General features: G+C 40.7%; 5 protein-coding genes across 14 annotated transcripts; 1 reads left to right on the top strand and 4 right to left on the bottom strand.

Annotated features, from left to right (window-relative positions):
- Window positions 1-29,204: 29,204 nt before the first annotated feature.
- On the bottom strand, window positions 29,205-30,364 carry CCNO (cyclin O). The gene is made up of 3 exons (XM_074856937.1): window positions 30,134-30,364; window positions 29,869-30,054; window positions 29,205-29,690 (listed from the first exon to the last, which is right to left on the bottom strand). The coding sequence occupies exons 1-3, from the start codon at window positions 30,362-30,364 to the stop codon at window positions 29,205-29,207; spliced, it is 903 nt and encodes a 300-aa protein (XP_074713038.1).
- A 678-nt stretch (window positions 30,365-31,042) lies between these two features.
- DHX29 (DExH-box helicase 29) lies at window positions 31,043-63,330 on the bottom strand. Of its 2 annotated transcripts, none has more exons than XM_074855271.1 (27): window positions 63,128-63,330; window positions 61,016-61,089; window positions 60,091-60,204; window positions 59,410-59,539; window positions 57,951-58,093; window positions 56,711-56,833; window positions 56,148-56,274; window positions 55,662-55,823; window positions 54,918-55,083; window positions 53,143-53,266; window positions 52,134-52,730; window positions 51,293-51,436; window positions 51,023-51,199; window positions 50,277-50,417; window positions 48,673-48,817; window positions 48,338-48,458; window positions 47,334-47,418; window positions 46,636-46,724; window positions 45,921-46,049; window positions 45,006-45,081; window positions 44,108-44,332; window positions 43,074-43,210; window positions 42,331-42,424; window positions 41,332-41,634; window positions 33,911-34,042; window positions 32,305-32,401; window positions 31,043-31,581 (listed from the first exon to the last, which is right to left on the bottom strand). In XM_074855271.1, exons 1-27 carry the CDS (start codon window positions 63,303-63,305, stop codon window positions 31,526-31,528), a joined length of 4,089 nt encoding a protein of 1,362 aa, XP_074711372.1. In that variant the 5' UTR covers window positions 63,306-63,330; the 3' UTR covers window positions 31,043-31,525. The 2 variants fall into 2 exon arrangements, with proteins under 2 accessions (XP_074711372.1, XP_074711373.1); XM_074855272.1 differs by lacking the exon at window positions 63,128-63,330 and adding an exon at window positions 62,194-62,215.
- Window positions 63,331-63,537: 207 nt separating this feature from the next.
- MTREX (Mtr4 exosome RNA helicase) lies at window positions 63,538-110,021 on the top strand. Of its 2 annotated transcripts, XM_074855081.1 has the most exons (27): window positions 63,542-63,860; window positions 64,260-64,391; window positions 65,979-66,045; window positions 68,244-68,306; window positions 68,860-68,972; window positions 69,801-69,975; window positions 70,969-71,059; window positions 71,415-71,539; window positions 72,754-72,852; window positions 73,638-73,740; window positions 73,875-74,006; window positions 75,060-75,139; window positions 76,558-76,668; window positions 77,741-77,842; window positions 79,265-79,390; window positions 90,049-90,199; window positions 93,164-93,336; window positions 93,634-93,702; window positions 97,906-98,034; window positions 99,165-99,275; window positions 99,598-99,786; window positions 100,873-101,036; window positions 102,404-102,509; window positions 103,737-103,793; window positions 104,203-104,365; window positions 109,302-109,406; window positions 109,771-110,021. In XM_074855081.1, the coding sequence occupies exons 1-27, from the start codon at window positions 63,757-63,759 to the stop codon at window positions 109,821-109,823; spliced, it is 3,093 nt and encodes a 1,030-aa protein (XP_074711182.1). In that variant the 5' UTR covers window positions 63,542-63,756; the 3' UTR covers window positions 109,824-110,021. The 2 variants fall into 2 exon arrangements, with proteins under 2 accessions (XP_074711183.1, XP_074711182.1); XM_074855082.1 differs by lacking the exons at window positions 100,873-101,036; window positions 102,404-102,509; window positions 103,737-103,793; ... (1 more) ...; window positions 109,302-109,406; window positions 109,771-110,021 and adding an exon at window positions 100,311-100,866 and having other exon boundaries at window positions 63,538-63,860.
- Window positions 109,750-178,297, bottom strand: PLPP1 (phospholipid phosphatase 1). The gene is made up of 6 exons (XM_074855083.1): window positions 178,047-178,297; window positions 147,996-148,147; window positions 144,325-144,605; window positions 125,659-125,716; window positions 112,524-112,700; window positions 109,750-110,354 (listed from the first exon to the last, which is right to left on the bottom strand). The coding sequence occupies exons 1-6, from the start codon at window positions 178,102-178,104 to the stop codon at window positions 110,229-110,231; spliced, it is 852 nt and encodes a 283-aa protein (XP_074711184.1). The 5' UTR covers window positions 178,105-178,297; the 3' UTR covers window positions 109,750-110,228.
- A 23,782-nt stretch (window positions 178,298-202,079) lies between these two features.
- Window positions 202,080-249,308, bottom strand: SLC38A9 (solute carrier family 38 member 9). 8 transcript variants are annotated; one of them, XM_074855768.1, is made up of 15 exons: window positions 249,180-249,308; window positions 247,137-247,275; window positions 238,934-239,066; window positions 238,236-238,357; window positions 234,796-234,859; window positions 234,589-234,682; window positions 233,468-233,638; window positions 230,850-230,909; window positions 228,417-228,614; window positions 224,983-225,090; window positions 221,435-221,541; window positions 214,787-214,900; window positions 213,343-213,491; window positions 205,674-205,763; window positions 202,080-203,944 (listed from the first exon to the last, which is right to left on the bottom strand). In XM_074855768.1, exons 2-15 carry the CDS (start codon window positions 247,238-247,240, stop codon window positions 203,779-203,781), a joined length of 1,680 nt encoding a protein of 559 aa, XP_074711869.1. In that variant the 5' UTR covers window positions 247,241-247,275; window positions 249,180-249,308; the 3' UTR covers window positions 202,080-203,778. The 8 variants fall into 8 exon arrangements, with proteins under 8 accessions (XP_074711869.1, XP_074711870.1, XP_074711872.1 ...); XM_074855769.1 differs by lacking the exon at window positions 249,180-249,308 and adding an exon at window positions 248,661-249,080; XM_074855771.1 differs by lacking the exon at window positions 249,180-249,308 and adding an exon at window positions 248,432-248,496.
- Window positions 249,309-256,124: the final 6,816 nt, after the last annotated feature.

The following is a 256,124-nucleotide window of genomic DNA, read 5'->3' as shown; positions in this document are numbered from 1 at the left end:
AAAAAATCTATTTTAGTCCTGATATTGCCTGAGAGTCACTCAGCATATGGGAAATTTCACTCAAGTTCTTTAAATACCCTTTGAAAGATAAATAGTGCAGTATCATTTTCTAGATTGGAAGAGATCAGGAGGGAAGGGAGTGTGCACACCTTGCTTGTGATTCACCCACGAAAGCTCATATTCTGTTTTTCACAGGATACACTGTAATCTTAAATAAATCAGTGCCAGCATTAAGATCAAATATCTTTCCTGGTATTCAGAAATAGCATGGAATATTAGCAAATGGGAGGACAGAATTATTTAACTCGCTGCTTCGCAAATTACTGCGGATTCCTAGAAAAAGAAGGTTTAGCCTGAGAAAATGATCATTGAATTTCTTACTTCACCATTTGGTTACAATCCATTACAACCACCTTCTGTAGAAATTTGAATGTAGGTACAATTCTGTCCTGAATCTACACAGAGTTTAAGTTTTTCAAAAGTTACTGTTAATTAACATTTCTCCAGAAATTCAGTACGTTTGTATTACTTATTCTTCTTGAGACATACCAGCTCTTCCAATATAATATTTAGGGCAGATCATTGATAAACTAATCACTTCTTTCTTAAAACCAAGTTGCCAGTTATCCAGGGTAAAAACAAAGCATCTTTAACTGTGAAATCTACACAGACTTGGAAAGGTGAATAAATAAAATGAAAGTTAGAACACTATTATACAAACACACACTTATCTATAGTCAAAAGCCAACAAAGTAATATGAATACATATTTGCATAAACATCCACTTACAGTTTATGTAGGATATAGCATATAAAACAATACTAAACTACAAACATGGTAAACAGATTAAAATGTGTTTATTGGATTCTTAAATAATCCCACCAATTTAAGATAAAACTGCCCTTTTAAGAATGTTAACAGAGTTCAGTCTGTGAGTGTTAAAGTTTCTTCAACTCCATTTGAGCATAACCTATTGCATCCTTCTTCATTCCTATCTCACGCTTCCCTCACTCCTTAAGTCTCTCATATGCTCATTATCTCCAACAGAGAGCATTTAACCGTCAGCTCCTCTTTCCAAAAAATTGTCTGGGAGTGCAAATATTGTAAATGCCTTTCAGTCAGTGGTTGGACATGTCCCTGTTAATGCAAGTATTATCAGAAAATGCTTGTTTGCTGAGCCACACATCAACACTCCTGTAAACATTTAGTGGTATAAGAGAAACATATTCACACGGCGCCCAAACCTGAAACTCTTACTTAATACTTACATAAATTAGTAAATTCTTTAGAAACTGGTTGGATTAGCTGTATAAGTGTGTCAAATACAGTTAAAATTATTTTTATATCCTACATTCACTCAGTTTGCATAACCTAACACAGCTCCTTTCAGCTGGGGGAACTAGATGGGCACTGGGCTCCATACCAGCTAAGCATCCGATGAGATATTTATTATAACTGTTTACACTCTTGTCTCAACAGTAATGTGCTAATGTGGCAGTGTAGTCAGTTGCTGGTGTATGAAGAACAGCTAACTAACAATACACTGCCTAATCACCACATACAACACTAGGATCACTCTGATATTGCAGACCTTCACATTGATGCTATTTTTCTTCCTCGGAGACCTTCACTTTGCAAGGCACATATCGCAGCACCCAGATAAAGCAAGTCATAACAAAGAGTTTCTTTTGTGTTCAGTCAGTGTCTGGAGTGCCAGGACCAGGACAGAGGTAACACTCTGTTGCCTGTGGCAGTTTGAGAAAAGCTTGCAGTGTAACATGAACCAAAAGGATCAATGTGCTTCCAGACTTTATTCTTCTGAAGTATATTATGCCCTGTTCAAATTGTGTCTCCTGCTTGGTGAGACTATGTGCAGTTGTTTTAATGTATTGCTGTTCATATATTAAGTTATTCTGAGAAGCAAGGAGGGACCAAAAACTCCAAAGCTGATTTCTCTTTTTTTAATAGAACGGAAAGGTAATTATTATTCAGCATTTGGTGAAAGTGTTTTTAAGCTTTTCCAGCATCTAATGACTTGGTTAAAAAACAAAACAAAACACAACAACCTCCCCCCCCCAAAAAAACCAACCACCAACTTGCATTTGCCAAATATCATTATAAAAAAATTTAAAAGCAAACTTTAAAACTTATGTGAAGTTTTTAACTGTGCTTCTTTTGCTTTAAGAAAACTTCCAGAGCTTAAAATTGTTTGAAATGTTTGAATTATTTACTGTTTCAAGTACTTATAAACTTCTTGCTACCTTGGTATCTAAAAGCATATTAAAACCAGCCTAAATCAACCAAAAATTCTCACAGTTCTTTAGATAACAATAAAGTAGTAGCTCTCCACTTTGATGATCAAGGTATGTGGAAAAGGATAGCAGCTGCATGTGAGCTGATGTCAGAATTTCAACCAGCTAACATACACTGCCATCTCATCACACACAGATGCACCACCTGCATTACTGAAAATATGAAACCTAGCTCTTTCCAAAGAAACTGCCTTTAAACAGCGATGAGCTGTCCCTGCAGCAGGTTGACAGTGCTGTAGTGACTGCTCCATTCAGATACAGCAGCCAGCTAGCAGTACACTGTCTACCAGACACAGAGTCCGTGCAAAGCGAGATGTCTCATGAAATAACATGCCTGGAAACATCTTATTTTCTACCTAAATTCAGCATTGTTCACCTGTTTTGATATTCATGTTTCATATACGTATATATACACAAGTTCAAGCACTAAATACTGTCGTGAAATAAATGCCACATACAAGTTATTGATTCCGCAAGACCTGTATTAAAGTAATAGTATAAAGCCTATGTGGAGTATGACTAGAATCAGATCCCAGACTATCCAAAAGAAACTGGATAGTTAGTGTTGCAGTTTCTTGCCTTAATTGTACAAGCACCAGTATAGTATGTTACCTCCACAAGCTGTAGCATCATACACATTTGCTTCAGTCCTTTACCGGACCTTAGTCTAGATGAGCCCAGAGTCTAACTCAGTACAGTCCATTTTAGGTTACTCTGAAATTAGAATTATCATTGGTTACTCCATAGTGCAACTTAACTTTGTTAAGTGAACTACATGCAACCACTTTGTGAAGTGGTGATGAGCCACACTGTACCTCCAATTACAGCGATGTAATGCAGGATGAATAAAGATCCCAAGATTCAACTTTACAGATTTAGGCTGGATGGAGAGAAAATTTTACCTACAACATCCATTTTGATGAAAAGCCCTTTTAAGTCATACTGGAAAGCAGCCAGACAGGTAGACACTTTGTACAAAAGTCAATGAATACCAAATTTGAAGCCTTCCCTTTGCTTCTTAAAAACCAGTCTTAAGTCTCTCAAAATAAATCTCAATACAAAACAAAACTGTAAAACATTTACTTGCCTGAGTGCTGCTGTTAACAGCCACAGAAAAGCACTGGCTAACTGAATTCTGCTTGTTTCACAGCAAGAGGAGGCCACCCCTGAGTTTTCCACGACGGTTTTGAACAAAACAATATGGAGTGCAGCTAGCAGCTGTTGACACATCACAGACAACAGCTGGCTAACATGCACTGCCAGACTGTTACGTTGCATTTTGGCCATTAGTTCCCCCTTACCACCACCACTCCTCTAAAGTTTCTAGAGCCCAGTCGTTGTTTGCTTTAACAACCTGGCTTTTCCCATGGGGTCACTTACATAAAACATTTATGTTGGAGCGACATTCTCACCATGCTGGTGGATACATTTCTGTACTGTCACTGTATCTAAGGGCACACTGCTCATCTCCTGCTTCAGTGTTTTCAGTATGGTCAATTCCTTTTACACCTCCATGTCCCACTGTACCAGTTTGCGTATTGCAGTCTCACCAGGTTTTGTGATCTGTGTCAACTCCTTAAGGCACAAACTGCCTGCATTTTCCTCTTGCTTACTGTCAAGCATATTGCTGGTGGTTAATAGGTTTTCCAGCTGTGTTCCTACTGTATATGCAAGTTCTTCATTGTCCTTTTTATCTTTACCACCCTCTAAACGTGGAGAAGTCAGCCTGCAGTGCTAACAAAAGCTCTGTAAATCCATACAACCCCTTCAATCAGGTCAAGTAACCTTTTCTTCCAAACAACAGGCAGTCTCTTTAGTGCCACAGGAGAAGCCCACATGTGTTTTTGATTCCTCCCCTCAACAAATGTCACTTTACCATAACTTGTGTTTTACTGACAGTTCAGATGGTACGGTCAAGAAAGTGTGATAAGGAGTAATAGGAAAGGAATAATAAAATTTGTTCTTTCAAAAATCACGTATTTTCAACAGTTTCCCCCTCTCCTCCCCCAGAAATGTAAAGAGGGGAACTCTTTAGTGCAGTGGATACAGAGGAGCGTGAATGTCTGTGTTTGGCCTTACCTCAGCTGCTTTCTGTAGGCTCTGCTCTCTGCTCCGCTTCAGGTCTTTTCCAAGTGTTCTCGCCACCTCCTCCTTGAAACACAGCGGCACAACACTTGACAAACGCGTGGCTCACCGTTTCTTCGCCCTACACCACCCTCGACCCAGCCGTGCTGCTTGCCAGGCTTCGCCGGGCGCCACGGCCCCCGGTAGAGCCGCCGGACGGGCCGGGCAGGCGTCTGCCAGGCCAGCTACTCGGCCACCACCCTCCCCAAAGCGCCGGCAGCCCCCCACATCCCCGCAGGGCACCCTTACCCGTCGCAAATCCTCATCCCTCCTGCTCGCCCTCCGGGCGGGCTTTGCTAATTTCCACTCCATCTCCGCCAGGGCTAGCCGAACCCGCCGCCGCCGCCTCGGGCGAGGTGATCTTACCTCGAGGTGGGTCCCCGCGGGCGGGACGGCCCGTAAGGGGCTACACGGGTGGCCAGAGCAGGTGCGCGGAAGGCAGCCTGCGCGCCCGGCGACCTGCCGGGAAGGCAACTGGCAGCCCTCGGGGCGCGGGCTCCTGCTGCCCGAGAGGCGGTGCCAGCCCCTCCGCCGCGCAGCCCGCACCGCTCCCCAGCGGCTGCCGGCGCCCTTTAAGTAGCCCGCAGGCGCGGCCGGCGAGGCGGGAACCGGCGGGCGGGAACCGGCGGGCGGCGACGCGGCTCAGCCGCGCCCGGCCCAGCCCGGCCCGCCGGCGGGAGGCAGCGCGCCCGGGTTGAGTGGCGGCGCCAAGGGGCGGCGGAGGCTGGCGGCAATGGAGGCTGGCGGCAACGGAGCGCGACGCGGCGGGTCCCGCAGCCCCCATAGGGAGCGGGGGAGGAGGGCCGCGGCGGCCGGTGCCAAACGGCCCTGGCTCGCCCGGGGACGGGCAGGCGGCGAGGCCGTCACCCCGGGCGGCCGCCGCTCGACCCCCCCCCGGGGCCGGTGGGTCACCTCCACAGGGCCATCTCTCGAGGGGCTGCCCCCGTGGCCCCGCGGCTCTCGGGTTGCTGCTGCCTCGGCCCCTGCCTGGGGGATGGAGCGAGGGCAGCTTCGGCACGCTCCTCATGCAAAAACCCGCACGTCGGTCTGTTTCTCGCTGAGGTTTTTGCCAGCTGCGAGGAGTCACAGACACGCAGCAGCCTCGGCGCAAGGCCTGGGGAGCAGCGCCTCGCTGAGGCATTCAGGCCTGGGTCTGCGAAACCGGGAGCCGGAGCAGAGGCCCAACATGCGGCGCCACATCTCTGTGCGCTGCTGCGTGGCGGCCTGTCCTCCAGCGAAGGTCCCCGAAACCCAAAGGGAACAAAACCTAACCGCCACCAGGAACAACCAGGCTCATGGAAATAACCCGCAATCGTTTGCTTTAACGTGACAGACAAAGGCAGAAGTCGTAGGAGAAAGTGTGAAGAACCATTTTATCCCAGCAGATGAGTTGCTTGTGCATGTGTTTTATGGAGCACAGATGACAGGGGGATTGTACGTACCCTCAGGCACTCACTTCACCAGAGAAAACTTGAGCACAGATTTGGTAGGAAAGAAGTCAAACGTGTTTTTGTTGGAAGATAGGCTTTAGTTAAATCCAAAGAGATAGGAAGGCAGAAGAAGAGTTACTGCTACACATACCTTCTGTATTTTTTACAAAATAAGTTCAGAACCATCCTTCTCAGCCCTTGCTAAAGTTTCAAAATTTGGAGTTACGCCACTTGGGTTTTCAAGCGACAGAAGCTGAGAGACATGCAGCATTTAAAAGAGCCCACTTTTCCTCTTTCTAGCTTTTGGATCTGAGAATCAACATTAGAAGTGTTATTTTCTAAGAGTAAGAAACAAAGAGTGCCACTTCTAAAACTGTGCTCAAAGTTTTTTTCACTTTCTTACGGTTTCAGTTTTTTCCCCAGGAAAGATTTTTCTAAACTTTCACTTGGAAAAGTATTATTTGAACCAAAAAATATCCTCCTGCAAAAATTTTCTCATGTAAAGTCCTGTTTCCCAGTCAATTCTATTTCTATAGCTGCACACATTACATCTGGCAAAAGGACATCATGTAAGCAAGGCAATGAAGGAGACATGTTTATTGATGCTTGAGTTATAGGCAATACTTAAATATCAGATGTTTTGTCAAATCAAAGTAAAACTATTTCAAAAGTGCCATTTTATTATCTCTCTTTGTATTGATAAGGACACAGCTAAGCACAGCCAGCACACGAAGTGGCTGCGTCACTCAACACCATTTTAATGCTTTCTGTAAAACAAACAACATGCAAGGCATTGCTAGCATACCATCACAAAGGATTGTTTGCAATGCTTCAGTTGTTCGTTTAACTGAATATGAGCTCTTCCTACAAGCAAGCATGGCCAGCTAGCGTTACCCTGCCTAACAGCAGATGCTGGCATGCACTGCAAAGCCAGCTCACCTTAATACTCAATGAATCAGCAACCCTCAGGTGAAGTGTATGGAACTGTTACCTATCAGACCAGCATTTGGGCTTCTTAATGAAACTTTTGCTCACACTGCAGAGTTTATTTCAGATGAGCAGGCCTGTACCCATGCAGTTAGATAGCAGGAGGAAAGAAGTCTGAGAGCTATATGGTTGTAAGCTGGAAAAAAAGTCAAAAGTCTTTCAAAGTCAACAAGGTTTTGGGTGAATTAGAATTAGGATTAATTAACACAGAGCAAGGCATTAAAGAGTAAATAGTATGACCCACTGCAATTGGTGTTACAAGCAGTGATTGTGCCTTCAACTCACACATCTGTGCACCACAAACAAGTTACAAGAAAAGATTTAGAGGTTTTTCTGTAAAACTCCTTCCAAACACTGATTAGCAAGTAGAAAACTTGCCCAGAAACTATGTTTGCTAGTAGCCTCAAAATAAGTAGGTCCCTAAGTGAAGTCAGTAGTAAATAAAATCCAGAAATAAGCAGAAATGCCATGGGGAAGTCTGAATTGCTTTGTGTTTGTTAAGAAGGATGTGTTGGATTGTTAGCCAGGTATTATAACATCAAGGATATCCTTAAAACTCTCTTCTTCACTTGAAGCGCCTGGTATTTTGGAAATGATGTGGTAGGTAAAAGCTCTGTTGTCGCTTAGAAATTGTAACCGACTTTTAAACAAAGGAGTTTTGTTTTAGAAAAGCCATCCACAGCTAAGTATATTGCATCTGAAATGCTTCCAGCATCTCACTAACATATCTTCAAAGTGAAAAGGTCATCTTGGTTAAGTGTCTTAATTTCTTTCTCACTGTGGACTCATTTTAGGCTCCTCATTATGGCACCTATGCAGCGAATTGCTCAATTATTTCACCTACCTACAAGAAACGTGGCTGAATTTTTGTAGTTCACTGTAAAAAAACTCCCAAGCCGGTATGTAGAAATCATGTAGTTTGCCCTCTCTGACAGCAGATGGTGCTGATACGCTGTTGCTGTGTACATCTGAAATAGGCTCTCAATTCCATAGTCACTTTTTTTTTTCTCATCCATTACCCTTAAAGTCTTTTGATACGAATTTATCTTCATCATCAGACTTCAGAATTTATCGAGATAAAATATGAATTCATAGTTTGAGGTGAGATAGCAAGCCTCACAATGTTATCAGAGAATTAAGCATTGACCGATATACCACATTTCAGGAAAAACTGGATTCATCACATCCAGGCTGCTGAACAAGGGCTTGTAGGGCCCAGAAGTCTCAGGACACGATAGTAATGGTGCTCCTTGCCAAATGATTGCTGACAGAGGTGATGCTAGTTTACACTAAGTTCTGGCAAGTAGAAAGATCAGAAGAGCTGGCCATAGAAAATTGTCTTAGAAGCAATCGATCACAGGTTGTCTCCATGTCAGTGTAAGAGAGAGGTAAAAAAAACCTGCTCTTTAAATCAGTTTCTAGGAAAGTTTTGCTTAAACCAAAGGCCTAGTTAGAGAAACCTTCCTAGCTAAGGAGCACAGGGACTTGGACATTGAGGGCATACTGGACTGAACACTTTTCCAGAGAGGATATAGTCGTTGTCTGTGATACCCAGCTGGATAAACTAAGAAAGGTGTAGCAAATAATATTAAGAAAAATATCACCCTTTTGAAAGTGTGGGGGATCTGAATAAGATTTACCACAGTTTTGGGCTGCTATTTGAAATAGGTGGGGAAAATTTCCTGAACATATTTTGGTGAAAATTTGTTTCCATTACGCAGTTGCAAAGTTATGAGAGGTTTCTGGGAACTGAGGCCTCTAACTTCCTGCCAGAGAGAAAATGATGTCCCAGCTTTGTTAGTCACTCACAGAGCAGATGTCTTGAGGTATGGAAACATCTTAATTTTTCTTCCTGTATTTCTTCACCATTCTCTCTAGCTTTTCAGCCAGTATACCAGAAGGATCCCAGTCTTGTTGCCTGCTCAGTCATATCAATACTCAGATGCCTCTGAGTGGGTTAGAGGAATGGTTCTCACAGTGGTACAGGGCAAACCATAGGGCCTCTCTAAGTGACTGACAATAGTAGTAGATAGTGGTTCCCATTTATAAAAGGGAGATTTGACCCTCGAGTGTTTCTAACTACGATGGAAAGCAAAGAAAGAATGGGGAAGGAAGGAATCAGGAAAGCGAAGGGACTTGGTTCATGTGGCTGTTCTCTTCACATCATTTCACAGTGCAATGAGCAACCATTGTTTAGACTCCAGTATGAAATATTGTTGACCAGGCAACTGAAATATTCTGGCCATGAAGCCACAGCTTCATTTTAGCTGTACAAAGCATGGGTTATTAAGATGTCCTTCACAGGACGAGGGCAGAAGAAAGTTCCTGCTTCTTTGCTGAGGCTTACATTAAGCCATGCACTTAACATCTCAGTTAGGTAGTCCACTCAACAGGCATCTCCCATTTCATTTATTTTTGACAGCACAGTAAAGTGGTTGTGAACATGTGGGGAGTGAGCTCTGAAAATGACTGTAAAAACTGGATGAACCTCGGACATTAAGGAAAATTATTTCTCCTATGCAAACAAGTGGGAAAACAAAAAAACCCCTGTAACTGTTCCTTATGTGCAGCATTCTGTCACTGCACGTATTCTGTATTATGTGGATAGACTAACACATAACAGATGGAGTACTGCATTTATATTTTTCTGACTTTTGTCCATTTGTCCCACACCTTTCCCTGTACCTAAACTTCTTTCATTTCCAATGTTGAATTTAGCACTAATGACAAGCAATGCTTGGCAAGCATTCTTAAGTACACTGAAGAACTCTTTAGCTCAGGGAGGAATTTGTGTCAGCTGTGAGTTTCTGACTTGTAAAAGATTTTTATTGGTTTAAAAAAAGAGGGAAAATAACCTCAGGAAAACAAATGCATCAAGGGATAAGTGCATTTTAATAAATTATATGACTTTTCATGTAACATACTGTTGACTTTGAGGACCATCAGTTTTAATGTGATCTTCTTTAACTTTCATAAAACATTACAATTCACAATTGATTTCTTCAGCAGCACACTATAGTAACTGCCTGTTAGGGACAGATCAAGAGCTGTCCTGCTAGGTCATCCATCCCAGGCCTTTCTGCTAAGTTCCTCTCTTCAGTGTGCACTCCCTTTTTCTGTGCACATTAAGAATCCATTCTACATCACAGCTACAAAGGCTGTCTCTGTTAGGGCTTCCAACACGCTGGAATCCCCTGCTGGCTTTGGGGACTGCAGGCAACATACAACTACATTTTGTTTACCTTGGCTAAACTCCAACCCAAAAGAGAACTTCTGGGGTCATTGCCAGCTGCCAACTCTGTGCCTAAATAATATTTCATCCTGGAATCCTGAGAGTCTGGCTTAACAAACTGCCAAAATGCCACTCAGATGTGGTTCTTTCCAAAGCTTCTCTAGCAGTTTCTATTGTTAGCATGGTACCTATTACTACATTACTAGTACCAAACTGCTATAAGTTATTGTAAAATTAAGTTATGTAAAAAGTAATTATGTCTTTCAATAACTGTGAATTGTAACTATATCCAAGGCTTCAGGCATCTGTTGCAGATGATTCCTCTCAGGTGGTCTCAGAGACTTGACAAAGTTTCTGACTTTCTTTTCTGGATAAGGGCAATTAATATACACCTTGAGAAGCAATTGTCATCTCTCTTTGCAAACATGTTTCAGTCAAGTAGTTGCTGACAGGTCCAGCTGCATCAGCTGTAAGTTCCTGAAATTCTGTTGCATCTCCATACCATTTCCCGTGGAAGCAAGTCTCTGGTTTCACTTCAGAAAACTAATAGTTGAACCTGTAAGCTAATTTTTCAATTAAAACATATTTGGGGGGAAGGGGTTCTGTAGGATACTACATGCCTTGAAAACAGAGCAGTAGTTACAGTCAGATATCACTCACTATTGTGATACCAACTTCAGCAAACCAGTGGTTGACTTATGCAGTTTCTAGATGACATAAGTTAACTAATATCCTAAGAGTGTGTTCTTACAGTTAAGCACTTTAAAGACCTAATTTGTTGAAGAGGTGCAGTTTGTACGTAACTCCATAGTAGATGTTCATCTATTTCAACTCTTCCACCTTTTTAAGCTTCTAAAACCCTTTCTTGATATTCAGGGCGTAGGTATAGATCAAATCAGCTCTGTCCACCCACAATATGTGAAATTCTCTCCCCTCACAGCAGATACAAGTCCATTCCAGCTCCTCTCAGAGTCAGTGCAAGTCTCGAGTCCTGCAAAGACCTTGGGATTGCTGGATTCCAGAGCCCACTCAAAGGACCACTGAGACAAAGGGGACTCTGAATTTCACCACGAGATACAAACTTGATAACAAAATAAAAGAGAGGAACACAATACAAACATATGTACAAATTGAGCTATGCTGGGGACTATCAGACCAAACAAGAATAAAATGGTAGAAAACATTTATCAATAAATATATCTGTAGCTGTTTTATTAGTAATACCATTCACATAAAGAATCCAGTGTAAGAGATTCACCTATTATTTTTAGCATGATCTCTTCCTTTCCTCTTCATTTTGTTGAAATGCTCTGCATTGCTCACCCCAGAACATCCTGGAGTATATGTTGTCCATTACTGTGATAATGTGAACGCATATTTGATAGCTTTAATTAGATTTCTGAAAAACAATTTATAGAGGTGCTGGGTACATACCTTTTATCACCTATGCAGTCATGCCTAGAAAACTAACCAATTAGAAAGGCAATAATGGGAAGGAGTTTCCTAGGAGAAAAAAAAAAACTTAATCAGGGCTTTTAGAAAGCTAAGCAATGGTTACAAGTGTTATAGGTTAAATCCAACCTCGCAGGTTAAATAGTGACTTTGTAGCACTCTTTACCTCTTACCACAAAAAAAAAAAGGTGCAAAATGTCCCACATAGACAACTGCAGGAAGCCAAGTTGAAATGTGTTAGGAAACTTCTTTAATCTCTTTATTTCCACCTGAGATCCACCTGAGTTAGGGAATTATGAAGCTACTTCTTTGTTGATGGACAGTGAAAGCCCATCAGGACATAACAATGTAGAATGACTTCAAGAGAAAACTCTTTGCAGTCATGTAAACTTTTCAGGCATTAAACATCAGTCTATATAAATAAATAGTCCTGTGAACTCTTCTCAGGATTCATCTAAAGTTAGAAGCTCCAACAGTTGAAACAGAGAATTGATCTGCTGATTTTGAGCAGAGGAGCATTTTTCTGTAAGTGGTATTATTCCTTTTGTTGCATCCTGTAGCAGCCAAAATAACAAGTCAGAGTGTTCTTCTTTCTTTCTGCAGGGCAGGGGCTGTTTTCTTTCTTTATTCTCTTTTTTGCTCTCTTACAATAGTACATACTTATGCTATGGTTAAAGCTCTTACTTCATAATTAGCAAATCAGCAATTAGACAGCTATCAACCTTTTCTCCTATCAGCATAAGACCACTCTAAGACACGCTGTGCAGACCAATCACCTTCTTGTTCACGCAGCGGTAACTTCTCACAGTTCAGTACTTTTCCACAGTTCAGTGTTGTAGCTGTCCATTGTTTTTCCCTGCCACCTTGGCACAACTCAGCAGTTTCTTATATTTCTTCCAAGCCATGTTTCTCATCAAAGCCTAGCTGCTTCTCAGAGGCTGTGCAGGACTGACAGGCCGATGTCGGCTTGCCTCTCTCCCACAGCACACCTCATGATTGCTACTTCATACAGCAATGAAATTGTACTGAAATGCAAAACAGTAGAATCATGATCTCTAGAAATGTCACTTTTAAAAAACCCCTCCCTTCTCTTAAACCTCCCTATTCAAATATTTTAAAAACTAACGTATCCTCAAATCCTGTGAGATCCACACATTACCACACAAAACATACAGGCAGAGCCATCACATATATTGCATGATTAGGCCTAAGTAAATCAGTCCTGCTAAAGTCACTGGGCCAATTTGCATACTTAAGGTTAAGTGGATGTACTAGTGTTTATAAGCCATAGAGTCTTCCCATGTGTGTGCCCCAGCAGCAGTTCAGCTGTCGTCCATGAGAGCTGGGACAGGCTTCAATAAAAGGTTTAGACACCTGAAAGTTAGTAGGGGATGCAACCACACTGGCACTGGATGCCGGATCTGGGTACATGCCTAATGGCCGAAAACATGAATACAGACAACTGTATGAGTCAAATCATGAGTCATGATTTGACATGAGTCAGCAGTATTTTGGTAGTGCCCTTCAACTCCAAGAAAGGAATCTAAACCCTGGAGAAAAGAGGTGGCTCCATACACTGACAGTCACATGCAGTTCTACCCACACCTGGAGGAGTACCCCTTTCACCACCTGACCCAGGGTGCTGTTCGGAGGACCTGCCAGTACTGAACAGCCATACACCAACACATCTGAACAGCTACAGACCACTGCTGCCAGCTTGGAGCACAGGTGGAGCCAGTGCTTGACTTTCTGCCCCTTGCTGAGTACACACAATATTACACATTTAGATTGTCTACTCAGAGCCAGAGCATGGAGAAAGAAGGGCAGCTCAGAGTAGATACAAAGCGAAGAAAACCTCCATGCTAAGCTGCCTGAAGGGTGTGCTAAGCACGGGGCGGTCTGCCCTGGCACCACAGCACCCACCTTGAAACAGTCACCTCTAAATACACATGATGAAGGATCAAGACCCTTCCCTGCTGTCTTTTACAGTTGTTTCTTGCAAAAGGTGGGAAAGACTTGCTATGTCCTGTTTTAGCAAAGCCCAAGTTGGTGCTGCTTTCCACTACCTACCTTTTATACAGGGGCCTCATGGTTAAAGCACTTCCCCGCAAAGTGGTAAGTCAAGGAGTCCTGCATCCCAAACTGAGGCACTGCAATGCCTCAACCTCCTCTGGGTTGTTACCTCCCCATGTAACATTGACACTTGGACACCAGCTGTCAGATGTGTGGTTGTGTTTTGAAGCATGGATTGCTATGATCAGATCTCTTTCCCAATGGATTTGTGTGGTGGTTTAGCCCCTGCCAGGGTCTGAGACCACCGGCCGCTGCCCCTCCCCCACAAAGGGAGTGAAATACAAAGCCCCAAGACTGAAATAAGGAAAGGTTTAATACAACAGTGCAATAGCAACACAACAAACAACAACAATAACAGTAATAGTGATAGCAATGAACAGAGCAAAATAGCTACCAAATACAGCAGTGGGAAGCACGATGTACAAAACCACGAGTGCACCGCGCTCCCACCAGGAATAAATGTGACCTGCCAGGATGTGAGTCCCATGGTATCTGAATAACCCGGCTAGAGCTCCCCCCCCCACTGCTGGGGAAACTTAACCCTATCCTGGTTAAACCAGGACAATTTGAAAGAAGACGTGGGCAGTTACTGCTTCTGTTTATTATAATGGAAATACAACCTTGTGTGCTATTGACTGCCTTCCCATTTGCCTCTAGTGTCTGCCTTCATCTTTTTTACCTTGACCATAAATACTACTGCTATATTTCTTGTTTGTGTGTCATCTCTCTTTGCTACTAATTTTTTGTTCCACAGTTTTAATATTTTCTTATTGAAAAATCTTGAATATGAGCATTAAAAGCCAGTGCAAATTTCTGCACTCAGTACTTTCCCCACATCCTAGTTTCACTTGTGATTCTCACCAAAGAACTTTTTCTTGCTGTCAAAATCACTACTAAATCTAGCCCTTGTGTATTTACTGAAATGTAAACATAATTGACATTCATTATCTTGAAATTACGACCTACTTGGTAATTTGCTCTGTACTGAATGCTAGTAAAAATGCCCCCTTGGTTACACAGGTATATTTACTTTGTGATAAAGCATACTTGGAAGTGTTTTGTTTGAACAGTTGATTTGATTAGATTATGGGGCGGTTTTCAAAAGCATCTGACACTACCAATATTCATTTGATTCACCAACTCTGTCCATACATTGCTTAAGGCTTAGAAGAAGCAGCATCCTGTGAAACAGAAAACCTCACTCATTGATCTGGAAGAAGAATATAGGCAATTCCACAAATGCCAATAGAGTTTCATATTTACAACTAAGGCTCCTTCTGTAATAGCAGATGGGTGAGGAATTAGGCCAATAAGCAGACAAAATTCAGGACTAAAACCCATTTCTAGTTCCTCTCTAGATGGATCCCCTAGTTAGCAGCAAAAATTCAGGTCTGATATCTGTTTGCTGGCCTTTGCTTATTTTATTAAAGTAAGTCAGACTGATGTGTTTGCTTGCTTGTTGGGTTGTCTGTGTGTGTTTATGCAGAAGAGAAGGAAGATCTACACAAATGTTCAAACTGGCTGAGGTGCATCTCCATGTTCCAGTTCCTTGCAGCTTCATGCACTACATTGAGTTCTGTCACTCATGTATTTGTTTACTTTCATTCCTGAAAAAATCATGTTGGCTGTTCTGATACTGTTTGACACTTTCCTGGCAGATATATCACCACTGCAATGGATATGATCTTGTTTTGCTGTCACAACTGTACTACTATAACTAGTAGAAGTTACACACAATATATGAGATTCCCCCATCTTCTACAAGATGTGATCCAGGTTGCATAAAGTGGCCTTACCTATGTCTGCAGCAGTAAGGAGTGAGGAGTGCCTTGAGTGGACCTGGAAAGTGAAACAGCCGATGCTAAGATCCAGGGTCCACTCTGTACATGCTTGAGGTGAGAGTAACTGAGAACCGGCTCTAGCTCAGGTATGTGGACTAAATGCTCGTTAGCAGTTGAGGTAAATTAGATGAGTTCCTGGAGGGCATCTTTGGTTTCATTTCATCTGAAAGGAATCCAGTTGACAAACTTCAAGGTTGCTGTGCAACACGAAACCAAGGTGGAAAAGATGGGATCAAGCATGAGACTTGCTTCAAACACACATTCTTCATCTGGACTAAAGTGTTGATGTTGCTGTAGCCCTTGTACAGCTGAATACTGTCAATGAAGGTTCTGAAGTGCCATCACCTGCACAGCTGCCCAACTTCCTCAGGTAGGTACCTGCAGAGTGAAACAGAGGAGGTAGCAGAGGAGGCAAAACAGAGTCCACCTTAGCTATTCCTGATTTTCAACTGGTACAAATTAGGCCTTCATGCAGATAAGCTACAGAGTATGAGTGAATAAGGACTCACCACTTCCCCCGTACTCATCAATAGACTGGAGAAAAAGTCAACAAAGTATCTCTTCCATCAAGTTTTATTTTATTCCCCTAAGTGATTTGATACAGTCACTCTGAGGAAAAAATTTTTAAAAATAACAACAACAACAACAAAACAGAAAAATTAAGATCAAAAAGACAAGAAATAAATGCCCACTGTAGCTGTCTCCCACAACTCATGGAAGTTGTTTAATCAGTATAACCAAGGAAAACAGCCTGATGTACTCAAGAAATTCATGCCTTCCTGTCCTGTATAGCATGATTCAAATTCCAGAGAAGGGAGTGACAGCCCCATTTATTGTTTTGAAGGGGCTGTGGCAAATATGAACAATCCAGGAAGAATACTAGAGAACTTCCAAAGAGATTCAACTGGGCCATGGGAATTTCTAAAATAATATCTTGGTAACTAATGAAGAAATAATCAATGGGGACATTTATTATTTCATAATCTTCAGGCTTAACCTCAGATGCTGAATATGTGCTAAAGTGTGTTAAAGAATTTGTGTAGGAGATCAGAATTTGCTCATTTGCCCAATAATTGGGAAAGCCTTTCCACATATCCACATCTCTACTTCTTCAGCACCAGTTGTTTGTTAAACTCTTCTGTGAGAGGTTGTTTGGGATCAGTGCTCCTTGTACTGATGTCTTGGCCATGTTAGAGGCTCTAAACATGTTCAGAGGGGTTCACTAAGTACTAGAAAAAAATTGAGAAAAATGCTTTAAAACTGTTACAAAGAGAAAGAATGCACTAAGAAGAAAAATCGTATTTAATACAGTTAGCTTCATTAAAGTATCTTCCTTTCCTCCTTCAAATATTTGACAATGAAATTCTGTGAGTTTTCTGCCATGAAAAGAGCCATACAAGATAAGCCAAAAGGATGCACTTTCAAAAATTGTCTTTGGGCAGAGACGTGGGGTTTACAGAGCACGCAGCACAATAGGACTCTGTTTTCATGTCTTTGGGCACTTTTGAATGACCAACATAGTACAAGGCAACTCAACAAGCAGACTTTAAGAAAGGAGAAAGAAGGAGAAGGATAAGTACATTACCAAGCATTTTTTTGTGTAGTTTAATTTGAACATAATGTATGCACTAAATGGCAGAAACGCTGTTTCATGTATTTTGCAACTGGGGACTTAATAAACCAAATTAAAGCTTAGCTCATAGGACTGTGTACACCTCTAATTCAATGTGAGTACAAAAAGCTGCACTTCTCTGTCTGAACTACTGTGTAGGTACCCATCACCACCATAATCTAGAAGCTCTCAAAAAATTACATTTACCCTTCTATCCCACTCTTCTTGTTGAAAAGAGACAAGTTTATGGCCATTATCCGTGTCAGAGAACAGCTGGAAGCAAGTCTGAATGAAGAGATGGGTTCCATACTTAATCCTGAAAGTCATGCAGGCAATACTTGTGCTTTTTCTTTTACTACCTAAGTCTGTGACCCAATTTGCCTCCATTAATGGTTTTATGGTCCTCATTAATGGTCCTCATGGATCCTCCATCAGTGAGTTGACAATTTCCTTCTTCCTCTGGAAAGCCGCTTTCATGGGAAACTACAGTTGCAGACAGAGAAACAGTATCTTGGGTAATGAAGATCATTTCTAATCAGGCTTTCTAAATCAGGAAAAAGGCAGTGAGTGAGGTATGTGTTCAATGGAAATCCTGTGCAGAGAGACACTGTTCTGGGAGATTTGGTGGTTGCTTTCTGGTCAAGCTGAGTAATTTTCAAAATTGCAGTAAATGAGACTAAAGTTACAAATATAGGGCCAGATACCAGATGTGCAGTGAGGGGCAGTTGTTTTGGGTTTTTGACAACATGTGCACGGACCTTCAAGGGCAGTTTGTAATCTGGCTGATCCCAGGGCTGCAGCCCAGTCTAAGATACAGAACCAAGAAACTGTACATGGATGAGGCTGTGATTCACCCATTTTTCTAACAATGTTGTCCCCTGCCAGAGACAGAGTCCATGCTTTTGAAGTTTTCATGGTTTTAATTTTGCAAAACTTTGGTGGTACAAATCAAAGTGGAACAGAGCGAGTCCAGTCTTTCTTTGCATTTTTGAAGTGCTTATATTTCATCCAGGAAGAAAATCATACACAAGTGAGATGAACTTTACCTATTTGATAACTCCACACATGCCAGAAGTTGCAATTTAAACTCCATAACTTTGATTGGGTGTCTGTCCTTTGTTGGACACTGGTTCAAATGTGTTCATAAACTCTCAGGGTCTGTGTTGTAATCACTGGCTGAAAAAAGAGTAACAATATACTGAGGTGTGTCTTTGGTACAATAAACAGGTTAATCTGGCTAAACCTTTCATTAACATGGAAAGAGGTTAGGGCTGTAACATATTTTTTTATTGCTTTATTTAAACAGCTATATAGTGTTCAGTCAATCACCTTACATAACCTTAATGATTATTAATATACCTTAACAGATCTTTGACCAGATGAATCTACAGCTCTGTCATCTATTGCAACCACTCAAAATATTGTGATAGCAGAGGAAATTGACTTCAGTCTCCCATGTCTGCTCCACCTGAGCTAAGAGAAAGTGAATCACAGGGAGCAAATTTGCTAATTCATGTTATAATTTTTGCCAGAATAGTAGGCAACTGAGCATCTGCAAAGGAAAATATAATTCCCAAAGGTGCTATGATTCAAAGTAGAGTTGTTTGGATAACATCCAGTGGAAAGTAATCAAACATACAGAGGCTACCATATCTCAGAGGACCTGCTAAACAAATAAATATAAATTATGATAATCCTTATAGTTCTGGGCATTTACAAAAACAAACAAATGCTTTCAGCCAGCTTTTCTTCTGATGACTTATTCATGTGCACAACCTTTTTCTTCCTAAATCAAGGTTGTGGAAGAGTTCATACAAAAGTAACAGCATAGTATTTATAAATACTTTCTGAAGGTTCATAGTTCTTCTTATAGGTGTTGATTTTGGCCTTAACCCAAAACCCCAAAATTAGAAGTAAAAAGATTTAATTTTAAGGATGTTGAATGCATTGCTGACGGGGAATTCTACTCATGGCAAATAAGTGTGTAAAACGAATACTTAGCTACAGATCTTGATTCTATTTGCTCAGAGTTTTATTCAAATTTAAAAGGGATTTTTCTGTGTAATGTGAAGAATTGGACATGTTGTTCTATTTATTCATTTCAAAAGGCAGCACTGAAATTCAGGAGCTAAAACTAACATTATAATTGTACACTGCCTTAGTTTTAACACCATATAATCAATACTGAAAACACTAGAAAGCTTTACATTTTGCAGATATTTAATTCATTTTTTTATTTCCCTCCTCGGTTTGTTTTTTTCAGGGTTTGGGTTCTTTTTTCACAACAGTTGACTCTACCACCATGCTGGGGTTGTAAGATTTGGAGGGAGGGGGAAGGAGCTGAATATGGGGTTACAGTGTCTGACTCACCAGGTCTGGGTCTGTTCTGGGCTCTGGTGTAAGAACACAACACGATGAGATGACCAAGGAGCAGCCAGAGTAGGCTTCCTGAGACTAACCACTAGCATAAAAGGTCTGAAAGCCTAGAAATAAAGGGAAAAGCTTTCTTACAAAATTTCCATGATGGCTGACAAATGAAATACATTGCGAATTTTTTTAGTGATAGTGTAAAGTCACCTGTCAGGTATCTTTCATTCAGAATATTCTTTTAAAAATGTGGTTTATTATTCACAGTGCTACAAACCCAAAGGTCTCTGCTAACCAATTTGGAGTACAACACAACAGAAATCTAAAACAAAAACTGCAAGGGATTCCTTATAAATACCTGTATTTTTGACTAGAGAATTGAACATAATCATAAAAGCCTTTTTCTGGAAGAGTTCAGTGAGTTGAATTATGTTTTTAACGTGCAGATCCTGACCAACTTCTAAAGCCTTTTCAACAAAAAGAAATTTGCTACAAAACATACAGTTTAGCCTGCAACATGCTTCCTTTCCTACTTCTCTTCCACATGTCGCTCTCCTTATCCCTAGCTCCAATATCAGAACTTACAGTTCTCCAAGACGCAGGAGGAGTTCAGGGCACGGAGAAGAGACAGTACATGGTTGTGAAGAACAACCTGAGCAGATCACAGGAGATCAGGATCCTGTCTCTTATTTTATCACAGACAGGTGCAGTGGCCTATGCCAAGTCACGTTACATCTCTGTGCCTCTGCTTCCCAACTGTCACCAGGGTGTAAGATTTTTGCTCCCTTTTGTATCACGCCTATCTTTTTGGAATCAAGGAGTCTCCAAGTTGTCTTTTACTATGTGCACACGCCGAGCACCGTGGCCTCTGTGAGCTATTGCAGCACAGCTTAAAAGAATGGCAATCCCATTAGGTTAGAGGAGAAAAGTGTCTCTGGCTATACTCCCTCAGCACTGTCATAAATGGGAGCTCACCTGATGTCTGGGACAATTCAGCTGTCACCACAAATCCCCAAGCAGTAACTATTAATCATTCACATGCAAAGTGCTGAAAAAAAGGGCTGCATTTTAAGGCACTGAACCAGCTGTAGACATCACTACAGAATGGCTTAAAAGAGAGGACATTTCTACTGCTCAAGGATATAGAAGAGGGAGTTAGAATTGTTAATATTTATTTGCATTAAATGCCTGCAAATGTGGTCAACCAGAGTTGAGATTTCCCAGAAATTCATCCAGGGTGTGGAGGCTCTCTGCTGTGTCAATGTGCTATCGGTGCCCCCACTACTGAAAGCCAAAGCAGTTCACCCAGAGGGATTCAGGGAGATCCCTGGTACATGGGCTAAAGCTGTTTGAAACTGTAAAGCATCAGCTGAGGTAAGTTTTGCACAAATAGAAATATGAGATTCGATAAAGGAGTTGTTGCCTGAAATGCTGAGACCTGCGCCATAGAAGAGATCAGAGCACAAAACGTAACCATCTTCTGCGTGCTTGCTGTCTGTCAGCCTGTGACAGAGAGACTTACAGGGAGGATGTCTGGGACATATCGTCATGGGCCATTGCAACAACAATTTACTGGGTAAAAAAGGGAATAAGCCTCAAAATTGCCAGCTACCGCATTTTAACAAGTGAGTTCTAACTGTAACTGCAGTACCTGTGCAAGAAGCCCAGAGACTTTACCAAAAGTGACCACAAAGTGTGAATAAGCTTGAAGACACTTATTAATTTTGGTTTTTCATAGTATTTTGTTGAAGACCATAAAGTAAATATTGAACATAAATAGTCACTTGCCATCAGAGTTTGAACAGGTGCTAGGCGCAAAGCAGACTTTACACTGCTTCTGGTACACCTATGACATAGTTGTGCCAAAGCAAACTACAGCCTCTTTTGACCTCATTAGCTTTAGTTGTTCATTAAGACTGTGCAATGCAAAATGTAAATAATGGCTGCTGACCAGAAGTAAGTCAATGTTTAGAAAAGATGAAGAGGGCTGCTGCTGTGATACAAAACTTACTGCAAAATGCTTGTCTTTTCCCTGAAGTTAGACATAGGGGTAATTTTATTTAGAAAAATATTCCACAAAACAAGAGGAGAAAAGTTGGTGAAATTCCATTTCTCTGCTATCACTGAACAGAAGAGACAAACCAATAGGAGTAGTTTAGTACTGCTGCTACAGCACCACAGCCATGTTGCAGTCTGGTCTCTACATGATTACCAAGCGTCTGAGCTACCTCAATGCCTGCTGCCACCCCGGGTCTGTGGCAAACTGACAGGAGCACCAGCTGCATCTTTTTCATGGCTTCATATGAATGGGAATTGTAGGAACCTATGTGCTTCAAAAATGGTAGTCAGGCCAATTAAATGACACAAAATGTGTGCCTGTGTTTATGTATAGGTTGATACGAATAGCAAAGCAAGAGCCAAACACGTGGAGAGTAGCTCAGATACGTGAACAGGGAATGTTTCCCTCTATGACTCATTGAACAGTCTTGGCAACCCCCACAGGATAATGCCATGCCGACTCTCAGCCTTTAGACCAGGGAATAGGCAACATGGCCAATAAAAAAGGCTTTGACAAGCTGTAATTATACAAGAGCCCTATGCCATTTCTAAATACCTCCATCCATGTCCCTTTTGCCCTTGCCATTCTGAAGAGACCTAAAATTACTGACCTAATATGGACCTATTTACTAAAAGGTAGTTTCTCTTTCTAGTATTTCTTTTTAATCAAGCTGTACCTTGAGGTCTGGTGTAATTTTTTAATTAACACCTAAAGATTTTATCCAATGAAAAACCCATGTGCCCAGAACAAGGCTTATGTGGAATTGAGGTGTTTATATTCAAAACATGATCACTAAACCCCTTCCCCTGGCGCACACACACACACACAGAATTAAAAGGTATTTTTCTCTTTCACCTCAAAGTGTCCCAGCTGTCTGCAGTTCTGCACCTCCACACATCCACAGCCACCCAACCTGTGACCCCGGCACCAGCAGGGCAGGGAAAGGTGGAGGAAGTTTACTTGTGAGCTGGAACAAGGCTCGTGGAATGTTATTGCACCTACTTTATTTTATTTCTGTTGGGGGCTTGGCCAGCTCCCTTCACCTGTTGCGTGGACCACACACTGCAAGGGAGAGAAACAGTGAACCTATACCACAGACCAACATGTTCTTCAGTTCATTACACCTGCATGTCCAGGGCTCTGCCCTGTGCCCTGTGGCACAGACCCTGCCCCAGACACTAAGCATAGAGTCAAATTTCTTCAGACTTGAGGTTTCCTAGTGGTAAACTTCCAGCTTCTCCAGGGATCAGCTTCTGATGGAACAACCATGGAGCATGAGCATGTACCAAGAGGCCAGGCTTCATCCTCTGTGATTCCACCTACTCCTTTCTGACAGAAAGACAAAGGGCACTGGGAGCTGTTTCAAGTTACTGGTGATGAAAGCAGTTGTTGGGCTGCTTTAATCTGTGCAAGAGATTTGTTCACTTTTTATGAAGTTCCTGTATGGAAGTGGATGAATAAGTGGGAATTTAAAATACACCTTTATAGTTTAAAGGAGGTTTATAGTGTAACACTGTAACTATGTTTATAGCATAACACTATGAACAATGAACATACCATGCTGCATACCAAATGCCTTTTCCTTTTACCAGTTATGGTCTGTGTGTCTGATGATGCTACCATGAGTCTCAGCGAGAAGTATCTTGGTCTGATCAGCCAATTTTCAGTTTTTCAAATTAACAGCATTAAAAGCAAATTATTTTTTTTAAATACATCTATGATCATTTTCCATTACTTTTAGATCACAATTCAAAATTAATCAAGGATTCTTTTAACATAGAAACGCTACGAGTAAAGTCATTAGCGGCAACTCTGTAGCAGGTTAACTGCAAAAGTAAGTGGATAAACAGGTATTTGTAATTCTGAAAAGACTTGAAATAGCAGCAAGAACAACACTAGTGGCAGTCCAACAGGGTGATTGTTTTATTGTTGCATCCTACGAAAAGTCTACAGTTCTACTGTCACTTTATTTCTGAGGAATTAATAAGCTTATGAGCATTACGAAGTTGTACACACTATACGTTTTGTGTTTAACTTCATAAAACACGTGGAGAGGAACTGTAGAAATCTATACAAGTTGGCTTTTGTTATCAGTTTATTCCCTGCTGAATTCAGCGCAGCTGGGAAGGTTTTGTCTCTCCTGTCTGCTGCTGAACCAGAGCTTTCATACAGCATTCTGGCCAAGGTGGCAATGGTCTTCTCCTGAAATGTGAACGTGTCTGGACTTGTCCCAGGGTTGAGCCCTTGACATCCCAGACAGGGCTTCAGCACCTCCCCTGCTAGAAAATGTCAGTGACGCAGACACGAAGGACCGCAGATACTGATGGACCACCTCTGCAGTCTTCTAGGAGCCACATAACTCCCCTAAGAAACCTCCTGAGATGACAACACGGTGCTGTCACCTTAACCATCACATGAGCCTGTTACAGTTGGCTTGCTGCTAGTGTGCATGGACCCATGCAAGGATACTGGGAAGTCTGAGTACTGAAAAGCAGAAAAACTGGTAACTTCACGGAGAGAAAATCTCTATCTTGGGTGGAGCACAGTGCCTTCATTCACTTATATGCCACAGAAAAATAAACTTCACGTACCATTTCACGTGTGCTGTCAGTGGTTCAGCCTTCAGGCCAGTGGGTGCAAGTGAAATGTATCCATTTAGAACAATTTAACGTTATTCGCACTTCTCTTTACTTGAGATAATATCACTGAATGTTAACAGCATCATGTCTTATGCTAAAATTTTCTGCTTGAGCACATCAAGCAAAGTAAACTTTGTGTAGATGCTCAGCTCTGTGTAGATGCTGTTTTCTGTCATCTTTGCTCTAATGAAAGTGAACTTGCATACCTGATGCGAAACGCTATGTTTACATTAAATCAGTACAAATAAATGGCAATTATAAGCCCTATTTAATCATCACACCAAGTGCAAATATACACCTACAGTCGCACACATGAACGACGCAAGTGCAGTTTGTAAAGACTATGGATGTAAAATTCCGTGATGGGAAAGGTGTATCGTGTTTAAACCTCTTGGGCTGGTCTGTCCCTTCTCATGCTGGAGAACCGCCTGTAAATTACGCTTTTCTGCTCAACTGAGTAAAATCTCCGGATAAAACCGTGGAGATCCTCATTTAATCTCTACATTCATCACATTCATTAGCAAACTACTGAGGGCGAGTTGCCGACTCGAAAACCCCAGCAGCTCCCTGTAAAGCCCGGCGGCGGCTGCAGTGGCAGTGCCCGAGCCTCGCTGCCCGCCCTGCGCGGCCGCTGCCCCCGCGCCCCGTCTCTCCTCCAGCCTCCAGCAACGGCGGCGAAAGCCCAAGTACCCGTTTCCCAGGAGAAAACGGGGCCCGTGCCCCGCCAGCCTCTGGCTGCGGCAGGCCCCGCTCCGCCGCGCCCGGGACACGCGTGGCGGGGGGTGGCGGGGTGCAGGGGCTCAGCGCGGCACCCAGCGGAAGCGGTACCCGCCGCCGGCGGTGCGGAGGGTGAAGGCGTTGCCCTGCGGGAAGGCCAGGGTGCGGATGCCGCCCGCGGCCCCCAGCGCGGCCCGCAGGCTGCCGCCCCCCTCCGCCCCCCCCTCGTCCGGGCGCGCGGCGGCGCGGCCGGTGCGCAGCCCGCGGAAGGCGCCGTGCAGGCGCGGGGGCGGCCGCGGGCGCTTGGGCGCGGGGCTGCCCCCCGGGCTGCCCCCCAGGCTCCGCAGGGCGGCGCGGCACTTCTCCGACACCGCCCGCAGCATGGCGTCCACGCCCGCCGCCTCCTCCCGCGGCTCCGGCCGCCCGCGCCCGCCCCAGACCCCGGCCGGGGCGGCGGCGGCAGCGGCGGCGGGAGGAGGAGGTGGAGGAGGAAGGGCCGCCCCGTCGGCGCCCTGCGGGAGAATCAGCGTCTGCCGGGGAGGAAAGAGCGCGACTTTCCGCGGGCTGCGCCGCACCGTGCGTCCCCGCTCCACACTGTCCCGCACTGCTCCTTGCCCACACCGCACGCCCCCCCCCGCCCCGCTGCCCTGCCCCACACCGCCCCATCCCTCCCATCACTGCCCCCAACTGTACCACGCTGTCCCCCGCTGCCCTTCTCCATCCAGCGCTGCTGTACCACCACCCCCCCTCCGCGACCCAGACTGCCCTGACCCGCCCCGTCCCACCCCACCACCCACCCCACGGGCCTACACTGCACCACCCCACACCACCCCACACCTCCTCCTCCTCCCCCCGCCGCGGCCCTGTCCCACCTCGCACTGCTCACCTCACCCCGCGCCCTGTCCCCCACTGCACCCCCGCACTGCAGTGTCCCCCACAGGGACCGGCTGGGCCGCGGGGCAGCCAGGCCAGACGGGGCGGCAGCACTCACCTCGAGGACGGCGGCCAGCTGCCTGGCCTGGCTCGCCAGCTCCTTCAGGTGCACATTGCTCGCCCGCAGCGTCGCCAGCTCTTCCTGCCTCTGGGTGAGGGTCTCCTGCAGCTGCGGAGGTCAAGTGGGGACAGGGGCGGGCGGGGGATGCTGCACACCGGGGCTGTGCAGCCGCCTCAGCAGGATGTGAGGGAGAGAAACCCAGCGGGGGCCCCTCGGGGAGGGCTTGGGAGCCCCTACCTGGCTGTTTGCCTCCAGGGCATGGCCCAGTGCTTTCTGGTGCTGGTCGACCAGGTCCCTCCAGCACGGCTCGGGGGAAGGCAGGCGCTGCGAGGCCGTCTGTGCCAGCGCACTGCTCTCCAGCTGCGGGGCACAGGGGCCAAAGGCCTCCTCGTCAAGTGAGAAATCAAAGTCGGTGCAGTCCACTGGCGGTGGCATTAAGGTGGCTGCATCTGGAGGGAATGGCCACAGGTGTTAAAACAGAGGTGGTTTTCACGTCCTCTCTTCCCCCGACCCCAGCACACCATCCCGGTTCAGAGCATCCCCCCGGTATGTCTCAACATGCTTTTACTCTGCTGCAGCAGCTGTGCACCCTAAATCTGTTTGGACTTAATTTCTATCTCCCATGGGAGAAAGCTCAGTATCAGCCCAGGTACCTCTGAGGGGGTGCGCCTTACGGTGCCTTACTCACTGCTTTACAGAATGTCACCAGGTGGGACAAGCGTGCAGTGAGTGGGCATCCAAAAACCCAAAAACAAAGCAAAAAAGGAGGAAATGGAACACAGCGTGACTGCTGATGTGCACAGGCAGGCGTGTTTGGCTCAGGTAAGGAAATATATCTACTTGCCAGATATAAAATCATCGACAGCATCTCTGAACTCCTGGAGATCAAAGTCCTGTCCATCCTGGAAGCAAGGACCCTGGGAGGGGTGAAGGAAACTTGCCTGTGAACGGAGCCCAGGGCTCAGCCCTGCCTGCGCTGCCCACACTGCTCCGACACTGACTGCTGCCGGTCCTCAGCACCTTCCCACAGCCCTGGCACCCCCGGGCACCTATCCCCTCCCCTGCCCTTGCCACTAACGGATCTAATGCATGGGACAAGACACTGTCCTCCACTGTTCCCATTTCACAGGTGGGGAGGGGCGGGGGGGGGGGGGGGGCTGCCAGCACCCATCAGCTTGAGGGGGCCATCCGCTTGGGTGCCCTGCACCCAGGGCGGCCAAGCCTGCCCCAGCCGGGGGGGTTACCTGCTGCAGGGTCACAAGGCCAGCCGGGGTGGTGGGAAGGATGGGGGCACAGGCTGCCAAATCTTGCCAGTCGATGGTGGTGAGTGCTGGGGACAGCGAGAGACAGCGGTGAGGAACCCGGGCAGCGGTGGGCACAGCCGGGGTGGGGGGGGGGTGCGGCGAAGTGGGAAGTGTGGTCGGGGGGCATCCTCAAGGAGCACGCCCGGGGGGACGCAGGGCTGGGGGGCATGGTGGGGGGCACCGGGGGAGGACACAGCGAGGGGCATGGAGGGGGGACACGGCCGGGAGAACAGAGTGGAGGGCATAGTGGGGGTGTCACGGCCAGGGGGTGGGGGCTGGGGGGCAGGGTGGGAGGCACGGGGAGAGGGGCACGGCCGGGGTGTCAGGGCTCTCCGCCGCGGACAGACTCACCGACGGTGGGTGCGGCGGGGGCCGGCGGGGCGCCGCTGCGGCGCGGGCGGGGGGGCGGTGCTCGGGGGCTCAGGGCGGCCGGAGGGGTCCCCGCCGCCCCCCCGCCAGGACGGGCCGGCTTCTTGGCGAGGCGGGCGGGCGGGCCTTGGACCCTGTTGGGGCAGATGCTGCCGAAGGCCCGGCGGCGGCCGCCCTGCTCCATGCTGCCGCCGCGGCACCGGCACCGATCCCGGCACCGGCGGGCGCCCTCCGCCCCGCGCCCCTCTCGGCGCCGCCCCGCGGGCAGGGGCGCGGGTAGGGGCGCGGGCAGGACCGGGGCCATGCCGGGGGCTGCCCGCCCGCCTTCCCTCCGCCGGGGCGCGGGAATCTCCCGCCGCCTGCCCGGGCCGCGCCGGCGGCTCCCGCGCCCGCGGAGCCCTTCCCCGCGCCCGCGGAGCCGGGGCGGGCCGGGGGGGCTACCCCCGCCAGGGAAAAACCCCAGGAGGGGCGCTGCCGGCCCCGCAGCCGAGGCCGCTCCGCCGCGGCTGCCCCCCCCCCGCCAGCACCTCGGTCCCCCGCCCCTCCCCCGGCCGCGTGTGGGAGTCGGCTTGCGGGCTGGGCTGGTTTTTGCAAGGATTTTTGTTAAATGCTGGGGCTAAGGGCCGTCAGCGTGGAAAGCATAAGTCGGGGGCAGGAGAGGAAAGAAACCAGCCCGCGGCATCTTGACTTTGCTGAGCCCCGCACCGGGAGAGGGTCGCCCACTGCTGCTACGCTGAGCCCGGCTGAAATCACCGGCGGGGCTGGCGGAGGATAAACGGGCCCTTAGCCTCGTGTGAGGGGCTCGTCGGTATTTTCGGCCGCAGCAGTGTAGACAAGGTCTGCTCTTTCTGCCTGAACACCTGCTGCTCGTTAGGGCTCAGAGCGCAGCCCAGTGCGCAGTTCACCCCTTCCCTACTGCCCTGAAAAGCGAGCACCCCCGCGGGCGACTTTAGATGTGTGTGCGCTCTTCTGTGCACAAAGACAATAAAATGAAGAAAATAAAATATTTTGTGACATCACGAAATTTCCCTCTTTTCCCCCCTTGAACGTTTCCCATGCTACAGTGCCAGGTTGGTTAGGAGTATGCACCTGGATTACAGACCTGCTGGAAAAATAGTAATCAGCTGTTTTATTATGTAACATTTTGTTTTCCTACAATTAGGTCAGTGCATCTAATTTTTCTTTTTCCCCAAGCCACTACCAAGCCAGTGTCAGTTTGAAATCGGCAATGACAGCACAGGGCATCACTGCTTTGTGGGGGCTGGAGTTAACTGTTGGGGTGAACTCGTTCTGTGCCAGTGTGTTTCCTCTCCCAGCTGTGCACACGCACTGCCAGCAAACGGACGAGCACAGGTGACAAGTAGAAAAAAGTTTATTCAACGTTCATCTGGTCCTTCCACCGCCATCTTTACAGACCATCCCCCAAATAAATAATACAGTACTTGAGATTCTGCATGTTATTTACATGCTGGATTTTAAAGAACAGCGAAGGGACAGTGCAACTGACATACAGTAACATCAAGTGCAAAACGTGATCTATTTTTTAAAACCCCAGTGACACTAACGCTTAGTTGACTACACTCTGCATCAACTCCACGGTGCACAGACGACGAGCAGCCCGCAGCCAGCTCAGCCAAAGGCCGAGACAGACACCGCGGCGGCCACAGGGACCGGCGACCGGCGGCCCCGCAGTCAGCGGCCGCCCCGCAGCCAGGGGCACTTCTGGGCCACCTCCGGAGGCAGGAGGAGCGGCAGGGACTGCCCGTTCAGCGATACCAGGAGCTGCAGCTGGTCCATGCAGTCCCGCAGGAGCCCCTCCGGGTAGCCGCTGACTCGCAGGTCCAGGGGGCTGCGGTGCCGCAGCAGCCGGTCGGCCAGCCCCAGGCTGCCGGCGGCCAGCAGCGAGGGCGCGTACTTGGTGAAAGCGTAGTCGGCGAGGCTGAGCTCCGCCACCCCCCCGGCCAGGCTCCTGGCGTCCGCCGCCTCCCCCGCGTCCGCCCCCTCCGCCTCCAGCCGCACCCGGCTGAAGTGCTCCAGGAAGAAGCTGACGGTGGGCGCTGCCAGGTCGAAGCCCAGGCGGTGCAGGACGATGCACTCCAGGTTGCAGAGCTGCTGACGGCTGAAGGCGCCGCAGCAGAGGACGAGGAGCTCCTTCACGCTGGGGGGGTGCACCTCCACCTGCGAGGGAGGGAGCGGGAAGAGGAGGGGGGCAGGCGGTGGGGACGCTGCCGCCGGCGGAAAGGGTGCGGAGCCCGGCGCGGCTGGGGCCCGGCTGGCGCCGGAGTCGCTGGGGGTGGCCGAGGAGGGGCTGCGGAGCCCCCGGCACGGGGGCAGCCGGGCTGCGGGGCCGCCCTACCTGCTTGCCGGCGATGAGCAGCGCCGTCACCCCCAGGAGCTGGAAGCAGTCGGCCGCCACGGGGGTGGTGGCGAGGAAGCGGTCGAGGATGTTGACGGCCAGGCAGAGCGCCTCGAAGGAGAGCCCGAAGTGCCGGTGCACGGGGATGAGCCAGCTGACCAGCTTGCAGCGCGCCTCCGCCGTCACCTGCGGCACCGGGAGCAGGGGGTCAGGCCGGGCCCCTGCCGGGCTACCCCCGCCCGCCCCCCCCATCCGCCACCCCCACCTGCGGCTGCCGGGCCAGCGGCTCCTGCGGCTGGAAGCGGCTCTCCAGCCCCTTGCGGGAGCGGTACCAGCTCTCCCCGTAGTCGCGGAAAGCCTGCAGCTCCTGCGGGCTCTCCCCCGCCGCCGGTCGCCGCCGCCGCCGTGCCGGTCGCCGCGGGCAGCGGCCGGGGGACCCGCCGGGCCCCCACCGCCCCGGGGTGCCGCCGCGCCGCCCGCTCGCCGCCGTCACCATGGCGGGGGCCGGCCGTGCCGGCTCCGCTGCCGGGCGCGGTGGCGGCGGGTATTTGAGCGGCAGGGCGGCCCCGGTGCCGCCACCGCCCGTCCCCCGGGCACCCCCCGCCGCGGGGAGGTCGGCCGGGCACTGCCGGAGCGCCGTCTCCACAACACAATCCGAAAAGGGGCCGAGTTAGCGAAACGCCTGGCTCTTCTCTGGCGCCTTCCACGGGGGCAGGCATCGCCGGGCTGCGGGGGGGCAGGGGGCCCAAACCGGGCAGCAGCGCCCTAAACCCCACCGGGTCAGAGCCTGACCCGAGCCCGCTGAAGTTGCTCCGGCTCCGGTTTTGCCACTACTTAAACAAACGTCTCTCCCTCTCCTAGCATTTTGTAACTCAGAAGCCCCTGAGCTTTAACAGCTAGACTGCTGGGTGTAAGTAGTGCCTTCACTTGGTCTCAGGGGGAAAGAGAGCACAAACACGGGGGGGAGATACCCTGGGCAGCCTGCAAGACTGTGCAAAACTTAACAGAGGGAAGGAACAGCAAAACTTACTACAGTAGCTGGGAGAGACAAGGATCAGGGGGAATAGGGAGAACACGTGTGAGAAAAGACAGAGTATTTGTTCACAGCAGTCCATACCATCTCATTATAAAGCATCTCCTTAATGCAAACCATATAGAAAAACAAAGACATCTATAAGATGTATTGCTTTAATACTGTAAATTCAGAGATCAAAAAAAATTACACTTGGAAAACCCACATTAAGAAGCATTTGTCTTCTGTCTGCACACATCTAATGGAATTCTATTCAACTGAGATTCAGGACCCAAGCTTTAATCATTACTACAGTCTGCACCACCAGTGATAGTAAAGATTAGTATGTTAAAACAAGAAAAAGAGGAACTGACCACAGCCATTTTTATATTAATAACGAACTGCTTCCATCCATCATTTGTACAGTCAGACAAATGGCACCAAATATATTGTAAAAGCTAAACATACTCAATGTTCATCTTTAAAAGCAATACAGAGAAAAGTAAATTCTATGTAAAATCATGCAGTCTTTCCACATCATGGCTGGTATCAAACACACTAAGCATTTAAATACTTTCAGTTAATGTTGGAGTGCATATGTCCCCTGCCATTACTGAAGCTCTGCTTTGTTACTGATTTCTGGTTTCAGTTACCATTCTCTGTTTTTATCAGTTCTCTGATGATGTGTAAGACCTTGTCATCTAGGAAAGAAAAACACACACAGTAAGTGGAAAAAGGTGAGCTTAAAAACTGGTTCCCAAGTTTAGTTCTCAGCAACTTGAAATCTTAATGCTTTAGGCTATGCCAGACTCAAAAGCATGACAAAAGGGCAAGCAGTATGTCCACAGTACATTAGAAAATTTATAAAATTACTCAATGTGCTGGTTGTGGCCATTTCAGTATTTCACAAAAGACTGAGAAAGTGATGGGTGAACTACAGATGCATTAGCATAGAGGAACTCACTTTCTTCCTCCAAACCCACAATATTCTTCTGAACATCCAGTGTTCAAAGTTTACATTGTGCTCCTCTACCCCTTCATATCGGGGGCCAGCACGCAGTTCCCCATCATTAACCTAAGCTGTGGGACAACTTGCGTAACACTTAAAATTGACATTCATGTCTGAGGTCCATCACACAATCTAACTTCTGTTTTGAGACGCACACCTTAACCATTACCACCACTACCTTGAGTGTTACCAGGGATATCTTTAAAATACCAGTTGTGCAGATCTTCACACATCTGGGGTAAGCCACCCAATACACCAGGATTAGTAATGACTTTTTGGGTGTCTCTCAAGATAATGGAATGATAGTCATGTCACACTAACCCTACTGGGTGAGGATGCAGTGTACTAAAGTTTCCTCAGGTTACCCCAAGGTCCGTTTAACAAATAGTAATGTCAGCAATGCAGTAAAAGTTACCTTCAAGTGACATTTTAGGATTTTCAAGCTTCTTCTTTAGAACAGACTCAATGAGAACTCTCAGCTGTTTGAAAATTACTGCTATCTTTACAGGAGCCTATAAAGAACAGAGAAGACAAACATTTGCATTACTCAGACATTTTATACCAAAATATAAATTAAAAGATTACCTTACATACAAACAGAAGTTTTCAAGAAGACTCTTGCAAACATGATGCATATACATGATTTTAAGCATATGGATAGTGGACTCAAGAAATGACTGGGCTTTCATTATGCCCTCATCTTTAAGCACCCGTTTTTTGTAGCATCACAGCCTAGAGAACAGCTCAGAAGGGTAACTCAGAATATGTTCTCAGACATATCATGAACAACGAGCATATGGTAAAATTATTAATTTACCAATATCCTTCTTACTCTAATTGCTTTTTTCCAAGGCATAAAAGTAGAAATTAATTTATACCTGAAATAAAAAAATATCTACACATTTCCCTCTCAGGAGGTCCATCTAGCCTCCTGAGAAAGCAGTCACAAACCTCTCCTAAATCTCACTAGGAATATGCATATCAAAACCTGAAGACTTTTTCCAGAATCCTTATTCCAATCTTTATTTATATGCTGCTCATGGTACAATAAGTAACTATTATGAAAAAAGCACAAAATGCAACATATTCTTCTTAGCATCTCAGTAGAAAAATAGATATTCTGAAATACACTACAAGATGTAATTGGCCCAGCAACCGCACAATTTATAGCTACCCAGGGAATATAAAAAATCCTCCAAACCACAAGGGAGCTGCTTTTTAAAATTCCATATTCATGATAAACAGTGAATTCAATTAGATGGTTGCTTGCTTGCATCAGAGTGCAAAAAACTAAAATGTTTTGTGACTTACAGTCTTCCTTGAGTATAACACGACCCACAGGAGCACAGAAAATTGTAACCAAGTAGCTGGCAGGCTAGCAAAAACCAGTGTTTACTATTTAACAGAGTTTACAGAAGATTTTGGCACGTCACAGTTTCAATTTTTGTCTGCAAAAATATGCTAAAATGTACTCAGTTTTCCCATTCCCAAATAAAACTTTTTCACCTGGAAAGAAAAAACCCTGAACAAAAAAACCTAAACACCCCAAACCCAAGCAAACAGGTATTTTCCGCTTGGATTTCTTCCTTTCCTAAATAATTCTGTTTCAGCTATAAAGCAAAATAAATAGTATTCTAAAGATAAATATGTATTTACATTATTATAAGATTGTAGGAAAGGGTAATATAAAATAGAACACATCTGCTTTCAGTACTAGCTCTATAAAACAAGGCTTAATCTATATCCTTTTCCAACACCTTTTCTGAAAGAACTGACTTTTTTTTTCATAGAGAGGGAAGTGATTTGTTACAAGCTGCATATTACAAGCCTGTTCTTTAGAGTGCGATTTGCTAAGATTGTTACATGTGTATAAAATCTCCCATAATTCCCTTTAATTCTCTCCTTCCTTCTTCCCTTTTGTCTTCATCCCATGTATATAGCGTTCTGAATTAAGCTTGCACATCAACTGTGTAACACAAAAGCCCATGGCACCACAAAAGGTAGTTATCACTGCAATGCACCTGAAAATGGATCCAGCCATCAACTGTCAGGAGACGCTCCCGATGCTGGACTTCTATATCCCCACCAAAAAGCAAAATGGGAAAGGGTGATATTAAAGTAGTTTCTCTCAAATACACCTTAGTGTACCTCACCTGCATATAAACAAACACAAGAATTAAAAACAACAAAAAAACCCAAACCACAGAATCTGTAACACCAAATTTCATTGCTACTTTTAAAAGCAAAAAATACACTTTCTTCCTTTTAAGATCCAATCAACACAAGTCACTGTACACAGAACAACTAATGGCAATTTGTCTGCCTTAGACCGCATAAAATACATCACCTCTAAGTAAGTGACCAGGCTTATACACTACCAGGAAATTAGCTGAAGCCACAATTTTCTTGTCAAAATTCAAACAGAAAGGTAACGTTAGCTTAGTGCTGTTCAGAGAAGACACATCAAAATTAATAAACCTAGTAAAGTCAAAGGCAGGTAAAACTCTTCTGTTATACATCATTCTTAGCAGCAGCTGGTTTGTCTATCTATATCCACACATGCACATCCATCCATGCATAAATGTGGGCACACATGCAGATACATAGAGTAAACTATGGGGCTCAGCATATGCTACTTCTGGCTTTGGAGCCTCTAAGATAAAGACTGAATGGGATGGCAAAAAGTTGTAGTGGGAAGAAAGGAAACAAAAAGAGTGCATCTTCACCCAAGTGCAGGCTTTGGGTCTACTGTTCATGGAATAACTTACCTGCTTTAGCTGCTGTCTTGCCCTTACACAAGGTTCTTGGGGGCAGGAAGTATTTTCAGCTCTCCAAAAAATACTATCACTTCATACGCACTAAGAAGTCTAATGTAATTTCCTGCTTCTCTACAGTGAAGTTGGCCATTAAGCAACTGCTGTCAAGGTTTTGTTGTGTCAGAAGTGTAACTAAATATAAACACTTGAATTTAGCAAATAGCTGACAAAATTTTCAGTTGTGAGGAGGAAGAAAGCGTCAGGAACAAAACGCAATTCACTTAGGAAGTTCAGCAGTCAATTACACTGACATGGCTATTTCTTTTTATTATTGGGGATACGCGAGGCCTGTATCAAGTTTCAGATATAGAGTCTGCTTAGATGAGTAAAAAAGAAAAGCACACTTCAAAGGGTTACTACTACATATTACTGCTTAAAGTGATCGTATTAAAAAAGTCAATGATACTATTAAATGACTGTCGTGGTTTAGCCAGGATAGAGTTAAGTTTCCCCAGCAGTGGGGGGGAAGCTCTAGCCGGGTTATTCAGATACCCTGCGGACGTCACCTCCTGGCGCTGAAGCGGGACAGTCGGTTAACACGTGTACTGTGGGATTTGTTCTGTTCTCACTGCTGTATTGGTAGATATTTTGCTCTGTTCATTGTTATCACTGTTATTCTTATTGTTATTGTTTGTTGCGTTGCAGTTGCACTGTTGTATTAAACCTTTCCTTATTTCAGTCTTGGGGCTTTGTATTTCACTCCCTTTGTGGGGGAGGGGCAGTGGCCGCGTGGTCTCAGACCCCGGCAGGGACTAAACCACCACAACTTTGGCACCCAACGTGGGGCTGGAGAAGGCTGAGATAAGGACAAAAGGAGAACGTGTGTTAGAGCCATCTGTTAGGTGTAATTTTTTTCCCTGTTTTTATTCGTATTGTTTGATAAGAAACGTTTGCAATGCTGGCCGACTTGCTTGCGTGGTGGGGCTGGATTAATCCTTATATCCCCTGTGTGTTCCCAGTGCTGGTGTTTGTTCTCGGTGGAAAATGTATCAAGGGTCTTGTTCTGCTCTACTGGTTACTGTCTGCTTATAATGGGCTCGTATCGCTGCTTGTGGGGGTGAACCGGTACCTGTTTGCTGCCTGGTCTTTTGTTTGGGGTCTCACCCCCTCTGTGGGTGAGCCAGGGGAGGAGATTCTCTCGGTTTTTGAGAGTTTCAGCTATCCCTGGAGCCTCCTGGCCACTGTGTTCGCGGTACAATGCTTTCTGAATGTCTGCCAGATCTTGTTTTGGGCCATGCGGTACTTCTCCAACAATAGCACCACCCAGAAACCTGCCCCAAGGGCAGATAGTTATAAATGGCTAGGTATGTGGGAGAAGATGGGCAAGTACCTGAGTGAGTGGTCACCCCCAAAGTTCTGGCATTTCACTCCCGAACAAGTGCAGAGTCCTGATAAACTGGTGGAGTGTTTGGAAAAGGTGTGCTGCCAATCTGACAAACCCCGGGAGATGCAACTCGCTGCGATGTGCTGGGGGCTTGCCCATGCTTACCGCATCGCCCTTAACACTGATCACTGCCCTCAAGGGGGAAAAAGGGCTGCAGGGTCTGAAAGTGAACCTGCTGGTACAGCAGCTGGGCCAGGGGGACAGGCAGTGCCAGTACCGGTCGCCTCCACCAGCACAGCAGCTGGGCCAGGGGGACAGGCAGTACCAATATCAGTTGCCCCGATACAGAAAACCAAATATACCAAAAAATCCCCTCACAGTGTACAGGGTGATGATGAACCACGCCCATCACGAGAGCAGGAGGAAGAGCCGGAGGTAATCATCCGATCTCTATCCCTCAGTGAGTTGCGAGATATGCGGAGGGATTTCAGCCGCCTTCCAGGCAAGCAAATTTGCACCTGGCTGCTCCGGTGCTGGGACAGTGGAGGTGCTGGTTTTGAATTGGAGGGGAGAGAGGCCAAGCAGCTGGGACCTTTAGCCAAGCAGGCTGGTATTGACAAGGCAATAGGGAAACAGGCTCAAACCCTCAGCCTTTGGAGGCGACTCCTGCTCGGTGTGAAGGAGAGGTGCCCCTACAAGGATGATGCTCTATGTCGGTTAGGCAAGTGGACCGACATGGAGAAAGGCATTCAAAACCTCAGGGAATTGGCTGTGTTTGACATGGTCTATGGTGATCTGAATGATGAGCAGTCACCAATGGATCCAGATCAGGCCCCTTGCACACAGCTGATGTGGCGGAAGTTCCTGCAAAGTGGACCAGAGGCACATTCCAAAGCATTAGCAGTAGCGTCCTGGTGGCGAGACACCCAGACTCAGACAGTGGATGAAGTGATTATCCAGCTCCGGCAATATGAGGGAAGTCTCCCTTCCTCCCAACATGCTTTGGTTTCAGCTGTAGAGGAACTGTCTCAGAGGCTCCAGAAAGTGGAAGAGGACATGTCCTACGTTCCACCTGCACGGGCCGATGTCTCAGCCATTAGAAGCAGGCGCTTCCCCACCCAAGAGAAGGACAGTGGAAGGCACACACCACGGGGCACCCTGTGGTTCTTCCTCTGTGACCATGGGGAAAACATGAGAAGGTGGCATGGACAGCCCACTTCCGCCCTAGCTGCACGAGTACAGCAACTGAAAGGGAAGACCACCATGAAAGGGGAGTCTTCCAAGAGAGATGCAGCTCCTGTGTCTAGTCGGAAATCCCCCAGACAGAATAGAATGGCCAACAGTATGCTTGACCCTCTTGAGGGGACCAGGAAGTCATTCCTGCAGGAGTCACTCTTAGATCAAGTGAGTGATGGTGAGCAGGATTAGAGGGGCCCTGCCTCCAGCCAGGTGGAGGAAAGGGATAATCGGATTTACTGGAAGGTGTGGATCCGATGGCCTGGCACATCAGAACCACAAGAATATAACGCCTTGGTAGACACTGGCGCACAGTGCACCCTGATGCCATCAAGTCACAGTGGGGTCAAATCCATCTGCATCTCTGGAGTGACAGGGGGATCCCAACAGCTGACCCTATTAGAGGCTGAAGTAAGCTTAACTGGGAAGGACTGGCATAAGCACCCCATTGTGACTGGCCCAGATGCCCCGTGCATCCTAGGTATAGATTACCTCAGGAGAGGGTACTTTAAAGACCCAAAAGGGTACCAGTGTGCCTTTGGTATAGCTGCCCTGGAGGAGACTGAGCAATTGTCCACCTTACCCGGCCTCTCAGAGGACCCCTCGGTGGTGGGGTTGCTTAAGGTTGAAGAGCAGCGAGTGCCAATTGCCACCAAGACGGTGCACTGGCAGCAGTACCGTACTAACCGAGATTCCCTGGTCCCCATCCATCAGCTGATCTGTCGACTAGAATGCCAGAAGGTGATCAGCAAGACTCATTCACCTTTCAACAGCCCTATATGGCCAGTGAGAAAACCTAATGACAAATGGAGACTGACTGTGGACTACCGTGGCCTGAATGAAGTTACACCAGCGATGAGTGCTGCAGTGCCAGACATGCTAGAGCTCCAGTATGAGCTGGAGTCGAAGGCAGCCAAGTGGTACGCCACAACTGACATCGCTAACACGTTTTTCTCCATCCCAACAGCATCAGAGTGCAGGCCACAGTTGGCATTCACTTGGAGGGGTATCCAGTACACCTGGAATCGATTGCCCCAGGGGTGGAAACACAATTCTACCATTTGCCATAGACTGGTCCATACTGCACTGGAGAAAGGTGGGGCTCCAGAACACCTGCAGTTCATTGATGATATCATTGTATGGGGGGACACAGCTGAGGAAGTCTTTGAGAAAGGAAAGAAGATAATTGAAATCCTCCTGAAGGCTGGTTTTGCCATCAAGCAACAGAAAGTTAAGGGGCCTGGAAGGGAGATTCAGTTCCTAGGAATAAAATGGCAAGATGGGCGTCGCCACATCCCAATGGAGGTGATAAACAAGATAACAGCCATGGCCCCACCAACCACCAAAAAGGAGAATCAATCTTTCCTGGGCGCTGTGGGGTTCTGGAGGATGCACATCCCAAACTACAGCCTGATTGTGAGCCCTCTCTACCACGTAACCCGCAAGAAGAACGATTTTAAATGGGGCCCAGAGCAACACCAAGCCTTTGAACAAATTAAGCAGGAGATTACCCAGGCAGTGGCCCTCGGGCCAGTCCGGACAGGGCAGGAGATTAAGAACGTGCTCTACACCGCAGCCGGGGAGAATGGCCCTTCCTGGAGCCTTTGGCAGAGAGCACCTGGGGAATCCCGAGGCCGACCTCTAGGCTTTTGGAGCCGGGGATACAAAGGCTCTGAAGCTAACTATACCCTGACTGAGAAGGAGATACTGGCAGCGTACGAAGGAATTCGAGCTGCCTCAGAAGTGGTCGGTACTGAGACACAGCTCCTCCTGGCACCTCGACTGCCGGTGCTGGGATGGATGTTCAAAGGAAAGGCTCCCTCCACACATCATGCAACAGATGCCACGTGGAGTAAATGGGTTGCGTTGATAACACAACGGGCTCGAATAGGGAACCGCGACCCCCCAGGATTAGTAGAAATGATTATAAACTGGCCAGAGAGCAAAGATGCTGGGATGTCACCAGAACAACAGGTGAAACATGCTGAGGAGGCCCCACCATGTAACGAGCTGCCAGAGGAAGAGAAACAATATGCCCTGTTCACTGATGGGTCTTGCTGCATTGTGGGAAAGCATCGATGATGGAAGGCTGCGGTGTGGCATCCCACATGGGAAACCACTGAAGCTGTTGAGGGACAAGGTGAATCGAGCCAGTTCGCAGAGGTGAAAGCCATCCAATTGGCTTTGGAGATTGCTGAGCGAGAAAAGTGGCCGAGGCTCTATCTCTACACTGACTCGTGGGTGATGGCAAGTGCCCTGTGGATGTGGTTGCAGCAATGGAAACAGAACAATTGGCAATGCAAGGGCAGACCCATCTGGGCCGCTGAAGTATGGCAGGATATTGCAGCCCGGGTGGAGAACCTCGTTGTGAAGGTGCGCCATGTGGACGCCCATATACCCAAGAGTCGAGCCACTGATGAACATCAACATAACCAGCAGGCGGACCAGGCTGCTAAGATCGAAGTGGCTCAGGTGGACTTGGACTGGCAGCGTAAAGGTGAACTGTTCATAGCCCGGTGGGCCCATGAGACCTCGGGCCACCAAGGCAGAGATGCAACATACAGGTGGGCTCGAGATCGAGGGGTGGACCTCACCATTGACACCATCGCAGAGATCATCCACGGATGCGAGACGTGTGCTGTGATCAAACAAGCCAAACGGGTGAAGCCCCAGCGGAATGAAGATCGATGGATGAAATATAAATATGGAGAGGCCTGGCAGATCGACTACATCACACTGCCACAGACCTGCCGAGGCAAGCGCCACGTGCTCACAATGGTGGAAGCAACCACTGGGTGGCTCGAAACTTATCCAGTGTCCCATGCCACTGCCCAGAATACCATCCTGGGCCTTGAAGAGCGAGTCCTGTGGCAACACGGCACCCCAGAGAGGATTGAGTCGGACAATGGGACTCACTTCCAAAATAACCTCATAGATGTCTGGGCAGAAGAACACGGCATCGAGTGGGTCTACCACATCCCCTACCACGCACCAGCCTCCGGGAAGATCGAGCACTACAATGGGCTGTTAAAAACTACATTGAGAGCAATGGGGAGTGGAACCTTCAAACACTGGGACACACATCTGACAAAGGCCACTTGGTTAGTGAACACAAGAGGATCTGCCAATCGAGCTGGCCCAGCTCAGTCAAAACTTCCACATGTTGTAGACGGGGATAAAGTCCCTGTGGTGCGCATGAGGGATCTGCTGGGAAAAATGGTCTGGGTTAGTGCTGCGCTGGGCAAAGGCAAACCCATCCACGGGATTGTTTTTGCTCAAGGACCTGGGTGCACCTGGTGGGTGATGCAGAAGGATGGAGAGGTCCGATGCGTACCACAAGGGGACTTGATTGTGGGTGAAAACACACCGTGAGTTATACTGTGCTTTTGTCAATTTTTCTTTGTCAATGCTAATTGCTAAATGGCAGCTGGATGTGACACACATGGTATAGAATAAAGGGGTGGATTATGTCCTGGTTTAGCCAGGATAGGGTTAAGTTTCCCCAGCAGTGGGGGGGAAGCTCTAGCCGGGTTATTCAGATACCCTGCGGACGTCACCTCCTGGCGCCAAAGCGGGACAGTCGGTTAACACGTGTACTGTGGGATTTGTTCTGTTCTCACTGCTGTATTGGTAGATATTTTGCTCTGTTCATTGTTATTACTGTTATTCTTATTGTTATTGTTGTTGTTGCGTTGCAGTTGCACTGTTGTATTAAACCTTTCCTTATCTCAGCCCGGAGGCTTTTTATTTCACTCCCTTTGTGGGGGAGGGGCAGTGGCCGCGTGGTCTCAGACCCTGGCAGGGACTAAACCACCACGATGACACAAATGTAGTTTCATTTACAGCTAGCAGCTTCACCACAAACAGGTATGTTCATGATGTTCAGTCTTAACTCTTCAGCACTCAGCTGACTCATTTTTATGGACTTTAGAATCATTAGATACTGAAGACTCTTAAGATGAACAAGACATTCAGATATACTTTACACTGGTGTATGCTATTTAACATTAGAGGCATAAGTCCACTTTCACACAAACTGTTAGCTATATTCACTATTTTCACTTACCTTCTCCTGGTAAAGGAGCCATCCATATGTCTGTAAGTCTCGATTTACAGAGGAGGGATGCACTTGCGCTTTACCCTGAGCAGTTTCTACCATGCAAGCCAGCTTCTCTGTAATATCTACAGACTTCGTATATATTACTTTTCCTATGTTTTCATACAGCCCTGCAGTCAACACAGCTTTAAGAAGAGCTATTTCATGCAGAGAAAGGGATTGTGTGGCTCCATTTCCATCCCATCCACATTGTGTTGTAGGTGCTGTGAACCCTGCTGCTCTGACCACTCTTATGAGTTCTTGCTTCACATCCTGAAATTATTAAGGTGTTAATAAAACTCTGAATTTAAGAAGGTACATACTCCATCAGCAGGCAACAACACTCCATCCCAAATATTCATGCTCTCCAGGGGAAAATATCTTACTAGAAAAACACTTGTATTTTCTGCAATCACTTTGGAATACTGGCTGTTTCTATGAGAAAAAACATTATCTGGAATATGGAATTTGATATATGGTACTATATATATGGCAAGTATCAAATCCCTCACCTGTAGTTAAAATAAAAAGATACATATATTTGTATCAAAGATCCATTTCTGCTTAGGAGAGCTCAGTCACCCAAACTTAAATAGGAAAGACCAATTAAAACATTTTCTCAACAAAAATAAAGGTCATTTACTTAAGTTTGTGTCTCATCTTAGATACCAAAAAACCCCACAATCCAAGGTTTAATTTCTGAGTTTTGATTCTCTGGTGGAAGTAAGAACTAGTTTCTCCAATGGCAGTGACTACAAAGATGCATATCAACGAAGTGTGCATATCAAAACTCAAATGCAGACACAGCTACCTCGATTGAGAGTGTGCATTTCATCAGTCCCTAGCATTTCACTTGTTTTTGTCTTGTCTGAATAGTAACTGCAATGTATCACATCTTTAAGAGGGCATGACATTCTCAGAGGGAGATTTTAACAAACAAGGAGTGCAGAGCGTAATTATTTCGTTTACCTCCAGAGTTAACAGTGAAGTCCTATTAAGGAAATTTCTTCCACAGTAAGTCATTTCAGCACGATACCCTCCTTCTTGTCGAGCCCTTTTCCACCTAAAGAAAAAAAGTGTTTTATTACAGGAAAAAGAACCACATCAAGAGTGTAACAATATGAAAGTGGTAGTGAATTAAAAGGCAATACTGTGTTTTGGTCAGCATTCTCCCCTCAGAACTAGAAATAAGTGGCATTAAGATAAATGCTGCTGATCTAAGAGCACTCCGGAGAACATGTCTGCAACAAATTTGATGGATACTAACAAGAATACAAGGTAATTTTCTCTCAAAAATTACACACTTCTGTCCACCTTGACAGTTGAAACAATTCAGGTGTGGTTTTTGAGACTTAGTGATAATATCCTAAAAAGAAAACAGTATGTATGCCATTTTATAATATATACATTTGTACTTTCTCAAATACAAAATATTCAGGTCAGAGTATCACGAACAGCAAATACTTTAAACGGTAGGATAAACAGTCACGGTACACCTCTGTACATGTGCAAGCATAGTTAAAGAGTTAAAGGATAAGGTACTGAGCAAGCTAGCCAAATACTGTAACACAAATGATATCTTGTAATTCTGAAGAGAAAAACTGCAGGTGCAAACAATTCAAGAGAAGATACTTATTAAGAATTCTTTACAGAACTATGTTACTTAAGTGTTATCTGCATCTAGCTATAAGCACAGGAGAATGATCATTTACCCCAGATAAGCATTGTAGATTGTTATATGGTCTGAAACTGCCATTGCTAGAGATGATTTTGCAAGATCTGCTTCATCTTTTCGACCAATTGGTGTAGTAAATGGGGATTTTTCTGTCATAACAGCAGCCAGAGTTGCCTGCAATTAGTAAAGTACACATCTCTTACGAGTATTTCATTATAAGCTTACAGGTTTATCATGCAAACAGCTTTAAGTTTTCTTTCACAGTAATATTTAATGATACTTCATCTTCTACATCTTAAGGAAGATTTATCACCATAAGAATTTCCTACACAGAGTTCAGAACTTACTTATATTAGAGACATTGCTTGCATAGTGCCTTATATACACTGATAAAAATAATACATTTCAAAACACACAAAACATTTTGTCAAATGTCAGAGCAGTACCTGATATAATACAGCGAAGGTCAGATTAAACAACTGCTTTAGACTATACCACATTAACAGGAGATACTGAGAGAACACTGAATTTTAACTTCCAGTTTTCTGCAACTAACGTACCCTTGCTTTCTCCTAATTTGCAGTAAATTATATGCATTAGGTGAAAGTGTAAACTGTGCCACAGTCTTCATATAATAAATTACCACATCATTTAATTTGCAATAGCTTAACATCAGCATGTTCTTGGGCCACAAACTATGGAGTAATCCAGACTGGTCTAACCCACATGTAAGAGGGCTTTTTCTGTAAGCAGCATACTCCCTGGGATTGTAACAGACAGAACTAGAAACCAAGTCTGACTATTCCCTTATGAATAGTACCTAGGAGTTCAGAATCATAAAATCATTTAGGTTGGAAAAGCTCATGGAGTCCAACTGTAAAGAATACTTAGATTGTTCCCCTCCATGATGTCCAGCTGTCCTCACCTTAATATAAACATTTCAACTTCTTTCATCATCCTTTCAAAATATGATGTCACAAGATATCAGATTAAGAATAAAGAGTTAACCATTTTTATGCCTTTTTTCAAAATTTAGATATAAATTATTATTTCTTTTTTTTTAATACTCACCACAGGATCCAAGCAGCCAAATATAGCACCAAATATAAGCATTTTGCCAATCTTTACATTGACAGGAAGGGCTGCAAGGTGCTGGCCCAATGGAGTCAGCTTGGGCTCATTTAACAGACAAGCCCCAATCTTCCTCAGCAGGTTCATTGCATTACCAATGACTTGCTGCTGTGGAGGGTCTAATGCCCTGGAAAGGAAATCTTCAGGAGAGCCAAGATTGCACTTCTGTGGAGTAAATGGGCATATATTTCAATATAAAAATTTATTATAATACACTTTTAGAGTAGCTATGAAGGAAACTGGAAAGCTGTTCTTGCAATCAAAAGCCCACATTCCTTTCCCTCTAAACCAGCCTCTTGGTTCCCAGAATGCAGACAAACCCCAAATCAGGTTAACAAAGCTTCACTGTTTGGAACGACTTTGTATGGCACAGCCACTGCTCAGAGAATCACATTACCAATGGTCACAGGAGACTCTCAAACCTGATGAGATACAGTTCAAACCTGGCACTAATTTGCCAGGTTGCTAGTTCTCCTATGCATATTCTACTCACTCAGGCTGGGAGGAATTGGGGAATGGAATTGCTTCCTTACGCAGAAATCAGTTTGAAGGCTATTTAACTAAGTTTGAATTGTCCCTTTGAGGTAATCTGGAATAGTACAGTATGCTACTCTCACTGAGCAGCATTCCCTGGATTTTCCAACACGCAGGTACTGGGTTCCCCCCTGCCCTGGCGGGAGAAGACCACACTGGATAAGGGCTGTCCTAGCAAACCTTTTTAGCTAACAAGGTCAGTAATTCCAAAACCACCCCCCCACAAGAGAATGAGGATATAATTCCTCCAAAGGCACATGTCATATTTTAGCTAACACTGTCAGTAATTCTAAAAAAACCATACCATAATATGAAGGCATAATTCCTCCAAAGGCACACGCAGTATTTCAGGAACAGAATATTCCATGAAACTTTCAAACCTGCAACATTGTAAAAACACAGAATTACAGATATCCAATTTAGTCTTTGAATTCAACTTACAAACTCAGGTTTCACATGCTCATTCTTTGCAGATGTTCTTTTGAGGGGCAAGAGGCGGGGAGTGGCACATGTTTTAATACAGGGATAAACCATTCATCTTTTGAATTAAGGTGTGTGTGGTAGCTTGGAAAGCATTTCAGTGAAAGAGAGGGAAAGGCAGTGACCCTGATTTTCAAAACAGGTTTTTAAAATGCATACCACGCAAACTGAAAGTCTTGCATATGGCTAAAATGCACGCTTCACTGGTTATTTCAAAATACTTTTACCTTAACCGCTTCTCAGCTGAAAGTTGCTTCAGACTTTCAGACAAGAAGGAAAAAAGTTATTCCACTGCAGTACCAGAAACTAGTTCTGCAGTACTGGATAATTTGATATATTCCCCAAATCTTATCCATAGAGATACAACTTCAGAAGCCTACAGATTTTTCTGATAAAAAAATTCACAGTTCAGGAGGTTAGGTTTGTGTATATTTGATGCAGGGCAGTAAATGATATTAAAAACTCATCTACAATTCCTTGGTGCTGCACTTTCCGTTAATCATGACAATTTTCTTCAAAACACATTACAGAGATACCAAGAATAAAATTGGCTTTTTTAAAATCAACTATAACACTGTGTTACTGTAACACTTTGGTCTTACAATTATTTTTTTTTTTTTACAGTTTAGCAGTTCCAGTTTGTAGTAAAGTGAATTTCAACAAGACTTCTTGTTTGTGCACAGAAAAGACAAAGATATTTATGCGATTTACAAAATCTTGACAACTAAGTTTACAGTACCTGTCTCTGGTGTACATTCGGAAGCAGAATCCATCCCTAACACGCCCAGCTCTTCCTTGTCGCTGCAGAGCACTAGCTTTACTTACAAAGGTCTCTTCCAGGGAACTCATCTGACTGCTTTCGTGATACCTTAAAAATTGCAAAGCAGGTGCCCATTCAGATTTCAGAATTAAAATTCTGATGTATACTTAAACACTAGCATACTGATAACATATCTAAATAGTATTTATTTGAAAATATTATATTTAGTTTTGAAAACTAAGCGTAGCTGGGGGAAACTGTACACCATAGAACCTTGGATACAACTCACTAATGAAAATGTAAAAATTAGAAAATGAAAGAGCTATTGTATTATTTAACCTCCCTGGCAATTCAGAATTTTTCTAACACACTCTGTAAGGCTTTTCACATTTAAAAGGCACAAAAAAACCCCACTTCTAAGAACTGAGATAGCATGAAAAGGGTTTACTTTATTTTTAAACCAGTACTTAGTCATACTTCTCCAAATCTATGAACAATTCCCCTTGCTGTTCTACACACCATTTGAAAAACCAAGATTCATTCCAAGCTTGTACCTAAACTGCAAGCTGTTCAATGAGCTCAGCACATTTTTCATCCAGAACTGTAGCTTAATAAGGATACTACAAAATTCTTGCAGTACTAACCTCTAAATGTTTACAGTAATCACAGTATCATTGATGTAAATCACTCTCACCTATTTTCTTTTGTTCTCCCAGTATCAATTACAAAGACAACATCTGGTATTGTAATACCTGTCTCTGCTATATTGGTTGCCAAAACAATCTGAAAAGTAGTAACATAACAAATAAAAAGAATTATAGAATGTCTAACAGTTTTCATCCTTTTAATCAATATTACAGAATAAGTTTGGTTGAATTTTTTTAACCCAGAAATGTTTCCTTAAATAATCTGACAAAGCATTAAAAGCTATACCACTTGGAAAATGGTTTAGTCTTCCCCAATTACTAAGGAATCAAAAGTTAAATAAGAATTTCATTTTTTGTTTTATAATCCGTCAAACTTACTAGCCAGTATCTGGCAAAATTGATCAACTTTTAATTAAATGATTTGGCATTCAGTAAAATACTATTTTCCTAGGTAAAAGCTATAGTTACTGGTTTAAAATAGTTAAAATACAGGAAAGTAACAGTTAAAGAAGCTCTTAGAAAAGTATTAGGTTTAAAAATTTGCCTGATTACTGTCAAAGTTTTCACAGCATGCTAGCTTCTGTTACAGAGCACCAAATAAGATGAATTGTTTCTTTCCAGTGAGAAAATTCCAGGAACAACCGGTTGTTGTGTAATTCTCTATCATTTGATTTTAAAACAGAGTTGCACCCACAGAAAGTTTCTCCTTTCAGTGGTGAACTTTGCCTTTCTAAATATATCATACCTTTCTAATACCAAAAGGAGGAATTGTAAATGCAGCTGCTTGATCTTGAGTTGAAAGAACAGAATGCAAAGCTATCAACCTGTGCCTAAAACAAGAAATTACACTAATCAATATACACTTATCAAAAGAAGATACAGTAAAAAAAAGAGACCAGAATGATGACAAGTATGGAGAAAGCAACTAGAATGGACACTTGAAAGAGTAAAACCTTGCATGATTAGGTATGAAAGACTGCTTCAGTGTTTTATTACAATATCAAGAAAGGATAACACCATTAGTTCTTAAATCTGTTCTACTTGGTAACAATGCAGAAAAAGTACTACTACTGCAGAACTCTAAACTAATTTACATCAATAGCCTAGCAAAAGAGGGAGCTAGGTGTCTGAGTTCTTTACGTCGTGCTTCCGAGACAAGGACCATTATTGAAACTTTGCACAGAACTATAAACACATGCAACTTTGAGCCTGAGTAATAAAGGTCTTCAGAGATGAGACAGAGATTTGTACTTTCCTTTTCTAGACCTTGACATCTCAGTCCATCTAAGAATCTTTAGAATTTGACTGCAAATGTTCTTTTTATGCCATAAACTAACTTTTAGTTACCCACAAAATAAATTTCAAAACTATCTGTCACTACAACCTTATGTCATTTCTCTTGGTATATTACTGTCTCTGGATCTCTTCTCAGGAAGTAGTCACTTCCATGCAAAGCGTAAGCCATGATAAGCTATATCCCCAATATGGCAGCTTCCATACCCTAAGAAGCGGAAAAGTAGTGAAGTGCTTTGTGATTAAGTAAGTTTGTTGAAAAATAAAATCAAAAGAATAAAGTTACTACTGTACCATTCCTAAGCACCTGCCATTTTTGCTTGTATCATTTTTAGATAATGGAAGTATATTTGCAGCACAAACTGCTCAGAGGTATAACTCTCAGTTTCCCTTTTCAAGAACAGCAGATCTTAAAACCCAAACATATTAATTAAATTAAACTATTAACTGCATTACCTGTCACGCAAGTTAAATCTTCTGTCAGTTGAAATGAGATCATACAGCTGTTGGATATGGGCAAGGCCGGGTAAAAAGATCAGCACAGCACCCTCAATGTTCTTGAACTGGGGACTTCTATCTGGAAAGTTACAGTACAGGCATATAGTTAAAACAAAGATCCATTTGCAAACACTTTCACTTGAGAATGAGAGCTAATTCTGGGCCCTGAGGTAAACACTTTTTAGGATGTTTCATCTAAGAATGAAGTCAAGTACTTCATTATCAGTACAAAATGCTGACAAATAAGTCCAAAGGACAGCTCCAGGTATATAAACTTAATAAGTAGGCTGTACCTAAGTATGCAAGCAGCTCCAAAAGAAGTTCAAGGTTGATCTTGTAAGGGTTCATATAGAAGATCGCCTGCTGTGTACGACTGCTATACTTCGCATAGTAAGGAGCTAAATCAGTACCAGATCCAGACTGGATTGGGACATACTCCTAAAAAGATGAACACACACACACACAAAAAAAAAAAAATTCATTCTCAGTGTTTTAGAAGGTAAGAGAAAAAAAGGCCAGTTTGTCATTCACTTAATTTAGATTTCTTAAAACAAAGACTGGGATAAGAGACATTTAACTAAGTTCCCATCAAAATCACTGTGAGTTAGATTAAATCACAGCCACCTACATAACCTGTGTATAGGTACTTAATACTGTTAAATGACGCTCCAGATCAAAAAATTAGTAAAACTTAAAGTCCGTGAAGCAGTACTATGTCTGTTTTGCAAATGAAAACAGTACCAAGGTCCATATCTGGCATCCAACTGGTATCAATTCAAAATGGGATAACAGAGTGGCTATTCTTCTTTCAAAACTCCTGTTTTGGGGTATGAAAAACCAGTCTCCCCTTTTCTCCCCCCCTTACCTCACCCTTCTCAAGCAATGGTTGCAGTGAAAGTTAAGAGTGAATTAGGTGGCAACTCCTGCAGTGTTTTGGAGCAGGAGGAAAGGGGGAGGGAGAGTCAGCAGAACATATAGACATCTAAATTGTTTGTAAACATCTTACAGATGCATAGGACTTCTACCTTAAGTGGCACTACTGTAAATTATTTTATTGTTAATCAACACACTTAAAGAAACTTGCCACCACATATCCTTCTGTACTGAAGGCTCAACAGAAATAAACCACAAAGATGGAGGAGCACTGAGGAGAGCACTTGGGCTTCAACTTAAGGATGCTGTTGTGATGTATGGGATAACTACTACTCTAGGAAAAAAAACCCATCAGTTTTTCAACATATGTATCAGTGTTTGATCACACCAAGCTAAGTGATCCTACAGAGATTTGGAGAGAGCAAGTCAGAGCAGACAGGTATCTACCCAAAATAAAAGCAATCTAGATGAACAGCCCAAGTTGCCTAAAGTCAGATGGCATTCATATACTCTTCCCTTCAAGAATTTTCATCCCAAAGCACATACAGCTGTCACAGAAGAGTAGCTACAGAATTAACCACAGCCTGTTAAACCCAAAAGCTCTACACAATCTCATGTAAATCATCTCATTTGATATGCCAAGATGGAGGATCTTGGGAATTTTTCAGCTAAGAAGGATATGGCCTTGCCTCTTCTGTTCTTTGGTTCATTACTTAGGATAATTAATTCTTTGGGAGAAAAAAACTTAAATGCTTTCCCCTGCTGCTAGAGTTGGGAATCTGTACAGGAGAACTCAAATGTCAAATATAGCAAAAATCAGCTATAAAGGAGCTGGAGACACAAACATAAGGGTGCAGCATTAATAAATATTTGGTCTCCACTATATGAGTGCCATTGTGCCTGTCTTATCAACGGAAAGAATATTTGATATTATACAATCCAATCATATCTAATAAGAGGAACTAAGGTGATAATAAAAAAATAATCAATACTTCCAAGCCAAAACTAGAAATGCCTATTTTACCTGATACTTTGTAGTGCCTCCACCTTTGCTAGTAATATTTATTGTTACTTCCTCCTCCTCCTCCAAGAACTTCTGACAATATTCCGAGTCTTTCTCCAGAACATAGCCAGTTGCTTCAATTACATCTTCAACATGGAAAATCTTTAGTGAAAATTCACAGAAGAAATACAAGGTATGTCAAAAACTAACCAGAGTCTTCTTCATTTTTTAAAGCTTACATATAAAGCTAAACAGGGCATGCCTTTCTCTTAATGTTATAATAGATCTTGTAAATTTCAACTTCATCTTTCATATGATTTTTGAAAACCTGAACTCATAGAGCTGCTATGAGTTTGTTAATGGGCCTCTCCACACGATCACCAACACTACCTTTACCATAGCTTATATAATATGCATGAGAAACCCACATAAGAGTGTAATGACAACTGGCATGGGGGGGGTGAGGGGAATTCTTTTAATTCTTTCCTTTCTACCTAGGTTGAGTAGAGAAAAACCAAAGCGTCACTGATGGACTGATTTTAATCAATTAAAAATCCATCAGAAAAAACAGTACAACACTGTAATTCAAAGCACTGATGCTATTTTATATTTTCAGGAAGGAAAAGTGTTACAAGTGCTCGAAACATACATTTAAATTATGTATTTTTGGTAAGAAACAAGTAATACAGGTGTATTTCCTATAGACACTAACTGATCAAACACATGCATACAAAGTGTCTTGCATAATTAAAGAAACATTTACCTACCTCAACAGGGTAACTCCTCCCCGAGATCCTTAAAATGGGACAGTGTGAGAAATAGCTGGAAAACTTCTCACTGTCCACGGTAGCACTCATTAAAATCAGATGCAGGTCTGAACGCTTATGCAAGATCTCCTTCAGAATAATTAGCAAGAAATCAGATTGGACACTTCTTTCGTGTACCTAGAATTAGAAAAACATATCTATAGTAAGGCTTTAGTACAAGTCAAGGCCCAGAATAACTACAGTTTCTACAGAATAGTAAGAGCTGATAACCTCATCTACAATAACATGAGATATACTTGAAAGAAGACCATCCTCCTGAAGTTTCCGAAGCAGGACACCTGTTGTACAGTAGAGTAGTCTGGTGGCTTCTCCTGTTCTTGATTCCATACGAATTTGATATCCGCACAGGGAATTCTTTAAAAAATTAAAAATACAGGCATAACTTAAAATAGTATACAAACTAGAGATATTCAGAATGAAGTGAAATTCAAGCACTATTAGATTCAGACACTGCACAAGTTGCTAATTAAACAGTATGGTGAATGACTACCACACTTTTTTCGTATACGCACTTTCTGGAAAATACACCGAAATCCACTACTAAGGTTCTCCAGAGTACCAAAGACCTGGTAAATTAAGTGTTCTTTTCACAGTTCTTTGCATTCCTCAAAAATTCTTTTGCACAAATACACTACCATAAAGCATACAGGACCTTGGTTTTCTTCAAGTAACAAAATAACTTATGTTGGAAGGGGCCTCAAAGCCTCATTCAACGCCAATGGATTGCTCTGACTTTTCTGGGGAGACTTCTCTATCCTTAATGATGGAGATGCTAGTCTCTGGGCAATCTGCTCCGTCGTCTGACCAATCCCATTATGAAACACTCTTGCTCTTACGCACCTCTAAAGATTTTAGAAATCATATATGGATACCCAGAGGTTCACAAGTGACAATTTGGAAAGTAACAGCTGACACAGCAAGAAGCCCTTTTCAAGAGAAAATAACAGCTAATTATTTCGTTGAGCAAGAAACAATGTTTTTACTTTGTATCAACAATCCAGTCCCTCCCTATTTGATCAAGACTAGAAAAATTAATCCAGACACATCTTACTTTTCCTCCCGGTCCTGATTCGCAGCCTAGCTCTTCACAAACTCTGGTTGCCAGACTCACTGCTGAGATTCTTCGGGGTTGTGTGCAAACAATATTACATTTATTTGATCCTTCATCTAGCAACAAGTCTTCTAACAAGAAATGGGGCACCTGGGTACTCTTCCCACTGCCTGTTTCACCTGCCACAACAACTACTCGATGTTTTTTAAGAGTTTCTACAATTGAATATCTGTGCTTAAACACAGGTAATTCCTGTCTCTCTTTCAGAAGCCTCTGGTATCTGGAGGAACTTTGCAGCTTTTTGAACAAAATCCTTGATGGTTCCAAATTATCTGTGTTTGAGGTCTCAAGGGAGAGACTGCTGAAGTCCTCATCAGAAACTAAGTTTTCCCAGGAATCTTCAGGACCCTCAGATACTTTCAGTTGGTTTTCAGATTGTAACTGTTGCTGTTGTTTGAGTTTATTTAATAATCTAGCAATAAAGTTATCACGAGGTTTGTTGGTTTCTATCCTGTTTTCTTCTTCCTTTTTCTTTTCAATATCCCTCCATTCCAGCCAGACATCTCGGTAAGTAGGAGGCAGTAACTGATGAACTGACTTCAGGTGGAAAAAAGCAGAAAAAAATTACTTTGTGTACTACCACTAACATTTTATGTGTAAATGAATTTAAGTGGCAAAAGATATGACAAAATATGAAATAGGGAGCTATTTCTAAATACAGAAATGATGAAAACAGTAATATAAATGTCAACAATAGACTTTATTTTCAACTGGCTTGCATTCTTTACAAGACCAAAAGAACAGTTTTACTATCAAAAAATTTCCTCCCTGTATGCTGTAACACATACGCATAATTACAGATGAAAGTAAATGAACATATAATAAAAGCAAAGAATTTCATGGGAAACACTTCATTAAACTGTTTTTAGAATTTAACTATGGATATTACAACAAACAAGCACAGAGGCAGAGTCCAGGCTAAAAACAGTAATATTGGTGAAAATCTTACTTGTCCTTTGGTTAAATGATAGAGTGCCAAAGTAGCAGCTAGATGCTGTGCTTGCATACTATCTTCTGTTACGATTGTAGGACACATCACCATTACATCATCTGACGATTTGGTAATCCTGACCCTTAAAGATAAATTCATACAGGCATTTCTTTAAATCTGTTACCTATATAAATAGCACACCTGTTAAATGTTTTTGTTTAAAACTGTCAGGGTTTTAACCCACCCAGCAGCCAAACACCACACAGCTGCTCACTCACCCTCCCCTGCCCAGCTGATGGGGAGAGAATTGGAGGAATAAAGGTAGGTAGACTCATAGGCTGAGATAAAAACAGTTTAACTGAAATAAAATGAAACAATAATAATGATAAAAAATACAAACAGGTCATGCACAATGCAAGTGCTCACCACCCACCAACTAATTCCCAGCCCGTTCCCAACTAGCAATCCTGGAGAAGCCAAGATCCCAAAACCTCAATTCTGGAAGCAAGAGAGAACCCCCCCCTTCCTGGTCAACCCTCCTCTATACACTGAACATGACATTACATGACATGGAATATTTTCATTGGCCAATTTGGGTCCGGTGCTCTGGGTCTGCTCCCTCACAATTTCCTGTAACACCTGCACACAGGCAGGACATGGGAAGTTGGAAAGTCCTTGATTTCTTAGTAATGATTGAAAACATCAGTGTATTACCAACATTATTCTTATACCAAATCCCATCCAGAATCCTAAGCACAGCACTATTCCAGCTACTAAGAAGAAAAATTAACTCCATCTGAGCCAAAGCCAGGACAAAAACATGAATGAAATTAAAATAGAGAAACTAAGCTAAAGAAACTTAAATGTTACTCAGTAATACTTTGTAAACCGAAACAGCTGATAAAGCTCAACTGAATAGCAGAAAATTTTCAGCAGCAGATTCTAGCCATGAACTTGTGATTTTTTTTTTTTACTCTTAACAAATGTCTTCACTTTCATCAAAGCAGAGGTATTTATATTCATACAGCTTACCATTACGGTTAGTTGCTTTGGAAGAGGGACTAAATATTTGTGTGCTTGTAACTACTTTGCAGAGATTGAGATGACAGTTAATGATCTACCTGTGTAAGATACATGCCAATCAGATCAGCAGTCAAATTTCTCATATTCTTAGGGGAACACTAGTAGCTTTTAACTTGAGCAAGATGACAGCTTCTTTTACTTGGTTCCTTCCAGAAGCATTACTTGTTTGTAATGCAGTGTCTACTTTATTTTTGTAATAATACTCTACTTTATACCACTATATTATACATTCATTTTCTAAAAGAAATTAAAAAAAAAAAAAAAATCACTGATACTGCACTGTTCTGGTTACAAACTTACCTTTCATATAAATTTCTAACCTCCACTTTTAATCCCCAAAGAGGTTTTGGTATTCGTATGTTTAAAACCTGTGATTTAATACATTACTTTGAATGAGAATACCAGAACTTAATTGTCCAAATTTATCTCACAGGTTCACTTCAGAACCTTTCATTCAGTAGTACAGAATTAAAAACTAATCCCTTCTTTATGGGATCATACACTAGAATCTTGTTTTTCTGATACTGTCCTGTCTAAGCACTACTTTTGCAAAAATATCCACAGTGAAATACCTCCCTGGTGGACTAAAAAAAGAGTTTGGGTTAAACACACCAGATTCATATAAATCTGGATCAACATGACAAGACAGAAGTAGCCAGCATTTTTATATGAACCAAAAGGAAAATGTAAAGTTTCTAGGAAATACATACCTACATTTCCAGTATTTTCCAACTGGAACCTTTTCAAAAGCAGGATTTGGGCTCTTGGGAAAATTCTTCCTACACCAGTCAATCAAAAACTGTTTTGGAGATTTACCAGTCCAGCTTCGAGCACTATAATCAAAATTTCTTATATCTAACGGTTCTTTCTTTTTCACTGCAAGAGCAGAAAGACACATTTTAAGTCTCCTAAAATTTCTTTTATTTTACATTCCTTTGATAGTCAAAAGGGTTTTTACCTTTTCTTCAAATGTATTTTTACTACAGAGCAGTCTTTTCTGAAATGTATTACAGAAATACTAATACATGACAAATTCCTGCTTTTCCCACAAAAGTATCTAGCAGGAAATTTATTACAGTATTTTGTTTGCCATCTTTGAACACCCAATAATTTAAGAGCTTTCACTAAAGTTTGGTTATTAGAAAATGTAACAGTTTGAAGGTTTACAATTAAAATAGTTTAAAAAGAGGGTGACAATGGAAACAGTAACTAGCCCTATAATTAAAAAAATCAAAATTTTAGACATGACACTATGGCAAAAATAGCTTTCAACATGATCTGCTAAAAGCAAAGACAGATCCTTTAAAGTCAACTTGATCAGTGAGGCAGTCCACCTGCTTCTCCCACAATCAGAGCTTGATGACTCAGCAGTGCAATACAGCCTGGAAAAACAAGAACTAACACTGGAAATTTGTGATACATTCCAAATTTGTACTGAACCATTTCCAACACACCTTTTTCTTCCTTTGCAGCACCATCGGGTTTTTCAAGCAAGCTCAAATTCAAAGTGGTTTCTTGAGGCTGAGGTGATGGAGTTTTTTTCTTTTCATTTTGTTGTTGGTTTGAAATCTTTATAGCCGGATTAAATACTGGATGTTCTTCAAGTATAGCCATTTCTGTCAGAGAGAGAATACAACTTACACTCACCAATTGCTGAGCATTTCTTCTTTTTTAAAAAAAAGCTCCATTATATTAAACATCTCTTCTTTAAAAAGAAAAGCCCAATTATATTAATTCATACCAAGTACCCAAAACCAGAAGTAGTGAAATATTACTGACTTTTTAAAATTTGGCCATGGAAAGGACAGATTCATGAAAGCCTGCAATTCACACAGTGGCATAAAAGATGACGAAATCAATTCAATCTGACTCAGAGACTTACTTGACTAACAAATATGCAAGCCACAAAATAAAGACACAGGTAATTGGCATAGCTCTACCTTGCTGAATTCTTCTTATTTTCTCCTGTGCTACCTTCTGGCCTTGCTTGTCTTTGTCTTGCTTGGAGATGCTTGCTTGTTCTTTTGCTTCTGAAAGCTTGGCAGCCAGATGTACATACCTCTCATTCTATTTCAAACAATTATTAATTACAAATTGAATATTGTATGCTCGTCACTTTACTAATAAAAAAGTGGGGTTTTTTTGTCCTTTATACCAAGCTTACACAAAGGAGGAACAATTAGTTTTTAGGTAACTAACAGTCAAAATCTCTCAGAATTTGATAGTTACTCTCCTAATCTGAGATGTGTTTCAAAATTTTTTCCTTTCTAGCACAATGTGTTCAGTATTTTGAGACCAGTACAAAAAAAAATAGGAAAGGAAAAACAGCTTCAGAAAGCAGAAGTTTCAACCCATTTCCCCTTCAGTAGCCTGCAAATGTAAAAATAGGTTAACATAAAAAAAGTACTCAATCCCCAATTTTTAACAAACAGCTCCACCACTTGGAGATGCACCAGACATACAAGTTTTTGAAAGACTTTCATGAAGTGTTGCTCTATCTTACTGGGTCAAACTTTTCTTCATCTGTCTCTTTCACAGACTCATTCTCTTCATCACTCTGTTGCTCGGCATATCGCAAAATCCATTCTTTCATACTCACTTCTTTCTGCTTCCCCACACTTGTCTCCTAGGAAGAACAATGAAAATTAAAAGTAGTGATAACAAGCAAGTGAAAAGACCAATGCTTTTCTCTGTCAGTATTTAGGAACTATTTTTAAAGATTTTTTTATATACAAAAACTAAGTTATTGTAAGGGACAAGTCCCAAGTGCCTGTACGGTGAGCCTGGGCAATTCCCTGAGAGGAGGGACCAGAAGTAAGTCACAGGGAGGGGCCTGGTGTCACTTCTCTTGATTTGACTGGTGTCTCAACCACTCTTGGAACTCGGGCAAGAGAAGGTGTCACAAGCCCAGGAGCTGAAGCCAATAAATAAGGGCACATACAAGTCTAGAGGGGACTCTCTACTGGCCCTCTGTTGGCAGGTCCGACACTAGATCCAGGACCTCTCTCTCTTCTCTATCTCTTTTCTCTTAAAGTTGTTAAAGGCCTATCTTGGTTCCCCATAAAGCCTTATAGCTTAGGTAGACATAATTGTGAGAGTGCCAACATTTACAGAATATTTGTTCCCATTAAAGTTGATATTTATGTACAGACCTTGAGTGTTCTCACCTTAATCCATACCAAGGGGATTTAGGAATCCTAGTCACTCCCCCCTCCCCATAGGTTGGATGTGATAGCTGTATTACATAAATAACAATAAAACATGGAGCAAACTTCTCCAACCAGGGTAAAGATCTCACAATTTACTTAGATCTTAACACTTGAACAATTATAACTGCTGTAAGAAAAAAAAAATTTGCAAGAAATCTTTTGATTTCTAGGTGTAAAAGTCAATAATCACATAAATCAAAACACTGCAAATACACAGGCAAACTTAAGCCCATACTAGTATATAAAGATTGCCATCTGTAAATAAACAGAATGTACTCATTCCAGGAGAAAATTCAGCTATGTTTTACTAAAAAAAAAGTGAACTATGAAGAGCCTTCTAGACTTCACAAGAGAAAACTGTTACCTTCAACTGACCATCCCACTGAAGTTAAAATACCATGGGGGACAATTATAAAGCATATCATATTTTCAGAAGTTTTTCACAGCACTGTTGGAAGTCAATACAAATTCTGTATTTTAGAAAACTTCATCTTCTCTTCCCCCCAGTAAATACTAATGAATTTCTCAGATTACCTTAGTTTCAGGGCCATTTTCTTTCTTTTTGTTATCTGCTAAGCAAGGTAGAGGTTCACGTTGTGACACAGGAGAACAAAATTTTGCTCTAGGTTTCTGTTGCTGTTCTTCAAACTGCTGGCTAAAACCTTCAGGCAAGGCATCTTCAAAATAAAAAACGCACAGAATATGTCAATAATAATTACTGGAAGTCTTTTAAAGCGTGTTGGGAACCAACCCGAAGGACGTAAAACAAAAGCAACATGCCTGAAATAAAATTAGTCTTTAGCATTTTGATAAACCAGCATTTGCTTGTTGGACTTCCATAAAACCCTAAGAGTAGGAACAAGAGGTCTACAAGACTTTATACGCTAAAAAAAAGATATCCCAGAACCAGTCAGCAGTCCATCTGGGAAGGGAACACTGTTGTGTTGGGTTTGTGTGTGGGGGAAGAGGCTATGGTGGTGGCTCCTGTGAGAAGCTTCTTGAAGATCCCCCGGCCCCAAGTCAGACCCACTTCTGGCCAAGGCTGAGCCAACTGGCGATGGTGGCCATGCCTCTGTGATAATGTATTTAAGAAGGGGAAACTGAGAGGAGGGGGAGTTGTGAGGAAGAGTTGAGGGAGGCACCTATGCATGTAGGTCAGTGGAATGAAGCGGGGGAGGAGGTGCACCAGAGGAGAGACCCCACCTTGCAGCCCGTGGTGAGAGGCAGGCTGTGCCCCTGCAACCCATGGAGGTCACTGATGGAGCAGATGCCCATCTGCAGCCTGTGGAGGACCCCACACTGGGGCAAGGGGCTGTGCCTGAGGAATGCTGAGACTCTTGGAAGCCCCCACTGTTGTAGCTCAGCGCTGGGAGGACTGCAACACGTGGGAGGGACCCACGCTGGTCTCCAGTGGGAGGGACCCCACACTGAAGCAGGGGAAGAGTGTAAGGAGTCCTCCCCCTGAGGAGGAGGAAGTAGCAGAGACAACGTGAGGGACCAACCACAACCCCCATTCCCTGCTCCCCTACACCTCTGAGAGTGTAGCAGGTAAAGAAATTGGAAGCAAAGCTGAACTGGGAAAGAAGGGAGGGGAAGGTGTTTTTAAGATGTGATTATACTTCTCACTGTTCTATTCCAATTGGAAAATTAAGTGGTGGTGGTAGTGGTGTTATTAAATTGACGTTCTTTTTCTTCCCCTAATGAGTCTGTCTTTTGTCCCTGACCATGATAGGTGAGTCAAGCCCCCCTGTCCTTGTCTTGATGCCTGAGCCTTTTATTGTATTTTCTCCCCTCCATCCCTGAGGGGGAAGGAACGAGCAAGCAGCTGTGTGGTGCTCAGTTGCCCTCTGGGCTCAAACCAAGACAATTGTGACTACTACCAGTCTTGGTGAAACAATATACTTAATTACTACTATGAAGCATTCTCATGCCAAAGCAGGTCCTGTTACTCTTCTGTTAAAAACTGTAATCAATTCTCTGTCACCATACTCACCATCAGGAAGGTTTAAACAAAGCCAGTCAAGTGCAGAGTGAAGATCCCCACCATATAAAAGTGTATTTTTCATTGCTTCCTCAATGTGCTCAGTCTTAAAAGAGAATCTTTGTAAAGCCATGTATACATCCTATAAATAAAGAAGTCAGTAAATTTTAGAATTTAGTCTAGCAATCTAATATAGGCTTGTAAACTCCTATTTCCCACATATCAGGTAACTGGCAGTAAATGGAGGTAAACAGCTTAAATATATTAGGAGACTGAGTAGAAAATTGTGTTTTGCGTATATAACTTATATTTTAATTGTAAATATGTATGCATATGTATAAATACAGCTACACTCCAGCCTCTGTACACAGCTTATTTTCTAGTTAGAAAGATAAACCTAAAATTTTGCAGCTATATGTAACAAAAAATGTAGGAAACAAAATATTCAGATTAAGTTCTACTCCTCTATTCTGTCTGAAGACTCCAGTTTTAGTTACTGAATGCATAAAGACCTATTTCCTAATAAGCATATTTGTCAGTTTCACTGACGAATCATCAATGTAACTACCAGAAACATGCTACACTGGCTTGTACTGCATGCAGAAGTGTAGCATGATACATGATAGGAATGACAAAAAAGAAACTGTTTATTCTAATTAAACAATGGTCAGAGAACACCACTTTAAACTCTACCTGTAGTTTCTTAGCAGTAAGTCTTCTGGAAATCATTCCTTTGTCATCATTTTGGTTTTTATGGTCATTGATTACATCAATAATCCTTTTCTCTAAATGACCATTTATCATTACCTGCACAGAGAAAATCAGTTGATACAAAGCAAAACTTTACAATTTTTTATGATATATCAATGCTCTTCATAGCTAAAGAAATAAATGCAGAAATCTCTCTACTATTCAAATCCCAACTTTTCTAGCTTTCCCTAAGCGTGGTAAACACTTCTTATCAAAGGGACACTTTTTTCTTTTTACTTTTGCAAGCTATATGCTTTTACTTGAAATAGAAGAGTTTACTCCTTATTACAAAGAAGGCCTATACATCTTCAGGAAAATGTAGTATGTCAGGGAAAATACTGTAAGGAAATTTCAAAAACTTCCACGGGAAAGAACAAGGCCTTTCTCCTCTGCTTACCAAAACTGGTATAAAATAGTTCGATCATCAAAATATAATCTGTGACACTACCTTTCCTGTCTGGCTTAAAAAAAATAATGTTAGTAAAATAATAATTTTAGTATTTTTAACACTTCTAAAACATGAACCAAGCTTTGATTGCTACTGAGGTTGTTGTACAAAATCTGTATTCTTCCTCCAACAGGAAGAATCCACATGCACAGCAGAAGCCCAAACATAACTCTTTAATAGTTCTGCATGTAATGTGGCATTTGTACTTAAAACCAGACACCCTCCTGCCCTGTTACTTTACCCCTATTTCTTAAAGCACACTGAAAATCCCAAACATATCAAGCTCAAGACATTCAACGTCTAATACATGAACACAGTTTACCTGCATAACATAATGCTGAAGAAGAGCTGAAGAAATACTCACTCAGCTATAAGAGCACTATGGAAAACCAAAGTTGTTTTACCCAAGAAGATACTCACCTTAAGAACTGATTTATCTAGATTTGCAGCAGCACTGGAATCTGTTGTTGAACTAAAACTGTAAGTTTTTGGACCTGCAAATTGCAAATAACTATCATCACATAAGCAGAACACACAACATTGTTTACAGTAGCTAAAGCAGACACAACATAACACAGGTTAGTGCAAGCAAATACCACACTAATTTGTCAGAAACACATATGTACGTATCACCAGTGCAGAAATGACCCTTGAACAAGGAGTAACAAAGAAGAGTATGACTCTCAGCAGCCAAAACATAAAATCCAAAGTGACACAATGAGAGGAAATGGGATTGACTGCTCATTTTCAACTTTGGAACAAGGAGTGCCAAACAGGGAAGCTAACTGCAGTTTCAAAACAAGCAAGACTGTTGAGGGTTTACCACAAAGTGCATAGCTATGTAACAGAACTCTTTGCCACTAAAGCTGTGGATATTGGACATTTACTAAAGACCAAGGACAGACACGATAACTTTGTAGTAAAGAAACCGATTTGGGAGGGCATTGAAAAAACATTGCATCTGGCTCAGGAAGACCCCAAGTCACAACTGGTGGAGAACGTAAGAGTACCCTACAGCAGTATCACTGCACGTCTGACCTATTCTTACCTAGGTACCTGCTTTTGGCCCCTATTTAGGAGAGGGCACAGGGTTAGAGGCCTTTGGTCTGATCTACTGTGGTCACTCTTAAATGCTTTTCATTTAGCAGATGTTAGAAAAAAAATACTAATTCACAAAGCTATTTACTGTCATTAGAATGACAACATACAGCTTGCTGTTGGATTCCATCACTTGCAGAACACACATACTGTTTCTGGTACTGCACAGGTATAAAGAAACTGAGCAGCCTCCCAGCTTTCACCACCATTCAAGGCTGTATGCCACCCCAGAGGAAGCACAGCTGTGCTCCAGGAGTCACAGCTACCTCTCAGCTCCTCAGCCTGCCAGCAGGCGGGTTGGACAGCTCATCTGTGCAGGGCTGCCTCTGGAGAGGCATTTTAGATTGGCACTGGGTGTAGGCAACTGCATTTCAGAAAAAAAACAGTCAAATCTGGTCAGGAGCTACAAAGAGCAACTAGCATTCATGAGCTAATCACTGGCACTTACTGGTAGGCTGTGCAACTACACAGTAGTTAAGACTACACTAACTATCACTTACACTGACTTATTTTTCACCACAGCAGACAACCTGGGAGAGATGCAGGATAGTTTCTGAAGAGGACTGAGCGCCACGGTGTTGGGAGAAGTGGGAGACACAAAAAATACATTTAGCAGAGCCCAAATTTGTAAAAGCAGTGTACATTAATAAGTTCAAGAAGGTTAAATTAATGGAATGCAATACTCTGTTAACAAGTTGTAATTTCAAATGGCCTGGCCATTGCATCATTTGCTTATAGTCTGCAACATAAGCAGTTACTGATCTTATAAGGTATCTGAGCTACTTCTGGTAAAGCTGGCTTATTGAAAACAGACTTCTCACAGTGCTGCACAATACTAGTTTTTCAGGCTGCAGCCAAAACAGTCATCCCTCAGCTCATCCAACACTGAAGTGCCTTCAGCCCACAGAATTGTTCTGGGCTTTTCTCATGACAAAAAAAAAAAAAAAAAAAAAATCCCAAATCCACATTATGTTGGTTTTGAGCACATACAGAATGAACATCTACAAAAGCAGCTCATTACTGGGAAAGTGCCACATCAACACTTACTCCACAAGAGCTGCCAATAATCTAATGACAGACTTTTTGTAACTAACACAACACATCAATGCCAACAATGCTCATCTGCTCAGGGACGCCCCAGGAAGTGAGACAGGCTAAAGCCAGGCCTGACCAGCCCCGTGTCAGAGAGATTTAAGGTGCCTCTCGACGCTCAATTACGTCAAGTCTTTTAGCAGGCCTTTTCACATAACGCCGAGGCGCCCAGGCAGAACCAGGCCGCGCCCTCGGAGGCTCCCCGACGAAGCTGCCCCTCCATGTGCTCCCGGCCATCCAAGACACCCCTCCGCCGCCTTGACCCTGCGACCCTCCTCCCCACGGCACAGCCGCTCCCGGGGCTCCTTGGCCGGGGCCGCCTCACGCCGCGGGGCCCGGTACCTTGCTTGACACGAGGCTCCTTGGAGGCGGGCGGCGGCCGCGGCGCCACTCGGCTACCCGCCTCCGCAGCAGCGGCAGCTCCAGCCTCCGCAGCAGCCCGAGCCCGGGCAGCAGCAGTGGCAGCGGAGGCGGTGTGGGCCGCGCTGCCCGCCCGCTGCTTCTTGTTACGGCCGCCCATGGCACCTCCTGCCCGTACTGGAAACGACGCGCCCCCCCACATCCGGGCACGGCGCTTGGTACCGCCCTCCGCTTCCCACTGGCCAGTGCCTCCTGCATGGCACCGCCTTCCACCCGCCATTGGTCAGCGCCTGAGGTAGCGCACCTCGCCGCCGCTAGGCCTTCTAGGCCATGCGGGGATCAGGTTCCGGGGCAAGGGCCACTGCCGGTCGCGGGGGCTTGTGGGAAAGGCTTGGCGGGGGTAGTTGTTCACTGAAGGGAGGTTTACGCTGCCCCAGTGCTGGTGGGGTGGGACCGGGAGCGGGATCGGGCCGCTGGTGGGGCTCCCGGTGCCCGGGGGTGGCGGGGCGCTCTGCTTCTTCTCGGGGTGCAGCACCGCCGTAGGGGCGGAAAGGATCAGGGTCGGTGGGGGAGGTAGTGCCACGCGAGGCATTGTGGGACCGGTGGTGAAGATGGCGGACGCGTTTGGGGACGAGCTCTTCAGCGTGTTTGAGGAGGACTCGGCCGCCAGCGCCTCCTCCACCAAGAAGAGCAAAGAGGACACCAGGAGACCAGGGTGAGGGCGCAGTGGGGGTCCGGGGAAGCAGTGCCGGGGTGCTATGGCGGCTGAGTGTCGGGCCGCACTGCTGGGCCCGGCTTCTGCCTGCTTATCTGAACTACTGAACCTCCTCGGACCAGAGAGTCGGTGCAGCCTAAAGGGAAGCGCTTCCCTGGGATTCCTAGCCCCAAAGCTGTAGCCAGCCCGGGCGCCGTGGGCGGTTGGGAAGCGCGGGGATGTGGGGGCATGCTCATCTGGGAAGTGGTTTGAAAACCCAACAGAGATTTTTCGTGGGTGGAGTTCCCCGGGTCGTGCTCTGAATGTAGGGTGATCACTGTTTATAGGATACCTGATTTTTTTTTTGGAAGTATGTATGTAAAAGACAAAATTTAAATTTGCTTTCTATTTATGTTGCAGAAAAAAATTGGAGGAAAAATCTTCAGTAGTTGCGACAGGGAAGCCCAAAAGGGAAGTTGAGGTTGATAGTACTGAAGATACCATTTTGGGAAAGAAGCCAAAATTAGAGGATGTTGTATCAGAAGATGCTAAGTAAGTACCCAGCTTAATGTGTAGGGAAAGCATAACATGACATGCTGGTTAGCCGTATGCTAGTTGTGCATAGTCAATGTAAGTAGCTTTGCATTGTTTTCATATAAAGATGAATAGGCATACGAAGTTGATTTTTCATTATCTATATAAATGAGGATGTGTTGGTAATACAGCTTCAGTGGTGATGACCACTGGGTACGTTTAAAATGATACTGAGGACAGACAAGGAACTGCAGTATGAAAAGTTCATGTATTTGTGGTTACTGCATATGGATCGGTGGTTCTTGGTCAAAGCCATCGTGTTGATTTCAGGCATATAGCAAGAGATAAGCAGTGATGCACAGGGGAGGAGGCAGGCTTGCTGTACCATGCCACTGAAAGACATTATTGGCTTGGGGTACAGGAAGAATAATTTGACCAAGGGAACAGAAACAAGGCTTTTGAGGCATGTAAGATTATAAGTGCAGCAAATATTTGGGATCGTAAGTGTGGACATGCTTTTAAATTTGAACACAAATGGCAGGTATTTGGCATGTTGACAGCGACAGAGATAATGCAGCTGAAGGGGAGCCAGAATGCCTTTTCTGTGCTTTGGGATCTGTCTTCCCTCTTGTCCTTCTGGAACTTCATGACAGGTATTATGAGGTGTTTTGAAGGGACAGTATGGGCACTTTTGCAGCTTAGGGTATGTTAAGAGATTCTTGGGAACTTGGAAGTTTATGTTGGTTCAGAAAATGATTAGGAGAGTTTGTGGAAGAAAAATTCATCCAGAGTTGCCAAATGCAGGTCTGTACCTCCTAGCTCAAGATGTAGAAAACTCTACTACAGGAATAAAAATTACGTGCTCTCTGTGTTCTTTTTTCTCTGGGTGATGTATTATTGACTTCTGTCAGACAGAATCCTGGTCTGGATTGTCATTTGGTCTTACATGGTAATTTTTCATAAGTTTAAGGGAATATTTTCTATGAGAAAGTCGTGAGAAGACTTCTCGGAACACTGTAAACAAAGAGTAGCCGTATAGAAGCAAAACAGAGCCAGAGTCAACATTTTAAGTCAGTTTGTGTTAGTGGTCTCAGTGGAATATATACTTGTCCACAGTAACTTACTAAGTATGTTAAAACCATCAGAAAAAACCACTGTTTTATGCAGTGAAGACACTAGCCCATTTTTGTGGCCATGAGAGAAGGGACTGGTGAAGAAAAGAGGGGTCTCATCTTCAGGCAGCTGCTGTTGTTCAGTGTCATGACTAGTAGCAGGAATACAGGTCTTGAATTTTGCTTTGTTGTATATTGAAAAAAAGGCCCCATTTAATCAGAAAAGTTCACGTGAACAAATGTGATACAAGTGCTGTTTAGTGGTGCAAATCCCAAAGTGGTAGCTAGAGTAGGTTTATATAGTAGCAAAATTTTAATACTTAACAGGTATTCTTAGTCCTGGTAGTAGTCTCTTCCAAGTGTCCGTTTAAGTGTGCGCATCGTTTTTTTAATGTTGCAGTTAAAGTAGAGGTGAAGTTCAACATTTTTGCATTTATAAAGAAAACAGGATTTTTAAATACTGTTTTGGCAATCCTAACTCATATGTTTTTAGTCTGGCAGACCTGATGCCTCAAGTAAAGGTGCAAGCTGTGGAAACTGTTGAAGGTTGTACACACGAGGTAAGTGCAGTAAAATGCACATGAAAAATATAGGCTTGGTTCATAGAATTATATGTATTACTGCCAGTATAATAATACTGTTTATTGCACTTGTACTTATTGTATCATAGGATCCTTTAGGTTGGAAAAGACCTTTAAGATTATCAAGTCTGACCATAAACGTAATGCTGCCAGGTCCACCACTAAACCATGTCCCTAAGCACCACATCTACATGTCTTTTAAATACCCCCAGGGATGGTGACTCAACCACTTCCCTGGGCAGCCTGTTCCAGTGCTTGACAACACTTTTGGCAGAGAAATTTTCCTAATATCCAATCTGAACCTCCCCTGGCACAACTTTAGGCTGTTTCCTCTCATCCTATCCCTTGTTGCTTGGGAGAAGAGACCAACACTCACCTTGCTACAACCTCCTTTCAGGTAGTTGTAGAGAGCAATAAGGTCTCCCCTCAGCCTCCTTTTCTCCAGGCTGAACAACCCCAGTTCCTTCAGCCACTCCTGATAGGACTTGTTCTCTAGACCCTTCACCAGCTTCGTTGCTCTGCTTTGGACACGCTCCAGCACCTCAATGTCTTTCTTGTAGTGAGGGGCCCAAAACCAAACACGGTATTCAAGGTGCGGCCTCACCAGTGCTGAGTACAGGGGGACGATCACTTCCCTAGTCCTGCTGGCCACAGTGTTTCTGATACAAGCCAGGATGTTATTGGCCTTCTTGGCCACCTGGGCACACTGCTGGCTCATATTCAGGTGGCTGTTGACCAACACCTCCAGGTTGTTCCCCACCGGGCAGCTTTCCAGCCACTCTTCCCAAAGCCTGTAGCATTGCATGGGGTTGTTGTGACCCAGGTGCAGGACCCAGCACTCAGCCTTGTTGAATCTCGTACAATTGGCCATAGACCACCAGTCCAGCCTGTCTAGATCCCTCTGTAGAGCTTTTTTGCCCTCAAGAAGTTATATTATTTCATACTAAATATAAGGTAGGACAGGCTTGTAAAGAGTTTGAAGTCTGTGTCTGGCATTGAGCATGCACAAAATGCACTTGAGAAATTAATAGAATATCTTACCGGAAGCAGATTGAATGATACTTGCAATAAAATAAGTGATTGTGAGGGACTTAATGATAATTTTGATAGGTTTCCATATATCAAAGGTACCAAGCACATTCTGAGTACTGTTGTTGAGGAGGAAATTCGTTGTTAAAATAGGTCTTTGTTCATAGTGTGATCTAATTGTGCAGCAGTGCATTGAAATATTTTGCTATTCTGCTTCAAAGAATGAACAGCTTTCTTGTAAGGCTGATTACTGTTGAAAATTACATTTTAATAAAAAGGAAAAGTGTTTTTACGTAAAAGCAAAATAATGAAAACTATCCATTTTCAAATTGTGTTAATAGACATAAATACAATTTAAAATATGAAAAATCAGAAGTATTAATGCTGATTCCTTTTTTCAAATGATCCTTCATCCAAGGATGATTGTCAAGAGGAGTTTCTGTGAGAAGTAAATATGTAAATTTAAACTTCCTTGCACTTTCATGCTCATTTTCTGTTCTGTGCTGTCTTCCAGAACTAGCTCAAATTAATTAGGGTCACATTCAAGGATCCTGTATGATTAGACCTTTGTAATGAAGGAACTGTATATGCAATTGATGATACAGGTTTTAAAGCTCTTGCATACATACAATATTTGTTATCTTGAGGTGTCTGGTAGAGGTTTGCCATCGCTCAGTAACTGAAGAGAGCTTAAATATCTAGTAATAATGAATTTCAGATACTGGCCGGGAACAGGAACTTTACCTGTATAAATACATTGTCATTGGAGAGGATATGTTATCAATGTGAGCTGAATAATAGCTCCTAACATCCACTGGCCAGAAGCCATGATTGTGTCTTGGCCTGAAGAGCTAAATTTCCAAGGTGGGTGAAGCAGAAATATTTCACATAAGACAGTAAGGAGTGAGAGCAGGAGCATCATTGGGGCAGGTGGATAGAGATGCTGGTTGAAAAACTCTTGAGAGAAAGAAAGGAAGGAAGGAAGCCTTGACATATGAGCTCATAGAAACAGGATAACAGAAACTCAGACTAGTTTTCATGCACTTTACGTCTCGTGCCCCAGGTCTTCATAGCTTGCCATGTCACTGGAGTGAACACCAAGAACTTGAGAACTCTGCAACTGTTTTTGTTTAAAATGTGTTTTATAGGTTGCACTTCCAGCAGATGAAGACTTCACAGGTCTGAAGCCAAGAACTGGAAAAGCTGCGAAAGTATGTGGTAGATTGCATTTATTTTTCTTTTTGCATATGCTTTAGATACTAGATGAAAGTAGAGGGAAAAATGATACACCCTGCAAGTAAGGCTTGGAAAAAAGTATCTTGAAAAGATAGCCTGTTGTAAGTAAGACTGGTGTTTCTATATTTTAAATTTGGTAGAGCAAAATGTGGTGGTTGAATGGGGTGGATAGGCTGTTGTGACTCCAGTTCTATTCTACAACATTAGGTAGACAGTAGTACACAGTATTACACATTGTACACAGAAGTTTTCCTAAATTAGTAAATTAGACAAAAATCAGTCATCGGGGCAAGATTTTCATTTGATATGACAACAGGATGTAAGTAAAGATCTTACGTGTGGTATTAGATAACGTTATTTAAATACAAAGTCATTGCAAATTACTGGATTAAGATCAGTTGAAGTTACATATCTACAGGATTTGATTTCTGCCTGTAATTTGCACACTAGATCAGTCACAAAACTACTTAGATGTAAATAACAGTCTGTGTTAAAAATATGTAAGGTTTTTGCTTTCTTTCTTTTTAGGAATATCCATTCATTCTTGATGCCTTTCAGAGAGAAGCTATTCTTTGTGTAGATAATAACCAATCTGTGCTAGTGTCGGCTCATACATCAGCTGGTAAAACTGTTTGTGCAGAGTACGTAATTTTCTGACAGGCTCTAGTAAGAGAATGGTATGATGCTTGTCATGTCATTTTGTTGAACCATCAGTAGCTGTTGTGTCTCAGTTTCTTGATACAAAGTTTGGACCATTAGTGTTAAAACTGAATGGACCACTCCTGAATATAAAAATTACTTATTTTGTCTTATTTAGTGGGTAGTGAAAGGCTTAATTTGTGTTTAAACTTACCTTTCATTTTTAAACAATCTGGTTTTGTTGAGATGTTACTGTATAAATGGAAAGGAAAGCTTCTTCAATACAAACTTTCATGAATTTAGAAAAAAATACCTTTGTTTTCAAGCCCTTGGCTATAACTAATAATGAGTTACTTGTATGTTTGCTTTGCTTTGTCAGAAGCATTGGTTTGATTTAATTTGCAACTTGGTGTTTATCAAGCAAGAAATGTTCAAAAGATAGTGTACATTTTTTGTCAGAGTTTGGTCTGACAGTGAAGTGACTTTGCTGACCTGAGGTGAGATGTGAAATGTACGTGTAGATGTATTAGAACATGGGTTCAAATAATAGTTTGTCATGAGACAGTGACAATTAAATTTTTAGATTTAATTAGGTGTGCTCTGATATCGGTAAAAATCTGTTAATGTCGTCAATGATTTGTTGCTCGCCAAAGTGGCGTACATAGTTGAGTTAAGATTCAACTGAATTTAATAATGCTTCATATCACTCTAGCAGTGGTCTGAATTTCGTATTTTATTTTGGGTTTTTTTTTTGAAGAGAAGTTTAGAGGAAAGTGATATGCTCTGAAAGTCTTTCTGACAACTTTAATATGTACAATGTTTGAATACAGATATGCAATAGCCCTTGCTTTGAGGGAGAAACAGCGTGTGATATTTACAAGTCCAATTAAAGCTTTGAGTAATCAGAAGTACCGTGAAATGTATGAAGAATTTCAAGATGTTGGTTTGATGACTGGGGATGTCACCATTAATCCTACAGCTTCTTGTCTGGTAATGACAACTGAGGTAAGATCAGACATTAATTTGTGATCTGTGTGTGTTTTCTTCTACCCTTTTTTGACTGAGAAGGTCTGATATTGAAAGGTTAAAGTTATCATCATAAGCCCAGTTAGGGTAGAAAATGTTGCAAGTTCATTATACCACCCTTTAATGTTTTAACTTTTGGTTATTAAATAAGTTAGGTAAATCTCTGTAAACTCATGCTTTTGGACTATCAACAAGAAACTTTCATTCTCACATGCAGAAAGGCAGAACTAGGTTTCCTGAACGCTCAAGACACTGTTTTCTTTGGATAGATGTGAAGTACTGAAAGTCAGTCAAGCTTACTGAATCCTGTAGGGTCAGTTTTTTATTCTAGGGAAACAGAATGGGGAAAGGAAAATCACTGAGTAGTAGTTGAGTGGTTCATGCTAGATGCTAGTACACCAGGAATATACAGTTTTTCGTCTACGGTAACGAAAACTGTTGGCACAATTGTGTCATATTTCTGTTGTAGAAATCTATCCAGCCATGAGTTGGAATTTTCCTCTTGCTGTCTTTACCTCAAAGGACTAGAGAGTCTTACAGAGAAAACTCTGGTAGGGGAAAATTGGAGTGGAGAGACAGGATGACTTGAATTCTGACAAAGGTTTCCTCTTAATCACAGAGACATTATCTATTAGCATGAGGGAGGAAGGCTTGGCAGAAGTAGATCTGTAGACCTGTAACAAATACGCTACCACATAGAGGCTGGGAGAAAAAGAATTTTTCTTTCATGTTCCTTCATTGTTCTTGCAGGGAAATGAGTTCATCTCGTATCACGAGATTTGTTAGATTGCAATCAACTTGGAAGGCATCTCACAGTCAATCTTTAAATGCTTTTAAGTTTTGTGCAAAATAAGATTTCATACTGCCATGCAAATGTGAACCAAAAGTTCTTGCAGTTTCTTACTGACACCTCTGTAATATGTGACAGTTGCTATTTCATGTGATGATCTCAGGGTTTTTTTCCTCTTCTAGATTTTGAGAAGTATGCTCTACAGAGGTTCTGAGGTTATGCGAGAAGTTGCGTGGGTTATTTTTGATGAAATCCACTACATGAGAGATTCAGGTACCCTATATGTACAATTTTTCTTTTCAGTAATTTTTTTTCCCAAGAACAAATATTTTTCTTTTAAAGAATTACATCTTTATTCTCTCTCTAAAAATCAGTCATCTTTGTGCATAAATCATTCAGAATTTGTTTTCTACTGAATGTATATAAGATAGTTATTGTGTGTTGCAGTCTGCATTTTCTTTGCCGAGGCAAAAGCCACCTAGAAGGCATTTGTTGTACCCCATTTGTGTAGGGGAAGGTTTTTTGAGTTTTTGTTTTATTTTGTCTTTAAGCATGCTGTACTATGGCATCAGAGCTGAAAAATAGGCTTTAATCACGTAAATTTCCCATGTGACTTTTACACTTTCAGAACGTGGTGTGGTTTGGGAAGAGACAATTATTTTGCTCCCTGACAATGTTCATTACGTGTTCCTTTCTGCAACTATTCCAAATGCCCGTCAGTTTGCTGAATGGATCTGCCATCTTCACAAACAGGTAATGTTTCTGATGGGCTGTACCTCCATCCTTTTTGTTTTGTGGCAAAATACTGGCTCTTTGGTTGATGAGAACTGAGCCTTTGAGCATCTTTTTAGTCATACTGCTTATAAATGATGGTATAGATCGCTCCTGGCTTCTTTGGTTGTATTCCTAGCTTTTGCAGCTATACTGGCTGTTGGTTCTACAAAGCAACATTAAAGCTGTTTCTTTAAAGTTTATTTTCCACACTTATTTAGACACCAGCTTGATTTCAACAAACATTCTGAATTATGAATCATGATGAACATACTATGATTTTCAGAGGGCTGATAGACAAGAGGTTATTTGGAGAATTTGTTTGAAGAATTCTGTAAAAAGGCCATGTGGAAATCAGAAGTAAATCATAAATCCATAGGAAATACTATATATGTATGCAAACAAAGTGAGAAAAGAGGAATGTAAGAAATCTATCCTGTTCCGTAACTGTTAGGTTTATTTTAATCTGTTTTTTTAAGAGATGCTTTTGCAGGAAAAAATATGGGAATTATAATTAGGGAAGTTGATATCCACAAGAGGTTGGTCCGATTTTAAACATACCCCAGAGATTGAATCTTATGTTGTTTGTGATGAAAGGAGTGTAGTATAAGAAATGTCTATTTAAGCATGGCATAAAACCTTGACTTTGTTTTGCAGACCACTAGACACTGATTTTTTTTTAAAGATTTACATAATATTTAATATTTTAAAGGAAGTGGTCTGTTTATTTTTTTCCTAAACAAGCTTTCTCTGTGCATTAAAACCTTAAATGTTTTTAAAAGTCTACTGTGTGCCTTTTTTAGTTGGTGTAAGAAATACTGCAGGCTTTTTTACAAAGTAGAAATTAACAGTTTTTCCTTTTGATTTTAAATGGTGTTGAGATTTTGAGTCTGTGTAATAATACAGAAGGAAATATTACCTGTCCTTACTTTTTGTGTTCATGAGAAAGAGAATTTTTGTAGCCAGATTGTGTACTTCTAAAGGACTTGCAAACTTCTAATTTTCTTAAGCAATGTCATTAGTACAAAATTCATATTCAGGAAAGAAAATTTATCTTGCTTTCTGTGAGTCTTACTTTCTGGCTTTTAGAAATATGTATTTCAATAGTAATGTATTTGATTTTTCATCAAGCAAGTGTTTTTACAGTGCAATTAGAAACATTAAATATTTATGTATATGCTGTTCTTTCTTTATAGCCTTGCCATGTGATTTACACTGATTATCGACCCACTCCACTGCAGCATTATATATTCCCAGCAGGAGGAGATGGACTCCATCTGGTTGTTGATGAAAATGTAAGTGACATTCAGTTTGTTTGGAAGATCTTTTTCCTCGCGTATCAGTCACAAGCTTGGTCTCTAGCAAAATTTGGATTGGCTATGCAAAAAGGATGTTTGTGTTAAAATGAAGTACAAATGAATAGCAATGATCTCTGAATTGCTGTTAGATTTTTGGAGTCTTATAGAAGAGATTGGTTTTATTATCTAATGCAGGTGGTAGTCAGCTGAGTAGTAAGTACTTTGCTGAGATGTCTTAAGTGCCCTCATCCTTGCTTTGTTTCCTAAAATGCGTGCTGCTTTCTGTAAATCTGCAAAGTAGCTGATGTTTCTTGTACTGTTTCTCAAAGGAAAACATAGTAGCATATAAATTTTACTTTGTCTGAGGGGGCAAAATATTTTTGTGTCTAGGTGATTTTGAAGTAATGACTTGTTTAAAATTCATCATCAGCTTGCACAGCAGTAGCTAATGTCACAAACAGTCGTACTGCACTTGAAGCTAGGTCTTCATTGCGCAGTGTAGTTTCATGTAGACATTCCTAAAAGTCAGTTTTGTTATTGTGTTATTCAGCAGGTCTAGCATGGTTAATGGTGTGGTGGATAGAACAATGAGCAATAACTTCAGAGACACCAATGTAATTCTGACCTGTGACACCGACGTAGTAAACTCGCTAGCTTATGCATTGTTTTTGTCCTTCTGCCTGTAAACATGGGCTAATGGTACTGGCTATGCAAAGCACCAAATATTTTTAAGTGAGCTATGTAAGAAGTAATTGCTTACAAAGGTTGTGTTTTATATCTAGGGAGATTTCAGAGAAGATAATTTTAATACAGCAATGCAGGTGCTTAGAGATGCAGGAGACTTGGCAAAAGGGGACCAGAAAGGCAGGAAAGGAGGATTGAAAGGTGAGTTTGAATCCCATTCTAAAGTAACTTTTTGTATAATACAACGAAGTTGTATGTTGTCCTTTTGTCTCAGTTATTCCATAAGATCTTTTTTTTTCCAAAATAACATTTAAATTAATATAATCTCTCTGCAGGTCCTTCAAATGTTTTTAAGATTGTGAAAATGATCATGGAAAGGAATTTCCAACCTGTGATTATTTTCAGCTTCAGTAAGAAAGACTGTGAAGCCTATGCACTTCAGATGACAAAGTTAGATTTCAATACAGGTACAGATAAATAAAATGCAGTTTTATTCACAATTGTAGTTTGATGTGGAATGTTACTCGGGTTAGATATTTCTAATTCCTGTTACTCTATTTTAAACTTCATTCCTTTCTTCAAAATCCTGTTCACTTCAATAATAGCACAAGAGTTCCTAGGAAATTCTATAATGGGACAAGATGTAACAAGTGTATTTCCCAAAATTTTCATGTTATGTCCATTAGAAAAATGAGTATTCTCTCAAAGTCAAAACAGCTGCGTAACAAACCACTAGACTGTTCTTTCTCAACTATTAAATCCAGTTTTCTTCTTCCCCCTTCTCAAAGAAAAAATCGAAAGTTAAACAAAGAATATTTTTTAGTTTTGGATTAAGACCAAGCTTGGAAAACATTTAAGCTCGTTTCTTCTCGGAAATGTTAAGAGTTGTAACAAAAATAAGGAATTTGTTGTAAATCAACATAGCGCTTCATGTTTGTGAACGGTTCAGGGTTCTTGGTTGTTTACTTGCTCTAGCCTTTGCATGTTCTGGTTCAGTGTTGCAAAATAGTGCACCCATTTCTGTCAGAAAATCTAAAGATATGCACAAGTGCAGAGATGCATTTTCATACATTTTCTTCAGTCATATCTTTGAATATGTATTTTTGATATTTGTACTACTTAGGTAGAAAGGATATAAACTTAGAGAATTAGCAGGGAAGAGGAAGAACCTCTGTGTCCATGCAGACAGGGACTAATAGGTAAAAGAGAAATGGGGAGGTTTATGAAATAGGCAGAAAGTACGTAAAACTGAGAAATCACAGTCTTAGAAATAGCTGAAGTTTAGGCTATTCTGCCAAGTTTGTTCTATTTTCCTTTTCCCTGAGCATCTACTGGTTACTGTTAGGCTCCTTCAGGCTCACATTCAAGTCTTGACCCAATGTGGATGGTTTTGTGTGGACTTCACAGTCTTCCATGCTCTTTTTATTGTAAACTTGTAACTATTAGAATGTGGTAACACTTTATTTACATACAGTATTAGCCTTCTCGATTTTGTGATAACGTACAAATTGCCTTCTTAGATGAAGAAAAAAAGATGGTTGAAGAAGTGTTCAATAATGCAATTGATTGTCTGTCAGATGAAGACAAAAAGCTTCCTCAGGTGAGTGGAGATTGAATAGGCGTAGCTACTGCTCTCCTGTTTTCTGCAACTTTTGAGGCTGTGGGTCTTTTGTAGTGGATACAGAAATTATAAACTGGATATTCTCATTCATCTCCCCAGGTTTTAATCTCTCTTACATTTCTCCTTGGAATTGTGAAATAGGACTCAGTGATTAGGATTCCTTCCAGTTGTGATTCCAGTGAATGACATATGACAAAATCAACCATGGCGTTCCTATCCTGTGTTTTATTTTTTCCTGATTATGTTTTTAAGTAAATATAAGGGCTTATAAAGATATGTATCTGGGTTAAAACTGTCTGGAAATAGTTCATATGAGAGCGCAGCATGCACTTTATCAGGTATCGGCTGCTGAGCCTTTCAAAAAATTGAATTGATGCATCTGCATTCTAATTTATTGTGTAATGACTAAGCATAATGACAGCCTTTACAGTGGAAAAATACAAGCTTCTAAATGGACAGAATTTTACAGGGTTCAGTACTTTTGCAATAAATACTAAAACTATAATTTATTCCTACCCCCCTCTTTATTTATTTGTGTCCATCATTTCTTAATGTAGTTACCTTTATTGTGAGCATGGCAATTTCTTCTTTTAAAAAACAACCATTGAATTTTTGGCCATGCCTACTTGCTTTGGATTCCAGATACTGTTTTATTTGTGAACTTGAGAAAAATGGAAAATAAGAATCCAGTATATAAGGTGTTACATGCTGGTATTTTTGGTAAGCTTATAACAGTGGCATTATACCCAAGTAATCTGTTTTGGTATCTGTGGACATTATCTCAAAAGCGTATTCTCAAAATTAGGTTTGGGGTGGTAACCAAGTGTTAATAGATTGTTAATGGGAATTATTGTTTTCAAAGAAAAAACAGAGACAAAACTGAGTTTATATAGGTATTTGAAGTATAATGTTTTTAGAATTTAAGAGACGAATTCAGTCATTTACAGCCTGAATTTCCATGTATGGCTCTCGTGGGTGCTGACTTCACTGTTCTACAGCATATATCAATAAATGAAATCACTGCAACTAAAATTGAAACAAAATATATCACGCATACCAGGATCGCTATTTCCAAAAATTATTTTAAATGAGGCAATTTTTTTTGTATAGAGGCAAAGTTAAGTACTAACTGCATGTGTAGATTAGGGCATAGCTTCACAGTTGGCTAACCCAGTTTAAGACTAGTCTATTGAAAAGATTGGCCTCTGGCTTTACTCTTCACATCATCCCTAGTTCTAACTGGAAAATAATACTGAAGGGTTATTTATTGTATTTAAAATCGGGAGATACTGAATTACATGAACACTGAGGGCAGTGTTGAGGTTTTCTGTTCAGGTTTTATTTTTTAGTAATGAATATTAAAGTTTTTTTACGGGTCTTTATACCTTCCTTCCCAGGTTGAGCATGTACTTCCTCTTTTGAAGCGAGGAATTGGTATCCATCATGGTGGTCTGCTTCCTATCTTAAAAGAAACCATAGAAATTCTTTTCTCTGAGGGCCTAATAAAGGTATATAATTCATGTCCATGTTTAGGTTTTTTCTCTGTTGTGAGTAATCTGAAAAAATGAGAACTGTGTCTTAGCTCAGAATATATGCTAGTATTACAGTGGAGATCTGCTTATGGACTGAAAAAGGTGAAAGACTCATTACACGTGCCAAACTGAAAAATGCTTTATGTTTTGAATGTGATTCTACGCAGGAAGCATAAGGCTTAGTACTTACCAAAACTTTTTTTGAACACTCTGTGAACCATTAAGTAGGCAGTTTTAAAAAGAGCTACACTCATGTGAAGGGAAAGGCTTCATTCTGTGGATCTACATAGTGGGTTCTGCAAGTGCCCACAGCACCTCTGGAAGCCTGTAGTTGTTCCAGTGGCACAGGTTGATTGGTGTAACTGATTGCAGCTCCCTTCCCTTGAGAAATGCAAATATTTCTGTAAATGCCTCCATCTTTACCTGAAAAAACAATTCTTGAAGCTGGTTATTTTTTTTTTTCTCTCTATAAGGAAAAGTTTGTAGTCTTTAATACTTTACCATAGATGTCTTATGTTAGTGCACAATTACAGCTCTAGTTTTATGTGTTCCAGATTTTATTCTAAAGTATTTAAACTTAAAATGTCTAACTTCAACATTTTCTTCAACTGTTTTAAGATATATTTTGCTCCTATAAATGATTGTAGACATTTACCAGGGTGTTTATTGGTTGCCCTAAGGGACATACGTTCAGATGAAAGTTGTGGGGTTTTTTGGATAGCTAACTGTTATTTTCTTTTTGCAAACTTTGAATGTGGGAATTAACAATTATTTTTCATTAACATAATTTGCACTTCCTTGTGTTTTGTTTTGGAGTCTTTCACATGGTCCCATCTAACTAGTTTTCATGTTTTCCCAAAGGAAATAGGGGAGGGGTGGGGAGAATGCTTTTTGTGCAGTTTTTAAATATCGAATGCACCTATGTTCCTGTGTTGGCTGCACATAAGTAGTAAAATCTGGAGAGGTTTTGTGTAGTAATCTCTGACGATTTGCATGTTTGCTTAAGTGTGTTTGGTTTTGCCTGCTTAACTTTAGTCTGTTTATTTAGGCCTTGTTTGCAACAGAGACTTTTGCTATGGGAATTAATATGCCAGCCAGGACTGTGCTATTTACAAGTGCCAGCAAATTTGATGGAAAAGATTTCCGATGGGTAAGTGAAAAATGGGTTCTGTAGAATAACTGAATTGCATTATTTAAACCTTACTAGGATTAAATTTAGTTGTGATGTATCCACTTCAGTGTAGTAGAAAATATTTTTTTTCTTTCAAAAATCTTTCTTTGTTCACTAAATCCATTTATCATTAGTGTACAAATTCCTGAAGACAAGATTCCTCAGATTATGCATGAGATTATTTAGTTTAATAAGACACAGCAAAAGGACATGAAACACAGGTTAGTGGTGGACACTGAATTAGACCAAGACTTCTGCACAACTTGTCCGAGACTGTGTGACCCAAGCATTTTCTTCTGTGTCAGAGAAATGTGGAGAGTAAGTGGGTTCGGTATCATATCATAATGATTGCTAAATTTAGGTTTAGACAGATGCAAGAAAAGAGATCATTTACCTCAGGAGAGTATTGATTGTTCTGTTCCAACATAGTATTTTGGGTAGCCCACAGAAAGACACAAATGTGCAGAGGGAGAGACACGTTAAAACAGCTGAAAAACAAGTAATTTAAAAGTTTTAAACATTAAAACCAGGTATGTGATTCACATATAAATAATAATAAGGGTGTACAAGTCATCCCGTTATAAGTAAGTGTCATGGTTCATCTTTCAGAGATGGGAAAACTGAGGTAAACATGACAAGTGACTTGACATGCATTATGAAGTAAACATCTTTTCAATCTTAGTTTAGGCTGTTCAGTTTCACTGTGCGTTCAGTCTGATTGCATGTCCTTAAGGTATATGTGAGAACTGGCTACCTTTGAGGTATCAGATATGTGATACTCCTGCTTTTGAAACGATTTAACACAGTTTCCTTAAGTAGTTTTTGAGATCTGACTTAAAGTGAATGTAAGTGCCACAGATTACAAAAAAAAGGTTTTATAACTTACTGAGACATAGGGAGCCACTTATAGCTGGCTCTTGTCCATGTCCCAGTTCTTTATAACCTCTTCGATTTCACTGTTAGTAGGCATAGAAATGCTGCTTCTGCTGGGTATCAGTATTTTAATGTTACATCTGAATAATTATTTAATCATTTGAATGAAATGATACATTATTTGAAGATGGTGAAGATGCATTATCACCATGTATAAGATGTATTATAGTTTAATAATCTCCACCATGCCCAGCAATCTTCTATCACATAAGACATAAAATGTTTTTTGTACTTATTAAAATGATACACAGTGTTACAGAAATCACTGTAGCTATGGGAGCGTTAGTTAATGCTGCTGACATACATTGTTCATAGTCATGGAATCTGTGAAAAGTTCATGTCGTAGATAACTCTCCTGATTTTTATACATCATGGTCATTTACTGCATAATTGTAAATAGCACTTTATATGTTCTTGCTATTTTTCTGATGTTTGTTAAATTTTTTTCTTTTTCTTGTTTTATCCTAGATATCCTCAGGTGAATACATTCAAATGTCAGGTCGTGCAGGACGTCGAGGTATGGATGACAGAGGAATAGTAATTCTTATGGTGGATGAAAAAATGAGTCCAACAATTGGCAAGCAGCTCTTGAAGGTAGGAGAGAAGTTAACTTTTTTTTTAATCCTCCCCACTAAGGTGATTCTCATTTGAATAATGTAACATGTAAAATTGTACACCTAGAACAAAAGGTATGTAGATCATGCAAGTAGGAGGTGCATGGGCTAAAAGGATTATGGTTTTCACTGCATTTTCTTTAAAGTGGGAGTTTCTGTTGTGAGACAATATTAGAATACCAGTCTCATCCTTCTCTGTATAAAAGGAAAGGTAGAATTACATTCTGTTTTCTAGTGGTTTCACTACTGCTGCAGCGTTCTGTTCATTTCTTGCTGACCACAGTCAGTTCAAGGATATTGCTGAACTAGAACAGGTTACCTGAGCTTTCAGAAGAATTATTAAAGGCTTGGTTCTGTGGTGAAATAAAACTTTGTTAATGGACTTTTCAGTGTAATAGACAAACTGGATAAAGACATGCAAAAAAATGAGGTACATATAAATAAGAGTGAGATGGCTGTCAGCTAAAATTAACTATGGAGAAATTGATAGTGCTTGTAGGAAACTGAGGTTTATAAATCAAGAGACTGAAAAAAATTACTCTTGTGGTTGAGATGGGCATTAGATTATAGGGCTTCCTCACATTGTAATGGAAGTTGTTACAGATTCAATAATACCCTCTTGCTTTATAGTTTGAATGTGAAACATTGGACTCATTACACTTCTATTTAAATTACATGGCAAAAATCACCATAATGAAGCATAATATTCTGTTCTGTGTGTTGTCTGTCTTAGGCTGCTTACAGTAATTGTGTATGCATGTTAAAATTGAAAACTTGGGGAGTTCCTCTGCACGCTGTTCGGGAGCTTGTAGTCTTGGTACAAATAGCAGGTCATTTGTGTTAAAATGACACTTAAGAGTATTATTAGAGTTTGTATAAATTGTGTTAATTGTACCTTCTTAAAGTCAGAATTTTCGTGAATGCTATGTTGTGGCTAACTAACCACAAATTAATAACATAAGTTTCAAAAATATTGGAACTCATTCATATATGGTAGCATTAGGTTTTGAATTTACTTCTTAGTCTTGATTTGATTTGTGTTTTCTCAGTGGAGTGCATGTATATTTGTTTACATCCACACTTAATGTGTCGCAATCTCTGAGATGTGCGAAGGCTAAGTATTTTAAGTAGATTTTTATACGTTTTTAAGTCTCTAAAAAAAATAGATGTGATTTTGTGGCATACTTAATTTAAATAAAGTCTTTATACCATTGTACTTCCACAGCTGAAAAATTAAACAGCAAGAGATACAAAATGAGAGAAGAAAAAAACAGTCCTTATAAATACCATTAATTTTGTGAACTTGTAATCTGTAGTTTATAAAGAATATCCCCCAAAGGTTAATTTATTTGAAGTAATAGTAAATAGCTTAAGAAAAATTGATCTTTCAGTTATTTATCTTCAGGCTTTATGAGATTACTGTATAAGCTCAACCATTCAGAAGGTGTGTTTTTAAGTTTGTAAATTCAGTAGTTTGAGAACTGTAGAACTCAATCTTCATGAAGTATGAAGAAAAAAGGAAACAGTATATCACCTACATCTTTTTGATACTATCTCGATTTGTTGTCTAGATTTTAAGGAAATAATAAAGAATATTTCCTTTATTGAAACTATAAGCCCTTTGATATTTTTTTTTCTACCTTTTGAATTATAAGGAAACAAAAGGGGAAAATAATGGGAAGGTTTTGGCTTTCCATAGTATCACTTGGTTCTTCTCCACTGATCTAAATACATTAATGTATTTCATTAATTTTTCACACTACTTCACTTGTAAGCAAGGACCAAATTTAAGATTTCTTTGAAAAAGATTAGAAGGGGCTATAATGAAGGTATTGATGCTTCTGTTACTATTCAATCAATTGCTGAAAAGGCAGTAAAAGTAGTCTTTTTTATGAGATGAGCAGTACAACATAAAAAAATACTTCATATTTTCCCTTTTAAATACAAAACACTTTGAGGAAATTTTATGTCAAAGCAGGCCAAGAATGTATACAGACTAACATTTCTTCAATATTGACATTTTGTATACGTCGTTAAGTGTGTCTGAATTAGCTTTTACTTAGTAACTGACAGTGTAAATAAGAAAAATCTGTAGTAAGATCATGATCATGTCTTGTGGTAATGTTTTGTCGCCACATCAAGTATTGTGGCTTTGCTCCAGGATAACCTAAAGATCTATAGGGAAAACTTCAGGAAAAAATGCATTAGCCATACTGAGAATGATAGGACATTTACATAGGACATTTTTATCGTAGCTCTTCAACCCTAATGCATGTCTGATCCAAATGATTTCCTGAATACTAGAGCAAAATGTCTAGGAATAGTGTTATCAGCTGCTGTTAAGTGAAGTGAGAGCTTTGAGTACATTTCAGTACCAGCAGTATTGCTGCAGCTGTGCTGTTTGCCTGCCACTGTTCATTGCAACATTGTGTACAGTACTTCAGACTTCAATTCAAAGTTCAAATCTTAGATGGAGTTCTTCCAAGGGATATTTGTAAATATTTCTTAAACTTGGTAATGTACATTTGTCTTCTGGAGTGTAACTAGGTTTTTTTGTTTATCCTTAGCATTTATTTGACCATTGAATATTTAGTAAACTGGTGATTTGCACGAATCTATAAACACAATGTTTGATAGATTTCTGAAGACAGTAAATTACAGTCTTACATTTGCATAATACTAAAAAATGTTTGGTGGGAAAATTTTTTTTGTTTCCTTAGTTAAAATCTTTAGCTACATTGTGTTAGTTTAGGTAGAAAGTGGAAAGCTTCTCCTTGATGCTAGATCATCTTTGAAACCAGAGCAGCATCTTTCTGGTTGGAATTTGGCCATGTTACAAGCATGTATTCCTTACAGAGCCAACTGAGTTACTGAGCAGTGGTAATCTGTTTTGTCTCTAAAAGACAAAAATCTTAAGCTAATTACATTGCAGAAATGAATGATTGTATAATGAAAGAAAATGTGCTAATGTAAGTTAAGTTTTTGAGCCTTGAATTTGGGTGTATCAGTTCTTTGCATCTACTTATTCCTTCACAGGACAAGCTAGATGGACTGAAAAATTGAAAGAAAACATCCATCTAGCCAGATAAAATACACAGTATTATGCTTTCCTTGTCATTTGTGTATGGAACATAAAGTGCCTCGATGCCAAGCTGTAGGAGATAGTCCACTAGCTACATCTGACTCCTTGGCTGGGCCTTAATTTGTAAAGTTGGCAGTACTGTGCTTGTTTGGCACGTATGGTGCTATTAGAAATCTGTCTTGTCTTTTTGAATTTTATTTTGACTTTCAGGTTGTTTATTGTACTAGGCAAATGAACAGGATAGCGAGTCAGACAGCTTAATACTTTTCTCTAACTTTCTGCCTGTTTGCACAGCTCTCTCATATGACGATTGTGCAGTTGTTAGAAAGTTTCTTAATTTTGAAAGGACAAATCATTGTTCCCTTATAACTGAGGCAGCATCTGTGTTTTAATCATCTGCTCTGTATCAGATATGGCTGTTCCTTTCAGACTCCCAAGTACAAAGAAAATTCTACTTACTGTGAAGAGCTATATTTACATAAAAATAAATACATTTATGCTGATTGGGAATAAATAAGATTGGAAATGGTGAGGTGATGAGAAGCTTCAACTGCAGGAAGAGGAAGTTTCTGGACAAGGAGCTATGTGATGAAATTGCTGGAAGTTAGTATTTTTGCATAATCATAGCTGCCTGTCAGCAAAGCAAAATAATAATAAGGCTTGGGCACCAGCCTAAGTTTCTGTGGATTTCTAACACAGAAAGTGTAACAAGCAACTAAAACTTTTGCCTGGGTCATGAGAAATGCCATAGTTATCTAATGCCATAAAAAACTCTGATAAATCAGAATTCTGTGTTTTAAAATAAATATGGGTGTGTATGCTCTTGAATTGGGTTGAAAAATAGTAAAACTTTTAAAATTACCTAATGTAAACGCATGGATTCTGTTTGAGTGGTTGGGTTTTGGGGTGATTTTTTGTTATTGTTATTGCTAGGTAGATTTAGGACAGTCCAAAACTGTTGTTAGTCTTTATTACCCTTTAAAATACCCATATGTACTAACATCATACTCTTGAACTTATTAGTGTGTTTTTGTTTAACTGATCTCATTTGACTAATATATAGAAAACCCTTCCAGTGAATGGGAAATTTTTCAGGTGGAAAGATTTATTCTGTTATACTGAGTTCTCATTTTGTTCTTATGAATGGTACTGAATTTTTACTGTATGATCAGGCAAGAAGCATGGGAGCAGAGCATCAACAGAGCTTCTTTTTTCAAATGAAATGCTTAGCACAGTCTGAGTAAAGAAACAGAGGTTGTTTGCTATGCATGTCTGTCACGGAAGTCAAGAATAGGGAGCTGCTGACAACCTCTATCAGGAAGCTCAAGGTACAATCAGATGCAGGCAAGAGTGTAGCAGTTCTTCAGTGCAGTGTTTGGCAAAATTGCAGCACAAGCTTTTTTGGCGAGAGGGTATCCTGATATGATGTCTATGAGTAATGTTTTCTTGTGCAAAATGTGGTGGCCTGTACTGAAATTGGTATGGAATGAAACGGCTTACTACCTCACTTTTATGATAAAGACTCCACAGAATCTTTAATACTGTGGATTGTCCACATCTTTTAAAATGGTGCTGTGTGCAGATTTTCCATTTACTTCTCCCCAAATGCATTAAAGATGTTTGTAGAGAAGCAAACTGGTATTTCAGTTCATTTTCCTGTAACTTGTGAGTGAGTAGTAGTAACAGTTTTCCATTTGATCTTGTTGTTTGGAACTATGCACAAGACAGCAGGTGAAGCCTTCTAGTGAGACTGTCTTCTGTGAGCATTCTGTCCCTCTGCAAACATCATCATAACATGCCAGCTTAATTATACTATTGTACTTTGGTTTGGTTCAAAGCTTACTCATATGGAAAAAACAATAAATGCCTCAGGATTTTAGAAATTTACTAAAGCCTAGTTTGGGAGAGAAAGAGACTTCAGCTGGAGGCTGGCACTAGCACTTTTTGGAAAAGGTGTTACAAAATCTAGATGAAGTAGGTTGTCACTGGTGATTTGAGGACAGTATAATGTTCTTTCTAATCTAAAGTTGATACATAGATGAGAATATCAATGAAACATTTTGGATACTTTATCAAAATTTAGATAAAAATAATGTGAAATTTTTATTTTTATTGTAAAACATTTTTTATTGTCAAAATACCCTTTTTTATTGCCAAACTTTTCTTGTTCTTATGAAGCTTGCACTGCTGAAATTTTCCAGGCTTCAATTCAGAAAGGTACTTAATTTCTAACCTTAATTTAAAATCAGCTAAAAGTCAACAAGATTTTAGCATGAAATTGTGGAGAGAATTCAGCTGTTTTAAGGGAAACAGATAATCAGATGCCATCGTGAACAGGGTCACAGTTTTGTAGATAATTATGCAAGCCAGCAGATAGAAGAGAACCGCAAATGGTTGTTCTTCCTGCTGTTCGCAACCAAAATGTGGGAAGATGGGGTGCATCAGGTAGCATGTAAAATCATTTGTCACTCTTGAACTTCATATTAGGCTTTTCCAGAGCCAGTAGGACTAAGCTAACTGGTGTTTATGAATTGCAGTTGCTGCCTCTTAATACCACAGGTTACTTAAGTTTTATTAGGTCAGTCTGTGGAAAGCAGTTTCCCCTCAGCTGACAGATTTTTCGGAAATTTTCTTTTACTTTGGTAAACTCATCACTACAAATGTGAATGCGTTTTGACTGGTTAAGCTAGATTTTTTTTCTTTGCCTTCTTATTCTTAAAAAAGGTAAGTGGAAGATGAACGGAAGACAAAGTTCCTTTTTAAAATTTATGTTAACTTTTTGTAGAAGTATATGATCTTTGCTAGGGCACACATCTCCTTTAAGTTAAACATACTGCATATTTATTGAAGTTGTAAATTGCCACATCAGTGACCTGATACCTGTAGTAGCAAATCTGAAACCAGTGACTGTTGAGGATCTCGGCTAGCTTCTAAGTGCAGATATAGATACCATTTGTTTTTTTGCATTTCAGCATTCTCTGAGTTCATCCAACCTAGAAGGAGCAATATTATTTTCTCAAATGTATTATACAGTTATAGTGTTAGCAGGCTAGCTCAGGTCCAAAAGAATCATTGCACAGTATGGGGTTGAACACATGGTGAGTTACCTTTCCCCCACTGTCCATTTGTGTTTTTTGCAGAGCAATTCCTGTAGCAGCGCTATGATCCTAGTTTGGGGAGGGCCAGTTTCTAAATTTTTAAGTTAGTATTTGCTTGAGAGTTTAAATATTGTTTTGTTGAATGGGGATGCCTTGGTACAACTGTGCAGGGTTTTTGTTTATTTTTCTGTGTTCAGTTCAGAAAGAAGACAAAAGGCTTAGGGGAAGAAGAGAACTTGGAGTTACCAGCCTGAAGTAAAACTAAGGATGGTTACAATGGTAGGACCCTACTATATTAGAGAGAGTAAATGACTGAAAAGTTCAGTCATTCAGAACTAACTTCAGACGGTGGTAGTTGCATGCGAGAGAAATCGAGATAGATTTTTTTCCTTTTAAGTCTCGGATTACAACTGGAGCATTTGTGGAACCAAAACTGGAGGTATTTTCATCGGCAAAGCCTGCTAAAGCAGGATTTTGCCACCCACAGTGGCTTCTGGTTTTGTTTTTGCAACTGGTTTTGGGGCAAAGCAGTTAGCTAGATTGGTAATTAATTTGTGCTTAAAATAGCTACTTACTGTTGTCTCTTAAAAGTAACCCCGCAGAAGGGGTTTTTGTAGGTTTTGCAATCATGCCAGGATGGCTCAGGATAATCCTGTTATCAGTATAAATATACAGTCTTTTTTGGTATTTCTGAGAGAGATCTGCTTATTCATGTGGTAACTGTATCATTGAAGTGTGGAAAAAATGTGTGCTGTTAATTACTGTTTCACTAAAGGCATTTCTGTGTCTTACAGATTATCAAGCAGTCACTTGCGTTTTTATTTGATGAGGTTTTTCATAGAAATTCATAATGGCGACTGTCACAGACAGCTAAATGTACTTATTTCCCCCTTATGAGGAAAAAAGTGAGAGACCTTTTAAATATCATCAATGTGTTCTGTTTGCCCTTTTTGTAAAGCGGTTCTTTGTTTCCTCTTTGGAAACTCATTCATTCAGCTTATTTCTGGAAACACTGATAAACAGATGAAACAGTCAGTGGACCAAGTGGTGTAAAATATGTCCTGTAGTGTATCTGATTTGTGTAATTATGAAAGATACTTCATTGTTGCTTTGCAAGTTGCCTCTTGCATCTTTGTTAGCTTGTAATGTCCCTCAGAGTTAGTTTCAGACAGTATTTGCCATCTTGTATTCTGTGTGAAAGCTTTGTACACGTTTTCCATGAGAGGCTGGAAAGCAGGAAAGTTACGTGCAAAATTTGTTCCTCTCTCTGCATGGGAACAGTTTTGAAAATGTAAATATTTTTCTCCCACTATAAGAGAGAACAGAGAGAGTAACCCTTACCAAATGTACATCTTGCTCAACACTACGTGCCATAATGCATCAATGACAGCTCTCACATCTCTGGTTAGACAGAGCTTCCAAGTCTTAACAGTAATTAAAAAAATGTGAAAAAACCTTGTGAATATCAATTCCAGACACTAATCTTCCTCCTCTCCAATCTTGTATCTTTCTAGTTTATGTAGGCAAGAAATGGTAGGACTAGTAAATGCTGGTTGTGTTAAGGAGAGACTCCACTCTGAAGTTGTTGTCAGTTAAACAGGGCACAGTGTATAGCTGCTATAATTTTCAGATAGATCTTTACTAAATTATTTCTGTAGTAAATTGCTTATGGTCATGTTCTTGATTTTTAACATTATCAACTTAAACCAATCATTCCTTTGCAACCCAAATCTTGGAAAACTTGAAAGGATGCTACTGGTAAGTTGGTTTAAAATTTCTCAAGAAGTGAAGTGGTTGCAAGCACACAGAGTAGGTCATTAATTTCTGAGAACTTTAGTTGATATATCCAGGCTGTTCTCATGTATCCAACCAGTTCCCATCCAGAGTTATGGATAAAACAGCTCGCAAAATTGTTCTGTTTTTTTTAAAAAATATTCAGACATAAATCTGTTGTGACTGTCTGTTGAAGATTTGGGGTGTGGGGACTGCCCTCTTTGACGGGCTGAGGAGGAGGATTACTTGCAGAAAGGAGGCTGGGAACTGGTAAGGTAGTTCTCCAACAACAGTAAAGTCATGGACACAGCTTGTGTTTGACTTCTTGATGCCTATTCAAGGCAGTCTTTCTCATCAACTTTTGTTGCAGCTCTGATCAATTAGGCTTTTGCCCAGTCTTCTGCTTGACTAGTTGGTAGCTCTTTCTTTCTCTAATATGGAGCTTTTTCTCTGGAGACCGAGAACTTGAGGCAGATGATTGCATACCCTAGCTTGTCAGAGAGAAGACTGATGAGTTGTTATAGGAGGATCTATGGTAGAGGGTGAGCTAAATGTCATGCACATACTTTACAGTATTCTTAAGAAAATAAGAAAAGTAATCATTCTGGGAGCTGGTGGCACAGGGCCTGAGTAGAGAAAGGGATTGCAAGAGGAGCAAACTGTCAAGGAGAAGATCTAAGTTAAACTGATTTGCCTCCTTCTTCTTAGCAGCAATCAAAATCCAGGATAGCTGAACACTTTGTACTGTGTAGGCTTTTTGAGAGCAAGTTAGGAAACAAAGGCCCACCTTTTCTATTTTCCTATCAGTAATGTATCCCATCTTTCCCCCCCTCCTGTTTTTCCCTTCCCTCCACCAGGTGTCTTTAGATAACTTCTAACTGCCTCTTCAGTAATCATGCCAATCTTTATAATTTGCCAGAAAAGGCTTGAATGTCTACTCATGTTTTGTGTGTACTTAGTATAGAAGAACAACTGTGGTTTGCTATAAGGTTTCCTAATGCAGCTGCAAAATCTGTATGTTGCTACTAGGAAAATGAAGCAAGGACATCTGGGTGATTGCTGCCTGTTAGATGCGAGTCTGTTGACAGCCTGGGGTAGTCTCTAGAGACTAATGCATGTTGCAGAATTCACTGGCTGTGCTGAAGGTATACTACAGTAAATCCACTATAGATCTCTTTAATTTGGAGAAGCAACTGTTCCGGTTTTCAAAAACAAATAAGCTGATCTCAGAACTTTTTATTTTGAATGTAGTATTGCCTAAAGAACAACACTGAGAAAACAGGAATTTCTGAAACTTGGAGAAAAATGTGTTTATGAGATGAAGGAACAGGAACAATTCACAATTTTTGCCAAAACAGGATTTGTATTTTAACTGTTTGGTCTTAATAGAATGATCTTATTTTCAAATTGTAAAATGATGATCATGTGTTCAAAATAAAAATTGCCACATCAGCAACTGGCTCAAATGCTGCCTTTCAAATAAGTCTGCTTTATATAATCTTGGAAATAGTTTGGCGGTTTTAGTTCATTTTTAAATCACTCCTTCTTCACAGTTGAACTGTGCTGATTTTAAAAAAGCCATTAAAGTGAATCCGCAAGAATTGTTTGGTCTTTCTTGGCATGTTCTGTACCTATATTATAGTTGTATAAAGTTCATTGTTTTCTCACTTCATGATAGGATTTAAGTGACTGTGTGACCCTATTTTATTCTTTCAAATAGTTGATAATCTTGCAAGCACACAGCTAAATTATGCCTTAAAGCTATGTAACATTGTCAGGAATGGAAAGAGGAATTCACAGTGTGATCAGAGCAGTCACAGCAGCATTTTGCCAGATTTCTGCTGATCTGTAGATACACTGGTGACTGTAGCCAGCTGGTGGGTGTATTCCAGCTGCTTACTTGATGGCTGGATACAGCAGTGGATGTTGCTGTAGGAAAGAATCTGACCCACCGTTAACTGACACTGGCATAATTGCTGTGCTGTTCTTTAGTAAATGCCATTCTTTAAATGGCATTGTCTGTTGTGCTTAGCAGGCTTTTTAGGGAGTGGTCCTTTCTCTTTCCTAGAACAACTCATATATTTAGAAAAACAGACACATAATCCTTTTATTAGGTCTAAGGAAAAAGCCTTGTTAAACATTGGTTACCATCAGCAGCAGAAGTTCTCTCATCCTTTGGTGTATCAGACCAGAGACAGCTGTAGAATCTTGAGCTTTCCTCTGTATGCTGCAGCTCAGCTGTTGACATCATACTTATTGACACTTTTCTGTTAGTATAAATCCATTTGCAGTAATTTCAGAACTGATGGTGTTATTTCAAATACACATTTCATGATCTAATTTAAGAGGTATTTCTGTTATGTGGTACATGACTTGAGGTGAAAGCCTATGTGTGTATTCTCACAGATGTAAGCTAGAATGACTGAGTCTCTGGCCATGGAAAGCAAAACATTAGTGTATGTGATTTATCTTAAACCTGTTTTACATGTATTCATGTTGGTACTTCCTTAGTATAAACATATGCTGAAGGCTTCTTGACGAGACACGTAATCTAAATTCAAGACAAGTGGTATACCCATCAAAATAGCTCCTTGTATAAAACACTGCATCATGATTTATTTGGTATGTTCTTATATGCTGCAATTAATATTTTTTAACTGGACGGTACTCTTGGATCTTTTTCAGGGTTCAGCTGATCCTTTAAACAGTGCATTCCACCTGACGTACAACATGGTATTGAACTTGCTTCGAGTAGAGGAAATTAACCCTGAATACATGTTAGAAAAATCCTTCTATCAGTTCCAACATTACAGAACTATTCCAGAAATAGTAGAAAGTAAGTATTACTGTATGTTGTACTTACAAGAGTCGGTATAAAAGGTGCTGCACTGTGAGATTAGGTAGTTACACTTCATCACTCTTAGAAGAGTTTATACCTGTGCAGTTCTTGCCTTCCCTGCCAACAGTTGCCACTGCACCATTTCCTGTTATGTTATAGTTTCAGGAAGAGTAATTTCCTCTTGTTCTTAGGACCTTTATTGATATGCACTGTCAATCTATGAAGAGAGCTTTCCTCACTGAGTCAGACAAGAATGGTTGTTTTGCCAGCATTCTCCTGGCAAAACTGGCTGCTCGTGGCTTGGATGGGCACACACTTTGCTGGGTAAAAAACTGGCTGGATGGCCGGGCCCAGAGAGTTGTGGTGAACGGAGTTAAATCTGGTTGGCGGCCGGTCACGAGTGGTGTCCCCCAGGGCTCGGTTTTGGGGCCACTCCTGTTTAACATCTTTATTGATGATCTAGATGAGGGGATCGAGTGCACCCTCAGTAAGTTTGCAGATGACACCAAGTTGGGTGGGAGTGTTGCTCTGCTCGAGGGTAGGGAGGCTCTACAGAGAGATCTGGACAGGCTGGAGCGATGGGCTAAGGCCAACTGTAGGAGTTTCAATAAGGCCAAATGCCGGGTGCTGCACTTGGGCCACAACAACCCCCAGCAGCGCTACAGGCTTGGGGAGGAGTGGCTGGAGAGCTGCCAGTCAGAGAGGGACCTGGGGGTGTTGACTGACAGCCAGCTGAACATGAGCCAGCAGTGTGCCAGGTGGCCAAGAAGGCCAATGGCATCCTGGCTTGTATCAGGAATAGCATGGCCAGCAGGGACAGGGAAGTGATCTTACCCCTGTACTCGGCACTGGTGAGGCCACACCTCGATTCCTGTGTTCAGTTTTGGGCCCCTCACTACAAAAAGGACATTGAACTACTCGAGCGTGTCCAGAGAAGGGCAAGGAAGCTGGTGAAGGGTCTGGAGCACATGTCGTACGAGGAGCGGCTGAGGGAACTGGGGGGGTTTAGTCTGGAGAAGAGGAGGCTGAGGGGAGACCTCATCGCCCTCTACAACTACCTGAAAGGAGGTTGCAGAGAGCTGGGGATGAGTCTCTTTAACCAAGTAACAAGTGATAGGACAAGAGGGAACGGCCTCAAGTTGTGCCAGGGAAGGTTTAGACTGGATATTAGGAAGCATTTCTTTCCAAACGGGTTGTTAGGCGTTGGAATGAGCTGCCCAGGGCAGTGGTGGAGTCCCCATCCCTGGAAGTGTTTAAGAGTCGGGTTGACATAGCGCTGAGGGATATGGTGTAGTTGGGAACTGTCAGCGTTAGGTTAATGGTTGGACTAGGTGAACTTCAAGGTCTTTTCCAACCTAGATGATTCTGTGATTCTGTGTTGTCACATTGCTAAAGTGTAGTACATGAAGAAAGAAAAACAATTTTTAAATTCTTGCAGCTTGTTAGAGGTGCAGAGAAGTCTTACTCCTTCTTGATATGCAGAAAGAAGCTAAAAGAAGCATGATTTTAATATCTCATTACAATCTCTAAAAAAGAACTTGGGCACGCTGTATTCAGAGTAGTATAGGAAAAAATGTTTCATTAAAATACAAAGCAAAATTCAGAGAGGACTGAGACATTATTTGCACTCCACTGAGTAACTAGATTTTGAGCCATGATCTTTAAATAGTGTGTTTTCATGAGCCAAAGATAGTTTCCAAAGATCTCAGCCAGTGTTTGAGAGTGAGGCCTCTTTCAAAACTTAACCCAGAAAAATCTTAAGAACACAAGGGGTAACTTCTTCCTTTGCCACTGTTGAATGAGCAGTTCATCTGTTCATTTGTTAACTGAATATTAAGAGAAACAATGTGTAGCTTTGATAGATGTGCTGAGGGGAAGGGTTTCGATTCCCTTTGCACTTTCTGTTAGTTTGCAGGTGCAGTATTTAAGACTGTAGTAGTCAAATATAGTATGTATTTCCTGAGAGTCTCGCTGTTCCAACTGGCATGCCTAGATCTTCATTTTGGCATTCCAGCATTGCTATTTCAATAGAGAGAGAAATGGAGCTGGAGAACTTTTTTCATATTTCATGGACATTTTTTGTTTATGCACCATACTGGGTATTAAAATTTTGTAATCGCTTCAGCTGCAATTAAAAACACAAAGGAGAGAAATGGTTGTTTAGATCAAGTTGGAAATTATGCTATGAGTCTGGATTGCTAGCTTTTTTATTTAAAAAGTTGGCAGTTAAAAATAGGGAGCACTTCCCTGAACTGTCTCTGAAGCAGGATCCCAGTGAAGTGGGATTTCTGAGTCACCCATATGCATTCAAATAGCATGCAGGAGGGTGAGTTGGTAGAGAGGAAAAAGAGATCTTTCTAATTTGTCCATTGTTTATGTTTACTAATGCTGTTATCAGTGTGAGAGAACAAAGCATGTTGCTTATAATAAAAACTGATTTGCTAAATAAGGCGTAAAAATGTTGAAGGAAGAAAATAGTGATTTCCAGCTGATGAAATCAGAGCCTAAAACAGGTTGGGAAGAACACTTTCTAACAACTTCCCACTTGTTGGAAGACATCTTGTTAGAAGATGTCTTTGAGCAATCTTATTTTCGTAGGAGGAGGTAGAAGAGCACTGGTAGACAGTGAATACCCTCCTACAAATCATTGCAAGTTTTTGTGGGACTTCTGTGCAACCCTGAATTAGTGATTCCTGGACAATTGGGGATCTAGCCTTCTTTGTTTTCTGAAGCTTGTTTATTTAAAACAAAATATTTTCTAGTATTAATACTTAATTTCCTATAAATAAAATTTAATGCACACACTTACAGATTTCTAGCTTTCCAGAGAACAGATTATTGTAAATAGAAAATGAATGCCAAAAATGGTGACAAAATACTGGTTCTGTAGATCTGAAGGTGAAACATTGATTTTTAAATCTGAAGTTACTCATTACCATGAGATTTTACTTTTTATTATAGGAGTGAATAATTTGGAAGGGCAGTACAATAAAATAGCAATTCCCAATGAAGAAAATGTGGTCATATACTACAAAATCCGACAGCAGCTTGCAAAACTGGGTAAAGAGATTGAAGAATATGTTCACAAACCAAAGTATTGTTTGCCCTTTCTACAGCCAGGGAGACTCGTAAAGGTAACTTGATGTTTGGTTTATTTTGTTTTTATTTCAAATCACTATCTATCCATGAAATTTGCTGGGTTGGTGTCTGCTGGTTTACCATCTTGAAATACTACATGCGTTGCACTAAGCAACAATTTTGACTTCTGTTATGTTTCTTTGTTAAACATTCAACAATGAATTAAAAGAAACACTGTTTCCATGATAAATAGTAGTCCATGATTGGTGTTGTAAATATCAAATAGAAAAAGATATGCTTGCTAGGATGTGATTGCACATAGTTTATGTTATAATGTCTTGTAATATTTTCAGGTGAAGAACGAAGGTGATGACTTTGGATGGGGAGTGGTTGTTAATTTCTCCAAAAAATCAAATGTTAAGGTAAAATATACATTCGGTCCATTAGAAACAATTATTTTTCTGAAAATAAGATAAAGCTCCTATTTTCTTTGTAGTTCTCAAAGGCAAAAAAATTTTCCTTTCACCTCAGATTTACAAAACGCTCAGGCCTTCCTGAAGTAAAAGAGTAAAGAAAAAACTATGAAAGGTGGGACAAACCCTAAATCCTGTGTTCATTTTTTAACTTTTGACATATTTATGGAGGAAATGCTTTGTTGTGTCTGGGATAAGTAGTTCAAAAGTGCACTTGGTACTACAGATGTTTCAAACTAATTTGTTTCTGAGACATCCCCAACAGCACTACTCTAAGCGGTTCATGGGAAAGATACTATCTTATCTACTCAGAAAATCTATAGAAACTGTAAGTGAGGGTTGAGAGCGTAGGGAGACTGACGTCTGACTGTGTGTAGAAGGTTATCTGAAACTGGGGAATTGTGTCTTGGGTCCTGAGCTAGTGCATGAAACATGGGATTGCTTGTCCTGAGACGTTGCTGTAGAGTTGAGAGTTGGGAAGTTAAAATACAAAGAGAGCAAAACAATAGAAATGCATTCAGGGAAGTCTGGAAGAAAATACAGAGGGCAGTGATGCAATAGAAGCCAGATTTGTTTTTCCTTCCAAAAATCCATTTTTATAGTTGGTCTCCACATAACCCCAGAGATGATGTTTTAGTCTCCCTTTCAGAAATGTTTTGACAGGCTGGTTAAATTAAAACCTAAGTTTAAAGTGTATTTTTCTGTGGTGGCATTTTTGCTATAATTTTGGCTGGAGAGCATTGGCATTAATTACTAGGTCTAAATGAGACGTTGTCTTTGTCAAGTTCTGGTGGTGACTGTACGTTGTGGCACCTTTTGGTGCTTCTCTAATATATTCATTAAAGAGAATATGAGAAAAATGTGTGCATACAGAATTTATTAAAAGATACTTTGTTTTCATTTTCCATCTTCCTTTTGAAAGTCACATTTCTTTTTCAGGTTGAAAAGCTGGACTGTTACTCCTATTGCTTAAACTTTTGCTTGCAGACTGCCTTTTTCTTAGAGCCACATGAGCAGCAAAACAGATTTCCCTCTCACCCTGGCCTTCTATGTAAAATTGCCAACCTCTGTGTCACTGGAGGCATTTCTTCTATCTGTGTCATATTTTACCCACATATATATTTGCCTTCTCTATCTGGCCGGTCTCACTGTTGTATAAAGCCTTTAGGTTTGAATATTAGCTTTGAAATTACAGTCAGTTCTGCAGGGTATGGCTCTGGCTCCAGCAACCCTTTTTTCATTAAGTCATTCTAGCAGCTGGGTTGAATTTTTCCTTCTGAGCTCTGTGGAAAGAATGACAATAGATGCTGAAAATTATGGAATAGACTTAAAGCTATATAACTTTTAAAATTGGTATGGAAAGACTAGTTTCTATGAGGAAAGGCAAAACAAACGACTTAGAGTCTGTTATTTACCCATTTTAACGTGCTTATTCAACGTATTTTTGTCCTGGGATATATACAGATACATTTCCCCATGTTCAATGTAGTAGTATACTTAGTATTGGAAATATGTCACTATTATGTCATGCCTTTAAACCTTCATCCACTTCTAAGCTGTGACAGTTCTTTGGCTTTGCTTTTAGAAATTACATTGAATTCAGTCTATATTACTAGTTTTTCTTTAGTTGTAAATTTTTCTTCACTGTGTCATGGTTTCTAATGAAGTCCTCTTTCTAGTGAGGAATATATAATTAAGATTGACATTTAAGGTTACAGTATGTCTGTATTTGAGTAATTCTTTAGTCATTGCATTGTGAAAGCAAAAGCATGAGTCATTGTCAGTTATGTTCATTGCTAATTATATTTACATGTTTTTCCAGCATAATTTCACAAAATTGTTCCACAAAATTGTGAATGCAAATAGCACTTTATCCTGAATTACAGTAGACAGAAGAATTTATTTCAAGCAGTGGTGTTTGCTATATATTGTACAGTACAGTAGGCAGCAAAGTAACTATTTGCTTTGGAATTCATAAAAAAACCCAAGTATTTTTGAGTAAGAAATTTTATTTCCACTAGATTGTGCCAGCAGTATGCTAGTTTAATTGTTGTGCTGTTTATAGTCCATGTTGTCATCTGATCCCTGATTCTAGACATCAGATTTTGTCTGTTAACAGTTACTGATACTAAAATTCGAGATGCTGAAATTTGGTCTTCCTTATTTAGCATAATTATAATCCTTACATATTAAACTTACATTTATGTACTTGCCTGTTCATGTGTATTTATGTTTACTACATAAGCATTATTTTTGCTGTGTCATGGTCACTGAATTTTCAGTGAGTCTGATGTTATCAATCTGGGAATCTGAATTTATCTGTGTCACATTTCTTGATTTGCAGATATGATCAGCTGTTTTACCTTGTTTTGTTTCCAGGCACATAAAGTAAAAGATGTTTCAGGGCAAATATAAAATCCTTGGAATACACCTAATCAGGCAATAATCTGCCAAAGAGGGCAGAAATTTATCCTTGAAGCATGTGAATTGATGTGACATGAACCAAAGGATCATTCAAACTTGATATGAAGGAGATGTCTGTGACTAACAAATTTTTACAGGGTGTTCTAGTCTCCTTTTACTGTTGCATATAAAACCATGGATGTTCCTGTTCAAGGGTTCAGCACCTAAAATGTTATAGAAAACCCATTGAAGGAAACATACACATTCAAAAAGCAGTTCTAGATTAAGTCATGTCTGGTCAGCATTGTCTAAAAGCCATTGGTATATGTAAACTTATAGAGAGTAATATTAACAGCAAATGTTAATTAAATGTATACTCCTTTATTAATAGGTTTACAGTACAGTTAGTTATAGAAATACTTTTTTCCTCTCATAATTTTCTAGACATCTCCAATTCTAGTATTTTTTGTAGCATATATGTGCAGCTATGAGTTTAGTCTCTTCTTCATTCAAGTCAGCATTATGCTTTTTGTGACTTTGGCTGGATACTGATTTGGTATAGGTGGATATTATTTTAAAATTCTAATTTGGAGAGCAGCAGTCATATGGGTTTTGTACATTGCTGTGAGTGCTTTCTGCAAATGTAGCATAGAATTCAGAGGAGCAGCTTCTTCCCCAGCAAGTAACTGCATTTCTTGAAGTTATGTATCTTGTAGAACAGGATAACCCTGTTTTTCTGTTTAGTTTACTATGGCAGTTTCTCATAGTACTTCTGAGAATCTCTTAGAAATGCTAGCTGGCCTCACCCTGCTTTGCATGCAGCAAAAGAAAATAGTGTGTTGTAATGAAAAATATTGCCCAGTAAAACCGAACTGAGTTAATATGGGATTTTGAAAAGAGTGTTCTCTCATCATCTCTCTTGTATTTGGAAGCAGACAAGCTTGCACGTAGTATTTTAAAAGTTGATGTCTGCCTTCAGTGTTAGGCCTATAGCTTGTTTCTATTCAAAGTCGTAAAAAGATTTGCTTGTAGTAGGAGTGTATTTCAGCAACCTTAGTGCATACTGATCCAGTCAAATAACTAACGGCAGGGTTTTTTTAAGCAGTATATAACAAAGGTTAGGCTTTGTGAACAATAGTCTTTAACCACCATATCTGCATGTTTGTGTTCTTTAAGTGAATGTCAGTTGTTACATATGCAGTTTTGGGTATATAAAGATGTGGCCTGTAAGATGCAGCTCCTGCTTTGCTGCAGATACAAGCTGTTATGCTTGAAAGACTTTTCTGTGGTCCTTATTGTGGGGAAAAACTTGAACTTGCAAACCTGCAAATGAAAGAGATCCCCCAAATTTTGTTTCTTTTTTTAAAAAAATGGCAAAGTTCAGCACTGCTAGCTAGCATGATGCAAGTATTTTGCATTACAGTTACAAAAGATGTTGTAATTGGAAAGAGCTACATCTAGAAGAAAAGGCAGAAATACCTAAAGCTTCAAGTAGACTTCCGGCTACTCTGGTGAGGGAGGATGGGGAAGGAGTAATTTTTTCAAGTGTATTTTTCTATGTGAGGGATCTTTCAATCAATATTGATTCAGTAGTTTTTAGGATATACTGCATCACTGAGTTGATACACTCTGAAGAGCAGTAGCTCATTTCATACCTGTAATATTGAATAAAATCATGCTTTTTCCTTTCATTCTTGCTTGTATTTTAAAATAACTGTTATGGACTTCTTTCTTCTGTGTCCTCAACAGCCAAATTCTGGTGAATTGGACCCACTATACGTAGTTGAAGTGCTACTGCACTGCAGCAAAGAGAGTTTGAAGAATTCTGCTACTGAGGCTGCAAAGCCAGCCAGACCTAATGAGAAAGGAGAGATGCAGGTTTGTTACACATCTTTATTCTCAATAGTTTGTTATAACTATTCTCAAAGATTCTATTTCCAAAATATTTGCAAACTGTGGTAAAAAGAGGATTGATGCATTAAGAGAAAGGAGCTGTACACCTAACTCCGCTTTCTTAAACAGTGGCTGATTTCACTGAAGAGGAAACATTTAAGTGTGAACAAAATACTTGAGTGAATTTGTTACCATATAAGAAGTGCTTTGAAAATTAGTTACTGTTGTGTTCTATATTTCAAATCAGTAGATGAAAGACAATAGTAGTAATGTAAACAATGTTATGAAAACAACCTGCGTAAGTGGTAAAATCTGCAGATAAACTAGTATCTATAAGCTGTTTTTTCTTGGATACTTGTGCAGGATTTTGTGGGTAATATGCATTTGTTCTTGTAGATCAAGAATTTAGTTAGAATTTTTATAATCCTTGAGTAATAAATTTTAGCAATGCTGTTTGGCAGATACTTTTCTGAGCAGTATCTTCTGTCTCTGGGAGCAGAATTCTTTTTTTACTTCTTTTTCACACCCCTTCAGCTTTGTGAGGCTATCTCATTCTAAAATTAAATGGACATTTTTATTAAAAGCATTCACATTATTTAAATTTTTCAATTTGAAACCCTATACCAAGACAAAGAATTATAATTTTCAGACCAGACAGTGGTTTATGTGGTCTGCATGGTTTTTTCACAAAGTCAGTTTAAAGCTTGAGTATTGATTGTCTTCATGATTTTGATACTTACAAATATACATTTACTGATTTGATGTTCTCTATTGTTAGCATTCCTAGTTAAGTATATGACAAAAATTTGTCTGATTTGGATCCTAAAACGTATTCCAGTAGATAAGAGGCAAGGTAATAGAAAAACAGAAAACTTTTTTTCCACTTGTGGCCTCTCTCCAGATTTAACTGAATACAGAATTTTCCCATTTGGATAAACCTACTTTTCTTCTTTATTAATACTTTATCTCATTACCCACATTTTCCTGCTTCCTGATATTCCTTTACCTACTGCTCTGTCCTTGTGTACTTAGTTCTCCTAGTAAAGTTTTGCTATGGAACATTAATAATAAATATTTTTTCACTGATTTATCAGTTACTGCACTGTCTTTGATAGGTTGTTCCTGTTTTGGTACATCTTCTCTCAGCTATCAGCAGTGTCCGACTTTACATACCGAAAGACCTGAGGCCTGTTGACAACAGGCAAAGTGTGTTAAAATCTATACAAGTAAGTTCCACTAAGCTGTGTAAACTCTCTGCTCTGATTAGTGAGGTACTCTTGAACCCAGGACAACTTGTACTAAAGAAATTTGTCTAAAGCTTGTGTCACATCTTCACCTCATTCTTAAAAGGCTTGGAAGCCACAAGTTATGTCAATTGTTTCTCCTTGTCAACAGTCATTTTAAACTGATTTTGAAAACTTCTGAAACATTGCATAACAAACTTACACCGGTGCCTTCTGTGTCCCTATAGTTGAGACAGCTGATTTGTAGAAGTATAGTTTATTTTACTGTTACTAATCTTACAGAAAAATATTTTTTTCCTTTTAGGAAGTACAGAAGCGATTTCCTGATGGAGTACCATTACTAGACCCTATTGATGACATGGGCATCAAAGATCAAGGACTGAAAAAAGTAATCCAAAAAGTAGAGGCATTTGAGCATAGGATGTATTCACATCCTCTTCACAATGATCCCAACTTGGAAACTGTATACAAACTTTGTGAAAAAAAAGCACAGGTAAAAATACAACCAAAACACTATATTTAGCTGAAGAGAGAGACAGTAATAGTTCCCTTCTTACTTGTTTTTATTTGCAAAGCCCAAATAATCCTTTTTAAATTAATAAGCACATTATTGAACCTCACTAACAAACTGGCTGACTTGGTGGCATGCCCTTGATTGGTACAGATGGGACGTACATGTGAAAAAAAAAAAAATCTTAAGAAAAAGTCATCAGGGACTAAAAGTTACAGAGGTGCTGCTAGAGTCTTTTTCACTGAATAGACATAGCACAATACAGTGTAGGTAAATTCTTCACAGATAATTGAAACTGATAATTTTTAACATGCTTGTGCAGAGCTAAGTTGAATTGATGGGGATTATTAGTTTGAGGAGTGTACCATACAAATGTGTGCTGCTGCTTCCTGAGCTGACTCCCATCCGGGAAGCAATACACTTAATTATTTTGTATAGAGTCGTACCCTGCTAGACCAAAACTGGTTGTGCACAAAAACATCTCTCCTGTTTCTATGCTGCTCCAGAAAACAGGTTCTCCAGGAGCCACTTCACAGAAGTGAGGTAGTTCTGTTACAGGCAGCACAAAATTGCATGTGGCAAGATCTGATGGACCAAGCAGACTTCTGCGAGGGTGTCTGCACTGTACACCCCGCTATCAGGATGCTGACAGTGACTGATAAACTGCAAGACACTGGAGAAGCTCTAATAGCAGGAAGCAATGCCTTCAGGTTACATTTGATGCAATGGTTACTTAGCTGAGACTTAGTACAGGTCTCAGAAGATGAATGTTCATTTCTCAACCAAAGATTTCTTCTGTGTTTTTTTGGTGAGGGCCAGTTGGGTTTTTTTGCCCCCACTCTGGGTAAGTAGCTTACCTTCCCAAACATGCCAGAGTTTCCTATGAGTAAATGAAGCTGTTTTGTTTTGAGTTTCTTTCAAATTTGTTTTAAACCTTCCTCTTAGCAGAGTTAGGACTAGTGTGTCCATATACTATAGTTCTGAGGCCTTTATGTAAATTAAACAATGTGTTAAAACAGTTGCATCTGTTAAACCAGTAACGTAATTTCTCTCCTTCTGACCCCCAAGATTGCTATGGATATTAAAACAGCAAAGCGAGAACTGAAAAAAGCCAGAACTGTCTTACAAATGGATGAACTCAAATGCCGCAAGCGTGTTTTGAGAAGACTGGGATTTGCCACATCTTCAGATGTTATTGAGTTGAAAGGACGGGTGGCTTGTGAAATCAGCAGGTAATTGTGCAAAGTGATTATTGTCAAGAATACACACTTTACTGTCCTTGCTGAAATTAGTATGCCATGTTTATATTTTACAGTTCTGAGACTGTTAAAAGATTCTTCAGAGACTATATGATCTGTGTCATAAAGGGAATATACTGATTGAAGCAATAAAGATAGCAACTTAAGGACAAAATACAATAGATTTTAAAACTAAAACGTGGACAGAGAATGCCAGAACAATGGCTATTTTCTTATACAGTTTAAGCAGTAGTGTGTGTTTTCATTTAATATTGTACATTACATGAGATGATGGTCTCAGTTTCTATGATTGCACTTCCCGGGTCTCTTAGTACAGAGATGCTCACAAACAAGGGTGTAACGGTGAATATCAGCAATTACCAAGTTGCTGACAAGTTTGAAATACAGCTTAATTGCTTTCATAAGAGCTGTTGGAACAAATCTATGCAAGTGATGCATTTTACTGTAATACATTTAGCAGGTACATCTGTATTGAAACATATTGTAAAGATTCCACAGAAACTCATGAATCAGACTTTAATACTTCAGAGTGTAACTCAGGTTTTGGTACAATTGTGTATTTTTAAAAGTTACAATGACTGCTGTACTCATTGCCTTACAGATGGTTTGAAAGATGCTACCTATATTTGTTTGATATCTAATACCTTTTTTCTCATGCAAAATTTAATAGCAAATGGGGAAGCTGAATCAGAATTTTATCAACTTTCTGACTTTCAGGAGCTGTGTGCTGATGAGTTACACTTTTCATTGTAAAAAAATCTACTTTTTTCCCCCCATCCTATGCATTTGTCTGACAAACTCCAAAAATAAAGGCATAGTCTTGTCAACAAATTTGTTGTTTTATCCAAATAGTATGTTTGGATTTTGTATCCACATCATGCACTTTTATAATTAATGATTAAGTCTTTATTCTACAAGTAAATTGAAGCAAGTTCATTCCTCTTTTCAGTAACTTGGAAATACCCAGTTGAGTCTTTTTTGAGCAGCAGCAGTACCAATTCATAAGTTGCCTAACTCTCTAGCTCTTTTCAATCTCTTGATATCCTGACAAAAACTGACTAAAGCAACTGTTAATACTAACTTCTATGAACTATCAGGAGAGATTCTTTGTATTTCAGTAAGAGCTTTTAGTTTGTTTAAAATACTGTCTCACTGTCTTACTAACTAGCACCCCCCCTTAAAAAGCTAACATATTAATATTTGGTGTTCCCGTGAGCAAAATTAAGAAGCTGTTGTTTCTTACCTATATCCAGTTGCTTCACAAAACAGATTAATAGTACTTAATTTTAAAATTACATTTCAGTAAGTCTTTTCCCTAAGCTTCCTTCTCTTTATTTTAGTGCTGATGAACTACTCCTGACAGAAATGATGTTCAATGGTCTCTTCAATGACTTATCTGCAGAACAGGCAACTGCACTACTAAGCTGCTTTGTATTTCAAGAGAACGTGAGTTACTTCTTCAGTTCATGAACTCTAGACATTTCTGTCTACCAACAGTATTGTTTATAATTCAGTTCCAGAAATTGGTCATAACAGTATGAGCCACTGCACATTTTTTATCCTTTCCTAAGGTGTTTAACATGAAATCCCATTGTTACCAAAAGCGTTGCAGCTTCAGTGCTAAAATCTTTCCTCATGAATGATGTGCCGAAGGTTGCGTAAAATTGCAGTCCTTGTAATGAATCTACAGCTGTTTCCTCCTCATGCAATGAAGCAATATTAAGAGTCTCAGCGTACATGCTTGTATTTATGTATGTATAAGCACATCCCTATAATTTAAAATGTAGAGTGATTATTTCAAAAAAGATGCTTAACAATATATGCTCCATACACTCCAGGCTGAGAGTATCTTTAATTCTGAGCTATGTCCATGTTACAATACTTGGACAGTACCCTTGACCTATTGATGGAAAAGGCAGTACCACATGGAATTGATACCAAAAGAGTTGTTAAAAACAGACCATATGTTACTAAAAGCAAAACCATGGGCGTTTAATACCAGATGCTAATTGTTTTCCCACCTACAAGCTGTGTTAGAAGTTTAGCATCATCAGGAAAATACAGTAAAAAAAAACCTTGCATATGAATACTACAGCAGATAACTAGCAAGATGTATCACTTGGGTTGATTCTAAATGTGGAAAACACATTAGCAGCAGATGCTAATGAATTATTTTTGTTAATAGAAGGGCTGCCAAAATAAGCCATTGTTAGTCAGAATATTGTGGTTCACTCAACAATGGTGCTCGGTTCTAAACAGGTAGGACATAAAAATGCTGCTATATTTGAATAGCCATATTTTCATACATAACCACTAATGCTTAAGTTATTCAAAACATTTGCTTTTCATATTCTTAAAAGCTTGTAACAGTTAAAGTAGTAAACAACCAGCATTTTGGCAGTTCAAAATTATAGAACAGCTAAATAGAGGGAATTTTGGAAGTATTCTGAAAGCAGGTGGTTTTTTTCATACTGTTGGCAGATGGGACAGAGAGATTTTGTTTTCTGATTTAGTTTGAGGAAAAAGTACTTAAGGAATTCAGTAAATTTTAGTGTTTGATAACAGGTTTGAGAAGTCATTGGAATAATTTAGGATGGCAGTATCACACGTTTTAGTTCGGTGTAGAGCAAATGTATGGGAGCACGTGAGATTATTTAATGTCTTCTTTTTCAGTCCAGTGAAATGCCAAAATTGACAGAGCAGTTGGCAGGACCACTTCGGCAAATGCAGGTAATCTGTCCCTTAGAAATCTGTCTAAGCTCAGGGTTAATGTTAACATGAGTAAAGTGTGTGAGTAAAGTATAATAAATGCACGGTGAAGACTTGATTTTGGATCATCAGTGAATTTGGCTGCATGTGGTTTTGCATTGTGTAATGGGTTATCTTGTTTGCAAGAAATCTTCATGCTAATCTAGAATATGACTTTAAAAACTTTTATAAGCTTGCTTACTACACTGTAAGTTGTTAGTGCAGGCAAACTTAATGTAAACAATGGTTTACTTGCTGATTCTGAATAATTTCACAGTAAAAAGGAAACCTCATCCTGTATACATTACCTAATAATATGCAAGTTTTTCTACTGGTTGAACACTTGATCTGTTTAAGCATATTTATAAATTTAAAATATTTTATTTTAAAGGAGTGTGCAAAAAGAATTGCCAAGGTGTCAGCAGAAGCAAAACTGGAAATTGATGAAGAAAATTACTTAAATTCTTTTAGACCCAACCTAATGGATGTTGTGTATACATGGTCAAATGGAGCTAACTTCGCTCACATCTGTAAGATGACTGATGTCTTTGAAGGTATGTTAATCAGTTCTTCTTTAGGAAGTGTGAGATGGTAATTCCATAACATGGAATGGTAATTCTGAATAACCTTACAATAGATCACAAAATTCATTAACTCAGATGTATTCAAGTATCTGCCTGGCTGAAACTAAGTGGGGAAAAAAAATGTTTACTATATATGTTAATTTATAGTTTTACTGTTGATAACTTAGAATCTATAGAAGACTTTTTAAAAGAGATCTCTCTACATTTTAAAAACTTTATATAAAACTCGGAAATCCTAAGTATTGCAACAAAGTTAATGCTTACCTTTCCTAGTTAAAGGGAAAAATACCATGTTCCAAATACTTGCCATTAAGAAGCACGTCTCTTGTGCTTGTCCCAATTACAGTTCAGTGTTTTATTTACTTGGTAAACTGAAGGTTGCTCTTGCTGTGTTAATGGTGACATAAGTGAGAGGTGGTAACCAAGTCTCTGTTTTGGATGGTTCATCACAGCAGTGTGTCATGACCCGGACTGGAAGCCCAGAGAGTTGCAACGGTTGTGTGATCCCCTCGGGTTAAATTAAGGTGAAACAACACCAAACAACCAGTTAAAATGTTTTACTTGCAGTAGAAAACAATTTAAACTTGGAAAAGGATAATAAGCAATGTGGTCTCTTATAAATCTATAAGAAAGAAAAGAGAGAAAGAGAGTCAAAGAAATCCGGATCACCACCCCTGGATCCAGCGTTGTTTCAGGTCTGGTAATCTTGGGTGCACAGACAGCAAAGTTTTCTGTCACCTTTTAAGTTCATCTTACCAGCTGATTAGCATACTAGACAAAGAGAGGCAGGTATTCCATGAACTCATCTCCATGAAACACAGGCCAAAGGTGGACCATGGGTTCTGTGCATGCTTTGGGGGGGGGAATGGGGTACATTAACCCTTTTGTCCAATTGAGTTGGTGATTGTGATCTCCCCCTACCACCTTTACCTTTTCCTCAGTTTTGGTTTCTCAGGCCATTACCCAGTCATTAGCTCCATCTGATGTCGGTTGTTTATCTGTCTCACCACTCTTCTAGTTCTTCTTCGAGGCTATAGTCGTAAATTAAAGTGTAGCCTTAACCCAAACATACGGTTTTACTCAGTCTTATGTCTCCTCCCTTCAAGGTTTATCTAAGGAATTTGGTTATAAAACCACAAGGGAGCAGAGCTGTGCACCCTTCGATACACCCTGTGCTTCCCTGGGCAGACAGTTCATTCCTTAGACTAATCACAAAGGCCACAATTTGTCCTTAAGGTTTTCTGTGTTGATGAATGTTTGAGGCATTATTTCCTTCAGTTCCTTACACAGTGCTATGCAGATATTTGAAAAGCCTAGATGTAACCTGTCACCTGGGTTAAGTTGGTTCCTAAAGTTGGAGTACTAAAAATTCCCCTTGAGGGGGAATTATTTTAAAAGTAGGATGACTTAAAGCCCAGATACTTTGTAAAATGACAAACCATCCACCTGAAGGTCAAACCAGAATGAAAAATCTTCATCTTTTCCAGCTATGTTGAAAGTTGTGAAGAACAGTAGAATGTGTGCACCAATCTTACAAGTCTGTATGTAATGACTGATGATTGAAAATCCTTTTTGAAGTTCTGTCACGATTGTCTTGGCTCTCTCAAATGCTGTTTTCTTGTTTGTATGTATACAGTTGCAAATCGGAGCCCTTAAAACAACAGAAATCATGCACTTCTGTAATCCAGTGCATAGACCCCGGAACTTTCTAAAGCATATTGCCTTTAAGCAGCAGGAATCCTGGCAGTCTTTGATTCTGCATTCAGGAGATTCCTCCAATTGCAATGAATGTCTGAGCCTTACATCTGCTGTAGAGGCACCCTGAGTAAGGGGAATACAAAAGGAAAAGCAGTAGCTGGCTTATGTTTTTATGTTGGCACTTCGTTGTTCAGAATACACAGGGCAGTAGCATTTTCCATTTACCATATTTGGGCTATGGCTAGTTGGTCTAATCAACAGTGCTAGCTCCCTCAAAATCAGATCTTATGGGCCTATTTTGAGAACTTCAGTCCTTGTGGCAGGGGTTGACACATGATTTTTCCTTTAATAGGCTGGTTTTCTGTGCATTGTTCAAAAGGAAGGAAAGCGCCTCAGATGTCCGCTGTCCATTATGCTTACCTTAATGGCAGTGTAGTGTTGCTGAATCCCAGGGGAGTTTGCCCTGGTTAGCCAAGTCACTATAGTGATTTCAAAAAAATTAAAAACCAGAATACAAAAAAACCCCAAACAACAAAACACAAACTGAAACCCACAGCATCCTTATTGTGATCTTAAGTGCAAATTTTCATTTTAGGTATTAGTGCTTCTGTCTTAATTTTGATAGAAGTTGTTACCACAAGTTACAGTGTGATGGCTTGTTAAAGCTCTAAAAAAAGGTGTATTTTCCTCTTTGCCTTTCAGACAACATGGAATTAACAGTAATGAATCGCTGCTATTACAGGGAGTCCCAACTTCACTGTTGTGTATCAGTTGTAGTAAGGACGCTGAAAATTGTTCAGCCATTAAAGAGTGCATTGGAAGTCACCACTTTAAACTAGTTTTTTTCATCACACCCCCCACCCTCCCTGCAACTTACTGAAAGTGCTTTCTGAAAAACTGTGCTTTTCATTTTTTGTGCTGCCATCCAGGCTAACAGGCACTAGCAGAACTGTTCTAGACAGAAATCTTGAGTCAATGGCATGCTTCCACTCTTCACAAGCCTAAAGATAGATGGCGTTCTACTATTTTATTACTGTTGATGGTCAAGTGTCTGAAACCTTTTGGATGCAGTTATGAGTAGTGTGGTACTTGTGGTAACTGGCTCCCTTTTCAGGTTGCAGCATATGCCTGAGTGCTCCAAGAGCAGGCATGCTTGCCAGAGATTGGAACAGTGTTGATTGGCTAATGAAAATGAGTTGTCATTAAGCTGAAATGTGTGTGTTGGAAAGAGGTAGAAATTAGAGAAGCTTTTTAAAGCTGTAGGGAAGAATGGCAAACTGAGCTAAGTATACTGTTAATCAGTTGCAGATTGACTGTTTTGTTTTGTGGAAGTAAGTATACACAGTAGTCATTTAGTCAAAAAATGCAATTTTTTTTTTCCATGCAGAAGAAAAGTATGTCTGCAACAACCCCAGCTATGCTGCCTGTAAATGAGTACTCTCTGGAATGGTTGTCAGGCCTGGCCTTGTAAATGGAGACAAGCAGGATCTTTAAATGCTGAGCTGGGGCCTGCCACAACGCAGCGTGGCTGTGTTTGGGGGAGCTGCCTGCAGTCACTTGCATTGGCTTTGTTCTTTGTGTTCAATAGACTATGTATGGTTTTTTTCACCTTGTGTCATTGCAATAGGTTTTGCAGACTGCTGCCCTCACACAAACTATTCTTACTGTGGAAACTGACATGGCCTACTAGTACAGTATAAATGTCCTTTTAGAAAATAGGTGATATTTTATTTAACTTCTCACTTTCCCAACAACATTTTTTTCATATAGACAGTTTTTCTCCAGATAGGTCATCTAGTTCAGCCCGCCATGCAATGAGCAGGGAGATCTTCAACTAGTTCAGGTTGCTCAAAGCCCCATCCAACTTGACCTTGAATGTTTCCAGGGATGAGGCATCTACCACTTCTCTGGGCAACCTGTTTCAGTGTCTCACCGCCCTTACAGTGAAGAACTTCTTCCTTACATCTAATCTAAATCTACCCTCTTTCAATTTAAAGCTGTTATCCCTTGTCCTAGCCCTACACTCCTTGAAGAGTCCCTCCATCTTTCCTGTAGCCCCTTTAAGTACTGGAAGGCCGCTATAAGGTCTCCCTGGAGCCTTCTCTTCTCCAGGCTGAACAACCCCAACTCTCTCAGCCTGTCCTCATAAGGGAGGTGCTCCAGCCCCCTGATTATCTTTGTGGCCTTTTCTGGGCCTGCCCCCTTGAGCAGGTCCATGCCTTTCTTATGTTGGGGGGCCCCAGAGCTGGACACCACACACACAGCACTGCAAGTGTGGTCTCAAAAGAGCAGAGGGGGAGAATCACCTCCCTCAACCTGCTGGCCACACTCCTCTTGATGCAGTCCAGGGTATGGGCTGCGGGTGCATGTTGCCAGCTCATGTCCAGCTTTTCATGGCCCAATACCCCCAAATCCTTCTCCAGAGGGCTGCTCTCAATCCCTTCATCCTATATTTACCCTATGACGGTTATTTTGCATACAGTAATTTTGTCTGTAGGAAATGACCAAACAGCATACTGTTTGTATGCTACTAAAAGAGCATAAGCATTAGGGTCACTTCGTGGAAGTTGTTGCAGTAACTTGGGCTAAGCTGAGAAATTAAGAGGAGAGGAAGGCTTAACAAACTACACTTGGATATGAGGTTGCAGTGTAGGAGCTTTGTCAAGTCTGAGCTTGTATACATTACTATAAGCATGCAACTGGGTGGTAGAGTGGTCCAGACTCTGAGTGGCACAGGAGAATTAAGGTAGACCACTTACTGTCTCAGTGGATCTACCAACTAAAGAACTAAGGGCTAGCAAAAAAATAAACACAGCCAACATGTGGTGGTTCTTGAAGCAGGAAACTTCTGAATCCCTTGAACCTGTATAGTTTTTGAGGGAAGTCTTAACAAGTACTTGAAAATAAAATCCACTAGTAGTTACTAGTTCTGTGGTTAGATAGTTAGAGGCTGTGTAGAAAAAAAACAAGAACAGGACAAGCACATAGAGGATAGCTTCAAGGAAATGCCTGATGGAAAAAGTTACTGTTAAACAGAAACCAAGCTTAAGATATATGTATGGCCATTCTTACCCTTGGCTTCTAGATAAATTGAACAGGGTTGAAGAAGGAACTACTGCTCTGGCTCAAAGTGGGCCCAAGGAGCTGAATTGTTCAGTGACACAATGTGGCAAAGGATACAAAGTCTTCCCTCACTCTTTTTGTACAGGTAGCATAATTCGTTGCATGAGGAGGCTAGAAGAATTGCTTCGGCAGATGTGCCAGGCTGCAAAAGCCATTGGAAACACAGAGTTGGAAAATAAGTTTGCAGAGGGTATGTATTTCACTTCCACAGTATAAGAAGTAAGTGTAGAAAGCATATGAAAGGAAAGGGCTGCGGGGAGGGGAAGTAGGGCAGGGTGTGGGTGAATGATTTGGTATTAACAAGCTTCTGGTATTGACTTCATAGTAAACGGCATCATTGCTCTCCTTCCAGGCAACACCTATGTTAAGTTTGACTTAAGTGCATACTGACAGTTTAACCAAGTTTGTGACTGAAAATGGATGTACAATGACTTCCGTTTAAGGCCTGTAACACTTTCTGTGCTGCAAAGTATTACAGACCTGTAACTGCACTTAAAATAGTGATTGTGTCAATTATGACTGCTGGACATTAATACAGTTTTCTTTTTTAATAGGGATTACAAAAATCAAGAGAGATATTGTGTTTGCTGCAAGCCTTTACCTGTAACAGAAGGTATCTTCTAGAAACAGTACTAGATTCACGTTACGGAACAAGATCATCAGCTTCACATGCTATTTTCATTTCAAGTCGTTATTTCTTTTAATGGTGTGTATTTAAAACCAGTTGTTTGTACATGCCTTGCTGAAACAGCAGTGTATGTAATATAACTGTTACTATGTTTTCAATAAAAATTTACAATTTGAATAGCTTTTTTCTTTTATGCAAGAGCTTGAACCAACAGAAATTTAAAAGTTTAGATATACATTAATGGTGGTAGATGTTACTATATACAGGTAAAGTGAGCATCCAAGAGCAGCAGCAGTCTCTTAAAGGCATTTACTTGTATTACATAGTTAGACTTGTGAAATTATTTTCCTTTCAGAGAGCAAGGCAGGTGAGGTGGGCTATTCTTCATGGTTGATGATTGCTGCCAAAGTGATTTCCATTTGTTGGAGTCTCATGTAGGGTTGTATGGGAATCTTCTTTCGGTTGAAATGTACATCCTCTCACTTTGAAGAAGTCAGACACATATACAACCTAAGTGAACAAATGAGGGTTAAGCTCTTGCACTTCTGCAGAAGGTAAATTCCATGATCAAAAGTAATAAAATGTTTAAACAGATTAAAACATTAGAAAATGCTAGGAAGTCTTGTATACAATTCTGGCATCTGTTTTTTCAATAGCTTTTTCTCCAGCCATTACCCCTCTCCCACTGACCACTTAGCCACTGATGGTTTAAGCCAAATTCAAGGCTTATGTGTTAGCTGCTGTAACTGCCTTACCAGGCACTGGTTCATTACAATAGCCATAGTCTCAACAACTCTAAAGGAAGGAGCAAGATAGGCTTGCTGAGGGCCCCCATCGCATGTACTGTTAAATTTATTCTGTAACTTATTTATTGTGCTTTAGCTGAGAAATAGGGCTCAATAGTTAGTAACTAGCCTCTGGAGTGTCACTCTCACTTGCATTTCTTTAAAAGCTAGTTAAACCAAGCTTGGATTCCTCTCCTTGACAAGGTTCACAGCAGTTCCCTTCCCAACACGTGTCTCACCCAAGTTCCAGCACCTGTAAGGCCAACTCTATCCACATTATCCTTTCCTACATTCCTTTGAACATATCACTTCCTTCACAGCTACCAACTATGAGACTTGATCCAATTCTGAGGCTTCCCACTACCCACTTCATCAAGCCATACTAGTGAGCATGCTGGGTACAGTGCTGCATGAAGTACAATAAATGAGAAGCCTTCTCTCATGATCCCTTCCCTTCCTACTTCTTCCCCTCCCAATGCAAACTGAAGAACTGCAGGAGAACTGCAGAACACAACTCAGGGCAGCAGCAGAAGACATCTTCCACACCAAGGGCTAGGTGATGACCCAGCATGCTGTTTCAGCTTCAGTTTCAGCTTCCACTTAATGCTGAATTCACTCAGCTCAATTTAGTGCTCCATTTGCAGTTGTAGTCCCAGCATGCTTACTTACCTCAGCTTTCTGTTTCTGGAGGTGAACTCTTCAGTTCTTTCAGATAAGGTGTTTGAGGGGGTTTATTTAAGTTTTCTCACCTTTCAACTCTGTTCACTGTAATGCCACCTTCTACTCATTCTTGTATTATTGAGCATCTCTAAGATACCCTCTCAATCATCCACACCCTTCACTAAACTCATTTTTCTAATACAAGTGCCCTCAGCTCGTCAATCCCTGATGTTTCTCGTTCCCTGCACTCCTTTTCTTAGAAAGTGAGATTGTACAAAAATGAGGGGTAGGATTATGTTTTAGTCAACATGCAGCCATTTAATAAGAGCTAATGCAGCATGTAGGTTTCCCAGAGCTACTCCCAAGATTTGTTTTGATGATTGCAACAAGTGAACAAAGCTCCGTCTTGACATGAACCATACCCTTCTGACTTTCAGCTGAGAAAGTGCTTATGTTGGAGGCGGTTCTTCTCAGTGAGCCTCAGTTCTTGGTAACTGAATTCTTTAGTATGACCTCAATTAGCTCATGTCTCTGAACCAGAAGTCTCTCTGATCTGTCCCTTCCCATGGATGAATCAACCATGGCACTGTTGAGAGCCAGCACAACTAAGTCAACCAGACCTGCAGCTCCACGTTTAGCTGATTCTCTGTTCCTTGGGATAGCTTTTCACTCATCAGTACAGCTAAGCTTCACATGCTGGTTGCTATGCATAACTTTAGCACTCAAAATGCACACAAGAAATGGTGAAGGGTTTTTGTTTCCCATCAGACTGAAAAAGCAGGCTGTAAAAGCTAGCGGAGGCAGACACTAGGCATGCTGTCTGTATCCTTAAAGGCCTTTTTTTGCCCTGCTTACTTTGTACACAGTTCTGTTGTACCTGCAATTCAGAATTCAGCTAGAAGCAAAAGCTCTATCTTTTCTTGATTATATAGAGGCCCATGCAGCTTTGCAGTTGACTGTTTCTATCTCAGTTATTTGAAAAGCTCTTGGGCAGGGATAATTTCACATTGTCCAACAGCTAAAACAGCCACTTATCTCATCATTGGCCCAGAGTCTGCCTCAGTCCCAGAAGTACTATGGCTACCTCCAGTTCAAGGAGTTGTTTCCCCTCTCCAGCAATTTTCAAAGCATTAGGAAGACAGGTCTGTATTCATCTGAACATAGCCTGCAGTTCTAAGGTGCTGTTTATAAAAGTGTTTACACACACACACACACCCCCTCAGGAATTACTTACAATGAGCACAGCTACCACTGCTCCCTGAATGAGTCCTGTTAAAACATCACTCCAATGATGCTTGTAATCAGAAACACGTGAGAGACCCACATAGATAGATGCAGCAATAAGACCAAATTGTAGAGTAGGACGTACAAGTCTTGCCCAGTCTCCTTTCATTCTGGCCTGAAGGTAAAGCTAAAAGGAAAATTATAAAATACATTAAGTAAATACAGAAGCAGTAATCATCACATAAAATTGTGTTGGGTCTGTTCAAAAAGTTGAGTTGAAATTAGTGTTCAGAGACATGATAACATCCACAAGTGTTCCAAATGCTATACTCTCACAAGTATGCCAAGGCAGAGTTTGATAGTGTTGGTCTATATGTTTTACATAAAGCTACATAACACCATCATATAGATACTTGCTGTATTTGTACCAATGTGACAAATTACTATTTTCAGGATAAAGGTACTGGTAATACCAGAGCCACTTAAGGCTTAGAAAGAATCCAGTGGAAGTCAAACCAGTATTTTAGTCCTACATTAACTACAGGTAAGTCTTACACACACATAAAAATCTGGCAACCATCCAAATTTACAGTCCTCCAAATACAGGGAGCCCCATCTTGCTCTGAGCAGGAAGACCATGAACACCTTTAGTAAAGTTTACATATACTATGCACAGAGTTGACAAGTTTTTAACTTTATTCTCAATTCCAGTCACCTTCAGTATTACCAACTTTTAGCATAATATTCCTGCTGTAGTTAAGCATCAGAACTAACCTGATACATCAACATCTAGGATAACATTCCTCAGTTGTCACTGCTGTATTTCACTGAGCTCCATCTGTTCCTAGTCCATTTTAGCTGCACACTAACCATGTTGCCACTCCGGTAAGCCAGTGGATACTCGCAGTTCTCGTGCTTTTTCCCTCCCCTCATGTGTATGCTTTTGATGAGTTCTCAAATTCACAGTATTTATTACTTTCCCATCTAATGTAAGACCCTGCTTCTGTCTCCTCTGGTCTGTTTAGGACAGAGACCTCTCATTTCAGCTATAAGAGGAGCTTCTCCAAATCCACCCTGTAAACATCATTGGATTTATTCTAGAACTTGATCCTGTCAAGATAGGCAACACAGTTACCGTATTTACAGAGAAGAACAATACAGTTGGAAGTTATATTTAACATTTCAAGTATATCTTTTCAGTACTATCTAGGAACTTCAGGTCGAGTACAAAACCTTAACTGACAGTCTTGCAAAATCAGAGAAGCTAACTAAAACACAGGCTTCAGGCACTAAGCACACTAAACTTCTGGTAAATCCCTCCGTTGCCAACTGCAAAAGCCATGGCTACCTTGTAAAAGCATTACATTTACAATGTAAATACTGGTATAGAGCATGCACTGTAGATACAAAGGTGCTACTTTCCAAAGTTAAACATTTGGGGAACATTTGGTTGGTTTCTGTGAGTAACTCACATCATAATTTTGGTATGCTGACTTTTCAGCTATAAATGGAACATCAAAAAGATCAACCCAATCCATAACTAGGTTTCATTAATAGTAAGGTCATGGTGAAATCTGAAGAAGCTACAGCTAAGCCTGAACTGGAAAATAATTTTTTTTCCCCTCAAGTGGTGGGCACTGCCTATTTCTGGGGACCTTAATTTCAGCACTAGGGAAAATACTGTTTAGCCACTTCAAAAATTAGCTGTCACACAGTTCTTTTAACAAAAGGTGTTTTAATGGTCTTATACTAATACTGCCTCTGGATTTACCAAGAGTAGTCCAGAAGACTACCTGGGTGCCAAATGGAGCAGAGGTGCGTCTAAGGAACACATGCTGGTAGCCTGAAGAGAGCTGGCTGATGATTTGATACTGGCTGTTCTTTCCTCTTTTCCTATTCACACCAAATTCTGCTTAAGACAGCTAAAAATACCTTGCTGTAATACAAGTTTTTTCCATGTAAGCATTTCTGATAGTTGACAAAGATGTATAGTTGTATTAGAAAGAAAAAGACTGCAAATAGGTGAAAAAGCAGGTTTACTTCTGAACAGAGGAATTAAATGAGGCAAGCCAGACAAAAACCAAGCTCGGAAAGATGCCAGCCCACAACACCAGATGACCAAGAGTCTTTGAATCCCTATTACACAACATGTATTCAGATTTTCTTTCTGCTTGACAAAGCATCAAACAAGACACTTGGATTTAACATCTACATGAAGACTTAATTTCCATAAGAAGGAAGTAATCTCCAGTCATAGAGAAGATCTGGAGATGCTTTATCACCTGCAGAACACACGCAGTTGCCTACAGACTTCATCAATTCTAGGTGCCTCCTCACACCACCAACTCCAGTAGCTGTAGAGGAAATGCCCAAAGCCCTTCTTGCACCTTATTCTAAAACTAGGTGTGAGAAGAGTGATGAATCATACCACAGGTGTCAGTGTGACTGATCACTGCTGTATTTACTTTCAAAAGTAGCAGCTGTTGTGATTTTTTTCCATTATTCTTTCATTCAGTTGAGAGTAACTGATTATTAACCAGCTGCTACAATGGCAAATTCCATGTTATTTTTGAAGAGGTAACTTCAAACTGACACTGCTTTTAATAGACTCAGGCAGTCATGCTGCCCTGCAAAGATTCTTCCTACTACCATGACTCACTCGGACAACAGTGACATGTCTGGGCTGAAATGGGCCAGCAGGACCGCACAGGGAAATAAAGCAGCCAAAGAGAGGCAGGAGCTTTTGCCTTGCAATTCATAGAATCATAGAATGGTTTGGGTTGGAAGGGACCCTAAAGATCCATTAATATAAACCCAGGTTGATACCATAAGTAGACCCAAGAGTCCTTTATACAGCAGTAGTCCTTATATAGCATTATATGCACAATATAGAGGTGTCCTGGTGTTACACTGCAATAACACTACTATTTTGACCCTGTTGACTAACAGAGGGCAATGACTTCAGCTGTTTACAGAACCCCTCCTGACATGCACAGCACGCCTCAGCTTCTTTTGCTCCTCTTTGAAGTCATTTACAGCACAGGCTTAAAAAAGGGAAACAGAAGCAAACCCCTGCCTGCCTCCCCACCTAAGTCTGTTTGCTAGAAAGGAATAAGCTTTAGAGTAGAACTTGTAATCTATGGATGCAGCAGGAACTTTAGGAAACGTCATCTGGCACATACTACTGTAATGCCCCTTCACAGCAGTTCACTTGTTGCTGAGAAATACATTTGTGGGCTTATGAACACAGCAGGAGCATCCACAGCTGTTCTGGTAGCAACGTGCTCCTATAAGTGACAGCTACTACACCATACCAGCTCCTGGCTACCCTGTTTTCGAGCATCTGTCTGATCATTCAGTAATATAATTCAGCTATGATCTATTTCTCCATCCTGCTGTTTCTCATGTTTGTTTTGTAAAGTACATAAATAGATTTCATAGAAACTTTCTTGTAATGGGATTAAATAATCTTCAACTTTTTTTTCCCCTACTAGCTAATGCTTACTCTATAATGAAAGTATGTTCTTTACACCACACACATCCTGAACACAAGTTTCTTCTTAATCTATGGTCTAGTACTTCATTTCTAAAAATACACACAGGAATGAGAAGAAACTCACAGCCACTTTGTGGCTTGTTGCAAGAAGCCACAGACATGAGTGGAAGGGTCTCTGCAACTGGAGAGTTATTTGTTGCTCTTAATGTTTCTAGCATAGCTTTCAAGTATTTGCTCTTCCACTGAAGCAGTATTAATATACATATATACATGATGCCTGCCTACCTAATTTTAAAGTACAGTGACTTTTATTTCCTAGATGGACTTTTGTAACCATGCAGCTTCACAAGAAAATTTCCTAACAGCCAACATCTCACATCCCTACCTTAAGGGCACGAAATTGTTTTAAATCTACCAAAACCTCCTCACTCCACAAACCAAGGTCATATTTCAGATACTTAATTTCAATACTTAAAACTCCTCATTTTTCATTCAATACCTTTTCAGTTTTTTTCCAAAATCCTGTTACACAAAAACTCTATACTGCAAAATATTTTGCCTATTAGGGCATGGGAAATCCTCCTGTACTTTCAGTCTTCCTTCAAGAATGAAAGTCAAAATAAAGGAAGTTTTGGGGGTTTTTCCCCTAGTGAGGAAGAATTTTACTGGTACCAATTGATTTGTTCTGTCACTTTTCAAAAATAATTTTATTCAATAGGATTTTAGGTTTCCCAGTATCTAAAGGCCCTAGTAATCACACTTCCTACAGGTGTCCTGTTGTGTCCTAATGAACAGAAGTACACTTTCCCTTTGGAGATGTACCTGTTTTCCCTCTTATTTTTGTCTCCTCAATCCTAATATATTCATAGCATCATGAACTTAATAGCAAAACAGAGAAAGCATATGGTTTTCCTAGAGAGAAAACTCCCTTTGTGAGTCAGGGAAGTGAGAACACTTCTTGAATTGTCCGAGTACAAGTAGTAAGAGTCTGGAGGAGAAACAAAGGTGCAGAAGTCAGTTTTCTTAGGAAGTAAGCCCTACTGTGAGAGACAATAGTGGCTGATAAAAGTTTTGGGAGAGAGCAGGTAAATGGCATTTACTTTGCTTAGCTTAGCATTTACCATTAGTCATGTCTAACTTCAGTTTCATCATACCTGCCTGAGCATCAAGAAAAAGTCCTATGGCATTACTGTTTTGCTCTTTAACAGGCACAAGATCCTACTGCAGTTATAATTAGTATTTGGATCCTTTATTGACTATAGTTAGAAAAGCTCATACTTTGAAGCAAGTCTGCTGACCCAAAAAGTTCAAAGAGCCACAAACGGTAATCAGTGCTGTGGAAATCTACCATAAGTATTTGTCCCAAACCAAGAAGCTCTGAAACAGTAAAGCGTGAGCCACCTCAAATGTGTGTACACATGTATGTGGTTGGGTTTGGGATTTCTGGGGTGGAGGGAGGGGATATAGAGGTACTGTGTTTTGGTGGTTTTGTTAATGAGACTGAGGTGGAAGTAGAAGGGAAAAGGCACGTGAGGCACCAGTGTTTGAAAGTCTTCAGAAAAAACAACCTCAGAATAACTAATATGATAAACAATGGGGCAAAATTCTTCAGGAGACCTGGGGTTAGGAAGGAAGACTGAGAACCCAGGCACACTTATAAGACAGGAAAATTCCATTTGTATGGATATCCCAAGGACATCCTTACAGGACACTCTTAAGACTGAAGTTGTCCATTAGGAAACTGAGTAGATGCACAGAGCACCAGAGTAACTATCCACCCTCCAACTCCATCAGTAAATAAGCATCATCCCCTTTCTGTGAGGAGAGGGGACTCCAGTAACTACACTACTACACACTTCTACAAGACAGTTTGCACCTGAGTATCTTCAATACAAACAGTTATTCAAACAAGATCCTCCAAGAGAATAAAAGACCTGAGACATTCACTCTGGATTCTTGCATAATGCTATAAAGCAACAGAAAACAAACACTTAAACAGATCTGCCATTCCCCTGTTCTAGTCCTGCTCAACAGTCCAGCAGTACAGACACAAGACACACCTGCCCTGCTCATACTAGGTTACAGGGGAGAAAAAGCCCACTTCAGAAATCTTCCAAGCTTTTTCCTTCTTCTGTGAAGGTTTGCAAAAGAGTTCTTCCCTTCCTGCATGTTACAGGAACCTTTACAGATTCCTTTGTATAAAAGCGAGTTGATATAAAAGTATTCCTTGAATTCCAGAGTTTATGCTAGCTGAAATACGATGAAGTGTAAGAAATCCAGGAAACGGTTTAAAAATTGCAGTTCCAAGCACAAAACAATGGCCAAGAGCCACAAGATGTGCTGAGAAATAATCTGTCATATACAATCTTGTGTTTATGCAAATACTACAAGTGCAGCAGCTTGTTTTATACTTGTAAGCACAGTATCTACAGTTAAATAGAGCTTTAAGCAGCAACCAACAAGGCACTGCCTGCAAACCAGAAATCAATGTGCAGTGTCTCACGTGAAACTTGATTTTAGTATGGATAATGTCTATCCCATGTAATTTTAAACACAACAGGCTCACATACAAACAGAAAACTATTATAAAAGCACTACAGAGATGTAGCAGAATTCATGAGTCACTCATGAGCTGGGGTTCTTAAAGAAAAAAGCAACTTAGACTTCTAAGTTTATTTTGTCTTTTTAATGACATCTCCTTTTCTTAACAAATACATACTTATGATCCCTGGTATATCTGCAATATTATCCATTCTTTAGTTTTATTTTGATTGAGCAGAAAACAAAGGAAAAAACCAGTATTTCAGAATTAATTTTTCCTCTTCCAGTGAAGGAAAAGGATACAGGTCTGCAGTTACTTCAAGGTGGTGGTCTATCTAAACTGCTGTTCAAAGGGATGATCTATCCCTTTAACCATGTATTCCCACTGACCCCCTGTGCCAGCTCTGATGTTTGAATAGCCCTACAGTGAGCTGGTACAGGGAACTGATCCATTGGACAGCTGAATTAAGGGTGAAAAAAATGACTGGACTATGAAGAAAAGGCAGAATATGTACTAATCTGGCTGTTAAGATAGCTGCACACTACTGTCAAAAGGCAACTGATGCACAAGAGCTGCCTCCTATGCAATGTGAAAAACACCTCTGTTACTAGCGATAGCCCAACTCTCAGTTCAATGTCAGAAGTACAATAAATCTATTCCGTACAGAAATTTCCCACTGGACAAGTAATGTTTTTTGGGTTTTTAATGCTCCAACTCAACTTGGCTGTACACTGCAGAAATAATTGTTTATTGACATCATTTTACCATCAAGCAGGATAAACAATAACATTTTATTCCATTGCAAATGCTAACACTTGGATCTTTTCTGATGAGCAAAAGCTAAATGTGTTCCTTCTACCTGGTGTAAGGATTTTTCTCTTCTGTCTACCAAGGTATAGAAACCTTTACTAGAAGAACATAAGCACTGCAAGGTATTACTTTCAGCTCAGTCCACAATAATTTCATCACTCCTGACAGCCATAACTTTTAAGCAAACTATGGAGAAGTTGTTTTGCTTTGTTTGCTTACTGTTAAAAAGTCTAAATACCAATGCAAGCAGAGCACAAGCATCTCCATACTTGAGCCTTACAGCATGACTAGTTACCCTTTATTTTTTCATCTCTTCAAGTAAGATGCTTGGTACTGGCCACAGCTACAGCCAAATAAAACATTTTCAGTAATAAATGTCTTTTCACTAGTTTTTGAAGACTGGGTAGTCCTCAGCTTTCACATGGGCAGGAACACATTAAGGACTGTCCTGTAGCTCCAGTCAGTAAAGCAATACTGTCACACAAACAGACATACCTAAAATACTGGTTAAAGGCTCCAAGGCTCTTACTTGGGTACTGTTTCACTCAACCTCCAATCCCAACATAAACAATTAAAGTAAGAAATTTCAAGAGCAAAGCTTGACTGGCACATTTAGGAGCATGAGTACAAAAAGCATCCTAAACCCTACCTTCACTTGTGTTTATTTAGTCTATGATCTCTCTGCAAAAGGTGGCTGTCAGCCCAGGTCACCAAAATACTAGTCATCCTCCCCATTCTCATCTGTAATTCCCTGTGTCCTTGGACACACAAAGTGTTCTTTCCCAATGAACAGTGGGAAAGTTTGAGAGCCACTCAAGTTACATCATGCAAAGATTCACCATCCCCTTTCGTCCCAAGTCTAAGCAACACAAATGTTGCCATCCCCAGAATAGCAGGGCAGCTTGGCTGGGTTTCTGCAGCCCTGTTCTTCATCCCAGGTTAGGAGCTGGCAGAGACATGCCCAGGCCAGCTACAGACAACGCCGACTCCGTTACAGCAACCTGATCCTCAGCACCACACTCATTTCTGCCAACTGCAAACAGCTGCAGTGGGGTCATTCTCCCTACTGAAAACAGCATGCATTTTAATTTACAATAGCTTTCAGATGTAAGTTTTTTAAAAAAAGTTGAAGCAAAAATTTAGGACTATAACTGCAGCACCTACCACTCTAGGGGAGGGGTGCTAGTTTGGTCACATGGACATTGCTAGAAGAGACATTCAACTACACTCGTCCTCCCATTCTCCAAGCCAAGATAAAATGGTCTTGTTGACACAGGAGAGATAGTGCCAGCTGTTTAACTATGAAAGAAAAGGAGCAGCAGGGGGAGGGGATGACGGAGATAATTTGCGATCCAGCATCTGTTATTAGGTCACTGGGTTCCTACACACTGTTGCACCTCAAACTCCCTCTAGTTTCCCCATGAAGCTGCTGTTGGCAGAAGCATCCCAGAGATAAAGGCTCCATCTGGACCCAAAGTGACCCACCTAGCTCTGCCAAATGAATCTCAAAATATATTCTCCACCACAACTTCCTGGCCTGACAGTCTGCAAGCAGGTTTTTTTCTGTGGTTTCACTCATTCTATATACCAGTTAGAACTAGAAGAAACCTGAAGTCTAACCTGAAACAGACTAAAAACCCAGGCCTTAAACTGGTCCAGCTAGACACAACAGCTTTTTTACAGGTACATGGCAACATAACATCCAGTTAAAAAAACGTAGCAGCGACCTCTGTGGTGTAATAATAATAACAAGTGATATACACTACTGCTTATTTAAATAGGTAGATTATATATGCTATTTAACATTCCCTAAGGTTATACAAATTTCTACACATTTCTATTATATTATCATTCTTTTAGAACCTGTTAGATACTTGTTTTATGAAACAGAATTAAAGCATTCTTCTTGTTACTCTGCAGATGAGCAAACCTCTTTTCTTAATGGAAATCACTGCCCCAGTGATTTGCAGTAGGCACTGCCCTTGCTTCTGTTTTAATGCCAGACAGTCATATACAGCAAGCTACATGAGACCAGTTCAAGTAGAGATTTTGCACATGAGCACAGTAACAATTCAAACAGTAAAAAAATGTAATTCATTATATTTTGCCATAAAAGGCTTTAAGAAGGGACTAGCTTCATGAAGCTGCTATCAATTATGGAAATATGTAAATTGATATGGTATCACAGACTCATTCCTTTTATTTAGATAACCTTTAAAAGCTTGACTGCCACATGCAAGGAAGGTGAACTCTGCTTCTGCAAGGAACCTAAGACAGACAATAGTAAGTAACTGTAAATGCTGGGGAACAAAGGTTATTTGTGTTCTCCCAGAAATATGAGCCCAAATTACATACCAAGTAAGTATTTCCATTTTTTGGGTTAAAAGTGAAAGTTCTACTCTCCAATGCTGTCCCACAAACCAAGAGACAAACTAAGGAGAAATGCTTCAAATTCCCAGATATGTGCTTGCTTAGACTATTCATTTTGAATAGTTCATGTGGCATGATATTCTTGTATGTTTCTTTAGCTCTTAAAATTGAAGTTATGTATTTTCAATTTGGAATTTCAAGCTTTTCAGCTACTATCCTTCCCTTCTGAACTAAATCACACATTTTCTTCTATATGCTCCTGAAGCAAGAAAATGAGACATCATCTAGACAAATTCCCTGCTTCCAGGGTAACGAAGCCCCCAGAATACAAAGACATTAAAGTTACAACATCCTTAAGAGATGAACTTTTAAAAAAAAAAAACACCCACCCAGCAGTACCTACAGCTTACAGTTTTTGTCAACAACTTCCTTCACATTAAATATAAAGCCTGAGCCATCAGATATTTCTGATATGTCAGATGCCCTCACTATGGGGTGGGGACATGCAGTACAGGATTATGTTAAAAATTGCGGTTTTAAATCCCGATACCAGCAAAGCCATGCAGTCAGAACTCAGATACCACAGTTCTCACCGAGACTTGTGGAATTTCTCACGTCACCAAAGGTTTAAAGCATCTATAACATTTGAAAAGGCTGATGAACCACCTCATGTTCATTTTTAATCCATCATGTGCAAGTGCACAGAACAGAAAAAAGCTACAATTTAAAGCAGAATGGCTGGATTGCAAACGAGTTAAGTAACTGAAGTTGCAGAAGTATTTCACTACTTCACCTAGTATTTTGCAAGGTGGCTTTAAGCCACACACATCAACTTCAAGCATCTTTCATTTCACAGCTGCAGTGTTTGTGGCAGAGATCATTTCCCCTTAGATTCCACCAAAATGTTCCCTCATGTTTGAAATGCATAATCTGACACAGTACACATGTTCAGCAGGTAACATTTAAGAGCATGCTTTCTGCAGTACGCATGTGGCAGGCTCCTCCATCCTCTCCAGAAACCAGCATACTAGTGTCTGGTTATGATTAATGCTGCCTATGAGTAATGCCACATGTTAACGATTCTGTCCTGCTCATGACTCAGTCCACGGCTGTATTAAGTGTGCAAAGAGCAGATGAAGCCAGCACCAGAGTTCAGTTAACGAACAGGTTATCAAGTGCCACAGGTTTGGTTTAGAGCCAGCAGCAGCACTCCGCCTTGCCACATGCGCAAGGGGGGAGGGTTAGAAAACAGTTTTCCTCATGTTCCTGCAGTAGCTGTCTGTCTGCTTGAAGACATCTGTACTTACTTTTTTTACCTTTTTTTTTATTAAAAAAAAGATCACATTCAATGCAAAGGTTAGTATGCAGTAATGCTGTGTTAATCAGCAAGGTAAAAACGTCTTGCACAGGTGTCATTAACCTTCTTCAGACATCCCTATGAAAGACTCCCAACAATTTCTGAGTGAATAATCTTGTTACAGAAGAAAGTACAAGTCTAATCTCCACAAAGCCTCTTACTTGTACTGGGTAACAGCTCAGCCAGAGACAAGACAAGAAACTGGGGTGCAGGAATAGATGAATGCCTTCTCCTTCAGCCAGGGTTCTGGCTACTCATTGACAAGTTTACTGAATAACAAACTGATCTCCAATAAAGCAATTACTGTTTAAGTCTTAACATGACATTTGTTGAAGACATTCATACCCTTCTAGTCTAAGGGAGCTAAATAAAGCCATGTTGTCTTGTAGTTACTCCAGAACTGAATGAACATGAGGACAGTTTCTGGAGCAGTAGGCTCAACTACAGTAAGTTCTATTTCATTGCTGAACTAGGACTGACACAAGCTCTGGATTTACAGCATTTCAAAGTGGCATACAGAGGATGATTTGACTTCCATGCCCTACTTCTCCCCCATGCAGAAGGTTGTTAAGAGTGAAGCTCACACACACAAAGCCCCAAGACACATAAGGTTCACAGTTGCGTGTTGAGGAACTCTCCACACAAGCTCCTTTGCATGGATTCAAAAAGCCATGCCACAGGGAGCTACAGAAAGCATTATTTAACCCACATGAAATTTGTATCTTCAAAACAAAGAATTCTTGACTTTCTTGCCAAAGGCTGCATTTTTTCAAATCCTAGCAGGTTAAACAAACAAGGTCTGAAGACCAAGCTGTTCAGCACATCTTCTACTACATTGCATTCAACTAAAGATGGCCTCAGTATTACAGCAAGGGAGAGGGGGGCAGGGTGGGGCAGGCAGTGAAGCACACACAGGTTTTAATGAACAGATGAAAGGTTTGAAAATAGCAACTCCTTTCTCTCAGTGTGCAGCAGCTGAGAAGTCCTCCTGACCACCACCATTTCCCCAGTCTGCAGCAAGCAGGACTCTCCTTACACACACCTGTGACAGTGGTATAAATTCAGACAGATTCAGATCCCTGATAAATGACTATAATCCAGTCAGCATAAATTATAAACCATACACACTGCCACACATCTAGCCAGTCTTTTCTTGTCTGTAAGTTTGTGCTTCTGAGAGGTGGCAGTATTCCATTCTCATATTGCTCAACAAAACCATGCACGGAGAAGTTGGATCTGGCTGAAGTTGGGTATGGCTGAACCCAATGGAGCAAATCAGTATTAGGTTGCTATATAGCAGTAATTGCTCCACTGTACTATGGAAATAGTGGTTTTGGAATCATATCACAAATGGACCTATATAATTTTGGAGACTGCCAGTCGTAACGCACAAGACACTATTTTTAAAACCAGCTGACACAGGAAGTTGCACTATATTCTAGTCAAACCCATGACATAATAGTACTGTGAACTCTTGGTGTTTTAACACTAGAGACAGGTGAGAGGGGAGAGGAACTAAACAGGTTTAGCAATAAACAAACTTTAATGATCGATCCAAACTGAACACTGAGCTTCTGAAAAGCCTTTATTTTAAAATAAAGTTTAAAAATACCTATGTCATACTGAAAAGCCACCCCTTTCTGTTTGTGGTTGTAGCTTTTTTACTTTAGTTTGGATAATCTGTCCATCCACTGTGGATGTTATACTATTGCCAAGAGACAGAAAAAATTAAAAATGCAATCAAGATGAGAAGGCAAATTGAATCTGAGCTCTGAAAATCCTGGTATGTATGTATTATGTTAGGAATTTATATCCAGGACTAGAGCTTAATTTTCCAACTGCATTAATGACAAAAGTGCACAAAATTGTTTAATACTTTGTGTTACAAATAAGCTGGGGGAGAACAATCGCAATCAATCTTTCAGTGTTACAAAGCTTGTCCTAGGAGTGAAGGTAATTTGCCCTAGCTGACTTGCAACAACTTGAACTGAAATAGATTAGGCTCCAATTGAAGCATTAGTGAACTGATCTTATCATTAGTATCTACTTCCACACACAGATCTGTCCCCTTGCTTCCCTCACTCTTTCGCCCCACTCCTAGAAGATAGGAGAAATTAAAAGGAATTTAAAAACTCAGGTTGATTTTCTGTTTTGTGCATATGGGCCCATACACATTTGATCAGGGTTTAAGTTTATGGTTATTGTTTTTTAAATAGGCTTTCCATGTTTCATTAATTCAGACATATCTCATTATATATTTTTATATGGCTTGCAATACTTTCAATCTAACTAAATTTAAGTAGCAGCATATTTTCCAAACCCACTTGTGACCAGGTTCATTTTAGACAAGACACACACGCCAACTACCATATTACTTCTAGGCACATTGAACATAAATTCTCTTCTTGTCCCAGTATCAGTGGTGTTCCCTTACAACTCCTACTGAGAAATCTTCAGACAAGCATCCTACAAAAGCAATGTCTCTTGTGCAAAGCAGCCAAATAAATATTTCAAATTTTGTACTAGGTAACTTAACAGACTTTTCATTGCTATTTAAAGAGCATACTTACTGCTAGGAAGAGCATGCAGTACATGGAGAACGAAGAATGGCCAGAGTAAAATGATAGTCTGGAAGAGAAGAAAGCAGACATTTCATTATTTTGCTTTCGCAACACTCAGTCTACAGTGATACTAATTTATCTTACACAAGGAAACTGGTAAATTGCAAACATATCAATGCTTTTTCTTCAGGGAGGCTACCTAGGCACAACAGCCATCATGCATGTCCGACAACGGCTTCTGACAAACAGCAGATACTGTATTCCAGCATTAAGCTGATCTCCATATCAGGTAATAACTACTAGCTCTCTGACTGAAGTTTGAGCAGCAAGTGGACACATCCTCAAAACTATCAAGTGTCCTTTAAAGCTGTGTATTTATTTCATCTTGATAAATACCAGAATACTGTAAATATTATCAATTTTTAAAATTACTTATGTGATAGTCACAGTATGTAGATGAGAAGAAATGACACATTAATCACCATCAAGAAGTCATTGTTAACAACTCCCATCTAGATGTTTATACCACGTATACATATGTATACCTTTGATAAACATACTGATTGATGCAGACCACTATCATCTGTCAATGAAGGGTAGGGAGAAAGGCAGGAAGGCAGTTCATTAGCCAGCCAACCACAAAAGATGACACTTCATCTAATATTTGTAGAAATAGCTTCATACTTGGCTATCTCATTTAAAGAGTGTCAACATCGCTTTCAGCTCATAAGGGCTTCTAGCAGGTCCAGACTGAAGGGACTCAACAGTTGATGCTGACACTGTCATGCCTTCAGCAAGGTCCTCCCCCGCACAGGTGGTTTCTGCAAGGAGTTGAGTATCAGAGGTATAAAACAAATCCCACCCCACCTCTTCATCAGGAAGAGAGGGCAAAATGGAAAGACATTTCTAACTCGGTCTTAAGCAGCAACATCAAAGAAAGTGTAAACTATTTCTTCTATTTTATGCACATAGCCTTGTAAGAGTGCTGCTTCACAGGCTGTCAGTCAGGTCTCAGGCAGGCTTCTGTGCTATTTAGCTAAGTAACACAGCACTCCTGACTTAAGAGTTTGGCATATATAAACAAGACCAACTTCAGTGTCATAGTCCTCCACCATATCCAGCAGTCCCTGTTTTGATGCCTCAGGCAGGCAGAGAGCCTGAGGCCATGGAAATTCCCAGTCAGGGGAAGCATTTCTACTCTTCAGGCATGAAGATAGTAATGAAGTAATTAAGGCAGCTCTGATGTGCAGCAAGATAATTGGGTTAAACATTCACTACTCAAATACCACAAAGAAGGGAATAAAACAAACATGCACAAGTGAAACTGCACAACTTCTTGCATTAGTTTGCATGTCTAACATCATGAAACTGAATCAGGTATCAGAAAAAACCCACATAAGTTTCCTCTGCACATTTTAGAGTTCTTGGCTTATAGTTGATTCAAAGCACAGCCAATAAATAGCTTTTCAGTTTCAGAGGTACTAAATAAGCAGTCTTGAATAAGACTACTTTTGTGGGGGTGTGAATATATGTAGTATCAGATATTCTTAAATTCTTAAATAGAAAAACTGTATTGACAATGTGTTATATTCAGATATTTAAAATTCAAAAACATAAGATTACATTTTAGCTAGACATCTCTTCTCTACTTTAGTACTCCTAACTCTTCACCAGTTAAAATCTCTGGGCAAGAATCCAGTGTGAAAGTCAATCAGCATTTTGAAGATCTGTCTTTCAGACAAACATGTCATCTGAGCCATGAAAGCAGAGCATGCTGTTCTACAGAACAGAAGATACAGAATATGGAATTCCTGGCTCCTACACCAATATTTTATCCACTGACTTTGGGCCTACTCCTGTTGTCCACTGCCTTTGGGGCTATTCCTGTTGTCCATAAGATGACATTTCCTATAATTCCTGAAGGCAGCCTGTTGCCAACTGAAGGAATACAGAAGACTAATAATTGAGAGAAGGAATAAATTAAATTCTTTAAGTTTATTTTGGAATTCCTATACCATTTTAAAGGTGCTGTTGACTATTGGCATTCTTGGGTTTAGGAATGTATTAGCCCAATGTAACATTAAGAATGCCTTGTTCCAAGTTGAAGATTACAAAATTTGAATGCATTCTCATCAGGCATAGATAAGTATGCTGTACATGATTGAAAATGTTGTGCTTAGCACATGAAGTATTGCCAGAAATACAACTGGGAGAAAATATTGATCCAACTTGTACATTGTGCAATCCCACTGAAATTTCTTTGGCAATTCTAGCTTTCTTTAAAACACAGACATATTTAAAAAAATAATCTTAAAACCCTTTCAAACACTAAGTTTGACAATGGAAAAGTTTACCAGCGATTCCTCAGCACGCAAACAATGTCTTCCCAAAGCCAGGAGAACATCTGTCTATCAAACCAGCCAAGCGGCTGCACAGCTCAGGCTTCTTTGTCATCATACTGCAAGTGCTGGTTTGCCATGAGACAGCATTTACAAAATAAATACATTTTTAATTAAAAAATGAACCACTCTTTACTAATCCCAAGAATGCAGAAGTATTAGAAGATACACTTATAAATAAAATGGTACAGACAACTCTCAAAACCCATACCTTTTGCTAATGAAGGGAAGGCTAAATTATCCCAGTAGGAATTTGCATATCAAATTCTGGGACTTTTTTAAAATTAATATTAGAACAGTATCCAGTAAAACTGTAGTGTCATGAAACAGAATTGGTAACTGCAAAATTTGTTTTGATTCTTTCCAAAATGGCAAAGTCTGACATCAAAAGAACAGCTTTGCAGAGATCTATGCCTTTTACTCCATCAATACCTACCTCACAGATCACTTCTGATGTGAGGAACAAGGCTTCATTTTAACAGGAAAAAGCATAAGATTTAATTATTTCCACTTGGGCGATATATTACTACCAAGTTAGAAGAATGCCTTAAGTAGTAATATGAAACCAGTTTCAGGTCTCAGTTGAGGTCCACAGTTTCCATCATATACAGTACAGCCGGACATATCAAAAAGGTCTTAAAACAAGGTAATCTAAGGGCTGTTTAGCTTTCTTGAAACTTAAGTTTTGCCACAAATTTCACATGGTTTAAGATAAAGACAAAAGTAAAGACGTTATACTTTCTTAAAAAGGTTGCCAGAAGACTGATTACAATTAATCACTACAGTTTGTTATTGTAAATCTGTGTTTTTAAAGATTACCTGGAAAAATTCGTGTTTTATAAGAAATAATTGAACTGAACCACACAGTACTTTTAGCCAGGACTTCTAATCCCATGTAAGCAAGTCTAAGTAAGATTGCCTTGCAGGACTTGACACTGACAACCATTTCATTTTCACTCTGTTCTATTCCTTTCCATGCACAAAGGCAACTTAGCCTAGGGAGCAGAGCCTGCTTGATAGAAGGTACCATTTCTTTAATTAGTAGAAAAAAGAAACAATACACACAGCACATAAAAGGATCATTTGTCTTACACTGCCACAAAAAAGCATATTTTGTAAAGTGCATTATTTCATAAGTGAATTACTGAACACTGGAGCTCAGTAAACAAGCTTGATTTCTTGTCTCCATAGAATGCCTTTGTAAGGACACCTGAATGTGCAAAAACATTTAAGTGAAGTGCGGGAGTCTGACAGGGAAATAAATAACCTTAGTGAAACACAAGACTAGGAAACAGCTAAATACACAGTGGAGCATTAAACGGTGAGAAATTAAAGTGTTAGAAATTACAGTTGAAAGGGATAAACCAGAAGAAAGCGTATCTTGTGGTGCCACAATAAACCTGGCAGAGGCTGAATGATAAAGGAATCTTCCCAATATAACTACCAAACTATGGAATGATCCCTTAGAGAAAAATAGGACACCCAGCAAAACATTATGCACACTCCCACATCAAAGCAAATGAAACCACCCACTGGATTAGCCAGCAAGTCCTTTCTAACCTCAAGTTTTCTGGATTCTCCAAGTCTGACTCAAAACTTCCACTGACATTTGTGTTACCCATTCCATTGATCTGGAGGAGACTGCCAGAGGCTGCAGTTTAACACATCTGTGTGGAGTAAGCCAGACAGCTCCACACAGTTGGCAGTGAAATATTCCTAGAATTTCAGTGCCATGAGGACATGGTTTAATAAAGTGCTAGTCTTACACTTAAGCTGAAGCACCATATTCTTTACAGTCAATTTTCTCTGTGCTCAACAGTCAACATGTTTTCACTGCACCTGCTCTTTTCTCAAGTGCTAAGACTTGCACAAGTACAACTTTCAATACCCACAAGATTGGGGTTGAAAGAGTTGAGGACTCTGAAATTAAGCACTTGTGATTATTGCAAAGAAATGTTTAAGTAAATAGTAGTTCATCTATTTAACAATATCAGCAACTACTCAGAAACCCATTTTCAAAAGACAATATTCCAAATTTCTTCACTTTCTTCCTTCTCTGCCAGTAGTTAAACTCACACTTAAGTACAAAGCCTTGCACTTACAGAAGGGAAAAAACTGACAGAGTCTTTCCAATCCAGTAATCGTCATCTGGACAATTTTACTGTCAGAGGTGTTTCGATATGAGACTTACTAATAGTAAGTGTCTTGCACAATTCCCTAATCGAGTTTGGGCGGAGGGGTGCATCCACTCCGTTCTACTTGAAGTAGTGGCAGATAGTGGGAAAACTTTGCCAATGTTGACACTTAATACGCATGAGACTATGTTCCTTTTTTTGCAGACAGTTACACATTTTTCCTTTTACAGGCTATCTTACACAAGTGAAAGTTCTTGGCATATCCTAATGACATAAAACAGATCTAGCAGGTTCTAGAAAGAAATAGGCAATCTTTTTCTAATTTTCACCTTTACCACCACCACCCTTTTGAAACAAGCCCTACAGCCAGTGCAAGAAACAGGGGTAATAAAGTAACCTTTTTCCCAAGCTCAGGATCAACATGAAGTGATTTTACTCGGGAGTACTACAAGTCTTGTCATCACTACTAGGTGGACCAGATTTTGAAGTTTGTTAACTTCTGCTGGTATAATTTGTTGTGGGTTTTTTTTTTCTTCCTCGCTAGGAATTGAAGAATTATCTCCCAATACATCCAAGTACGCAAATATCATGTAAATTTTGTTTCTTTAAACAGAAGTATTACACACTGATGGAACAATCTAACTGGGCAATGACTAGTTAGGTAGCTATTCTGCATCTGTCAGCAGCAGTTTATACCAGCAGCTACCAGTGGAATACACTTCACTGTAAGAGAGCCAGTAAGGAAAAACCTCATCTCCCCCTACTATTTTTTCCTTTTCAAATGAGCAGCAGTCAACATGCACCTTGAACTTCCAAAATTTCTAAGTTTTATCAAAAGTTACCAATTCCTGGCATTCGTACCACACACAAACATGTATGTTCTGAGCTCTTGATATTGTGAAGTCCAACCAACTGGCATGCTGCAATGGAATTACACATGCACACGGCAAAACCACTACAAAGCAAGTTCTCCTTTGTCACTTTTGACTTTGTCACTCAATTTAACTTAACACAGAAAAGAAAAGTTTAACTTTCCACTACATTTCTAGCTAGCTTCCTCCAACAGGAAAAAACGATATCAGGACTTTGTTTACTTCTCTTTCCTAGTAACCCCCCTCAGGAAAGAGTAAAAGTGAAAATAGCAGCAAGGTGTCTCAAATCAACACTTACACAGACTAATAGCTTGCTCTCACATGCATCAGATTACAGGCTTCTGTTCCATGAACCATGTCTCCACAAATTATCCACACAATACTACTCTGACTCACAGGAGTGTGATCATTTTACATAAAGGGAATGAGAACAAAAAAGATAATCCCTGTTAAATCAGGGATTTGATTGTTACTCCCTCTTTAAGAAACTGCTTTGGGCATGAAGCACTTGGCAAATGTGCAGAATCCTTCCCCAAACAGTTTTTAAATCTTTGAAGGGAAAAAGGGAAAGGAAGCAGTAGGAGAACTGTCAGCATTAAGGGTATTTCAGTTCCTATGGTACAAGCAATAAGCAGTTACACAGCAGTCCAAACTTTTATCTTAAGAGACTTTTCCCTTCTATTAACTTGGACATAAGCTTTGCAAATCAGTGAAATTCTGCCAAGAACAAGAAGATTCATCTACGGGTTTGATTAGCCATAGCTAGCTTCTAAATAATTTTCAGGGTGTGCTGAACATGAGTTACAAATTTTTATTTTTAATGAACTTAAGCATGATAAGCTACTGTAATAATAGACTGCCAGTACAGCTTTTTCTGAAAACCATTAAAGGGGATTGTAAAAGTGCATCGCAGTTGATTACACCATGTTCACCTTTCAGATATGATTCTCCCTACTGCCAGTTAATTTCTATTGCAAAGGCAGCTCTTTTTGCTTCTAGATCAAGTATGGCCCCACTTCATCATCCACTGTACCCAGAAGTTTCTAAAGTTTAAATATTTAAAGACTCTTATTCACTACCATATTTCAGCTTTTTTCTTCAGTGTAAAATTAACTGTAGGTGCCCTGACTAAGGTCCAATTCTCGGAAGTGGTGAATAATTTTATTAAGTGTGGAAGTGTTCCCAAATCAGCCATGTTACATCTTGAATAACAGTAATAACAGAAGGGTGAGAAGCAGTGTTTAAAGGAAGAAGTTGCACCATCTGGATAATATTACACATATATGACCTTCTATTCATCCCTTTCAACTACTTCAGTATCCAAGCTCCTTGAGATTTTTCACATGTATCTTTTCAGAAGTGAAAACTATTAAGTTAACCTCTGATGAAAACTGAACACATAAATTTCAGTACCACAGAGCACTTCACAGGTTATACACAACAAAGCAGTATGCCCCTAGAAAATATGTAGTTAGTAAGTCTGTAGCAGCTTTAGAGAAATTTGATTCATGATGCGGTTTGAAACTGCCAGATTAGGTAAGTAATCCATTTAGTTATTATGCTTGAATAATTAAGTGCAGTTTGATTTTTGTCAAAGCTCTAAGTTTCAAAACAAAATTTTGGATCATTTCATACAAGTGAATTTATTTTAATGCAAAATAACATTTCATCGTAAAATTATTCCTAGTGCGGGGGGTGGGGTGAGGGGGAAGACAAGTACAATTATTAATAAAGATGGTTAACTTCAAGGAAATGTCCAGTCTCTCAGCTTAGATTTAAAAATTCCAAAGCAAACCAATTGCAAAGGCTATCTAATGAAACAAGGGAAAACAAAACTATTCATGAAAATGGAAGTAAGGCATGAAGTTTGGTTTTGGTTGTTTTCTGGGGTTTTTTTGTTTGGGTGTTATTCTTCTGTGGGTTTTTTTTAACAGAGTTATAGTTTTGAGGGCATGCACAGAACAGACAACATAAGCATTTTAAAAGTTTGGTTGAACTTCAAAAATGTTATACAGGTTAACCCATACCAGTTACTCTAGCACGGGTCCCTAGCTACTGGGAACTGCTCTGGGTGATTTAACTGCACTCACTGGCATGCATGAATACAGCCTATGAAAGAGCTCTAAACAAAGCTGAAATAAAATTCCTGGCAAAATGATTGGTAAAGGGCACCACCTTGGCAATTGTATTGAAATAAATTATCAAGGTCAAAACTGTCAGCTCTAATTTCCTAAAGACTTCTTTGAAGATTACATTTTGAGTTTGCAATGGCAGACAACACACAGCTTGTTCTGAGTGCAGCCAGCATGTGAGCAATAGATCAACTTAAGCAGGGAACTGTTTTTTCCTCTGGACATCTGAGTTGTAATATGAAACTGTACATTAGTAATACAATTATAATTATGAAACAACAGCTGCATTATCTGTTACCACAAACAAAGTGGCAGGCTGAAATTAGAGAACTTCAACTATCCAAAGTTAAATTCAACTTCAGAGAAAGTGCTTCACACACACATACACATCCCTGCTAGCTGCGCAAGTCTGCTTTGGAGCCTGAGAGTTCAGACTGCAGAGTGCTGCTGAAGTAGCTAGACTTGCACAACATGGCTTAATATTTACCACTTCAGGTTGAAAGTTTCACTTTTGTGTATGTGCTTACTGAGCTGACAAACCAAAAAAGGACAGCTTTTTGGATCTCCTTGGTCACCAGGCTTTCAGTGTTCCTCCAAGCCCAGAACTCCAAACTTTCCCCTCAACATCCATACTCAGTAAAAAAAGCTAAAAAATTATATCTAACAAAAATATTTAGAAGTCACTGACTGCATTACTGTGACAAACTTGCACTGCTCAACTAAACTGCAATAAATACTGCATAAAAAAAATCTGCAGTAAACTCAGGAAGCCTGAGCAGCTACATTAAGGGCCCTTTAGCACACATCCAGGACTATTACACATGGAAAAAAACCACTTCACACTGTACGAGAATGTGTGCTGATGGGAATTAGTTTAACCAGTGCTAAAGCAATAGCATAAATCAGCAACTGTACTGCAACACTGCAACCAAATTTAGGATGACTACAAGAGGAAGCCATTAGCACCCTAAATAAACAAACATGCTGGCATCCAGTTTGTCTTCTAAATACTTGTATCTCTGTTCCTCCTCCTTTATACTCAACTGTCCTTTGAGGGAGAATATAGATTTTTGAGAACTAATAAAAAATTATTTTGTTCTAATTTGATTCTAAAGCTCTGAAAAATTAAAGTATGTACTCAGAACTGATTTACAAGGTGACTCAAGCTTCAGCTACAAAAAGTTTTAACATCAAATTCCTTATAACAGATACTGTAGAAGAGAATTAAGGCAACCATTAAGTACATCCACTGACAGTACTTACTTGCAGATCACCTGCACCACCTTCTATTTGCTCAGAAACAGAGGTTATGGAAAACACAGTATGGCAGCGCATGCATAACACATACACACTCCTAATTGGTTAGTTAGAAACCTGCTATCATAGCTGAAATTGTTTGCTGAAAAGGCTAATCTGTCAAAAGACTGTTTAAACATATTCTTGCATCATCCTCTGGAAAAGATCTGAATCCCTACTTTCTACTCCCAACTTTGCAGTATATTAATCAAGGAAGAACACATTACACTTATGCCTCCCCATCTGCAACTGTTCTGTGTCTCACAGCAGCAGCATGATAATCAAGCGCTTTACATCCCTGGAATGAAAAAAGATACTTGTTTACCTGAATACTATAGAGGTATTACACACATGTAGCAATGTTCTGCTTCCCCATTTTAAAGACCATGAAATAAACAGGGGCAAGATGTTTGCTATATGCATTTTTTCTGTCTAATGCATACTGCACTCTTCACTTTCAGGAGTAGAAGCCTGGACTGTCTCCTTGTACAACACTGAAATCACTTCGTTATGGAACTAGTGGGAAAGTTTTCAGTTTCAAAAATGTGAAAGAACATTTTGAATGGCATCCATAAAAACTTCTAAATTTTATTATATTTTCTGAAAAAACAAAAGCTGGACCCATCAGTTACCCAGATCTGAAATTCAACCCTGATTTTTCAAGGTGCAGTCTGAAAGGACAATAAAATTCCATCACAAAGGGACACATCTAGCATTTATGAAACCCAGTTTGAAGCAGATCTTACACATGAACAAGACGAAAAGCCCTCATATCTATGTCTCAATAGAAAAACAGAAACAAGCAAATCTTCACCTTAAATGAGAGGTCAATAAATAAGCTCCAGAGTAAAAGTTAGTGAATTGAACCATATGTTGACCCTTCTCCTTTTAACTCAAGGTACAGCTGGAGATGCGTAAAAAGAAAATGCGAAGTCCTTAGAGAAGCTCACTTAGATGTTTGGAGCCTAGGGTTCAAGTCTTGCCCAAGGCTGAAGAACACAAAGAATTGCTAAGTCTTCCTTTCAGGCTTAATCGTACACAGAAGGGACTGGGGGACAACCCCAAGATGTGTTAGAATCCACTAGTTAGACTGAGCACTCAAACACTGAAGTACAGACTAAAATTTCTAAAGACTGGGGGCATAGGAACTCAGGCATCTCCCATCTAGAAAGGCTTCCTCTCCTAGAGAAATTCAGCTGTCTCAAAATCTGCTGGAAGGACAACATGGCAGGGTGGAAGCAATTCAACAGCCTTCCTTTTTTGACACTGCTGTTGGACAGGCCTAACAGGAAGAGTGATCTCTACTAATATGTTACTCAGGAGGAGCAAAAATGTACTAGTTGGACATGTCAGCGATAGCCTTGGTTGCAGCAACTATGAGATGGTAGGATTTCAAGGACAACCTCCTCAGAGCACCAATACATTCCACCCCCTTCTGGAAGAAAATAAGCAGGAATAACAAGAGGCCATCTTGATTCAGTGAGCAACATCTGAGTTTAGGTAAAAAAAATGAGAGGTACAGACTGCCTACCAAGGACAAGCACTGAAGAATCACCCAAGCATGCAAAGGAATTAGGAAGGCCAAGGCTGGAGCTAGTGAGGGATACAAAGGGCAGTGTGAAGGTGTTCAACTGGTAGGTCAGCAGCAAAACAAAGACAAGGATAACATGGGCCCACCACTGAACAGGGTGAGCTATATGCTGTGACAAAGGGGATAGAAAAGCTAAAGGTATTTGATACCTTCTTTGACTCATGTTTTGAAGTCTTTTCCAACAAGATCTTTTCAGACTTCCAGGTCTTCAAGCCTAATAGTAGAGTTTAGCAGAGAGAGGTACTATATAGTCAAGGAAGATCTAACCATGATTACTTAAAGCTCGACTTGCAAGTCCATGAAACTGGATGGCTTGCACCCAGTGGTGCTGAAGAAGGTAGAGATGCCATGATGAGGCTGTTTAGGTATCTTTAAGAAGCCATGCTAAGGAGGCAGATGGTCCCCTTGATGGTTAGAAAAAGGGCAAGAAGGACTGAAGGAATATATTTTCCCAACAGGCTGTGGAGTATCCACCTCCAGAGCTCTTCAGTGAATCAGGATGCACAGAGTTTTGTCAAAACTCTATAGTTACCCTCCATTTTAAACCGGAGGTTGGACTAGATAACCTCCAGAGATCCCCTCCTATATATACACAAAGGCTTCCTAAGCATCCAGCCACATACCAGAAGTATTTAAGCCATTCTTGCTAGACATTTTAACAAGGTCTCCACAGTCTCCAAGATCATGTGGACATTAACAATCCTGGATGGGTGGGGGAGGGGGTGGGGAGGTGAAGAAATCAATTCAGCAGGAAGAAAAGGTTCAATGAACATTTCAGAAGACAAAGATTCAGAATTTTATAAGATATCTCTAAGGTATACTCAAAAGGGTAGAAAACATTAGCTTTTAAGAGAAGCCACCATGTTTATTTTTCTGAAATGTTTTAATACTTTTTCTGGTGACATTTTAGAAAAGTTCTTTTAAAAATAGTTTTCACCATCATCTGCAGGTAACAATCATCCTGAAATGCAGTATTAAAGATATAGACTTATGTTAATCCAAAACTATGAAGAATAACTTCATAACCCAATTGCCAGGTATCTGAATTGATTCTTAAACTTCTACCGACTAAATTGATTGGTCCTAATTAGTTTCTGTTTCAGAGAATTTAGTGACCACTATGGCACAACAAGCAAATCACTGAACATGTGAGAAGAGGACTACATTAACTAAAAGCCTTTTACTTTCAAAGGTTCCAAGTTCAACACAGCATTAGCAACAGTTGTGTTTCACACTCATTATTGAGTACTGGTATTACAAACCTACTTTTTTTCCTACATATTACTGCAGGAAGTGATTCTAAAACCAGAAAATTTAAGGAAGCATGCTTTAAGGTTTTGAAGTTCTAGGGAGGCATCATTTGCACCAGCAGTAACTAGAACTTATTTGTTTCCACCCTAGTATGTTATTGTCCCTGTGAAATTATTCAGCAGACACTGAATAATAATACTGCATACTTCATGCTACAACATTTATTCTTAACGTTTTGTGGATAAAATGTAAATTTAAATAGTACCAGATTCAATATACCTGACCTTTACACAAGGCTTTAATGTGCTATTTGTGCTGCCAAGTTTATAACATGATATATATACACAAGTGACAGCATAAATTAAGTTCTAAAAATACTGTGAGCTGTATATGGCACCTGATACATTGTTTGAGAATTAAAAAACTCTCAAATGTTCTTTCAATTAGACCCAACCCTTCAAATACCAGAAATTTGGTTGGTGGGGGTTCTTTATTGTTGTTTTGGGGGAGTTTTTGTTCAGTGGGGGCGCACCTTGGGGTTTTTGTTTGGTTTTTAGTTTTTACCTGCTTGTGGAAAGAATTTTATAAAACTGGAGAGAAAAGCATATTGCCATTACAAGTTCCCATCCTCCTCAAAAAAGATTCTGACAGAACCTTTATTTAAGCCACATTTATTTTCTTCGAGATAGGATTTTACAAGCGGTAAGAAATACCCACTCCAAGTTTACAGATACAGTTAAGACTGACCTTTTCCAGTTTCAGGCTGCCCTGGTCAAGCATGTCTCCTGGATTCCAGATCTTGCTACCTAGGGATTACCAGTTGTGAGGGATGACCTGTAACTCCCTAAAAACAGGGTCTGAGAGAAACAGGCCTGCAAGAAAAAACAGCCTGAGAGAGATAAGGGATGGGGGGGGGGAGCGGGGGCCCTCTGAGCCAAGTAATGTCTCAAACACTTGCAAGTAGCAAAACTATAGTCACAGGGTGGATAGCGAGTTTGGAACTGATAAGGCTGCCTTGATAGCATACAATGCAGCTGGAGAGGGGAGCCCTGTGAAGGCAGGACAGTTCTGCTCTGGTGCATCTTGTGAAGTTTCAAGGGCCATCTGTCCAGTGAATGACGGACACATTATCCACAAAATGTATATTAAAGTTGACAGCCCTGAATATGCTAATAAAGATTAACAAGATCATGCTAATTACCTCATCCCATGAAGCACCTTACCCCTCCCCATACATGGGATATGTAGGTGTGTGGGTTAACCTAGGGCACGGACCCAAGGAAAGTGTGTACAAGTTGAGGGGGGAGGAGGGGGGGGAAGAAGGTAAGGGGAGAAAAACAAAAGACATGAAGAAGTGAAGACGACAGATGCATCCCTGTCAAACTCGGATAGGACCAATGCAGGAACCCGGACCAGTGATCTCTATTTCTCTATTCTATCTCCCTCCTTTACCATCAAGTAATGCAAGACATACCGTATTGCTTGCCATAACTCATTATATACTTAGCCCATTATTGTGTATCCAATTAGTACATTGTGGGAAGTTAATAAATGTCTGGACTTTGAGACTTGTCTCGCCGTTGTCCACTGTTGGGGATTTATGAATCTTTACCACTTGTCTGCCTCGTCTGAGAGGATATGACACCAATCCTTGTCTGCACAAAGGCTATCAAGGTACAATTAGCAACTCCTGACTGTCAAAATGATTTGGGAGCAAGCAGTTAACACTGCCACGCAATATATTAGTACAATCTAACAATACAGTTAGAAGGAACCCCATCACCACCTTGAAGTGCTGAAATACAATATATTTAAGTAACTAAACAAATAGCTTTAAAAATTGCCTTTTCTCCTCCTACCAGAAGCCTAAAAAAAAATCTTCCACACCACTCGTTAAGATACACTAACAACAAAGGCTTTTTGAACATGTTGAAGACTTATCCCACAATTCATATACTTGAGGAAAACAAGCAGCTCCTGATTTTCAACTTTGTTACCCTACTAAGACATTCAAGCTTCACTGTCTACAAAGTTTCAGACAGACAACCAGCAACTACAAGGTACACCCACCAAAGGAACAGTAAAATATTAATTCAGAGCTCCTGCTGCTGAACATCTGTGGTTTCTATTAACTCTTTTCAGTGCAAGAAAGGTAACAAACAGGATGCATGAACAATCTGCCACAGACTGGCTAGAGCAGACAGGTTTGGGAAGTATGCCTTAGCTACCAATAAGGAATGGAGAAGTCACCTGTCCTTTCTGTGTCCTCCCTGCCTACTCCTCTTTGAGGAATTTGGGTATCTTGCCAACCCGCTCAAAGCCAGGCAAAGGCAAGCAGTAGCAAGCCAAAAGAGAAGGAAGCACTGAACAAGAATGGGAGCTGCAAAAACGGCTCACTCATCCCCACTCAATCAGGGTTATGGCCCAGCACACTTACCTATTTTACTGAACCCTACTTTGCTGATTTGAAAAAGGAAACAGCCATTTCACAAGTCATTATCTTTATGGGTGCTGAAGGAAGTACCTTAAAGGCAATCTAGCAGCATTAAAGTATATGCTGGTATACTAAAAGTGACATGCTAATTGCTAGCACCGGTGACAGTAGGACCTGTTTGCTTTGACCTCTCTTCATTCATAGACACTAAAACTTATTTTAGTGTATTAGAAAAGTCACTGTCTCCCAATAAAGAAACTACACAATATGAAGTTCTGTACCCTTCTGTCCAGTGCAACTACATTTTAAAAATATTTATCTTACTCAACTGCATTATGTGCTTTAAGGAGAACTTTGCTATTTTGATATTCAAAAGAAAAATCACTTTCACAGGTCAAGCACCTTTACTGAGTTACTACTCTTAATATTTACTTAAATGGAATATTACAAAGCTCTACACACAACTAGTTCATAAAAGCTTGAGAATGCAGTTCTGTGTAAGTCATTCACCCTCAGAAAACTGCTGTGAAGTAGCTCATACCAAGCTTCTGTGTCTAGCTTAAATTAAATGCCAAAGAAATCCTGAAGAAAGCGTTGTCTTACAAAAGAGACACTGAAGTACAGTTTCTAATGCTAATATGTAATTTAACTAGCAATTTTTAATGTAACTAGTGATTTCCATGTATATTTTAGAGATCTTCAAGTGTTACATACTTTCGAGTAATATATGCCAACTCTTACATGCATCTTTCAACAAATATGAATGAGATTTACCAAGTACACAACTGTGATTGTGACCCTCAGCTTAGCTTAACCACTAGTAGTACTGAAAGTACAAACTCACTATGAAAGTTGTTAAGGAGAACCTAAGCTATTTAAAACTGAAGAGGACTCCGTCTTCAGCATGATACAGAGCAAACAAGATACATAGGTCAGAATTAACTTATGAAACTCAAGTTAGAAAGTAAAACCTTACCGAAACTAACCAAAACCCATGAGCACTTTATTAATTTAGACAACCAAGCATAAGTCCCATTGGTTTATGTTCATGATAAAGCATATATGTATTTTAGCATGCACTTTAATACTATTGTTACTGATGAACAATAAAGACTAATGATTATCCTCCCCTCACGTCCCCATGTTATAACATAGGAAACATATGCAAAGAGTTGCAAACATCAGATTTGCATAAAACAGTACTGGAACAAAATATGCAGAGATACTTGCCCAAAACACTCAGCCTCCAACCATAACTTACAGGCTTCTAGAAACATAGGTTGTTTTCTTGGTTTTATTCTTCTAGAAGTTTGTCCAAATGGTTTTTTGAACCCACCTATAAACTTACACATCTCAGAACTGCAAAGAGTTCCACATCTTTCTTAAATCTTCTTAATCTTCATGTGAGAAAAATAAAAATAAGGAACTACTTCAAATGTTTTCCCTCCAGTTTTACTCTTAGGAGGAAAAGGGAACAGTGTTGATTACCTAGCTTCTGTACCACTTCTAAAGTATCATCTAGAAACTTCCATCTTACACCCACCTCTTCAATACACACCCACTTTATTTTGACGAAGAGCTCTGATTTACTCAGAGATGCTGCATTCCAAAGCTATTTTATATTTATAAAATGATAAGGGATGGGAAGGGAATACAAACCAAAACAAAACAGAAGAGTACAATATGCATAGAAGTGTACAGTGGATTTTTACACTGGAAGCACTGCTTTCCTGCTATGAATTAACATAAACAAAGACTAGATTTGTCTTTTGGACAGTATAACTGAGCATGAATCTCTAAAAATATTCAAACACAACCTCAAGTTGTACTACTACACAGGAATAATAGGTTCAATTCAGAACATATGGTTTTGTATGCAACACTACAATCGTCCTGTCTTCATTTTTTCTTGGAATATCTATCTGCATATTTATTTTATGCAAGTGATTGTAGATGCTAATAAGTTTGCCCTAATAATTTTGTCCAACTGATCTAGAAATTCACCTCTGGGTTACAGTTTGAGACCCTACTGACCTCCTCCAACTTGCTGTAGAACTCACTGCAATCAAACTCCCTCCTCTTAGTGGCTTATTAACTGTAAAGTATGTAGGCATATGACCTAAGATCATTGAAACCACCCTCTCAGATGTAGGACCCAATTTCCATAGGAAACCCAGAATGATTTACTAGGTCACTGTATCCATGACATCCATGTGTACAGGACAATGTTCCACTTTAATCTACCCTTCTTTGACCATGCAGTAACTTACTTTTTCTTTACAGCTTCCTGTGCATGGAAAAACCTCAGCTGAGAGCAGAAGCACCACAGGTGAGCTCACAGTGAAGTCATCACTTCAAGGCAAACTTTGACCAAGGACAGCCCTCTTACATCATGTTCTAGGGAGCAACAGTGACAACAGAAAAAAGGGAACAAAACAGTAGCTGGGAATACAAACCTAACAGCTCATCAGTTAAGAGATGACAGACGAATCTTGCTTCCAATATGGAAGTCTGATTTCAAAGCACTAGTTGCACACGGAAGAGCAAAAGCTAGGTGATCAGTATGCCATTGTTCCCCCATGTTATTCTCATACAACAAAAATCTGTTTCCTTGATTGAGAATAAGCTGACTCTGGTTTTCAGCATCCCCAAAACGCAGAGAATTTTACTTCACGACCATTTTAGTCATTACAGTCTACTTGAATTTTCTCCTCTTCCCTCTTTACATTACAGAAGCATTTTTAGACTCATGCGAAGTTCAACTGAAGACTTGGAGCTATACCCGAGTTGAATTTTGACCCCATAGTTCCATGCTGAAAGCCATGCAATTCGGTTTCAAAGAACCTGAGGAAGTGCCTTTTTGTTTAAAGACTCGTTCCACTTGAAACTTAGACAAGTATCTTTTCACATAGTAGCAGAATAATAAAAAAATACAACTTTTATTGAGTTGAAGCAAAAAAAAAGTCAAAACATTTTACCCCTGCCACAATGTAATATACAAAAAATTCTGTATTCCCTCCTCTTGTAAATTACCATTTTATCTTCTTTTAAACTCTGAAGAGATAGTTTCTGGCAGTTACTTCTGCTAACTCACTACACTAAAATTTGCAAAGCTGACAAGATACCAAGACAATTTGTTATCTTGGGGGAAGCAGCATCTCCTTTACGTCGTCAGATCTCTGACAAGTCACTAACATTTAAAAGTCTGACAGACATGCTGTTTAAAAACTCTTGTTTTCTACATTTCATGAAAATCCTCCTTGGTTTACTCTGCCTTTTTCCAAACTGAAGTTGACAGTCATATAGAAAGTGACCATTACAGGTGTTTAGATACATCCCATTTCCTGGAACAGAGATAAAAGTTATACTTTGCTAGTGGATATTCTCACTCTACAGGACTACTCGCAGATAAGGAAAGTCCACCCAATAATCAAGGTCTAGAATAGCTTAGAATAAGTAAATAGAAGTCTTCTAAGCATAATTTAGGCATTAGTAATACAAAAAAAAAGCTGCACACAAAGCACACTACTGCAATCTCTCAAAGAGCAAACTCCCATTTCTCTGTTGCATGAAGTTCTGCTCATTTTAGGATTATCTGCTCTACTGCCTATCTATCATCATGCACTTACTTCTCTACTAGCAACAGCCATTCAAAATACAAACTGCTCCTGGCACCTTTGAACAGCTGCTGTGTGTGACTTGGAGCTGGACCTGGTCCCCCACCAAATCAATACACAACATTTTCCTGTGACTGCTGAGGAATACCATGTAGGCTACTGGAAGATCCACAGGGAACATGTGCTAGAAGAGCAGAGAACAGTGAGCAAAACCTACATACATGTATTTAAGAACCATACTCAGAGAGAAGAGTTCTAAGGGTATACAGATCTTCTGGAAAAAGAATGGCAAGGAGTTTCTCTAAAGCAAGCTTCCAGGGAGCTCAAGCAACTCTAATACCAGAAATTATTCTGAACATACTTTTAATATTTTCAGTCGCATTCAAACATTTTCACTTATAACACTGACAAAATTCCAATGTGTCAGATGCTTCTTTTGTTTCCCTGTTATCTTGCTTCAATTGAACTGGCAGGTAAGGATTTAAGGTAAAGAAATGCCTAGTATCGAGAAAACCAAGTAAAGTGATTCTCTTCAAAGCCCTCCATATTTTTATATGGATACATCCAGTTTTTACGTGCTTTCATTCTAAATCTAAACTGTTTTCCTTGCTATTCCACATCCAATTTTGAAGGCAGGTTTCAAATTCTTCTCTTTACTGGGATACAGAGACACTTTAGAAACATAAATAGATGAGAATCGAAACTGAACATCACCTACATTTTGTAAAAAAAGCAGAAATGAATACACAATAATTTATGCATTCTTCTGTATAAAACAAGTTTCCACAAATTAGAAAAAAATCCCAGTGTCTAGACAGGGCTCAAAGTTTAAAATTCATTACAAGAAATTTACTCTAGAATCATAAAAAATGCAGTAGCAATACCAAACTCAAACTTAAGAAAGAAACAGGTCTTAACAATCAAGTACACAAGGTTAGTCAGACTCACCTTCCCTCATTGATTTTTGCTTTGTCTCCTTGACAAGAGAAGTTCTCAATGTAACCAAGACTGCAGTTGATTCGTGTCCAGTCGGGCTGGCACACAGCGAGGAAGTGAGGACGCAGCCTACCTATGGAGTACTTGGCAATGTCTGTCAACGACTGGCTAGCAGCTGCTCCAAAAATGAAGGTCCCAATGGCTTTGTAAATAGTGGCTATGTAGTTATTTCTGACAAATGAATTTGAGTGCAAATTATTATAAAAGACAGAGAGAGTCTCTCCTAGGATTATCTGAAAGAGAAATAAGGACAACAGTTAAAGAAAGATAATCACTTAAAAAGAAAGATATTACTCTACTGTTATTAACACTCAGACATGTAGTTTCAGAAATTAATTTTATAAAAATTAAGCTGCAAATTTAAATTTTCCAAGAGTCAGCAGTAACCATGCCGAAACTTTACACACTTATGTAGAAGAAAAAACCATTACCTTACCCTGCTTCATGTTGAACTTAATATTGTTGATTTTCAGAATATTTATTAAAACAAAGCCTTCTCAGAGTAACATTTATCCATATTATTTGGCATGGCCCTAATTACAAGTATTTTCTCCAGTATTACATTTTATTCTACATTGAGTCTTCTTCAGCTAAACTTCTGCTGAGCAAAATTTTTCTATTTCATCATTAAGTTGTTTGTTTTTTTGTGAAGCCAGAGACTATTCTGAAGGGTCTAGACTTCACTTCCAGATGTGAAAGGCCAGTTATTTAAACAAAGAAATATTCCTCAGGAAAATTAAATTCTATGGGGAGAAAACGAAACGAGAATGGGGACAGACAGGCATTACTGAGGTCTTTCAACCTGCTTGTCCAAGGTATATGCATCAAGTCTGTATCAAGTGTTGACGGGAAAACGGATTTAATTTTATTTCCCTGCAACTATATCTTTTGCAGAAAGTAAGTTTTTCCTTAAACCAAGTACAAAACTTCAGCCCAGACAGGCTGGATATTGAACCAGATGGTCCCATTTTGTACAGAAAGGCTCAACTCATACAGATGATCAAGTGAGTGGGGGACTGTATACATGTATGTAGACTGGTCTTTAAAAATCATGTAAAGATTAAATGATGGCTCCATCGTCACTCAAGAGTGACAAGTCCAGGATCCCATCAAAGCAAAGCTTTGGTGAATGAAGCTGTTATTAGACACTCTGACACTTGGGCATACAAAGTAGCTGTCGGCAGCTCTGCACATTAAGGCAAACAGACAATCCCATCAGATGCATGACACTGAAGTTTTATACCCTGCACCATACTGAAACATGGACTGAAGCAGAGAATCACCACAACATGGACTAAAGCTGAAAAAGTTTTCAGTAAAGTAGATGTTGGTAGGCTCTTATACAGAATCTACCTATCCCAGAGAATAACCTCTTAATGAAGACAGTTGAGCAGAAATATTACAGCCATGACTAATAAATAATGAATCCCTTTTAAAGAACACTGCTGCAAAATCTGCAAGAAGGTCACTTATCTCAGTTGAGCTGACAAAAAAATTAGGTGATGTCAATGCAGCTTCTTCAATGGATGCAGACATCAAAGAGTATTCATCTTCAAGAATCTGACAAAGCATTAAGTAGAAGACACCAACATTTGCTTTTACCATTAAAGCAGTCTTGACAGAAAAGCCTGACTTCACAACTAAAAGACAGTCCCTGATGTTACAGGCTCATATGTAAATTGGATAAATGCAGGATAAAGAGGAGTTGGATAAAGAGGAAATGCATCCATTAAAATTACTATATTCACTGAAGCCTTTTCTAACTCTGGAAGTCCCTGAGCTGCAATGGCTAGTAGCAAAGTACTTGAGGGCAAAACATTAATCTCTGCTTGCTCTGTTTTTCTGTACTTCCTCACTCATCTGTTTTAATCACTGCTAGAAATGAGGCTAGACGGACTTCAGTTGTCACCAAGTACTGTTGCTCTTAAGTCATATTGACTACCAGTGGTAGTAACAGGGTGGAAAAAAACAGTCCTATCTTAAAAGGCAAAATCTTTTAGCATAAACCACTTGCCAGTTAATAGAACAAAACCCCAAGTTTTATCTGCTCCAGAAGTATTTCTGTAAGTTTTTGAAGCAGTTTTTCCAAGAAAAGGAGAACTAGGTAAGTCACAGTTTTGATTCCCAGCCCCACGTTTCTACAGTATGAAACAAAAAATTCCACCTGAGAGCAAACATTAGGTACAAGTTGACCTTTATGTTGGAACCTAGATAAAAATCCATGCAGTCCTTATGCAAAAAACAGTTAGATTGACATAATATCCCTCCTGATTTTAACCCATTAGCCCAGAGAAACAGCTGGCCACTACTGAGGTTTACATTTAGCTACTCCTCTTCCAGCTTTGATTCCTAAAATATACTTGGATAAACATTTATACACCTAAAAATCTTATTTGGCATAAAAGACTTTTAACTTTGCTCAAAGTGTAGCTCTGCTGAGCTTGGATGTCACCCAACAGAGCCATGAGTGGAGTCTGAAGCTCTTTAGCACATCTGGACAGGGATCTTGAAGTCCCCATTGAAGTGCCATTGTGGGAACTAAAATGCAGTCCCATGAAACTTAGGACACAAAATGGTTAACTGATGAGGTCCAGCTCTCCCCTCTGCCCATGCCCAAGGACATGCCTGCAGCACTGACGCTGTATTCTTCCAAGAGCCATTTCACTCAACATAGCTCGAAGAAAGCTGCTCTTTTCTGCCAGGTTAAGGAATTTCACTAGCTTATCCTGGGTCAGACAAGCAGCCAGAGGTGGCAAAAGACAGGGTAACAGTGGGACCTCAACTTTTGTCCACAGTGAGCTATTAGGCTAGCTCAACTGACAGTATGCAATTAAATCTTAAAGATACAGAGTCACTATATGCTTGAACCAGTTCAACTGATCTAGGACCTGTGGTCCAATAGGGAGATCCCAAACTGGCAGTTGCAGAGGCAATCTCTTCAGCTCTCTGATATGGTGCAAAAACAAGGGAAGAACCACCCCATTTTCAACCAGGGTGAAAGCAAGAAAGTAAGCCCTAGCATTAACTCAAACACAAATGGGCCCAGTGTTTTATTCAGATCTTTGGGGAAATGTCCAGGGAAAAACTCCCTGGCTACTTTTTTTTTTCTAGTTATGCTTTTGATGTGTTCTGATTGGAAGCCACAAGAACTTGGTATCTGTTGTTACACTTCCACACACAGAAGTATTTTCAAAGACTCTGTGGCAGATTAAAAAAGAAAAATCTAACTTAACAGGTCATGCAAACTCATATTCTGAAAGTAGTAGCTCCCCAAAATAGAGAAGCTTGAGACAGTCATTTAAGATACATTAGTGTTATTCTTAACTGATATGGTAAGGGAGGAAGTTTTTATTGATCAGACTATAGAATTAGTCACCACGGTTCTGAGTTATTCTTTTTCTAGTCTATAATTCTAGTAGTTTGACCTCACTTAAAGAAAACCTTTTAGTTATTCTTGCCAGAACACCATTTCTACTGCTTTAGCACCCGGTCTAATGACATTATTTTAAAGTTGAGAAATCTTATAGAATACAGTTTTAGAAGTCTGTATCAACAGATTGCCCCTCCTCCCTCTTCCCCACCCCCACTGAAATCAAATGCAATTAAGAGAAGTTTTAACTTACAACAATTATACTGAAAGGAATAATTATTCCTGCTAACAACTTATAAGAAATGGTGTCCTCTTTGTATGGATACCGGATGGATTCATCACTACAGAAAACTCCTCTCTGGAAGGGGATACGTCTTGAATTGAGAATTGCAAAAGGCAAGCCAGCTAGCAAAAAGGAATAAAAAAATACATTACAAAAGCAACACAAACTCTGGCGATGATTATACCCCCGCATTTCCAAAGAGAAGCGCATAAAGAGGAACAGGCATGCAGCAAATTAGGAGGTTATGCACTTCCTTTGGCCAATGACTACTGCCTTGTCTTTGCAGCTCCCAGGAAGGACTGCTGAATGAAGGAGAGCAGGACAGGATTCCTCTCACCTTTTTGATCCGAAATTTCTCACCCATTTGTGGCACATCAAGTATGGAAGCATGCCAAAACCGTGATTGAGTAAACAGTTCGGTGGCAACCACTGAGTTGCTCAATCTGCTGCTACTGCCACAATTTTCGACTGTTCCTTTATATTCCAGTGAGCAACAGTTGCCCCTTTATACCTTCTCTGGAGAGCTTTACAAGTCAGAAGAGCATAAATTACATTCCATGAAAGCAGAAAAGGGGTGCTTCCCAGGGAGTGCAAGTGCAGAGGAAGTTTTCAGGAAGATATGGAAAAGAGGTAAAATTATACATGCATGTGAACCCCTTACTTCCACACACACTGGATTGTTCCCTGGAACAATGTGGTCACTGCACAAACCCTACAGTCTCAGGGCATGGAGATTTTACTCCCCTCTCTTCCACAAAAGAGGAAGCCTTTGGCTCATCCTAAACTCAAGAGAACACAAGATTAAGGCACACAATGCTTTGTGCTATTGCACCTCAAGAGACCTGCAACACTAACCAAAACTAGTCATTTGAACAGCAAAGTTTAAAAAAGCTTAATAGGATACAAATAACTACAAGTAATAGAATCAATTTTTAAACCCTGATCCTCCTTCGTTGACACACATACATCATTTGCACAATCTGTTTGTGTACAGGGATGAATACCCTCAGAAAGAAATAGCTGTATGGAAAAAAAAAAAGAAGCATGGGACTATCAAGAATGTTCAACAAAACAATAAATTATCTTCTTTAAGTTAGGGATGAACAGCACAATGGCATTAAAGTGCTTAAAAGCCTGGATTTTGTGCTCAAAATTCAGCAGTATTGCACATAAAGTACATACCGAGTTAGACAACAAAAATCATCTGGGGGAGACAATCCTAATCTACCAGTAAATGGATCAGAAGGATGAAAAACAGCCTCCTTCCTGCCTGCTAGAGAAAGATGTTGCTGTAATCTCAGTTCTCTCCTCAGGACCTCAGTGTCAAGGCACAGCCCACCTGTTCCTTTCCATATATACAACTACACCCACCTTAGTGTGTACAAACAAAAGTAAACATGGAAACAACAGAAGAAAAAGAAATTATTAGCAAAAGATACCAACCAAACAGTAAAAGAACTGTTAGAGAAGAAGAATACTAAGTTACACAGTCAGGATTTACAATAAGAAGAAAAGAATACCTAGGATGCTTTTCAACCCTCTTCCTGCTTTAACCTCCACCCATGAAGTCCTTCAAACTAAGCCTGACTCCTGGGCGCATCTCAAATGAGACATACTATGGTTTCACCAATGATTTGCTATGAATTTTGTTCTTCACATCATAAAGTGACTGCTTAAAAGAATCTTTCAGTTTGAAAACAGACACAGAAGAACAAATAACAAACTAATAGCTCAAAGTGAAAATTTCCTTGAGGTGACCGCTGACAAATGACATACAGCTTTCTTCCATGACCAAGCAGTCATGGGCTTATCATAACACCCATGTATTCCAGCTAAGTCGCAGAGAATCATGTAGCTTCTGTACTGTTACAGTCATAGAATCTATAGCATTCTCCCTTCTGAAAGTGGCTGAAAAAAACACTGTCACTGTGAAGCGGGGTTGCTTCCAGTTCCACACTAGTGGGACTACAACTGACCTAGCTCTGGAAGCTGTCCAAGCACACCAACAAAGCAGAAGGATAGCAGAACAGGCTAAGAGCCAAGCCAGAGCCTCGCCAAAACACTGAACCATTCAGACATGAGCCGCCACAGAGCCCTGGAGCAGTACTCTGCAGTAACAGTGCAAAAACACAGCCCTTCCTACCAGGAAAAAAAAATCCCTCTCGCTTTCTCCTTAATAGTACGAATAACAGGGTTTTTTAAAGCGCTACAGCCAAGACCTCATTTCTGCTCTCCCCTTGTGTTGGTATTGTGACAGTATGTCACAATATATAATCAGTTGTTTAGTATTTAGCTAGCTTGTGCAAAGGAGGAGGCAGAAGCAATGTGAGGTCATGGTGAGGGAAGGTGATTTGTCAACATAATGCCATGGTGCATTTCCAACACCATTTATTCTACAAAATATGTATGGAATGAAAGCTTCATCCGTTGCCCTGCAGACATACTAACGACCAAGATCGAAGACTGTATATTTGAGAAAAGTGTATTTTTCACATCTCCACAAGTGGAGCATGAGGCACAAACAAATAAGAGTCTCTTGATTATTTACAGGTTTGCATCTTTAGAGTAGGTAGTTTTAATCATCATGGTAAAGCAGTTACTCACAAAATTAAGTTTAGCCTATAAAAACCTTACCACAGCTTCAGCACACTGCCACAAATACTTGCGATCATAGTTAGGTGATGTCACTGACATCACATCACCAGCTCTGCATCATCCTTTTTAAAGACCTGCTCTATGAATAATGTTATCATGGTGTCTTAGTCCTCATTTCCTCCTACCCACACCTGAATATTTCAGCTGGGGTTATTCAGGTGTTGGGGGGGGCTTTTTTTTTATGTAATTACCTCCTGCTAAATCAGAAATGGAAAGCAATGGTATGCAGATAATGGGAATGAAGTCCATCATGCAGCAACAGCATGTGCTTTTCCATGTAAAGAGAAGCTGCTTGAAATGTGTGCTCACTCTTCAACAATATTGAAATTATTATGTAATTAGTCTGTAATTGCTTGCAGCACCTTCCTATATCAAGACCATGCAAACAAAATACCAAACAACTCTAAGTTTGGGAGGTTTTTGTAAGCAAGTAAGAACCAGCTAAAATATGTTATTAAAATGCCTTCTTTTTCGTAATTTTTCCACCTCTATTTGAAACCAATCCCACATTGCAAATTAAGAAAGAGAACTTTATAATCAGTTTCCTGAAGTCATAACCAATAAAATTAGGTAAGACAGTATGAGCCTTAAAATTCTAGGTATCTGGTTTGAAGTAACAATTAATTGGAAGAGCTATGAACTGAAATACAATACTGCTAAAAAAGCATATACAGTAAACTTCATGAAGTGTTTCTTCAGTTTCCCCCAACTGTATAACGTATTTTAAAAGTAATTCCACCAGCTCTTTGTCAGCATGTTTCAGTGCTGAAAGGAGATGTGCTCCATGAAAGCTTGAGATAAAAGGTTTAATTTCTAAAAACGTATTGCAGTAAGATTGATCAGATTGACTTAACACTGTTAAACTGAAAACTAAAGTCACAGAACTACAACATTTGTAATTTACCTTTTTTTTAATCCAAGGCAGTTGTTAGACTGAAAAACCATGCCAATACTGGCTTTTGATGTCTTTTTGGTTGAAGTACTCTCCAATGTCAATACCTACTCCCTCAGAACACACTCCATACAGGTTTAATTTACTTCTTTTAAACACACATGGATTGGCTTCACTATTAGCTGGTGGGAGGGGGGAGAAAAGTAGAAGTCAAACCAGAGGGGCAGCAACTCCTACTGTTTCTGTCAGGTGAAGCCATTAAGAAAAACATCTCAAAATACTTACAGGTTTTGTTCTGTTTTAAATGAATCTGCAAAGTCTGGTTTTGTAGGATTTTAAGGGTTTTTTTTAAAAAAACCAAACCATTTGTGAAAACAAATCAAAGTTATTTCAAATATATAGTTTAAGTACTTCCTGCAGTGCAAGCCTCTCTCCCCCAAAGACAGTGCAGAGACAGGGAAAAATAGTTTGGCTTTTTCATTAGTATAGGCAGGACAAACAAGCAGAAGAACCGGCATAAGTGATGAAATAGGCAAAGCCTCTTAGCAAGTACAACAGTAGGGTTTCCCTATAGTTGCAATAGACATGTTACTTTTTTTACCCCAAGAGGTATCATAGTTTCATAAGACAGGAATAAGTTTTTGCATCATGGTAGCGGGACTGGATATGAGTGAAGAGACTAAGTTATATTTGTCTTTATAATGGTACAACTATCATTAGTGTCAAGGTCTTCCCAAATACAAATGAAGAACAAATTTCAGTAGTAGTATAGGACGTGGTGTACTTCATTGCCAAAAGATTTATCCACATAAAAGTCTATAAAGTAGTTTCTCAGGAAAAGTAGCAAAGATTCAACAGCAGATCTCTGGGAAAAGAGATCCTGCTCATCTGCCATAGTCATGTGTTGCCACAGTAAAAGAAAGGTCCTGCTTTTTCTAGAATTATCCTTTTTCCCCTAAACAAGCTACAATTTCTAAGGGCAGAGTTTGTCACCTTAAAAAGAAGAACTAGTAAAAATTAGTTGGTCTCAGTTTTACATGAAAGTAGAAGAAACTGGGGAGTTTAAATACTCCTTTTAAGTGGAGATGGCAGAGGGTCATTAAAGGCTCTCTACTGAATACCTCCCATATGACAATACCAAAAAGCATCCCTAATGTATACTTCATTTCCCAAGTCAATTGTAATACAGTGAAGAAATTGCCTAGAGGAAAGATGACAACAGGTTTGTTAAGAGGAATTATAAGGTTGGGAAGAGGTTACCAGTAGGGTAATCTCAAGGATAAAGCCAACAAGCTAGTGGTATGCAGTGCCTATGCCAGCATCATTAATGAATAACTAGTAGATGTACTGCTGACAGAGCTGGCAATTCTGATACCGTGGAAGATCAAGGTCAGCCAGTTCTGCCTGCAAAACAACTCTTAAAGACTGAAGCGAGAGACCAGATGGAGATTTGTGGAGTAATGAGTTCAGAGTCATGCACTTGGGAGGCTGAACAGCTCTGATGAGCTGGGAGCTTGTCAGTTCAAAACAGGAGGGGAAAATAGTGTCTGCTTCCCATGGTTGTTGTTCATCAATATAACAGACCATTAGAAAAGTCTTTCCAAAGGCTTTAACACTGTTAGCCACCTGACAAGAATTTCTTCTGAAACAGCATTCAATCAGAACTTGCAAAAATGTTTGTTTTTCATTAAACTGCCTTAAATGCAGAGAGAGGACTGCTAAGGTACATTCCTCATCTCAAAGAGCTAGAAAAGTTGGGTTTTGCACAGTTCAACAGAATGTAAGGGTTGTAAATCAGCTAATTGCATAGGCAGTGGCTATCAGAAAAAAAAAAAAAGAGCAATATTATCCAACAACAACCAAGAATTAAGGAGCTGCAAATACAGTTGGCAATAAAGACATTCGTAGTGAGGGAGATATACAGGCCTCTGAAACAGGCTTTCAGTCCGAATACAGGGGTAGAAACACAAGTAGCTCAACTGATAAGACTAAGTATTTTAAACAATTATAGTACACTTGTCCAATAGTCTGGCTCACACAGTATAATGGATTAGATTTCCTTACAAGCTGGAGTGATTTCTGACCAGTTATGTTGAGGTTTTATTCTATAAATATCCTGTGTAACACAGGTTTATTTCTCTCCATGTTTCTAATTTTGATTAGGTTTCTACACTGTTACTGGGCATGAAGTTGATCTCTCCACAGAACTAAAAGCTACCACTCTGGTGAAGAGAAAGAACATCACATTATATGCCACCCTCAAGTTGTCCTTTCCACTCTCCTCAGGAAGGACATGACTTGATATTGATCTAAGCTGTATTTCACCAGCCATGTCATTCCCATGTTTTGTATTTACTGCTGTGAGTACCCTGCTCTGCTGCCTCACTGCATACACTCTCCTCCAAGGCATTTATGACTCTACTGAGCAGACTGCTGGAAAGCTCCACTTGGTACCTTCCTCCCTTGTTAAAGACAGGGAGCACCTACTCCTACTGTCAATTTCTCACATTTCAATGAATTATTTATACATTTAAGGTTTCCTCATCTAATCCCATGACTATTCAGTTTCCTGGTGAAGTAATTATTTGAATGTACAGATCAAATAATGAGTTATTTTTTTAATGCTGCCTTTAGCCCAAGTACTCCATGCTCCTGGTTCATTAAAGGGATTAGAAAGAGAATAGATGTGATTGACACCAGGAAACAGTGGATATGTTTCAGACAAAATAGCTTTAAACATCTGTGCTTAAGCAGTGGGTAGCAATAGTCTTTCTCCAGAATTTAGAAACAAAAGAAATTTTGAAAGATTTCGCTCTTTTCTCCCAGCACTTCAAGAAAAGCCACCACCACTTTCATGCTATTATCTAATACCAACTTCATTAGTGTAGCTTTAAACCAGAAGTGACACCTAGACTTCTTATTAAAACAAACACATAAATAGTATTTTTGAGGTCTAAGTCTCCTTACACCAGAAATTAAGATAGAAAGCAGAAGTTAACATCTCCCATGAATATGCTGTAGAGATTCATTACTAATTGCATCAGCAAAAACATCCATAGTATTCATTTGTACAACACCAGAAATCCTGCCTAAAAAAAAAAAAGCATTTTGTGAAAGTTCGGTTAAAACTTCTGGGTTGAGTATTACTCTGTATAACTGCTCACATTCCACAGGGGTTGGTTATGGTATTATACAGCTCATTGCAGATTAAGTTAAGACTTCGGCTTCTCCTCAGTACCACAACAGTGCTACTTTACATTTCTTAAAAGGAGCTTTAAAGTTCAGGAGGGCACCTAGCAAGAAATATGCTTATACCATCACTCCACAGTTCACCAAGATCAATGGCTGCATTTTGTTATTCAACTTTCTCCAGAAAAGATGGATAAAAACCATCTCTCTGCATGAGCATTTCACTGCTCAAGGCAGAAGAGAAAGAGATACAATGGGGTGAGCCAGAGGAAGGGAAACAGAAGAGGCAGCCAAAAAGGAACTTTCCCTCTCTTCCACCTACTTTCCCTGTTGCTCATCTCTGGTTTCTGGTGCAGTCCCTTCCCTTTTTTGCCACCCCCTTGAGTCTCTGGTCTAAGTCCTGGATGTCAACAGCAAGTTATTAGTAACTAGGTATGAGACTTACGGAAAAATCTATGCCACAGACTGGTTGGGGGTTTTTTTGCTTAGATGACAAGACTTAAATATGTAAAGTTGCAACTCCCTCTCCCTACGTTTCTCCCTATTCCATTTTACCCTTTTAAAAACAACTCCAAACCACTTGGCTTTCTTATAGTTATGACCATGCTTCACTCAATATTTTAAAAGCCCTTGTTTGGAGCTCTTTCCACTGTCAGGCTGCCAACTATTTTACTGTTTCACACACTGCATGCATTTTTCATCACTGTATTAACAAACGTATCTGAAGGATTGAGAACAGTACAATATTCAAGTCCACAGGCTTAACAAGCAAGTAGCTGCAATTTATTTAAAATGAACTGCATCTGGTAAGAGTATCAAACTGGAAGTGGTGCTCCTCAGATCTTTCCTCATCTGACTTCAAACCAAGCTCACCAGAACACCCTTGCCATGGATTGGGGAGAAGTGAGGCCAAAGCTGGATGCAGCAACTGCCATTTCTCAGCCTCTGTCCCCCACAGCACTGATCTCACCCATGAATTACTCATGAATTCAACCAAAGTGCATCACCCTGTGCATTAACCCTTCACATAATATAAACATGGGTTGTACGAACAGTTAGTATCAAGTAGAACTCATGCCAGATTATGAAGTTCAACAGCATTGCCTAAAAAGATTTCCAGTGCCATGAATATACCAAAAAAAATGAAGATAAAACATTACTCTCCTTTTCAAAAAGTTTACCAGGTAAGAGGCAAAGTCTTGTTCAAAGCATAATAAAATTATTAATACATAACCTGAAAGTTAAGTTAAAGGATGCAAAAGTCCACTCTAGTGTCAAACAGCAGGTTTGATTTTGATTAGTTGCAAAACTATCAGCAGTGGGCCACAAAGCTTTGACACTGCTGCAGAAAAATGAAGTGCACATCTACCAATTTAACAGTCTTCAACAGGTTTCATTACAGTCCCCTGCTTTACCAGGCTCTACCACAGCAGTAGCTACATTCGTCCCTCAAGAAACATCAACTAGCCCAGTAAGTGCTTATGTTATTAATCAAATAGGTCCTTTCAGTAAAAGTTTCCCTGCAAAATGTACCCCTTTCACAAACAAAGCATAAAAGATTAGTTTCTTTTGCCAGAAAAGAAGTGAGATTGCCTCCAGAGTATGATTGTGCTAATCTGTAGAAAGGAAAAGTTACAGTCAGAACACTGATGCACGTGGTAGAAGGAGATGTTTCTGAAAACATTAAGCCTAATGCCTAACACATTAAAGCTGGCACAGAAGCAAAGTTACATAGGTCCCTTTAGAGAAGGCATTATGACACTGAAGACATTAGCCTTTGCCAAATCAAACTAAGAATGTTTTGGTTTTGTTATCTGAAGTAGAAGACAACATGACCTGACCACCTAAATATCTTTTGGATGTGTTTAAGGTGGAGAAATTAAGTCCTACAGGTCCATAACATTCCTTTCTCTGAAAGAAGTGCCAAATAGCAGAGCTCATCCCAGGGGAGTGACTTATTCAAAACTCTGTACTACTACTGAACACTTCACCTGTCAGAAACATCAGCATTTGCATTACCTGTTTTAGTAGCAACAGCTGTGGCAAACTACTTTGTTCCCACAAACTTGATGTGGCACTTTGGCTGAGTTAGAAGAACTGAACTCTTGTCCTCTAATGACTCAGTCCATCATACAGAAAGTCACCAGTGTGTTGTGTCCCTTCACCTCCTGAACCTCTGTTCAAGGCAAAGCTTTGGTAGGCAACTACAGAAACCCTGCTCAGAACCTAGCATGAGGAGCAGATGAAACTCAGCAACTCTTGAGTTGCTCCATTCTTCTGCTTCAGAGAGGCCTCCTTTGCTCTGTGCTTCTCCTTCCCTCAATCACACCTACCCTTCGATCTAAGAGTAGCTATACGAGTGTCACTGAAGACAGCAGTTTTAAGAAGCAAGATGACTGGAGGAAGAGGAAATTGATCTGGAAAAGAGGTCACCAGAAAAGACCAATGGAATAGAACACATGCAAATAGGCATGGTTGGACCTCACTGCAAGAGAAAGACACTGACACTAATTTGTCATTTATACTTGGAAGAGCCAATCTCATGCAGACAGCTAAAGATCAACAACAATGCGAGACAAAATACATCTACTTAAGAGATTAATTTCAAAATATTCCTAGAGTTGCAATCTATAGACACTGTCCCCTGACTAGTCATGGCTTTTAGACTGTTCAGAATTACTTTCTAAACATCTCTGAAAAGACTTTGGAAGGTGGAAGTATCAGAAGTATCTTCTGGGTTTCTTGAAATGTCAGTCATCATGGATGTGTGCTGCTCCAGACACTGGCCTAGACATCAAAAGATATTCATTTTTCTAGAGCACTACCAAGGCTTGAGTGTAAGTCTCCAAAAATTCTAATACAAAGTTATGCTTACCATCCAGACACAGAAAACAATTTGGAAAATTATGAAGTATCAAACTATGAAGCGGCACTTGCAAAAGAATAAACATGAGTTTTTCCCAGACATTTTATTTCCTGATAACAGGTGGCAATGGGAGCAGAAAGAGTTCAGTGCTATAAATGGAATTGTAAAAACATTTTTTTTTTAAAGAATATCCCTGCAAGTTTCTAACATGTCTTATAAATCTTCATAAAATGTTCTGAAGACAAGTAAATGTTCAGGCAGCCTAGTTTTTTATGCACAAAGAGACTTCTTAATGAAATATTTATGCCTTACTCATTACTGTAGGTTTTGGTTTGTTTGGGGGTTTTTTTGAAGGTGTTCTATATTCCACTATGGGCCTACCCCATCAACTGAACCAGACAAGACCTTTTATTATTATAAAGCAAGATGGCCAGGCCATTTCTTACTGCATTCTGAAGACAAGCAAGATGTTAGTGCAGCAGGGGCATATGCATAATAATATTTTGAGCATTTCTGCTGAGATTTCATGAGGCTTTAGAGACTAAGGACTAAATAACTGGATCACCAATACCTGTACATTGTTGAATGCTAAGGGGAAGGGTTATAACCATTCTACTACTCAATTAACCATTCTTTTTTTTTTCCATGTTACAGATGTGATTCCTTTTCCCTCCCTTAGCTTCCTACCACAAGTTCTTCCTTCTGTTTTGTGATGTGACAAAGCTGAGGTGTAAGTCCTTCTTAGGAACAAGTATCCTGTTGAAGGTAGTCTTTGATTAGGGAAAAGTTTGCATAAAAGTGCAATTTATCAACTCTTATTTCACAGTATTAGACCCATTTTTTACTGTCAATTCCTTCATTGAGAAGCCTGTTCCCTTCAGGAACATCTCAAGTCAGGATAATGTTTTTTACTAGATGTGGGATAATCGGTGTCACTGCCCAATAAGCTTTCATGAGCCAGCTGTGTCCCTGCTGAGGATATTGACTTTGGAACATGCTACTTCCAAAAACTTAAGTTGCCTTGGAAAAAGTTTCAAGCCTCCATTGAGTCAGTCCAAAACAAATTGGAATGTCAGATTCTTCTGCTCCCAGACTAATCAACTTTCCCTGTCCATTTTGAATAAAGGCAAGCTTAAAGCTAGAAAGCATTCACAACTGGAACCCACTTTCAACTCAGTAAGTTGTAAAAAAACAGATCTTAAAATCTCTAGCTCTATACACCTCATCCTAGCTCTACATTTTCAGTAACCATAAATGATTTTTCACCTATTGCATGAGGCTGAAGAACTCCCTAAATCTAATATTGAGACTAAGAAAGCCAGTTAGGTTAATTAACTACACAGAACAGTAATATACACACTACAGTGATTATTTTCTCACGAGATCCCAGAAAATCTGTGTTGCTTTAAGGTTTGTAAAATGTTCAGACTGAAGAAAACTGATCTGGATAGCCTGTATTGTTGTTACAAAACTACAAGTGCTTTAGAATTTTTTTTTTTGCCTCTCAGCATAGAAGCCAGAAGTGATTGTTCCAATTATATACTTGATCCCCTGCACAAAGACAAGCAATAAAAATTCACTGTGTGAATGCTACAAGAGTATCATAGAAGAAAAAATATCAGAATAGACTGGAATCAGTGACAAGTCTAATCCTAGGTTATCATTTTAGATACCTTGGCAGCTAAAGTTACAATAGCTATCCAAACCACTCCTTAGATGTTTACACTTTTAAGTAAATTAACTATAAGTCAGGTGTTTCTCCACTGCTTTAGAGACAAAAAAAATGCTTTCTCAACTGACTTTCTGTTACAGGAAGAACTTCTTCTAATCTAAAAATAGAAGATAAAAACACCAATCAATTCAACAGATTATCTAACTGCAACTGAAATGCCTCTTTAAAAGTCCAAAATTCCACAGACCTGCAATTGCTAGTTTCCCTGTGTATGTACCAGTTAAGGTACACATGAACTCTACTGGAAAATAAATTTTCCTGAAATTGTGCTGAGGATATATGTCAGTACATGTCAAAATTACAAACTTCAGACTGTTTTCCTCAAAAGTGGACTGTTGTGTCTACCATCTATTTACTGCACAGGACTAATGCAAGCTTTAATAAATAAGCATTTAATGGAAAAACAGAGTAAAACATGTAGAGGTTCTGCAGATTTCTGTTTACTCGTTTTAAACAATAGCTTCCATCCTTAAACTAATTTAACATACACTTCTTACTTATTAGTTTAGCACATACATTTATCAGAAGACCAAATATTATGGCCATCTCCAATACAGTTTGGTCAACCACTACAGGCAGAAACAAGAAGATGCAGTTTCAGGTTCAAGACTATTCTGAATAGTTAAATTTTGGTTCTCTAAACCAGCTCAAACTTTACTAAAAACTCAGATACAAACAGGGTTAAAATAGTTAGAAAAGCCTACTGAAGAGTTAACTTGTTCTTTGTAAAAATCACATGGTCTTGAAAACACTGAGCCTCTTTTTTACAGGCAACTAGATTTTCAGCCTCTGTATCCCATTTTGAAGGGTTTAAAGAGTCACCACATTTTTTCTAAACCTAAGACAACACACTGAGTGCAAATTAGAATTATTTCTGTAGAAAGTATATGGAAGCAACAGTCATTAGTTATAGGTTTCCGTACTCCACTACAGTGCAAGTTTTAACATCACAAGCGTTTAAGCTGTCAGACTAACCCATTCTGAACAAAAGATGTATTTTATTCCACAGCATTTTGGAAGCCTGTAGCATTTTTATCCCCAGTGATAAGAGCCTGGACTAACACAGTTTAAATTCTCATCTCCATTTTTTTCTGCTCCTAAAACAAGTGAGATTAGCAATACTAGCAGTTAAGAGATTAGTCCCAGATTTCCTGTGCAAACAAAGTAGCAACAGCATCTTTCACATGCATATGACTATACATATATGGGATTTTGCCTATACAGACTGTCTTCAACTCAGTCACAGTGCTGAACTCTTGAAAGGCATACATTTTACTCCCATCACCAAAGCTCCCTATATATTAGCTACTTACAGAGAAAATGGGCAGGGTGAACCCCACTGTGTAGAGGACAGTGGATGTGATGGTACTGTCATGGAACGGATACTTGATGCTGTCATCATTACAGAAAAAGCCTCTCTGATACGGTTTTATTTTGGCCAAGTTTAGAACACCAAGGGGTAAGCCAGCTGTTGGGGGAAGGAAAACAAAAAACAAAAACAAGAAATACATGTGGTTAAATTAAAAAAAATCATTTTTAAACATGCATGGAGGAAGCTACCAAACATGCAAAACTCAAGTTTCCTACGTATCATGCAATGCACACACTTACCAAATCATGTTTATAGAAATGTATCTCTTCTAGAAGTCTACAGAAGGACTCTGAGGTTGCCCACCAGATACAGAAGTTAAGAAAGTATAAAGTTCAAAGTCCTTTCATCAGTAGGGTGAGTTGCCACACACTGAACCAAGATTACGCTTAAGAAAAGCATTTGCCACTCACATGACTGAATAGTTATTTGAGGGCAAGCTGCCTTTTGCACCCCCTCCTTCACCACCACCTCACAGCATTGAAATGTAACTGAATTACCAGCCTTGTTCTGTACATTGTAATCTGGTCAGTGTTTACAGAGAACAATACAAAAATACATACAGATTTTGTTGTAGTTAGGGAGTTAATTTCATGCAAGTAGTTTTCATGCAAGTAAGGGGAACAAGAGAACTGCAGAGACACCAATGGGAAATACGGACACTTTGAATGGACTGCATCAAGGTAATGAGATCTATACTTTTTAAGAGTTGCATTTACACAGCTTTGTATGCTTTGGAAGATTTCTGCATGAAAACGACTAAATTATTAACATGGGAACTGAGACTTGGGTACAAATTATAGCTCTCTGAACTTACACTGTGTGAGATATTACCTACTCCTCCTCTTACAAGCTCTCTTCCACTATACTGGTAGACACATCTAAGAAGCCATCAAGACCTCTGACAATTACATTCAGGTCTAACTTATTTCTGATAAGAATCAGCTAGAGAATAGACATTTGCAGGAGCAATGACCTCAGGAAATCCAAGTTTGTAACTTTATGTTCTCATCCTCCCCCTTTCCTTTGTTCCCCTGAGCAAGTAATAGATTAACGTTGGATAAATTAGGCAATGCTCTAAGAATTGCAAAATCCACAAACAATAACAAAGGTAGATTTTGGTTTAAAACAAGGTAAAAAAGGGCAAACTAAACTGTATTTTCCCCAACATCCAGGTAATATGCAATTCTGCATATAGATATTATATATAAATTAGATGGTAAGTGCTATTACTGAAGCAGAAAAGATATCTCATGATATAAACAAACTGCTGTACTGAGAACAAAAAACATTTCAAAGAAGTTCAGATGATGTGAGATTGCTTTGATTTCTGGTGACGCTTAAGACAACTATCAGATAAGTCACTTAAAGGGGTTTTAAATAAGCTTATTCCTATATACTTCATCAGAAGACATCAGGAGTGAAACAGTAGGAACAGAGTGATAAACCCTGATCCCTTCTTTGACCTGCTAAATCACAGCGCAAAAGCTCATTAAGTGCATATTGAAACTGTGTATGTGCTTCCTAATACTCCAACTCCCAACTTCTCTTCTAAGAAAATTGCTATGGTCACAGAAGGCATTTTGTCAGGAATTTAAAGCCTCCTATGGAGCAGAGAGTAATTTTTTCCACAAAACATCTGAAATCCTAAGGACTGTCCACACTTAGCCTTAACAACCAGGGATGCTGATGCACCAAAGCACTTCAGCAGATGCTTACCATCCTGTATAGCAAAACTGAACAAAAATGCAAATGGCACTATGCTTGTTCAACTTTAAGCACAAAGTTTTTCATAAAGTAGGACGATATACCTTCAAATCAACAGCATCTCAAAGATCCCTCTCCCTCCTCTGCTTTAATGATTGAAAAGGAGCTGGAACGTGACAGAATGCAAATGGCAGAAGTAGCCAAAACAGAATCACAGCCCTTCAAATACAAAGCACACACTGAAGAACTCTGAAAGTTCACTTGGATCAAAGGACACTGCTGTATGTTCACATGTCTGGAGCCAATTTTTAGCTCCACTTGAGGCCATGGCAAGATTCCACTAATGTAAGTTAGAGCCCATGTTTCCTGTCGTTATCTCTGCTATTGCATACCCAGCGTCAGGATGATGGAGTGGCAAATCCATTACCTATTTGATACAATCCTATCTTCTCAAACAGGTCACCAGATTTTCACATACGGAAAATATATCACATCCTCATGGTTAATTTAAGCAGCAGCTTGCAGAAGTTGACTACTTAAGACATAAATACCTCTGTTTTCCAAGAGAAGTTGCTACAACTCAACACCAAGAATTTTCCTGTTTCATTCAGTTACATTTTCAGCCTTCCAGCTCAACCTTTTTAGCCAATATTGCTTAGTTTTTACAAAAAGATTTTGAGGTGTTTTGCCTTGGCTTTTGTTTCTAGTTTTAACTTCATTAGGACAGGCTGTTTCATTTTTACCAGCTGCTGAAATACGTTCTCTAAGTGCTCCAGTTCAGAAAGTAGAAGACACTCCAGTAATTCACTTGCAAACATGACAGAGTTCTTAGCTCAAAAATTCCAAATTTCTTGCCACCAAAGTACACAGGTTTACAGTCATGGGTCATGTTGTTTTTTCAAGGAAGATTTCTTTAGGAACTGGAAGAGATCTATTACATGACTGTACATGAAAAAGAGAAAGTACCCTAAGTTTGACATGCAGTGTTTTAAGCCTACCAGCAAAACAATCAGTTTGAATATGAAGGAGGTTTTTTGTTGTGTAACTGCAGCAGGAGAGAATTACTCTAACCTAGTTAAGACAGAAGCTTGAGGGTTTTTTTTTTTTAATTAGGGAGAATTCCAGACAGTAAGTGCTATGCTCTCAGTTTTTATTAAACAAAGATGAAGGGAACTCAAGATTTAATTCAAGCTTCTCTTCCCATTAAATAGTCATCTGTATGCGAAATTTGTTTATGAAAACTAGTTTGAGAACTTTTAAATAACCAGCAGTTATCCAAATCTTTCTGGTGCCTATATATTTAAATATTTCTCATACATTTTTGTTCCTTTCTACATGTTTCATTGAAAGAAAAAAGAGGCACCTTTTTGTTAAATCAGATTGACTACATTACATAGTACTTAAAAAGTACTTTGAAAATGTATAATCTAGAGTAGGAATTAAGAAACATATTCGTACTTTCAACCATGAGATTCGGGGAAGGGGGGGGGGGGGGGGAGAGGAAAAGCAGCAAATAAAGGGGTCAGATGAGAACAGTTTCACCAAAGTGACTGCAAAATTCATTTGTACAGTCCATAGTAAAAGAAAACAAGAAACTGGTTACACATGTTACACTAACTGCCCATTTCCATTTTTTACATTATTGTTAGAATTCCTACTGCAATCTAAATGATGCATTGCTTTCCAGCAGTGGAGTAGAAGACTTTGTGAAATGGTGTTTAGTTGAACATTAACCTACCCTAAACAAGTAGTAGCATTTTTACTTTACAGGGAGAGAAGACAACACTGCATACATGTAAGCAAATGGTCCTTAAGTTCTCACTATAAGAGAAAAAAAACCACACTAATGTACATTACAGGCCAGTATTGCCATCACAGGTTCCAAGCATCTCTATAACCTTTAAGCAGGCTGACTGTACACTGAACTTCTGAGGAATGCATGTATGTTCAGCTTCATTAGCTTCTACAAACTGGAGAAAAGGGTGACCAAGATCTAGTGAAAGATTACAATGCTAAAATTCAGTCTTGTACATCAACTCTCATGCCTTATCCTCTTCACAGTGTACCTACTCTTCCTTTTTACCTAGCCAGTACCAGCAGTAACCTCTGAGGGTGCTCTTCTGATCTAGGTAACTAGGGATTATAAGGGATCATAGTGGCTCAGTTGTTATTCATATCCTCTAAAACATAACCTTCAGCTGTAAAGAGACAATTCCTTGAAGTTCCCCATGCTTCAGACTCAGAACTGGGGTGCCTCTATTTTCTGTAAGATTCTCTATTTTCTGTCAAGATTTGTCTAGTTGATCTTGTCAAGGACTAGTCACCAACAGGTTCTGTACTGTTTTGCTAGGTAGTAGCAAGAAATAGACAGCAGTCCTCTGATTTGGATTCTCTCCCCTTTAACTATACAGAGAAAACGACCTGATCACTCAAGTGCTCTGGACCAGGTCCATCCAAGACTTTGAAAAGACTGGGAGGTACACTTCTGTAATGCTGACACAAAGAGCTTTCAGGGTTAGTCAGAGTCTACAGCAGAAGTAACAAAGTTGAACAGGAAAAAATACTGCAGAGATTTGAAGCCTTCACCTATGAAAGGAAGGTGAAAAAGATTCATACACATGGAAGAGAACAAAAGCACACACACAGGATGGAGAGGGAGAAGAGAGAGGCAAGACGAATATTTATTACTGAGCAGGGGTTGCAAGGAAGAAACAGCCTTAAGTTTTTGGCTAGAACTATAAGAACAGGGCAACACACATTGTACATTGAAGCTAAGCCAGCTCATAGTTACATAGGGCTACACTCAGTTCACAAGGAGTTTCCAAATCTTATTTGTAGATTTGAGCCAGTTGTAGTGTAGTTTCCACTAAAAACCTATGGGTAATTCACAGTAATATCAACAGCCTTTAGGGAGCTCATATTTAATCACATCTGACTGGACAACATGCCATGACACAAAAATCTGTAAGTAAGGAAGGGACACTAGGAAGGAAGTCACTGTGAGAACAGTTCTGCACCCACAGAAAGGGAATGTCAAGAAAAAACAATACCCAATGAGAGATGAAGTCTTCCTTTGGCAAAAAAAGAAAAAGACTGTTTAATGAAAAAAATGTTGATTTCTTATATTTTAAATAATTTTAAGATGAAAACAAAAAAGTCACTTAAGTTCCACAATTTATCCTACAGATGGAAGTGCTAGATACCAAACTATGATCTTTTTACAATGTGTATAACACTGCATTATTATTCTGATTTGTAGCATTTATCACACTTGTAACTTTAGAGTTAGGTGTTTAAATTTAGAGGCGTAATGAGCTGGATTCTGATACTCAGGTGCCCGTTTGGCTTTGCCAGCAAGTTGCATGGGGTATTTTTCCCTAAACAGGGAAAAAAATAGCATTTATAACTGAATTAGCCTCTTTTGCAGCCAGCAGTTCCCATAAAATATTTAAGACCAGCAACAGAATACTGTTCAAAAGAAGGTAGCTTTAGGGTCTAAAAATACTGTGTTCTACTTAAAATTTAGGAACATTTTCCTAATTAAGTCTATGCACACAGTTTTAGATAGGTCTTCCATTTTAACACTATTTAGGTTTTATATCTGAAAGGAAAGAGACTCTTGAAGATTCTAACCATTTCAGTTATACTGTACCATCTAGTTGAGAAGCAAGTGTGGTGCTCACAAAACCTGGCTACACTGGGCTCAAAGACAACCTAGACTGTCCTGCCCTTCTCCCACCTCTGGCCATCCACCGCTATCCCCTTCCTTGCCACAGCACCAGCTTTTCACACCAACCTGTCCAAAGAAAGGACAAATGCATGCCCCCACAACACAGGTTCTTCAGAAGCACTTGCTCATCTGGCCGAGTGCATGACTGTTAGAGCTGGCAGACATAACAGGAACACATAGCCAAGGGTGTGGAAGAAAGGAGAACAAGGACAGACTGCCCATAGTCTTAGATCAGCTCAAACACCTTGTGAAATTGTTTCCTGGTCAGTGGTTCTTTCTCCTCCACAGTTTTAAGCAGTTGAAAGGAATGCACTGTATTTTTTTGTAAACATCGTTAAATTAATCCAGTTGGCCTCCTTATCTGTGGAAGTGACTGAATCTTCATGTGAGGCTCTGAAAAACTTTAAAAATTGTGTTGGTGTTTCAAATTCTCCAAGACACACAAGACTCCCACCTGGTCCTCAGTCAGGAAGTTCTTCTCATTTAAAGAAATTAATATCTAGAAACCAGGAGAAAGACAGTTACCCTTAAGGGAGACCATGGCAAATGAGAATATTCTAGCTTGATTATTAACCAGAGTTTTTTCCTCATGCTGTACTGAGCTCACAAGTGCTAATTAAGAGAAACTGTACCAGACTCAAAGTTCTCAGTCTCATGTTATGTTTCTCTACACTTGTCCTGAAGAATAGGCTCAACACATTCTGCACTTGATGGACTGACAAAGTAACTTTTTGTAAAGAAATCCACAATTTACAGTTAAATTGGGGAATGTCAAACAGGAATTCTGGTTGTATCAGAGAAATAATCTCTAAAACACATCAAATGACAGTCTCAAAACAGATCAGGTATTCAGCTGAAGGCTGCTCATTTGAGGAAAAGGTACTTCACAGTTTAGATGCTTATTAGAGAGATGATGCTGCTAAATAACCCCACAGATAAAAGCCATCATTCTGAGTAGAACCTTTACAGCCAGTAATTACTACTGAGGGCAAGAGAGAACTTAAGTTCTCCCACTCTTACACATGTATTTCTCCTTTTATTTTCAGCCAGGACAACCATGTTTGCTTTGCTGCTCATTTTGCAGTGTGCAGTCTGAGGTAAGAAGTACGCAAGATTTAAAGAAACAGGTCAATGCTGCTGGAGAGTTTGGGAGCATCTGTAAGAGACTGTTCCTTGCAGAAAAGCAGATGTGCTGAAAGGTTTTTTTCACAAGTGGCCAAGACGAAGAATCAACACCTCTTAGACAGAAGGTTCTGGTAATACAGAAAACTACCCAAGAGGAAGAAGAGATTAAAAAAATAAGAAAGCATCTAGACTTTTGACACCTAGGGGTGAGGGATGTACAAGAGTGAATACAGTATTCATTTTCAGTAGTTCAGTGGATAGTCCACAACTCACCTCCTAGCCACTTTAAAGGACTTTATCTTACTTTTCCACCCCAAGGAATGCAAAATATTTCTAACACCAGCACACTGATTGTTCTGGTAACACCAGAAGCTGTGCTAGGCTTCAGTAAACAGGATATACATATTTGAAAGTACGAACTACATTCTAATCTCTGCTACTATTCTACTTGCAACTATACACTACTTACATTTTTATTTGTTTACTGATCTGTGATTTAGCTAGCAGGAAGCCAGATCAGCAACCCGGTCCAGCTGAGACAGTTTCACTAAATGATTCCCTCACCACACCTGACACTTTTGGTTGAGCCAAGGCAAGGGTGGCAGAGGCAGGAAGCGAAGGAAACCTCCCTGTGAGATGGACCAGCCTCAAAACAGAAGAGTGCAATTTCTAGTCCAGTCATTTACTAACAGAAAACTACATTATATTCCAGTTTTTCCACATTCAACAGTTTAGCAGTACCTGAGAGCACTAGTTCAGTTATCTACATTCCCAATCCATTACAAGTCACATTTGTTTAAAAATATTCACATAGACAAGTGTTTTCTCCCTTATATCTACATTTCAGTGAAAAAAATGGGCTTTTAGAAGCACTAAGTACCTGTTAGTCTAAAAACCATGCAGTGGTCTCACCTGTGAGCATTTACAGAAGTACAAATACAAAATAAAAAATGCAGAGAGACAAGACAGTAGTACATTCTAGCCTGCTCTATTACTTACACAGAGAAAATTGTTCAGCTGAACCAAGCCAGTTGCATGTCATAAGCAAAGGCTGTGTTCTACTCAGTTCAGGGGGGCAGAGAATGTTGAAGTTCAACCAGTCAACTGACAACCACCTGGAACTCATTAGCAGTTCACCCAGTGGGGCAGAGGCCAATTGCCCTGATCACCGACAGACTTGCAAAGATTTTTAGACCCTCAGATATCCAAAAGACACTGGGGGCACAGGGAAGGATGGAAAGGGAGAGGTCAGCAGCTCCTTGTGTTGCAGTGCTGTTCATGGGGTGGGGAAGAATCCAGCTGGCTGCAGCCAGAGCAAGCAATAACCCTTCCTGTTTAGGGGAAATTAAATAAATATTTAATCACTGCTTGCATTATGTGCTCAGTATTATGTTCACTGTTAAAGGCTTTGACTGTATTGTCTAGAGGATTAAAAAGCCCACAGATACAAAATGCCATGCATGCTCCCCAAAGATCATGATCTACAAACAATCTACCTAAAGCACAGGGTTTACAGACAGGGAAAACAATACAGCAAAAGAAACTGAACTATCAAGGTCAGCGGTAGGCAAGGCAGGGAGGGATTTTTTTTTTTCTGCAGGTGATACTAACTCTGAATGTCATGCAAGACCAGTGTTCTTTTAAACTCCAGAAGTTCTAACTATTTTTCCATTCTAACTTTTGTTTTGTGGGAGTGCACAGCAAGAGGCTTTCAGAGTATTTCACATATAGCTACACACCATAACCTGAAATACCATTCAGTCTCTAGAAATGTAATAGCCAATTAGTTGTTAGTAGTGTAAATGCCCTTTTTCCAGTGAGTCTTACAAGCATAACAATATTTTAAAGTCTTTTAACAAAGTCAGGCCTTACAAAGGCAGTGCTAGAGGGACTCAGAACTTCCATAAGATTGTCTACCTTATAATCCACCAGAACATTATTTTATACTGTACACACTGCTGCATACCACCATGTTTAAGAGTATTTTTAGTTATCAGAACCACATTTTTTCATGGTACACTGAAGTTTGTAGTGTCTAATAGTACATTCTGAGAACATAAGCTCTTTATTAAGCTGTACCTAAACAGAATTTTAAAAGGAAAAATGAGAATACCCTATATATTTTAGAGCTATCAGAGCAATTGTTTTGTACTGATTCAGAAGACTTCCCGAGAAGTTCATTTAACCAGCATTTGTAAAAAATATTTAGACAACATTGCTTTTGATACTTGAGTATAATGAATAATGCAACAGCATAGAAAGTCTTCTAGTACTCATATAATAGAGCAGGTGTTGCTTTCTACTTTCAGTAGAAGTTATCAGCGTTAGATTCCTGATCTTAGTTTCTACGTATTAATGATTGGAAATTTCATTTTCTGGTGTTGGCGACTGGAGTCTTAAGATTCAAGACGACATGAGAATGACAAGAGACTGTCTGCAAGCAGAAACAGTGACCTTATTTCCATCCCCAGCATCTCCATTAGCATTAGACACAGCCACCATACTGGCTTGGAGTATTTCAACTGAATACTAGCACTGCAGCATAGGCTTACCTAACAAAACAAAATGAAGCCTTAATTTCCCTGAGTCAGCAAAAAGGTACAGAACTCACTAAAGAAACACCAAGAAAAGGAGCCACTGACTAAAATGATGATTTTTGGAATTTAATGGAGAACAGCTCCTGACTGGAGCTCTTTGCAGGGCTCAATCTCACTGCCTCCCTTCTATATCTCAGCCCTCTTGACCCCTTAAGGGCCACACATGCTCCCCATTAGCTTGCTGCACATCAGAAGGTTGCATGGTTAAAACTAGAAGTTTATCCTCTCATGTCTCTTCACCACTAGCTTCCAAACCAGTCCCTTCAGCTTAAGGTAAGCATAGTCCATTGCCCCTCAGATACCTTAAAATAAGGTAGATAAGCTTAGATACATGTATGTGCCTTATCCCAGCACTCCAGTTTCAGAGAATATTGCACCTACTGTTAAATCTCAGTGACTCAGCCAGAACAGATTTACAGTAATCTGCAGATCTGCAGTAACAGAGCAAAGTTAAAGGGACAAAAATATACTAAGATAAATTTGAGGGAAAAATTGGACATTATTCTCAGAGAGACAGAAGCTACTTGAGATGCTGAAATTTGATACATAATCCCTTCTAGACTTCAGGCAAAAAATGAGCAAAACTCTTGTTGGGCACAGCTTCCTCCTTCCCTAGGAGAGGGATCATGTAACAAAAACCTATGACCCTTCTTCTATACCAGAGATGACTAGCTAACATCTTGAAGCTACCTTACAAGATCAAGCAACCCCTATGTGGTCCCTCTGAAAGCTGCATGCTTAGCAATAGCAGCCTAAGGTGAGGAGGCACTAAAGTGTAGGCAACATCTAGCAAGATTCATTGTTTCAGCAGCAGCATCACAAAAGTAAGGCTGTATTGATAGGGCTCCTGCATACCTTTGGTTCCATTTAGTAGAATCAGCGTTTATAGCCAATACAAGATGGATGCCCTGACATGACATACTTGCCCTTCTACATTTAAAAAATTATTTTCCTGTTGCGAAATATCAAGATGCCACATAAATAGGAGATGCCAAAACTGTGTTGGAAGTACAATACAAATAAAACTAAAGTGCCTTAACACACTTCTGCATCAGACTGCTTCTTGGTTACAGCTTTTTTAAAGATGAATCAGCAAAGTCTGTAACAGTGTAAGACCAGCTTATTAATGCTTTTTGTATTGGTTGTTTCAGATACTGCAACTCAATGTGATAACAGGAGTGTTTGGTAATTGCAGCAGACAGTTTCAACATTACTTTTCTGTATCATATTCTGCTGAAGAAGCTTACTTGGGTCTATTTTTGGCTTCTGTGTGAACAAGCAGTTCTTGATTTTAAAATCAAGACTGGACCTGACTGTGCTAGAAGAATTAGTGTACCAGAGTAATCTGTCAAAGGTAGTTTGAAAGACACAATGCAAGTTTATCAATAGACAGTTTTTAGTTCTGTGCCTCTGAGATCAGCCTCATAACTTGGAAAGGAAAATTCCTCCCAGAAAGTGGGTCAACTCATTAGCAGTCAATTGTTAAACAAGAATAGGTGAGCTGAAGATACTTAATATAAAGAGCATAGTTTCTTCTGTTTTTTCTTCCACGACTACACTACTCTGAAAAAAATGCTTGTGGGTCTACTCACAGGTGGGACTAAAGCCTATTGCTGCAGCCAAACTGATTAGTAGTATTTCCTGATGTAGTGGCAACTACATTGTTCCAACAAAACGGTCTAAGAAAGTATCTTAAGGAAATCTTGCTTCTTCAGGACAGCTTTAAATGGTTTTAATTTTGTCATAAAACTTGGCTATAACTAGTCACTTGCTAGTCATCCATTATCTGAATTTGTAGTGTTTGTGGATTTTTCAGTTGTCTTCAGTCAACTATTTTACCTGATTAAACCCCAAGAAGGAAGAGCTTCCTTTGTGGGATAAGAAAAAGAACCAAGCCCTGGCACCACCCCCACCCCCCTGAGCAGATACAGCAATAAACAAGCCCGTACCAATGAACCTGACTTTTTTGAAGTCATACTTCTGTGGGTGGTGTATCTTCCCAATAAGGTTCTACGTTATTCTGTTCAGCACTTCCTTTTTTCTTTTTTTCCAAGGTGAGTTTGTTTTAATTCTCCTGGACTAATTCTGGGAAGATAATTATCAGTTGTCAGGGATAAATCCAAGTCACTTGGAACACTACAAAGCTCAAGTTACCTCTCACCATCAGGTACCTTCCAGAGTTAGGTCACCTGTTCGTGCCAGCCGCTTCTGTGGTTCTAACACAGTCACAGATAGAGGACTAACACAGCTTTATCCTGTCATCAGCATCTGGTCAGAGCAACAGTGCTCCTACTAAAACTACGCAGTAGCACGCAACCAGCAGTCAACTCTTTACTTCCTCTCCCACCAGGGCTGTGATTGTGCAGGTTTCAAACCAAGCTGCTTTTAGTCAGTACAAGTTCATGCTATCCAACTCTTTGAAACCAGGGCAGTGTACTAAATCAACTCAGTACAGGCTCAACAAGCACCCAAAGAGCTATAAAGGTGAGGCAGGACCTCTTCAACTATGAGAGACGAACTATTTTATTATTTAGCTGTAGCGTGGTACTTCATTTTCTACAGAAAATGTGTCAGAAGCCCCTTCCCTCCCATTCTCTTAAGCAAAGGTCACCACCTTCACATAAGCATGCTGCAAGAGCCCTTCTGTCTGCTTAAGGTTAAAAAGTCACCAGGACTCAAGCAGCTTGTAAGGAACCTCACTGCTGACAAGCAACTTCCTCTATTATGCCAAGAGGAAAGAGTATAGTGCTAAATTGAAGATACGTCTCTTGGGAAGGCACTAGAAGGTGAATTAGGATTTACCCATTCCTGTAAAAAACAAGTGCAAGAACTTCTCTTTTTGAGGCTGGGGTTAGCCAGAGTACAAGAAACACTTTAAAAGCAATACCTGCCAGAGCAGGAACCCAATTGCTGACTTTTAATACTGCTCATTAACAAGTTGAGTTCTAACCTGAGGCTTTTCTGTAGGCTTCCAAGCAAGACAGAGAGAGTCTCCGGGTAGAGCATCTTTCTTTATGTGGGGGAAAATAAAAAGTGACTTGCCAAGAACAGTAACAAGGGACAATGTCACAACCAGACTATTTGGTCTCATGTGTTTGAGAAAGCACAGTAGGAGAGGGAAGATTTTCCCTGGTTTAGGTCACAGCCATGTTTCCAATGAACTGAGAGACAGCTTAATGGGTATCATCTCGTGGTACTGGTGGACAGCGTCATTTGAAGACAAGCTGCTCTTTCACCTGAACCTGTTACAGCTTAACAAAGTATTCATGCACTAGAAAAAAGATTTATCATCCACATGACATGAAAAATAAGGATGGTGACACATATGTCAGTGAGTCACAAGTAATAGGGGAGGAGGTTTTATTTGAACTAGGGCAATCAGGAAGTGCTAACCCATGTAGAAGGAGGCCCTCCTTGACTGAACAGCAGTACCTTAATCGTCACAAAGACGGCTGCCTTCAGTGACAGCAAGAGTAAACACTCCCAAAAGGGAAGAATGGCACCTAATGCAAAAACATTGTAGAGGGTGTGCAGAGTGGTCTAGCCATCTCACCCTCGGAAGTCACTGCAAAAGCAAACTCACCTGTCCTACACACATGCATCTGCCATTTAGCATATTGTATCACACGACACTCCAGTAGTCTTTAAATAGTATGCTTTAAAAAGTGATGTAAGCATTTCATATTTTTGGGTTTAGTTGACATGTTCTTCTGTTTGGAAGACTAGAACTTCTCCTCCCCTTACTTAGAAGTAGTTTCATAACAAAAAAGATAAATAAGACTGCCACAGTCTCACCTTCCCCACCACCAGCCACCTACCAACCTCCTTTTTTCCACAGATACTCCTTGCAGCTTAAGGTGCCTCACACCAAAGTAGCGGATAGCCCTAATGCTAGAGAATGGCTGGCAATAGGGAAGTTTTCAGTTGGCTTCTTGAACCAGGACAGGGTAGGACATGGGGAGGAGAAAAAAAGCAAAAGAAATCCCTACACATACACCAAATATAATTAGGTGCTACAGCAGTTTGAAATTTAACTAAGTAATCCTTTACTATTTCCAACATACGGCAGAAGATTGGATCAGAACAGTGAAGAGCCAAACTCTTTAGAAGACATCAATTTTTCTAATCTTAGGTTGTACGTATTCTTGCATTACAACAGCAATCGCATATTGACAAGTACACTCCATAAGTACTTACAGTAGTTTGTCAGTAATTGTGTAGTCAGGCAAGGGACTAAAGAAACACAGTTCTGTTGCACTGCAAGTTGTCCTAGAGTCTGGCATCACAGAGGATGTTTTCCTTATCGCTCTAGTCACCTCTGCAGAAGTTACTTTAATCTGACCTGGTCTTAGTGAGAGTTTGGTCTAAAGGTAAATGTAGTAGTTCTTCTACTGATTACCATGGGTTTCCCAACTGTGTTCTTTAAGTGTTGTTTACCTGCTTTAATGAAGGAGTCTGATTTGCAGTCAAACAATAGACCTATAGAAGTGGCATAGAGTATATGTATAGTGCCTAATGAAGATATCAGTCACAAGCTATCTAATTGTTACCCTAATAAGCTGTTATTTTTTGTATGACAAAGTGAAAGTATAATAAACCATAAGAATCAAGTCTCAGTATCAGTGAAAATGGTTCTACTATTGTCTAGTAATGCCATTCCATTTACACATCTATGCCATGATATATAAAATGTCTCTCCATCAGAAAAACAAGGAGGGACAAGTAACAAAAGTATGCAGGAGAAGGAAACCTTTCAGTCCAGGCTGTTGATGCTCGCCAGTGACAGAAGTAGTTGACCACTGCCTACTGGACTGCACAGAGTAAGGGAGCTGTTGCCTGCAGCACTGCAGAGCTGCATACAACGTGCTGCACACACACACGCAGCACTGCAGATCAGCACGCACTCACAGAATGCAGATACAGCCTTGTCACACTATTTAAGGACAGATACCGCAGAAACCTGCAGCTTTTTCTTTCTTTAGTTTACAGAATATGACACTAGTTTAATGCTGAAACACTAGTATCATTTAGGAAAGAATTATCATCCTGATAAGAAAGGAGATCTTTCATTTATTTTCTCAGGGCACCAAAGACTGCTTTCCCTGAATTGTCTCTCCCTTACTGGGTAGAAAGGTAGGTGAGGGAGGGAGTTTCCTTAAGGCCAATTAAGAACAACCTTAGACTTAAGTTTCAAGCAACCAAACACATCTGATAGGTTAATGCCACATAAAGGGGGAGGATGTTTCTCCCTCCTGTGCTGCCTGCTCTTTCTTGATCTTAGTGTCTTACCTCTCCTCCACCTTGGGCACTTGTCAGACCTTTCAACAAAGCCATTTAAATCACAAAAAAAAAAAATATACAGTAAATCTCTCTTTCCCTTCCCTCCCCTTTGGAAAATTTGTGTTGGGAGAGTTGAACCTGCACAAAAAATGGTTTGACTAAAATGGGAGCGAGTAAGTCAGACACACAGTCACAGTCATCCAGTTCCACTGCGGTGAGCTTATGGATAAATCAGGTCATTGTAACTTGAAGTGATATCCTTAGGTTTCTGTCAAACATTGCTTAGACAATGAAATTAATTTTTCTTCTCCATCTTCACTTACTATGGGGAAGGTGCGGGCAGGAGATTGAGGAGAAAAAAGGCAAGCTCTGTCTCAAGTGACAGTAAGAGTTACCTTGGGAATCATGGGTATGCTAATGGTAGCCCTTTTTGTAGAATGGGCTACCACACAAAGATTGAGAGTTCATTCCTCAGCTGAAGCTGGTCTACATAGTTTTAAACTTTCAGTACAACACAGGTAAAGTTTACTCTTGGAGGCTTCCTGGTCTCTTTAGTGGAGATACTAGGTATCAGGTTATCAACACCTGCAAGTCACTTTATCTGGGCAGTTACCTCAGCCATTTGAGTAGATACCAAAGTGCAGGGGGGGGAAGGGCAGGGGAAAAGCAAGTTAGAATAAGAATCCACAATCAACAAGAACTATTCTTCTTACAGTAAAAAAAAAATCGGATTCCCCCATTAGACACACAGGATTAAGACCTATTCTTCTAAGGGTCTGTCTCAATCACATGGGAGCCAGGAAGAAGAGGAAGAGAATCTGGTTCTATATGCAGTATCTTTCCCATTCTTACACTTACATATTCTTGCCTCAGCTAGAGTTTCACTGAAACCTGTAACTCCATGTGTTTGAAGTTACAGTTGTCAAGAGATTTCATGTTATGCACTGCCTGCATTTTTCCTCCTACTAATAGGAAGTAAACAAGACCAGGGAAAATAAAAAGTCTGGCAACCCTCCAGCACACTGAGGCATCAGATTAGGGCATCTGTGATGCAAATGATACACGGGGGGCAGGGGAAGGTGTGCAAATTGATATTACACCGCAGGGCAAGGTCAAGAATCCACCCCCCAGGTAGTAACTTGGGGCAGGAGCAGGGGGAAACCCTCATTCTTTTAGCTGGATAACCCTCAAGTCATATGCCTCCTATAGTCTTCATTTTAATACCTTTTGTTTTCCTCAAGGTTACTTAAGAGTATGCACATATGCTTCAAACAGACTAAAATATATGCATAGTGCAAACTTTTGCCCAATTGTAAAGATTTTGTAATGACAATTGTCAGGATAGTCAAAACTGTTTTACTGGCCATAAAGACAGCATGAAAGATTAAACCTTGCTACAGTGTAGCTTTGTAAAACCTCCGAGTAAAGATTGCTCCTACTGGACTACATGGATCCACTATCATTCTCCAGAAGCTCTCTCTCATGTAATGTTTGTTCAAATCAATGCATCGTTCACCGTAATTTTGTTCTTTAATGCCATTTAGCTACGGGTACCGTTGCCATGTGAAGCATCTAGCAAGATAAAATGTTGCTCCTTATGTTCATATTGATGCTAGAAACTTTTTCATCCAAGAGAGACTTCATGAGCCAGGCCTGTTTGAACACCCCCACTGAACATGACAAGAAAGTGCTTAGATTTATTACTGAAGTACTGGTCTCATTTGATTAAGAAACAAACTGCCTAACACCTCCTAAGACTGACCAAGAAGAACATCTTCAGATACTGAAGACACTTCCCAGGCTCTCAACACCCAAAGGTCCAGAGGAGTCACAGCTCTTTACAGAGTAAAACTTCTCCTTTGCTGATCAGTAACTAACATCAGTAACGCTTTACACCGTGCCATTACGTAAAAGGAGAAAGTCAATGCAAATTGACAGGCCATGATGTTGTTTCAACAGAGCTGGAGACTGAAACAGAAGAAAGAAAAACTAGGAAGGATGCACTCTCTGGACTAGCCAAGAGAAGCGTCTGCAGTGCTGTGGCAGTGTGCTGTGGCTGTCAGGGCTCCCCGCACCCAGGCATCGCTCCTGCCCCTACACGTGTCCCTCACCGCCGCCCACAGACACGGGCACGCAAACATCGTGCTGCAGTAAATACCCCATTTCGCTTTCAGCCTCAACCGAGAGTATCGGTTGAGTTTCCCTGAGACCGCGCTCAACTCGGACCTCAAAGCGACCCTCATCTCCGCTGCACAACGCCCGTCGCGCCGCCGCGGCCGGGCAGGGCGATGAAGCGCGTCCCCGCGACCCTGGCCCGCGTCGGGGCGGCCGTCCGACCACCGAGGGCAACAAGCGCACCCCTGACTGCGGACACCTACACTTCCCCAGCAGAGGCTTTCGCCACAACCGGTTTCCAGCCGGCAGAAGAGGTGAGGGAAGGAGGAGTAAGGACACCAGAGAGCGGAGGGAGTTCCAGATGTCAGTCGATAAGCGGCAGCAGCCCCCTCCCCCCAGGACTCTTTCCTTCCCAGCCCGCGGCCCCGGCGGGCGGCAGTGACCAGATTCCTCCGTGCGAGGGTCGGGAGGGCGCGGCGCCGCCGTCTGCCCGGGGCGGCGGCGAAGGGAAGGGGCAGGCGAGAGGCAAGCAGGGAGGGAGGCGGGGGGGCGAAGGGACGGCAGGCAGCGGTGAAGCGGCAGATGGGCGCAGCGAAGGCGCAGGCTGGAGAAAGACCCGCGCCGGGGTGGTGCCTGGCGCCACGGGGAGGGGGGTGGCCAGCATGCGGTTAGCCCCGTGCCGTGCGGGGAGGGAGCGGAGCGGGGCGCGGCGCAGCGCCCCGGGGACGGCTTCCCTCGCCCCCCGCCGCGGCCCGCCGACCTACCCAGCAGCACGCAGACCACGTCCAGCGCCACGAAGGGCAGCCGCGTCCTGTCAAACATGCTGGCAGCGCCGGCGACAGGCGCGGCGGCGGCTGCGGCCGCGCTTCCTCGCGCAGCGCGGTGACAGCCTCGGCCCGAGGGGCGGGAGCGGAGCGGAGGCGGCAGGAGGGAGGGACGGAGGGGCTCTGCCGCCGCAAGGCGCTGCGCTCCGAGCCAGCAGCGCCCGCCCCCCGCGGTCCCGCCGCCGCCCGCACTGCGCTACTGCCGCCGCCGCGGCGCCCACCGGGGCTATAAGGCGGGCGGGGGTGGGGGGAGGAGGGCGGGCAGGCGGCGGCGCCTCCGACCGCCCCGACCCGCCGCCGTGACGCCCCACCCGGCGGCCGCGCGGCAACGCCGCGGCGCGGCGCGGGCCGGCCAATGGCGCCGCGGCCCGCCCCCAGGGCGCCCCGCCCCCCGCCCCGCCCCCGCGGCGCGAGCCCGCTGTGCCAGGGGACCCCCGCGCCTCCGGGACCGCGCCCCCCCGCTCCTGAGGGCGGGCGGGCGGGCTGTGCCCCCACCTGCCGGCCTGGCCCGGCCCGGCACGGCCCGCCCTGCCCTGAGGCCATACGGGCCGGGGCAGCGGAGCGTGGCCTGCCCGGCCCCCCGAGGGGCTGCCGCGGTCACCAACACCTGGGGGGGCTGTCGGTGGCGCCCGGCTCCGGCCGGACACAGACTCCCGCCGCCGCGGCGCCCCGGCCTGCCTGCGACAGAGCCGGGGAGGCGTCCTCTGCTGCAAACACGGGGGCGCTTTTTTTTTTTTTTGACTAGGAAAAAGCCGTTTCCACCTCTAAAGAGTGTTGGAAAATTGCAAAAATGCTGAGAAGTTGAGTTTCAGTCCAACCCAAAACAATCTTTTTCCTTATTAAAAGCTTTTATTTGGAAAGAAAATCGCGACCGATGTGAAGAAAATGTTTTCTGCATAACCTCATTTTTATTTTAACAGCATTTACCACAAAACAGACAACTTCATTCACCAGTGTTGTTAGAGCTGTTGGGCACAAACTTCTCACTCGCGCCACTGAGCACATCTGTGTTTTGTTCTAGGTAGCTGCAGGTGGAGCGGCACTTCCCACTCGGAAAGCAGCCGGATAAACTCTTCTGCGATTTCTCATGTATTCCACCCTCTAATTCTGTAAACAGCTTCACTTTGTATTGTATCCTAAAGGCGGAATAACAGGACTGGCAGATCGACAAGGGAAACAAGGTGGTGGAAATGCCTTGCTAAATATGCTGTTATCTTCAACCATGCTGCCTTAAAAAAGTACATAAAGCAGCTCCATACACAATATATAAAGAAACTCTACACAGCAGCACATCCGGGGTTCCCGATTTCATCTCAACAGCTAAGAAGCATCCCAGCTACAAATCAAAATGGGCAGTTCTAGAAATTAAAACTGCCCTTGACTTCCAGGAGTGTAGTGTAATTTACAGAGCACGCTTTCCTGTGCAAGTATTCTGGGATGGTCTCGTGGAGATGGAGGCTCCAGTGTTGTCTTAAAATGCAGAAAGTAATGGAACAAATTGGAGCACAACCTGGCAAGGATGAAAAGTGGGCTTATCTTTGTGAGAACTGCTGCTGAAAGAAAAGTGTGCCATCTGCTCTGCTCCTCACAAAGCAGGGGATTGTTCACAAGGTCTTAAATCAGGAGTAGATAACATCCCCAAAATTGCAAGATGGTTAGAAAACCCAGAAGACAGGCAACGCAAACATTCCATGCACAATTGCTGTAATTGCTTTCTTCAACCCAAAAGCATCACGTTAATCTTGTTTGGGCTAAGCAGCAAACAGCTCTCCTGATCCACACCCCTGTGCAGTAAATTAGAGACCGAAGAGATTGCGCTAATTTAAATGGATCTCTTCCCAGAAGAATGTAAGCAAGATAGTGATTACACTTAAAAACACCTGGAAATTGGGCTGCAGCAGCACAGCACTCACCAAGGAGAGAAATTAGTCACGCTTTATTGTCTTGCAGTTTCTACATCTCTGTTTCACCCTTGAGAGGTAGCTTGCCTGAGGGAAGAGGCATCTCTACAATCTTCTGCCAGAATTCAGGAAAGAAAACAGTGACCCTGTTCCTCTCCAAACTTTCCATTGCACAAGGGATAGGAGCCTCGCTGTTGCAACTCTATTCCCACCACCAGGCTTGCGATTACTTGGAAACCCCCAGCTGAGCACACAGGGTTGGAGGCATTCGGTTAGCACTGCACTGTTCTAGGCTCTCAGAAGGCTTTTCCGGGCCTTCATAGGCAGACAAGCATTAACCATGGAAGCATGCCAACCCAAGCACTTTCAGCCTGAATTACTACTCAGATTAGCAAAACCCTACATTATTCAAGGGTTGTGTTACTACAAGTACTGCATCGTCAGATACGATCTTATTTCACACAAAAAGGATGTAAGGATGTTTGGTGTAAAGCTAAAGAGAGGAAAAAAAAAACCAAACCAAACTGCATGCATGCTCAAGCACCTTTAACAAATAATAAGTGTCTGCGGCAGCAACAATGCCCAGGGTAGCAGAAATGGCAAATTGATGGTGCTCGAGAGCATCTGGAGCAGTACATTCCCAAGGGGATGGAGGATGTTCATTTATAAACACAAACAGAAATCACGTTCAACATCAGTTGGAAGTTTGGGGTTTTATAAAATGTACTACACAAATATCATAGCTTCTAAATTTTATTTTTTCCTGGTACTGTGAGAGTTTTGTAGTATCTTCTGACTTTGTGGTATTTTTCCTGTCTAGACTTTGCTTGGTACCTGTCCCTCACAGCAAGGCACTTGGATGTCCACCATTCTTAACCATCATAGTGACTCAGTGATGTCAAGACAGATCCACTCATATGCATAGCAGGGTCTGTGCTAAAGAATGTTTTTGATCTGGGACCCGAATAAAACAAAGGCAACAGACAAAGCTCATAAATTATATTTTATCCTGTCATTAAATTTACATTTTAAAACAGTCTAATATTAATCTCTAGAATTCAGATTCTCCTAAAATGGTTATTTAGCTGGGGTTTTTTTAATTGTATCTTTTTGTTTGTTTAATTGAGAGCAGTGAGCAGCAGAGAACACCAGGCCCAAGTTACAGCCCTGTTCATGTCTTTGTTCTCTTCGGGTTCTTCTAGAAATCCTGATCTTCAGTGTTTTGCCCATCCTACTTAAAAGTTTCCTTCTCAGGAAGTTTATCATCAATCTGTAGTGGTACTTGTATGATAATTAATTAGCACTGACCCAACAGGACTCTTAACTGCAATTAACATTCATATAGATCAGCAGCTTTAGTAAATAATGGGACTTTCCCAGGCTTGTTTCTCTGTAGCTTGATGGGAATCAATAGCTCTGAATGAGCTGTTACCACTCATGAAAGGGATGAGAGGGTCACGGTGGACAGTTCTGGGAAGCCATCCTCTGGGTGCTCAGTGCCGAGCAGTGCTGGGAGTGCTGTTAGGAAAGAGGTAGAGAGCAATTCGTCCAATATCACTATGACACATTCCTGAATGCTGGCAATCCCACATCAAAATGGGTAAGTAGAAGCAGAGAAAGCTGAAAGGAAGGCAAAAAGGATTTTTAGCACTTGTATACAACAGCCTCAGTGCAAGAGAAACAGAAGTAGAATAGGATTTTTCAACACGAAAAGGGAATGATGGGAGAGGAAAAGGCTTTATAACGTGCAGATCTATAAAATCATGAAAAGTGTGGAGAAGGTTAAATGTGTAACAAGTATTCACTACTTTGTATCAGATAAGAACTAGGGACAACCTATATAAGGTGTCAGACAACAGGACTCCTTTACATGATAATATTGTGGAATTTATTGCCTCAGGGTGCGGTGGGGCACAAAATTACAAAGGAGCCAAAAGGCACTAGGTAAATTCATAGAGGATAGGTCTGCTGTTAAACAATGAATTCTGGTAGTTGAAGAAATATCAGAACTGCTGATTCCCCACATTTAGAAAGGTCTGCTGGGGAAGGGTCATTCTGCAGGCCCTGTTCCTTAACACCCCCCGCTAAACATCTGCTGCTGGGCACTGTTGCACGGTATTGGGCTGGACGGACTTGATCCAAATCAGGTCTTGTTATGTTCAAAGCCAGTCAATGGCCATAGTGTAACACTGCCAAAGACATTAGTAATAGTTAGCAGAGATGAAATAGTTCAGACTTGTATATAATATTCTCTCAGGCTCTGCAATACTTTTGTCTGGTTAAGTAGAATTTATCTGCCAAAACTCCAGTCATGCAGTAAGACCTGCAGAAGAGGACCAGGGAGGAAAGTCTGCCAAGATGGCCCTCCTGAACTTATCTTACATCATTTGTCCAGGGCACGGGATTTGCCCCTTGCAAGATGACACACACTCCTACACTACAGGTAGTGTTGAGACCTGGACTTCTGAAGTCAGCTGACAACCCTTGCACAGAATATTTCAGAAAACAGAATTTGGATTCCACCAAAATATCTTAGCCACTTATCTATTCTTTTGTTTGGTCTGGACATTTAGTTGTTTTCTTTCTTTTGCTCCTATGTCTCACGTTTGTTTGGCTTTTAGTAAGGGAGCAGTGAGAACATTTACATTTCTGATAAACAAAGCATGAGGAGTTTCCTGTCTTCTCTCCTTTAATTCTTTTTCCTTTAAATACAGTTGACACTTGTTTGGGTACTTCACTCCCACATCCCTATTGAACTGTGTTGTCTATTCACCAAAAGGCTCCTGCTGTCAGGCTGACTTGAGATTGTCACCCACGGCACTCCACTGCTTCGCTCTTGGGCAAGTTTGGATCCATGAAGGGTTCTGCTCCCCCAATTTTAGGTCAAAGTTACAAGAGTATTTCCACAAGAGTGACTGAGACCTGTTCCAGTAGAGAAGACAACTGGTTATTTCTAAAGATTAGCTGCAGAAATAAAGAATCAAGCAGACATCACCAGACAGCATAATAACATAGATTTAACATTCTAACATAGATTTAATATTCATGTCCGTGTAATGTATGAAAAGGTATTAAAACCCAAGTATATAGCTTTGTTTATATATATTTAATAGCATGTATCATACAGCCTCAGAAGATCATACAGTATATTCTAGAAAAAACCCTTCAGGCTACATCTACACAAGTTAATTTAGTGGGGCCAGCACACACGAAACAGGTACTGGCACATGATTCTCCACACTATTTATGTGTTAGCTCACAAACGGTGGTGTTCAGAACTTAGCACATGCCAGGGAGCATTCCCCATGGCAGTTTTGCATGCAGCCATGCTCTTCTGACAGGAAGAAAACACAGCTGTGTGCCATCAGCTATGCTTTGCCAGTTGGCCTTTGGGCTAAGAAACTGTCCCTGTTTGCTCTTTATTGGATTTTATTATTTGTTTCAATTACAGTTATTGCTCTGAAGGAATAATAGATTCTGAAAGAAAGAATGTCTCAAAAGCACTCACTAAATGTTCATGGCTGAGTGATCTCTTATGATTACTGCAAGTTGTAGTGATTTAGGGGCTGCAGGATATGTGTCTTCTGGCTTCTGATTTCCCCTCTCTTCCATTCATGGTCATGCTTTCCAGTCAAACCAGCTAGCAAAACAGAGGTAACTCTGGCAGCAGTAGGAATTGCAAGAGATGAACTTCAACAGGGTAAACCAGTTGCACAGTGAAGAATTTGCCAATGATGTATCAAAGACATCCCGTTTTGACCCATCACACACCTACAGTAGCAACTCAGCCTCCTAGGCCTCGTTCCATATATGGTCCGTATATCCATGTATCCACTTCAACTGATAGAAGAAGGTAAGCTTGAAGAAAAATGTGTGTCATTGCACCTCTTCCAGATACATCTCCATATGCTTCACTGGCTGATCAAAGCTGGGCATCCAGAGTGCAGCAGCTAAGGTGTGTGCTCCTGCTGCTTGTCCCTGCTTGGCAGCAGCAGTCCCACCCCAGACACTCTGCTTTAAACAGGCAGCAATCTACACTGAAACCATTGCGAGGCAGCAGCTCCCAGTCCTGTACTGCTTCAGGGTGGCTTGGATACCAGTTAAGCACCACCAGAAGTACAGCATGGGAATAGACAGAAACAGAGAGACGTGGTGAGATGTAGATCTGAGTTTTTTTTCCTGGCCTAATTCTTATGATCCTGCTAGGTGGATGAACCGCTTGACTGCTGCCCCTTCAGTTACACATGCCCTGCTCATTTATGTTGAAAAGTCTCAGAACAGCAATCCCTTACCATGTACATTTCCTAATACAGTGAGTTGAGCCTCCAGATGTTACTGTAATACTCATATGTCACAGTCATCCAGAACTACACTGTGAAGCTAAGGCCAAGCTAATATAACCAGAATGGCTATGGAAATATGTCTGTAGGGGGCCTTTTGCAACATTTTTAGTAACAGTATTATGCTGTTACAGTTGTCAATGTTGCTTCTGCTTGAGCTCCACAAATCTGTGCCAGAGATCCAAAGGTATTTATTCACAGGTTCATAGCACTTTGTTGTTGTTTTCTTAAGGCATTATAAATATATCAGATAAAATTCAACCTTGGACACCTCTCTGTGCACTAATATAATGCAGTTACAATAGCCTAGCACATAAATAATAGCAACTACAAAAATAAATTATGAGGGGACTCTGAAAGTGAAATAAAAATAGGGAAAATGTTACCAAAACCCTCAAGAATCAAATAAGGCAAAAAGAAACACACTTCAGTATTGATTGTGGAACACATTTATTTCTTGCATTTCTGAATTATTCTTCACAGAGCACGATCATGGTCAGTGCCTGCTCAAAAGAAAATTAAGGGTGGAGGAGAAAAAAAATCAACAGAAAATTGCAACATTAATTGCAACATTCCTTTTCAAAGAATTATGTGAGGATTTGGGTCTTAATAAAATCATTATCTAATGAAAACTTCTGCCTCTCCGTCTACTATAAAATAGTATTTGACTCCCTGAAACAGTCATCAGAGTTGAACACAAAAAGCCACAGCTGGACCTACTCCAGCTGCTCCAGTTCTAACTGAAATCACTTCCTCCTAGGTTGTGTCCTACACACTGAGCAGGAAACGTGGGATTTCACTTTGCTGTCTTGTCCCTTTACATGGATTCACCCTCGTGCCAACAGTAGATTCAGTGCCTTAAGGTACAAGTCGATGGCTCCCGTAATCCACTGCCAGAGCACAGCATGTCCAGATTATAATTAAACCCTGACCACTTGGTATTTACTTTTATTACACTGAGAGGCCCCAGTAAGATTGGAGCCAATTGTGCTATGTGCTGTACACACTCACAGTCATTGCCTCAAAGACCTCACAGAGCAGGATGAAAGAAAGTATTATTTTCCACAGCAGCAAAAAGAGCCTTAATTTTGTTGCTGTTCTCCATGAGGCATTAATCCAGAGAGAGACGAGAAATAAACCTGTCCCATATGAGTCATCTGTGCAGATGAAAGCATAAAAATATCCTCTTATCTACTGTTTTATCTCTCCCTTCCACGTTGCTGCTTCTTTCCCAACTAGAATAATAACAATAAAAATAAGAGTGAAGTCAGCACTGGGCAGGGATGTTGTGTCTGGAGCACCAGAAGCAGTGGAAGCAGGCAGGAGTCTCACTTGATGTGCTCTGGCTCCTGTAGTCAGAGCAAGCACTTGGCAAAGGAGAGGAGAAGGATTATATCTGTCAGAATAACTTTTATGGGACCCAACTCTTCCAGGGATTGTTTAAAATCCACATAATGCTCTTAAGTGTTAATGCTTGCATTGGGACGTTTGCATTATCAGATAAATGTGCAAGAACACGTTTCCAGACATCTGCCTAGTGACTGCATATCTGAGCAGTTTGTTGAAACTTGGTCCAAGGTCCATGAGGTCCTTGGGCTCCTGAAATGACTTCCAAGGTTTGTAATAAATTGTGCTGCTGAAGTGTACTGCAGTTAAGCAATTCTCACATGATAGAAACAATGTGTGGTGCACTGCACTAAAACCACTCTATGTTATTTTAACTTTTCAGCCTTTGAAAGCGTTCAGAAGGGAACACAAACATACTGAAGAAATTCATACCTACAGATGTTGTGAAAAAAAGAAAAAATCTTGGATGATGCCCCCAAATTATCACCCTCCCAAGACTAGTGGATAACATAATGCTGATCTTTGCTGTGCTTTGTATCAGCCAGAAGTGAGGAAGAAGAGTGTAGTTGTTGAGGTATGAGCACTCCCCCACATTTCCAGGAAGCCCTGGTTGAATGGCTTATGTCCCTCCAGCTAGGTCCCTATTTTTTTAGCCATGTCAGAGGAGTGAGGACTTGAATGTGCAATGCCATAGGGTGAAGTGGTGGTGTCTGGGAGGGACGGGTTCGTTTTCAGGCACAAAAGGCACTGCAGCGTTGTTGAGTTTCCCTTCCTGGTGCACACATGGGCTTGCGTCAGAGTGTGTCAACAAACAGGTGGTGTGGGCTTTCAAGGAGCTTGGGCTTGAGTGGGAATGCAAGCCATGTACATTAGTACACCCTGTGCCTTGTTCGCTCCCTTCTGCCAGGTGGGGAAGATAGCACTGCTGTACTGCAGATACATACTGTGAAGATAAACTGCACAGAAGCAACAAGGGACTCAGATACTACTGCCATGGGTATAGATCCAGCGCACAGATTTAGTTTGTTCCTTTCTCTAATGCTATTATTATTATAAAATTCACAAATAATAACCTATTATCAGGCTTAGGAGTTTTTATTCAGCAATACTTAGGATGAGCACAGTTGCTAGCTTTCAAATGCAAACCCAAATTATTTCAGATAAAATCCATTCAGGTACCAGTGCATCAACATCAGCAATGAACAGCTGGGATGGTTCCTCCTATAAACAGCACCTTACAGAACACACACAAATCATGCAGATCCATGCAAGTATAAAAAGCCAGTGTGACAGGTATCTTGTGCAGTATTGGTTTTCTACATACAAATACAAAAGCACAGCAGCCTCATCATAGAACCTTTGCACAAATCAATAGAACAAAATCTGTTCACTGCGTACGTACTTTGTATGACTAAAGCAATTAAGAGGCATAAAAAGGCCATGCAGTTGCTAAAAATAGGCAAATAGGGAGTATCCCATCCCAGACTCAGCAGTTGGCAGAGGGTATGTGCTGCAGTCATTTATCATGAACCTGATCTTTGTTTTGCTTAAGAGCCCATGAAGCGTGTGATAAATTAACATATTGGAGCAGCGACAGCAGGTTGGCAGAGGTACCTAGGAGTGAGCATGCTTTTTATTGCCCAGTTACATGCAGTCTTAAAAAAATTTTGTAACACTGAATAGGTGACACATAAATTCTGAGTGCTGTTTCACCACTGTGTTTCTCTGCTTCTAGAATAAAAGCTAAGAGGAAAGCTATAAGCAGAAGTGGGAGGGGACATGGTACAGGCAGATAAAGGCAGGTCTATAAAACATGTTAGACCCTGATAAGTGGCATGTGTGATACAAGGCAATTTTAATATTACATCTTCTAAATATGTCCACGGCATGGTTTGTTTTCTATCAAGTCGTCTGTACTATCCTTGTTTAAAAAAAACCGCTACTTTTATAAAATTAAAAAAAACCAGACCTGTTTAAGAATCAGACATCAACTCTATATGGTAAAGAACCTGCTTTCCTTTATCACATTTAAAGATAACTGAGAGAAATAGTTCTGTAAGGCTGGTGATGAGGAAGATCTGATAGACTGTAGCTTTTGCTGCAAGTCTGCTCCACATGTGTTAAAGAAAATGGGGAACTCAGCTTCCCAAATCTCCCATCTGCCAGCTGAGAGCTTTTACTGCCAGACGTGGGCAGGACATAACCCGTCTGCTTCCTGGCTGTGTTTCAAGGGACAGCTAGGTGTGCTCAACCAGGCGGGCGTCCTGCTCGACCAGGATCAGCAGGTGACAAAGATTGGAGAACCCCAGTTTTTTGCATTCCTCTTGCTCTCACCTGTGAGGTAGGCTCTGTGCACTCCTGTGACTCCAGGGATGACTGTAGATGCCTGCAGGGTTGGGTCACAGGCATTGTGAATATGCCTAAGTGCCAATATCTAAAAAAAGCCTGTTAGGCATCAAAGACTTTGTGAATCAGACTCAGGATGCACAATGTCACTGAGCTGTCAGACTTCAGCCCTGACCCTTCCTAAGTGCCTCACTTTAATCTTACTCGTCTTTGCTGTGACTTGTTTGCTCAAATGCTCAATCTAACACATGTAATTGCAAGATGGGAAGCTTCCCTTTCCTCTGCAGCCAGCTTCTAGCACAACCATGCTGTTGATTTTTCTTGCACTTTGATAATTTTGAATACACCTGTATTTAAATGTCTCATAAAAAAGTGTGTGTGCATCTGTGTGTGCTTGCGTGCATTTATGAGATTAAATAAAACTATTTTAATTGTAATTCGGTTTAGCACTAGATTTTAGTGTAAGAAGTAGGAAAAAAGCCAAGGTGTTATAGACAAATTATGACATTTGTTAGAGGGAGGGACCTTCTGCCATCAGTGAAGTTAGAAGTGGTACCTGAATCCTAAGCTTGCAGCAGTGCAGCTCTGGAGACAGAGACAACTGTCAGTGGGAGGAGAAAGGAGGCAAAGGAAACACAGAGGCATCCCCTGGCATGTTCAGTTACTGCAGAGCCTGTATGTGATTTCATCGGTGTTGTTAGTGTTTAGTCTTGCAAGAAACATTTTGAAATAGAACGGTGAAGGAATACTGTATGCACTGTGGTGTGAAGAAATGGGGGAGCCTCATCTGAAAGCATCAGAGAAGTCAATGAGTGCAACAGCTGAGGTGAAAGGTTCAGTGTGTTGCTCTAATAAAGGAGGAGATTAGTGTCAATTACAAAAGTGGTTTAAATAATATTTCACAACGGAAGAAAATAGTGGATTGCATTTTGGGTTTTTTGGAAACAGGAGGAAAAATGACAGAGATGGATTAGAGTATTCCAATGTGAAGATCTGGGATAAACTAACTCAGCATCGGTCCTTCAGGCTTTCTCAAACAGCATGACAGGGTATCTAGCACAAAAACATGCTGAGGAAGGTTCAGATTCCAGAAACACAGTGACTCATGCACTTCCAAAACAGTGTTATAACAAGTTGCTGTCCAAATTTCCTGCTGTATTATATATAACATACATTCAGTGGTGCTGCTGGCACACTTCCCTCTGAGTCAATATTGAACTACTGCCCCAGTTCAGAGTTAGGCGACCACTGTGCTGCTGGAGCTTCTGTTGTTACAAACAGATGTAAACCAAATGTCCCAATTCCTGGTAGTCATCAGTATCGTCTTGCAGATGGCAGAGTCTAATTCATCTCTGACCTGATGACCATGTATAAAGATGGGCACTTACCTTCTACATTTCTGTGCCCTTCAAACTGGTTACAGCAATTTTCAGTTGAATTAACATTTAGCTCTGGGGAGCTGGACTCTAAGTTAAGGAAAGAGAACAGGAAGCTGTAAGGGAGCATTAGTCTATACATGTTTTCTCTTTCTTTCAGTACCTAATGCAATGATATTGTGTCTTAATGCTATGTGACCTTTCCTGTGGATCCTCCTTGCACTGTGTGTTTGACAAGCACTTGGAGGCATGGGAAACCACGGGGAGAGATGAGGAGGAAGGTAAAGTGTAGAGAATTATAAGTACCAGCCTTACTCATACAGACATGTAGGGATTCACTGATGCTAGGGAGCAAGGTAACTTGCCTATTCCACAAGCCCTGGAGTAATCCTCCATGGGGATTCCTCTCTGTTCCTCTCTTTTTTCTATCCTGGGTCTTAATGTTAAAGGGAGGCATTTCAGCCTGTGAGAAATCTTGACCTGTCTATGTATACATTCACCACAGCTTGTAAATGAACAAGAGGAATCAGTAATAACAAAGAATTAGCAGCATTGAGCTTGGGCTGAAATGATCAAATGCACATCTGTTGAAACTGCAAAACCTAAGAAACCAGACTGCAATCAGAAATTTGGGGCCTTCTCTAATCATTACATGCCATCACAAATATGAAGAAAGAATAGCAAAAGCCTCTTTTCTTTGGTTTTTTCCTTTCCTTTTAATGTGCTGGTGGCTTCCTTGAACAAAAGACATCACGAGGCATTATGTGCCTTCCTAGTAAAACTTTTGCCCTCTGTAAATGTGACTGTTTCATAGCATGTGGAAATCTCGAAATAAGAAATTGTATCCTAAAGGCAATTTAATTGAATTGATAGTCTGGCTTGAAGGAGTCAAGCTTGAATTTTTCCCAGAGCACATTACTTGTCTGCTGAAATAGAGTGAATTTTTCAAAGGTTAGGTGTTGCCTAATGTGTGCTGGAAAACCACTGTTGTAGATTTGCACTGAGGAAAGATGGTATTTGAATCTGCTGGAATACTTTACATATTCATATCGCCTGAAGGTTGGAAACTTTTTATCACCAGCAAAGTAGCAGAGATGACAGTAAAGATACAGGTCAGGCAATGGAAAATTAGATTAAAACAGTTGTTGAGACTCAAATTTTCTTCAAAACACTTTTTTTTGAATGCAGAAGTCCACATGTCTTTTGTGGAGATACACTGATTTGCAGATTATGTTGTACTGGATCCCAGAGACAGCTCAGATGAGTGCAGCTTGATCCCTGAATGGACTTTGATGTAAATATGAAAAACTCAACAGCTTTTCCTGGCTATAATGAGAAGAGTGACATGCCATGTCCCTGCAACTCAGATTGAGGTGAATAACTCTCTACGGCATTTTCTACAGCACTGCCTTCTCTAAAGCATTCTTGCTGGCTAGATCACAATTCATTTTTTAGCAATGACGGTTTCCACAAACCTTGCTCTTGGGGATATAACTCTCCTTCCAAGAACCTATCCTGAATGGCAGGGCAATAAAAATTTGACACAGTAATGAAGAGCAACCTAAATCTGCTATCTTTTTAAACCTAGTGTTAAGAAGTCCAGGAGAACCAGATTACATCTATTTTAGTCTTGTCTAAAATAATTTAGATTAATTTTTTGCAATTCTCTGGTTTTTTGCAATGACCCTTCTACAACACCACTCTTAAAAAGCAGTTGCAGAATCAGACAAGGCTAAGTTGAGAACAGAGCTACTGAAAGATGAGTGAAGGACATGGCTGGCTTTTATACTAATGCTTAGTTTCTTGTTCTGCAGCTGACAGGATCCATAAGCTTTGCTGATGTCTGGAGATCTCTGGGTGTGTGCAGCCACATTCCTGTGCACACAATAGCTGAAAAAATTGCCATTGCAGCCTTGGAAAACATGGCTTTTCTTCACAATTACAATTCACTTACATAACTGCAAGATGCAAACCTAAGATTGCAGTTGGCAACACAGCACATAATTAGGGATGCTCTGCCTTGTGGGGTATATTAATGAGTTGTGTTAAATAAAGAGTTATGTACTCACATTAAATAAGAATATTCATGTACTCCACTACATGATATATTAAAAAAAACCCAAACAAGCAAACAACAGAAGAGAGAACAATGCAACATGCACACACCTGGGAAAAGAAAGAAAACCTGTTGAATAAGTAGTGCTATAAAAAGCAGTAAAACTTTTGCCAGAGACCTTGTAGTCTCTTGCACAGATTTACAATTGCGTTTGATCCTCCTTCTTCAGTGTCTCATGGGACCCTTGTTCAGCTTTGTCATTCTTTATTACGAGACTGACATCAGTCAGCTGGTTTGTAGCCAGTTGCACTAATAATAAACTGGCAGGGAGATCAGAAATTACTGGAACTATTTGGTCATCTTGAAACTGAAAAAGGAGGACTACTCCAAAACTCTTGAAGGCAAAAAAAGACACACACTCTTAAATGCCATTTCTGTAATAGTTGTTTCACAGCAGAAAAAGTTCACAGAGTTTAAATTGTTTCAGTTTATTTAATGCTATTTTGGCCTTAAGAGTTGTGAGGAGGGCCAGGCAACAGAATCTATCTCCCCCAGGACGGATGCATTTAATATTATCAAACAAAAATATATATTGTCGAGGACTCAAACCTTTAAAAGCATAGAAATAATTTATTAAGGAGAATGACTTTTTGTATCACATTGCCTACAGCTTTATAAGTAACATACTCCATTTGTCTCAAAAGGTTTATAGTCTAATATGAAATGTAGAGAGACTGCATAGGTTTTGCATCAGCTACACAAGCACAGTGTGTGATGGATTTGCATGTTTGACTGCCCCACTTGAACAGTTTTTCAAGCAATTCAGTTCTCCAGTGCTGAGGTCATTCACTTACAGCTTTATAGTTCTAACCTGGCTCCATGGGAGTACATAGTGACTGGCTGACTGCTTTTGAGTATCTGGCTGAAGTGGGAGCTTGGGTGAAGCTTGGGAGTATCTTACTAATACTCATGTGAGTGATAAGATGGAATCAATGACAAAATGCTTTCCTCTGTCTCTGCACTTCTAGGTTTCTGGGTGGACCTGCACATGTCCTGAGGTAGCTTTTGCCACTGCATGCCATTTTTCTATTCATTTCCTACTATTTCTTCTACAGCTTTGGTGTGCTCAGTAATGCATCATTTTATTCCCTTTGAAAGTTCCTGAAGCATTAACAGCAAAGCAGTCCAGAGAATTATATGAGGTTTAGCAGCAACAGTGTTTTGCCAGCTGGAGGGCACCCCCTCAAGTGTAAATGGCTGGAAGCTGGATATTGCCTGGAGCAGCTGCAGTTGTCTGTACCTGTATTATACCAGCCCATCCGCGATTGCTCCCTCCCCTTTACTGCCAGAGGAAAACATACCTCTTGAATTCACTCAGGTCATCATGGCTAATACATAACATGAGATCAAAATCCTCAGAGCTAGAATCATGACATTTTATGACATCCAAGTGGAGAGCAGTGACAACTGGTGTTCCTCAGGGGTCAGTGTTGGGACTCGTGTTGTTTATCATTTTTGTTGGCGACATGGACAGTGGGATTGAGTGCACCCTCAGCAAGTTCACCAGTGACACCAAGCTGTGTGGTGTGGTTGACACGCTGGAGGGAAGGGATGGGCCATCCAGAGGGACCTGGACAGGCTGGAGAGGTGGGCCTGTGAAAAACTCATGAAGTTCAACAATGCCAAGTGCAAGGACCTGCACAAGGGTTGGGGCAATCCCAAGCACAAATACAGGCTGGGCAATGCGTGGACTGAGAGCAGGAGAAGGACTTGGGGGTATTGGTGTATGGAAAACTATGAGCCAGCAATGTGCACTCACAGCCCAGAAAGCCAACCATATCCTGGGCTGCATCAAGAGAAGTGTGGCCAGCAGGTCAAGGGAGGTGATTCTCCCCCTCTACTCTGCTCTCGTGAGACCCCACTTGCAGTGCTGTGCCCAGCCCTGGGGTCCCCAAGACAAGAAGGGCATGGACCTGCTCGAGCGGGTCCAGAGGAGGCCATGAAGATGATCAGGGGGCTGGAGCACCTTCCCTGTGAGGACAGGCTGAGAGAGTTGGGGTTGTTCAGCCTGGAGAAGAGAAGGCTCCAGGGAGATCTTATAGCGGCCTTCCAGTACTTAAAGGGGGCTACAGGAAAGATGGGGAGGGACTTTTTGTCGGGAAGTGTAGTGATAGGATGAGGGGTAATGCTTTTAAACTGAAAGGGGATAGATTCAGATTAGATATAAGGAAGAAATTCTTTCCTGTGAGGGTGGTGAGACACTGGAAGAGGTTTCCCAGAGAAGCTGTGGCTGCCCCCTCCCTAGAAGTGTTGAAGGCCAGGTTGGACGGGGCTTTGGGCAACCTGATGTAGTGGAAGGTGTCCCTGCCCATGGCAGGGGGGTTGGAACAAGATGATCTTTAAGGTCCCTTCCAACCCAAACCATTCTACAATTCTATCATTTATTGTTCCTGAGAGTCAGTCTGTCAAGTTAACTGCCATCACACACATCCTCATGGTGGACTGGATATCAAGGTGGCTGCGTGATGCAACTGATCACAGCTCAGCATGGGCAAACATGACAAAAGGGTGCAATGTGTAATTCAGGGCTTCATGCAACATCAGCTAGATGCATATTATTTGTGTGTCAGACATACCCAGTGGTGCCCTCTCTGAACAGGTCAGCACCAGAATGTGAGTGCTTAGACCTCTAGATCCCCAAAAGAGATTCTTTCTATTTGAGTTGCAAAGGTCAGCGGCTTCTCTGCAGAGATACCTGATGGGCTACGCAACTATTCATCTGCTGAAGAACTGTTCTCAGGAGTGCCAGAACAGGCACAGTTGGTAGTCAGGTTAAGGAAAACTGGATCAGTTGCTCTAAAAAGCAGTATGATACAATGGGCAAGTGGTGGAGCTGGTGGAAAAGCACATGGCAGAAAACTGAGTTCTGAGTCTTCTGTGACTTTATATATACCTTGGCTTAACATTTTAAAATAAACATGGTCAAAAAAGTTCACAGCTCCTCTCCAGCTGTCTGCTGGCTTGAGGTCTGTGGGTCTAGTCAGTAACGAAGGTAGTGAGCTGCATGGAAATTCACACAGCACTTAGAAAAGGGAGGATCTTTTAAAGCTCTGGGACCATTCTTTACAAGTGTTTTTGAAGAGGACAGAGTGCCCTTAGTGGTTTTTTTTCTTCCCCTGAAATATATGACAGCATCTACACACAATGGATTATTCACCAAATTTAGCAGGTTCAGCTTGGTGCATACTTTCCGTGTGGTTCAAGTGCTATAAAATATTCCACAGAGAAATGCTGCTAACAAATAACTAACAGGCAAAGAACAAGTACATAGGGGAGCAACAATGCAACTACACACAAATCGCAGAATGCTTGTAAGTTTTTGCCCAAGGAGTCAAAGAAGAGCAACATCCACTCTGGGGTGAAATAGCCAGCTGAGGGTACTTCAGTGGTATTCTGTTTTTTCCTGTATGAGTTATCATTGCACACACACACACAAAAATCAAATTGTTCTTCTCACTTATATTCTATGTTTCGCTTTGATATTCACATTTTCAGCGAGTTTTTTTGAAGGTAAATCTGTTATATCACACTCAGCAAAATAGCATGTAAACTGTGATGCAGCTCTGACTGCACCTGATAACAGCTACTGAAGTATACCCATCTTCTTGCATGGAAAGCCGAATCCTGCTGTTTCTGATGGAATCTTCCCCTAACTGCCAAAATCTTTTCAAGAGCAATTTCTCCAAGGCCTGAACGACTGCCCATTGAAAGCAAAGGCAAAGATTCCTATTGATGGCAGACATCCCAAGTAAGCCAGAGGTCTAGGCTGCCCTTGCCAGAAAATTTTGTTTATGTGCATTCTGATGACTTTTAAAGCTTCTCTTTTTGTAGTTGTCTTTCTGATGGATCTTATTTTTCAGTGAATTTTTTCCAGACACTTCACATACTGGATAAAGTGGGGTTGATGTGTTTCTATCACTGATTCAACACATAAGATAATTTTGTCAGATTAATTTTTAAGAGACTTACTTTAGTCAGGCTGCGCTGGGAAGCATATGCAATGTTAAAACATTCTGCTGTCCAATGGTCTGATTTTCCCTGTATAAACACATGGGATGAAGGTAAAAGACTCAGTCATGTGCTAAAGAAAACGGTGTCGTGCCCTCACAATAAAACCATAGAAGCCAGGTTTTTAACAAGTTTACCCAATGGTTGAAGTTTACTTGCAGTTTGGCCTTGGAGGTAAGTATAGACATTCCAGTGCGGTTGGGGATTGAGGGCAGATTTCACTTGGAAAGAACTGGAACAGTTTCATAAGCTCTCAGGGAAGGTGTGGGAGCCTGTGGCCACGTACATACTCCTTTGATGCCACTAAATGACAATTTATTACCAAGGTGCAAATCAGGTGAATAAACCTGTCTGAAAGGGGCTCACTGGGGCATCTTGAGTTATCTACAAAAACAAATAGGAAAGGAATGAAAAACGATGCACCTTTAGGTTAAGAGTTTATTTCTGGAGGAGCTCTAGCCCATCATTTATTGCAATTGCTATGATGGGGTAGCTAGCTGCCTGCAGAAAGTAAGTGCTGTCTGTGGTATAAACAAGTGCACTCAGAGCGCAAAGACTGTCATATTGTTCTTTAATTAAACTTGTTTTCTTCTGTTGGAGTAGGAGCAGGAACAGAATAGGCAGTTGCAACTCATTGTTTTCATAGACCAATATCGTTTTAGGCAAGACTTCAGTTAGTTTAAAAAAATCCAACACACACCCCCCCCTCCCCCGGCATTAAGAATAGCAAATTTTGTTACACTTTTGATATCCCAACTAATTATTCAGAGAAGAAAACACAGCTAGCTGGAGTTTGGCTATCAGAGGTTATCCCTAACTTCTCACTCCTTTTGTATATGACGTACAAGAGAGATGAGATAACACTTAAACCTGAACCACCACTGCAGAAATAGTTAGGGAGCTGGTGGCACCATAAAGAAATGTGAGGTGATTACAAGGGCTGAATAAATCTAATCTCCGGAAGAAAACAGCAGTTTCCTTGGCAAGAGTAAACTGAGGCAGGGTATGATCTTCTGCCCATTGATGTCAACCTGACTGCACCCTAAATAGCAGCTGTATTTCCAAAACAGAGGACTTTAGTTGAGCAAATCTTGCCTCTCAAGCTGAAGGACTGCAGACAGGATAGGTGAGATTCAGCCTTCCCTTAAAGAGTGTTGTGCTTCTATAGGAGAAGAGATCCAGAGTGAACATAAGCTCTTCCAAATCCCAAACCCACAAAGCCAGCACAAAGCATTGTCATGAATCATCTTCACTGCCTCTGTCACCCTGTACCAACCCAGACCCCTTGAACTCTTACACTGGAAGGTGAAGTCCCTGAGTTTGTTTATGCTAACTTGGTATCCCAACCTGGGCTCTTATTACACATATATATGCAAAAAACTAGGTATTTGCTGAGGAGCTAAATAAAAAACAACAGCTTCAATGTAAAACAGCCTCCCCTCTCCTCCCCAAACCAGCCTGTTATTTGAATGTCCTGTGCTAATTTCGTAATACAATCTCCTTTTGCTCTAAGAGATGAAGCCAGCTGGGCACTGGGGACAATGTCTCTGTTTGGTGTGGCATTTAGTATCTAGCTTGGAACTCAATGTGTAGGCATTTCTCCTCCCCTCATATTGCAGCTGAATGAGTTTGCTGTGTTGATTTGAAATGACCTGACTAATCTCAATTTCCTCTAACAGTTTAATGAAATGTCAGAAGTGAACAAGGTCCACGGAATTGAAAAAAGCCCATTCAAACAATGATGAAAAGAAACACATGGACAGCAGTTTTTAAACAGTCTTTGGGCTATTGGAAATAATTCAATGAGCTTTAACCAAGCTGCAATATAAACATACTAAGAAGGGACCCAAAATTGTTTTATATAAAGCCACATTTTTCATCTGGACTGTTTAATCTACTTCAGGATTACAAAAAGGAGGTATATGGGAAACGTCATAATTAAGTAAATTGGAAAAAAGAAAGAGACCCTTCCTGCTCTGCTTGGATCAGCTGGTGTTTGGAAATACAAACCACAGAGCAACAGTTATGTAGCACTGGTTCCACCATCTGAAATTACAGGAGAGGTAGGGTAGAGAGGATGTGGCAAGTTGAGTCCTGTTCTCTCCAAGAAAAGTTTAATGGTATTCTCAACTGCAGAAAAAATTAAACATGCTGATCATGACTCCAACCTCACAGAATACCAACTCAGAGGGAAAAGTTTACACTGTATTCCCCCATCAAGCATGGGACACTGAGCTAAAACAAACAGATCAGTACTTTGCATATCATTAATATTTTACTTCCTATTAGGAAGTTACCAAGAGCTCTGCTAAACCAGCATTTTCATTACTGAAGACAGCCCCCATATGAACTGCCCATGGAAATTAATTTCTGCTTTCAACTCAAGGCAAGGGACACTGTTTTGCTGGTACAGCTGGTACCAGCTATTACCAAGCATTAATCCTTTTCCCATTATTTTTCCTCAGGTGCCTTCATATCCATTATAGTCATGACAGATGCTTAGTGCAGTTGTCCTCTAGAGCAAAATCTGAAAGACAAAAATATGCTTTCCAGAGACCTACCATATCTCTCACCTCCCTTACTACCATTTTGCCGCAGAACATGGCCACTGCAGCACCAGTCTGGCTGTACGTACACAGGAGCCTCTGGGACTTCCCAGAATGCAGACTCTCTACCAAAGATTCGACTGCCGCAGTTACTGTGGGAAGTCTCTCCTCCTTCCCACAGCAGCTCCGGCATTCAGTTATACTGTTGCTGCCTCTCAGCTTTCGGCTCTTATGCCATGCTGGAAGGACATTCACAGACATAGGCCACAAAGGAGTTTTAAGCAACCTTAGGGGTCACTGCACATTCTTGCATGTTAACTAACATTTGCCCAAAGTCCAGCACTCAAAAATTAGGAGATGCCAGGTCTGAGCAATGATAGGAAACAAATTTCTTGTGGACCCTTCACACTCTCAAGCTGACGCCCTAGGGAAAAAAGTTACGTGACCATGTAATCAAAAGCATTCAACCATTGTGTGGAAACCTGGTGGAGGAGGGGGCAGTCTGGAGGCTGGGCGGACAAACTGTCAATCCGACAGTGTCCAGCATTGCAACCAAATGCCATTATCTTTACATATTTTTTGTATGTGGAGTTTGAAAGGCTGAACTTTTACGAAAAAAGGAAATGTTATATAAAATGTCCTCCATGATTATTCCCTCCATTTAAATGATGCAATATTTGAATCCTAAATGCTCATTTTTGCTGTGCAGATCATTTGAGCTACAGAATTTAATACACTGACATTAATCCAGACAGAACAGGATAAATTGATTTGTAGGAACAGATGCAGCTGTGAGTGACTGGAAGAGCAAGGGGAAACTGAGAGCTGTTAAGTAAAGGAGAGATTTTGAAGCCTGCTAGAAGCTGAAAGGAAGAATCTGGGCCACAATAACATTAAGAAACTGGAACAGATGATGCTAGGCCATTACAGAGAAGGCAATGAGGTTAGGACAAGCATGCATATGTAGAAGGTAATTCTTTCTCTCCTCATGGCAGAAGGCAGACATAAAGCCCCATCATCTCTCCCTGTCCTTAGAAAGTACAACTACTTCTGTTCATCACAAAGCTCCCACTGAAAAAACAACCCCTTGGTCTCAGCACTCAGACTGTGTGTAATCACCCAGAGACATGTCCACAACTGCTCTTGGAGCTTCTTGGGAATTTCCCTGGCTACTGATGCTTTGGCGATGTCTAAAGGTCATGCTGGGTTAATGCCTTATATATCTTGCGATCTGGATTTTAGCTTGATGGTATCAGCACAAATGATTACAGCTGCCTGAATCTCATGCAATGAAAACTTCAGTTTGCATCACAGAGTCACCACGTAATATGGAGGGCTGGATTTTCAGAATGCAATGAGGTAGGAATGGTGCCAGACAAATAGCCTGCTACTGTTATGAGAAAACCTCAGATTCTTACTCAGTGTCCAGAGCTGACAGTATTTCACCTCACAGCTTAGTCCAGCAAAGCTCAAATGTAAAGACAGAATTCAAAATTTCCAGCAGAAACTATTTTTCTTCTATGAGAAGGTAATAAATGACATTTCACAATACACCATTGCGTCCATATATTTCTTATTCTGCTCCACTAAATCACAGGATGATTTGCTGGAACAGAGAACATAAGGAATTGGAATTAGCTGGCCATCACTGCTGGTTGCATGAGCAAGCAAGATGAAGTGTGCATTTGTGGAGAATTACATTTTGTGCTTGCATAAAAAGACACACTGCAACCTACTTCTGGTCTTTTAGACTATTTAAGTTGCCATTAAATTTTAAAATATTACTTAACTTAGGATGTTGACTGTTGACAAAGAAAAAAACCCCTAAAAATGCCACCCTACTTACACACTTGCTTCTGACACTTGTGAATATCAAAACTGCATGTAGTAAACATAAAAAATACTTTTTCACTAGAAAATGTACTTCAGCTGATGAAACTGTAATGAAGTATTTGTCATCACTTTAATACTTACCAATTTATAATTCAAATCAAAGCTGTTAAAGGCCTGTATAAATAAACAGTACAGCAAGAACCTATCTCTGTAACCCTGAGATAAAAGTGGCTTTCAGAAAGGTACTGAATAATTTCCTTCTAAATAGTAACTCAGATGGGGTTACAGCATTGGTGGATAAGGGAAGAGCAACTGATGTCATCTACCCAGACTTGAGCAAAGCTTTTGACACTGTCTTGCATGACATCTTTGTCTCTAAATTGGAGAGGCATGGATTTGATTGATGGACCACTTGGTGGATAAGGAGTTGGCTGGATGGTCACACTCAAAGAGTTGCAGTCAACAGCTTGATGTCCAGTTGGAAAGCAGTGATGAGTGGCGTGCCTTGGGGGTCGGTGTAGGGACCGGTGCTGTTTAACATCTTTGTTGGCGACATGGACAGTGGGATTGAGTGCACCCTCAGCAAGTTCACCAGTGACACCAAGCTGTGTGGTGTGGTCAACACGCTGGAGGGAAGGGATGGGCCATCCAGAGGGACCTGGACAGGCTGGAGAGGTGGGCTCGTGAAAAACTCATGAAGTTCAACAATGCCAAGTGCAAGGACCTGCACAAGGGTTGGGGCAATCCCAAGCACAAATACAGGCTGGGAGATGAGTGGATTGAGAGCAGCCCTGTGGAGAAGGATTTGGGGGTACTGGTGGATGGAAAAACTGAATATAAGCCAGCAATGTGTGCTTGCAGCCCAGAAAGCCAACCGTATCCTGGGCTGCATCAAGAAGAGTGTGATCAGCAGGTTGAGGGAGGTGATTCTCCCCCTCTACTCTGCCTTCATGAGACCCCACCTGCAGTGCTGTGTCCAGCTCTGGGGCCACCAACATACAGAGGACATTGACCTGCTCAAGCAGGTCCAGAGTAGGCCACAAAGATGATCAGGGGGCTGGAGCACCTCCCTTATGAGGACAGGCTGAGAGAGTTGGGGTTGTTCAGCCTGCAGAAGGCTCCAGGGAGACTTTAGCCTTCCAGTACTTAAAAGGGGCCTACAGAAAATGTGGAGAGGGACTCTATCAGGGAGTGTAGGGATAGGATGAAGGGTAATGGTTTTAAACTGAAAGAAGGTAGATTTAGATTAAATATAAGGAAGAAGTTCTTCATTGTGAGGGTGGTGAGACACTAGAACAGGTTGCCCAGAGAGGTTGTTGATGCCCCCTCCTTGGAAGTGTTCAAGGCCAGGTTGGAATTAGATGATGTTTAAAGTCCCTTCCAACCCAAACACAGGATTAAAAAAAAAAAAAAAAAAAAAAAAAAATCATTGTACATCACACAACTGGAAAAGACACAAACAGAAGATGCAATTAAGACACTTCACCTTGAACTCCATCTTACTTGGGAATTTCTGTTGAACTACTAGATCCTAACTGAATTTAATTCTGCTAAAATCAATGGGCATTTTACTATCTGCTTCAACGGCAAGGATTCATATCCAGATGAAACATGGAAGGTCATAATCAAATTGAAGTACCTGCACTCATCAGGGCTTGCACCTAAATTAAGTGCTGAATCTATAATAAATAAGCACAGAAGTGTAATGTGAATGAGCCAATGATGCTTGAAATCCTGCATCTTTTGTCTTTTCCTTCTGGTGTTCACGTACTTCTCTTCTGTATCAAATAACTCCGAAGCATTTAACAACTTACTACAGTTGTGGAACTGTAAATTTGTAAAATTTGTTGGGAAGAACTAGTTTGTTGGAAAGTGAAAAAAACCCAACAGGTTTAATTGGTGAAATACACTGCTGAGAATGTTGAGGGAATGCAGCCATCAAGTTACATTCAGTGATGACTATCCAGACATTCAGGGAAGTATTTTATGGGAGAGGTCAGACCCAGTCCCTGTGGCAGGTATGTTGGCCAGTGGTAATGGTGTCAGCACTGCAAGATACACTCACTGTCAGCAGTGAAAAGGGTGGACAGATATGCCCCAGAGAATAAGGAAACCAAGCAGTGGAAGATAAGAGTATACACAGGGAAAATGACCAGGATGGGACAAATACTTCTCTCTAATATAGAACAGATGATGGACGCATTCTCCCAATTCTGAATTAAAGGCACAAAAAGTTTCACGAGAAAAAAAGTAAGAATCTGAAATAACTGTTCCATTCTGCAGATATTTCAACCCGTATGATCTTATATTTCATACAAATTAGAGGACACATATGCAAGTCGGTGTCCTACACACAGTATGAGGACCCTAACTCAAACAAAAGGATTTACATCTTTACTACAAAAATTTGTATCATTTCCCAGAGAAGCATGGTAATAATCTGGGTTATGCTTTTCATTGTCTTTCTGATGAATATATGGTCTCTTACCCTGCAATGTAACTGTCTTTCCCAACTCACCTCCTACTTCACAAATAGTGCATGACACCAACTTTCTTCTTCTTTAGAATTTAGCATTGTTCCAAGTCCTCTTTCAATTATTCCACATTTGTTGATTATTTTAATACACTGAAATTCTGTACAAAAAGGAGTTTTTACTCTCTCTCCAACCACAAAAGATGACGTTACACTGGAGTCTGGCAACTTAATTATTGCATGTTTTAGGTTAAGACTCAGCCTCACAGACAGTAGGTGAAGGAAAGCATCTGAGTGCTTACACGTGTACATCCTCTTAGTTAGTAAACAAGAAGTTACAAAAAAAACCCCAACACAACAAAACCCTTCCCAGATTCTTCCAGCTTCTGTTAGGAATTATTTAAAACTTAAATTATTTGATTTAGTTCACAATCCTGAAGAGTGCTAGCTTTGTCTCTCTGCTCACATTCAAAATGTTTACAGTAATGTAGTGGAAGACCATAGCGAGTAATCACTAGAGTAAGTCCCTACAAGGGAAGGAGCAAGCCTGTGATGAACATTGTGTCCAACATGCATCCATAAATCCACATGCAACTCCTGACAAAACAACTTCACAGCATAGTAATAGCTCAGTTAACAGAGTTGAAGTGAGGTCAAGCCTGGAATTCTAATTTTAATTGTCTTGTTCTGATTTTTTTTATCCTCCTAACTTTTTTCATTGTAAAATCACAAATATGTTGTGTACATATTGGTTCTGAATAAAACACTGAGACATGAGTTTATTGTTTCTCTTAGTTGGAATTTCCTAGAGAAAAAACACTGCCAAAACAATTTAATAGCATATTCAAAATTAAGAGTGCATTTTGATCCAAATGACTATAAATTAACCTAGGAAAAAAAAGGGGGGACAGACAATAATTTCTTATTTTTCCAAACAAAACAGGAAAATAACTACAACAAAAGAGCATTTCAAACAGTCACTGAACAATACTGTGAAAGTATGTTTGTATAAAGGTAAGGACAGTTCCTTTGGAGAAAAGAGGAGTTCTACAGCCTGAGGCTGAAAGCTGTGTGTTTTGAGAAGTGTGATGTAAAAAATTAATATATTTGAGCTTCATTAATCTTTGATGTATGCTCAACAAAACCAGGAGAACTAGCTCACTCAAATCTGAACCATATCACTCCTCACAAAATTGTGTTTTTAGAAGAGCAAGACAGGTTTCCTGTCAAGGGCCTGAAAGATGTATTTTGAATTTGTTTCAAAGGTGCAGCTTTTCTCAAGATCATATTGAGGACTGTTTGCTCTCATGCATGACAGTGTTGCTCAAGGCTGCTGCTAAATGTCACAGTACCACTTGTGATAGCCACAGGGAGAAGGGGGAGTTTTCACAATAGGAATTGTGCAATCAGATTAGCCAGTCCAAGGAGGATTATAAAGATGTGAATGATCAATGCTGGCCACGTCAGCTGCCCAGCACGATGCAGGGAGATCATGTAGATGAGGGACGGATACACGAATACAAAGGCCAGACCACATGTTGCTCCAGAGTATCTGGGGGGGGGGGGGGGGGAGGAAAAAGAAAAGGAAAAAAAAAAAAAGAATGCTTTGTGTTAACTCTTATTTCTTGTTGTCATTTCCCCCCCTCAAATCAATGAACAGTCTGGCTAAACAATAACTATCTGCAGTCCCTAAACATCAATTTCTGTTACCTGCTGTCCTTCACCTCCTTCACTGGCATTTAACTATCCCCCTCTGTGTTGCTCAGCCCCCTGCTCCCCTGGCTCCCCTATACCTGCACTCTGACATGCCTCTGATGTTTCAGTCACATCCCCAGATGCTTCTGGGGACTGACTCCCTATCTTTGACTTGATGTTTCTACTTTCTTTCAGGAAATTTGTCAACATGCAACAGAAAAAGACTGGACAGTGCATCCTTTACTGTCAGAACTGCAAATCTCATTGCACCCCAGCCATCTGAGGACATATTTTAAAGCATGTAAGCATAGAAATCCTGTATCTGCAACTTTTATTTGAATTTATTTAATGAACTCCTAGCAAACCATTCTCCAGACCTGAAAAGATCAGCATACCCTCTTGGTAACATGATCAACCACAGCAAGTGAAACATTTAACTACTCTTTTTCTGACCACTCCCTTGCTTACCAAAATCTTCTCACTATTTTCCACTACTGTGAGTTTCCACCTACTAAGCTATACTGCAGCCAAATGTTCATTATTAACTAACAACATCTTTTATTTCAAATATTTGAACATTCCTTTTAGACAGAGGAAACATCATAATACAGAGTAACTATCTAAAACACAAAACCAGCAAATTGCATCAGGCTTCATATAGACAATTTATCAGCTGGAAGTTCACTGTTCAAAATGTTTAGTTACTATGCACAGTATGAACGTATTAGCAGAGGTCAGGATCAGTTTGCAAACAGATAAATGTATTGCATGGTATTTGTTTGGAATTAATAACTAGACCATCTCTATTACTGGAATATAAAAATTTTCACTAAAAGATGATGTAGAAAAAAAAGGAAATGGAAAAAACCTCAAAGATCAGTCACTGAGCAAAAGTAAGTTATTTTGCTCTCTGGTAAGATCCAAGCCTGTCATTCTGGTTTTATAATTGCAGATTTCTGTATTTTTAAACACCTCCCTCTCCTGGTTGCTGTAGGAAAGATGCAAATTAGGAATGAACGACAATGATTACAAAAATGGTGATGTCAAACGTAGAAAATAAAACTTGTAAGACTGTTTCCTCTAATCTTTCTCAATTACAGAAATCCTAGGTGTTGATTAACATGGTAAATTTAAGGTATTATTTAGAAGTAAAACTTTTATGTCACTTTTCCCTTTGAAGTTACTTGCTTTCTTGAATTTTTATTATGGACTTTCAAAACAGCTTCAAATGGTCTTAACACAAAACAAAAACAGGGGAGAAGCCATACAATAACCAAGCAACTTTTCTACTGACAACATTTTCTTTCACATGTATAGTTACAAGGTCCTCAGATACAGGTCCAGTGCAACTTGGAGAATCATCCCAATCACTTCAGATACAGGCGCATAATTACAGGTAGCTGTTTGTCTGAAGTTTAAGAGAACCGGTTGTTTATATTCCTAAACCAATATTTACAACTTAAAAAGGTGTAAGCCTCACAAAATATAAAGATACAATTACCTGCACTCATATTGTTCCTTTTCAACATCAAGGGGCAAACATGCAGCAACACCACAGGCAAGTTCACTGTGCAAGCAACACTCACCTTATGATACCTCCTATATTTGGATAAAATCTTGCCATTGCTACTCCAGCTCCTACAACTGCTACGTTCAGGCTGAGCACATGGAAAATGCTACAGGAAAGTGAGGAAGGAGTGTTAAAATCTATGCTGTATTTATTACAAAATGCCACCATTGCCCTTCATTTACAGTAACATTTAACTGGTACATAGACAGTGCATGCATTTGCAGGACTCACACTATTAAAACTAATTAATTTCACACCAAACATAACATCTACTGAATATTCAGACTGCCAAACTCTTAAATATCTAGTGTTTTGACTCAAAATAGTCTTAAGGAGTAAGTATGTGTAAATTGGCAGTTCTTCTGAAAAACACCGTATGTGGTACTCAGCACTCAAGTATTTCAGATGGATACTCAAATACCAAAGAAACAATACTGTATAACTTAATTCCCACAAGAAAGAATTAGTTTGTTCAGAGAATGATCTGAATTGCTCAAAGTGAACTAATGGAAACCAGAAAAAAGGAAAAGATGCATCAAGTGGAAAACATTATGTAGAATACCAGAGGGGAAATAACACCTTAAAACTTGAACTCTAATGCATTTTGATAGAGGACAAACATTTAGAATGCTGGATGTCATTTAATATATGACCTGTGTACTATTTATGCTGGAAATTTTTCTTGAATGTATTTTTACAAGTATCCTGTTGTTTTCCTTTTTGCGTTAAGGATGAAAAAACCTAAGGTTTTCTGTTCTGCAAAAGCAGGTTTTAATGCATCAGACAAACTCAAGTTTAGTTATGCACAGAACTGAGTCTCAGAAGAGTATCACTTTTCTTTAGAGAATATGAAATGTTGGCATATTTTAACATAAGGTAAAGTCAGGAAATACAATAAAAAACTGTGATATTTTGGTCACACAGCTGTTTCTACGAAGGGAAAAAAGAATTCGCACAAGAGGATATATAGATACACTTACAGGTTTTGTTCATTCTTCTGGAGGATTTGATTTCTTAAAATAAACAAAACCTGTTAGCCAATGCTAATTTTTACTTAATGTAGAAAGTATCTGTATTATGGAGGATGTCACTAACTAACAAGCTTTTCAAAAGTGACCACTTCCATGGCTGAAAGGCTGGCTGCCAGTTTCCACATAGAGTAATTAAAGTTTAGGGGAATTGAGGTAATTTAAACACAAAGGAATAATTTAAGATACAGACTATTTCTAACATTCACTCTGAAAAACTGATTTCAGAAAGACAGAAATATCTTTAATTTTATACATGACATTTTAACAGTGGTACAAGAGGTGTACCTCAGAGGCTGAAGACAGCAGTGCGAATAGAGCAGCTGAAACTTTAACAAAACGTAATTGGATATAAATCTGGTAAAACCCCAAGAATAAAAAATAAAATCCCAAGAATCAGACTTATTAGGGAAAGAAGGACCAAACATTTACTGTTTCTCTAATACTGCTAAGGAAAGCCAATTAATTGAAGTTTCCAAAAAAAGTGTTTGTCATTAAAAATTACTTCCTCTCTCCCCACACATACGGCAGATCACAAATTTTACTGTCAAAGAGCACAATCGAAGCCAAAAGTTTATGAACACAGAAAATGACGGCACTTCTTCCATTCTTTTTTTGCCGAGATTAATTTTTTAGCAAGAGGGATTAAAAAGAATGCAGGCTTAGTAATTCAAAAATGTTCTGCAAATTTGGGTCAGTTCAGAATATTTTAGCAGAAAACCTGAAAAAAGTCTGAAGTGTTTCGTTCTGGCATATTTTAAAACAGAAGAAGTGATTTTGTAGTTCACAGTTGTTGCTTTTAAAAAAATTAGTTCTAGCCTCTTTTAACTGCTAAAGGAAAGTGGTATGTGTGTGTTCAGTGTGAAATGAAACATTTCTGAACTCTTGATTTGGGAAAAGAATAATTGGCTTGTGGGGGCAATGTGTTTTGGCTCAATTGAGAACAATTGTCTCAAAATGCTGGAGCTTCCAAAACAATTCATTACTTGCAGAGTAGTGCTTTGCAGTTTTAATTGTTACAATTAAGCAGGATCCTCAAGTACCCAAATCAAAAAGTCTGACAAGGATTTAAATCCATTTGTTTCAGGGTAACAGGTTACACTGTATTTCTCCCTCTGGAACATCCTTGGTCCTTTTTCTACCTTTTTGAAACAGCTCGAGTTGTAACTATGTTATTGGACAACAGACGTTTAACTGGCAAACCTTTCTTTTATCTAGGTAGATATTCATAGCCCATCTCAGCTCCAAGACAGGAAAGAGTCCCATTCTTAATGGAGAGAAAGGCATCATTTAGAAAAAAACCCTATCCTTTTGAATAAAGAAGAATCTGATATCAAGGGCTACTAGTAGCTGTATTATTTGAGATAGTGTTTTTCCTAAGACCAAGTTTCATGCAGGTGTGCTCCAGAAGGGACAAGCATTTCTCATAGCCTGTGACATTTTAACAAGATCTAAATTCCTGTTTTAGCCTGACACTGGCTTACGGTACAATTAATGGTCACCACACAATGCAAGAGGGTAATCAGAAAACAGTATTTTTGAGGGGCATAACCATACCACCTCTGCTTATTATGACTATAGGAGAAAAATATTTAGATGATGTTAGAGATGTGGAAAGATTTAGCCCCTTTTTACCTAACCACCCTGCTGGCACACAGCAGTTTTCTAAGCAGCATGACTTTCTTCTTCATGGTCAATGGCAGCAGAGTAGGGTGGCCCAAGACAGGGCTGGATTGTCTGTTAGGGCAGCCTGATTAGGGTTGCCACTCTAAAGCACAGGTTGGATTGCCTCAAGGAGGCTGTAATTCACAAAAGAGTCACATCCACAGCAATCCAAGTGCAGCACGTGGCACTCTTGTCTTTTATATTCTGTCCTCAGTATTCTCAGTTGGGCAGATGAAGACTCTAGTTCTCTTCTATGAAGGGAATCGCCACTCACCTGCAAAAATCTCAGAATCCCACAAAAACAACAGTAGAGAGGATGAAAAAAAAATGTAAAAAACAATCAGGCCTTCCCCTAAGTCTTGCCTTTTTTCCTCACTGCAAGATTAACCTTTCGGATTGACAGAGTCGAGAAACAACCTGGTATGCCAGAAGATCATTAGAGGGCTTGATCTATCAAGTTCTCTCCTGCAGAATTGGTAGCTACAGTTAAGCCACTGAACGCCAGTGACCACATATAGCTAATTAACTTCAGCATCCTCGAAGTAGGAATCATATCAAAAATGGCGAAACCAAGGGCAGGGGACATTTAAAGAAATAAACTGATTTTAAATCCCCTCAGGTCAGATGCAAGGAAATTAGAACTGATGGACTCAGCATGGAGTCACAGGGTGAACACACACAATAAGGGAAACAGGAAAGCAAGGAAAAAAGCAAAACAGGGTCATTTAAGTAAGAATTTTTGAAAGGTTACTGTATCTAAAAATGCATTTTCTTCCTGGAAATCCCAGTCAAGGGACATTGGTCAAAAGACTATGAATGACAGCAGTTAAGAAGCAAGACAGAAGCTAGGTGAAAAGCAAATAACTAAACACTTATGCAAACAGCAGAAATGTATTTCATCGCATCAGAAGACACACATCTGTGGGAGAACTGGCAGGTCTGCTGGGCTACCATGGAGTAAAGGGAGGACAATCTTTAAGGAAAGCCAAGTGATTTCTGTCCATCAGCTTATTTAACCTCTCAGAACAGGAAAGATGTTAAAAAGTTTTAAAAACTGATCAGATGACTGTACACAGCATTTTATGTATGGCATATAATTAATCATGGGAATTCTCTGTCACAAATATCACTGTAGCCCAGAGCCAGTAACAGTAATAAGAAAAAAGTTTTCTGTACATGTAAGTAGATCCAGAGTCACGTAACACACAGCAGATAAACCATGCCTCTGGCCCTAAGTAACCCGTTAAATGATGCCATTGCCAACATATCTGACTTTAGAAATGAAAGTAATTTCCCATTACATGACATTTTGGCCTTCCTTTACAACACCAGGGAGAGAAGAAGAGAATGAACAGTTCCTTGGGTTTTGTCCCAGTACGTTACTTTCTTTGTAGTCTGTACACTAGCATACATTTTGCAAAATGAAAAAAGGAGTTAGGATGCTTCTGTCTCTAAATCTTTTGTAGGAAGCACAGAAAGGCTGAAGGCTTTGTGATGACACCTGTCACAAGACTACTGTGCCCAGCGTATCTACACACCTATTTGTTTTTAAGATAGGCAGAGACACAGGTGACTGATACTGGTTTGTAAGAGGAAGGAGATTTCCCCTTCTTAGAAGCAGGGGAGGCTTTTGCTCTCCTTCTGCCTGCTGGAGGACGTAGGATGCTACTCATTTCCTCTCTGTTTCAGACAAGCAACCTATCACTGTTCAGCTGATCCCTGATGTGAAACCTGGAAGAAAAAAAAGTTATGTATTGTCTGCTTAAGCTTTTAAATTTGGAGAGGGTGAGCTGCTCCTCTTGCAAGATTACAAGTTAGTAGGATACACTATGGATAAGCACAGCAAAGCACTGTTAGTGGAAAAATAGCTCTGCAAAGTATCTAAAAAGTGTGGGACAGAAGACATGGGGATCAGTCTTCAGACAAGAAAAGCTCCCCTGAAGTTGAGTAAATGGTTCCTCATTATAGTCCAGTTATAATCCACGGCCTACCAGCAAAAGCCAAGATATGAAACAGAATGCTGCTTTTGGTAGAAATTGCCTTGGATTAGACTAATTGTGAAGACTAAGAACTAAAAAATGGCAAACTAATACCTCGATGCTTCATCATATCCAGTGACAGATAAATAGTAAAGAAAAAGGTGTTAAAGTAAAGAATCAAATTGATTTGAGCAACATAGTCACTGCTAGAAAATAAAAATTATCTGGCAGCCCTGTAAGCAGGTGTGTGATGAAGCTATTCAATCAATAGCCAGCTTTAAGACGCATCCATTCAGAATTCCAAGTACTCCAGCTAATAACTTAATGGCTATCCATTAACTCCATCCATAGCAGCAGCAGGTATCCACATCTGCAAACAACTGCTCACATGAAGAAGCCTGGCTTTCAATATCAGGGAGCTTCCAGTTCATGTGAAACCTGCAGCACATCCATATGGAGCAACCCAGGGCTTAAAAAAGAAAATAGGAAAATTTCCAGTGGAGACTTTGACCAAAGAAGGATGAGTGGGATTTGGGGGGTTTTTTGGTAAAAAAAATGAATAATTGGACAATTATAGCCAGAAGATAAATTTATAACATTCTCTCAGCTTCAAAGGAAACTTAATAAAGGAAGGATGCACCCATAGAAATATGTGTGATTAGCACATTGAGTCACAGGGTTAAATGAGGCTAGGCTGCCAACAGAGATCCTCAAATGCACAATCAATATGAATTCAGCACACTACCCAATGTGCTGCATAAAGAGATGGATGGATGTACCATCAGTGCACACTCCTAAACCTCACTTCTACAACCTGAAAATAATAGGAAAATGTAGAAAAATAATGTAAATGTACAGATCTTAAACTGTAGGTTTGTTGTTATTTTGTGACACTTTTTTTTTTTTAATTCTTCTAGAAGAACAGCACAGAACCCTACTTTCTGTTCTGCTCTTCTTCTCCTGCTTTATTCTTTTGGTTCATTACTTACACAGATATTTTCTCTAGTCAAGTGATCAGGAATATTCCCCTCCATACACCTTATGCACACATCTAAGAGCTAAAGCTTGAGGCTATGCAGGTCAGTCTCCTTACTGCCTGAGAATTGTTAGCCCTGGACATTGAAGACTTCAATAAAAGAAGCCAAGTGTATACAACTACTAGTAGAGTACTCATTTTCCTACAGAAAACCCTGGAACTTAGTATTTCCAGGTAGGCTCTTCAGGGTACATCAATAGGCTCCCCAGTGAGACAACAGTTTATGTCAGTAAGAGCTACTTCTTTATATTTGCAAAATGTTTTCCCATAAAAGCAGCTTTGGGAAAAACTCAGAATACTGAAATTTTTCCTAGAAAGGTGATATAGGCACAGTGCTACTAAAGGATCTTTGTCAGTTTTAGCTGATGGTGAGAACCAGGCATCGTATTTCACAGCCCCGTAGAAAATTGTTACTACCCTCCCAGAGACAGGTCCTGTGCTTGCTACCAGTCTTCAGTTAGTCCCCACTGCATAGAAAAACTAAGGGCTGACCTTGCTGGTTATAAAGACACAGAAGCCAGAGCTTGGAGGTTAGTTGAGTGATTTTAGTGCTATATTTGAGATATTTCAGATACTAGAGAGGGAGACAGACAGCCAGCCAGAATGTACTACCTTATCACTACCGGTTGGAGTGATTTAAGTGGCTTCCTAGAAACCATTTTTGACTTTGTCTCTCTACAAGTCTTTTACAAAAAAAAAAAAGTCCGTGAAGCTACCCACAGAACATCCAGGAGACAAGTACCAAGCAAGTATTTGCATCATCACATTCGTCATACCACGAAGGCTTAAAACAGCAAGCTGGAATTAACCTGAGAAGAGACTGGTATAAAGCTGTAGGTTCTAGGAGAGAGCATAAGGAAAATGAAAACCATTCTGGTCAGGGAGTAACTGGAGGGAGGAGATAGGAAGAGGATATCCACATAATATAAAGGACATGGCTATTTCCCAGTGGCTGTGAAATCCATGTTTAGCACTTTAATCAATGGCCTTGTTTCCAACAGTAACTTGCAGCAGTTCCTAAAAATCTCCTCAACATTAAACTGCGTACAATTTAGCATCAAAAAACAGTAGGCACTTATTTCACTGCCTAATTTTAGGCATCCAATTTCTAGACGTACTCCTACCTATTTTAGGACCCAGAAGAAACGTGAAACTTGGAACAATGTCTTCCCAGACCTGTATGCTACAGCTGATGCCACAGAGGAAATACACATTTCTTCCTGGGATATTTTTTTCCTTTCCTCCATCAACAGTAACTCGCAATATAAAATAAGAAACTCGGAGATAAATGCCAACTTCTGAGCTGTGACAAATCCAGACAATACACCAAATATAAATGTCCTAGGTTTTGTTTTAAAGAAAACAAAACTAAAATTGAAATCTGGATCAGCTCTTCCCTGGAGTTCAGACAGTGTACAAATGCAGGGGTGTGGCTCATCTCTGAAATTAGCATGTGAAAAGCTATTTTTATAAGCATAGCAGCAGCCTAGATAACGCTCACTTAGCTATTAGCTCCGTTTAAAAACAGATGGATGATTACTAATTATGCACAATCAAAACACACAGGGCACCCTGAGAGGATAATATCCAGACTGTATGTCCTTCACAGCTTAAAGACTACTTGATGAAATGTTTGTGGACTGAACAAAATTTTTTTCCTGTACAACTTCTCTTTTGCCATATAAATGCCTAACACAAAGGAAGAGTGTTGACAAAATTCCTGTTTATTGACAAAATGAAGAGCTACAACAAAAGAACCCCTCCACTCCGCTCTGTCAAGCTGCAGCAGTCCTGATTTACAAGCAAGTTTATTTTGCATGCCTAGTCATCCCCTGACTCTACAAACACTGAGAAATTAGCTTTTGAAATCTACCTAATTCAGCAAAGAAAATCCCCGAAAGCTCAGCCAAATATCTGACAACAGAAGGCCAGTTAAACAAAGTGTGCCAAGCTATTGTCAAGGAGTAGACTTCTTACCTTGGGTAAGCATTTCCAAAAAACTGTCTTAACAGCTGAACTCGTGCCAGATAGCCCAACAGTGGGTATACAGTCATCATCTGGAACAGCAGGAATATTCTTGCAACAAATGACATGATGTCATCGCTGGGAAAGTTATCTAGAAAATTCTAAACATAGGAATGTTACACTTATCAATGGTGTCTTAATTATATATATCTGCTGAGCTTTAATAGCTGTGTGCAAGAAAGAAAGGGATAAAAGCCAAGCAACTGCAGTTGCTAAATGAACTCCATAACAGAAAATACCCTCTCCTTCTTTTACAATTGCCTTGCCACCAAATACCAACTGACTTTTTAATATTACAGGGCCGATGACAGCTTTCATGTTAGGATTAAAGATGGAACTATTTTCTAATCTTCTGAACATCCTCAAGTAATCATGGCTGTGGAAAAGCCACCTGATTTTTTAGGCAGATGGATTGACATACTCCTGTTACTTGTCATATCATAGCTAGATATTTAAAACAGCTATTTAATTAGTAAAACTGCATCATATACAAATGGGGAAGGGATCATATACTACAAGTGGGAACTTGCATAAGACAAGTATCACGAACATATAAAATGGCTTTGTAAGTACTTAGGATAACTATAGAAAATAAATGGGGAAAAAAACCATTTGTCATCTATTATTTAACTGTGGATTTTGCCCCATGAAGTTATTTCAAATGGTTCAAAAAATCCTTTCATGCTTAAACAATTGTACCAGTTCTAACTAACCTACAGTCAAAGGAAGCCTTAAATGCTGCTTTATTTCTAAATATTATGCAACAGACATGGAACACCTGGCATAAAACGGATCACCAATTGATAACTCCTATCTCTTGAAGTAATTTAAGGTGCGGGGATCAGCCTTGCCTATAAGCAGATACAGAGTTTAATAGCTTTCACAAGATGTTTCATGTGGTGCTATTATCTGAAGAACTCTGCTGGCAAGGCTCACCACAGAGTTAGACTCCAAACCTACCCTATCTACACGAGCTTGCATTTGCACTATATTTCTTTTTCTGGAGTACCTGAAACCAGTCTCAATGAGCGGAACTGGTCATTGCACACATAAATAAATGCCAACATAATACTTTTCAGGATTAAAGAAGCTAAAGAAATTAAAGCCCCAGCTGTTCACTTGTTCATTTTGGTCCTTCATCACTTTCACAGAGTACTTTTTAAATGCTTGTTTTTTACAGAACTACTGGCAACCAGACATGAATATAAATGAGCTAACACAAGTATTACTCATCTGCTTGTGGTAGTGGCCATGAGGCATTTGCCAACTGACCAGTGTCAAGGACAGATGTGTCTGCCAGGATGAGTCATGCAGCAAGAAGCAGTAACAGTTCTTTTTTTAATAAGTATTTATTAAAAGACCAAGGATGAATATATACTGCAGTAAAGTATCTTACCTGTTCAATACATTCTTTGGATAGTGGTGGTGAAGGGAAAGATGCAAAAATTATCACTCCAACATACAAATAGGTTAATCCCACCAGGAAGTATGCAATAGAGAGGTCTCTCACCTGAGGAAAAATAAAATCTTATTTTGGCCAGCACTGACACACCAAAACAGGCAAAAGAAAAACCTCATGAGAAGATTTCTGTTGCATCTACTACTGTTGCTTTTGTATTTATTTCTGTTTTATATTTATTACTATTACTTCTACATTTTTACTTTTACTTTCTATTACTTGAACAGGGACTTCAAAGCTGGTCCTGGATCAAATCAGAAAGCTGCAGCAAGATATCCCAAAGTGGAGCTAGACAAGTATGATGTATCTATCTACATACAGAAAAGGCACTAAGAAACATATGTCAATAGATGTAGCACGTTATTGCTGGATGCACTATTTATTAAAACAAACAAACAAGAAACACCCTCTACTTTCTTGCATTCACCTATTCCAGCTAAGAGCTTTGGGACAGAGACAGCTGTCAAAGACAGAAAGTCCAGCAATGCCATATGTTAAATCTCATCAGGACTAAAATCTTGCAATTAAAGACATCAGTCTACCCAACTGCAGGTATAATATAAAGGACATTTTTTAAGAAGCTGCTTTGAAAGCTAAGAGGATGATCCACACACACTGGCTCCAAACCAGAAACTAATACGTTGGCCTTCTCTATGAATGGTGTGATAATGAAAGACATAGCTAATACACCATTAAATAAAAAATGCAAATAAACCACAAATAAAACAGAAAGGCATAGAGGTATATAAGTCCCTTAGCTTTAGCACTGCATTTTATAATGACTCTTTCATTTAAAATAGCCTGTCCACTTTATTACTGAATATCTAGAAACACTCCAATTAAGTGCACTAAATAACAGTCAAAGATTTTTAGAAAAGAGTGCTGAAGCTAGGGTCATAAATCCGTATTTAACTATGTTACATATACCTAAATGCTTAAAATTTTGACTGTATTTATAAAGTATCTAACACATAAAAAAATTGTCAACTACACAAAGTTTTTTAGCAACATTTAATACTGGAAAACAAGCAGCAAATCTACTCAAGCGCTTTATGAAATTGCAGAATCCACATATACAGAGACCTCAGCAATGTACTTAGTGCATTATTCTTCTACATCAATTCTTTTTTTTTGAAATAAAGTGGGAGACCATTTGTTTCTAGTTATTAACCAACTATAGTCTGTATAAGCTTATGCTACACTACAAAACACTCATTACCTTACAGCAAACCATTTGTTCAGCTGCCGCTAATAATCAGCTTCTTAAAGGATTACTAGTAATGCTTCAATACATGACCCTATTTTCCTGTGACTGAGAGGCAAGTCTTAGTAGCTCAGGCACAGCACCAGATTATTAGGACTATATGGCATCCAAACCAGGATCATAATTATGGCCTCCAGCCAGCTCACTGAGCATGGGCAAAGCTTACTCACATCTGTGCATGGAAATGTTTCCCTAAGTGTTTCTTCACACTATCTCCTTGACAAAAGAAGCATATCCTACACTCCCCTGGTATCTTCCAAGGGCAAGGTGTTCCCTGGGGAAAGTAAAAAATGCTAGATTACAAGTTTCAAGAAAAGTTCATTAGGAAGTCAGTTTTTAGAGAGGGAACTGGAATCTCCTGTTCATTTTGCCAGTGCTTTTGGGGTAGAAGATTGATGCCTTTTTCCCATCAGCCTGCAAGAGGCCAATAATATTTTTCAAACAACAATAGGCTGTTAACATGTACCCCAAGGTGACCCTCATGCCCCCAGCAGCTACACACTTCCAGCTACAACCTTGCCTTCCTGCTGACCAGTTACATGCAGCTGGAAGATGCTTCTCTAGTCTTCACTCTCCTTGCACTGGTCACACTGAGGATGGACTATCAACCTCCATCAGAGGTTGAGCAATAGCATTTTCTTTAAATTATTCCCAGAATTTCTTCGGAGTGACGTGAGAAGCTGTACAGGTTTTTATGTAACAGCTACATCTTCAAAAGCACCAGTGCCCATTCTAAATTGAGCATCTAGATTTCTTACAGGTATTTATGAGTAACTTCATTAAGTGCAGGAGCCAGAGACTAATCAGGGTAAGGTGGTTTTGCAGAAACACAGACTCATCTCTTGAAAATAAGACTTGTATAATCTTCCAAAATGCACCCAAGACCTTCTTAAAGCACATCACCTGACAAAACCTGTTTTCATTTGCTTTAAATTTGGTATTTTTGGTGTATTCCTCATGTGTAAGGACAGCATAGTAACTCACAGTTGCTATTTGTACTCAGCCAACATATAAGCTCTAGAATCGACTGTAAAACTATTTTTGCTGTGACAAGTACTTCCAGTTGTGAGGGCAAGCAATTTGAAACTAGATTCTTACTGCTTCCCTTGGACTACACTTGATTAAGAGTCGATAGCTGGTGTGCTATTACCTGTGATTATACTAACCAGTTCATGTTCCAGAGTTCTTAAGGGTATATGCTTTAATCTGTACTGAAATCAATTCTTGAGATAATTTTGATAATGTATTTTTACAGCATGTGACAACAGACCCTTGTTTTCAGGTGCTGCCGCCATACAAAGAATACCCATATTTTGATTTCCATAAACAACAAGAAAAGAAGTAGACAACTCTAGACCCTGAATTTGTTTTTTTCTCAAACATCCATCAACTCCCTCGCAAACATCTGCTTCTGTGTATAAGAGGTTATCTTTGTACAAGAGTTTGTGTATGTAACAGGAACATCTTTTGATTACTGTTCATTACTCTTCAGGAGACCTGGGTTCACTCCCTGAAGACCTTGACTATAAATACTGTTTAGACAGCATAATTCCAGATAAAACCAAAGGACACGTGGAGAGAGATAAAAGGATTAATTTTAAGTAACAGAACAGAATAATCGCATTTGTCTATTTTAAATTTTATATTAAGATGTTTATATTCAGAATGGACATCACTATGGTGGAAGCTAAGCATAAAGAATACAGCAGTCCTTGCACCTAGAGTTATAAACAGATTCAAATGTAGAAAAACTGGTTGAAAGGAGGAAGTATTTGGGGGACCAGAGTGAAAGGGAAATATCAGAGATAACATGCAGGTCACAGTCCATAAGGATCTCAGCTTGCCACCTGCCAAGCCCTTGTCATGTACACCTAAACTAACAGGCAGATTTTGAGGTGGAACTTGGAGAACATATATTAGCTGCAGTTACTGCTGACCAGGAGCTTCTTCATCAGATGCACAGAACAAAGTGTTAAAAGTGCTTCTGGAAGAACAGAAAACTGTATCACTGAGGCTGGCAGCAGCAGCAGAAGGAAGGCAGAAATCAGCCTCCTAACAAAAGGATGAGTCTGATAGATCGTGTGGAGCTAACAAAGAAAACTCTGAAAAGTACGAGATGTCGTATCTCACTCAGACTAGTACCCAGGCGTGGGCTGGACCTGCGGCACAGGACTGGACACAGCACAGTGAAGGCTCTGTGGCTCTAAGGATATTTCTTATGTTACGCTGAAAAAACCTGGCAACTTGCAGGCCTTGTTTTCCCCTGTTGCATGCCATGGAGAAAATAGTTCATTTTTTCCTCAGTATCACAGTGAAAGCTGGTTTGCAGAGTTGCTTCTTGGATGGAGAAGCTATATCAGTTCTTAGTAACTATTATGACATTAGAAGTAGCTTTTGATCATCTCATTTCAGACTGGTCACTTCTCAAAAGAGAGATACTGCCTCTGTAATATCTCAACAAGACTCTGACCCATATCATAAAAACAGACTTCAAGGGCAAGTGGTAACATTTAACAGGATGACAAAAAAAGTAGTTTCCCAAGATGAATAATGCTGTGCATAGTTTTGTCTGGAAGGAGAAAGCAGTGGTAGGGCAGTATCAATGGAAGCTCACTGTTTACAGGGAATAAACAGTGTTTCAGTACTGCAGAAAATAAGAACCATCCACATCTCCACGCCTTCTGCAGTTACCACCTGGACAAAATACATCTCCCCACTCACAGCCTTTCCCCCAGGTAGGTCCACAAACAATTGCTAGGAGACAGCACTAGCATATTCAAGCCTGTACATCACACCCTGGGCTTGTACAGCATCTGCACAGCTGCTCAGGGAACCAAATCATAGACGTGAATCAGAAAAAAATCCAAACAAACAAAAAACCAAACAAATCACCTTTTTGTGGCTGGGTTACTTTTTCTATGCAATCAGTTTCGAAAGCAGCTGATGGTGCAGTGCACAAAAACGTACACTGATAAATACAAGGGTGAAGCAGTGGGAGATGGGAACAGGGAGCTGAACTTTGAACTACAGACTAAGAACACTGCTCACAGGGCTTCTCCACGCTGTGCTGCTGACATTTCGACTCACTCCAGTGCACTGCTCTGCTCGCACCCACACCACTGTACTGGAATAGCAGCCAGAGGAATCTTCCCCCTATGTGTGTTTTAGCTTTGGACAGTGATATACGCCTGTTACCAGAATGGAAGCTGCTATTGTTTTGCATTTTTGACTCCATAAAAGGAATGTTATTGTTTCTCTTACTTTTTTTCACCTCCCCAAAGAGTTGTTCTTATGACCACTCGTTTCAGGCAGTTTTGCTCAAAACTAAGCCAGTACTTTTCCAGCTGCCAAGTTCTATGCCTTTTCATAGAACTCTGACAAAGTGACATGTTAACAGATTGATGCATAAAACAGTGGAGTCTCTATTCGACTTCCCATTAGATGCTGGTAGAACAAAGCACCTTGTTGATGTAAATACACAGGAAAAAATACCCTCAACACCATGACTTATGACAGAAGTTGAGACCCCTATACATATGCAAACCACCCACTTAGTCCAGCAGCTTAGTGAAACAGCTCTTGAAGAGCATCAGTGCTTCATTAACATTTGCAAAGCACTTTGAGTCCTGGGTGAAAGGCTCCTGGACAGCTACAAACACGGAAGGAAATACCTAGCCAAATAAAACTCCAAGAACTATGCACAGATTTGGTTTCCCCTTACAAACCTTTCCTGCCATACTTAAAGGTGGTCTTTCCGTGCAATTTGAACACTCTTCTGGAATGTCGAGTCTTGTCGAGGGCTTGGGATCCCTACTAGGGCTGACTTGGAAATTCAGCTTAAGCTCCAGGGAGGGCATTCAGAAAAGCTGATTCAAATGCAGGCAGCAGTTTTTTCCTCCTTAACACAGGAAAAACAAGCTGGAGAAGATTCCAGGTGCTGCACTTTGCAGCCGATTGCTTGCTCCAATGCAAATGGAGGGGGAAAAGCCACAGAAAAAGTCTTGAAGGTGGCATGGAGGCATTAGGCCTCCTCTGCATACAGAGCTGACTGCTGCAGTGACCATGCCTTTAGAACTTGAAAGCCACAGCTAAAGAAAAAGAGAAATCTTGCCCTTTTCCACATTGTAAGATTTTCTTAAGAAAACTGAGAAGAAACTTACTTAGTTTTCTTTCTCCAGAGCTCCACTAACCCTCTCTTCAGTAGTTAAACTATTTTCATAAATGCTCATAAACCCCAAGCAGCTTTCCTGGAGAATTCATGACTCCTTTGCAGAGGGGGTCACTCACTAGGTGGCCTTGGTTCACAGGGACAAAAAAGTAACTATGCAGATTACTAAAGCAAAAGGTCATCATTGGCACATAATCTGCACTTCACCTCTGAATAATCAAATCAGATATATTTCATCTGATGTATTGTGTAAGCAACCAGCTCTAGGTGACATTGCTGGAGCAGGGAAGTTGGACAAAATGATAGCCAAGGGTCCCTTCCGACCTCAACCATTCTGTGATTCTGTACCAGTTTTTCATACAGCTAATATTTAAAATCTTTGTATGTTATTGTAGTTACCTTTACAGCTAAGATTTTAATGAGGCTGGACAAGAATCATGGAAAGTAGGAAGGAAAAAAAATCAAATAATCAAAATAATTACAGTAAAAATATACTCTAGGACTCTAATTTTGTACCACGTTTACTCCATTTTGTATTTTATAATGGGAAGATATTAAGAAACAACGCAGTTCCATTTTGATGAGTAGTACATAACTTCTTCAAGGGAAACCAGTCCAAAGGTTACGTATCACAAAGGTTCCCAATTCAGGCTTTAACTTTGAGGATTTCCTAAACAGGGTCACGTTTCCCTATGAACTTTGACTTGGATTATGACACAAAACTACTGAAGCAACTCTGAGCAAAGATTATTATCTAGACCCTAACATTACTTTTCAGGATTCTGATAAAATCAGTCCTGTACCCAATATTCTCCTGCATTTTTCACTCTAAAATTGGTCGGTTTTTCCAGAGTTTTACAACATTGTCAAGCCTTCTGCCTCTTCTGTGTAATTTGACCATTTAATACCAGCCTGACCACAGATAAGTCTGGGATGCTTCTCAAGGCTTTCATCTGAATAAATTTGTACTGCATCTATTATTGGTTAGTATCCAGTGAAAAGTATGTATAACTGGTTTCTTATCAGATCACAAGAGTTACATTTTCTGAAGCTATTATAGTCCCTGGATATATTTCAAAAGAAGCAGACAGGAAAAAATTAGTGTCACCTGGCAATCTAGATACAAATCAGCAAGTCTTGTGAAATTACTTACATTGTTTTCTTGATTCCTGTTATTTTGAAGAAGTGTGATGACACAATTGTGGATGAAGAAGGCAAGTGTCAGAACCCCTGTGAGCTGAGGGAACAGAATTCTAAACTCTAAGGGAGGAAAAAAAAGTGTTAACAACTCACTACTTTGAAATAAGCAATGCCAAAATGCAGAGGATATACAGTGCTGTGGAGTCTACTGGCAGAAACATGAACCTCCACATTGAAATCTATTTTTGACCATGGCCAACACAGATATTTAATCACGAAGTACAAAAAGCATGAAGACAGTGGTTATAACACACTCTCCAGCAAAGTTTCTCAAGAGACACCAACCACCAAAGATAATTGGTTAATCTAGGATTTACACATACAAGCTTTTCAGATACTCAACAGTTTAATTGGAAAACATTTCTGAGGCAGGAATTGATTGCAGTGAGGCTATATATCTACTGGGTCCTGAGCAGGGAGATGAGGGAAGGAATCATTTGCTCTGTAGGCATCTTTTGTTCTTAAGAAGTCACTTAAGCTACCAGAGGAAAAACGACATTTGTAGATGTTGAAGAGGTTCTGCTTACAAACCAGGGCATAAAGAAATGCAGAGCAACTTCTTGTCTTACCATATTTTTTTGTCTCCCTGGGAATAGCATTGCCCTGCTTCTTTTATACTTGAAGGATTAAGTTCACAAGATTGAGTTTCTGGAACACAAGATTGAGTGCTGCAACTGGTCTAGGAGTTCACCACTGTGTAACATTATTTAAGCACCACCTTTGTTGGCATTATATAAGGATATATGTACTCTTTAGAGTGTTAACAGCAATTACAGATCCCTGAACTGGCTCAGCTTCTGGAAAGCATCCAGCAATATGGCAAAACACTCAGTCTCACAAACCCGTACATATCAAACCACAGAGCGCTCCATGCAAACATATTTAAACCAGATTTCTCTAAAGTGCTATGAAGTCAGTAAGGTAAACACACCCTAGGCAATTAATGAAGGACTCATTCAGGAATCTGCCTTCCCTAGGTCTGGATTCACTGTATCTTCAGTACCTAACTAGATGATGCGCTACTGAGAATTGAGACTCCCAGCGACTTCTGGGCTGGTTTTCCATGCAGTACTTTAATGTCAATAATAAAAATCAAACTGACAGATTCAGAATCTCTTTCAGCACTGTGTTTCCTCCATCACTACAATAATCAATAGTAGCTGGATTTATATGCATTAGCTACATGCTTTGTCTTATCTCCTAGCAGCACTAGTTGCACTGCCAAAATAATCAAACTACTGGGTGCTCTACTTCTTAGTGACCTGTGGCACACATGTTGTGCTATAACTCATTTTACACTAGGACCACTTAACAGATCTTGGACTTGAACTTTAAGATGCTTAAAACCTGATTTCTTAGACTTAGGTTGGATTCCAGTTTACATGGGTTTGTTACTGAACCACAGTTTAGGCAAATTTTCTCCTGCAGTCCCAAGAAAAGTCGGTAGATGTGAGGCCATGCAAGCATTTAAAGACTGTCTGCCGGGGCAGTTCAGGTTAAAACCATGTTTCCATGCTTGCAATGGATCAAGACCAAACAGTGTGGTCTACCTACTGACTGAGCAGCACATGCTTGAGTATCATTTCTACTTACAGATAGCATTAAGAATAATGCCATACAAAATAAATTAGGTCATTAACACAGATGTTAATCCAATGTTTTGAAATCCAAATTTTCACACTGGAGACAAAAGTAGTTTGTTAGTCAAAAAATTCTACCTAAAAGTAAATGCAGTGATGGAGGAAAACAGATTGCATAGACAGCACTGTTTCAGAACTAACTACATCCATCTATTAATCTGTACTTATGCTGCAGTAGTCAGGAGGATTCTTAGGGAATTAGGATGATAATCCAGTTCATCCTCAAAGCATCTGCTTTGGTCTTGCACACAGTCATACTCAGCAAAACTTGCCTGGCTTTGAAGACTCAGCCAGAAAGGACAGTATTTTTCTTTTCTTGGTGACATGACCAAGCTGAAGAAACTGTTTTATATAGCTTTTCACTTGTTTCTTGTCATTCCGATCTTGAAATGGGGCTCTGAATGCCTGGCTGAGATGAGGAAGGAATGACCTTCAGCAGTTATGGAAGAATGAACAGATTTGATAATAGCTAGGGGCTGGGAATACTGTGTTTTGAGCAGACTTCTTTGCCAAATGTACATGAAATACACTGGCTAAACTGTTTATTCTGCTTATTATTGTTCCAGATCAATTTCAGTTCAACTAGAGAGTTGAAACAATCCAAATGGAGTGGTACAAGACAAGAAAGAATAAGACCACTGCAACTGTGATGTGAACACACTCCAATCAGTTGAATTTCATATCAGTAACTTTACTCAACTAACTACTATCTGTAGTTTACTCAGTAGTTGTTACTCTTGTTGCCACAGCGCGTTACCATGATTCCACATATTAGATCAGATTCTACTAGAAACACAGAACAACAATGTTCATTTTTTGGATCTCTATCTTGCTACAGTAATTCCAATCCCATCCTAACGTTTTAAGTTATCCTTGTTTTCTTCTCCAATTCTACATTACTGGGCCTAACAATAGTTTGGCACCCATGTGTAAAACAGTTAGTTCAGTGCTTACTGTGACTGGAAACTAAAAATGCACAAACCCACAAAAGAAACCTGAAGAACATGCATCTCTGAATTTTGCCTTAAGTAAATAAGTAACTTTTAAATAAGGACAAAATACTCATTTCTAAGAACACAAGCAGTGATACAATTCACTAGTACAGGACACAGCTCCCTGGAGCTAACTGGTCATACAATTTTGCCTGTTGTGAAGGATGGGGGAAAAACAGCTAAGCCCTAACCCCTAGGTTAAGTCTCTCATTCAAAGCCTCCTAAAACAAGAAACTCATCTCTTTAGACTATCTGTTCATGCAACACCACTATTTGTGACATCTTACACAGTAATTCGTAACAGTAATTTGGAAAGAACAAACGGTCACCAAAACATTAAAGAAAGGAAAGAAACATAGTGGATTGCTAACAGGTGTTTAAAAGAGATGGACTAAAACCTGAGACAGATAGGGAAGTACAGGAAAATAGTACTTGTAAATTATGGTGAATGAGCTATTTCATTTAAGCAAGACAGTGTATGGAGAACTTACAGCACCTTTACCAGTCAGTCTGTCTACAGTTTGTCAGCTGTAGCTGCCTCTGAAATAGGTCTGAAAACGGTGCAGCTAGAACTTACTGTAACATAGGTGAAACAGGACTATGGCATGATATATGCTGGAGATACCTCTGATGGGCACTCCTCCACAGTGTTGATACTGTCTTCCAACTAAGGAACATCACTGGGAAAGGGATTCCTTGTCACTTTGTCACAAGGGATCCTTCCTGAGCCTCTACGTCAGACAGCATTTCCTCGCTTTACTTATGTCACAGAGTGTTAGAAGGTAAGTAAGAAAGTCATTCATTAACTGCTTTAGGAAATCTTAAATCCATCATATATATGCCTCATTACTGCATTTTAACTACCTTACCTGGTACAAAAAAATCATTCTCTGTAAACCAGTTGTATTCTAAGTGGATTCCCAGACGAGCAGCCTTTACAGTAACCAGAAAAACTAAGTAGACAACTGAAACAGTACCTAGAAAAGACAAGAGCCAAATAAACACCAAGAGGCAGTAGCAAGTATTCGTGCTGTGTTTTATTCTTGCTCCATCCAACTAGTCCCCAGTAGCCCAAACACTTAGGGTTTGTACTCATTCTTAAAAATACAGACTAGGTCTAAATTGTCTTTTCCTTTATTTCTTTCATAGGCCAGAGAGAAAGAATAATGCACTTGCACCCAATGCAAGCTTTCAGCATGTTTAGTGTTCTCCAGACACTGCACTAGTGACCGTGGAAGAAGTACCCTCTAATCCAGAGTGCTGGGCAGGTAGATAAGTCTCTAGGCAGTAACAGATAGGTTCCAGCTTCAGCTGCAGGATTTTAATCTAACGTGAGACAAAGTCAGCCACAGTTCTGCAGCTATTACAACGTCCATTCAGTCACTGACTTTTTGAACGAAATGTCCCAATGAGATATGAATGTTTACTGCAGTTGTGAACTTTACACTGGGAGCTAGAAGCTGATAATGACATTTGATCACTACTGATTTAAACCTTGTCTTGATCATAACCTTGGATAACCTTGATCATAACACCAGATTTGCATTCCATCTCATTGGTTCAGAGGCATCCAGCAGTACTCTGCACAGCTAAAGGAGTACAGATAAGACCATAGATGGGTATAATGGAAAACATATGGTCTTGGCTCCTGAGAAGCAGCATTTTTACAGTTTAGAATACAGGTTCAGATAGGACACCATTTCATTCTAGCAGGATCTCTGATGTTAAAAAATAAATTGAAGAAATTATAATTTGATTACACAGAGAATAGTCAAGAAATTAAGAAGATAAAAGGTTCTGTACTTGAGGATCAGCTTAACAGCTAAAATATTCTGTAGTTTCCTAAAGATTTAGGTTTCTGTAGGTGTAAAGATAAGTAAAAGTGCTCTATTAAGATCAGTTTCAGCATCTCAAAAATTGCCTTCCATTGTTTCTTGTCCTACAAACTTCAAGGTTTACAAAAACTAAGGCAACTTTGAACAGCTTCTGAATTACATAATGATTTACTGAAGTTATGAGAGATCTCATATTTTAACATTCAAGTTCTCAAATAAAAAAACACTTGCCCATGATAATGTACTTATTTTAAAACCAGATACAGTTATAGCTAGATCTCCCTTGATAAAGTATTATCGCTGTTATATCTAGTCTACTCAGAAACCTTACTTTTTACATAGAAGTGCTATTGCTTACCCAAGTTCCTGTGTTGTATTTCATTTAGTGGTTCCAGCAACAGCAGATCTAAGCTCTAAGTAAGTGTCACACTGGAACAGAGGACAAACTAGACTCTCAATTCCCTGTCCTCTACCTCCTTTACAATACATCTTCTTTTTTAATCCGTTCTGTGATGCCCATCTCCTTTTTCCTTTCTCTTCATCGTGGGCTTCAATGCTATGCCCTCAGACCTTTCCTACTCTATAAACTGTAACCAACCCCACCCATCATCCACATGCTTTATCCACTTTACCAACCCCACCTGCCATGGTCTTCTACGTTAAGACATATAAGCAAGGAGAAGTTACAACTTTTTCCTTGTAGTACAGAATAGGCAAGGGTATTGGGAGCTGGGAAAAAGCACAGCAGCAGGTTACACTGATTTGACTGATGTTGTGATTATTAATCAACTGATTGGTAGCAAATGACTTCAGGTCAGAAACAATGTTTGGAAATAACCACCTGTGTTGAAATGATTACCATATGAAGAAGGGTATGCCTGACTGTTTGTACCAAGGTAGTATGCATCAAATGCTGCATAGTAGTATGTGCATCACTGTTGGGGAAAACGTAAATATAGTGGAACTTGTTATACAGGATTATCAAGAGAGCAAAGGAAAAAAAATTAACTCCCTATTAACTGTAAGACTCAAGCAAAGCATGGTAGAAGGCCCGTGGATGATTAACAAACCAACCAATGAACAACTCCGAGGCACAATATCAGCTGCCAGCAAACTACTGGGAGAGTGGCTGGAAAATTACCTGGGGGAAAAGAACCTGGGGGTGTTGGTTGACAGCTGCCTGAATATGAGCCAGCAGTGTGCCCAGGTGGCCAGGATACAAGCATCCTGGCTTGTATCAGAAACACTGTGGCCAGCAGGACTAAGGAAGTGATCGTTCCCCTGTACTCAGCACTGGTGAGGCTGCACCTTGAATACTGTATTTGGTTTTGGGCCCCTCACTACAAGAAAGACATTGAGGTGCTGGATTGTGTCCAAAGAAGGGCAACAAATCTGATGAAGAGTCTAGAGAACAAGTCTTATGAGGAGCGGCTGAGGGAACTGGGGGTGTTTAGCCTGGAGAAAAGGAGGCTGAGGGGAGACCTTATTGCTCTCTACAACTACCTGAAAGGAGGTTGTAGCAAGGTGGGTGTCGGTCTCTCTTCCCAAGTAACAAGTGATCACATAAGAGGAAATGACCTCAAGGACAGGGAAGTGATCTTACCCCTGTACTCAGCACTGGTGAGGCCGCACCTCGATTACTGTGTTCAGTTTTGGGCCCCTCACTATAAAAAGGACATTGAATTACTTGAGCATGTCCAGAGAAGGGCACCGAAGCTGGTGAAGGGTCTGGAGCACAGGTTGTATGAGGAGCGGCTGAGGGAACTGGGGTTGTTTAGTCTGGAGAAGAGGAGGCTGAGGGGAGACATCATCGCCCTCTACAACTACCTGAAAGGAGGTTGCAGGGAGCTGGGGATGAGTCTCTTTAACCAAGTAACAAGCGATAGGACAAGAGGGAATGGCCTCAAGTTGCGCCAGGGAAGGTTTAGACTGGATATTAGGAAGCATTTTTTTATAGAACGGGTTGTTAGGCTTTGGAATGGGCTGCCCAGGGAGGTGGTGGAGTCCCCATCCCTGGAGGTGTTTAAAGGTAGGGTCGACATAGCACTGAGGGATATGGTGTAGTTGGGAACTGTTAATGTTGGGTTGATGGTTGGACTGGATGATCTTCAAGGTCTTTTCCAACCTAGACGATTCTGATTCTGTGAAGTTGCACAAGGTGAAGTTTGGATTGGGTATTAGGAAAAATTTCTTCACTGAAAAGGGTTGTCAAGCATTGGAACAGGCTGCCCAGGGAAGTGGTTGTGTCACCATCCCTGGAGGCATTGAAAAGAGGTATAGATGTGGCACTTTGGGACATGGTTTAGTGGTGGACTTGGCAGTGCCAGGTTAACAGTTGGACTTAGTCTTAAAGGTCTTTTCCAACCTAACTGATACTATTCTATGATTCCACTAACTGGAGTAGCTTTCACTGTTTTCTATACATTTTAGCCACAACGAACCAATATTTAACAGTATTTGTTACCTACCTAGGACATTAAACTTTGCAAAGAAGGATGGAGACTTCAGATTTAACAGCGGTAGAAGAACAGCAATCAGGTAAAATGGTACTGTTTGTGATTTGTTCCACCACTCCTCAAAGAGTTCAAAACCTGTATTGTTGCCAGAAGAGAACATCACACTCCTGTTCTGTGGTGGGTGACCACCAGCAGCACTTGGACAAATCACTGGAAGAAAGGAAAAGAAAAATATCCCCAGATGAAAAGGGTTTTACTTGCACAGAATGTTCACAGCCAAGATCCCCTAATTTCTGGAGTGTTCTACCTGTGGTGAACAGGACTACTCAAAAGCAATGTTTGACAACTCAGTTCCTATCTTCTTTTTTTTTTTTTAATCAGGAGTTCAGCGCTAAGATTTCACTGCTAGACACCTTGCACTCTAAGCTGACAAGTGCTACAGTTCCTACAACCAAGCACTCAAAGATGTTAATTTGTCTGAAGCCTGAGCTGTCCACAGATCAGCCTTCAAGGTCACATACCTATAATTAGGTGTGTTCCGTGCCTACATGCACCTGCTGAAATCAAGTCATAGCAACACACCTCTGCATCTGGCTGTGTGTTTAGCATTGTAATCTGTTCCTCCACACTTCAGTAACATCATATGAAGCAAGATGCAAGTGCATGTGGACAGATGAACCTGTATTACTGTATGCTGTTCTGGGAACACACAAACTAAGGATGACAAGAAAGCTACTATAACAACTAGCAGGTCTAAAACTCATGCACCAAACCAAAACACCCTGTCATCTTGATGATGTGCCAGGTGCAAGTACATCATTGCTAGACAACACAACGGAAGCAATTTAAGATATGCACCCATAAGGCTGCCAAAAGGGAATGTCACACGGCTGTTACAATGGTGGCTGAACAATGGCAGCACCTGAACAAGTGACTGGAACAAAACCAACCAACCAAAAAGAGCCCTTGATCAAATCTGTTTATTTGATTTTTGTTAATATCATCATTTCTTTCTAACACATGCCTATGAAGTTATGTGTTGAAATATGAACCTGTCTTACTGTTCTCATAATGTCTTGTTTTAAATTTTGGCATTCCACAATACCCAATAGCCTCCCTCCTGCATTGGCTGCACGCCTGCTCTGTTACAAAGGCAAAAGTGTAAAAAGTGTTCTATCAAATTTCTTGAGAGACCATTATGTTACTTTACTTCCAGTTTTCTCATTTGCTTTCTCTCCATTACTTATGAGAGGATTGTTTCACAGACCTTGAAAAATGCTTTTGTTCTTACTGATCTCTTTGGTAGCCCTGAATGCCCTGCCAAGAGTCATCTGAGCATCTGGTAGCCCTTAATGTAGTGAAGCAGCTGCTTTAAATCTTCTAGTTGCTGGAGGATGCTGTGGAATATTGCTGTCTGCTCTGTCTCCAAGTTATACCCCCTGCTGTATAAAAATGGGACAGAACAGCAGAAGCAGGAGAGAGCATAAGAGAAAGAGCACTGCAGTAGCTATTGGTGCCTTGCTAGTAAGGACTGCAGGAGAAACAGGATTCAACACCAGCTCAAATGCAAATCAACTGGTTTTCAGAATCATTTCTCAACTTCTTTGACTCCAAACAGCTGCTCTCCAGAAACATGGTGACAGCTAGTGTGACACACAGCTGTCTGGCTGGTACTGAAACGTTTCCTCACACCCATAAGCACCCAGGATACAGAAAACTTTCTGCTTTGTAACAAAACACTACATGTTTGGTTACTATACATAGGCAGGAAGATCAGAGGCTGCCAATGTCTAGCTCCTGGCTTCATTCTACATTATTCTGCCTACTTAAGAACTTCCACAGACCTATCTTCATAGTTGACCGCAGTTTCTTCCCTTAGCTGTGCAAATGTCAGACTCTCCACAAAACACAAGTCAATGCTCATATAGCCTGACACTTGTTTCTTTTTGTGCTCAGCATCATTAAAGCTGTTCTTATAGCATTTTTTAAAATATGAATGTTGCTGCAGAGGTGGTGAGGAGCAAAGATGCCCCAGCCAAGGTTTTAAACAGCAAACAGATCTGATGCGCCTCAGTTTTAGGGTGTGAAAGTTAAAATTCCTTATGGCAATCCCTCATTGTGGAACTACTGTTTAAGAGGTCTAACATTCATGGTTTTAAGGATCTCTCTGGGTATACACAAACTTGTAATCTGCTCTTTATTCCTTATTTCCACCCCCACTTACTTTCTTTATTTTCCTTCCAGTTATTAAGCTTTCCAAGTGTGTGGTTATTTGTGGAAGTACAAATACCAGATAGAAAATGACATTTTTAAAAAAACCCCAGGTAGTTCAAACTCATAACATAAACTTTATAACTGGAATGTGGTTAGGCATGGAAACGTGATGATTTGCCTTTAAACACCCACTCCAAACCAGGAAACAAAATATTAATATGTGCTTCTTACCTTTGTTACTTCCATTCGTGCCAGGAACAATATCTGTTACATTAATGTCATGAACGAAGTCTGAAAAGAAGAAAATCTTACTATCAATGTCCCAAATCTACTATTAGGCTTTAATCTGTTGACTTGATAAAAATTAAGTAAGGAAATATCCTGGAAAATTACATCAGAGGCGTGATACAGCAGCTTGCGCTCCCCCCAAAACCAAGTGGATATTTTAAAACTTTCTTTTAGAATTGTTTTAAAGTAGCACCCCACTGCACTATTTTCTCAGCAGCCCTGTCCATTTATGAAGTTCCTGAGTCTCCCCTCCCAGATGCTCATTTCTGTTCCCTTAGCACACCTCCACCTGTCCCACAACACTGGACTGCAGTGTTGTACAGTTGGTTAATGAGGAGATGCGTCTTAACACCAGCCTTTTTGGGGACAGCAAAGAAGTGCATGCAACCATACCCTTAGTTCAGATGGTATTATATGGAAAAAGCTTCCCCTACTCATTTTTCTCATCTTTTTTTTTTCCAGAAGAGGCTCTGTGGGATGCTTTTTCCCTGTTGTATTTTAAAGAAGGGAATCTCTGGAAAAAGGTTTAAGTCTCACTGTCCACAGCCACCTCTAGTATTTTGTTTCTAGTACACTCCTGTGCTACTTTACTGCTTTGCCATATCAGATATTTCCAAGTTTCTGCAACTTCACCAGCATGAGAGTATGGGATAGCAAATTCTTCGTATTTATGCATATATACACACAGAAAATGCCCATCAGCTTGGAAATTTAATTAGTGTGTCTCTGGTTAAAATCTGCTTCTACTGCATGTGGGTGTATTATTCACACAGAAAATCAATTGGGGCAGTAGGCCTCAGATTTTTTTAACTGCAATTAACAGCAGCTTGTTTCTCATAAAGAAAGTAAAGTCTTGCGGGAAGAAAACTATTTTTTGTTTCTTCATTTTGATTTATGACTCTCTGGATCACAGCTGAGTTTCTCACACTTACTGATATCAGTTCAGTGTATGCAACAGTCAAAGATTTAACTAAAATCACTCATCACCTCCTCACTTCACCACTGTTTTGTGTGGCTACTTAAAAAAACAGTACCTAGTCTGAAGCCATCAAAATAATTGATAATTTACAGAATTAGAGCACTTTAAAATTAGTTCTAGATGGATAGCCAACTTATGTTTCCTCTGTACTTAAGAAGTGTTTTAGCACTAACAATTGCATTTCTGGGTTTATTTCTGTTTCATAAAACAAAAACAGAACAAAAGCATGGCAGATCATGTTAAAAAAAAAAAAAGACAGGATATTATACTTGGCTTACAGTTCTTGCATTCTTTGCGTACTACTACTTTCTAGACCATCCTCCTTCAGGAAATCAGTTTGTTCCCACCTAAATTGTATGTGCAGATTTTTTAGGAAGTCATCTGAACGTAACAGAATTAAATACAGTAGCCTGCTTAGAATAACTTAGAAATGCATGGCTGCAAGATGCCCTTGTGTCAAACCTACATCCTATTACCCATTCTATAACCTAGTAATTAAGTAGCCACAATGAAAGTTACGACAAGGATCCAATGATCAAAGTTATCACAGAGCAAACAAATGAAATAAGAGCCTTGAATAAATATAGGTAAGTGATAAAATAATATGCCAATCTCAGGGACACTTTTCCCAGAGAAGGAACTGGTTTGATCATTCTGATGTTTGCTTATTGGAATCAGAGTTATTTGGTTTAGAATAATTTAGGATTAAAGTGATAACCTTTTTTAAAAAAAACCACAAAGTCTAAAATGAAACAGTCTTAACATATGAATTAGGTCAGCTGTAAAGTACACCAGTCATTAACCAATAAAGTATGTCCTTCAGGGATGGCGGGAACTCTTAATTAAACATTGTTTAAGAGGTATAAGTGTCTGTGCTGTTATTTGCCTCAGAGATTTGTTAATTACCTTCAAAACAGAAATCCTTAAATCTTACTCATGCTATTCAACACCATGAGTCAGATTTTCAAAGCTCTCAATTCCATCATTTATTCTCACAACTCTACATACCTAATTGATTGTATCCACAAAAGCTTGTGTGTCTGTGCACGTACAAGGGTATAACTAATCGATACTTTTTTTTGTAACAATGCCAGACTAAGAATCCTTCTTTCTCCATGCTACAGCTCTTGCAGAAACTTTCTATATGGCAGCACTCTAAGTGTGTTTGTTGAAATCTAGAGCGAAACTAGATTTTTTTTTCATTAACCTGGATGATTTCAACAGCCTAGTCTGTTATATGGCTGTTCAAATAGTTACACCCATGCAAACAAGGCGTGAGTGAAAATACAAAGTGGAAACAAGCAACCAGGTTTGGGTTGTTTAAACTACACCAAAAAGCCTCATTACTGACATGCAAATCAGATAACTGATACTCTGTCTTTCATTAAAATCACACTTTAAAAGAGCAATTGAGAAATTGGCTTTGAAAGCATACAGGACTGTGCCCATAGTTACTTATTCTCACTTAACTTTTCACAGAAAGTAACAGAAAAATCAAGTGATATGGACAATCCTTTTTCAGTATAAAGTCTTGATCTTTCCACAAGATAGCTGTGAAAGTTAACCAAAAATGTATACTTACTGTATATAAACCTTCCTGTGTTGAACAGAAAGTTGGACATAAGCACCCAATAAACAACCATGGCTCCAACCAGCGATACCATAGAAAATAAGAGGCTTGACCATTGACCAAAGGATCCAAAGTAATACTTGCAAACATCTGGGAATTCCCAGTTTGAGGTATCTATTAAAGCTGAAGAAGATACAAAAACCAGAAACATATCTAGACAAAATGTTATATTAGAGTCAGTAGAACTCTTCATGACAGGATGTGTTCTTGTTTCAGAATATTCTGACACAAATTCACAGTGCTTCCAAGGGCTAAGAAGATTGCTGTTAGCTTTAAAGTATAACACTCATTAGGCGTTTGACTGAAGGAGCCTGAAGAAGTAGAAGCTTTTATTGTGGCCATACTATTACTTTGATCCAGAAGCACTGGAATAAGACATGGTGTCAAAAATGCAGCCAGGCATTTGCAGCTACAGCCTTTTGCAAGAGTTATGGCAACATAGGTCAGACCAGGAACTAGTCCTCAGCAATGCTCTGAAATGAGTTTTCACAAACTAGAGGTCTTAACTGCCTTTATTTGAGCAAGTAAGGGGTTAGTTTATGCATCAACTGCAAGATGAGTTTTGAACAATAGAAGTACATCCTAAGTAGAACCACTGTCACATGAGGCAATTGTCCATAAATTGCTTCCAACACAGAATATATACAAATATTAGGGTTGTACAGGCATACAACACAAGTGGTTGCAGCTACAGCCCACACTGTTCCACTGTGGGACATGATCAGAAATACATGTAGAGAACTGGACAGCACTTATGGAGAAATGAAAGCCTCTAACTCAGTTAAGTCCCCAAACGCTTACTAAGCGACCATCTGAAACCTTGCTTGGTAAGAGTCTGGGTTTGGCTATAATACTTAGGTCCTAAGGAACTGAAGGATAATCTAGTAAGGGAAGACAGACACTTAGTTTACAGAGCTTAGATCCAGTCTACAGAAGTAGGGAGACATTCAAAGGAACACTTTGCAGGTCAGGTCTAACATATAGTAAAGATACAGACAAACTAAGAATCTGTTAGGTCTCTGTATTTCACACTTAATAGAAGTATTTGTGTTATGAAACTTTGTATTTCTTACGTATCATTTTCCGTGATTTCACAACTCTGTAGCAGCAATAAAGAGTCAAAATACCCATCAGCAAGATGAGAATAATTCCAGAAGTAAAGCCTGCCTGTTAAGAGGGAGAAATACACTAGCTTATTTATCAGCAACGCTAAGGAAAAATGAAGAGCAAGCTATGTTACCAAAAACATTTTCATACACATGCGTTTTTCACAGTTTTACCTGTTTTATTCCCCATGGGATACTTAATATAGATGTACCCATCATTGTATTCCATATCATAAATCTAGGAAGAAAAGAAAAAACCCAGTAAATAATTTGAGCAGCACTCTTACTTCATACTATCCTCTTAGCAACAATAGTTACATATACAATTACAGGAGAACTCAACAGATGAACTTGTGGCTCCAAGACTAGTGGTACCGGCAGGGCTTTGGATTTTTCAATCATGGGTTAGTATACAGGATACCAGAGCTTTTGGCATCAGATGGGATGAACCTGTCCCAGAGGGGGAAAGGATCTTGGGGCAGGAGTGAGCTGGGCTCAGTGAGAGAGATTTAAACTAGATTTGAAGGGGGAAGGGGACAAAACTGGAACTCCCAGATGTAAGTCCCAGGGTAGATTACCAAAGTTTGTGTGCTGATTTGCCAGTGATGACCCTCACCCTGTCATCTCAGGGGAGGCAAGGGATGGAGACACGCAGCACAAAAAAGATGCAAGGGATATGTTGATGGATCAGTAACTGTGGTAACACCTGTGAAAGGTCAGGCTGGAATTAGGACCTCTAAATGTGAAAAGGTGCTGGAGACATCATCCCATCTGAAGTGCATGTATACCAATGCACACAGCATGGGTAACAAACAGAGGGAGCTTGAAGCTATGATGAAACAGAAAAATTATGATGTAGTGGCTATAACAGAAACATGGTGGGATGTCTCCCATGACTGGAGTGTGCCAGCTGATGGCTACAAGCTCTTTAGAAGGGATAGACAAGGAAGAAGAGGCGGTGGGGTGGCGCTGTGTGCTAGGGACTGTTACGATTGCTTTGAGCACAAGTGTAGTGAAGACAGGGTGGAGTGTTTTTGTGTTAGAATCAGGGGGAAGGCCAACAGGGTAGATGTTGTCTACTATAGGCCACCCAACCAGGACAGAGAGGTGGATGAAATATTATGTAGGCACTCAGGAGAAATCTCACGATCACTTGCCCTTGTTCTTTAACTTCCCAGACATCTGCTGGAAATACAACACAGCAGAGTGGGACCAGTCCTGGAGATCCCTGGAATGTGTGGAAGATAACTTCCTGACGCAGCTGGTGAGTGAACCAACCAGAGAAGGTGCCCTGCTGGGCCTCCTCTTTGTGAACAGAGAAGGACCGGTGGATGATGTGGCAGTTGGAGGCCAACTAGGGCACAGCAATCATGAAATAATAGAGTTCTCTATTCTTAGAGAGGCCAGGAGGGGGGCAGCAGAACTGACATCCTGGACTTCCAAAGGGCTGACTTTGACTTGTTTAGGCACCTGCTTGACAGAATCCCTTGGGAGATGGTCCTGAAGGGTATAGGGGTCCAGGAAGGCTGGGCACTCTTTAAGAAGAAAGTCTTAATGGCACTGGAACAGGCTGTCCCCAGGTGCTGCAAGAGAAGCTGGCACCAGAGAAGACCACCCTGGCTGAACAGGGAGCTTTGGCTACAACTCAGGGAGAAAAGAAGAGTTTACGGCCTTTGGAAGAAGGGGCTAGCCACTCACAGTGATTACAAAGATGCTGTGAGGCTATGCAGGGCAGAAATCAGGAGGTCTAAACCCCTGCTAGAAATTAGTCTGGCTTCAGCAATCAAGGACAACAAGAAATGTTTCTATGTCAACAGCAAAAGAAAGAGCAGGGAGAGCCTCCATCCCTTGCTAGACGCAGGAGGAAACATGGTAACAAGTGATGAGGAAAAGGCTGAGGTGCTTAATGCCTTCTTTGCCTCAGTCTTTAATAACAAGACTAGTTGTACTGCGGGAATCCAACCTCCTCAGTCAGAAGACAGAGACTGGGAGAACGACCCCCACACACATTCCAGGAGGAGATAGTCAGTGACCTACTGCATCACATGGACACACACAAGTCTATGGGATCGGATGGGATACACCCGAGGGTGCTGAAGGAGCTGGCTGGGGTGCTCGCCAAGACGCTTTCCATCATTTACCAGCAGTCCTGGCTGACCGGGGAGGTCCCGACAGATTGGAAATTGGCCAATGTGACGCCCATATGTAAGAAGGGTCGGAAGGATGATCTGGGAAATTACAGGCCTCTCAGTTTGACTTCAGTGCCCGGGAAGCTGCTGGAGCAGCTCATCCTGAGTACCATCATACAACACATGCGGGACAACCAGATGATCAGGCCCAGTCAGCATGGGGTTATGAAAGGCAGGTCCTGCTTGACAAACCTGATCTCCTTCTACGACAGGGTGACCTGCTTATTGGATGAGGGAAAGGCTGTGGATGTTGTCTACCTTGACTTTAGTAAGGCCTTTGACACCGTTTCCCACAGCATTCTCCTGGTGAAACTGGCTGCTCGTGGCTTGGATGGGTACATGCTTCGCTGAGTAAAAAACTGGCTGGATGGCCAGGCCCAGAGAGTTGTGTCCCCCAGGGCTTGGTTTTGGGGCCACTCCTGTTTAGCATCTTTATTGATGATCTAGACGAGGGGATCGAGTGCACCCTCAGTAAGTTTACAGATGACATCAAGTTGGGTGGGAGTGTTGATCGGCTCGAGGGTAGGGAGGCTCTGCAGAGAGATCTGGACAGGCTGGAGCGATGGGCTAAGGCCAACTGTAGGAGTTTCAATAAGGCCAAATGCCGGGTGCTGCACTTGGGCCACAACAACCCCCAGCAGCGCTACAGGCTTGGGGAGGAGTGGCTGGAGAGCTGCCAGTCAGAGAGGGACCTGGGGGTATTGATTGACAGCCGGCTGAACAGGAGCCAGCAGTGTGCCCAGGTGGCCAAGAAGGCCAATGGCATCCTGGCTTGTATCAGAAATAGCGTGGCCAGCAGGGACAGGGAAGTGATCTTACCCCTGTACTCAGCACTGGTGAGGCCGCACCTCGATTACTGTGTTCAGTTTTGGGCCCCTCACTACAAAAAGGACATTGAATGACTCGAGCGTGTCCAGAGAAGGGCACCGAAGCTGGTGAAGGGTCTGGAGCACATGTCATACGAGGAGCGGCTGAGGGAACTGGGGGGGTTTAGTTTGGAGAAGAGGAGGCTGAGGGGAGACCTCACTGCCCTCTACAACTACCTGAAAGGAGGTTGCAGAGAGCTGGGGATGAGTCTCTTTAACCAAGTAACAAGCGATAGGACAAGAGGGAATGGCCTCAAGTTGTGCCAGGGAAGGTTTAGACTAGATATTAGGAAGCATTTCTTTACAGAACGGGTTGTTGGGCGTTGGAATGGGCTGCCCAGGGAGGTGGTGGAGTCCCCATCCCTGGAGGTGTTTAAGAGTCGGGCTGACATAGCGCTGAGGGATATGGTGTAGTTGGGAACTGTCAATGTTAGGTGAATGGTTCAACTGGATGATCTTCAAGGTCTTTTCCAACCTAGATGATTCTGTGATTCTGTAATATAGAACATTCAGTAATAATGCATTTTCTGGCTAATATATGACAAGGTGCTTAACATACATTGTCACTATACTGGAGTTTTTACCATAGCCATCTGTGCAACTGTCAACTTTAAAAGCAGTTCCTAATGGACTGTACACGTAGATTTCATCAGGAGCTGGAAGTACATGATCAGGAGCAATCTAACAAATGGATAAAAAACAAGACTTAGTAACACCAAAGTAACTATTGTTCCAAATACAGCAAGCCAACTCCTATAAATCACAAAATCTTTCCATGAGAAGTGCATTTTAAAAAAAACGTTGGACTACATTAATTTTCTCGCCTTGAAAAAAAAAAAAAACAGTTAATAGGGTTTTTAGCTAGATAGCAGAAAAACAGATATTTCTTCTGCAAAATGTCTGTAACATACTGTGCACATATCACGCTAGTTCAATCATTGCAGCTGACCACTGCTTAAATCCTCTTTCAGATGGGAGAAATGAGTACACACATCTGGGAAACCTGGAACTCTGTTATAAAATTCAAGCTGTTTGTATGTTTTCTTTGGATAGTGAGGTCATTGCACAGCAAGTCAATCACAACTTGTGATAACACAAGACATTGTTAAGGCACTCAGCTACTTGATATTTACTTCAAAGCAAGCTGCAGAACGATTTTCCCCCTGCCTTTATTTCTGTTTCTTTTATAAACCTAGTCTGTGGAAGACCCAGGATGCCAGAGATCAGACAGTTAATCTGGCCCTGTCTTTGCCTTACCAATGCCCTGTCTGCAGGAGACGTGAGCCTGCTATAGTAATGAATCCGCTTATTCATTGCTGAAGCTTCATCAGTGACTCTTTGCATGTCATCGTTCACACTGACTATGTTTGTAGGCTCCACATGAAATGGTCTAAAGGAGGGGAAAAAAAGAAAGAAAAGGAAAACCCTTAAAACCCTAGAACACAAGAGCTAACATACAACTCAGAAAACAGCTTAACATCACTCACAATGAGTCTGTCATTCATTGACACAAAGCAAATACAAAAATATCACTGTCACGAGGGAAGCTGCCATCCATGGAAGAACCATACGTTTATATCATTCATATTAAAATGGCCTCTTGCCCAGATTCTGCGGGGCAATCTAACATCAAAATTCAGACCTTATATCCATTTAATGAGTTCTCAACAACGAGTCACACCAGAACTACATGTTAATATGCTTCTCCAAGCTTATTAGTGCTTATAACCGGTGTTGCTAGAACTAGCGATGAGGAACAGAGGTAGAAACAGAAAGTGTGAGAATGCAGAAGCAGAAGGAAGATGGAGAAAAAGAGGAATGAGCGGTGATAAGGAGGACCACCTATGAAAAGACTAGGAACTACTAATTAGCAAAAACCCCTGTATGAAATTATGTTTAATGGGGAAGAAACCAAGCCCAAATAAGCCCATGTGCTAGTACTATTTTTAAGCCAACACAACTGAGAATAGAATTTGTCACAGAACATAGAACAAGACATGTCCATTTGCAGTTCTGAACTACTTCACAACTTCCCTTCAGATTTAATTAGGGTCGTCACAGAGAATAGGACTGTCAGCAACAGAAGTCCTACATCTCTCATACAGAGACACACAGAACACAGGTGATACCCCTTCCCTCTTCCCCAGCTGAGTTAGACTGCAGGCACAATCACAGCCACTACAGGAGAAAGCAGCCACATCACATGTCCCTTGTTTTCTCTGCACACATGTAGGTACAGAGCAAGCAGAGTAAAAGCTGCTCCTAAAGTTACAACACAACATAAAACTAGTTTCGTGCAAGAGATGCTACCAGAGATATGTGACCTAATCAAGATATTGCAGATATTTTTTTTTCTTAATCAAGTATAATTTACTTCCATATAGGCATACTATGCTATTGCCTAAATGCCACATTCACTCTTGGAACTGACAGGCTAATTTCTCAGACAAGAGGGGGTACTGGTGACCTGTAAGCCTTGATAAAGTGTTTGGGTTTTTTTTCCCTTTCACCAGTGCTTTTAATTTCCAAAGCAATCTCAACAGCTTTCTGATCATCTTCTTCCAGGATGATGTTTAAATCACTCAGAAACAAGAACCACCTCAAAACCAGAATCCACAGAAGTAGAGATCACAACACGTTTCAGGCTAGCAAGAGCAGAAATTAGGCCAGCAATAAATCCATGCCATTTTTCCTGTAATATGAGCAAAGCCTATTTGAACTGACTGTTTTTTGATACCCATTTCTGGCTTAGACTACAAAGGAACTTGGTCAACCCCCCTTCTGCCCCAGCTCTCAATACCGTAACAAAGGTCCCATTCTCTTTCCCAGTGAATCATTAGGCATTTGCACCATGGCACCACCTTTTATCTGGAAGGAAGAAAAGGAATAGAGCTCTGAAGCTGGTTGTTATATCTTTGGAAGAAATTAAGGTAGGTCCTTATTCCTGTATGCTTAAGGGGACACAGCAGGTAAGAGTATTTATGGGACTAATAAAAACTGACAAAAATGGAAAACACAGAAAAATAATTTCCTTCTCCATAAATTCATCCTTTCCTTCATCTTAGACTTCATTAATTCTTACACCTTCCTTCATCATGGAAAAAATGGCTTAGATTTGCTAAGCCATTTCCCACTTACTGAAATAAAAGTGAACACACTTTCAATTTTTAAAACATACTTAATTGACTCCTAGATGATTCTGTGTGATTCTGTGACTCTCCTTTTTCCACATCTCTGACATGAAGAGGGAAATCTCCATTTTGTGTATGGACTTCTGTGGTGTTTTTATAAACAATTAAGACAAATACTGCAATTAAACAGGAATAAATTTTAAGCTATAGTTTTATTACTCAAATCAGAGGCATGCAGGGCTAATTCCATACGCATGTAATGAACAAAAGTAGTCATGGACGGTCAGCTCTACAGGACTTCACCTGTTTTAGCTTAAAATTTATTGGGTTGACCCAATCATTGGACACTGCTAAAATATTTCATTAGAAGACCTGTAAAATAAACACTGTAGTTATGAAAACAGGAAATGTAGTATGTTTAAATGCCTCCCCACCCCCCAGTCAACACTCTGCATTTTTGTTTTTCAATCACTGATACACATTGTATTTAGAACACAAGTAGTATGTGATATACTGCAGTTGCATAGTGTGAAGAGCTTTATGAGGACTACCTCTTTCCCTATCTCCAGTTAATATTATTAGTACATTCCCATAAACTTCCATTGCTACTGTGGAAAAACTACACTGAGACAAAGTCTACATTTCGTTTCAAAGCGAGCAGATCTGTGTCAACGATTCCTTCAAAATGGTGTTCAACTGCTGACATGGATGTCAAAGAAAATTCTTCTAGACTGGAAAACAGTGGGAGACTATTTTTTAAAGCAATTCAACTTAAAGCCACAGATGATTTTAAAATTAAAATAACAGAAATATGAATACAACATCCTATTTTATGGGGAAAGCAGTGTTGTTAGTCAATGACCAAACAAGTATCAAGAAAAAATTTAATGTGTAGCAAAAACATATCTGTCTGTAGGTAAGAAATTCTTTAGGAGAAAGATATTTCATTTCCTTCAGTATTATGAACAGAGTCTTGTTTGAACAAACAATTTATGGTGCAGCACAAAACAGAAGGGTATGATCCAGAATCTAACCTATTGGTGAGGAAAGAAAAACAACAACTAACCTCGAAGAAATTCTATATATCTGGTGCTGCTGCTTCCTGCCTAGAGGAGTTTAATGCTGCCAGTACTTGGGGCTGCTCCCCCTCTTGATCCCTTCTAGTGCATGTCTGTTGAGAATGAAAATGACCAAAAGCATCAATTAATTTTCTTTTTCTCAGGGTACCACTGCACTTCTGGTCTTACTGAGCAAGTGACTATGCTAAAATAGACTGTCCACCCATTAGTTTTATGGTTGTTAGAGATCTCTTTGAAAACATCAGTCTGACTTGGAAGCTATGCAGGCGGGCTGGGATGCAACCTTCCTCCCTGATCTCCAATAGGAGAGCGTAGCACTATCTAGAATCAAGGTCATTTCCAAGCCCCCAGCTACATCCAGATCAAAGACTGGTTGAAGGGTTTACTCAGTGGTTGTAGGGTTTACTCGTAAGTCTGAGAAGCTCTGAAAGACTCAAAGTCAAAGCCCAAAGCAGGTAGGATATAATCTGGGACGTATTTTGGAAAACTCTCTTTAGAGACCTTAAGTCTAGCAGACACGCACCCTGTAGATACAAGCATCAGCAGCTCCAACAGATTCCTAGAAAACTTTCTGATTTATACAGGCAATCACATCATACCTCTTATGTGGCAAAATGATTATGAAAAGGATGTGTGAGAATGTGATCTGGGGGAAGGGAGAGGTTACATGACTGGAGGGTGTCACTATTAACAGAAAACAGTGCAGACAATTTCCATGCATTGAGATAGACTATAGTGTCCAATGAATTTATTATATCCATACTAAAAAGCATAATTACAATTTATATTTCAATAGCTAGCCTGAAAATCAATGCTCTTTTTACCAGGGCAAACACATCAGTAAAACAGCTGTTTTCCACAGCACAGGGAGTATGGACAAGATGCAGGATCTCATGCAGGAGGTCTACACCTCCCACACACTACACCCTGCAGATGTACTTCAGAAACCCTGAAGTTACACTCATCTGCTAGCTATTTCTTACACACACAAAGGGACCATTAATAAGAATTCAAGTGCTGGTCCAGGAAGAGAGAGAAGAGAGCTTCTGTCCAAACTTCCTCATATTATGAACTTCAGCAGCAATTTTTGCAAGCAAAGAAAACAGGAAGAGATGCTCATGACTAAAGCTGTTTCCAAAATATTGTGCTAGGCAAAGTTCAAGTGTTGGATTTGGAGGATTAGGGGGAACAGCACAATAGGAAAATTTGGTTGGCGAACTACATACAATCTTGCAACTGCTAGTATCCATAAGGGTGCTACATATTTCTTCTGGATATTTTTAGCAATGTACTCTTGCAGAGCAATGAAGCAGTATGACGGATACCTATCTCAAGAAGCTGTAAACTAAGTAATACTGTTTTCCAAGTACCTTTGCTGAAATATTTTTAAACAACTGGTTCTGGACATCCTCTCAAAAGCAGTGCTCTGAGTACTGAGCTGCTCAAACATAATACAATTTTTTGTGTCAGTGTTTCTTTTGGCTCTACATGATGGTATTAAAGACTTCACATTAGACAAACTTTTCATATTTAAATAAATATGAAAAAATCTTTTTTACAGGATGCTTAACAATTTCTTTCTTCTCATCCAAGAAGACCACAAGGAGCCACTCTGGTTTATTGCATAGATTTCTTTCACACCCCACATCAATCAGTTACTTTTCTGGGATGCAATAGGATTATTACACAGAAATAAAGCTAGGAAATTCCTACAGCTTTATTGTTTTACTGAGTCACCAAATTATTATAAGAATGCTGTATATGGCACAGGAGAAACTACGGAGTAAAACTGATTCACTATCATGGAAATTAAAGAAGGAGAAAAAGTAATAATAAGAAGACTGTACTCATAGGTTGCTATTTCCTAATCGGGAACTGGCTATCTAAATAGGAACATTACAGATGTCAGTGCAGTTCTCTTAAGGAAAACTGTACCAAAGAATTCCCTGTCTGACTTGATTTTTACTTCCTAAGCTGTCTGAATTTACTTAAGCATGATAAATAGTATGCTTACAGTTTATCCTGTAAGATCTTTATTCTCTTGTCAATACATTTTCACATTCCACACTACTGTCATTTTGATTACAGCATGACCACACAAGTATCTTAAAATGCTGGATGCAGAACCAAAATAACCTTTCAGAGCACAATACCAAGTCACCTCTGCTGCTCACAGGATACACATTTTAACAAATAAAAAATCACAAGCTTTACCATACTACATTTTAAGCTCTGTTCCCTGTTCTGTGTCAAAGGCAAAGCTATTCAAGTCTTCTCTTACGAAGTACAAAACGTTTTTAAGAAGGTTCTAATTCTTCCCAGTTAGGAAGTAGTAATATTAAGAATTAGTAAAAATGTTAGCAACACAGAAAAATGAAAGCAGGCAATGGAGTAAAAAGACCACATGGATGAGGAGCAGTAAAAGCATAATTAATGCAGGTAGTTTTGCACAGGTTAGTCCCGACCATTGTCTACCTTTCTGTAAGCTGAAAGAACTTTGAAAATAAAAAAGAACCAACCACTTTTGCATGAAAAAGGCTTCTCTGACTGCCATCTACAGACACTGTTTAATTTATAACTGTTTAATTTCACCTACTGATCTCTCCTACATTGTGTGAGAACACTATGGCACTTCAAAAAGAATAAAAAAAGGAAGAAGGCTTGATCTCCCTTTAGCAGGGGGCATTATCAAGTTTTTTCGTATGCAAAACCACTAAGACAAAACACCGTTTGTTTCTTTGAAGGTTCAAGTATTCTCAAAGACAACTGCAGTATCTGTTGACAATAAACAGATGTAAAAAGCAGTCAGAAGAAAAAAAGAAACTCCCTCTCTTGCACACAATAATCTTCAATAAGCCACGGCAGCAATGACATTCTAGTTTTTAAAGGGACCTAGAAAATGGGCAAAACACACCTAATATGGTATGAGTAATTCGAGTCATTGTGAAGAACAATAACATCCTTTTTAAGAGGATTAAAAGTGGCCTTATATTTTCCCCAAATTAGCAAAAGAATAATAGACAAAATAATTACAACTCTAAAAAACAATCAGCTTATTGTTCTTATGTAAACACTGAAAAGCATGACTTTTAAAAATCAAAAATCCTCCAAGCCGTTAAGAAAACCAAATAACTATGTAAATGCCATCTAATCTCAAACAACCCGAACAAAAGAACAGAACAGCACTAAAAGAGACAAACAGTGATTATAAGCAAATCCCACAAAACTCTCCAAGAGCAATCTCAATGCCAAACAACCACCCACCAACGTCTGATCAGTTTTCTGAATAGCGAAGTTAAAAACCGGAGCAAACTAAGCAGAGCCAATCAGGTATTGTTGCACTTGCACTGATACTTCTTTGCACCATAAACCTCCCACTCTGGAGCTGCTATTCCCTAAAGCTCTAACGAAGTTGTCCGTCAAACTGGCCACTGCTCTGACCACAACTGACACAGACCCCGACGGCCTATTCTTCCTCATTGCTTCTACTAAAGACTGCAGCTGCCTCTTTAATTCGCAGAGATAGACTTCAACCTTGTTTGGCCCTACTATGATTTCTATGTCTTCCTGATATCCCAGCACTCATGACCTTCATCTTTGTGCCTCTGGATGCTTGGAAGGCAGACTAGTTGTAGAAATGGAAGAATGAACTAAAAGGAGGAGCAACAAGGACAAAGTGGACAGATCTGCAAAGCTGGATGTTGTGGAGGGGGGAACACAATCCCAAGTACACGCTTCTGCTTTTGGGGAGGGCAAATGTCACATGCGATGACCTTTTATGAAGCTGAGTCTCCAAATTTAAGAAATCACAAGAAAAAAAAACACATAATGAGGAAACAATACCTAACCTCACTTTTGAAAAGGGGATCTTAGCATTTCGATATATCACAAAGGTGAAAACTTTCTCTCGTCGCTACTGCATCACCACAACACTTGAAACCCTTTGCTCCTCAAACACAACACATACTTCCTCCAACACAAGGTGCTCCCAAAAGCAGTAAAAATTAGCAGTCTTCTCGTGCCAGGAGGGCCATGAGGGGCTCAGACGCTCCTCAGAAAGAACATAAAGCAAGAATTCATTTTGCACACTTCCTTCTTCCACCTGAAAGTACTTCACCATTTCCTAATCTTTATATACACAATTCTATATGCTCCCACACCTGTGCTCCCTCCATTTGTTCCCCGGGCTCACTCAGACCCTTATCCTCCTTCCTTTCCTCGCAAAGAGAGATTATTTAGCCCCTGGCAAACATAGGCTATCGTGGCTTTCCAAAGCAGGCTGAGACAGCTGCAAAACACTATCAACAAGAACTTTTTTTGCTTAAGTGGGCACAAACAAGAGGATTTTGTATACAACACTGCCATCTGTACTTCCTTCAGGAAAACCGCTCTACTGAAATACGATGCTGGATGCAAATGGCAAAAAAAAAAAAAAAAAAAAGCCATGAACAGCACCCAAGAGGTAGCACGCAGCTATTCCTTCATCTAAAAAAATCAGAGCTGGTGCCTCCAGCTAGGGTAAGGTTAGTTCCCACTCCCATCTCAGCTTTGGTTTCAAGACCAGCTCACAGAAATCTTAACTGCAACAGCAGAGGAAATCTCAAACCCCGACCTCCTTTGGGGAAGAGGTGTTAAACTCTTAAGAAAACACGCAAAATAACCACTTAACTAGATATGTATTATTTTCACAGGCACGGAAAAAAGGCTGGGTGGGATACCGAATTTTTCATATTTGCTCAATCTAAAAAAATACTTTTTTTTTTTTCCTTAAAGGTAGTAAAGGTTGCTCAGTTCCTTCAGAAATAGCAAATAACGTATTCTTCCAGCACCACCTGCAGAATGCATACAGAGCCATTTACACATACTGACAGCCATTTATCTGCACCATCTGGCAAGCTTCCTTGAACAGTCTCAACATTTCAGTTTGTTGTGCTAAATAAAAACCGTCATGATTCAGTATACACATGATATTCAGTGTTTGAAGATCACTGTCAAAGCCACATGCCAAGTTCTTATTGGAGCACTCTCTCTGAAGTGATGTTACTAGAAAAGTCTTATCCTTATAAATACAATATGAACATCTGTTCACCTGGTGCTTGGAAATAATATCATACACAGACAAAGCAGTAACTGTACTCAGATCCTGGTTTCCAAATGTTAGTCTTGTCTTTGTAGGATTCTGTTGCCAAAAGCAAAGATTAAACAACTCATTGCTATATAATCATTCCGTAGGTTCAGCCTTCCTCATACCTTTTGCACTTAAAATCTTCTGGATTGAACTGTATATTCATGATTCCATAATTGCTTTCATCCCCTCCCACAGGAACCAAAAGAGGTTTGGTATCCTCTTCCATGTTGGGTGAATATGCCTCCTTCTACTTATTCTGACCTAAAAAAAAAAAGAAGTGAGACAACTGCAGTTAAGCAAAACGCTGCTCCACTACAAATTTAACACTGGCAGAGTCCCACAGCTTCAGAAGCTCCTGGGGTGAAAGCCACCAGAAAATCCCTTCAACTTGCCACTTGAGAATTCTCATTCCATAATGCAAACATCACGGGACCAGTACATCGGGGACAGTATTTTTTACAACAGATTATCCATTTAAGTAAAGTGGTCAACATACAATCGTGCTCCCAATCTCTTTTAGCACCACAACAGACAATATAAATTAAAGGAATATGATGGATGCTTATACTGGGACTGAAACAGGTTTGTAAAGAGTGAGGCTCGGAATCTGAATTTCCTTTGAACTACCACAGCTAAGACTAAAGTCCACCATGTGCAAATTAACATTAACTATATTCATACATAGGTCTTTTCTTCCTGCTTTCAAAGCATGGGACTCCTTTTCTTACTGCTCCACTGTAAAACGAGTGTGATTTTCAAAGGAGCTGTATTTCCAATTTGTAACAGTTCTGCTGAGCACAATTTATCACAGTTATTAGAAAATATTGTTTCACTAAATTATTTCCAACTTCACAGCAAACACATATGCAGTTTTCCAGCCTATTTCCCAGAATAAAGATCACATTACTGCAGTCTACCCTGTTTTGGCTCTTTGAATTAAGGGCAATGAATGGTTTAATGGTTTAATAATGCATTAATAATAACATATTATAGGCATTCAGAGCACTCCTGGCCAAACAATGGGGAGCAGATCACTTTTAAGATAATGGAACTCTACTTAAGACTGAATTACAGTCCCCACATGGGACTCACTGTGGTATCGTGTGCAGCTGAACAAACATAATGGCTTTAATCCCTGCTACCTCCTGGAGAAGTTCTCAGTCAGGACTCCTTCTTCAAACAAAAATGGTAGGAGTACCTGCTCTTTCACAGGGGGTCTGTTTCCTGATGCTTTAGAATGTTGCACAGGAAAGATAGATGAGCTGGCACAAGATACAGAAGGATGGCACTGTATGTTTGAAAACTGGAGTGGTGATGGAAGAAGATAGAATGAGGTGTGTATCATTCTTCTGCATCCTCATGAAAATGCACAGTAAAGACCAGAAAATCCCAGAGATTATTCCAACCAAGCACTGACATGGCTCTATCCCTTTCTAGCTGCACGTTGCCCATCCTCTTGCATTAGTAAGGAGCCAATGGGTGTGTGGTCTCCACCAGGTAATAAATCTGAGCAAAATTAAGAAATGGAACATTAGTCTGATTGTCTTCAACAGATAAAGCACCTATTACTCGTATATAGGGTTTTTTTTTTTGTGGAAACTGTGAAGAAATACTTACAAGAACATAAACCTTCGGGATTAACTTACATTTTTAACACGATTCTTTTTTCTTTTTTTAGGTTAACGGGTCCAGAGGCCCGTTAAAACCGATGTCAGCTTTCCCCTGATTACGGACCGCCCGAAAAGCTTTCATGTCGTCTCTGCACACCAGACAACGCTCTGACGTGTTGTTCGTTTGCTCACGTAACGCGTTACACTCAAATCTGAGCGGCCCGAGCCGCTCCTACAGCGGCCGCCCCCCACCGCAGCCCCAGCGCCCTCGGCGGCGGGCAGGGAGGGCAGGGCAGGGCGCGGCGGAGCGGAGCGGAGGGGCTAGCCCCGAGGGAGGCAGCGCGGAGGCTCGGCCGGCCCACCACCCCCTCAGCGGGGTGCGCAAGCCGGGGTGCAGCGGCGCGCCGGCCAGAGCTGGTGAGGCAGCGCCACCCGCCGCACCGCCTCCGCGAAGCCCCCGGCACCCGAGGGCCCTGCGGCGCCGCCCTTCCCGCCCCGGCCGGGCCCGAGGGCGCTGCCAGCTGGCGCCACACAGGCAGACGCGACTCCTCGTACCTGCGGCGGCAGCTCCGCGCTCCCGCGGCGGCGACAGGAAGCACCGCGGTGTCGGGGCGGCGGCCGGAGGCCGGCGGCGGCCCCCAGCGGCGGGCGTGGCGGGCCGCGTAGTTCCCGCGGGCGGCTGCGCTGGGGAGGCCGCCGGGGCGCCGCCGCGCGCAGGACTCCGCTTCCCAGGGAGCTGTGCGCGGCGCGAGGCCGCCGGGGCGGGGCGGGGCGGGGCGGGGCCGCGCGCCCCTCTGCAGGCGGGACTGACCGCGAGGGGGCGCTTTCCGCCAGCGCCGCGCTGTCTGGGCGCCGGGCGCGGGGGAAGGGGCCGGCCCCCCGGTCAGGGAAGCCCAAACCGCCGGCCCAGCTAGGAGCAGCCTGCCGGTTCGGCTCGGCTCGGCCCGGCTTGGCCGGCGCCATCGTTATTCTCGGGGGCGCTCGCGCTTGCCTCCCCTTTTTCTCTGTAAACCAGGTCTCCAGGTGGTCAGTCGAGTGTGCCGTTCTTCCAGGCTCCGGGCATCGCTGCTGGGAACAAAACCTGCTCTGTGCTTGGCCCGGTTCTCAAGGGACGCCATTACAGTATGGACAAGCGTTTACCAAACAGCCATGAAGCAAAGATTTGCATTTGCTGGTGATGGTTGACGAGGTGCCTCTGTTAAGAAACAACAGCAGCTCAACCATTTGCTTCCATGCTTTCACAGTCAGTATGTTGACAAAGGGTAGGCATAATCCCAAACACAACCACGCTGGTCCTCATGTGGCTGGCTAAGCACCTTCTGTGAGGAATGGTTCATCCCGAGTGTCCTCACCTGCTCGGGCAGTGTGCAACACTTGCTGACCAAAGGACAGGTAAGCAGACAACAACAGGGACAATCAGCCAGCAAATACATTTTAGAAATTCACTACTTCTAATCCCAGGGGGATTTTTTGGTTCTAGTTAAAGTTGGGAACACATCCCTTCCGTAGTTGACACCAAAGTCAAATTCTAGGGATATTCATAGCTCATGCTTGGGAAAACTGCTGAACTGCATGCAAGGAAGGCAGCAGAGGTAGCTTCCCCATGTGAGAACAACATTACAAAACAAGCTAAAGCACAAATCCCAATCTGTACTTTCTGTTGAAGTGCAACCCAAACCAGATTGTGTGGCTAGGAGCAGGACTGTTCCTGCTAGAAAACTGCTGTGTAATTGAATTTCAGACTGTGGGAGGAAATGAGGCAGCAGAGACTAACACCACCCGTTACCCTGAAATTCAGCTGCACCCAAGCTCAGTCAGAACAAAACTCTTGCTTCTGCGTAGCCCAGCAAATTCACTACCTTCTTTTGCCTCTGAGCCACTCCTAGAATCCAAGTCTACATTGTGACTCTTGGACATTTGAAGATTTTGGTCGATGAGTTCAGTAGTCTGTCCACCTGCTACCATATGAATTTGAAATGCAAAGCTAACACCTCATGCTGGTGCTATGAAAATTAATTAAAGCCACAAAGGTAGAGATCTGTGAAGAACTGATTTTTTTCAGCATGCAAGTATCTAGTCTTACTCTTGCAAGCCTGTCCTGTGTCCTATGCTATGAAAGACTTACATAATTACTATTATAGCAGATAGATGACCTGTATTTCATTGCATTCTTGGTTACCAACTACTGCCCTTGAGTTATCCTTAGGAAAAATTTTTATTTTAAGAACTGTGAGCCAAACAGAAATGTACAGATTCCTCCCGCTCCCTCATCAAAACTGCTACCAACAGCTGACCTACTTCACAAAAGGGTTTTCAGTCACTGTCCTGCAGTATTTGTGTTGTGTCAGTCTATTCTGATGATACATTGCCTTCTGGGCAAAGAATGTCTCTTCCTACATGCCTCAGCAGTGTCTAGAAAAATGTGAGCCTAAATTCATTTAGGATCTCTTGGTAAATCTGTAAGACAAAGAGGGTATTAAATCCATCTCTTTAAAAAATTTCCACTTACATGTTGAATCTTCTTTTGATTTAGCCTTAAGGCATAGTTTGCTCTGTACTTGCAGGTATAAGATAATTGTAATATGCACAAATTCGTAAAATTGAGGCATTGTATAACATTATAGTGGATGAACGAATAACTTTCCCCATCATTGCAAATGATGCATGGTCACATGGCTAACAAACTTAGTGGGTTTTGCATTTTGTTGGAGATGACTCTGGATTTCTTTCTGAAAAATACTGATAATACATCAGGATAGCATTTAAGATGTAGAAATTGTGTTACACTTAAAATCTTGTTTGTGGGCAAAGAGAAAGCACACTTTGTATATAAGTAAACCCAAGAATTTGTTGTTAGTGTAACTGAAGTCCTAAGAGTCTGATCATCATTACTCCAGCTCTAACTGTTACACACAAAAAATTTTTTATGCATGCGTGTACTTTCTAATCCTTTTCCTGGTGTTCTGCTTGTTAAAAGAGCACAGTTCAGTCTGGGTGTCCAGTGTTAGTTGCTCCACAGTTTGAACCCTAGGTTTCCCAAAGCAGAGTCTCAGACATCAAATCTCATAAAAATAATTAATTTAATAGAGTGGCAACCGCAGTATTGGCTCAAGCTGGGTGCCTCTGGAGAGAGACCTCAAACAAAGAAATCCCTGGGTAATTATATCCTTCACAGACTATGCATCCCCCCTTCATGCAATCTCCGTGTACCTGCCACACACCCTTTGGTCCAACAGCAGTTCTGGCCTGAGATCTTCTGACACCTTCTGCCTCCTTATTGTATTTCTTCACTGTCTCCAGGCAGTCCATTGTTTTGTCCAGTTGCAGCTGCTGTTGACACTTGTATCTTCTGCTCTGCACTGGCTCTGGAGGCCTTGTTTAACTTGAGTAGGTAACGGTCATTAAAAGTTCAGTACATATAGGTGAAAAGTTTACAGCTTGCAGCCTAAGGGTTCAACAATCTAGCTCCTTATGCTAAGTAAGTGAACAGCATACTACATCACACACCATTACAAGTCTAAGCAATTCATTCTATGTAAAACTTATTATTTAAGCTAAACAACTAATATTTCTTAACAAGGCTCACCCATCTGCTGCTGCTCTGGGTCCTGAGGTTGGTGGTTTCATTCTTGGATGGTGGTGAGAGGAGGGGACATTACAGCAAGTTGTCAGCATCTGGAGGCCTTCTCTGGGAGGAATATGATGTTTATGTCGCTGGTTTCTTCTTCCTCACTCTAGGGGGTTACACTCACACTTGGGGTTATTTTTGTAAGTTCTTGTAATATACTTTTATAAGTTTTTCTCGTGATCTGCAGCTCCATGTTATATTCGAATGTATTATATAAGATGCTGTTTATGTTGGATACTATTTTGTTCTCTTTTGGCTCTGGATGACTCTGCTTGAGTGGGGCTGGCTGGACAAAATGACCTCAAGAGTAGGCAGCAAATGTCTTGTGTAACTTGTGCCCTGCCACCATGGTTTACATTGAATTGTTAGAAGCCTTAGGAAAAAGAAAGAAAGAAAAAAAAAGTTGTAGCTCCCTGAAGAATCTTCTGAGTTGAACAAATTAAGTTACATTTACCATGTAGTTTCTTGGTGTTCACAAAATTTCATTGTTTGGCTTCTGAAGTAGCAGGAAGTAATTTGGAGGCGGTAGTGTCCTACAATGAGCAGAATCAAATTATTCTCTGAGACAGAGAAGCTGGTTCTTATGTTTCTTAGCTGCTTTGCATTCTAAGTTGAGCTCAACCTGTGTTCTGTGCTGATATTCCTAAAAAATGAGCAGCTCTAAAGGGTAGGGCTTAACTGACAATGGGGTAAGGTGAAAGTAACCAGAACATTAGTTCAGAGAGCACTCTTCAGTAACCTCCATCTGCTGCAGGAATTTGCCTTATTGTTGCCCAAAGCCCCTAACAGACATTCAGATGTTCACTGCAAAATTACAGATCCGGCATCACTTCTGTGCAACAGAAGACATAAAAGTTCTCAAATGGGCACACAGTTTTTTGAACAGTTTTTCTGATGAGGAAAATCTGTTGAACATGGTGGAGTGGTTTAACAAGTATTTACCACATTTATGGAATGATATATACTTCCTTTATGATTTTCAGAATAAGCATTGCTGTATTATTTCGCAGCATGAACAGAGTTACAGAGAAGACATACACTGCAGCAGCGGCTCAGAAACACAAGCAGAAGTGTCAGAGTACTTGCCGCATTTTTCGGTAGATGCACTGAACTGATACTGATGCCCATGAGCAGTTGGTGCCTGCAAGTGGAGGCCTGTAACAATTAGCGCTAAGAGAAGCATGCCATTATACCTTATATGGTCATGTTGTACCCAGTTGTGTATACCTGGAAGTCTCAAAGGGGGAATATTAAGAAATTCTTGTACCAAACAATGTTTAACTTTGTCTTTAACATGGCCTGAGTGATTAAAATTTATGGAGAAGATATCCTAACCTTGAGAATAGATACATTCTGGCAGAAATGCTCTAACAAGGTGGATAAGAAAGAACAGCCTGACTGGACAACAGAGTTGGGAACATCCAAGGAGAAGAAATTGTCCTCAAAAGACTCGTGACCATAAAAGGGAAAAAGGAGTAGGGGGCTAACTCCCCAAACGACCACTGACAACCACCCGAGACCCCTGCACATGTATAGTGTAGTTTTGCAATGTTATGTAAATGTAGTAGATAGACAGAAAGGTGGAGACTTCTTGGAAAATGTATGAATACTCATGTCTTTAAGGTATATAAAGGATGAACTTTTGTTTTATTGTGTGCATGTTAGGTGGAATGATTCCCCCGTGCATCCAGCACTGCAATAAAGAATGCCTGCTTTCTAAAACTCCAAAATGAGTCTTAGAGAGTTCCTCTGAACAGCTTTTAGCGTAACATTTTGGCACTCAAAAGGGACCTTCTGCCGTGTTTCCTGTGGATCTGGGGAGTCTCTGGGACGTTCGTGCCAGCATCGGGAACTTTTCCTGAGAAGGAACCACAGATCCCCAGACCAACTCGGGACACTGTTAAGACCCCTGATTTTTTTCTCTTTTGAAAGGCATTCTTTAAACTTGTTTGCCTATCCACATTAGTCACAGGAGACATCCTGTGCAGTGGATAGAGCTTTGTTTGGTTGTCCGGACATTGTATTTGAATGGAGGTCAGGCTCATGGGTACCACTGCCTCCAAAGGGGGAATCCTGAAAAAGTCCCTACTGGGTTGCATGTTGTGACTTTGGAAACAAATAGAGGAGTCCCCTTTGAATTAATATGCTAAGTTGTGTATTGTAGTTCTGTGTTAGGTTATGGTTTTGTGTTGTTACCGTACTATTTTGTTTTGTGTGTTGTTATTGTACTATTTTGTTTATTCTATTATTCTTGTGATGGGTTCTGTCCAATCACAGAACTGAGGAATTCTAAAGGCTGGTCCTTTAAGCTGCATATTGAAACACTGGAAAGATCTTTGGGGAGAATCATTGAGCCGAAAGAAACTGATTGCATATTGTAATCATTGATGGCCCTTATGTACTTTAGATGATCAGGAGAAATGGCGTAAGAATGGAAGTATAAACTATAATACTGTGTTGCAACTGATGTTGTTTTGTAGACGTGAAGGAAAATGGAATGAGGTGCCATATGTGAATTTGTTCTTTGCATTATGGGATAATTATGATGTACATAAGGAATGTGGTTTGATTGGAAGCGAAAGTGATGTATTGGAGAAGTGAAAGGGGGGAGTGAATGGAAGGCAAAGGGAACAAAAGGATAGTGACTCAGGTAGTTCCAACAAGGAGGAAGGTTTCAGTCTGGTGGCGGGTAGGACTGGGCGAGGAAATGCTCAGAACGGACAAGCCCCTCTCAGGCAAGCAGTAGGAATGGGTAGATCAGTTGAATAAAGGTGCCATTTGCAGTATCAGATTTAATGAATTGGAAGAAGTCTGCTGGGTCCTGCCTGAGGAAAAGAGAATGGTGCTGGAAAAAGCTCAGGAGGAGGAAGAGAGGCTAAATAGAAGGGATGGTCCAGATGGTTTTATGCTAGCACAAGAGCCAGATTGGAATCTAAATCCAAGGGCAGGCAGATTGATGAATAAACAGGATCAGCTGTTGACTACTTTGTTCCTAGGTCAGTCAGCATCAGATACAAGAAGAAAGTTACAAAAGTAGAGGGCATGTCTGGAATGTCAACTTCTCAGTTAACAGAAAATGCTGCAGTTTTAGCAACAACATTTGCTTAAGCACAAACCTCCTCTGGGGGAAGAAATTTCCCAAGACGATGAAGAACAGGAGGAAATATGAGAAACAGAATCCCTCTGGGAAGGGATCAGCATGTGATCTGCAAGGGAAAGGGACACCGGAAAAATGAATGCCCAGACAATCGGTTAATTGGATACCCCTGTCTGCACCCATTCTGGAGGGAGACTTATTTGTGTTTGGTATGGAAGACTTGGATTGACGGGGACTGGGGAGTTGAGGAATTAAAACTCCCCAGCCGAACCCCTGCTTTCAGTTAAGCTGGGGAATGAGACAGTTAAATTGCTAGTTGATACAGGGGCAGCATATTCTGTACTAAACAGTTGTAAAAGACCCATTAGCAAATTCTTTATGTCAGTGATTGGTGCCACAAGGTGGAAAGAAAATCAGCTATTTTTCCAGCCTTTGAAGTTTGGAATTGGGAACAGGGTGTTAACCCATCAATTTCATTATATATACCAGATTGCCCTATGTCACTAGTACTGGACAGGACATATTAAGTAAACTGAATGCATAAATCACTTTTGAAAAAGGGAAAATCCAAATCCATCTTCCTGAAAATAAAGCTTTGGATGCCCAAGTCTTTATGTTACAGAGGGAAGCCGAGTTACAGGAGGTACTTTCAGAAGTAGAAGATACTGTGATTCCTATTGTATGGGTCAGAGAAGTCCCAGGAAAATCCAAAAGAGCAGAACTAGTAAGAACTGACCTTAAACCAAGATCATCCCTGGTAAGAATTAAACAGTGT

The sequence above is a fragment of the Strix uralensis genome, chromosome Z, assembly GCF_047716275.1.
Source record: "Strix uralensis isolate ZFMK-TIS-50842 chromosome Z, bStrUra1, whole genome shotgun sequence".
NCBI lineage: Eukaryota > Metazoa > Chordata > Aves > Strigiformes > Strigidae > Strix > Strix uralensis.
The sequence above is the reverse complement of the archived record's forward strand: the minus strand, read 5'-3'. Positions and strand labels throughout refer to the sequence as shown.

Excerpts from the sequence above, each read along its gene's own strand:
- CCNO (XM_074856937.1), bottom strand. The coding sequence starts at position 30,364 with ATGGTGACGGCGGCGAGCGGGCGGCGCGGCGGCACCCCGGGGCGGTGG. Across the intron at positions 30,055-30,133 it reads CGCTGGCCCGGCAGCCGCAG|GTGACGGCGGAGGCGCGCTG; the intron begins GTGGGGGTGGCG and ends CCGGTGCCGCAG. Across the intron at positions 29,691-29,868 it reads TGCTCATCGCCGGCAAGCAG|GTGGAGGTGCACCCCCCCAG; the intron begins GTAGGGCGGCCC and ends CCTCCCTCGCAG.
- DHX29 (XM_074855271.1), bottom strand. The coding sequence starts at position 63,305 with ATGGGCGGCCGTAACAAGAAGCAGCGGGCGGGCAGCGCGGCCCACACC. Across the intron at positions 46,725-47,333 it reads CTCCTTTTGGTATTAGAAAG|ATTGTTTTGGCAACCAATAT; the intron begins GTATGATATATT and ends ACTACTTTTCAG. Across the intron at positions 31,582-32,304 it reads TCCTAAAATGTCACTTGAAG|ATGACAAGGTCTTACACATC; the intron begins GTAACTTTTACT and ends TTTCTTTCCTAG.
- MTREX (XM_074855081.1), top strand. The coding sequence starts at position 63,757 with ATGGCGGACGCGTTTGGGGACGAGCTCTTCAGCGTGTTTGAGGAGGAC. Across the intron at positions 77,843-79,264 it reads ATGGAAAAGATTTCCGATGG|ATATCCTCAGGTGAATACAT; the intron begins GTAAGTGAAAAA and ends GTTTTATCCTAG. Across the intron at positions 93,337-93,633 it reads AGCCAGGGAGACTCGTAAAG|GTGAAGAACGAAGGTGATGA; the intron begins GTAACTTGATGT and ends TAATATTTTCAG.
- PLPP1 (XM_074855083.1), bottom strand. The coding sequence starts at position 178,104 with ATGTTTGACAGGACGCGGCTGCCCTTCGTGGCGCTGGACGTGGTCTGC. Across the intron at positions 148,148-178,046 it reads CGTGGTCTGCGTGCTGCTGG|CTGGCTTGCCTTTTGCAATT; the intron begins GTAGGTCGGCGG and ends CCTTTTTGCTAG. Across the intron at positions 125,717-144,324 it reads GCAAAAATCAATGAGGGAAG|ACTATCATTTTACTCTGGCC; the intron begins GTGAGTCTGACT and ends CTTCTCTTCCAG.
- SLC38A9 (XM_074855768.1), bottom strand. The coding sequence starts at position 247,240 with ATGGAAGAGGATACCAAACCTCTTTTGGTTCCTGTGGGAGGGGATGAA. Across the intron at positions 221,542-224,982 it reads GAATGATTTTTTTGTACCAG|AGTTTAGAATTCTGTTCCCT; the intron begins GTAAGGTAGTTA and ends TTCCTCCCTTAG. Across the intron at positions 213,492-214,786 it reads CCAAAGAATGTATTGAACAG|AATTTTCTAGATAACTTTCC; the intron begins GTAAGATACTTT and ends TCCTATGTTTAG.